The 285,096-nt window shown below is 35.5% G+C and overlaps 4 protein-coding genes across 8 annotated transcripts; 3 read left to right on the top strand and 1 right to left on the bottom strand.

Moving 5' to 3' along the window:
• Positions 1–20,102: 20,102 nt before the first annotated feature.
• LOC149800235 (acyltransferase PGAP2-like) lies at positions 20,103–54,421 on the top strand. 2 transcript variants are annotated; one of them, XM_089959808.1, is made up of 6 exons: positions 20,103–20,275; positions 32,203–32,461; positions 34,816–34,931; positions 38,412–38,520; positions 46,690–46,841; positions 51,755–51,892. In XM_089959808.1, the coding sequence occupies exons 1-5, from the start codon at positions 20,108–20,110 to the stop codon at positions 46,815–46,817; spliced, it is 780 nt and encodes a 259-aa protein (XP_089815934.1). In that variant the 5' UTR covers positions 20,103–20,107; the 3' UTR covers positions 46,818–46,841; positions 51,755–51,892. The 2 variants fall into 2 exon arrangements, with proteins under 2 accessions (XP_089815934.1, XP_089815933.1); XM_089959807.1 differs by lacking the exon at positions 46,690–46,841 and having other exon boundaries at positions 51,755–54,421.
• Positions 54,422–77,500: 23,079 nt separating this feature from the next.
• LOC149800234 (RWD domain-containing protein 2B-like) lies at positions 77,501–85,607 on the top strand. 3 transcript variants are annotated; one of them, XM_089959806.1, is made up of 3 exons: positions 77,501–77,624; positions 83,034–83,292; positions 84,754–85,607. In XM_089959806.1, the coding sequence occupies exons 2-3, from the start codon at positions 83,044–83,046 to the stop codon at positions 85,453–85,455; spliced, it is 951 nt and encodes a 316-aa protein (XP_089815932.1). In that variant the 5' UTR covers positions 77,501–77,624; positions 83,034–83,043; the 3' UTR covers positions 85,456–85,607. The 3 variants fall into 3 exon arrangements, with proteins under 3 accessions (XP_089815932.1, XP_089815931.1, XP_089815930.1); XM_089959805.1 differs by having other exon boundaries at positions 77,504–77,593; XM_089959804.1 differs by having other exon boundaries at positions 77,517–77,697.
• Positions 85,608–103,384: 17,777 nt separating this feature from the next.
• LOC149800233 (sodium channel and clathrin linker 1-like) lies at positions 103,385–210,408 on the bottom strand. Of its 2 annotated transcripts, XM_089959803.1 has the most exons (23): positions 210,213–210,408; positions 207,770–207,837; positions 187,101–187,150; positions 184,014–184,086; positions 178,383–178,438; positions 174,505–174,640; positions 170,704–170,775; positions 167,763–167,884; positions 162,859–162,949; positions 160,378–160,469; positions 157,697–157,783; positions 150,083–150,173; positions 149,445–149,543; positions 146,459–146,530; positions 139,841–139,915; positions 128,661–128,809; positions 125,738–125,930; positions 124,786–124,922; positions 121,091–121,229; positions 119,211–119,306; positions 117,570–117,673; positions 112,375–112,408; positions 107,451–107,545 (listed from the first exon to the last, which is right to left on the bottom strand). In XM_089959803.1, exons 1-23 carry the CDS (start codon positions 210,247–210,249, stop codon positions 107,540–107,542), a joined length of 2,079 nt encoding a protein of 692 aa, XP_089815929.1. In that variant the 5' UTR covers positions 210,250–210,408; the 3' UTR covers positions 107,451–107,539. The 2 variants fall into 2 exon arrangements, with proteins under 2 accessions (XP_089815928.1, XP_089815929.1); XM_089959802.1 differs by lacking the exon at positions 112,375–112,408 and having other exon boundaries at positions 103,385–107,545.
• A 3,884-nt stretch (positions 210,409–214,292) lies between these two features.
• On the top strand, positions 214,293–267,165 carry LOC149800232 (coiled-coil domain-containing protein 22 homolog). The gene is made up of 16 exons (XM_089959801.1): positions 214,293–214,377; positions 220,987–221,158; positions 224,664–224,796; positions 226,616–226,746; positions 231,464–231,548; positions 243,644–243,813; positions 246,231–246,437; positions 247,242–247,304; positions 250,040–250,279; positions 251,906–252,022; positions 253,439–253,540; positions 256,526–256,633; positions 260,186–260,281; positions 261,006–261,065; positions 264,849–264,923; positions 266,464–267,165. The coding sequence occupies exons 1-16, from the start codon at positions 214,328–214,330 to the stop codon at positions 266,578–266,580; spliced, it is 1,926 nt and encodes a 641-aa protein (XP_089815927.1). The 5' UTR covers positions 214,293–214,327; the 3' UTR covers positions 266,581–267,165.
• Positions 267,166–285,096: the final 17,931 nt, after the last annotated feature.

The raw sequence follows: 285,096 nt of genomic DNA, 5'->3' as shown, positions 1-285,096 counted from the left end.
AAGACCAATGCCCTTTCTTCTGACAGATATAGCAAGTATCTTGACTTTTATCTCGAAAGGAAGGAGAGTAGTCCGTAGGCTGGTCTGAAGAGAATCTTCTAATGACCCCTCGCAAAGCTCTGACGAAACGTTCCATCTGGTTAGTCTCTTCCATCGTTGTACTCGGTTTGAGAGTGAAATGAATAGTGAAAGGATAAGACACACACTCTTTTATATACGCTGGTCTGCTATGACTATAAAGTAGCTCATGGTGTTTGAACTTGAGTCATTTGACTTTTTGCTTTCAAGATGAAACGATCCCATTCATTCGAGAAGAAAGAAGAAGAAGAAGAAAGTAAGAGGCAGAAACGTGACCTATCGCCTCGAACCAGGGCTGAAATCTTGGCACAAATTCATACCAGTGATTTTGAAGAGGACATGAGTGAACCAGAATTTGAAACCTCTAAACCAAGTTCACCAACCTTAGTCAACCCTGAAAAATACTATTCCATTCGAGAGACGGAAAAGCGCTCCTCTAGAAAATTTAGAACCACGGCTTACAAATACACGGTGAAGTTTAAAGATTTCAAGTCCGAAGTACCGTTAGAGAAAGCAGAAGGGTTCATCACCGGAGTGTGGGATTCTCTGCTCACTGCACTCAAGCGACAATGTCAACCCAAAGAAGACGATCGCTTGAGACTTTCCATACAACACGACGGTTTGAAATCCCCTGTTTGGATCGAGTTTAGCACCCCTGCAGAATTGACCGCTTCCAAAGTCATGGACAAGATTCAACACGTGCAACAATCTAATGACCAGTTTGACATCACCGATGGAAAAGCCACATTGGACATGACCCACGTCTCTCCTCCTCAAGGGACCGGACGCAAAAAGATGTTATTGGTGAACGACCTTCGCAGCATTAAGCGTAGCCTTGTCCAAATTCACAATCCTCATGACCAGATGTGTTTAGCCCGTGCCATCGTGGTGGGACGAACTTATGCCAACAAGAACGACACGGTAGAATGGAAAAGAACCTGGAAAACTATTCAACGATCCGATCGAGCCAAACAACGAAATGAAGCAAAACTCCTGTTACAACAAGTCGGACTGTCCAAAGACACACCCTGCGGCATTCCTGAGATGCAAAAATTGCAAGATGCCCTAGCTCCACGATACACTTTGAAAGTGCACCCTCAAGAAGTGCGCGGGTCTCTGTTGTTTCGAGGGCAAGACTTTAAGGACGGAAAATACATTCATGTTTATCATCACGATGACCATTTCGATACGATTACCAGTATCACCGGATTCCTGGGATACGGTTATTACTGTGAGAAATGTGACCATGGTTATAACAATCGAGAGCAACACAAGCATTGTGGATCGAAATGCTCAGGATGTTTGGCCTCTTCACCCTGTCTGAGCGAAAAACCAGTGCCTTGTTCAACTTGTCTGCGCACGTTTGTCGGCCCTACCTGTTACCAACAACATCTGAAAACGCAAGGTTCACAGAAGAAATGTGCTTGTCAACTCCTGAGATTGTGCCCTACGTGTGAACAAGTCATATGTACCAATGCTGCCAAGGCACACGTATGTCGAGGAAAGAAAAAATGTCACATTTGTCACCACATCGTGGACTTGGAACACCAATGTTACGTGCAAAAATACCAACCCCCACCAGAGAAAGAGGACGGTCACAAGAAGAAAGGCAATTTCATCTTTTTCGATTTCGAATGCATGCAAGAGACCGGCATTCACATTCCTAATTTCTGCGTGGCTCATCGAGCGTGCGAGAAGTGCATTCAAGAACCTATCTTCAGTCATTGCCCTCACTGCAGCAAGATTCCTGGAGGGCGTGAAAAAATCTTTCGGGGACCGAACACGTTAGCCAATTTTGCCCAATGGGTCTTAGACCCCGTCGACAAGACGTGGAGCCAAGAGGACATCGAACGTTACGGAGATTGTCATCGTCATGCCACGGTGATGGCTCACAATTTCTCCGGATACGATGGACAGTTTCTTCTCAGATACTATACGGAACAAGGCACCGAACGTCCTAAAGTGACTTTGAACGGAGCCAAAATCATTTTCATGCAAGTGGGACAAGTACAGTTTAAAGATTCGATGAGCTATTTGGCCATGCCTTTGAGTCGAATGCCTAAAACGTTTGGAATGACAGAAATGGCTAAAGGGTACTTTCCACACTTTTTCAATACGGAAGCCAATCAACACGTCGTTCTACCCCATTTACCAGAGGCTCACTATTACGACCCCGACAACATGCGTACCGAACAACGAGAAGCTTTCTACGCTTGGTACCAGGCTCACGCCTCTGACCCCTTCGACTTTCAGGAAGAAATGTTAAAGTATTGTCGTTCCGACGTGGACATTTTACGACGTTGCTGTGGAAAATTTCGAGAACTGTTCATGGAACACGGAGGGGTCGATCCTTTGAAAGAAGCTTGCACCATTGCCAAAGCGTGTTCCTTAGTGTATCGACAACGATTCATGCCTGAAAACACCGTGGCTGTCATCAGTCCTCAAACGACCCACTTTGTCAAGCGTCAATACTCGGTCAAAGCCCTACGTTGGATACATTACTTGTGCGACAAGGAAGACAAGTGGATTCAGCATGCTCGCAACGGAGGGGGCGAAAAGACCATCGGAACGTATTCGGTCGATGGCTGGGACTTAGAAAACCCCAAGATCGTGTATGAGTTTAACGGTTGCTTATTTCACGGATGTCCCGTCTGTTACCCTGACCGTGGCACTAAAAATCAGTTTTTACAACGAACCATGGAAGACTTGTACCAGGACACTTGTCAGCGACGCCTAAAGTTAGAACAGCAAGGATACCAAGTGGTGGAAATGTGGGAACACGAGTACGATCACCGTTTGAAAACCGATCCCGAGTTTAAACGCCTCGTGGAAAGTTACCAGTTCATGGACCCGCTGAACCCGAGGGATAGTTTGTACGGAGGAAGGACCAATGCCACCTGTTTGCTGTACCAAGCCGACGAAGAGAAAGGAGAAGAAATCAAATACTTGGACGTGTGTTCGCTGTATCCCTACGTGTGCAAATATTGTCGCTTTCCTGTAGGGCACCCGCAATTGTTCACGGAACACATCGACCTGAAAAACATTCGACAATACGAAGGCTTGATCAAGTGCAAAGTTTTGCCTCCCACGAACCTATACCATCCCGTCTTACCTCACCATTGTCAAGGCAAATTGATGTTTCCCTTGTGCCGTACTTGTGCCGAAACGTGCAACCAAGATCAACCTTGTCAGCACAGCCAGGAAGAACGGGCCTTGACGGGAACCTGGGTCAGCGTAGAATTGTTCAAAGCTCTGGACATGGGATACCAACTGTTAGAAGTGTACGAAATTTGCCACTTTCCCAAGACACAACAGTACCGCAAGGGTGATCCCAGTCAGAAAGGCATTTTCGCAGACTACGTGGATGCCTTTTTGAAACTGAAGCAAGAAGCCAGCGGCTATCCTTCCTGGTGTCACACTCCCGAAGACCAAATAAAATTCAAAGAGAAATACTACGAACAAGAAGGCATCACTTTAGACCACATCGAGAAAAACGAAGGCAAGCGATCGTTTGCCAAAGTGATGTTAAATTGCTTGTGGGGTAAAATGGCACAACGACCGTGTTTACCCAAGACGGAATATTTGACAGAACCTTCCCGCTACTTCCAGATGATTCACGACAAAACCAAATACATGAAACACGTGGACGTCGTTCGAGAGAATTTAATCTTGGTCAATTACGAAGAAGATCTGGACTTTGTACAAGACGACCCTTTTGGAAATGTCATCATTGCGGCTTACGTGACAGCTCATGCTCGATTGAAATTGTACGAAGCTTTAGAACTGTTAGAAGAACGCGTCCTGTACTTTGACACGGACAGTTGCATTTACATCCATCACCCGATTCAACATCACCCTAACATCGAAGGAGACCGTTTAGGAGCCTGGACAGACGAGCATCCCGACGACAAGATTCTAAGTTTCGTCAGTGGCGGTCCCAAAAATTACGGTTACGAATACCGGGACAAACAAGGAGAAGTGCACACGACGTGCAAAGTGAAAGGACTGACTCTGAATTATCGTACCAGTCGAGTGGTCAACTTTGGGGTATTGAAAGAAGCCTTGCAATCGGGAGAGGATGGAAACTTTAAAGTGACCACCTACCAACCGAACAAAATTGTACGTTTACCCACTCACCACATCGTCAGTCAACCCTTGGAAAAAGTCTATCAAATCGTATACCAGAAGCGAGTTCGACTTCCCAATCATTTCACCTTACCGTATGGACATGTTGGTATAAAACATTGGTTGTAAGAGGATAGCCACCCACCAGAAAGATGACTTCGCCACAGCAAGAATCGAGTGAGAAACCCGATGAGAACTCCAAGTTCAAACCCTACCATTTTCCAGTCTTCTTACCTGACTATTGTGATTGTGCCCGTCGATTGAACACGTTTCAGAAATGGCCTACGGATAGGGAAGGATTACCTTCTTCGCATGTTTTAGCTAGAACAGGATTTGTCTACTTGGGACCTGAGTCAGGATTGGGATACGAGGTACAGTGTTTCGCTTGCGGACTGAAGTTACGAATGGATCTATGTATCTATAAAGATTCAGCTATTCTGGAACATACTCGATGGTCTCCGCACTGCCCTTACCTTTCTATGGCCTTTCCACCCATCACACTACGGTACAATGTTGACGGTACTTTAGAGACGGTACCTTCCGAAACAAGTCATAAAAAACGTAAAAAAGGAAAGATGTACAAGCTGGAGACTGCATTGCGACTAGTATAAAAAGGGGCTATGGTCAAGATCGATAGTTCATTGTGACTACCAAGACCGAGCGAACAAGATGAATGCTTTCAGAGAAACACAAAACAAGTTGTTTAGAAAGGCACAATTCAAGTGTGGGGCTTCGGAAGTGGAATGCGATTGTGAGCCTTGTGATGGATACGATGCTGTACGTTGTGACCTGAGCGATGGCGTAAAGCATCATGGGAACTTTAGTGTCCCTACCCCTGTCATGGAAAGTGATGCTGTCCGTGTCAAACCTGAGGGATGCGAAAGCGATGCCGCTCGTCCTCTTGGACATTTTACTGGGTTTCGTTTTAAAGGGGAATGTTCACCTTCACGTCTACCCCCCTACGGATGTCATCCAGCCCTGAGCAAACTCCTGCCCATTTCACTCAACCCTCATCGAAACGAACCTGTGAAAAACGAATATTCGTTTCCTGTGCGTTCGTCGGAATACTGCGACTTTGAAAATCGTCTTCAATCGTTCAAAGGAAAATGGCCAAAGTATCTGGGAGGACCGACCCCTGAAGAATTAGCCAGAGCCGGATTTTTCTACTTGGGCGAAGGAGATAAAGTCAAGTGCTTCAGTTGCAGTGTGTCACTTCACCACTGGGAACCGCAAGATTCGGCCTACGTAGAACATGCTCGATGGTCACCGAATTGTCATTACTTACCTTTAGTGGGACCGAGACATTGAAGTAACTTTTTACCATAATAATCTGTTCATGGATACTTTACAAGAGAACATTCGTGCTTTGCCTGTGGAGTTGAGAGAACACATTTATCGAGAGCTGGTCAAAATACAAGTGAAACGTAAAGAACAATTGCATCCGATACGTCACCGGTGTTTGAACCACTGGTACCTGAAGGCTATACAAGGATTGATTCAATTGAAAGTGTTCCATTGGACAGACATTGATCAACGATCCTCTAGTTTTAAAAAGGATTGGTTTGGTATGGACGATTGTAGTTACATCATTGTAAACGTACTGCATCGAATTCCAGAGGAAGAGTTAACGAATTACCAACATCTTGAACACAATGTCAACTTGGTGAAAGAGGAAACTTCTGAACGAATTGTAATGTGTAGATTAGTGACTCAACGATTTAAATTCGACACTGAAGTGAAACCATGTTTGTGCAAAGAGTACATTTCTTGTGTCAGACCAAAGAGGATTTAGTATGACCTATTCATGGATACTTTGCTAGAGAACATTCGTGCTTTGCCTGTGGAGTTGAGAGAACGCATTTACCGAGAACTGATCAAAATACAAGTGAAACGCAAACTCAAAGTGATTGATCCGTTTTTAAATTATGCTATGTTCCAAAGTACAAGAAGACTGATTATGAGTGGATATTACATTAGGCACAAAGTTAAACGAGGCTATTGGCTACCACCCAGCGATTCCAAAAACAGTGTATATACTTATGGATACTTTACAAGAGAACATTTTGGGCTTGCCTGAGGAGTTGAGAGAAAGGATTTATCGAGAGTTGGTGAAAATACAAGTGAAACGTAAAGAACAATTGCATCCGTTACGTCACCAGATCTTTAACCACTGGTACCTGAATGGTATAAGAGGACTGATTCGTCAGAAATTTTTTCACTGGTCAGACCTTGTTGAATACTTTCAGTATATGAATGATGATGGGTCAGACGTTCGTAATTTTGGTTACTTGGAGATTCACTTACTGCAACGTATTGAGGAAGACGAGTTAAAGGATTACCAACATTTGTTACATGGAATCTGCTTAGAAAAAGACGAAACATCTAGACAAACTCTGGCGTTTCAGTTACAGTATGAAACATTTAAATTCCCTACTGGAGAACGAACGTGTTTGGTTAGAAATTACCTTTATTGCTTCCGAAACAAAGACACTATAAAATCAAGTTGCCATGCCACGGATTATGTCACATATCATTCAACAGATTCCGTGGAAGGAACTCAATGACCATATTCAAACCGTGGATCATTACCATCAATTATTACAAGAACTGTATCCGTTCAATTTGGGACGACAAGTGGTGTGTGTCTTAGTGACTTGTTTTTTGGGATTTCGTTTACCAGCCGATTCTTTGTGGACTCTTTACGATCAGTACTTACCACCTCCATGGCCTTAAATGGTCACGAAAAACTCCTTTTGCTCAAAGCCTTGCGTTTTCATCTGGATACTTCTCGACCTCAACAGGAAAAAAAGATTCGTCAACTTTTAGCTACCCAAGACGTGTATGACGATGTGTGTGTAGCTTGTGACTTACATCCCCATTGCCTGGAAAGAATGGGATTTTGAGGCTTGGACCCAAGAAGTGGCCCAGTATGCACGAGAGTTGTTCAAGGAAAAAAGTTACTTTTCAACCCGTGTTAGTGACGGTGCCAGAAGAACCCGTCACCCAGGACAGGACTGTCCTGGACAGACCTGAAAGACCCTTTCGGGAGGACACTTGTGTGACCTTACCCCCTGTTGAACTGGTTAGAACATTACCCAAAACATGTGGTTGTTGTACAGACACTTGTGTTTATTCCACGTTCATCGTTATCATGTGCCTTTTATCCTTGTACTTAAGCCTTTGGCTTTTATGTATTTTTGTCTTTCGTATTCATGTTTGAAAAAAAACATTCAATAAACGTGTTCTGAAAAAGTATATAAACTCTTGTCTTGTTTGTTTTTCGTGTCACAAGTGACATTTCTCACACCATGGCTACCTCTACTGTCTCTGCTCCCTCTTCCTCTACTGTCAAAGTCATCGACGAACACTTAGATCGTGCCAGTTGGGAGGCTTTGTATCTTCGTCATCCCTTTAACATGCTCATTGCTGGACCTAGCGGTTCAGGCAAAACCGAATTCGTCAAACGTTTGATCGAACATAAACATCATTTGATCGATCGGCCCCCTCAACGGATCGTGTGGTGTTACAAAGAGTGGCAATCGGCGTACAGCCTCTTGCGAGAAAGTCAAGGCGATTGCATCGTGTTTGTGGAAGGCATTCCTAAAGAAGACGACGGCATCGTCTCTGACTCCCGTCAAACCAATTTGGTCATTTTCGACGACATGTTAGGAGAAGACGAAGAAGAAATTAAACTGTGGTTCACGCGCAAAGGGCATCACCGTAATGCCAGTGTCGTTTACATCACCCAAAATTTGTTTCAACAAAGTAAAGCCCATCGCACCATCAGTCTCAATGCGCATTACGTGGTCTTGTTTAAAAGCCCTCGAGATAAATCGCAAGTGCAAGTCTTAGCCAAACAGTTAGGAACGCCTTGGCTGACTCAGGCGTACGACGATGCCACTCAAACGCCACACGCCTATTTACTCGTCGATTTGAAACCTACGACTCCCGAGGATTTGCGATTTCGTACCCACTTGTTTCACCACTGGTGCCAAGACGGAGGGCCTGTCCTGTACACGTCTCCGTCCTCGACTTCATTTCACTCCCCATGAAAAAATCTATAAAAACCTCAGACCCTTTTTCGTCTGTCTCACACAGTGTGAACATGACGTCCCTTCAGTCGCATCTTCCCGTCAAATTGATTCGTGCCTTGTATGGCATCAGTCGAGAAAAAGATCCACAAACACGAGCCCGTGTCTTAGAAGCTAGTCTCAAAGAAGTCTTACGATGGTTCACGGTGACGGCACGTCAATTACTCCAAGGAATCATTCAGATTCCTCATCAAACCCAACGCTTTTTCGATCGAAACAAAGTCGCTTTGGTCCAACTGGCCGATCCCCGCATCGACACTCAAACCAAAAAACAAATCATTTTGAAACCTGGAGGGAGCGGTACTCTAGGAGGGGTCATCATTCGCTCACTCTTAAGATGGGATCCTAATGCCCCCAAAGTTATCCCCAAGACAAAAGTTCAACGAAGCCCCAAGAAGAAAAAGAAAAAGACCAGGTCCCCAAGAAGAATAACTTCTCCAGTGGCGGGACCCTCCTCTTACCAGACACCACCCCGGAAAAAGAAAAGAAGCCCCAAGAAAAAGAAACAGAGAAAAAGTCCCCAGAAAAAGAAAAGTCCACAGAAGAAGAAAACTAGTCGCAAGAGAGGCACTTCGGCCAGGACGCAACCTTACACTCGCAAGCCACGACCTGCCACAGCGTCTCCGGCAGCCTCACGTTTGTCCACTTCTCCGTTGATGTCACCAGGAACTGAAGAGTACTTGGAGACGTTGATCACACCAAGAACTTCTCCGTTGATGACCCCCAAAAGAACTTCCCCAGTGGCAGGACCTTCCAATTTAGCGGCAGTGGCTGCTGCTCACAAAGTACCTTCTCCCAAATCAAAGTCCATGAAAGATCGGGCATGTTACAAAGTTTACTGGATTTGTCCAAGCAAGAACTGGCTCGATTTAGTCCGTTGCGTACCCCTGCACGACGTGTCATGCCTGTCATGAAGTTGATACGACGTAAAGACAATCAGTGGCGACGCGTTCCAGTATAAAAAAGACCTGTGACCAAGTAGGGTATCAGTGTTTTTTCGGTGCTCCTGAAGACTCAAAGATGTCACCCTCCAGAAAACCCCAAGGAAAGAAAAGGAAAGGACTGCCACCACGTTTAGCCAAACATGGGGACATGTTATCTGTCCTGTCCAAAGCTTCTCCACCCCTACGAAAAAAACTCATTCAAACAGCCTCCAAAGAGGTCATCGATACCGTGTGCGAATGTTGTTTGAACGTTTTGAAAGGCACGATCCCTTTGTCCAAACACCAGAAACAATGCTTAAGCAAACATCGTCACGTTCTTCGCCAAATGGTTCGAAAGAAAATTCCCATTCGTCAAAAAAAGAAGATGTTAGTGCAACGTGGAGGCATTTTGCCCCTCTTGTTAGGTCCCATACTGAAAGTAGTCTTGGGAACCATGTTGGGAGGACTGATGGGAGCAAGATAAAAAGGCCCTCGGAAGTCCCAAAATCTCAGAATCGACCCCTGACAACCCCATGGAAGGACGAAAACTAGCTTTAGTGCCTTACAAACGATGGATGGAATACCATCGTTGTCAAGAACAATGCACCCCGCATTTACCTCCCAATCCCAATTTGAGCGAGATGTCCCAGTTACAACACGAATTGCAATCCTTGATGGATCGTCAAGATTTGTCCGAAACAGAAAAATCGCAAAAGTACGGTCAACTCTTGCAACGAATACAACTCTTTCACCAGAAAGCTTTAGACGAAACAGCTCTACCCACTTTGAAAGATTTTAAGACCTTGATGAAAAGTCCAGCACCATCACCAGTACCAGTACCGGTACCAGTGGTCAAGACAGAAAAAGGAAAAGAAGAAGAAGAAGAAGGGTTTCAAACTCCACCAGAAAAAGTACGCAAGTTAACAACACCACCTACCTCCAGAATTGGATGGATTAAAAAGATGATGGCCACCCCTTCTTCATCACAAGAGAAAAAGAAAGTGAAGACAGAAGTGAAACAAGAACCGATATCCCCTGCTCAGACATCCTCCTCTTCGACACCTATTGCCGGTCGCACACGCAAAGCCTTGCAATCCAAGAAAATTCCCCAAGAGAAAAAGAGTAGCCTCTTCCAAGAGTGGGTGCCTTATTAAGACACCAATCAACACAAAAAAATGGAAAAAGTCTTAGCCAGCATTTACTACGATCCCTCGCATCCTGCAGGTTACGCAGGAGTTCAAAAATTGTATCGTGCTGCCAAAACGCGACTGAAAAGTCTCCGTTTACCTCAAGTGCAACGATGGTTACAAGAACAAGCTACCTACACTTTACACAAACCCATTCGACGCAAGTTTGCCAGAAGTCGCACCCGAGTGGAAGGCATCGATCATCAATGGCAAGCCGATTTAGCCGATGTCTCTCATTTGGCCAGCTACAATCGTGGTTACAAATATTTGTTTTGTGTCATCGACGTCTTTTCCAAATTTGCCTGGGTCGTGCCCTTGACTTCCAAATCGAGCAGCGAGTTAGTGCGAGCCCTGCAACGGGTGTTGAAACAAAGCGGTCGTCGCCCTCTTCGATGGCAAACGGACAAAGGCACCGAATTTCTGAACCAAGCTTTTCAAAAAGAATTAAAGAAACGTGACATTCATTTTTTTACCACCGAGAATCCCGAAACCAAAGCCAGCATCGTGGAACGTTTTCAACGCACTTTGAAAGAACGCATGTGGAAATATTTTACGCATCACCACACTCTGAAGTACATCGACATCTTACCGCACCTGGTGCAAGCGTACAACCAATCTTACCATCGAAGCATCGGACGTGCCCCGCAAGACGTGACTCCCGACAACGAAGTGCTGGTGTTTGAGCGTCTGTTCGGTACGTCCCCGACGAGGGCTGTCCCCAAGAAAAGTGGAGAGTTGACCGTAGGAGATTGGGTGCGCATTGGCAAAACCAAACGCACTTTCGACAAAGGTTACTTACCTAACTGGACGACCGAATTGTTTCGCGTCACTGGACGAGTGCATGGCCGTCATCCTGCCGTCTATAAATTGGAAGACATGAACGGAGAAGTACTCAAAGGAACGTTTTATTTGCCCGAGTTACAACGTGTCACCAAAAAAGAAGACGACGTGTACGACATCGAAAGCATTCTCGAACGCAGAACCCGTAAAGTGGGCAAACGACGTGTCAAAGAAGTCAAAGTACGTTGGAAAGGATATCCACCCAGTTTCGATTCTTGGATCGACGCTTCGCAAGTCATCGACTATAAAAAGAAGAAGTGACCATCATGCCCTTTCACACAGCAGACGCAGCTACGTCGACCAGTCCTTCTTCCCCTAGTTCTTCTGTGCAAGATTTACAAAAACAACCCTTGTGGGTGTGGTGTGGAGAACGTGTGCCTAAAACGCAAATCGTCTTTTTCTGCCAAATCTTCGTGGTGTATTGTGTCATCGGGGCAGCCATCGCCAATTTGAGTTTGCAACAAGGAGACAAAAAATTGTGGACCATTTTATTGAGCAGTTGCATCGGTTACCTGCTTCCCAATCCCTCCCTGAAATTCTCCTCGAACGGGAACGTTGTGTCCAGTGCCAGTCACCACTCCAACAACAACCACAATCAGAACCCCATTTTGGGCGGAGACACGCCTCTGACATCCAGTAATATCCCCTCGGACAGCCACAGAACTCTGGAATTATGAGTCACCAAAACCAATTTTACTTAACCTTACCCAGTGACAGTTCCATGGAGGTGTTTCCCCACAACACGTTGTGCTGTTACACGGCCAAATTACCTCAAGCCATCCCCTTAGATCACGAAGCCCATTGGGAAGTGGCTTTAGTGGAAATGATTCACCCAACCCAAGTCCACAATGTCATTGCCCAGCAAAATACTTTTGAGGTGGAAGTTCATGACGAGCCATTGCAAGAGTACTTGGATAAGAATGTCAAATATGACAATAAAACCTATGATGAGAAAACTAAAACGTGGACCTACCACTTGTTCATTTCCCCAGGCTATTATTTCAGTGGTCATCATTTGGTCAGCGCCATAGCCTCCAGGTTTAATGGCGTGTTTGGGAAAGCTTTTGAGATTGTCAAGAACAAAAGTGTCACCATGGAGTACCACAAAGTAGCTCATCGCTTCTTGATGAAATTTGAGCGAAGTAAAATCGTGTCCATTAAATTTTGTCCTGAATTGTTTGACATGTTGGGCGGTAACATGGAGCTGAGGAAGAGCTTAGAACAAAAACAAAAACCCGAATTACCAATCATTTACGACAACGTGACTTTTGGCCAGTATTTTAATAGCCCGGTAGAACTGGACCAAGGACTGAATTTGATCTTTGTGTACTCCGATGTGGTGGAATACAACGTGGTGGGACACACCTCCGTACCGTTACTGCGTGTCAGTCCTTTCAAAGTGGATTCTGCCACAATCGCTGACGAGGAAGGTGGAAACACTTACCACGTCCACCGCGAATTTGTCCATCCTCACTATTTGCCGGTCAGTAAGTCGTATTTGGACACTGTCAACATTACTATAAAAGGAGATTTGGGACAAAATATTCCATTCACCAAAGGAAAAGTCACGGTGAAACTCCATTTTCGAAAACGGTTCTCTCACGACTCGTAAGTCATGTATCCAGTGTACCGAGGGGTGGCTCGACAGCGAGGACACGGTTTAGGAGACATGTTAAAATCGGCCTTTCGTTCGGTGGCCCCGGTGTTGAAACCGATGGTGACACGCGGATTGCACGCCTTGAAAGATGCGGCACTGACGCAAGGCAAAGAATTTCTCCAAAATGTCGTCATCGACAAACAAAACCCTAAAGAAGCCTTCACGAGGGCTGGCAAAAATGTCTTGCTGCAAACGGGCAAAGACATTTTAGGCCGACGAGACACACCTATAAATGCCCTGCACGCTACCGAGTCAAGCATTCAGCAAGGACAAGGCAGAAAGAGACGACGAAGAAGAAAACACCCTTTCACCAGACTTCAAGCGAGAAAGGCCAAGAAAAGAAGAACCGTTCGAGACTTAGACGTTTTCGATTATTGAAACACAAAACAAAATGATGCACCGAGAGTCTTGCGCCTGTTCCAAGACGGAACTGGATCTGTTTGCCATGCCCCCCACGATGATGACCATGCAAGAATCCCAATGGGTGGAATTTCATCCCGTCTCCTCACTGACCGATTCCGCTCCCATCGAGTTTGAAATCAAAGGACAGCCCGAAGATTACATCGATCTGAATAGCAGTTACTTGTACTTGAAAGTCCAAGTTTCAAAAAAGGATGATAAAGGAGTAGAAGACGATGATAATATAGCTCCCGTCAACAATTTCATGCATTCCTTGTTCAGCTCAGTGGATTTGTACTTGAATAACAAACTGGTCAGCAGCAGCATGGATACATACCCTTACCGTGCCTACCTGGAAAATCTCTTGACGTACGGAACAGATGCCAAGTCAAGTCATCTCAATGCCTGTGTGCTGTGGGTAGATGACACAGCGGACAAGTTCGACGCAATAGATCCAAGCAATTCCGGCTTTGAGGCAAGAGAAGAAAAAATCTTAAACAAGAAGAGTTTAGAACTGATGGATCGTTTGCATTTGGACATGTGGTTGCATGAGAAATATTTGCTGAACGGAGTCAATGTCCACTTGAGACTGAATCGCAGCAGTACCACTTTCCATTTGCAGGCTGCTGATCTTACTAAGGCTCCTAAAAGCACAATTTTAGAGGCCAAACTCTACGTACGACGCGTAGAAGTGTTACCCAAAGTGGGTAACGACATCAGTCAAACGTTGAGCAGAACGACCGCCAAGTATCCCATAAGACGTGTGGAAGTGAAAACGTTCACCATTTCTGCTGGACTGCAATCCATAACCGAAGATCATCTGTTCCAAGGACAGTTACCCAAACGTTTGATCCTTGGTATGGTCGAGAATTCAGCCTTCAACGGAGCCATCGCTAAAAATCCTTTTAACTTTCAACACTTCAACGTGAAGAAAATCGAAGTCAGTCGCGATGGCAAGACCTTGTGTACCCGACCTTTCGAACCTGACTTTACCAACAAAAATTACTTGAGATCGTACTTGTCCCTGTACGAAGCCACCGGCCAGTTAGGAACCAACACCAGTCACGGCATTGATTACGACGAATATGACGGAGGCTATACTTTGTGGGCTTTCGATTTCACTCCAGACCAAGGCAGCGACGAGGGACATTTCCACCCTATAAAATCTGGCCAGATTCGTGTGGAACTTCAGTTTGCAGCAGAACTGAAACAGACAGTGAACGTCATCCTGTATGCAGAATTCGATAATACCATAGAAATCAACAGTTTGAGAGAAGTCATTCTAGACTATTAGAAAGCCATGGAAGACTGTTATCCCTCTTTACCTAGTGGAGAAACTTTGGACATGAAATGTGAGGAGACTGTGGAAGAAGAAGTGATCACGATGAAATCGAGATGGCCAGAACAAGAAGCCCATTTAGTCTCCTGTTTTGCCAAACACTTGGTCGATAAAATGACGGAATTGATCAAGAAAAATTGCTATGGATGTCAAAACGATCATCCCAGTCAAATTCAACACGATAAATGCCTGATGTTGAGTCAAGAAGAAAAATTGGACGAGTATCTGGACGAAGCTTGGAGTCTCATCTCGAACAAAGACGTGTTGCACCAGTGGTATAAAGACTTGCGTGAACATTCTTGTCCAGCATTAACCACTCAAGAGATCCATCGTATCGAAGCTCTCCTGAATCAGAGTGAGGAAACAGAACGAATAACCGTTTATTCGTCAGACATTTTCAAGCAAAAAGTCAGGATCGAATTGACGACTTATTATTACCTGTGAAGAAGAAAACAAACACAAAACAATGGATACCTGGGAACTTTATTACCTTTTGAACCACAGTTCGTATACGTCTTCTTGGAATCCCGTCGTCTGTGCTAAAGATGAACTCCCTCATCGCAAACCTAAAGACCATCAAGCTTACGTGATCAACACGGACGACAGTCATCTCCCAGGAACCCACTGGGTAGCCGTCTACTTTCCTCAAGAAGGATGTGTGGAATATTTCGATTCGTACGGATTGCCCCCTTTGGAAGACGATATCATCGACTTTATGAGAAGAAATGCTCAGACTACCCGATTCAATAACGTGAAATTACAAGGCACAGATTCCTTGGTGTGTGGACAGTACTGTGTGTATTTTCTGCATCATCGCAGCCTGGGCTATTCCTTAGAACATTTAGTGACTCATTTCGATCCTCGTTCTTCTGCTAGAAATGATGTGAAAGTAGATCGATGGTTTTGTGACCATTATGCTTATCTTTTGTCTCAAGCTAGGAAACGTAGTGTCCATCAATGGCCTAATGATTTCCAAAAGTGGAAATCACAATTTCATTCACAACGTTGTCAGCCCTGTTTAAAGTAGATTGTAAATTGAGAAAAAATGTTTGTGATTGGAAAAAAATGTTTGATGTTATCATGTTGGATTATTGTTAAAAATGTTAGAGTTGTTGTTTAGTGTTAAGTGATTTTTGAATAAAAAATGTTGTGTTTTGAAAAAAATGCCTTTGTCTTTTGTTTAGCTATAAGAATGTTGGATTGATGCTCTTTCATTTCTTACTATCCCTCTCATGACACTCACTGAACGTTGCGACTCAAAAACCGTGTGGGGGATGTTTTCCTTCACGTCCGCGCTTTAACTTTAAGAACCGGGTTGTTCCCAGTCTAGCCATCCATTGTCGACTCATCCTCCTAAGAAGATGTGCTCCAAACTAGCTAAGCTCAACGAAGCCTACGTGAATCTGCATAGGGTCAGACACAGTCTGATACCGAAACCAGAAGAAATAGAGAATGTGAGAATGTTAAAAATCACTGAAGACCTGATAGAAGAGCTCTTCAGAGAAGAAATGAACAAGGAGAAAGAAGAATGGATAGAGAAGTACAGACTTCAGAGACAGCAGCAACAGCAGCAACAGCAGCAACAACAGCAACAACAGCAGCAGCAACCTGAAGCTGACAGAGGCTTTGTCGATTGCCGTATCGACACCAAAGAATTCTTCTTCTCTTTCCGAAGAAGCAGACCTATTGCCAGAAAGTCTATCCTCAGAGGACATCGCATTCTTAGAAACTAAAAAAGAATGCCATAGCAAACAAAAAAACAGCCCTTTTCAGGGCTACCCAATACTCTAGAAAAGAAATAACGATCAATTTGCCAATGTGTGTAGGTAGAGTAGTGTGAAAATAAACACTAACTCTTTATTAAGATATTGTGAGGGTATGTGTTTGTGTGTTTGTGTTTGTGTTTGTAAGTGATAAAGTAGGAATTCATGAATTAAAAAAAAAAAGAAAACGAAAAAAAAAAAAAAAAAAATACTCCTAACCGTCTCCTTGTCTCTTAAACAACATCTGGCTGAACTTTTAAATCAAGCTTCCACAGCTATTTCTACTAACATACTCAGCCAAATCCAGGCAATGTTGGCAGACGACACTGAAGAATTTGAAACTTCCACGCTGGCAGCGGCCCTGGAAGTATCATCATCCAGCGGCGATGAAGCTGATGAACCTGCACCACCTAAACAGAGTGGAAAAAAGGAAGGCTCTGTCTACCGGAATATCGGACTGGGAAAGGCAATTGATGATATCAAAAAAGCGGGCCACTTCGTCAATGCCACAAGACCGGGTGTCCTAATGTGACGTCATCGCTGCCGACCAATCGTGGCTGGAGTCACATACTGCTTGGTTTGACACCTGGGGCATTTCAATCCAACTAAGAAACACGAGTGTGTGGTGTGACTATTCCCACTCATGTCTATTAGCCTTTCAGTCAGGTTGTTAAGGACTAGTTAGTCCAACACCTGAGTGGCTAAATTAAAAAGTACTCTTTGAGTACATAAAAGCCTGGGGGATGAGGCTCCTTTTCCTTCCCCCAGGAGTAATTAAAAATCACGCAGTGCGTGAATAAAAAAGTGGTACATGTTCAAAAGAACGAAAACCACTATAATCCAACTAACTAACTAAGGTTGGTGTGGATAGTAGATTAAAATGATGTTTGTTTTTTTTTTTTTTTGGGCTGTTTGAGGTGTAAATTTGGGGTTAGATTGGATTGCTTTGCATATGTAAATAGTCTATTGAAGTGATTTATAAAAAATTTTAAAATAGTGATGGGTAGCATAAAAAAGTGAGTGAGTGTTTCTTTTAGGTCCGCGCGTTGTTGTTGTTTTTTTGGTCATGATCTAGGTAAGATGAATTTTATGTTTTTAGGGGGGATGTTTTCCTTCACGTCCGCGCTTTCAGTATAAATTGAAACTCGCTGGGCAGTCCAGCTACCTTTGTTGATTGATCAACACCAAAAAATGAACACGAGACTTGAGAAACTGTTGGAGCTTCATGTGCATCTGGAATATGCCAGGCGCATATTAAATGAACTGGCCGCGGAAGCCATTGTCGAGGAGGGAAGGATAAGAGAGGAGGAAAGAAGAAACAAAGAAGAGGAGGAGAGAAGATATAAAGAAGAAGAAGAAGAAAGAAGATATAAAGAGGGAAGAAGAAACAAAGATGAGGAGGAGGAAAAGGAGAGAAGAAATTTCAAAATCCCAGAGAGCGAAAATTGGGATTTTGAAGCAACATATCCTGCCTCTGCTCTCTCCCCCCAAAAGGTAAAAAGTAACTGGGGGATAAGATGTGTATGTGGCGCCAGGCCTGGAAGGTGCCACCATTAACCAGGTGTCCATGAAGTTCCAAACAAAACAGCCCTTTTCAGGGCTACCCAATACTCTAGAAAAGAAATAACCATCAATTTGCCAATGTGTGTAGGTAGAGTAGTGTGAATATAAACACTAACTCTTTATTAATAGTGGAAGTGTATGTGATTGTGTGTTTGTGTTTGTGTTTGTAAGTGATAAGGTAAGTTTGTGTGAATAGTAGATTATGGGTTTCTTTATTGTTTCTTAGCGTATGTGGAGAGTATAGTTTGGGTTTGATTATATGAAATGAGAAAGTAGGGGATGTTTTCCTTCACGTCCGCGCGATGTTGGGTCATGATCTAGGTAAGATCCATTTTATGTTTTAGGGGGATGTTTTCCTTCACGTCCGCGCTTTTCGTATAAGAACCCACAGTATTAGTTGTTCAAACCATTCTGCAAAGAATAAAAAGAAGATGGCGTCAAACCAAATGGACAAAATACAAACCTTGCAAGACGTTTTAGACAACTTAGGAATAATGGAACAGATGCTAATAAGACTGGTTGAAGACCATTATTCCTATAGTCCCCATCGTGTGAAGATGGAAATTAATAACTTAAGGAAAGCAAAGGACAAGATTAGTGGTGTCATGAAAGAGATCAAGGAGGAGAAGGAGGATGAAGAGGAAAGAATAAGAATACGCAATTGGAACGAAAAAATTGAAAAAGAAGAAGAAAATGAAAAGAGGAAGAAAGAAGAGGAGGAAGAGAAGAAGAAAGAAGAGGAGAAGAAAAAAAAGAAAGAGAAGAAGAGTGTTGGAGATAAAATAAGAAGTTGGTGGAGGAAAAGAAGAAATTAGAAGGAGAAGAAGAAGAAAACCCAAAGGCCCTTTTCAGGGCCAGCCATATTTCTCGAAAAGAGATAGTCTTTGAATTGCCTACCCCTTTTTTAAAAAAATTTTAAAAAAATCCCATGTTAAATTCCTTTGTCGCTATATGTTCCCACGATTTTTCTCCATGTTGAAATCCCCTTGTCGCTATATGTTCCCAAGATTTTTCTCCATGTTAATTTCCCTTGTCGCTATATGTTCCCACGATTTTTCTCCATGTTAAATTTCCATTGTCGCTATATGTTCCCAAGGGTCTTTTTAATGCTAATTCCCATTGTCGCTATACTATCCCTATTCACTACTCTTGAAGACGACCAACAATATCAACAGGATAATGTCTCAAAAGCTTTTTGAGCCGCATCAGTTGCTGTAACAATTTTCTTTGTTGGTTCGACAACTGGTTTAAATACCTGTTCTGTACCTTCTGCAAATTCCACCTAAGACTCCGGACGCGCTTGTATTTTTTTGTCCGATAGAATCACGGACTGGAATATATTTTTCAATTACCTCTAGTTGCTCTCGAGCTAGTCTAGATGTGCGCGATTCCATTATTGCTATAATAATGATTTAATTACACCACACTACAGCTGCAGGGAGGGTGACCACAAAATACTGGGTGTCCGGATAAGTAAACGAACACGCATAAAAATTTGAAAACACAAACGTCAAAAATAAAGTAACAAAATGAGCTAACCCAACTAGAGTAAATCTCGGTCGGTTAGAGGCTTCGGTTTGACGTTATTGATGTTTGTATTTTATTTTTTCGTAGGAAGCTTTATTTTCGCAAATGGACCTTTCTAAACCTTGTAGGGTTCACCCTCCCTGCAGCTCCAAAGACTTTAAAAAATGGTACCAACTGCTGCCTCGCGCGCAGAGGTTAGTGTTAGCACAGGAGTCTGACGTTTTATCAATATAGTACGGCGAAATCTCTGACAACATGAAATCACGTTATCGGTAATATAAGTGTTCATTTATATTACCGATAAGGTGCTTTCATGTTGTCGGAGATTTGGCCCTACTTTATTGACAAAACATCAGACTCCTGTGGTGTTAGGACTGGTCGGTCTGGTGTCCGGATAATGTGGCTGGGTGGGATAGGTAACATGTATGCGGAATTATGCCACTGGGCTAAATAAACATCACTGTAAACTGTTACACTGCAGATATCGTAGCGATATGACTGTAAAATTGTTAAAGCTACTTTAAGTATCCAAATCGCAACTCGCGCGCTCTTCTTGGTGAAGAATTAGTCTTGGCTTCTAGATGTTAAATTATCCAAAGTACTCCGAATGCATAAATGTTGACTAACGTTATGGCAAACCAACAAGGACAAAATATATTATTTCAGATTTCAGCGAGGAATCTTTCCTGCATTACAATGTCTTTACCAATATTTGCGACGTTCTTTTGCGTCATATACTCAGTATTATATGACTTTAAGGAATCAACAGCCACACATTGCAGGGTGTGTGTTTGTCGCTAAATTAAGTATAATGTGTTTTCGAGTGTACTGGCTTTAAACAGATCTGATGGCGCGAGCGTTCTGCACATATGTAAATATTTATGTAGTCAAAATATAGATTGGCTCAAAAGCACGGTGGTAATAACGGTATGTACGTTAACCCCGTACTGAACAGAAGTTGGAATTTGCACGGGTATAGTTTAGTTCTACATGTAAGACATCGCACATGTTGATTTTGTTTAGGTGCTATGTCCTACTATCCAAATAACGGCCTTGTATAGCGTGTTCCGATGTCGTTGACATCGGAACGAATAGTCAAAGTTTCAGGAATATCTCACATTTAGCAGCATATATCGGCACTCTTTCACTAATTTATGTGTAATTAATATACTTACTGTACTGTCTTTATCCTGGTGGAATGAAAATATGACTAGCAAATGGACGTATTTTCATGTTCTGTTGACATACATTTGAATTTGTTGCAATGTGACGGTAGTCGAGGTATGCCGAAGTATATGTAAATAGGTTCATGTGGAGGATATGTGAACGAAACAAAATGTTGCTTCACAGTTCTAATAGGCATAATATATGTTTATTTGTTTCGTTAAAGAATAATATTTCAACTTAACCCGATTTTGGCATTCCCGGCTTTCATCGCTTTCCAGTCAGCTGAAATGTAGGCCAGTGAAACTTGAAAACAGGTCCATTTCATTTGTGAGAATTTGAATTTATTAGAGAAAAGACATCAGAGTAAGTAAAGTCTGACTAAAACATTATTACTTTACTTTGTAGAAAACCCCGTTATTTTAGTTGCCAGTTGTGTGAGATATTTCTGAAATTTTTACTTTCGTTACAATGTTAGTCGACATCAAAACACACTACACAGCACTGTTAGTTAGGCAGTAAGACCCTTACGTCCGGAACATAAATATCAGCGTCAGGTCTTACATGTAGGACTAGGGTATAGTGTATACACTATCTAGAGCAATAAATATTTCTCTGCCTCAGTTTTATTTATCTCACACTATAGTACAAGTCACATGGGTCATGTAAACATTTTAAATTAAATATAAATTGTTCTTTTAAAATTGAACACTAATTTTCTTTAACCAAAGTCAATTAAATCCTGATTATTGATTGCTCTGCACCTTAACTGTCACCAAGAAATTTCTAGACCTTAAATTTTCTATCACTATGGACTTTTACAATGGTGGCCGTGTACTAAACTTGGTTCAAAATAAGAGAGCGTCGAGTGGAATCATCACAATCGAGGGTAGTACAAATTTGTTTATCATTATGTGTAGCTTTCATTGTGACATCACAGTGCGTGACATTGAGTCCGGATTGTACTGTATCACACCTTTAGGATGATTTCGTCCAAAAATGTCTACGTACTTTAACATTGATTTTGCCGTATGCGCCTCTGGGGGCGTCTAAATAATGATCTTATAAAGGAATATGGATGTTTATGAATCTAAATGAAGCGAATACTTGCCACTTAAAGGTTTGTAGAATTAAAAAAAATGACACCCATTACTGAAATAGTTGGTGTTGAATGCCTACATAACCTGTGTGATTTGTACTACAGTGGTGGAGAACAACCAGTTAAATACATAATCATGGGCAGCAGTAATTTTCATGCATAATCAAGAAAGGATTTTGAGCTTCATAGAAAATATAATCTTTAGGCCACTTGATACTAATGAATGCAATTATGTGTTTGTTTAATTTTCTTTGTTAGTTTTTTGTATTTATTTCATGTTATTTGTAATGTAAAATTGTATTTTGTAGCTGACATTGTCCAAAGTCAAGTTCTTTGTCCACCTGACTAGAATAAATGATTTTGTTTTATGTTCTGTAAAAAACTAGTATATTGCTAATATTTTCTCTATGAGTATGGGTTTAATATTAGAAGTAAACATATATATCTTGGTCTGAGTCAAGTGTTAACCATGTTCTTTATTCTAAATTTATTAATAGACCTTTTAATTATAATTAAGATTTAGATAGAAATTAACTTTTGGTTCTCATATGGGTTATTCTTTTGTGCCTCTGTTTTTTATATAATCTTGTTTACTGGAAAAATTATTTATTCCTGCAATAACATCTGGGCAAAAATCTTTTATATTTTTATTTTCAGATATTGCTTTGGGTGAAATTATTTATTATTCTCTGGTGCTCTATAATATTCTTGGAAAGAGACATTGACTAGGAATTGTATTACATAGTGAACTCAAAAAAGGGACCTTGTTTTATATTAATGTGATTCAACAAAAGGCTGTTGGCACATCATTGCAATTCAGGCCATTAAACCATTAAGTACATTAGAGACTACCAGCCACTACAGGCACATAAACAATGTTGGAAAATATTTAGAATACCACTAGATTATACAGAACTTTATTCAGTATTACTTGTGTTTGTAATTCTAGGATTATTTTGGTATTTAATTCGTCACAATATCATAATTTGTTTTTTTTACAATTTCAGTTTTATACTAGGGAAATAAATTATTTGTTGAATTTTGCAAACTTGCTGCTTGTCACTCTGTTCTGTTATTTATGTTTTTACCATAGAGTTGTAATAGAAATTGGTGGATTGTCCTTGGGACAGGAGTTTCTCTAAAATGTTTCAGAAAACTTTGTTTTTGAAATTTAAATTCACTTTGTTTCAGAATTTTGTAAGTCCCAATTATTTACTTTACATATTTGAGAAAACAGTAGTGAAACCAACAGACCTTCACAATGTCATCTAAAGTGGAAAACTTTATTTAAAATACTATACAGGAAAGGTTAGAGTCCTTGAAAAAGCAATATTTACACTAACTTGCCAGACATGATCTTTCTAAAATGAATGCTTCTTTAATGAAGCAAGAAATAAAATATATTTTGGTCCAATACTTAGTGCATGCAAATGTTTTGGATAAAAATGCTCTGGGTTTGGTTAGCATTCTCCATCTGGCTCTTACATGCAAGTTATGAAATTGAAATTGAAATACAAGACATGTTTGTTCATCAGCCTTTTGATGAGGTGCTTTTTCTCCTCTTATTGATCAGTCAATAGGTATTGTTCACAGTGATCCTCTTTTTACTACTCATTCTCTCCACAGAAGTACCAGTTTGTTATTTTGTTAAAAAATGGGGTCCTTATGAGAATATGGAGATTACTGTAGGTATAAACTGGTGATGAGTGGTCACCGAGAAAAAAATTGTTGTTCCTAAGTTGTATAGACAGGAAATTCTTAGTCCAGCTCATGAAACTCTTTTGGCTGGTCATTTAGGGTCAGTAAAGCTGGTCATTTAGGGTCAATAAAGCTCATCAAAAGATCTTGAATAATTTGTACTGGCCAAAAGTTGAAAGTGATGTTTGTAAATACTATAGATCTTGTGATACATGTCAAATGGTAGGAAAACCCAATCAGAAGATACTTAAGGCTCATCTGCAACCTATTCCTGCATTTGATGAGCCTTTCAGCAGAATAATGGTATATTGTGTCAGCCCCTTACCTAAGTCCAAGTTAGGAAACCAATATTGTTGACCATAATATGTTCATCCATAAAATTCCCAGAGGTAATTCCTTTGAGGAATTTTAAAACTAAAACCATTGAAAAAGTTTTGACAAAGTTTTTACACAATTTGGTTTTCCCAAATCTGTCTGGTTGCAACTTGGGTCAGATTTTATGTCTGGAATGTCGAAGCAAGTTATGCATGAATTTAGGCATCCAGCAGTTTAGGTCTTTTGCCTATCACCCTGAAAGCCATGGGACTTTAGAAAGCTTTCATCAAACGTTGAAAAATTTGATTCTGACATATTGTTTGGAATCCAGAAAAGATGGGGATGTAATTGTTCATTTACTGTTGTTGGCTGTTTGGGGATCAGTTTAAGAATATTTAGGATTTAGTTCCTTTGAACTAGGTTTTGGACATGCTGTGCTTGGAATTTTGAAGTTGTTAGAAGAGAAACTTCTTTCATATGAAGATACAGAAATTAACCTTCTTGACTATATTTCTAATTTTAAATACAAGCTGTCAAAGACTTGTGAAGTTTCAAGAAATAATTTGCATTCTACTCGATGAAAAATAAAATTAAGGTATGACAAAAATACAAAGGAAATGAGTTTTCAACCTGGTGATAGAGCTCTGGCTCTCTTGCATTTGAAGTCAATCCCCTTCAGGCTAAGTAATATGGTCCTTGCACAATTGAAAAGGGAGAGTGATTTAAATTATATCATTAATACCTTAAAACAAAACTTTTCCATGTAAATATGTTAAAGGAATATGTTGATAGAGATAGCCAGGTTAATCATGTAATCAGTTTAGTTGTACACAGGATTTAAGCACTGTAGTGACTTTGGTGTAACCTATCTTCAGAATTCAGAAATTATGAATAATCTGGACCAGAAGCTTTCACATCTGCAACAGCATGAAAAGAATGAACAAAAACAGTTGTTACTTGAACATGAGCACTTGTTTCCAGATATTTAAATAAGAACAAATAAAATCTACCATGACATTGAAATTGTAGATTCCACACCTGTGAAACAGCGTCTGTACAGGATGAACCATCTCAAACAGGAATGTTTGAAAAAAGTATTTGCTGGAGAATGATTTCACAGAACAGAGTAAAAGTAACTTGAGTTTACCATTTATTCTTGTACCAAAACCAGATAATCCTTTCTGCATGTGCACTGGCTATAGAAAAGTGAATAGTAAGATTTTTTTATATTTATTTCCATCACCAACAATCAATGAATGTATTGATAAAATACAAAATGCAAGATATGTCAACAGATTTTACCGTATGAAAGATTTTGGCAATTTCCACTGATGGAAAAGGCAAAGAAAATTTCAGCATTCATAACTCTAGATGTACTTTATCAATATAAACTAATGCCATTGGGGTTGAAAGGTTTGCCCTGTATTTTTCATTGTTTAATAAACATGATTACATCTTGTGTGACATTTCTAGGAACACAGACAAGTTTAACTTAACATATAGATGCTAAGGTCAAGGCTATCTTTGAATTCCTCGTGCCTGTCGATAAAAAACAATATTCATGGAAAGAGACAGTAACTGGGAATTATAGTGAATTCAAACATGGAAACCTTGGCTTATATTACTTTGAGTCAACAAAAGACTGTAGGGACATCAGTCCAGTTCAGGCCATTAGTGCATGAGTTCATTAGAGACTACCTGCTATTACAGGCACATCAACTGATCAGCATTGGAAATCATTTGGAATATCAATAAAGATTATTTAGAACCTTATTGAATAGGTCTTGTATTGGTAATTCTCGAATTATTTGGGATTTAATTTGATATACTGTCAATTTTTTCTTTTACATATTCGCTTTGTAATCAAAGAAAATAAATTATTTGCTGAATTGTACAAAGCTTGTTGCTTCTCACCCTTTTCTATTACTAATTTTAAGAGCATAAGAGTCATAAGAAACTGACCTTGACAGAATTTGATATTAAGAACATAGATATTAGTAATAATCCTATTAGAATTGAATAGATGTATATTCAGTGACATTTGACCACCAGTTCAAGCTGCTGCTGTATGCATGGAATGCAGCATAAGCCCAAGGTAATTGCAGTGCATCTTAGACGTCTAATGGAAATAGACTAAAGCATAAACAGCCACAATGTTGTGCCATCATAATGAGAGAGATAAAGAGAAGTAAGAAACTGAAATTGCATTAAGCTGTAAATGCTTTATAAAAGATAGTAATAATACAAACATTAAAATATTATTATTATTATTTTTATTTGCAATGGTAATTTGGAAATCAGAGATTAAGAACATATATATGTGCATGCAAGCATCCAACCATCCACACAAATATGATGCATATGATAGCTAGTAATGTACATTATGCCACAACTTGCAACGTTACCACCTCTTCCTTTTCTGCTGATTATGGTTTACTCCAGAGGGTGATATTTTAAAACACAAAATCATTCCTATCTAGTTTTGCAAGTGTTATAGCCATTTGCCCAACAGCTACATTTGCCACACATACTGCAACATCCCTGGTGCGTTGATTTCCATAGAAGATAGTTATCATGCAGATCTTGATAATCCCGTTAAGAAAAAGGAACTTTACAAAGCAGTCTAAACTTTAGTGATTGGTTACTGTAATATTTAATGCCACTGCACTTTACAAAATTTTGCAATGGTGGCAGAGAGGATATTTCAGTAATTGATGTGATATTTAACATCTAAATGATTTGGGTAGAGAGTTTTTCAATAATTATTAGTGGTATAATAACAACAATTGTTCACTGAAAATAAATAGAATATAAAAAGAACATAGTGCTGTAGAGATTTTTACTTTATACATTTGTATTCAGAAATATGCTTCAAAGAAAAGAGGGCATTGTTAATGTTTTTTTATAAATTTTTTAACTTTCTTTAGCATCTGGTTTCTCATGTATATTATGAAGGGTTTAATAAAGCTATGTTAAGTTTTTTAAAATAACTAAATCTGTGTACTTGAAATTAAAGTTACGTGAAGACAGGTAAAATAACTAAATCTTTCTAAATTAAAGTCATGTGAAAACACGAAATAGTTTGACATATTTTCACTTTCCCCCAGGTAACAGGTTGGGTTTCTCAACTTCCAGTTTGTCCAGCTTACCCACACTTTCTCACCCCATTGTTGTCAATCATAAAACATTTTTTAAAAACGTTTTATTTTTTACTCCTAGTAAAATGTGGACCCAACCAGGAAGATCAAAGTTTTATCTTAAAACTCAGCCAGGCTGGGTGTCTCTGGGTAGTACAAAACCTGGGTGGCTAGGCCAGGTACCCATCCATCCCTAGTTATGTCCAAGTTTTTGTCTTACATTTTGTTACCACCACTAATAATGTTAGATAAAAAATTCAGAGAACAAGATAAGATAAATGAAGCTTCTAAATAGTACATGAATAATTCATAATGCAACAGTTTTGTTCATGACAAAGTAAGAAATTTGTTTAATTTTTTTTCAACCTCGCTCCATTGATAACTGCTTTGATTTACTGTATACTGTTGTAAAATAGTATGCCATTTGATCTGTCTTGGACTATAGAATACAAGTTTTGTCTGGTCTTCCTTGTTTGTTAACAGACATGGGAACTAATTTCATGTGAAAAATAAAGTATTATAATAATATCTCATTTAAAGTTGTGTATTAGACAAGAAAATCAAGAGTTTAATGAGGCCTTATGCAGTGTCATGCCTGGTGCTTATTCAGAATACTTCTTTCACTCCATTGTCTCAATTAAGAATGTTGTTACAAATTTTTGTTCAAATATTATAGTTCTGTACATGTATTATACAATGCCTTGTTGAAATTGTATTGATGTACATTATTATACAATGTCTTGTTGAAAGATTGTATTGTTGTACATGTATTGTATAATGTCTTGCTGAAAGATTGTAGTGCTGCTGTACATGCATTATACGATGTCTTCTTCATTGATTATAGTGCTGTACATGCATTATACAATGTCTTGTTGAAATTGTATTGATGTGCATTATTATACAATGTCTTGTTGAAAGATTGTAGTGCTGTACATGTATTATACAATGTCTTGTTGAAAGATTATAGTGCTGTACATGCATTATACAATGTCTTGTTGAAAGATTGTAGTGCTGTACATGTATTGTACGATGTCTTCTTCATTGATTATAGTGCTGTACATGCATTATACAATGTCTTGTTGAAAGATTGTAGTGCTGTACATGCATTATACAATGTCTTGTTGAAATTGTATTGATCTACATGTATTATACAATGTCTTGTTGAAAGATTATAGTGCTGTACATGTATTATACAATGTCTTGTTGAAAGATTATAGTGTTGTACATGCATTATACAATGTCTTGTTGAAATTGTATTGATCTACATGTATTATACAATGTCTTGTTGAAAGATTGTAGTGCTGTACATGTATTATACAATGTCTTGTTGAAAGATTGTAGTGCTGTACATGCATTATACAATGTCTTGTTGAAAGATTGTAGTGCTGTACATGCATTATACAATGTCTTGTTGAAAGATTGTAGTGCTGTACATGCATTATACAATGTCTTGTTGAAAGATTGTAGTGCTGTACATGTATTATACAATGTCTTGTTGAAAGATTGTAGTGCTGTACATGCATTATACAATGTCTTGTTGAAAGATTGTAGTGCTGTACATGCATTATACAATGTCTTGTTGAAATTGTATTGATGTACATGTATTATACAATGTCTTGCTGAAAGATGGTAGTGCTGTACATGTATTATACAATGTCTTGTTGAAAGATTGTAGTGCTGTACATGCATTATACAATGTCTTGTTGAAAGATTATAGTGTTGTACATGCATTATACAATGTCTTGTTGAAAGATTATAGTGTTGTACATGCATTGTACAATGTCTTGTTGAAAGATTGTAGTGCTGTACATGCATTATACAATTTCTTGTTGAAAGATTGTAGTGCTGTACATGCATTATACAATGTCTTGTTGAAAGATTGTAGTGCTGTACATGCATTATACAATGTCTTGTTGAAAGATTATAGTGCTGTACATGCATTATACAAGGTCTTGTTGAAAGATTGTAGTGCTGTACATGCATTATACAATGTCTTGTTGAAAGATTGTAGTGCTGTACATGCATTATACAATGTCTTGTTGAAAGATTGTAGTGCTGTACATGCATTATACAATGTCTTGTTGAAAGATTGTAGTGCTGTACATGTATTATGCAATGTCTTGTTGAAAGATTATAGTGCTGTACATGTATTATAAAATGTCTTGTTGAAAGATGGTAGTGCTGTACATGCATTATACAATGTCTTGTTGAAAGATTGTAGTGCTGTACATGTATTATACAATGTCTTGTTGAAAGATTATAGTGCTGTACATGTATTATACAATGTCTTGTTGAAAGATTGTAGTGCTGTACATGTATTATGCAATGTCTTGTTGAAAGATTATAGTGCTGTACATGTATTGTACAATGTCTTGTTGAAAGATTGTAGTGCTGTACATGTATTATACAATGTCTTGTTGAAAGATTATAGTGCTGTACATGTATTGTACAATCTCTTGTTGAAAGATTATAGTGCTGTACATGTATTATACAATGTCTTGTTGAAAGATTATAGTGCTGTACATGCATTACACAATGTTTTGTTGAAAGATTATAGTGCTGTACATGTATTGTACAATGTCTTGTTGAAAGATTGTAGTGCTGTACATGTATTATACAATGTCTTGTTGAAAGATTATAGTGCTGTACATGTATTGTACAATGTCTTGTTGAAAGATTATAGTGCTGTACATGCATTACACAATGTTTTGTTGAAAGATTATAGTGCTGTACATGCATTATACAATGTCTTGTTGAAAGATTGTAGTGCTGTACGTGTATTGTACAATGCCTTGTTGAAAGATTATAGTGCTGTACATGTATTATACAATGTCTTGTTGAAAGATTATAGTGTTGTACATGTATTATGCAATGTCTTGTTGAAATTGTATTGATGTACATTATTATACAATGTCTTGTTGAAAGATTGAAAGACTGTAGTGCTGTACATGTATTATGCAATGTCTTGTTGAAAGATCATAGTGCTGTACATGTATTATACAATGTCTTGTTGAAATTGTATTGATGTACATTATTATACAATGTCTTGTTGAAAGATTATAGTGCTGTACATGTATTATACAATGTCTTGTTGAAATTGTATTGATGTACATTATTATACAATGTCTTGTTGAAAGAGTATAGTGCTGTACATGTATTATACAATGTCTTGTTGAAAGATTGTAGTGCTGTACATGCATTATACAATGTCTTGTTGAAAGATTATAGTGCTGTACATGCATTATACAATGTCTTGTTGAAATTGTATTGATGTGCATTATTATACAATGTCTTGTTGAAAGATTGTAGTGCTGTACATGCATTATACAATGTCTTGTTGAAATTGTATTGATGTACATTATTATACAATGTCTTGTTGAAAGATTGTAGTGCTGTACATGCATTATACAATGTCTTGTTGAAATTGTATTGATGTACATTATTATACAATGTCTTGTTGAAAGATTGTAGTGCTGTACATGTATTATACAATGTCTTGTTGAAAGATTGTAGTGCTGTACGTGTATTGTACAGTCTTGTTGAAAGATTGTAGTGCTGTACATGTATTATACAATGTCTTGTTGAAAGATTATAGTGCTGTACATGTATTGTACAATGTCTTGTTGAAAGATTATAGTGCTGTACATGCATTACACAATGTTTTGTTGAAAGATTATAGTGCTGTACATGCATTATACAATGTCTTGTTGAAAGATTGTAGTGCTGTACGTGTATTGTACAATGTCTTGTTGAAAGATTGTAGTGCTGTACATGTATTATAAAATGTCTTGTTGAAAGATTGTAGTGCTGTACATTCTGATTACAACACAGACTTTCTCATTCACAATCTTTACCTCAAACAATAAATATCAGAAACACCAACATTAAATTCACACAATCAGTACGAAACCTAGGTGTTACTCTGGATAGTACTCTCACATTGCACCAACATGTCATGAACATATGCAAGGCTGCATATCTTGAGCTGAGATGCATCAGCTCCATTTGCAAATATCTTTCAGTTGATGCCACTAAAACACTTGTGTGCTCATTAGTGCTTTCAAGACTGGACTATTGTAATTCAATTCTGTCTGGTTCATCTCAATATCTACTCCAGAAACTTCGAAAAGTTCAAAACACAGCTGCTCAGGTCATCCTTCGAGTACCACGATCAGAGCACACCTCCCGGCTGCTCTGTACCTTACACTGGCTATCCATTCAATACAGAATTGAAAACAAAATTTGTTCTCTGTGCTACGTTTCACTGATGGACTCCAGTCCAACATATCTATCTGGCCTGACCCATGTGTACACACCAGCAAGATACTTATGCTCCTCTTCTGACATTCACATACCCATTATTCCCACTATGAAAACAAAGTCATATTAACATTGTTCTTTTGCATACCAGGACTCAAACTTAGACACAAAGACACAGTGATATCATTCAAGTCTTAGTGCTCCTAAAACTAACCTATTTCGACTGCAAGAACAAACTTAAAGACCTAATAATGTTTCCTACCTTAAATATTTTCAGCATGTATTTTTATGTTTTCATATTTGATGGTGTTTTTTGTTGTTGTAATCATATCATTTTTTATATATAATTATCTTATAGGTGTTGTTTAATGTTGTAAAGTGCTTAGAGCTTCTAAAGATTAGGTGCTATACAAAGTCCTCATTATTATTATTATTATTATACAATGTCTTGTTGAAAGATTTTAGTGCTGTACATGTATTATTCAATGTCGTCTTCAAAGAAGGTTGTGATGTACATGTATTATACAATGTCTTGTTCAAAGTTTATAGTGCTGTACATATATTGTATAACGTGTCTAACAGATTTGCAGTATTTCTTACTTGTTTGAATGGGGTACAAAAAGTGAAAGAATTAATTATATGATGAGAATAATAGTAGTTTATAAATAAGATTGCCCAATGTATATATTTTCTACCACAGTCAAATCTAAGTCAAATCAAACTGCAAATGCCCTGATATATCTGGATCTATGCAGTTTGTTAGGACTCCTCAGTAGAACATATAACATACACCCTGATATGCTATCACATTGTGCTGTACATAACAAGGTCTATATTGTTTGTAGTTGGACCCAGCATATGTGCAAGTGGATAATAATTCACACTGCAAAAGTCTATATTTTCCAATTTCGTAAAATATAAACCACTATGATATTTATAATTTAAGTTTCTTCAATTAATACCCTCTTTTCACATCCATTCATCTTTGTTAAGATTAGTAAACTTTACCTCATCAGATTTTTCCCGTATTTTTTTAGGTGAAAAACTATCTGCCATCCATTAGTTCAGCCATCGGAGGGTTCACTCCACAAAGATATGTCTGGCGTATTTGCATAGCTTTACACAGTGCGCCAAGAATGTTGGTGGCCTCTAGTTACTACAGATTTCACTCCGATGTCCATGCTGGACCAAGGAACAATCTGTACCAGCTGCTAGTCAAGATTTGTATTGCACTTCATGTTATAGAGAATCTAGCCTTGGTACTTCTCACATTCATTTCTTCAACAGAAAATCATGGTACGTTTTATTTTTACTTAAGTTCAACATCTGTGATTTTGTTAATAAATTCATTTATTTTCCTTGATAATATAGAAAAGAAAAAAATAAGAGATATTGTTAAAAATATTAATTATCATATAGGCATATAGTTGGGATAGCAGTGAGAAATATATCAATATGATTCATTTTTCATTAGAACAATAGCTAGTACCCCTTCCCCCACCCCCAAATAAACTCCCCACAAAAAATCCCCATTGACAATATTTATAATGTATATGTATTTCATTGTTTTCTTCTGGCCGTTACCAAGATATACTGTATAGTCACATCTTCCCAAGACATTCTCAACATTACAATGCAGTGGTACTGTATATACTCATATAAATAGTTGGATCCAGCAGCCGACAGCATAGCTCCTGATTTGCCATCACATAATGCACTGGCAGATTTGGGTCAAGGCAGTTGGATTTGACCTACATGTGAATATATACAGTATACACTGTATTTGACACATCAATAAAAGTTAATTGTGAAAAAGAACTCAGGGGATCTGTAGTTGTTTTATAGGATGCATCATTGCTAGATTTCAGTTAATTTAACTAAAAATCTTTCATAATATTATTATACATTACTACTAAATTACTTGGTTAAATTCTCATTTTAGCAAATCTCCTTTTTGTCCAGCTAGAGCCAGTAATTTGGTTCAAGAATAAAATGTAACTACAACAATGACTGTAGTGATTTTGTTTTGTCAACAGCCTCATTTATTCCTTACAAAGCAGATGCAACCACTGCATGTACGTTTCAGCTGACCATCGCACCATTTGTAACTCTGCTGTATATCTGTTATCAAATGTCACTAAGTAGTTTATAATTGTATATTGTTATTAGTTGTATGATTTAGCACCAGTGGCCTAGTGGTTGGAGCATCTGCCTCAGATGCGGGATGTTGTTGGTTCGAACCCCAGCTGAGTCATACCAAAGACATAAAAATGGTACTAACATCTGCCTCGCTAGTTACTCAGTATTAAGAGGTTAGTGTTAGGACTGGTTGGTCTGGTGTCAGGATAATATGACAGAGTGGGACATGATGCTACATGTCTGCAGGATGATGCCCCAGTGCTAGACATCACTATAAGCTGGCACACTACAGACATCTTAGTGATATGACTGAATTTTTTTTAAAGCTACATTAAAAATCCAAATCACACTCACACACACACACACACACACACACACACACATACACACACACACATACACACGCTCATTATCTCTCTTAGCACCAATCTAAGACCCAAGAAATGTCTGTTAATATTTCTTTCTATTAATCACAGAATTCAGATCTTGACTAACTAATCTTGTTTTCAATGTTTGTCATTATAAAGTCCATCATGAATAGTTTGTCATTGTAAAGTCCATCATAAATAGTTTGTCATTGTAAGGTCCATCATAAATAGTTTGTCATTGTAAAGTCCATCATAAATAGTTTGTCATTGTAAGGTCCATCATGAATAGTTTGTCATTGTAAAGTCCATCATAAATAGTTTGTCATTGTAAAGTCCGTCACAAATAGTTTGTCATTGTAAGGTCCATCATAAATAGTTTGTCATTGTAAAGTCCATCATGAATAGTTTGTCATTGTAAAGTCCATCATGAATAGTTTGTCATTGTAAAGTCCATCATGAATAGTTTGTCATTGTAAAGTCCATCATAAATAGTTTGTCATTGTAAAGTCCATCATAAATATTTTGCCATTGTAAAGTCCATCATGAATAGTTTGTCATTGTAAAGTCCATCATGAATAGTTTGTCATTGTAAAGTCCATCATAAATAGTTTGCCTTTGTAAAGTCCATCATGAATAGTTTGTCATTGTAAAGTCCATCATGAATAGTTTGTCATTGTAAAGTCTATCATAAATAGTTTGTCATTGTAAGTCCATCATGAATAGTTTGTCATTGTAAAGTCCATCATAAATAGTTTGTCATTGTAAAGTCCATCATGAATAGTTTGTCATTGTAAAGTCCATCATGAATAGTTTGTCATTGTAAAGTCCATCATAAATATTTTGCCATTGTAAAGTCCATCATGAATAGTTTGTCATTGTAAAGTCCATCATAAATAGTTTGCCATTGTAAAGTCCATCATGAATAGTTTGTCATTGTAAAGTCCATCATAAATAGTTTGTCATTGTAAGGTCCATCATGAATAGTTTGTCATTGTAAAGTCCATCATAAATAGTTTTTCATTGTAAAGTCCATCATAAATAGTTTGTCATTGTAAAGTCCATCATAAATAGTTTGACTCTTAAGAAAATTGACTTCCTTTTCAGAATTATTTTCATCTCATTTCATATCATTTGCTTTTACAGCTGTACATGAGAATTCCTTCATTGTATTCATGGTTTGTTCCCAAGTGTACATGCTTTTGACCTGTTTTCTGGTGAAATGGGGAAGAACACAGGGGGGAAGAAAATTTACTGAACAGGTATTTAAAAAGCCCTAAAATGAAATGCAATTATATTCTAATGCATACAGTTTAATACTAATTACTTTTCTACCGTAGATACCAAATGTTTGGTTGATGGTTATTATTTGTGCCTTTTTCTGTATCTGCTGATGATGAAAGAATTTGTGCATGGATTTATTCATCTTTGCTAGTTATCAATTGTTGATCCACTACATAGGTGTGGAATGATGTAGATCGATGACCCTTGATGAGCATATTTGAGACTCATTCTATGTACAGATGTATATTTTCAAAATCAGAACGGTCTTTTTTATAATCTGTAATATTAAGTGATTTATTTGCATTCAGCGTGTTAACATTGAATGCTAACAAGTCATTTTTAATATTTATGACTGCATTTGTATGGGAAAATATGAACAAGTTTTTTCGGATATACAGCACGACCTTCGGAGTGCATTATATCAATCCGACAAAACGAGTTCATATTTTCCCATACAAATGCAGTAACCTTTTTATTATATGCTTATTTTCTTATTCTACCATAGGCTTAAGTATATAAACACAAATACACTACAAGAAACAAAGTAACTGAATTTATGCTTTATTCCAAAAAATACACAAGCACAGCAGGGATGGTCCTGGCTTTTAAAAAGCTGTCGCCAAAAAAATCGCCAACCTCAATATTTTGTCGCCAATTTTCAAAAAGTGTCGCCAGAACAAGTAGTGTACATTTTTCCAAGTGCTAATTTAGTCTATTAATGTAACAGGCAATGAAAATTACAAAAGATGGGTTACTTAATTCTTTAATTACAACAAGCATTAACAAAATGTTACAAAGTGTTACATGAAGATCCGTCGAAATTTTAGGGCTGCCCGCTTGTTGAATGCAGTTTCAAAGTCTAATTTTTCACATCTGTACGTGCTGATTCTCATGAAATTCTCGAGAGACGAGATGCAGAGTTTATTTCTGATGTCAGTTTTTATGAGGTTCATCTTACTGAATCCACGTTCACAGTCCACAGCACTGACAGGTGACACCAGTAGTCTATCAGCAGCCCCCCCCCCATGGCTAGCTTCACAAAGCTTGTAGTGAATTGCTTCCTAAATCCCAAGAATGATCACTGAATGCTGTATAAATTTTCTCGACAAACAAAATATGATCTCCATTCCCACGAATGAAACTTACACGAGCAACACCTGGCAATATTGGACCGTATATATAAGCATAAATTCACACCCAATTTAGAGATTCTTTCACTCTTGTATTTTGAGAAATAAATAATTATTATTAATTATGCAAAACTGGTTGGGTTTTTTTGTGCTATTTCTTGTTTCAGAGTTTAAGTCTCAGCAGCCGTAACACGGATTGATGGCAAAAGGAAAAGATCAATGAGTAAAATGCTGCACTGGCGACAGACATAATTGTGATTGAGATTTTTCCATTTGCTTTGTATTTATACACAGTAGTCGGTACTTCAAAGGTTATCGGTTTTCTATGAAGGTTCAGCAAAACTTTTGTACTGGTATATGTAAAAAAGAAAAAACCAACAGAAGATTTAGCCATTCAATTAATTGTATCTGTTCTATTCACGTCTTCAGAAGTCGGTCAGTTGTAGGTATAGTGCGGTAGCATGATTGACTGTATCGCAGCATACAGTACTCAGCCCAGATGTCAGCATAAGCAGATTATGATGTAACAATGCACTGTAAAGATGGGGTTGTCAATACGAACAAAGGATTGTTTGTGTAACAGATTGTGTAACAGATTGATTCCAAAGCATTGCTTAGTCAAGTTTGTGGCTTCCTTTCGTTCTCCCTTTTAATTTATCCAGTCCAAATCTATGATTGTATGTACAAATTAAATAACCAAAAAGTCTGTCGCCAAAAAATCGCCAGATGGGATATTTTTGTCGCAAATAAGGAAAAAAAATCGCAATTTGCGACATTGGCGAAGCCCAGGACGATCACTGCACAGATTCATTAGTAAACAACAACAATATTAATGCGCATATAACTCCACCCAGCTAAATTTTAACTTAGTGGTGTAATCAACATCACCTTCGAAAGAAATAGTTTGGTCTAAAATTGAAATTTAGAGTCATATTTTGCATGAATGTGCATTGCAACAACTTTCCCATTTGGTCTGGAATGAATAGATTTTTTTATTATTTTTGTCGATTCTTCTAAATTTTGTGATAATGATTGGATTTATCTGTGTTAGTTCTGCATTAAATACATCTGATTTCAACAGCAAGGGAGCAGCATGTTGATATCTGCAAGTGTGTTTCTGTTCATTCATTGAATGTTTGGAATCATAGTGTAGGAAAAATATGAACTTTTTCAATTGTAATTATCAAAAAGACCCTATGGAATATAATGTTCATTTCATTTTAAGTGCAGTAAGGAGGATATTATTGCACTTGGAATGTAGACAAAATTACAGTACAATTTTGAAACGTGTAATCAAGCTTTAGAACCCATGACATAGCTGATGTAATTCGGATTTGCAGAACTAAGAAAGTACATTTTGAGGAAATTCATGATGTAAAACTCTAAGTGTATTTTTTGGCATTCTTATTACCAGCTAAAGAAGACATGTTTATGTCATGTCACTTGCATATTTGTAGGGACCCCAGCAATTTTATGACCTGTCTGACGTGTATCACTAGCCTAAATCCGAAACATTGTATCAAAAAAGTTAATACGGAATTTTGCAAAGCAGCTGGTAAGTGGCAGTCCATGAAACAACTGCGTTGGTTCAGTCAGAAACAAATTTCAAAATGTAAAGTGTCTACTACATGAGTGTACATGATTTGTGTACAAAGTAGTTCCTAATACACTATACTACTATCGGGCACGTGTCGGGCACATGCATGCAATATGAAGCAGTTTAATATGGTAAAATGTTATGCAATTCTGACAATATAAAGTTAATGGAGATGAAAATGAGAATATAATAATACAGATTATGATAAAGAAAATTCTGATTTTGTCCCATACATGATAATGCTCATTTTACCAGTGACATGTTTGTATGCATGTAGGTTGGTATGTAGGTGTGTAGGTAGGCATGTATGTACGTACGTACATACGTATGTGTGTGTGTGTGTGTATGTATAGGTTTAACATCAATATAATACATCTAACTCCTGACTTATGTGATAGTTGTGTTCCCGAGAGTAGCGTGTAACTTAAATTTGCATAACTTGAAATTTTGGTTTCACTGCCTTTGATTTTCATTTAAAAATTACGTAATTAAATTACCTTTAATACCATTCATATTAGTCATATATGAACCCTAAGTTTTTGCTTGAGAGAAATACTTTAATCATCTTTTTGGTCTCCACTAAAGTAAATTCAATTAAGAAACTTTGTACCAAATCGTGTTAACATGAAATTCATATAAATTGAAATCACATAAGTCAATGGATAACCATATACAAAATCTGGAGGTCTCACATTCTTCAACTAATGTTATGGCTTCTTTTTTTCTTTTAGGAAAGACGATCCTTTAAATATAAAGTAGCTCTGTTTATCTTCAATGTGAGTGCATTTTTGACAGCAGTGTATCTTTTCTTCCGACACAACTGGTACTGTGAACCAGGAGGTGGGTACACGTGCATGAATTCAGTTACTTACTCAACAGAGGGATAAAAGATGGGCAAATAAAGTTTTGCATTGCCCTGTCAGGGTTTGCAGCTTACACCACCCCAGTATCCCATAGCTGCTAAAAATGTTGGCTAGCTGTTGGAATTCTTTCTTATCTAGTCAGAGGTGTCAATAGGATAAAAGAGAGGTGATTTTTATCATTAGGGAAGATGGTTGAAGCAATTTGGTGGCTGGATGGTAGGAAACATAGTAGTGTTGTTGTAGCAGAAATGGGAGTCATCTTTGTGTCAGCATGATAGGCATATTTTGATATCTTCAGCTTTTTAATATGCCGGTCAGTTAAAGCTACAATGAAATAAGTTGTGTGTCAAGGCTGGCCAAGTTTTGGTTTTGGTATTTTTACTGACAATAGTCACATGAAGTGGTTTTGTTTTTCATGCCCTATTCATCAGATGTCTCTCACATACTAAGTTTTGAACTTTGGATAAGCAGTCAGGTTATCCAGATCATCTTTGAAGCATGAATAACTGTTTCTAAGTCAGATTATACAAGTTGGCTGAATGGAGTAGTTCTCTGTTCCACAGTCATATGTAAGATGTCAGTTAATACTGAAATCAGTTGTAACAAGATAACCGGGTTGGGGTCAAATTAAAACAGAACACTTTTGATGGTGACAAAAATACAGTGTTTATTTATGAATGATTCAATGAAAGACTATTTAATTCGTGCACCAACAAAATCCAAATATTATATATTAAACATTATATGCACGAACCTGACGTATTGCAATTTAAATGAAATGTGAACTGATATGCAAGAAAAAATCTTAAATAGTAAAAAGATACAACGATTAATGATTCAGAGTGATTCCACATAAACAATGGAAAAAATTAATACATAAACATTGACAATTTCCAATGAAAATGATAGAGTTGACGCAGATAATGAAATGTGACACATTTTCACTCAAATAGTGAAATATGATTAGTTTTCACTCAGTGAAATATGATTGATGAGTTTTCACTCAAATAGTGAAATATGATATGAAACATTGGGACATAATATCTTGCAGAGTTAAACACAAATCCAAAAGGTCTTCTCAGCCCCAATGCTTTATCGAATGGTTGAGGAGCCACCACAAATGGTCTGCCCCTCCTGGTCTGCCTAAAGATCCGTAAAGTCTCTTGTTCTCTGCAGACCCATTGGTCCAGAAGCCTTGGAGATACAGCATAACTATCACTCCATCCCTCCTTCACTTCTTCAGTACTACACTCAGCATTCACCAGTCACCATTCAATCAATCACCAATTAGTCAGCTGAAAATATAATATCTGAATCCTTGTACTACAAATGACATGGTCATGTATAACAGGACATAATGACATCATGTACTGTAAACTTGAGTTGATTATTTTATACAAATTATATTATCGGGAATACTGTGTAAGGTGATAATCAGATTCAGATGTGAACCTGTGTCTGACAAGAATCTTATAATTCTGAATGTAACACCTTCTCTTTCTTAATAAATACAACATTATTGCGAATATAATTGTTCTGTTAAGTTACATACAGGTAAACTAGAAAACAGACTATAGCATTGCATCATATAACACAAGTCGGAATTACCTAAAATACAAGATAATGTAAAAGTAAAACAATTATATTCTGTAATACAAATAGGAAAATAATATTAACTCACATACCTCTACAGCTGGAGATCACACATCATAAAGTGGACTGCTCACTGATAAGACTTTTTCTACGATGAGGTAATTTATGCACAGGCCATGTAGCCATACACTGCCTGTGCGCTCAAGGTATATTGTTTTTCCATCGTAAGCACTTTTGTTCGTGCAGCATGGGATGAACCAAACTCACCATTTTGAAATAATATACAGTGGAACCCCGCTATAACGCGCCCCGCCATAACGTGAATTCGGATATAACGCGGTCGTAGCATGGCTCCCGAAATTTTGTATATTCATTCACACATGGAGAAAAAAAATTTGGAGAAAAGTAAAAAAAAACAAAACAAGAAATTAACTTCATTTTGGGCATGAGATTAGTTGTGACTTTTAAAATAATATGATCGTGGCATGGTTCCTGAAATCTGAAATTCATTTACGTGTATTTTTATCGGACCGTGAAAATATTTGTTTAACGTACGAGAAATAGTGTGTAAAACGTTTATTATAATTTGGTGGAAGAATTCGCGTATGACTTTTAATAATAAACATTCGGAACTTAACAATTTATCCAGGTTCTTTAAGTGATTTTGGAGAAGTGATCGTGTATGAATTCTAAAATAATACGATATATATAACGTACGAGAAATAGTGTGTACAGCGCTTGGCTTCTGAAATTTATCAATTAGAACAGGTTGTGGTGAAGCTCCGTATTCTACTCTAGAAGAGAAAACTGGTTTCATTAGGTTTTTGAATTGTTAAGCCGAAGTAAACATTATCGGAAGTGTTACGTATTACGGATCCATGAGTAAAGCCAGTAAATCATCTTTGTGATTGTCTTCCATGAATTATGTATACAGTCGTTGCTCAAACAATAGCCGACATGGGCTTCTTATTTAACTGCAATCACAACCAAGCAGCAGACAAAGCTGTGGTTGATACAAGAGTCGCACAATTTAATAAACATCAAAGGACGAAAGCCGCCAACATGTATGCTGTGCTTGGCGGTGTGATCAAACAACAAACAGTTGAAAGTAAATAATATCCACTTTATTATCTGTAAATTAAAAGGGTATGAAATTGTACATCTGTTCAGCTTAATTTTGTTTTATATAAAAAGTGATTCGTAACCATTGCAGGCCTTCATTACTTAGTTATCGAGCTTTATCTGTGTACGTTGTTTGCTTATATAAAAAAATATTTTACTGTTATGGAAAAGCAAGTTCAAAAACGCAAGTCGTTTTCTGCTAAAGAGAAACTGTATGCCCTAGATCAACTAAAGAAGGGCAAACAACAAACTCAGCTTGCCAGAGATCTAGGAATCAGCGAGTCCACTTTGCGAGGGTGGAAAACAGATGAAGGAAAGCTCCGTAGTCTACCCAACATTCTTGAAGAGGAAACTGGTTTACAGCGTAAAAGGGTTAAGTTAGCTAATGACAATGTCCTAGATTCATCTTTGTACCAATGGTTTGTACAAGCTCGCTCAGAAGGTGTTCCAATTTCTGGCCCAATTCTGAAAGCCCAAGCAGAGAAATTTGATCGCCGTATCAATGGAGATGATTCCAAATTTAAGGCGAGTAATGGCTGGCTAGACAGATTCAAGAAAAGGCACGCTATCAGCCAAGTTCTTGTGTCTGGGGAAATCCGCTCCGCTGACAAAGAGGCTGCCAATTCCTACCCGATTGGGCTTAAAAAGTTGCTGGAGGACGGTTGCTACACAGCCGACCAAGTTTACAACTGCGATGAGACTGGTTTATGTTATAAAATGTTACCCGATCGCACCCTTGCAACCAAGACTGACAGTCACAAATGAGAAGGTTTCAAGAAGAGGAAGGACAGAGTGACTCTCTTATTTTGTGTTAACAAGTCTGGCAGCCACAAAGTCAGACCTCTGATGATTGGAAAATCAAAAGCTCCCAGATGTTTTCATCATGTAAATATGAAGGCACTTCCATTTCAGTACACTAACAGCAAGAATGCTTGGATGAATAGCTCCATATTTGACGACTGGTTTCACAAAACATTCGTTCCAGATGTTCGGGCTCATTTACGAAAACTCAAGCTGGAGGAAAAAGCTCTCCTCCTGCTGGATAATTGCCCTGCCCACCCCCCAGCGGAAAATCTTGTCAGCAGTGATGGCAAGATCAAAGTTTCGTACCTCCCGAAAAACACTACGTCAGAAATCCAGCCACTTGACCAAGGCATAATTTCCGTATTTAAACAAAATTATCGCCGTGAAATGATAAAGGGAATGGTAGCAGATAATAACGCATCCGTCGACACATCATTGGCATTACTCAACTTAAAAGAAGTATGTCACCTTGGAGGTAAAGCCTGGGATGCTATCACTGCACGCTGCATTGAACGATGCTGGATAAAGGGTCTTGGGCCAGCTTTTACGCCCTCGACACAAAATGATAGTGACGATGAGCTTGAATTTACAGGATTCACTGAAGACGACGTACGTTTAGCAGAAGAAGCACTCAAAAAATACGAGCACAGTCATCATGATATCCTTAACTGGTATTCAGTAGATGACATCTGCCCTATATACGAACACATATCAGATGACGAAATTGTTACAAATGTCAGCAGGAAGAATGAAGCTGCACAATCAGAACCTGAAACCAGTGACGATAATGATAACGATGACGATGGCACCCCAACTCCCCCACCAAAAGTGTCTGAAGCAGTAGTACATTTAGAAGCAAGTTTAAGGTGGCTGGAAACACAAGATGTTGACAGCGTCAAAGTCCTTCAATTAAGAAACATTCTTGACTTTGCTAGAACCCAACAGTTTGCGGCAAAGAAGCAAACGTCACTGGATATATTTTTCAAGAAATGATGAAATTTAAATTTGGAACCACACTGACTTTGCACTTTGCGCAACGATTAATTTAGCAGTTTTCACATGTTTCTTTTGATGTTCACAAAATCTGAAATAAAAGTTATTTGCACGCTGAAATCATGCGTTGATTGTTAATTATTCTTGCAGTTGTCGCATATGATAAAATTTTAGCGGTATGAAATTTGTACAGACACCGTATGTAGACCCGGGAATAGCTGCATGCAATGACCGTACGATATCAGACGGCAAGTAAATGGTTTCAATATTTTGTTCATCCTATATTTTACACGAGGAATTCAGACTATTACAAAATTATTGAATATTTTAAATCTGTACGATTTTCAATGAAATTACATCCATTATGGATGAACTGCATGCCACGACGGCACGGTAGCATACGGTGTTGATACACTTTTCATGATATAGCGATAGTCTGGTATTATCGGTCAATCTGTATTATCGTTCAAACAAATAAAAATTAGTAAATGTTTTTAATGCACAGTAATAACCTATAAATATATTAGCCATCGATTATTTTGAATATATCTTAATTAATGCATTCCAGTTAATATTCATCTGATGATAAGCCGACTTTTGATCATTGTACATGTATACAAGTATATGTTCTCGGAAAAAAAGTTAAATATTGTAAAACCCCGCATTAACGCGACCCCGCTTTTAACGCGATCCGATTTTATGGACCCCGATCATCGCGTTATAGCGGGGTTCCACTGTACGATATTCATAAACCACCCTCAGATAATGCTGTACACTAAAATGAAACCCATGTACATGTATCAAATCCAAATAAAAAATAAAAAATAAATTTATACAATTCCGTGACATCGGTGTTTTGTCATAATCCAGAAAACAAACTTTTTTTACAAGTCGAAGATAAGTTAGTTTTAGGAATCCATCATGTATCTTAATCTCTGATGTGAGTATCATAAGTAATTCAGTGTGGAACATTTATTTTATGATGCTGTTGAATAGTGTACTTAACTAACTCTGTCGATATCATAATAATAAAAATAATAATAGAGGTCATCTTTGTACAAGGGCCAGTTTGATCTTTTCCCACAAGAGGTTTGACTACTAAATGAGTTGAACACATAGTGACCAAATTAATTACTGTCATTAAACCATTCACTTTTCCTTTTTTATCAAAATTTGTTATATTTTTCAGTTGTATGTAAAATACCTGGACATCAGGTGCATTTGTACAAGCCAAGAAAAAAAAGTTATATCGGAATGTGAATTAAGGAAAACGTGATTGAATAGATAACCATCATACTGAAATTGCTTTGGTTACCTTATATAGTACAAGGATTAATAGAAAGTTTTGTCACTGGACAGTAGCAAAAAGGACTGCACAACTCATGGTCATGAATTTCCCTAAAGAAGCAGTTGTCATTTGAATTTCATGATTTCTTGTGATTTCCATTTTATTCCGTGACAGATTTTATCTTGATAACTTCATTTTGTGTGTCCTTCCAGTCTTTTGGACCATTACAGGCACTAAAAATAACTATTTGATGATACAATTCCTGAATCAGTTCAAACAATTGAGAACATTTGCATATTTACATGTATATGAATCCTTGCCATGTGTGGAATTGTAGTGTTCAGATCATTTCAGGCCTTGTTTGAAGAAAAATAGGGTTTGTCTTTCACATTTTCAGACAATCTTTCCATTACGAAACAAATATGCATCAGTCAACAATTGCTTACATTATCTGAATTGACATCATGGTTAACACATAAGGAGCTTGAATTGATTTTTTAAAAATACTTTATGTCCATTCTAACATACAAAGCAACATAATATCTGCCACCGTTCATGAATTGGCACAGAGATAACAGAAATAGACCCCTTTTCACATTTTAACCTCCAACTTTCACTGCTCTCCACTTCTCATGAGATAATGAATTAAATGAATAAATGCCAAAATAACCAATTTTATCCTTCGTTGATTATTTCTCTTCATGTCTGTTTTATTAAATGGGTGTCACCCTTTACTATGTCAAGGTTATTTTCTTTTCCTATGTTAACACTGGATATATTTCATCATGTGGTACCAAAAACATGATGTTTTAAGGAATGGTGAAGCCATGAGTTAAAATACATTCTTTTTGGAAACATAAGATGAAATACATCCAGCGTTAACATAAGAAAAGAAAATTTTCTTTTTATTATATACCAAACTTGCACTAGTCTTACAATGTAAGATGAATCACAAGCAGATGGATGTGTTTTCATGTCTCTTGACCTACATTTAAGTTGGTTGGAATGCAATGGAAGCGGGGAATGCTGAAATTGACTAATCTTTAACGAAATGAAACTATCGAAACACTTTCTTCAAAATTAGAATATTTTTAATAATTTTGTTAAAGAAACTTTCTTCAACCGAATTAGATTTCTGCATTCCTGGCTTCCACCACATTCCAACCAGCTGAATGGAACATGAAAATGCATTCCTGGCTTCCACCACATTCCAACCAGCTGAATGGAACATGAAAATGCATTCATTTGCTACTGTTGGATTTTGCTTCCATCAGGATAAAGACAGCAAAATAAGTATAATCAATTAGATTTAAATTTGTGGAAGAGTGTTGATATGGACTGCAAAGTGTGTGAGATATTCCTGAAATGTTACCTCTCATTCTCCTGTCAGTCTACTTGGAAGCACAAAGCCATTATTAAGGCAGTTGATGCAGCACCAGAACAAAAATATAATGTGTTATGTCTTATGTTGCAAGTCTAAACTTGCCCCAGATGATTAAACTCACTCTTTGACACAACATGCTCACCCCATCCTCTTTTTGTAAATTCACCTCACTTTCATAGGCTGATCATATTTAAATATATGTGACTTAGGATTTGGCTGACCTAATCTGTTGCAGTAAATGAAATTTTTGACATTTTGTAAACTATTTGACCCTATCCGAAAACAAAGCAAGTTGAATTTAGCAATGCATCACAGTGGGTTTTTCATTACTGTTAAGGAAGTAAGGGGAAATAATTTCAGAGAGTTGTGAACAGCATCTAGTCAGATTTCTTTATCAAAGATTAATTTCCATGTCTGAAAGGTAAGGCAGTTTCTATTTGTTTTGTTCAAGTTCACAAAGTACCAGTACTTGTTTTTGTTGCTGGAGGTACAACTTTTGTTGGCTCACACAATCAAGCATTGCATGGCATGATGGGAAATCTTATATTTTCACATGTGAAAATATAAGAATATATTTTTCACCTGTGAAAATTTAGGAATGAAAATAAAACATGAATTGTTTTCGTCAATAAGTCTCTATTTCACACTTATGTCTATAATGAATCACCCTTGTTCTTTAAAACCAATTTCCAACAGAAATTAAAATACATCAGTTCATGAAATTAGCTTTTTATTTATACGTGTAGATTTGATACAAGTTTCTGCATAAGCTACCACTTTAAGTCGCATCAAAACGTATATTTGGAGGAAAGAAAATTAAATTGTACCAAATTATATTATCATTATAGTCTATATTCACCATATATGGAGCTAAAATCTTAATGTACATTTACATAGTAAAACATTTACATTTGAAAACTTAGCTTGGTTTGGTATCTACCAGGTGTTTTGTTTCATTTCAGTGTATTCTCTCTTTGCTCTGTTTGAGTACTTGACAGTATTTTCTAACATAGCCTTTCATGGAACTGCAATCCAGGACTTCACTGGCTATTCACTGATTATGGTTCCACCAGACACCAAGTCAGCTTAAGACTGAATATTAAGGCAATAATTTGTAAGTACAGATCTTCTTTTAAGACCAAGAACTCTTCCTAAAAATTTACAGTTGAAAGAGTCCAAAGATGTGGTAACAATTAGCTTAATTAATTACATCTATTTGTACTTTCTTCTCATGGCAATTTTTATTTTTGGGAAACACAGTAACAAAATGCCAATAAAGTTTGTTGAGATCAACCAAGTTGTACCAGGCTTACTTATTAGAAGAGCCAATCTGTTCAATTATCCTCTTTTATGTTGAAGTATGTTCTTGGTAATAGTTACATGTCATTCATCATGGAATGAAGAGGCATATTACTGGTATGAACCAAAACACCAGTTTCACTTATTATCGACTGTAGTGTTTGTACTGTTGGATAACGTGGGCAAGACAAATGTACAGCATATTGAGCTGTAGGCCCCATGTACTTTGGACAAATGTACAGCATATTGAGCTGTAGGCCCCATGTACTTTGGACAAATGTAAAGCATATTGAGCTGTAGGCCCCATGTACTTTGGACAAATGTACAGCATATTGAGCTGTAGGCCCCATGAGATGTAGGCCCATGTATTTTGAACAAATGTACAGCATACTGAACTGTAGGCCCCATGTACTTTGGACAAATGTACAACATATTGAGCTGTAGGCCCCATGTACTTTGGACAAATGTACAGCATATTGAGCTGTAGGCCCCACGAGCTGTAGGCCCCATGTATTTTGAACAAATGTACAGCATACTGAACTGTAGGCCCCATGTACTTTCAACAAATGTACAGCATATTGAGCTGTAGGCCTCATGTACTTTGAACAAAGGTACAGCATATTGAGCTGTAGGCCCCATGTACTTTAAACAAATGTACAGCATATTGAGCTGTAGGCCCCATGTACTTTGAAAAATGCACAGTATATTGAGCTGTAGGCCCCATGTACTTTGAACAATTGCACAGCATATTGAGCTGTAGGCCCCATGTACTTTGAAAAAATGCACAGCATATTGAACTGTAGGCCCCATGTACTTTGGACAAATGTACAGCATATTGAGCTGTAGGCCCCATGTACTTTGGACAAATGTACAGCATATTGAGCTGTAGGCCCCACGAGCTGTAGGCCCCATGTATTTTGAACAAATGTACAGCATACTGAACTGTAGGCCCCATGTACTTTCAACAAATGTACAGCATATTGAGCTGTAGACCTCATGTACTTTGAACAAAGGTACAGCATATTGAGCTGTAGGCCCCATGTACTTTGAAAAATGCACAGTATATTGAGCTGTAGGCCCCATGTACTTTGAAAAAATGCACAGCATATTGAGCTGTAGGCCCCATGTACTTTGAACTGTCCAACAGTTTAAACATGGACGTTTATTTATTACATGTCCCTATTAATAAAATGATAAGTTATACTTAAATTGTTGTTCCCATAATTTAAAAAAATACACATAGTATTGAAAATATATTTTGCTTTTATATTTTTAATGAATGAATGAAATAAAATAATGTTATGATGTGATTTGAAATACTGGTACATTGCATTAGACCAGCAGTGACATGGTATGATGTAACATGATTTTACGTATTGTTGCATCACAATAGACCAGATGTGACATCATGGTATGATGTGACATGATTTTACATACTGTTATATACATAGCAGTAGACCAGATGTGACATCATGGTATAATATAACATGATTTTACATAACATACTGTTTCATCACAATAGACCAGCTTCACAACACCTAGCTTGATAATGCCATAAGGTGAGAATTTATTGCAGCAGAACTTTGATTATCCGCCAGAGTGCAGGACCAAGACCATGACTGATACGAGAATAGAAAGATAATAGAATATGTACATTAAAAATATTATACTGGGTCATTAAAAAATCATAATATTTACATGTACTTGTTTTTAATATTTTGATGTACAATGCCCTGATCGTTAACAGAGACAGACAGTTAATCGGGTGACAGATAATTGAAGTTCTGCTGTATAATAATTCTGTTATTTTAGTCTGAAATTATTTTAAATTGAACCAGAATGATGAAAATGGTAGTAGTCATTTTACTAGAAAATCTGGATCATAAGCACACAGATAAAAATGTATGGAAAAAAGTGGACATGGATCTTATGGGATGGCCTTTCGTTAGTGATCCACCATCAGACATCTCTCTGTCCATTAGCAGAAGTTGTGTTATCGCTACTCCTAAACTATGCAGGATTACCATGAAACTTTGCACTTATTGATCCCATGGTCTGTTTGCTCCTAAAATGAAAATGGTGCTGCTCAGACATTCAATATAGCCACTACACAGCAGCCATGTTGAAAATTTTATCTCTACTACTCCTGGTCATATCAAGGTAGGGTTTTCACTGAAAGACATCTTATCGTGTCTAGTTGGTACTAAACGAAAAATTGCCAATCTGACTGCATTCGCAGCTATCTTGAAAATCTTGTTATTTGCCTTTCCTTCTTAAATCATACCTACATGGTATTTTCACCAGGAGACTTATGATGTCAAGTTTGTCCTTCATGAAATGGTTCTGCTCAGACATTCAATATGGCCATCACAGTGACCATCTTGAAAATGTTATTGTTTCTGTTCATAATTGGGTTTTTCACTGAAAGACTTAATAGGTTGTCATTTGGTCATAAATGAAAATGTTGCCAATCTGACCTTCAGTATGGCCACCACAGCAGACATCTTGAAAATCTTGTTATTGCTACTCCTCCAGAATGGAAAGTCATATCAGCATATAGTTTTACCTGGAAGACTTCATATGATGTTCTGGTTGGTTTAAATAACGGTTGTGCACATCTGAGATCCAATATGCATGGGTGAAAGTTCTACATCGTATGATGGAAATCCCATCTTCAGAATGTCCCCACAGGTCAATCTTTCCAAAAAACATTGGAAAGAATTAGTATGAAAAAAATCGATGCTTAGGGATACTAAATTTTATACTTATGATTTACTGTTGAGCAAGCAAATGGAAGTTTTCATGCGGTATTCAATCTATTCGAGGCTCCACTGATGTGTTCAGCTGAATCATGAAGTTCATATTTCACTCCATAATTCATTGCCCTCTATGGAAACCCAAATACCGTGATTCAGTCATTATATTCCACTACTCTTTGATTCCTATATTTGATTTGTCTCATGGGAATAATAGCAGATAGAGGGTGCTTAATTACTTGAGTGAGACACCTCGGTCAATTATGTAGTATGGTTCCCTAGCTACTGTACACTCCTTTTCTTTTCAGTGTGTTGTTGTTGTGGGGTTTAATGCCATTTTTCAGCACGCGATGGGCTATACATGGTGGCCAGTATCAATGGTGGAGGAAGAACCAGGGGAAAACCCCAGAAAGAACCACTGACCCACGAGAAGTTGCTGGCAAGCTTTCTCACATACCCACATTGGCTGAATCCGAGACTCAAACCGGCACAGACAGAGGTGAGATGGCAGTGATCTGTAACAGAGAGCACTTTAGACCACTCAGCCACTCGGGGTCCCTTTTCAGTGAGTAATGGAGTGGTTAGTGGTATGGGAACCAGATTAGCGATTCCATGCACCCATCTCTATCATTCTACCATTGTTTTCTTTATTCCCCCCTCCTTTGCTTCATGGAAAGATTTTTTTTTTAAAAAACAATTTGTTGCATAGTCTTGGCTTGGTAGTCATCAGCCAGGGTGATTGGAATTTAGCCCATGCTAAATTAACAGACAATAACTGCAATTATTTCTTTCAGTTACATATGTATGAATGGCTAAAAGAACAGTACACTCCTTTTTCCTGATTTGACACTTTAAAGCATAATGGTCCAGTTCTCCTCACTGCTTGTTCTGTATGTCATCAGCTTTACACAATGTATATATGCTGACTGACTTTATACAATGTATGTATGCTGACTGACTTTCATGGTGATAACAGAAGAATGACTTTGAAACATAAAGGCAGTCAGCATACAAAAGCATTGCATGCTAACGGATTTAAGACTGAGCAAATACTATCAAAATTGCTCCATTTTTAGCTTTGGTTTGGGGTGGGGGCTTTGCCCACCTCGACTGCCAACCAGGACTTTGCTTAGGTGGCCCCTTACATTTTAGTATTATGGTTTCTCCCAACTTTCATGAATATGTCCTCCACAGTGGTCATCATTTAGATGTTATCACTTCACCATCTATGTGGAAGGTTACATCAACATTAGATTTTCACCAGACAACTTATTATTATGTCTAGTTAGTATTCATTGAGATTGATCTAACTTAAATTATGGCCGCCACAATAAATTATATTGAACATTGGGGAACAAATTCTCTTGAATGGATGGATGGTCATATCAGCATGGTATTTTAATCAAGTCCTCTAATGGTGTCTGGTTTGTCCTAAATGAAAATGATGACATATTTTACATACTTATGTCTGTGATATCCTCATCAAGCGAATTGTTAGTTTAGTCATTTTTTTAAAAACTATAATATGGGAAATCTTCATTGTCTAAATTAAAAAATTCCTCTTTATTCTCTGTAAAATTAATTTAGCCCATTTGAAATGAAATAACCTTTTTTTTTCACTCAGTATTATATTTTTCACTCAGTTTTATATTTTTATGTTTTTGCTAATGCCTTAACAAGTTTTATAATATGCTGTACATTTGTAAAGGCTCCATCAATACCAGTTACCTGTCATCGTTTTTAAAGCACTCATTACTAATTTGGAATGAGAGATAAATAATCTGTCATATGAGTTGGTGTGGGATAGGGAAATGGCATCCTCAGGATCAGAATTTGTTTGCTGGAACTTCGCAAAGAGCACCATTCCTGCAGCCTAAAAATTTTGACACACAGATGGCATTTTCAATTAGCACACCAATGGTATATTCTATGAATCTACATATTAATTAATACATGCTCATTTCTTTTTCAGTGTACAGTAGATTTGCATTGTGTGAGTATCTGGTTGTGATTAGCAATATTGGTTTCCATTCCACCTTCATGCTGGACCTTCCACATGCTCAGTTTGTTTTGCACAGAATTCCACAGAAAGAGTTCTTCTCAATCCCTGTATGACAGAAATTGATGTATTTTTATTATATACACAAATTTATATCTGATGCATAGAAATGCATTTTTCAAGAACTATATTATTTATTAGATATGCTATTTGTTTTGAAAGACAATTTCAGACCTGCTGCATAGTTTGTCTATTCATTTGGAGACATTTAGACCAGACAATAATTTGGTTGTCAGTCCCTCCTTGCAGTGTAGTATCCATTGTATTTTGCCAAATATAGACTCTACTTCTAATAACAGTATGGTCCAGCATAAACTAGTAACAAAGTATGGAACAGCATAAACTAGTAACAAAGTATGGAACAGCATAAACTAGTAACAAAGTATGGAACAGCATAAACTAGTAACAAAGTATGGAACAGCATAAACTAGTAACAAAGTATGGAACAGCATAAACTAGTAACAAAGTATGGAACAGCATAAACTAGTAACAAAGTATGGAACAGTTGGCTTTTAGGTCGATTATAATATGGCAACTCAGACTGATGTACATGATTAGACCTTATATTACTTATTTCTCTTAGATATTATCTCACTGATTATAAATATAGTAGAAATGCTTTCAATAGAAAATCACATTTATATAACAAAAATGTTTCAGATGTTAAAATAAATTCTATAGCGACATAAAGAAAAGAAAATTTAGAATAATTTTATAATGATTATTTAGAGAAGTCTGTCTTCAATTGTAAGAAGGGCCAGGAGTAGCGAAATCCCTTCCATCTGATTTCACATAAATTAGTATCTTGTCAATCCTACAAGACATCAGTAGTTTCAGTACTTTGATTCTTCACTGTTATGGCAAATTTATGTTGATGGAATAGTACATCTCATTTTTGCATGAATAGATAAAAACTGTGCTTAACAATAAAAGGTACTTATTTTAAGAGTGATTTAAACCCTGTCATGATTTTGAATTCTGTTTTGCTTAATAAAAACAAGGTGAGACAGAAATTTCAATATCTTATGTTGAATGTTGATAGATCCTACCATCAGAATAGCTTGGACCAGCTATCACTGTGTCTCCTTAGGTAAGGCACTATATTCCGATTGCCTTGACATTAAATAACCTACTTGAGGTGCTATGCCATAAAGCACTAAACCAAACCAAAACACGTTTGGTAATTACTTTTTATCCTGGCCATACTGGTAATCAGACTTTACTTTACACCTAGATTTAAAAGAGAACTTTAAGGATTCCTTGGAATGAATACATAAAAATGTCAAAAACTTGAACTTGTATTTAAGAATTTTTAGAAAATTGCTTATGATCCATGCATGAAAAGGTTCAAGACTTTCCAGCTGGGTTTATTAGGGAATTTTGAGGATTGCTTATGATCCATGCATGAAATGGTACAAGACTTAACACCTGGGTTTATTAGGGAATTTTGAGGATTGCTTATGATCCATGCATGAAATGGTACAAGACTTAACACCTGGGCTTATTTGGAAATTTTGAGGATTGCTTATGATCCATGCCTAATAAGACATAAGACTTCACACCTGGGTTTATCTGGAAATTTAGAGGATTGCTTGTGATCCATGCATGAAATGGTACAAGACTTAACACCTGGGTTTATTAGGGAATTTTGAGGATTGCTTATGATCCATGCATGAAATGGTACAAGACTTAACACCTGGGCTTATTTGGAAATTTTGAGGATTGCTTATGATCCATGCCTAATAAGACATAAGACTTCACACCTGGGTTTATCTGGAAATTTAGAGGATTGCTTGTGATCCATGCATGAAATGGTACAAGACTTTACACCTGGATTTAAGACTTCATGTGTGGGTTTAATAAGGAACTTTCAGGATCATTTGTGATCCATTGATCGAAAGGTCCAAAAATTTACACTTATGTTGAATAGGGAATTTTGAGGATCCCTTATGATTCATGCATCAAAAGGTCATGGACACACGTATTTCTGATCAAACAGTTTAATTTGCATTTTTGTTTTTCACTCTGTGTGTGTGTGTGTGTGTGTGTGTGTGTGTGTGTGTATATACACAGTAAAACCTTGCAAATATTACACCACCAGTGGTTTTAATTGGTAGGTGGTCTCATTTCAGAGGATAAATTTAATCTTAACTGGTTGGTGGTCTCATTTCAGAGGTCAAGTTTGTTTGCTCATTTGCATAGTAAATGGGACTTTTGCAACATACTTGCTATTTGAGGTGGTCTTTATTTGGGAGTAATTGTATAAAAAGTTTATTGTCTATTGTTTTGATATGACTGAAATGTTTTTAAAGCTGTGTTAAAAATCTAAATCATGCACACACAGTCACTATTATATTTAATTTGAAAAGAGAATTGTCCAAGGCTTCTGTGTATGTAATTTATACCCATGAAAGTATTTTTTCATGTTGGTGGCAAAAGAGCCTTAAATATGTAAGTGGCTTTGTTACACATGGTTGATTCATTATTTAATTCATTTATAATAATGTGACTCTTAAATGTCAGAATATATCTCTTGCTTTTTTAGATGTTTATTTTTCTAATAAAGTGATGTGAAAATCATTGGGCTTTTTACTTCATATCCCAAAACTGGCATTATCTTGCAAATGATAGTAACTTTTCTTGACGATTTTGATTCTTTTGGCAGTGACTTCTCTTGACTTTTAACATCGCTTGAATTCCCAGTGGCATGTTCGGGGGGTGGGGCTCATTTTTAAGAGGGACTGTTTTTTATTTACGAACAGTTTCGATGATAGACCTCGTATAACATGTTTCAAGAAACATGTGATTAATAACTTTTAACGAAAAGATAAAACTGACATTTGTTGATCTTAATTTGTTAGCACCACAGTATTGATCATGAGTAGTTAAGGGGGCCACCACAGGGACAATGTAAATTTAATATGGGAAAAATTGCTGGGCCACTATAGGGACAATGGAATTTAACATGGGAATAGATTTTGGGCTTGTTTAGGGACAAGGGGAATTTAACATGGGAGAAAAAAAACTACTTTAGGGACAAGGGGAATTTAACATGGGATTTTTAAAAAAAAAATTTTTAAAAAGGGTAGGCAATTGAAAGTCAATCTCTTTTCGAGACCTATGAGTGGCCCTGAAAAGGGCCTTTGAGTTCGTCTTCTTCTTTTAATTTCTTCTATTTCTCCACCAGCTTCTTATTTTCTGTTCTACACTCTTTCTCTTCTTTTCTTTCTTTTCTTCCTTCTTTTTCTCTTCTTTCTGCTTCTCCTCCTCTTCTTTCTTCCTCTTCTCATTTTCTTCTTCCTTTTCAATTTTCTCATTCCATACTCTCATCCTTATCCTTTCCTCTTCATCCTCCTTCTCCTCCTTTATTTCTTTCATCAGAGCACTGATCATTTCCTTTACTTTTCTCAAATTGTTTATCTCCATCTTCACACGATGGGGACTATAAGAATAGTGATCCTCGTTTATGTTAACCAACATTTGCTCCATCATACCCAAATTGTCCAGGACGTCTTGCAATGTTTTCATTTTATCAAGTTGGTTTGAAGCCATCTTCTTTTTATTCTTTGTAGAATGGTTTGAACGACGAATACTGTGGGTTCTTATAGTGAAAGCGCGGACGTGATGGAAAACATCCCCCAAAACAAAATTGATCTTACCTAGATCATAACCAAACAACGCGTGGACGTGAAGGAAAACATCCCTACTTTTTTCTCATTTCATATGATCTACTATCCACATACGTGAACCAGCAATAAACAAACCCCAAATCTACTATTTACACACGCAAATCATTAAAACTAAATTCATAATCAACTATCCACACAAACGTACGTGAGCGCTTACAAAACCCCATAATCTACCATTCACACAAACCTACTTGTTCACTTACAAACACTAATACATACACTCGCAATTAGAAAAAAGAGTCAGTGTTTATATTCACACTACTCTACATACACACATTGGCAAATAGATTACTATATCTTTTCTAGAGATTGGGGTAGCCCTGAAAAGGGCTGTTTGTTTTTTGAACTCTATGACACCTGGTTAATGATGGCACCTTCCAGGCCTGGCACCACACACATCTCTTCTTCCCCAGTCTCTTTTCACTCTTTTTGGGGGAAGAGCAGAGGCGGGATAAGTGGCTTCAGAACCCCAATCTTCTGTCTCTGGGATTCTGAAATTTCCTCTCTCCTTTTCCTCCTCTTCTTTGTTTCTTCTCTCCTCCTCTTCTTTGTTTCTTCTCTCCTCCTCTTTGTTTCTTCTCTCCTCCTCTTTCATCCTTCCCTCTTCTACGATGGCCTCTGCAGCCAGCTCATTCACTATACGCCTGGCATATTCCAGGTGTACATAAAGTTTTTTCCCATGTTAAATTTACATAGTCCCTATAGTGGCCCAGGGGGTGTTTTTAATGGTAAGTCCCATTGTCCCTATGGTGGCCCCCTTAACTACTATCATGGGTTATAACTATGGTGATATGATACATGCATGTAACAGCAGAGACAGCTTGACAGCCATTGAACAACCTTGTCAAATGCTGGTAAATTACTGTTAATCCATGTGATTATTGTAACAAAAGATTCAAGACCTTACACCTGGGTTTAAAATGGAACTTGGAGGATCCCTTGTGATCCATGCATCACAAGGTCAGAAGCTTTACAAGTATGTTAAATAGGGAACTTTGAGTATTTCCTGTGATCCATACATCAAATGCTTTACACCTGGGTTTATAAGGGAGTTTTGAGGATCATTTGTGATCCATGCATCAAAAGGTCTTAAGACTTTATGCCTGAGTTTAAAAGGGAATTTAGAGGATCGCTTGTGATCCACTCATCAAATGGTCTAAAACTTTATGCCTGGGTTTAATTTTGAGAAAAGTTTTTGTGCCATGCATCCAAAATTCTAAGACTTTATGCCTGGGTTTAGTTTTGAGGATTGTTTATGATCTATGAATCAAAAAGTCGAAGAGCCAGCTCTACTATTAATGGTGCCATAAAGTGTCACTTTTGTGCTTTCTGCTTTACGTTTCTTTTGGTGCAAGCGGGAATAGAAGAAAGGTCTTTATCTTTCCATGTTTAACTTAGTATTATTTTAAGTTTATTTTGCAAATTTTGTGAAAAATGTATTGCAACCAGTTATTTACCAGCATCTCACACATACCTGTCAAATTCTATCATAATATAACATATTTGCAGACAATATTTCTATATTTACAAAAACAATTTCTAGCTTTATTTACGACTATTGCAGTGTTGAAATGTTAATGTTTACAGTCGGGACACAAGCACAGATGGATAGAAAACCATGTGAATGTTCAGTTTTGCTCACTAATGCCATTGAAAAGCAATGGATGAATGCATGAACAATGGTAGTTAATAGCATTAATACGTTTAATTTGGCAAAACTTGGAGTACTTTCATTTTTATAAAGTTATTTACTGAGTATAATTACATTAAGATTGATATAAATATTATACACTATTGAAAGTTGTATGTTAATATAAAGATATCCGTTAACACGTAATGTACTTTTGCTATAGTCATTAAAATATTAAATATGCAAAATCAGTCATACGTACCTCTATTTATAAATTATCAATGCAAGAGAATGTGCAAAGATTCAGGATTGAAGTTTTTTGCCTTGTAATGACATGTACATATATATAATATACTCTGAATCTGGTCTGTCCATATTGGCAAATTAGATGGTTGCCAAGGGTCCTGAGTTAAATGGGATGCAGAATTTGAGGAGGAGGGTGACACTTGCATGGTTCATGTAGGGCATCAGTTGCATGCAGTTCTTATGATTCTTGTGAGAAAATTTGTCTTTGTCCATTTCCTGTTTAAATATTTGTTGTCCAGTTTTGTTGATGTCATTTTCGTCATTTAAGACATACAAACAGGGTTAGGTGTACTTGTTACATACCAATTATCTATGTTTTGGAAGGCATGTACACCATGGAACATTTTTCTTTTTCCCCTGTTGGGAGAAATTATATTGTATATATGTATGTTTGTCTGTATGAGTGTGTTGACGCTCTGAGGCTAACTTAATGATTTAAAAATTAAACATAAATTATGTAAAACAACTTTGTTCATTCAAAGTATCAAGATAATTCACAGCCATAAAATATAATAAACATACTGACATCTAATGTGTGTGCTTGGGTATGTGTGTAGACTCCATGAGACAAGCTTGATTTCAAAATAATACAACTTAGATCATGTAAGGCGATTCTGTTTTTTTTTTTCGCTGAATGAAGAATATATATATATATATATATATATATATATATATATATATATATATATATATATATATATATGTAAAGGGATTATGTCTATGTGCTGCTTCATGTTTTAAGATAATTTTGTAAATTCACAGATTATCAGTTATGTTGAGCATTTATTCCTTCATCGTTGATGCTCCTCAGGCAGATACTTTACCCATTGTATTGATAAATAAATGTGTGTGTCTGAGGCTAACTGCATGATTTACTAATAAAACAGAATATTTAATGTGATTTTGTTTATTCACTAAATCAAGATGATTCACAAGCATAAAATATAAAAAATTCATTGACACTGAATCACACACATACACATTCTCTCTCATTTAAGATAAACAGATGAAATCATTATCATTGTTCAGTGGCAGGGCCTTTGCTGGCCAAAACAATGTAAGAGTTTTGGACATCATTCACATTATTGTTTATACTTTTGCTAGAACAGAAAAAATGAATTTGCATGTACAGTATGTACAATAATTGTTAGAAAATTTTGATATTCGGCTAATGCCATCTGAAGCTTTTCTTGAATACAAGTTGGGGTTCAGAATTCTATCTCACAACTTCAGTCTTTTTTTTCCTCATGGGCCTGATAATTATTTCTTTATTTGCATCAATTCAAGTTGTATTTTCCGCAGCTGAGTTTGTTCGGCAGTACATTTTGTTCCATTTTATGCAATCTTCGACAATTTAAAAAACTTTAATTCATCCTAATTATTGCATGTTAAATTTTAATGTTGGCCATTTCTAATACATAAAATAAACTCGTTTACTTGATTGATCAAGGGTGGAATTATCAAATCTTTCTGCTATTCAAATCGTCGTGTGAAGTCATTATCTGATAATTGACATTCATGAACTGAATTAATGACATCATCCTTGGTTCTTTCAAGTTCTCTGTTGTAACAGATAAGCAATTGTATTGAGAAAGGCACAATACTGCGCCTTTTTAGTTAGGACCTTTTGGCACTGTAAAGGTGATTACATTCATATACAAGTGTAAATGTAAAGTCAAATTAGAATAAAAATAAGGTAATGTTTTATCTTTTATTAAAGTGGCGAAATACATTAAAATAGCAACTGTTTCCCAAATACAGATGTATCTGTCATACAACTAGCAATAAAAGCAGTTACAACCTTATATTATTTATTTCACAATTAATTAATTACGTACATGTACATGTTACAAAATGTTTAAGAACTATCAGTGCTTTATACCTGTTGTCCGTTCAGCTCTTGGTCTTTTCCATTGGCCAGGTTTTCATCCGGCAGTTTATTTTGATCGCTTGCACTTGTATGTTCCATCTGGTGAATTGACATAGCTGGACTCAGCTAATGTGGCGATCGGAGCAGCAAGAAATTTATCAATTTTTTCCGTCTCCGTTACATGCTTTGAGTGCCAGGTTTGTTTGTCCAAAAGAAATGAAAGAGACTGACCAAAAAGCCTGTAGTTGCCAGCACCATACAAAGCTTGATGTAGGTCTGTGATCTGTGTTTTTGTAACGGAAGACATTCTGTCTACAAGTTCTGGGAGCTTTAGCTGTTTCCACTCAGTTGCTTGTTTTAAGCAATTGTTCAGGGACTCCGCATTGTTATTGGTCCACAACTTGGAAATCATATTTGCTTTTAATGTTTGGTAAACATGTTTTAACATTTTACCTTTGAAATGTGTTTCATTTTACATTTTAAATCTAGGATATTTATCGAAATATACAGAAAGGTTGTCTTCTCGCTTTGAAAATTTGAGGTTGTCTTTACTCACCCGTCATTGTCTTCACTGAATATTATATTTATAATCTTCTCCCTCTCTTTATCATCAGAACCAAGTTTTTTGAAGAAAATACCTAATGTTATCTTTCAGATGTTTTGAACAAAGCAGATAATTTGTTTGGTGAAATTGTTTGTTAAAGAATTTCTTATTGCTTTCTCATCATCGGTTCCAAAAGTCAAGTTTTATGAGTCTAGTTTTTCTCTAGCATGTTAAAAGAAATGGTAATAAGTATGCTGCTCACCATCGCAGTGAAGACAAAGAGGTCCTAGAAAAATTGGATTCTGGTTAGATTTTCTACTAACCATACTTCTGTTCTAATAACACATTGTTGTTACAAACACTTTACCCAAATCAAACATTCTGTCATTGTTGTTACAAACACTTTACCCAAATCAAACATTCTGTCAATGCCGAGCACACTGTCTTCTTCCCCTAATCAGTTTTTCTTCAAGTCTAATATTTGATCTTCAGTGTACAAAATTATATTTGGTTGTTTTCCTTTTGTCGTAACTCTGGACGAAAGGGTTGTTATGTAGCTCTCCGATTATTGTCAATACCTCGTCAGTAATATTGTTTCCATGCACCCTATGAGGTATTTTCTTTTTGTTTCCTTTTTGTATCCTGGAGTTGGCGACCTGATTTAAGAGCCATAAAACTATCATCATCCATTTTGCTGACCACTTCCGTTGCCTTCTTTCTCCCCACCTTTTCGTATACCATTTGTAGGATACGTGGATCCGTTCTTGTGATTGATTCACAGCTTTTTGAGTTTCTGTGCAGATAATTTGAATTTGAAGTTTTTACACCTAAATACTCAATCACTGTGAGGGGTTTTAAATGGCTAAGCCATTCAGGTGCCTCAGTTACAATAGTAACTCTCTTCCTGTAGCTCTCATCGTCTTATAGCTTAGTGTAGTAGTGATGACCTAGTTCCTGACCTTGATTCAGAATCAGTAACAGGTGAAGTAAACAACTTTTAAAATTTTTTTTAAACAAATTCTTTCTTAATGTAAGATTCATAAAGTGAAATAGAGGCCATACTGGGAGTACGTGATGTTAGGCATGTAAAAAGCTATTTTATTCTATAAACATGATCATGTGACCCTCTTACGGGAATCTATTTTGCGTCTTAAATTAGTATATAACTTTTCCTTATTCTATAGAGAATTTGAGCAGTTGGGCTTAAACCATTGACACTTAAAAGGTGTTTTGTTGTGACCAGTTTGAGTTGAAATTTTTAAACATTTTCTTCAAATTATTTGGATTCCAAGAGATTATTTTTCCCTGGAAATATTTTTGCTCTAAATTAATTCTTGAACACATACAGCTATAGAAATTTATACAGACTTCAAACACTGGAATATTATTTTCTGTGATTCAACAAAGAACTGTTGACACCAATAATACGCTGGCCACATCATACGTCATCGCCTTCCATTTTGGATTTCACCGGGATTTGAACTCAGTTTCATTAGGACATTTTATTACTAGGACTTCTATTTTTTAATTCTTGGATTATTTTTGGATTTGATTCATAAAACAGTAAGTTCTTTTTCTCATTTTTACCTTGTTTTTTCTAGGGAAATAAATTATTTGTTAAATTTTGCAAAGCTTGTTTTCTTCACTTTTTCTTGTTGCGTTTTGTAAGAGCCGAAACGTAACAATTTAAACATCTTTAGAAAGTTCCCTGTGAGTATATATTTTATATGTGCTTATGGTAAGTACTAGAAAAACTAAATGCGCAAAGGCGGTGCAGAATTGTTATATACTTACAATACTGGAAATATTTACAGTTGATAAAAAATTTAGACTTAGAAATGTTTGATTTGTCTATACGTTTACTGTTATAGTTCAATGAATAGGGCACACAAAGATATCGAATTTATATCAATAAAAATTGTTTACGTTGATACAACATTTAACTCATTAACCCCTGACGCCGCATTTACGTGGCAGGAGGTAGTAGCCTACTGCTGAGTTCTGTAGCATCAAGGTCGTGTATGATACACTAAAGTGGGTGGTATTATACTAAGGTAGACAGATGTAGCTCTACAATGATACCAAATATTCTGGAAGTTCTAGTTGCAATACAAAATACACAAGGAAAATCCTAATTTTTTTTCACCCGAAATTCGCCCTTGGTCGGAATCCGATTTAGTGTCCGGATTTAAGATTATTTTGTCTCGGATCTAAGGCAGACCGATCTGAACTGCAAACAGACAGATGAACCTTTGCAAAAAGTAGGATAAGATGGGCATTTGGAATAAAGAGTGGTCTCAATACAAAAATGATGGGTCCGTTAAGCAAATATATAAAAAATAAAAACAAAAATCCTCTTTTACCCTTCCGCTCATGCGCGAGCGAAATAATGAAAACCAATGTTTCAATCAACTAGGTATTAGGTTAATGGAAAATAATGATGGGTCCGTTAAGCAAAAATATAAAAAATAAAAACAAAAATCCTCCAACTTTTACCCTTCCGCTCATGCGCGAGCGATACAATGAAAACCGATGTTTCAATCAACTAGGCATTAGGTTAATGGAAAATCACTTGGAAGTCTATGTATTAGAATGCATTCAGAAATAGCCCCCAAAATGTGGATCAAATGACAACACAACACAATGTGATGAAAGCTGGAAGTTTTACTATATGAATTGATAAAAACATAAACACTACAAATACAGTGATTCTTTCATGCTCTAAACATGCGTCTCATTCAATTACTTTATCCAATCATTCACAAATAGGAAAACAATGATTCAAATATTGAAATGTATGACATTAAGATTCGTATAATCTCATGTAATGGAAGTGAGATTCACATAATCTCATGTAATGAAAGTGAGATTCAAATAATCTCATGGAATGTCATGTAATGAAAGGGAGATTCAAATAATCTCATGGAATGTAACTAAGATTTTCAAATATCCTCATGGATTGAAAATAAGGTTCAAATAATCTCATGTAATCAAAATGACCCATTTGTACTCAACTGAAACAACAACCAACTGAAACAAACATATGACTCAGTTATTTGTATAGCCATATGATTCATAAATATTTGTAAAAACTTGCAAATGTTTCCACTGACAAACCATAGTTCTCCCGAATTATTGGGTTGGCCCACGCTTGTATCAGCTGCACACACCCTTCATTGATCCACCATGCCCACAAGTTTAGTCTTTATATGACCTTGATGGTTACATCATCTTCCATATCCATATAGACACAGATGGCCAGAAAGATAGCCTAAAATACCCGCACACACATACGTACAGACAGCACACATTTCTCCTGAATTGGGTTGGCCCACTTGTATTGACCACACCCACCTTTCATGGATACACCATGCACACAGACATACATATAGACATACGTACAGACAGTCCTATGACTGGAGAACGTTCACTCCTGGACAAGATCCAAGAACCAGTGTGTCAGTTAGAAAACAAACTTGCCTTAAATCTACAGGAGAGTAAGCAGTGGTACGGGTAAAATACGCGTGCATGCCGTGCTTTTAGTGTATCTCACCGCAAGCGATCTACGACGAGATACATGTTCAGTTGCTTACCTATAAAAACAATTATCCACCCTAGGTAACGTTGTACGCATATACGACGAAACCAAGTTATTTCTTGCCTTATTCTGTGACATACTTACACATCTTAAATTGTGACTTCATGTATTAATAGCGAAGTAATATGCATGGGGAAATCAAAAGTACTTTCATGCATGTAAAACCGATAGGTATTAAATTAAAAACTGTGGGACTTGAAAAGCAGGGTGCACGTACGTAGTCCCGCCCGGGTAGACAAATGTGTAGCAAATTCTTAACAAGCTATACTACAGAAAATAATCCAGTACAATACTATCCAATAACCTATTTTAATTTTCCTTGGGTGTCTTTGCATGTGTTTACTTTTATGATCGATATTGCTCTAATTGATCATATCTTTCTTTCAGATTTAGAATAAATGCTTTGCATTATTTTTAAATTAGATAAAATATGTAACAAATAACGATAAGCAGATTCCAAATTTTCTTGACAAAAGACACTTTTTAAATATTAACGCTAATTTAATACAACGGTGAGTGGAAATAGACATTGAAAATAATTGGCAATATAACATTATGGTAATACAATAATTTTAAAACAGTATTCTCACAGAAAGTGCTATACAATATACACATGGGAATGAAATGTATGCCCTATCTGATGTGAAGACTGTAAATTACATGTTATAAACTTCGCATAGTGCGACTCGTTTGCAATGTCGTGTGATCAGGTTGTATCATAATTATAGCATACATTTATGTTGTTTTAGAGAAATCTAAATATTAAACAAATTAAATTATTTCAATGCGTGCATAGGCTACATTTTTTTCGTACATAAAATGGTCCTTGAATCGGTTGAAAATCTATGATACTGCACGATAATTACACACATAATAAGATGTATATAACAAAAATGCTTTGAGAAAAGAAAGCAGTCTTTGCGTGTGCTAATTTAATTTAATTGTTACAACTTTTAAAGTAATTGCTGATACTTACATTCTGCAGACGATGCATGGCCATCATGTAATCAAACTCATTACCATCCAATGCACGACACGAAACGCACATATATTCCAGATCAACGTTTCCACACATTTTCAATTCATCGTCCGAGATTTCTTGGCATTTGTTATGATACCAGTACTTATACAATGAACATTTAACACACTCATTTGAACAGTTTGATTTGCATCCACCACATGGAAACCTGGCTCCGCGTTCTTTACTGAAATTATTCATGATTCACATAAAAATCACCAATACAGAATAAAGAAAACAAGAAAATTTGCAGTATTTAAGCTTTGCTTCAAAATGAGAGACGAGGTGATGAAACTTTAAGATTATATACCTTGCATTTGATTGCTTGTTAACGGTAATGTTTTGTTCAGACCGTCTAGCTGTTTATTAATAATAAAAAATACAAAACCTGAAAATCGTCCTATTTCCAAAGAAAACATGCTGGCAATTGTCAGTACTCAATATGCAGTCAAAAACAATTCTAGGCTGATTTTGGCAGGTTGCTGGTGAACAAATATTAATTGAGTAAATCAGAGCTTTCCGCTTGATCACCTTTTACGGCATTTTCATTCTTTGGTTACTTTTTTGTAATCGTCGACAAGAAGCAGGTGCATTTGCTGATTCTTTTCGTCAATTCCTTTCATTTCAGTTTATGCGATTGCCGACAAATTACCTGTTATTGATCACATTTTCTAATATTTATAATGAATTCCTGGCCTCGACTGCCCAAGGGCCGAGTTATCTTTCTGTTATTCAACTCGTACCAAGAGGTCATAATTCAATAATTGCAGGTAAAAGAAAACATTAAGAATGTTCTCATGTGTTTTAATTTGCACCTATGTAATGGTGCAGTTTTCTATTTTTTTCATTTTGTTCATTAGATCACATAATTGTTTTATTCGTTTTTATTATCAGTAAACAGTCGGAACTGATCCTCATCATGTGAAATTTATTTTGGCTGAATAGAAATTTAGTTGAACATGTGGCTCTTATCTGGTATATAAATATAAAAGGAAAAAGAGACAGAAATAAGAGTCAGTTGGAAAAGATCAAACACCAAGTTATAAATAGAATCGTCAGCTATATCAACATTTGTGCTAAATTGGATTTTTCCTTAGCGTTCTTCTATATACATATGCATGCATCGTAGTTGTTGTTGTTGAGTTTAATTATAGTGGCGTGCGCACAATTGTGCATGTGCCACTTTTTCTGACTGCACCGCAGTCTGCTAGTTGTTCCTGGGGAAGGGATGGTGCCACCTCCCCCAGGCTTTTATGGATTCAAGGAACCCTGATAGTTTGGCCTCAGTCTGTCCCTACAGTTGAATGGTTGGCTGTCATTAATGGGAAGGAGAGCTCGGGAACGGTCCTGCTTGCTTTACATCGCTAGTTTCTTGTTGCATTTACCTGGTGTTTCTTGCGATTTTTTAAAAAAAAAAATTTTCTTCTTCAAAATGTTCTAAAAGGAGGGGGGATGTTCTATGCTGTTTTTAGAGGTTTTTAGTAGAAATCATGTATGAAGAGAGATTTTTTCAAGGTTATTATGGTATTACTAGTCGAGGTGTTTAGGGTGTGCTTCCTACGTTATGTTATTTATAAGTTTTTAGATATTACCTCTTTAAGTTATTTATTAATTAATGTTTTTAGAGATTGAATGTTATTTATACTTTATTTAGCAAGAGACCGGAGTCCTAGCCGATTACTCGGTTCGTTAAGGACATCTAGGACATCCGATTTTGCGGTTTCCTTAGTTTTTTTATAGGTGCTTCGTAAGTGAATTATTTATTAATACTTTTATAAAATTGAATGATATGTTATGGGTTTTTATGTGGTGGCTTCTAAATTTATTTAGCTAGTTACTGGGTCTTTTGGTTTTGTGGGGATAGTAATTATATTTTGTTCCTAAGTCCTGCTGAGTCTATGAATTGATTTATATTTTTATATGCTGATTGTTTATTTTTATTAAAGTCCATAAGTAACTCTGGGTATGTGTGTGGTGATCCAATCTCATCTAAGGATTAAATTCAGAGGCATATGTATCATACATTACGTATTGGGTTCCAAGGGTCGTCATCGCCGGAGGAGGATGTGGGAGATAAGCACCCAGTTCCCTTGGAAATCCCCCAGTGGCTTGCGTCTGATAGAGCCTCTGGCAACCAAATCCAGTTCCAGGCCTTCACGAGTGGCTGAACCTGTTTAAATTGACTTGAGAAGGGATGACAGGCGAGTTTCTGGCGCCTCAAAACCAGATATTTCGGGCAGATGGGGCTCGTTAACCTTGGTTGGTCGCCCATCTAGGAGAAGGTAAACAGCGATTTCAAACCTTCGCTGCCTTGCGACTATACCCTCTCATGGGAAAGGCTAAGGGAGTAAACCCCAACAGAAAATCCGGAGATGGAGTCCCTAAGGTGACTTGGCATTGCTTTCAGTGTCATTTCGGCAACTCCTGCGACGCAGCTGGTGCCATGACGTATAGGCTTGTACCTTCCCTTGGATCCATCAGCTGCGTGGAGAGGAGGGATCAGTTGCATGGGCAACATTTGATTCTCCATCTAACCCTGCCCAGGCTTGCGCCCTGGAGAGGACACTCCAGCTTCTCTCCACAGCGTCGACACAACACGGGAATCAGCAGTTTACCGGTTATAAGTCATCGCTCGATTGGCGTAAAGCCAGACGCCAGGGATTGCTTCTGACGGTGGGAGAGACCAACAGGTTTCACTGGACAGCTACCGCCCGACTCAAACTGGGCAGCCCCCAGCCAATAAGGTGCCGTCCCGCCACAGTTCGCCTGCCTTGCTGGGTGTGTAAGGCTTAAGGTACGTGAGTACCTGACAAGCGGACTGCAACAACTGCACCAAGAAATAACAAAAGAAAACCAATATGGAAACCTCCAATCCTCAAGCTAGGTACCTGGAATGTCCGGACCATGCTGACTGGGCTTTCAGATGATCTCCAGACAATCAGTGATGTTCGTAAGACCTCAGTTATCAACGACGAACTTGTAAGGCTCCAGGTCGACATCGCCTCGCTACAGGAAACAAGACTACCAGATTCTGGGTCCCTCAGAGAAAAGGACTACACATTCTTCTGGCAAGGAAAGAGCGCCGACGAAACCAAAGAGTTTGGTGTTGGATTCGCTGTCAGGAACACTCTGCTGGGGATTATAGAACCCTGCCAACAAGGAAATGGAAGACTTCTATCCCTCCGCCTCCACACCACAACCGGGCCTGTCAACCTGATCAGCGTTTACGCTCCCACACTAAGCGCCTCCACAGATACCAAGGATGAGTTCTACGATGAGTTAAACTCGCTCATCGACAAAATTCCCAAGGAAGAGAACTTGATTTTGCTGGGTGACTTCAATGCTAGGGTGGGTGCCGACTATGACTCTTGGCCTTCCTGTCTTGGCAAGTTTGGTGTTGGGAAGATGAATGAAAATGGGCAGCACCTTCTAGAGATGTGCTCGTACCACGACCTCATCATCACCAATTCATTCTTTTAGACAAAGCCACAGCATACAGTGTCCTGGAGGCATCCCCGGTCTAAACACTGGCACCAGCTGGACTTGATCATTACAAGACGGTCAGCCATGATGTGCTGCAAAATGAAGCTTCAGCCGAAGAAGATCCACCGCTCTTTGCAAGAGGGTAAACCACGCATTGATGTGAGCAAAACGTCATATCCAAACAAGGCTGAGGAATTCACTATGCTCTTTCCAAGACGTTTGATTCAGAACCTCCCAACGGCAGTGACAGAAAGAAAGATGGGATCACATCAGAGAGACTGTGTACGGCACAGCCACACGGATCTTTGTTAAGAAGCAATTAAAGAACAATGACTGGTTTGAGGCTAACTCCGCCACACTCATGCCAGCCATAGAAGAGCTTCGCAGTGCTCACCTGCAATACAAGCGACCCCCCTGCCAGAAGACACAACATGCATACAGGTCTACCAGAAGCAAAGTTCAGATATTAGCACGTCGGTGTGCCAATGAATACTGGCTTTAGCCTTGTCAGAGCATCCAGTCAGCAGCAGATAGCGGAAACATCAGAGGCATGTACGATGGCATTAAGAAAGCAATGGGTCCCACGAAGAAAGTGACAACACCACTGAAGTCTGCCACAGGCGATACCATCCACAACAAGGGCAAACAGATGGAGCGGTGGGTGGAATACTACTCTGAATTGTACTCCAGAGAGAACCACGTGACCAATGATGCCCTCAACGCCATTGAAAACCTCCCTCTCACGGCCGAAATGGACGAGAAACCTACTGTAGCAGAACTAAAGAAGGCCTTAGAGAAACTGTCCTGAGGTAAAGCCCCAGGGAAGGATGGCATTTCAGTAGAAGTCAAATGCGGCTGTAGCGTGCTGCTCACACACCTGCACGACCTCCTTTGTTAGTGCTGGGATGAGTGTGTAGTGCCTCAGGACATGAGAGACGCCAACATCGTAACCCTGTACAAGAACAAGGGCGACAGAAGCGACTGCAACAACTAAAGGGGCATATCCCTTTTCAGCACCGTGGGTGACAGAGTGTATCCCGAGTCGTAGTGCGGGTTCGGCTCAGACAGGTCCACAATCGACATGATCTTCTCCGTCAGGCAACTGCAGGAGAAATGCAGAGAACAACACAGACCCCTCTTCCTGGCCTTTATAGACCTCACCAAGGCGTTCGGTCTGGTTAGCAGAGACAGACTCTTCACGATCCTGGCGAAAATTGGATGCCCTCCAAAGCTGCTAAGCATGATCCAGTCCTCCTACGATGACATGAAGGGCACAGTGCAGTACGATGGCTCAACATCCGACCCCTTACATCCGTAGTGGAGTGAAACAGGGCTGCGTCCTTGCCATCTAAGCTCTTCCGCATCTTCTTCGCAGTCCTGCTCAAGCACGCCTTTGGGACGTTGACAGAAGGGATCTACCTGCTCACGCGATCAGACGGAAGACTGTTCAACCTGGCACGACTGAAGGTAAAGAGCAAAGTGAGTGAAGTAGCCATCAGGGACATGCTCTATGCAGACGATGCTGATCTAGCCACCCACACAGAATCTGAGCTACAGCGCCTGATGGACCGCTTTGCTAAAGCATGCGATGAGTTTGGATTGACCATCAGCCTAAAGAAAACAAACGTGATGGTTCAGGGCGCGGAGCCCCCCAAGCATCATCATCAACAACTACGAATGTGAAGTGGTCAGTCTCGGCTTTACCAACACCAACAACCTCTCGCTCGATGCTGAGCTCAACAAGTGGATTTGAAAGGCATCAACAACTCTCTCCAGGTTGTCGCAAAGAGTGTAGAACAACAGCATGCTGACCCTGAACACTAAGATCTCCGTGTACCGTGCCTGCGTGCTAAGCACTCTCCCGTACGCCAGTGAAATCTGGACTCTGTACGCCTCACAAGAGAAAAGACTGAGCGCCTTTCACATGCGATGCTTCCGACGCATACTCGGGATCACCTGGAGAGATCGAGTAACAAACAACGAGGTGCTTGAACGTGCCAAGATTCTAGCACGGTCACACTCCTCCGCCAACGTCGCATCAGATGGCTGGGCCATGTACGTCAAATGGATGACGGACGGATCCCCAAAGACATTCTTTATTCCAAACTCTCCTCTGGCAAAAGGTCGATCGGACGGCCACATCTCCGCTTCAAGGATGCCTGCAAGCGCGACATGAAAGCCCTTGACATCGATGTCAACACCTGGGAAGAGCTCGCTCTAGACAGGTCAAGCTGGCGGCATACTCTGATCACTGGTCTGAAAGTCGTCGAGGACAAGGTACGCATGCTCGCTGATGAAAAAACGATCGCAAAGGAAGAAGAAGCCGCTTCAACCAACACCAGACGCAACCTTCAAGTGCAGCAAGGACTGCCACTCTCGTGCTGGATTACACAGCCACAGCAGACGCTGCACAACCACCAACCGGGACATCTCTCATGGGCGCACTTCCATCGTCTCTCGAGACTAACGGATGCCAACCATATATATATATATATATATATATATATATATATATATATATATATATATATATATATATATATATATATATATATATATATATATATATATATATATATATATATATATATATATATATTCTGATGAAGCAATAAAGCGAAACCGGTCACACATTCTACGTGTTGGTGTTTTTTTTAAATTTATTATCATTTAGCATTATATATCCAATGCTGTCACTCATTTCTGTGCACTCAAGGTTTCCGTCACTAATAATGAAGAAAATGCATACTGAATTCGACCGATTGACGAAAATAAAATACTGCAATGCTTATCATTTGAAAAGAGGCAGTTGTCACCAAAATATTCTGTTCAAAATAATATTAATTTTGGACACACTGGATAACATCCTTGTGTTTTCATGAATCGCGATATGTCGGCCTATTCTGTGCATATATCGATAAAAGATGTAATATTTATCCAGCCGACTATGAAAATTAAATTACTTTGGACTATTTCTGTCAGCATTTCAGTCGAATAATTAGGTCAGTGTTATAGCTGATTCTACAAACTTCAACGTAACATTGCCAATAAATGTCAAGAGATATTAAGCAAACTTAACAGATCTTGTAAAAAATTTGTATGTAAAGTTCGACATTTTATAAAAGAAATACGCTATTATGTTGAAGAGAAACAACAATGAATAGGATGTAATAAGTTTACAACGTCTCTTTTATAGGGAAAAAATAACAAAGAATTTAGAAACAGACTGCATGCCGGGCAATTTATTGAGAATCCTGATCTAGCGGCAAGTTGACATTTTAGATAGCAGACGATTTTGCATGTGTGGGACAACTATCTACATATTCTCAACATATTTATTCTGAGAACAACGAACAGAACATTTCGGTATCGCAGCAGGGTGGAGAAAACCATTTTCAAGATGTACCGAGCACGTCTCAGCGATGTGTTTGTTGGTGTCACGTGACTACCACATTGACACGTGCTCTTTTTGTAGTGAATCTGGTTTTCTTCAAATTACTGCAACATTTACAGATTTTCGGTCGTTGTTTTCAGAATGAATATTTTGAGAAGTTTATTGGGTTTTCCCCCATTTTTCGAAAAAATAAATTACGTGACTTTCATGTATATGTTCGATTTATTTTTCTACAGCATCACTAGAAATGGTTGTATTGTTGATATCACGTAACTGTATAACCTCTGATGTCATTGACATGTAGGTTGCGAGAGTTGTGTAGTCATGTGACTAGGAATGCAAATGGCTAGATCCGGGTCAAATTTCAGCAACGATGTACTTTCGTCTTGTCTGTCAGCTGATTAAAGACATAACGAATGCTATGATCGCAATTTCTGAGAAACAAAATTATAATTCTATCGATTTCATGCATGTATATTTTGATGAAAGGTCGTTCAAGTCTGCTGGGCCGGCTGGTAAGCGGCTACCACATGCCGACACCAAATGGTTTTCGATAGGGAATTGACTCTGACCCTACACCTCAACATAAATGTCCAAATATCAAAAATGGATGACAAGGGTCATATGAAACTCGAGGCCGATAGCTAATTATATATAAATGCCGAAGGTGTGCCCACAAATATAGAATATAGATATCTGCAATTAAGTATGTAAATTAGGGACATATATGTCAGTCCGGATAATTTCCAAGCAAATGGTAATTGGAGATGTTCCTTACGTTTCGTACAAAGAATTTCTAATTGCTTTAGTAATTTAACGTATTTCATTTTGACCCAGAACTTAAGTTTGCAATGAATTTAAAAATGTATTAGTAGTAAATTGATCACGTGCTTGTTTCTCGAGAGTATTTTGGTATATTTGGGTAAATCGTACCACCCGGTATTTTAAATTAACATGATTTGTATTGATTGTCACACATTGGAAAGTTCAGTACTGATGTTGTTGTTTTTTGAATTATAGAGGTGTGCGTTCATATTGAACATGTACCTCTGTTTAATGCACATAATATGCTTTTTAATTACTCCTGAGGGAAGGAATGGTGCCGCTTCCCCCAGGCTTTAATGTGTTCACAGAACACTTATAATTTTGGCCCTCAGATCGAGGTACTATTTAGTTCCTAGCGATCTGAGTGTAGGGCCTAAATGAGTGGGACTGGACCCAACACACACTCAATTTTCAGTTGCTATGATTGCGACTAGTGGGATTGGACCCAACCTAAGTCACATTTGCTGCTTTAAGGCGTGCATTGCACGTATGTTATTGATGTCTGTCCGTGGAAGTGGAGGTAGGGTTAAGGTCCGGGAGGCGGTCTCTGACACAGGTTGATACTGCTTGACCCCAGGGTATCGAGGTCTAAATTGTCGCCATTAATTTTTGATTTTTGATTTGAACTCTGTGCTGTTATTAGAGAGTATGTTAGATTTATAGTTGGAACCTAGGTTGACAGCATTGGTTGTTGATATGGGTTTTGCCACCTTGTGTGGCGGGCCCTATTGGTCTTGGGCTTTTTGAGACCGCTTTGGCTATTATACGTTTTGGGGTCACAACTAATCTGTTCTAGGTTGTGTTTTGTTTTTGCAGCCTTGTGCTGCTGGTCATGATGGTCTTTGGGATTAGACCATCTTATTGTCTTATTTGGGGTCTTAGTTCTTTTATCCAGTTTTTGCTTGCAGCCTTGTGCTGCCGGGCCTGATGGTCTTTGGGCTTTTAGACCACCTTATATGTTCTATTTGGGGTCCTATTGAGGGCGGCCCTGATGGTCTGGGTTCGAGACCACCTTATATGTTCTAATTGGGGGTGTTGTGATTGACCTATGATTTCTGTTTGGCTGTCACCTAGGTAGTGGTGTTATTGTTTTAGTACAGTGATAGCATGGGATGAAGTTATAGAGTGATATGATAGGTAGGAATGTCAGACATAGAAGGTTATAGAAAAGAAAAAGTGTATATTTTTTTTTTAATTTTATTTTTTTTTTAAATTAATTTTAATAAGTATATTTTAATTACAGTTTAGAGTTTGAGTTATTGCTATTAATGTTTTCCAGGCCATGTATTTTATCCCAAGTGGTTCCCCTGTCAATTTGATTGAACCGGAAGGGCATCAGGGTTACCACTCTGGGCGATCCCTAATATGATTGGCCTGGTTTCCTATTTGTTTTTTCGGAATGTAAGGGGCGTATGTGTTAATTTTATTGTTGACTCTATGACTTAGGTTTCTAAATAGCAAGGAAAAATAGGGGAAAATAAGTTTTTATGTGGCCCTGTTTTTTTATAGTATAAGTATATTTGATTTTGAGTTATTGCTTTTATGTTTTCCAGGCCATGTATTTTTTTCCCAAGTGGTTCCCCTGTCAGTTTAATTGAACCGGGAGGGCATCAGGGTTACCACTCTGGGCGGTCCCTAATATGATTGGCCTGGTTTCCTATTTGATATTTCAGAATTGTAAGGGGGGATGTTAGTTTTATTGTTGACTATATAACATAGGTTTCTAAAGGTTTCTATATAGTTTTTATTGGAGTGTTTTTTTTTTTATTTTAAATTTTGTTATTTAGCCCTGTTTTTTGTAAATATTTTATTATATTTTTGTGGGTTTTGTTTAGATTAGGGTTAGTATTGTTTATGATTTCTGGGTATGTAACTGGGGATCCGATTTTATTTTGTTCTTCCTGGAACATTTCCCTTTTCTTTTTATATCTGTGGCATACATTGAATATGTGAGTTAGGTATTCAGGTACCCGGAGGTAGTAGCAATTAGGATTGTGAGGTTTTGGTCCTATGAATTTCCCAAAACTGCTAGCCAGTTTGGTTTGTCCTGTGTAAATTCTATTGATTATTTTTTGGTCTTTGCCTGGGATTGCTGGTGGTTTCCTATTCCTGCTTACTTCTTATATTATGGTGTAAAGTGTCCTGCCTTTGTTTATGTCATTCCAGTTGTCCTGCCATTTTTTATTAATTAATACTGTTGTTAAACTGTACAGTTCGCTGACGCTGTATTCTAGTGCTACATGATTTGCTTCGCTTAGTTTTTTCTTGGCTTTTGCATCCGCTAAATCGTTTCCTGTTATGTTTATGTGAGATGGGATCCACAGGAATTCTATTTGTTGGTTGTTGTTGTTTATAGTTTTTAGCAGTAAGTTTGTTTGATAGAACAGGTTCTCTCTATATTTGGTGCTGTTAGTGAGTATTGAGGAAATGACGCTGAGCGAGTCGGTTGTTATTACTGACTTTGGGGGTTTATTTTCCTCAATCCATTTGAGTGCTTCTTTAATAGCCCAGAATTCTGCCGTATAGATTGAGCAGTGGTCTGGTAATCTGTGTCCTACTTGGATGTTTAATTCTGGAATGACGAATGCAGCTGCTGTTTTGGGTGGCTCTATTATTTTTGACCTATCAGTGTATATTTTAAGATAGTTGGGATATTTCGTGTGTATTTCTTTGTGACGGTTGCACGCACTGGGGTGGGGTTCTTCCAATATATATTAATTAAATTATGATGAAAGTTCCACCCGGGCTGGTGGGGTTAGAAAATTAAATTAGTGACGAGGTAGATTTACAGCTCTGAGCCCCCAGTCAGCAATGCCGACGGTTAAATTATAGAGAACACGAAGATGAAGTTCAATTAATAACAATTTAATAAATTCGCTAATTTAAAACGATAAACTCTCAATCACCCGTCTTTCCCTCGACCAAGTGACAGCCTAATTCATCCCGTGATTTACAGTGTGAGTTCGATTTTCCCCCGTCCTTGCGTCTACTCATCTCTTTCTTTCCCGTTAATTCCTTCCTTCCTTCCGTTCCTTCAACACCTCCTTCGACTCTGTTTCCCTCTCGACTATCTCCTCATCCAATTTCGCTCCCAAGCTCCTCTTCCTCCCTTCTCTCCCCTTTTCCTCCTAGACTTCAACTTCTCCTGACTTTTCTCCTTTCTTCTCCTTTCCTCCGTCTCTCCATCTGAGACTACGGGACCAAACTGTAACTGGTCTGTCCTTCAAAGCTTCCTTATTTGAAGCTGTCTGTACTTAGAATTTCCTGTTCTAAGATATTCCCGCCAATGCGAATGGCTGTTCGGAGTTACTCTATCCTCCTCTGGGCAATCTCTCTAGCGAACTAATTCTTGCCGGAAGACGCGGAGGTATCATTCTAGCCAAATCAGGGTCTCTCCCCTATTTTGATTCTGATTGGGTGGCGCTGTGACCATGTCCAATCGTCTTAGCGGCCAGTTCAACCTGGCTGTCTGTCTGCAGGGAAAAGAAGTTAAGACATTCCCACTTCTTCGGGCAACTTCTTTTGATCTGGACAAACGTTCCCACATCTAGGTGATAATTGACTATCTGGCGGCCTCGCAGCTCCTAGGTCTGGCTCTTCACTTCTAGCCACGGCAATCTTACGTAAGGGTTAGTGCTAGCCTGCGGCAATGTTTAACATCAAACAATGGCTTGTCAGAATTACCTTGATTATACATGTTTGAAACTGGGGCTACTCTGGGTCGGGGTAAACGTCACATTCTTCCATTGCTAGGGTGTGTAGTCTATTTTCCTGTTCTTTCTTGTTTCCATATTGTGTGAGTGAGATATTAATTTTTGGCTCTTCTTTGTTCCAAGGTTCTATGAGGTTCCTATCTGATTTCCTTTTGGAATTAAATGCCAATTTGATCGCTGTTTCGAGTCGTACTAGTTGATTCGTAGTGATCTTTTGTTTCTGAATCCGCATTGGTTTTCGGATATTAGATTGTTTTGTTCGAGATGTTTTTTTTTAATCGATTGGTGATAATAGTTTCCATGATTTTACATATATTGTTTGTGAAATTGGTCTATGAGTTGACATTATTGGGGTCTTTCTTTGGTTTTAATATAGGGATTACCAATGCATTTTTCCATTTATTGGGTAGTTTACCTGTTTGCCATATTTGATTTATTAACTTAAATTGCAGTTTGTTTGATATTAATCGGTAAGTTTTTGTACATTATGTAACCTATCTGATCTTCCACAGGGGATGTTTCCTTTTTGGATCTTACTTCTTGGTCCCATTCAAATGTTGTTATATCTTTATTTAGGTTTTATTCTTTGGGTCCTAGGTCGCTAAATAGTGTTTTTTTTGTGAGTTTATTCTACTTTGGATCTGTGCTGTTGAAATGATGTAGTGTGGTTACGGTCCCCACTCATTTCTGAGAAATGGTTTGCCAATTGATTAGGCTTTTCCTTATTTGTGAAGGCTTCTGTGATTTTAGGGGTACAATTAGTTGGTTTTCCCCTAATTTTTTTGATTTTGTCCCATACTTCCTTGGTGTTAGTTTTGAGATTAATGTTAGGACAGTACTCTTGCCAACTGTTTTCGTTTGTTTGTTTGATAATGTTTTTAAGTTCCTTTTCTTTATTTTTGTAGTTAATAAAGTCTAAGGAGTTACCTGTGTGTCTAAATTTATTGAGAGCTTTTGTCTTTTCTTTATGCGCTAGTTTGCATGTTCACTCCACCATTGGACGGGTTGTTTATTCGGTTTTCCATTAGTTCTTGGAAAACTTATGGTTGCTGCCTGATTGAGTTAATTAGGTTGTCATAACAGATATTAACGTCTACGTTTTCAATTTCCCTGGGGTTGATTTTAACTAGTTCTTTAAATAGTTCCCAGTCAGCTTTTTTATAATTCCATCTAGGTTGAGTTTAAAGTTTGTTTAACTGGACTGTCATCTGCAGGGTGGTTATCAATGGAAAGTGGTCGCTTCCGATTGAGTCGGTTTGATCCACTCTCCATTCAGCCACCTGTGCTATTGTGGGGGAGCATATGGTAAGGTCGAGTGCTGTTAGAGTGCCATCATTAGGGTTAAGACGTGTTCTGGCGCCATTGTTAAGGATAGTCAGGTTTGATTCAGCTGCCCATGCTTCAACCAACCTGCCTCGTTTGTCAGTTCCATCACTTCCCCATAGCTCGTTATGTGCGTTCAGTACTGAGAAACAAATGTAGAATATATAGTAAAATTAATTGTATTCATGGTCCATATGATCTTTCATACCAATTAGAAGCTTAAAATACTATCCAATGAGCAGAAAGTTTACATAATATTTTTGGTACGTCTTGGATTGAGATGCCCGGATGAAAGTCTCAACGTAGCAATATAGTCTGTGTCCATGCAGCTCCTTCTGCAAGATCATTATCGTCTAGTGGTAATGTGAAGAACATGATCTTAACTTAAAGGTTTAATCTCGAAATGTTACTTCTCACGTTTCGCCGTAAATTCACTTCGCATGGCTAGTCACCGATTATTTCAGTAAGGGCTGTCATTTGATTACAGATGTGGTAGCTTCCTACGATATCGTGGGTTCAGCAAAGGTGTTCGACGCGAGCTTGATGTTGAGAAAAAAACACACAATAATCTAAAGGAAAAAAATCATACAGAGTGACAAAAATAGCTCAGATTACCCCCATGACCCGTTCTGACATAGGACCCGCTCTATCGTACTATATAAGAGAGAGAGAGAGCATATCATATATAGTATGATAGAGAGGGTCCTTTGTCAGAACGAGTCATGGGGGTAATCAGAGGTATTTGTGTCACTCTATGATTATTTTACCTTCAGATTATTGTTGCTTTTTTTTCTCTCTCAACATCAAGCACGCGTCGAGCACCTATGTGAATGACCGTATTTTGAATTGCTGATGCATGCATGGAAAGCAGCATCACCCCATGCCAAAAACAACCACTTGAAACCTAGCGAGGAGTATATCACACAGAACTGACTAATGCTTTGGATGGAACTGAGGTTAGGTCTGGCCATCACGGCAGAATTTTGATAGATGAATTTTCAGATGATTGTCAATTACAAAATTCGTTGAATAAATTACAAACATATTTCCAAAATAGAAATTATCCTACACATAATTGATTCTGTGCTGAACAAAGCCTGTAATCTTACTCAACATGAGGCTTTAAACACAGTAAAATGTAAAATAGAGAAAAATATAAATCCTTTCACAATACAGTATTATCCTTCATTACTTAATATAGGCCTTATAATTGATAAATATGGGAGTCTCCTAAATTTATATATATAAAAAAACCAGCATAAAATCACTTTACAAAAATAAACCAAGTCTTGCTTATAAAAGACCCAAGAATTTGCAAGATTTTCTAATTAGAACCAAACAGACAGAAAATAAAAAAGGACATTTTTTTCCATCGATATGTAACTAGACACTGATGCTCTCAATGTGCAAACATAAGAGAAAGTACTTTTTTCAGTAGTGCTAATATAAAAGAGGTATTTTCTCTATGTGATAACACTTAACTGCATATCAACTGATGTGATTTATTTAATAACCTGTACAAAATGTAGGATGCAGTATGTTGGACAAACACTTCAACAAGTTTCTTAGAGAATGAATAATCATTGCTTTCATATAAAAAATTATAGAGATCCTCAGTATTCCTCTAATATTTCAACACACTTTAACACCAGTAATCAGTCTCTACTCGATTTTTCTTTCATGCCAATAGATTTTGTGCATGGTGACATGAATAGGCTCATGAAAGAAACTTACTGGATTCATAAGTTAGAAACTTTGTATCCTAATTGCCTTAATGCCAATGCACTATATAAAATTGTATAATTTTGTATTACAAAAATTGATAAATTGTATATCCTTTATAACAATATAATTATATATATATATGTATGACTGTCTCTATTTTATTTTATTACTTTACTGATTCCAGCTTCATTAGAGTCTCGTGTATTTTTTAGATCCTCTCAATATATAAAAACTTGTTATGACGGTATATATCATTTATGATGTTACATAATGACAATTGTTATTTTAAAATAAAAAGACATTATCTGTTTCTTTCAAAACAATTTGTGCCTGAAGAAGCATACATTAAATGCAAAACTAGTTGCACAGAACTTTTGGCATTTCTGTTGTCTTTTATCCCAAAAGAGAGAGACAGAGACAGACGTGTCGAAAATTGGAGATTGAGAAAATGATAAATAATTTAAAAAATAAATAAAAACTGTAAAGATATGCTAAATAATAATAATACATACATACATACATACTATTTGTTATTATTATTGTTATTAATAGCAGTATTTTTAGCAATGTTTAATAATATTTACAGTAATATTTAATAACAAGCATATACACATACATTATTTATCATTTTCTCAATCTCGAATTTCCAACACTTCTCTCTCTCTTTCTCTCAAAATTTTGCCTTGATGGCCTGACCTAACTGCAGTTTTGTCCCAAGCATTAGTTGGTTCCATGTGATATACTCCTCGCTAGAAGGTTTAAAGTGGTTGTTCCTGCCTTGGGGTGATGCTGCTTTCCACGCATCCATCATCAATTTAAAAATACGTTATGATATAGTACATATATGACAGTACATGTATGACAGGTCAGTTATAAGCAACGATACGACCCCATGTGCTACTGCCCAACAACGTTGGTCTCCACTGTCAGAAAATATATTAAAAAATGTGGAGACCTACTTGTTGGTCTAATTGACCAAAGTTACTGGTCCTGCATCACCAGTTGGAAAATTGTCGGGATAGCTGAAGAGTTCACTATTTAAAGGAAGTGTCTATTTGCATGTCCATTTTGTACCACCTCATGGAAAGACTATTTGCATGGCCACTGTGTGATCCACACTGCAACCGGTCATTGCATTAGGGCCGAGTAAGAAAATATTGTATATGTATGATGTAAACTCAGCTCAACATAACACATCTATCAATCATATTATCGACCTACAAACATCATAAAAATGGAAATTGTTCCAATGTACCACCATGTCGGCCAATTCTGTGTGTTGGGTAATTCTGTGCAATGATATGACATTCCTGTAAACATTGGATCACATGTTGGTTCTGGTCAAAAATCCAATTTGTATAAAGAAAGAATGGTCGTCCTTTAATTAAGGAAAGTGTTTTTCTTAAAGTGTTAAAAAATATCCCACATTTCAGTAGTCATTGTGAACTTAATAGCCAGGTCAAAGGTCAGCTCTGCTTCTTCTGATCTTAACCTGCATGCTAATCCATCCTGTGCTTCAGGCAAAAAGTACCAAATTCTCAAACCCCATCCTGTGCTTCAGGCAAAAAGTACCAAATTCTCAAACCCCATCCTGTGCTTCAGGCAAAAAGTACCAAATTCTCAAACCCCATCCTGTGCTTCAGGCAAAAAGTACCAAATTCTCAAACCCCATCCTATGCTTCAGGCAAAAAGTACCGAATTCTCAAACCCCATCCTGTGCTTCAGGCAAAAAGTACCGAATTCTCAAACCCCATCCTGTGCTTCAGGCAAAAAGTACCAAATTCTCAAACCCCATCCTGTGCTTCAGGCAAAAAGTACCAAATTCTCAAAATATTATGTAAGCTTCCTTAACTGTTCAAGATAGTTGGAAATTGATTCCCCCTCTCTCTTGCCATTTATTAAATTTAAATCTATCTAATATGATCAAGGGTTTTGCATGTGATTTTGTGTGATTTGGATTTTTTAACATAGTTTTAACAAGTTTTCAGTCATATCGCTACGATGTCTGCATTGTGTCAGTTGATAGTGATGCCATGCTCTGGGGCATCATGTCGCAGACATGTAGCATGATGTTCCACCCTGTCCCATTATCCTGACACCAGGCCAACCAGTCCTAACACTAACCTCTTAATGCTGAGCACCAAGCGAGGCAGCTGTTAGTACCATTTTTGTAAGTCTTTGGTATGACTTGGCCTATGGATCAAACCCACGACCTCCCACATCTGAGAAGGATGCTCTAACCACTAGGCCCCCGGAGTGGTCTACAAGGGTAATGCATTGCAGTGATTCTTTTGGATGGCCATTAACTTGTCAATTATTTTTGTTCTTGGGTGGAGAATAACACAAGCTGATGGACCCACAAAAAAGGACCGCTTCTCGTCTTTCATTTTTTTGGATATCATTTGTAGTGAAAAACAGCTCTAGCCTTTCAGTATAGTTTCAGAAGTTTCTTTTCATCTGATGCATTCCCTAATTTTTTACATCTGTGCCATTTCCTATTGCAATTAAATGTCCTATTCACTGTTTTCTTGTAAATCTGCTTTATTCTCATGTTCTAAGCACCAGAATGACTTAAAGATTGAAAGAAATTTCTAATGAAAGCATCCTGCTGATCCAGATTTCTTGGCCAATAGTATTTGCATTTGACTCTTTTTGATTTAAGGTTCAGCATGTTTCCTATGACAGTGACTGATCTACTAGCTTAAGTGTTACCTTGTTTTTCATTCAGTACCTTTGGCAAATTCCTTTGAAATTAGGGTTGAAGTGAGAGAAACCTTTCAGCAAGTTTCCTGTTTATTTCAACTTGCATTGGCAGTAGCATTACCCAAGTAGTAAGTGGAGGTAACCTACAGGAGTCTGGCACTATTTATTCAAAATCATATAATGACCAGATGTCTTATAATATGCTGGCATATACATTATACTGATCTGGGAATACACTCATGGAAGTGTGTGTGTGTGTGTGTGTGTGTGTGTGTGTGTGTGCATTCTATAAATCAAATTTGGTAATTTCTATTCCAAGACCTGTAAGAAATATATTTAAATGCCATGTAAATTAGTTTGAAAATACCTTGTGTGTGTATATAAATAGGTTTTGGTGTGGGTTTGTGGGGTTTAATGCCACTTTTCAGCATTTGGTCTTCTGTACATGGTGGCCAGTATATATGGTGATGGAAGACCCTAGAGTAAACCCCTGATGAATATGAAGCTGCTAACAAGCTTTCTCACATACCACATTGGTCGAGCTGAGACTTGAACTAATGGGTACAGGGGTGAGATGTGCGAGTGATATGTGAAGGTGAGCACCTTAGACTAATCCGCCAATTGGGGACACTCCCCTGCCAACAGTATTGACCCTGATGATGAAGATGCCATTACAGGGGACACCCCACCTGCCAACAGTATTGACCCCGATGATGATCTGCCATTACAGGGGACACCCCCCTGCCAACAGTATTGACCCCGATGATGAAGATGCCATTACAGGGGACACCCCACCTGCCAACAGTATTGACCCCGATGATGATCTGCCATTACAGGGGACACCCCCCTGCCAACAGTATTGACCCCGATGATGATCTGCCATTACAGGGGACACCCCCCTGCCAACAGTATTGACCCTGATGATGATCTGCCATTACAGGGGACACCCTCCCTGCCAACAGTATTGACCCCGATGATGATCTGCCATTACAGGGGACACCCCCCCCTGCCAACAGTATTGACCCTGATGATGATCTGCCATTACAGGGGACACCCCCCTGCCAACAGTATTGACCCTAATGATGATTTGCCATTACAGGGGACACCCCCCCTGCCAACAGTATTGACCCTGATGATGATTTGCCATTACAGGGGACACCCCCCTGGCAACAGTATTGACCCTGATGATGATCTGCCATTACATTATGCGATGGCAGATCTGGGTCTGCATTGTTTTGTTCTACTGTTAAATCCTAATGGACTGCATTGACCCAATTTAGCTAGGGCATTTTACGCATTAGTAGATCTAGGTTGAATCTGACTTGTAAGCAAGTATATACTGTAAATATCTATGCCTTGCATATTTTGCAGAAAACAAAAAATGAATGATGATACCACAGAGGTTGAAGAGGTCAAGGAAGTGGACATAAAGCAGATGCTAGAACTTCAGGTGTCAGAAGTTGAGATGCTAGCAAGTATGTTTCCAAATCCTGGAGAGCTCACCATGGATGAACAGACTGCAGTAACCAACATCCGCAACTTCCTTGCTGGCAAGATCAAGTACGAGTACCTCCACTCTCGAGTTGGCTTCATTGTCAAGATTGCCTCGGAGGATTCAAAATTAGGAAGAGTAAGTTTGATTTATCCAGTTTGCATTTATTATTTACTAACCTTCACTGAGTGTCTACGGCATCGTTCAGCAGATTTATTTCACTTGCACTCTGTTATAATGTTTTTATGTGCTTTCCTCATATTTTATGAATGAATAGACAGCTACCAAGGTAGAGGTCTGTACTGCTTGTCACATGGAACCAGATTATGGCATAATTTTTGCCAAACTTTTTATTTTTTACAGCATTTTTGTTAAGTCTTTGTTTAATAGCGGAATATGGGACATAGCAGCCTCTTTTCCAATGGCCACGGCATTGTCAATAGTTTGCTAAGAACTTGGTTACAGTTTTTCATTTGTATATATTTCCTAAAGCCCTTTTTAGCTTCTCAACTAACTTTTTTGTGCGGATTGCAGTTTATTGTTTATGACCCCAGGGTCATAGTCTATGTGGTGTTAGTGGTTGGTGTGGGGAAGGTTGATGTAAAAGTAGAGGATCTAAAATTAATACTGTTTCAATATGTAAAACCATAGGGATTCTTGATGGTGAGCCACTGAAGTTCACTATAAAGTTTCTATAACTTTTGTGACAGGTTTTAATAATATGATTCACATGTGGTATCAAATTTAAATCTGCTGTATTTATTGCAGAGATTTTTTAGGGTTTTTAGTTTCTTGCCAATTTCAAGTAGTTTTATAATAGGCAAAGTAGCTCTTTCTTATCTGGTGGACAAGTGACTTTGAAATGTGGTTTTCCGTTGCATGTGCATTAAAAATTGTTTGTGTAAAGTGATTGTTTGAAAACAAAAACAATATTACAAATGGTTTGGGATTGTGTCCAATGCTGTTCAACGCCAGTTAACCATGGATCAAAATTTATGCAAAAATTTACTTTTTAAGATAAAAACGCTGTGCAGATAGGTAAATGTGGGTTAATAATCAGAGAACAGCAGATGTAAAGTCGCTTTGGTATTCTTATAATTTAAAAAAATCACAAAGCCTCTGGACATTTATGAGAAGAAATATGATAGATTTTTGTTCCTGTCAAGTGTGTCAATCAAAATAAGCTTACACTAACTGGTCTTAAAGGCTTCCATGAATTATAGTAATTATTGAAGGCTTCCTTGAATTATAGTAATTATTGAAGGCTTCCATGAATTATAGTAATTATTGAAGGCTTCCATGAATTATAGTAATTATTGAAGGCTTCCATGAATTATAGTAATTATTGAAGGCTTCCATGAATTATAGTAATTATGGAAGGCTTCCATGAATTATAGTAATTATTGAAGGCTTCCATGAATTATAGTAATTATTGAAGGCTTCTATGAATTATAGTAATTATTGAAGGCTTCCATGAATTATAGTAATTATTGAAGGCTTCCATGAATTATAGTAATTATTGAAGGCTTCCATGAATTATAGTAATTATTGAAGAGATTAATATAAAGATGGTGTACATCTATTACCTTTCTTTTTCAGACTGTTGTTGAGCTTGTGTGTAACCTTCCCCATGATTATCCTGCAGTTGCTCCAGTTGTGTTCACAAGATCATCAAATATGAACCGAGAAAACCACAGGAGATTGAATGAAGACTTGCACAGCTTTATACTAGGTCTGAATAGGGGAGAAATCTGTATGTTCCTGGTGGTGGAATGGATACAGGAAAATATCAAGAACTATCTCACCAAAGATGTTTCTGCGGAATATAATACAGCTAATAAAGACAAGAGGGAGGACACTGTATTTACGAGAGTATGGATTTATAGCCACCACATATTTAGCAAGTTTAAAAGAAGGGACATTATTGAGTGGGCCCATGAATTGAAATTGACTGGTTTTAGCCTTCCTGGGAAACCGGGGATAATTTGTGTAGAAGGATACAGTTGTGATACAGAAGAATACTGGCAAAGGCTGCGGAATCTAAACTGGAAGCGAATAACAGTTAAAGAAAAAGAGGAGTGTGATATTGGTAGCGATGATATAACAATTTATAGAAAGTTTAGCAATTTTGAGGAAAAGACTTTTGAGGCACGAGGAGGAAAGGGTCGTGAATATCATATGGACCTTGGAAAGTTGTACGAGTTTCTTGAAAAACATGGTTGTGGACAAGTATTTTCTGTATATTTTGGAGTAGAGGGCAAAGTAGCTGATGGACAAGTGGCTGACTTGGGTTCTGCATAGCAAAATCAACAGGGACCTTAAGTAATCATGGTCATGTGGTCAGTCCATGTGCCTGTACATCAGTCGACAGTTTGGTTTCTGCACTATTACTATACTGAGAATTATTGTATTTCATCAAATTGAAAGCAATTATATACTGATTGAGATATTGATTTTTTTTAACCTTCTCTGTCATCATTGACATGAGTTACATCCCCTGATTGCCTATTCTCACCATAACCAGACCTTCATTTCTGTACATAACTTTCCCCAGGATCATTAAACTTCCCCTGCAGCTTTATACTGATGTAACCGCTGAATGAGCTAGATTTCCTGCATTCTACATCTTTGTAGTAAATTCTGGATACTGCAGAATACAATTTTTGGTGTAGGCAAATGGACTTCATTAAAAGTTCTTTCCATCAAGTATGTAACATATCAAGTGATCTTTAATTTCATAATGGAAGGGTGAAAATACAAATATTTAAGAAAGTTTCCATAATAACCTTAAAATGTACCATATGTGTTCAAGTGTAAGTCGAGTCAGACTGGAGACAACATAAACCCTGATATGCCATTGCATAATGTGCCAGCAGATCAGGGTTTGTGTTTGTTTGCTCTGCCGATTACTCCTTACAGGTTACATAGGCCAGATCTGCCAGTACATTATGCCTCTAGTAGCAGATCTGGATCTGTGCAGCTTGTATATATGGTACTCATTTGTTACATTTTAAATGAAAGGTTTTATCTTACTTCGATTCACTAGAGCTCATGCTATTTTATAGGTGGGTGTCTTGATCTCCTTCTTGCTCACTCTGCAATAACACTCCACACCAAAATGACAGCTGTTTGTTTTTTAAAGAAAAAAAGATACAGAAAGCACTGAATTTACACTGAAATGCTAACTACGTGTTTCGTCCTTAAGCAGTAATAGCACAGTCATCAGGCTGAATAGGCCAGTTCTAACTGCAACTGTACGGAATTTATAGGGCTTCCGATAATGCACAAATGTGCATCCCTAATGAAATAAAATTAAAACATTACGCATTTAAACCCCATCCTATGAGTCCCGCTGGACGCAATAAAAATTGCTGACCAAGTCGATATCCAGATTACAGAAAAGATAGACGTTTCTCAAAACATAGGTCTCCAGGATTTTCTGTGACGCCTGTTAAGGTCATGCTCATCAGGGCTGAGCAAAAAAAATTTTTAACCACTAGTCCAGGACAAGTGGTTTCAGAAAATTCACTAGTCATACCTTTCTCTTCACTAGTCCCACCTTACTCTTCACTAGTCCCACCTTACTTTTCACTAGTCCCAAAATGGTAATCACTTTACGAGATTTGATGAGACGTTTGTACTTAATCCATAGAAAAAAACACGAAATAATATACAAAAAAATTATTTCTTAAAAGAATTTAATTTTTCAAAAACATTGGTTGTTGTACATTTGGCTTCTTCAGGTTCATGTATATATGTTTTAGCTGATGGGTTTGAAAATATGTCCATGTATATGTCTGCTATCTGTACCAGCACTAAGCCAGCAGTTGATAGCTGTGTCTGGGTTAAAGTCCTCAAGCTCTGGTCCATTTGCAGAAATGTTCATTAACATTTGTAAACTCTTTTGGTTTAATGACTTCCTTAAAGAAGTCTTGATTAAGTTCATTGAACTAAATCCTCTTTCACACTCAGCAGTGGATGGGCTTATTACAAACATGATTTCTAATAGTTTGCATAATTGACTGAGGCTTGGTGGAGTATTTACTAAGGGAGTTCCAAGAATTTCAGCAGGTGGGTCCGGTGACTGCTTGTATGCCCTCATCTTTGCTTTGAATTCCAGATACTGCTCATGAATGGCATGATGGTCTTCCTGTTTGAAAATCACTTCTAGATGATTAAGAAGAACGTGCAAGTCTTCCCTCCCATATTTCATCAGAGCTGCCCTCTCATGAGGAAAGTGCCTGTAGTCAAATACTCTAAAGCATCTCAAAGGCTCTTCATTGAAGTTTCCAAAACTGAAGAAAGAAAAAGAACATGAAATAAAAGAAAATTCCATTAAAGCAGTAACTCATGTTTAATTACTAGGAATAAAGTTCAGGAACGATCAATATATTTGCCTTTTTTAAAGAAAATTTTGATTCTTTTCTTATACTCACTGCTTGTCAATGTAGCTTATCATGTCATCAGTGATGTCAGTCACACATGCTGGATTGGGCATTTCCCCTTTCAAATCCATGGTCTTGTATGTCTTACTGGTGGATTCAAAACTTGAGATGAATTCCTACAGAATGATAGAACTTAATATAATGTTACTATATGTTACAGAAAATAAAACATAAAAAGCATTCAAAATATTTGAAAACTGTCAGTGAATAAGTTTTAATTGGTTCAGTAAACTAAACTTCTTATGAAGACAATGGAAAATACAAGTACAGGTAACATATTCAATACCTTCATCATTGTCCATGTTCATGCTTTAGAGCTTCCAGTCTAAGAATGTGAGTCTCTACTTCATAGTAGACCTCTGTCACCAGCAGGTTGTCCTTCTGAAACACCCTGGACAAGGATGATGTAATCTCTAAGATGTCACACATAGCATGCAGCATCAACACAAACTTCACCAAAGAAATCTCCCAGATGTAGCTCTTTGCTCTGGCAGATTCGTCAGAGGACCCTTTTGAAGCAACATGTTCCAGATGACTTCGAATGACAGTCAGGCTGGTCTTAAGGGAATTTAATTCTCTTGTCTTGCTCGCTAACCATCTCACCTATGATATGAAAGCAAAGAAAGATCTAATAAAAACAACAAAACAGAAAAATAATTGCAATGTTATTTTTGTCCTTTGTCAATTAACCCATCATTAATCTTTTATTTCTCCTCCTCCTCCTCATAAGCATCCATTTTCTAAGATTGTAATAAAGTACAAGTTATTCCACATCAAATATTTAATTTTCAAGAATTATTAGATCACAGATAAATCTATAAGAATAAAATAATACTCGCATTAAATTTCAAGCTCGTTCAAGACAAAGTATGTCATATAATAACACAAATTAATCCATAATTTTCAAAAAAAATGTCAAATTTAATTGTATATACAATATGTGGATAAAAGTACAAACCTGTTTTATACCACTCAAGTGAGCCAAGGGCATGTCAAGTATATCTGAAATTGCCTTCACTTCTCATCGTCTCTTGGGGCTGTAGTGATAAAACAGAAAAATCCCCTTTACAGTCTCCATAACTTTTTCGGATATGAACTAGCTTTGACAGCATCCAGAGCTGCAAGTTCTAACTTGTGAGCAACACAATGCATAGGAAATATCCATGGAGCACAGTCTAATAAATATTTCATAGTTCCACTTTTTAATCCCTGCATCACATTGGCACCATCAAAATTGGCACATACAATGGTTGGTTTCCTGCTAGTAACATCACTAAGATCGGCCAAGGTAAGACCCACTTTCTCCAAACCCATTTCAATGCCTTCCTTTACTCCCAAGGCTTCAGCTGATTTCAACTCCTCAATGCTGACAAATGAGGTTTTCAGTTTTCCATTGTCCAGGTATCTTACATGCACAATTTCTAGCATCAATACTTCCATCAGCAAGAATGGAAAGGAATTTGCTGGAATTCAGTCTTTCCCTAACTTCTTCTCTCAAGACTTGACTGATTGATAAAACAAAGTCTCTTGCCCTGAATCTGTTCTTATAATTCACGCCAAGTTCAACACCATTCTTCTCCTGGAGTGCATACATGATTTCCATATCAGAAAATGGTTTTCCATAACGGGCTAGGGTGTAGGCTGTGTTAAAGAGAGCTCATTTTGTTTCCATTTCAGTCTCATTTAGTTCTGAAAGGGCCTTTCCTAGTGGAGTGTTGGCAACTCTGACTTCACTGATTTTCTGCACATGCTGGCTAGTGTCATGCATATATTGTGCTACACAGGCCTTTTGGGGTCCAGACATGTCATGAGACTTGATTGGTTCAATCCAGAAATTGTCACTTCCACTGACAAATACACTGGGTGAATTTCCTATCTGTGCCAGTTTTGGATATTGTTTGCAGTAACTGCAAAACATCTTTCCTTCCGAGTCAGTATATTCAAGCCAGGGATAACGATCAACCCAATGCGGCTGAAAATTTCTTTGTCTCTTAGTAGTGTCATATTTGACATTTTTTGCCATCACGGATTGTTGCTTATGTCTCTTTGGAGAAATAGCTACCACACACTCAGTATCCGTCTTACGTTTTATCCCTCCATTTTCAAACAAATTTACCTTCTCTGAATCACCAGTATTACCTTCCTTGCGAAAATAATTTAGCAAACTCATTTTATCCACAGAGTAACTATCAGCTTGCTTGACAACTACTTCTAAAGTGATCATAACATCAATTTTCTCTTTTAAATACGAACTGAAACAGCTCATTAATTAGCGTAATTGTTTTGCTTGAAACACAATATCACATGTGGAAGTTAATCATCTGTATAATCAATTATAAATTAAAGAATCATTACTGTCATTTAATCAGTTCATAAAGGAAACCAACACTGATGTCGGTAAAGTACCTTTCATTAATTTAATTACACTGACTCGCTGGATTAAAATCATAGTGAGCCGCTCATTATGATATAGATTGAGTAAAGTCGTTGCAACAAAACCGCTTACACACTGCTAATTGATTATACTGGCTTTCTTTTGTTTGACGTGTTTTGATTTGCCGATAATTTGGTCGCTTAGACCAATATGCAGTCAAGCGGTAACAGGATGTAAATGTATACACGAAGAGGGGTAGAATCAAGTATTCAGTATGCCCGGAGGGCATGATTGGCCAAATAAAGGTAGGTATAGTGATTAAAGCATGAAAATAAGGACTAGCCCGACTTTTTTTAAAAGCTCTTGTCCCAGACTAGCACCTTAGAAAATTTTACTTGCCCGACTTAAGAAATTACTAGTCCGGGACGTCGGGCTCTGGGATTTGCTCAGCCCTGCTCATTAATTATGCATTGTGTTTATTTCTGAATGTAGCCAAATAAGTATAGTGTATGTGCATCTTGAAAGGATGACGTGCTAAGGATTCAACTTAAATTAGATGGAGTGTGCAACATGTAATCTTTTAGCTGTGGGCTAATCTTTGGGGTTTGTAATACCCAGTGTGTTTTTGGGACTGTAAAGATATTTTGTACATCTGTCTGTCTGTTTTCATCATTTTCACTATTTGAGTGAATACATTTTTACTATAGAAGTAATGTTACATATATTTGATTTAATTTATATTTGATTTAAGTTGTGTTTGATTTGATTGTTTGTGGGTTTTGGAGTCTTTTTATTTTCTTTACATGTCAGGTAATCTAATTTTGTTTACTAGGAATTTGATATTTTCCAGAAAATTCAGTTTGACCTGATGTTTTCCTTAGATACGTAATAACAGAAACACTTGTTTCTGTTTTTGACTTAGTTCCTGGCCTTGATTGAGGGTCAAGTAAACAACTTTTTTCTAGGAGTAAAATGATTAGTTCTTATCAAGGACATACAGGAGCTATGTGACTTTTACATCTAAACATGATCACGTCATCTTCTGTTTCACAATTAGGCATTTCCAAAATTGCAAAATACTTAGTATTAATAGTGATGTTTAGAGAGAGAGATCTGGGAGTCCGGGCTTTTAAAGACTTGATGTCAAGTTGTTTTCTTCTGTTGTGACCAGTAATGAAGTATTGAAGATTTTGAGTATTTGAGTTATATGTTAATTTTTCTTCAGATTATTTGGACTCGAAAAGATTAATTCATTTCTCTGGAAATATTATTATATTCATGCAGATTTCTTGAACAAGGACTTTTCTTGAAAATTTTGTTTGGGATTTTTTTTAAACGGAGAATTAATTATTATGTTTCTACAAAGAACTGTAGACGTCACCACAGTACAGGCTACAGCATAAGTCATCGCCTTTCATCTTGGATTCTTCATCGGGACTCAAACTTGGAATCATTAGAACATTTCAATATTAGGACTTCAACAAATTTTAGTTGTGGATTATCTTGTATTATTTTTGGATTTGATTCTGGAAATGTTAAGTTCTCATATTTTTTCATTTTTACAGTATTTATGCAGGGAAATAAATTATTTATTATATTTTTAAAAGCTTGTTGTTTTTACTCTTTCTTGTGTTACTGTTTTTTCGAGCCTAAACACGTAACATAAGAGTAAAATGCCACAGTTTTACTATTTGAGTAAAACAACATTCTTTCATTATGAAATCACTGTGAATTATTCACCCCTTGTCCTTGTACTGTGTAAGGTCGTTTATTTGTATTTTCATTATTAAGTTTGTGCAGATTATGTTAATTGATCCAATATTTGGATATTATATATGCATGCATTGATCACAATTATTTTCTCATTCAAGTCATTTATCATTAAACATTGTATTTTTATCACCATCAAAAGCATTCTGTTGTAAATCCAAAATCCCACCCGGCTATCTTGTTACATCTGCTTTGAAAACATCACTGCTTTGACCACTCCACTGGCCTAGTGGTAGAGCATCCGCCTCAGATGCTGGAGCTCGTGGGTTCGAACCCTGGCTGGTCATACCAAAGACTTTTAAAAATGGTACTAACAGCTGCCTTACTTGACGCTCAGCATTAAGAAGTTAGTGTTAGGACAGGTTGGCCTGGTTTCAGGATAATGTGACTGGGTGGGACATGATGCTACATGTCTGGGGCATGATACCCTAGTGCTGGACATCACAATAAACTGCCACACTGCAGACATCATAGCAATATGACTAAATTGTTAAAGCTATATTAAAAATCCAAATCAAACACACACTTCTGTCAGTTACTTAGTTTAAGACCTTAGAGTCGTAACACAATGGTAGTTTGATAATTGTCTGTTATTAATTTGAACTGAACTTAATCTTGAAATGAATAATAATGTGGAAAATTGTCAAATGTCAGATGACCGCTTTGGTGGCCAAAGTGGTTAGAATGTCCGCCTTGGATGTTGGAGGTTGCAGATTCAAACCCTTGTCGAGTCATACCAAAAACTTACAAAAATGGTACTGGCATCTGCCTCACCTGGTGCTCAGCATTAAGAGGTGAGTGTTAGGACTGGTCAACATGGTTTCAGGATAATGTGACTCGGTGGGACATGATGCTACATGTCTGGGGCATGATACCCCAGTGCTGGACATCACTATAAACTGCCTCACTGCAGACATCATAGCAATATGGCTAAATTGTTAAAGCTATGTTAAAATTCAAAACACCCACACCCACTGAAATCTCAGATTTTCCAAGATTTTAATTTCCAACAAATTTAGGGTCTTCTGCATGGATGTATTTTCTTCAATGTATCCAGTTATTTTCTCATTTTGAAGGAGAAAATATAAATAGTAATTTTGTTATCATAGACAAATGGGTAAATTGTAAGAAAATAATAGACCAGTAACCTAATTGTAATACATCTATTTCTCATAATTATTTTGACATAGATAATAAAGTATGCAGTTCCTGTTTGTGACTGTTGAAGCATTTGGTTGCTGAGACAAACATTTTTAAACCGATTTTTTTGAATAGCTTATGGCATGTTTCTTTTCATGGCCTCATTGCTATACTAATTTCTATGGCATGTTTCTATACATGGCCTAATTTCTATTACATGTTTTGTACATGGCCTTATTGCTATACTAATTTATATGGCATGTTTCTATACATGGCCTTATTGCTATAGTAATTTCTATGTCATTGTTCTTACATGGCCTTATTGCTATACTAATTTCTATGGCATCTTTCTATACATGTCCTTATTATACTAATTTCTGTGGCATGTTTCTATACATGTCCTTATTATACTAATTTCTATGGCATGTTTCTATACATGGCCTTATTGCTAATTTCTATAGCATGTTTCTATACATGGCCTTATTGCTAATTTCTATGGCATGTTTCTATACATGGCCTAATTTCTATGATGTTTCTATACATGGCCTTATTGCTATACTAATTTATATGGCATGTTTCTATACATGGCCTTATTGCTATAGTAATTTCTATGTCATGTTTCTATGCATGTCCTTATTATACTAATTTCTATGGCATGTTTCTATACATGGCCTTAATATACTAATTTCTATGGCATGTTTCTATACATGGCCTTATTGCTAATTTTCTATAGCATGTTTCTATACATGGCCTTATGGCATGTTTCTATACCTGGCCTTATTGCTAATTTCTGTGGCATGTTTCTATACATGGCCTTATTGCTTTACAACTATAGTTACTGCAGCTGAAATGAGTGTCTTTGAAACACATCAAGCATACATATTTGACTATGGAGCATGAGGTCGTAAGTTTGGACCCACTGGTGAGAAAATATATTTCTTTTCTTTCCTCCTTGACACGATAATGTTTAGTAGGTATTACTTACCACTTACAAACTTTTCCAGATTTCAGTTGTGTACGCGTAGATCTTTAATTGGTAATTTTTTCAGTAATTCTTAAGTGTGTCTAAAAATGTTGACAAGTCAAGCATTGAAAAAATAAAATTTTGGCTAATGCTGATAAACATTTTGGTGTTTTTTTTAAAACTCACATTGCTGAGAAACTGAAAACACATTAAATCTCAAGAAATTTCATTGTAGGAACACCTTTCTGAATTGGTGTGAACAATGAGATTGCTTGTTTAAGAAAGCAAGACAATCCCAAACCCTCCATCCCCAACATTTTTGACCTTTTCTAACACAACACTCTCCGTTCTGTTAAGGACTGATGGGGTTCTTACAAAGTCAAAATATTGTCTACTCTGGTAATATCCTAATTGACGCTAAGTTCTATACCACAAATTTCTTTTGTATTCTGTGTCAATTTTCCTGTTTATGCAACCTTCAAAGTGATTTTTCTTGCAGCATATTGCCTCCAGTTTTCTATAAATGGCACTTTGAATACTGATTTCTGGTTTCTTGCTCAGCATCAGCAGTGGTGATGTTTTGATGCTATATATTGACTTCGGAGTGGAAAATCTCGTGGAGAATGTGAGACAGGAAAAATTCTATCACATTATCCTAACTTCTAATGGTGGTATTATCCATAGTCTCTTCATCCGATGCCTTAATTTCCAGCTGTACACTTTCCTGTGTCCTTTCTTGGGACATCATTTTGGTTTGATCAGTGGTCTCCTATTCGGAGGAATTTTTTGAGAAACTTTTTCAAAGGAAGCTTGGTTGGTTTGAACCGTGTTCTGAGGATGCTGGTATCACATCAAGTGAGACAGAAGATTGAATTTTTCTGTTTATATACAATATTTTTAAAAAATGCCTTCGCCTATAATTCATAACAATGAAATTTTTTGGTATTCATTACAAAGTTTAAGTTTATTAAAATCTTTATCACAAAGGCATTCTGACAGTCATTATTTACCTTCTGTATAAAGTAGATCAAACCCGAATATATATATAAGATTAATTCAAGTATATGTAAGTATTGCAGAGATTGTATAATGGAGAAAAGATAGATAAGTATAGTTGTGAGATGTGTATTAATTTGTAAAACTTTTTAATGATTCAAGGAATGGAAAACAATATGCAGATAAAAGCAAAAATATTTACTAGCTGTATTGATTAGTTCAGATTTTTCTTTCTATCACTGATTTTTCTTTTATCAAACAAAGGAATAGCCTGTAGTTATACAGTATGATTCAACAAAATGCTCATTCAAAATAAACACTCTTCACTTATCTGTGGTACATTGTTTGATATCAGTATAACTGAGAAAAAAAAGGATTCTGCAGAAGAGCTGCTGCTGTTGTTTTAGGTTGTAAGTTCGGACATGAAATTAACATGCCAATGGCAAAGAAAACAAACCATGTTGGTAGCTTTTTTGTGTGTTAGAGAACTGGTTTGCACAGAAGTCTTCAAATTAGTACAATTTAAATTAAAGATACAAAATTTTAAGAATGCTTTCTATCTCTGACACATACATCTGAAACTAACATGTTTGTAGTGCCCCTGCCCATGCACACAGATGTTACAACACAGAGAAATTCATTATGAGAATAAATTTAACTTTGCTATTGTCTTTTTGTAAAGAACTGTTCATGGTTAGTTACTGTCTAGTAGTATTTGTTTTGTACATGCAGCAATTGCTATAATCATGTTTTCTAAAGTCTTAATTACCCCTCTCTAATCCTGTTATTGGATGTCAGAAGAAATTGTACATTATGTTCGTGAGAACTTATGCATGGGGTAACTATTGGAACTTCTCTTTAGTTGGGTATGAATGCAGTTTTCTTATCTTTCAGTGTTTATTCTTTTCACTGCAGGGAATACAATATCACTAACTTTCATATGGTCATTTACAAAAGTATATCTCATTAACTGGAACAGAAATAAGGACATGAAGGCATCTGTTGATTCCAATAACACTGAACTGAGAACAAACTAGATTTTTTATGCAAAATGTAGGTGACCACTATATGCAGGTTCACCTTTTGGACTTGAGGTTTTGAACAAATACCATTATCCAGATGCCTTTTTTTTTAATGTGAATATTTATTATTATTATTATTATTATTAGAAGATCAACAGATTTAGTTTAGTGTACTGTTCAACAAAATCATAAATACATCTGCTTGGTATATGCCGACTCGAGAGAAAAAAATCCCTTTTCTTAGTTTTGATCGTGCACCATGACAGAATGCTAATTTCATTATTAATTGCCTGCTGACATATGATTATTAAACAGAGGACTGACACTCAGACAATTATGATTAGGGATAGGAACAGCTGTTTGCATTCCAAACAATATCTGGATTAACATTTATGATTAGGGATAGGAACAGCTATTTGCATATCAACAATATCTGGATTAACATTTATGATTAGGGATAGGAACAGCTGTTTGCATATCAAACAATACCTGGATTAACTGCTGAGCTCACCAGGATCAAAAGACAGTTGGTTTATGTAAGAGGCCTGTGATGAAAAGTAATCGGTCAGAAGTTTAATCCTGCTTTTGTTGCTTACACATAAACCAAAACTTCACCTGCCTGTACAGAAAGGTTTTGTAAGTACAGAAAGGTTTTGTAAGTACAGTACAGAAAGGTTTTGTAAGTACAGAAAGGTTTTGTAAGTACAGAAAGGTTTTGTAAGTAAAGAAAGGTTTTGTAAGTACAGAAAGGTTTTACAGAAAGGTACAGAAAGGTTTTGTAAGTACAGAAAGGTTTCGTAAGTACAGAAAGGTTTCGTAAGTACAGAAAGGTTTCATAAGTAAAGAAAGGTTTTGTAAGTACAGAAAGGTTTTGTAAGTAAAGAAAGGTTTTGTAAGTACAGATAGGTTTTGTAAGTACAGAAAGGTTTCGTAAGTAAAGAAAGGTTTTGTAAGTACAGAAAGGTTTTGTAAGTACAGAATGACCCTGATCCTAATGAAATGAGATAGATTTATATCTCTCTTAATAGGTCAGTGCTCAAAAATATTTTTATAGACACAAGCGCAGGGCTGGTGACTTTAAAAAAATCACAAGCCCTGATTGAAATTCCACAAGCCTGTACTACAATTTCCATATGCTCAAAATCTCCCCTTTTTTAAATATTTGTCACACAATGTTGACATTGCTACATTTCAAATATCAATTCAGTAGGGTTCATTTTGGGGGGCTTGGGGTTTAAAGGTATTGCAAGCGTACTGCAATGTTCACCACTATACTCACTAGAGACTGGATGATCAAGGTGTTCAAACTTCTCTTTTGGATTCTTTGAGCAAATCTTGGTCAGAATCAAGTTGAAGTATGTCAGTAGGTTTGCAGCATGTGTAAATAATTAATACCCCCCTTCTTTTTTATTGTTTATTTTTTTAAAATTTTTTTTGCTGACATGCTTCGCAGAGTAAAAGTGTAAACCAGGAGTTCTGAACTTTCCTTTGGGCTTTACTCATAGCTAATTGCTTCCTAAATTGGCTTCAAATATGAATCACACTTGAACACTATTCTGACAGTTTAAATGATTATTCTCTGTGTTTTATATATGCAGTAAAATGTGACATCAAAGAAATGTTGCCACTGTCCACAAACCTGTCAAAAAAACATATGGCTTAAACAGTCTTATTCATAGCAATGATATGTAATAACTTTCTAACTCCTACACGTATCTAGAGGGGCCCCGAGTGGACTAAAGTGCTCTCCATTATGGATCACTGCCATCTTATCTCTGTCTGCACCGGTTCGAGTCTCGGATTCAGCCAATGTGGGTATGCGAGAAAGCTTGCTAGTAGCTTCTTGTGGGTTGGTGGTTCTTTCCAGGGTTTTCCCGGGTTCTTCCTCCAACATTAATACTGGCCGCCATATATAGCCTATCGAGTGCTGAAAAATGGTGTTAAACCCCACAACAACAACAACAACAACACGTATCTAGCAGCTCTTCGGTTTACTATTTTGGGTTGTTCCACATCCTGATCATATTTATGCAAATTAGCATAATGGACTCACCCACTAGTCTTCAAATGCATTTCACTAGTTATTGTCAGCCAATTAGATAATATAGAAAATGGTAGTTTATACCTGACCTCTTTGCCTTTTAACTGCCGTTAATAAGACTGTCAAAAAGGTTAGTTTTACATAGCTCCATATCATAGGTGCTTTTTGTTTATACTTGCTACATATTACAGGCATATACTGCTTTTTTTGTCCTGTTTTCTAAAGATTCTTGAAAATTGTGTTTTCTTGAATCAAGACCATATCAGGGAGTTTGGGAATGCAAAATCAAATGAAAATGATAGAACACTAGCTATCAAATTTGACATTTACCCCTTTGAGTTACACTAACAGTATGACAAGTTCAGTGAGCACAGGTGAGATAAATATTTATAAATTTGTTGATATGCTATTCCTTTAGCAGAGCAGTCTCATATATTTAAAATCAGCATGCATGTAAATGGCATCTTAAGGATGTATTTGCCAGCCATTACTTTAACCTGGATATTGTTCCACTGCATGTATATTCTAGTACTATAAATTGATTTCTCTGCATTGACTTTTTAAATAGAAATTATAATTATAAATTGGGGGATGGGGAGTATCTAGTCCAGCCATTACTCATTTGTATTTTAACACTGCATGTTATTGTGATCTGATTGTAGAGAGTAGAATCTATTTATAAAAAATTATTTTCCAGCATTACTTTTTAAAATGTAAATTATAATGGGGGAGGGGTATGCAGTTTTAGCATGGAAATATAATTTATAGCAAAAATGTATATATGATTGTATGTATGTCTGACTGTCGAGGTAAATTGTTACATTATTGCTTACAGTCAGTAAAATAGCTCCATGGTTTCTTTTTATGTAATGCAGTTCTGAGTCTAAATAAAATTTGTCTATATGTTTTTATTTATGCATATAGTGGTCATTCTCAGTACACTCCAGTGACAACTTAAACAGAGAAATCATTATTTGGTTAGGAAACACCTGGGTGCTGACCAGACAAAGCAGGTGTTGTATATATGGCTTTTATATATGAAATTAGGAGGGTGGTTGATTATAATGGATGTTGTGACCAGGTGAGCACTGTATAAAGGTGACAATTAAGACAGGTTTGACTACTGTAGGTATACGTATCTATATTTCTATTACCTATCTTATCACTGCCAATAATCATGATAGGCTATATTTTCAATGTTTAACTTTTGACCACTAAATTCATTACATGTGTGCATGCATTGTGAAGTAAGCACAAGTTATTCACCAAAATCAAGTAGTTTGAAGAATACTGCTGAAAAGTTGTGACTGACTGCAATATTAATGTATCATGCATTAATATGTTTAAGTACTTAAAGATTCCTGTCACAACCTTCTTACTACTTGCTCAAAATAGCTTGAGAATTGTGCCTAGACTATATTTTTAGTACCTTGGTGTCTATAACATCAACAATGCTTCTGGATAGTATCTACATAATATACGTTATGCATACAAATTTGACATTTCAACCTACTTTTACTAGCTATACAAAGAACAAAACAATTATATTTTTCTTGTTAGGGCACTGTGTAACCATATTAGGAAAAAAAGTTGACGGCATGTGAGAACCTACTCACTTAAAACTAGTTTGAACATAAGAGTTTAAAAGTTTATGAAACAGATTTTACCATTAATAATTGCAAATCTATCAAATACTACATCATTATAATCAAAATAATGAATTATTGAAAAGCAAAGTAAATATATTGATCAAATTTACAAATATTTAATGCACATTAGTTTGTCCTTTGCAGTGCTAATTGAGTTTGCACAATAATTTGTCCTTTGCAGTGCAAATTGAGTTTGCACAATAATTTGGCCTTTGCAGTGCTAATTGAGTTTGCACAATAATTTGGCCTTTGCAGTGCTAATTGAGTTTGCACAATAATTTGGCCTTTGCAGAGCTAATTGAGTTTGCACAATAATTTGGCATTTGCAGTGCTAATTGAGTTTGCACAATAAATTTGGCCTTTGCAGTGCTAATTGAGTGGCACAATAATTTGGCCTTTGCAGTGCTAATTGAGTTTGCACAATAATTTGGCATTTGCAGTGCTAATTGAGTTTGCACAATAATTTGGCCTTTGTTGTGCTAATCCAATTTTTACAATTATTTGGCCTTTGCAATGGTAATTGAGTTTGCACAATAATTTGGCCTTTGTTGTGCTAATCCAATTTTTACAATTATTTGGTCTTTGCAATGGTAATTGAGTTTGCACAATAGTTTGGCCTTTGTTGTGCTAATCCAATTTTTACAATTATTTGGTCTTTGCAATGGTAATTGAGTTTGCACAATAGTTTGGCCTTTGTTGTGCTAATCCAATTTTTACAATTATTTGGTCTTTGCAATGGTAATTGAGTTTGCACAATAGTTTGGCCTTTGTTGTGCTAATCCAATTTTTACAATTATTTGGTCTTTGCAATGGTAATTGAGTTTGCACAATAGTTTGGCCTTTGTTGTGCTAATCCAATTTTTACAATTATTTGGCCTTTGCTGTGGTAATTGAGTTTGCACAATAGTTTGGCCTTTGTTGTGCTAATCCAATTTTTACAATTATTTGGCCTTTGCTGTGGTAATTGAGTTTGCACAATAGTTTGGCCTTTGTTGTGCTAATCCAATTTTTACAATTATTTGGTCTTTGCAATGGTAATTGAGTTTGCACAATAGTTTGGCCTTTGTTGTGCTAATCCAATTTTTACAATTATTTGGTCTTTGCAATGGTAATTGAGTTTGCACAATAGTTTGGCCTTTGTTGTGCTAATCCAATTTTTACAATTATTTGGTCTTTGCAATGGTAATTGAGTTTGCACAATAGTTTGGCCTTTGTTGTGCTAATCCAATTTTTACAATTATTTGGTCTTTGCAATGGTAATTGAGTTTGCACAATAGTTTGGCCTTTGTTGTGCTAATCCAATTTTTACAATTATTTGGCTTTGCTGTGGTAATTGAGTTTACACAATAGTTTGGCCTTTGTTGTGCTAATCCAATTTTTACAATTATTTGGCCTTTGCTGTGGTAATTGAGTTTGCACAATAGTTTGGCCTTTGTTGTGCTAATCCAATTTTTACAATTATTTGGCCTTTGCTGTGGTAATTGAGTTTACACAATAATTTGGCCTTTGTTGTGGTAATTGAGTTTACACAATAATTTGGCCTTTGCTGTGCTAATTGAGTTTACACAATAATTTGGCCTTTGCTGTGCTAATTGAGTTTACACAATAATTTGGCCTTTGCAATGCTAATTGAGTTTACACAATAATTTGGCCTTTGCAGTGCTAATTGAGTTTACACAATAATTTGGCCTTTGCAGTGCTAATTGAGTTTACACAATAATTTGGCCTTTGCTGTGCTAATTGAGTTTACACAATAGTTTGGCCTTTGCTGTGCTAATTGAGTTTACACAATAATTTGGCCTTTGCAGTGCTAATTGAGTTTACACAATAGTTTGGCCTTTGCTGTGCTAATCCAATTTTTACAATAATTTGGCCTTTGCTGTGCTAATTGAGTTTACACAATAGTTTGGCCTTTGCTGTGCTAATCCAATTTTTACAATAATTTGGCCTTTGCTGTGCTAATTGAGTTTACACAATAGTTTGGCCTTTGCTGTGCTAATCCAATTTTTACAATAATTTGGCCTTTGCTGTGCTAATTGAGTTTACACAATAATTTGGCCTTTGCTGTGGTAATTGAGTTTACACAATAATTTGGCCTTTGCTGTGCTAATTGAGTTTACACAATAGTTTGGCCTTTGCTGTGCTAATCCAATTTTTACAATAATTTGGCCTTTGCTGTGGTAATTGAGTTTACACAATAATTTGGCCTTTGCTGTGGTAATTGAGTTTACACAATAATTTGGCCTTTGCTGTGCTAATTGAGTTTACACAATAATTTGGCCTTTGCTGTGCTAATTGAGTTTACACAATAATTTGGCCTTTGCAATGCTAATTGAGTTTACACAATAATTTGGCCTTTGCAGTGCTAATTGAGTTTACACAATAATTTGGCCTTTGCTGTGCTAATTGAGTTTACACAATAGTTTGGCCTTTGCTGTGCTAATTGAGTTTACACAATAATTTGGCCTTTGCAGTGCTAATTGAGTTTACACAATAGTTTGGCCTTTGCTGTGCTAATCCAATTTTTACAATAATTTGGCCTTTGCTGTGCTAATTGAGTTTACACAATAATTTGGCCTTTGCAGTGCTAATTGAGTTTACACAATAATTTGGCCTTTGCTGTGGTAATTGAGTTTACACAATAGTTTGGCCTTTGCTGTGCTAATTGAGTTTACACAATTATTTGGCCTTTGCTGTGCTAATTGAGTTTACACAATTATTTGGCCTTTGCTGTGCTAATTGAGTTTACACAATAGTTTGGCCTTTGCTGTGCTAATTGAGTTTACACAATTATTTGGCCTTTGCTGTGCTAATTGAGTTTACACAATTATTTGGCCTTTGCTGTGGTAATTGAGTTTGCACAATAATTTGGCCTTTGCTGTGGTAATTGAGTTTACACTTGTAAGTGTGAGTACCAGCAATGTCAGGTCTACAGATTATCTCAAACAGTTGTAACTTATCACATGACGCTCACCTTTGTTACTATCATGTCACATCATACAAGCCATTAGCCACACTGCAATATTAAGAATAAAGCAAATTTCTTAATATTGCTGAATATTGCATCCATGACTTCTGTTAACGTATCCATATTGTAACTTTTTGGAATGTAAGAAGCATAATAACACTGTGATGTAACAATATGATGCCATGCAAAGGCCAAATGACCAAGGCAATCAAATGTTTTCACATCTCATTTCATGACACTATTCTGACATTTTATCAAATCATTACTCTTTGTCTGATCATGTGATAAATGGAATCATATTTCTACTCATTTCAGATAAAAATTGATATTATTAAACTCACTGAATAATTTCTATCTTCTGTATGCCAATGCTGGCAGAAGAGAAGAAATAACAAAGTAATAGAAATTCATACTGAAGGTATGGAGGGCCCAAGGGTCAGCCCTGGTGCAATAACATAATCAATGGATAACTGTTTATTTTTTTTCCCCTCAGGTCCTCAGATTTCTTTTTACGTCAACTGACAGATTTGTATCAATATTTAATGAAAATGTGTACAAGTTGTCTCGAACTACAAACATAGACCCTGATCTGCCTGCACATTATGCAGTGGAAGTTCAGGGTCTATGTTGTTTATTCTATGATTAGTCTTAACTGCATAGACCAAGATGTGTTGGCACATTATACAATGTCAGATCTGGGTCTATGTTGTTGTTCTACTGATTAGTCCTAACAAACTGCATACACCACGATCTGTTGGTACATTATGCAATGTCAGATCTGGGTCTGTGCAGTTGGAGCCAGCTGACTGATAAGTAAATGTAAATGGTACTTGAACTTGGAAAAGAAACAATAAACTAAAATCATCTACATATTGTTTTAATTATTTGTAGAAATAATATCACAGGACAAAAACCCACAAATTTATCACAATATATTTTCTTCATGTAACGGATGTATGAAACGATTTCAGACTTCCACATAGATACAACCATGCAAGGCGTAAATTTAAATGGTGCATTCTACTACAAACATCACATATGAAGTTCTTACATCTGACACAGATATATTGAATTGTAGATACAAAAATGAGTCTTTATCAGAAACTCACACCTATTAATGAATTTAAAAAAATCTGAAGACAATTATCTTGGCCTTTTCCATCACAAATTATCTGAAGTGAAATTAGTTAACAAATTCAGTCAGTTTGAGAAAATTGTGACTGGACTGTTGAAAAAAACGTAAACTCTTCTGTTTAGCTCATTTTTTTCTTTTTGGTCAAGTACAAAATTTTAATGTTGAGGGTGGACAGACTCACCCAGTTGTTGAACTATCAACATGGCAAGCTCAACACAAATTTGAAATTGATGGCAATTACTGGATGAAAATCCTGGAGATGAGGTAGGACAGTTGATGATAAAAGATTTATAGTTATTATGGGTCACTGTTATTATTTAGTAACAGTATATTATTATTATTATTATTATTATTATTATTTTTATTAGCAACAGTAGTAAACAATTGCTATTAAGTATTATTAGAGTTAGGATTAGTAGTAAAAGTAAAGATATGATAAATAAATTTTAAAAAAATATTATTATTATTATAAAACAGTTATTTTTATAAACCATAATGGTATGGCAAACAATTGTCTTTAGAAGAAGTAACAGGTGTAGGTTTTATTGTATATTAAACAAATTACAGGAAACTTAACATACAGCAAAAGCTGGTATAGCAAGAAACTGCAAATAATGAACCATGTCTTTATTCAGTTGAAAAATTGAAACTTGGTCTGTCATATAATTCCATATACAGAATACAGTAAAACCTAACTAAGGGAATAACTCCACATAAGGGACAATAGTTATAACTACCTTTTCATTATTTTATAACTTATAAATAAAGGACACATGCCCATTAAGGACATTTTGTGTTTCTTGAGTGTTCTTTATTTCATTGTAAATCATGTAGAATATGATATATACTTGTTTATATGTCATATATTTGTTTATGTGTCAGATCCAGCTGAAACTGTATAGACCAAGATTTACCATTGCATACTTTGCCAACATGGTGACTTGGAGTAAGCAGTAAAAGAAACAACACTGTTCTGCCATAGCATCATGCGCTGGAAGATCAGGCTCTATGTTGCTTGCAGTTTTATCTGACTTATATGTGAGTATATATAGTAATGTCCCTTTTGAAATATTCATGTGGTAAACTGGGCTCAAGGTGGCCGAAGTTGCTTGCCTGTACAGATCATTGATATTTCACCTCTATCCATGTTGGTTGGAGGCTTGGGCTCAGCCAACACGGGTATGCGAGAAAGCTTGCCAGTTGTTGTTCTTGTTGTGGGGCTTAACGCCATTTTTCAGCACACAACAGGCTATACATGGCAGCCAGTATTATTGGTGGAGAAGAACTCCAGAAAGAACCACCGACCCTTGAGAAGCTACTGGTAAGCTTTCTCACATACCCTCATTGGCCAAATCGGAGACTCGAACCCACTCAGACAGAAGTGAGATGGCAGTGATCCATAACGGAGAACGCTTTAGACCACTCGGCCACTCGGGGCCCGGAAAGCTTATCAGTAGCTTCCCATAAGTTGGTGGTTCTTCCTACGGTTTTCCCCAGTTCTTCCTCCACCATATATAATGGCTGCATTTAATGGCCTATCATATACTGAACAAATAGTGTTAAACCCACAACAACAACATCATGTGTTACACCCACAACAACAACATCATGTGGTAAGCCCACAACAACAACATCATGTGGTAAACCCACAACAACATCATGTGGTAAACCCACAACAACAAAATCATGTGTTAAACCCACAACAACAACATCATGTGGTAAGCCCACAACAACATCATGTGGTAAACCCACAACAACAACATCATGTGGTAAACCAACAGGAAATGTAATGTGTAATATGTGTTGGATATTATGCAGATATAATTATTATATACTAGAATTTAATATTTAACTTGACACATACATATTTTAATACAAAAGAATTTTGATTTTTTAAATAATATACAATATCCAGCGGAATATACTACCAATATTTAATAAAATGGCAAGACTATGAAAATGGTACAGAAATAGTTCTCAATTGGTTTATAACTAAAATTTAACAGTAAAGGGTCTGCTCAAGTTTCCACAGTGAATAAGTTTACACAGGATTGTTAAATGTTCTTTTTTTTAGAGTGATTTCTTATGTTGCAGAAAAAATTTACATAAGTGTTAATGTTTTCCTCTATTAGGTCAGAAACACATAAAGTCAATAACGAATTACATTTCTACAGGAAAGGTTTCATACAATGTAACTCGTTTTGGACATTTCTTCATTTTGATTTTAACAAACAGTTTTCTTTAATTTAATATCATCACTTCTTTCTCAAAATATGAAGTACACAATTCTTTCTTGATAATTAAATTTTATTTTGCCTGCATTAGCAGACAACAAGAAAGGGATTACGCATTTGGCACTGCTGATACACTAGGTGGAGTCAACAGTACCCACAAATCCGCATAGTTAGCACATGTATGAAAATAAGAATGGAAAATAAATATCATTGGTCTGCCAGTATTTTTGTAGCAAAAAAGAGGCAGATATCTGTGTGAAAAAGAAAAAGTCAGAGACACAAGTTCTGATCGTTGGTCAATCCTAATAATTCATGATAGTACCTAGTTAGTGCCAAATTTTTCTATGTCCTTCTTTCTTAATCAGCCATTTTTATGTCATGTAAATTTATATGACCCTTACTATTTTAAAACAGTCCCTCAATGGGACTGATGCTTTACTGTTCAAAATCAAAGTCCTGGAATTCAAGACAAGACCATTTCTTCTCTTTAACTGCTGTAGCAGCAATACTGCATGTAAAATTGGCACCATTTAGGACAAAATAGACATCAAGACTAAAAGGAAATCCCATGTTAATATGATCATCCTTTCAGGATAATTACTGACATAAATTTTCAATAAGCTCATTGTGGCAGCCATACTTGATTTCTCTGGAGAACCATTATCATTAACAACCAACTAGATATCATAAGAAGTCTTTTGGTGTCAATATGATCATCAGTATTGATAAGATTTTCAAGATGGCCACTATGGTGGCTATACTGGATTTTAGATTGTCATCATTTTCATTCAGGACCAACTAGATACCATAAGAAGTTTACCAGTGGAAACCCCATGTTGGTGTGACTTTCCATTTAGGATTAATATCAAAATATTACAAACCATGTGATGTATTTTTCAGTACCTAGAAACTTTTTCGATACAGTTTCTGAATACATAGGGACTATATTTATTTTAAGAGAACAGAAGTATGAAGTATAGGATGTAGTGACCTACTTATGTGATACGTGTATAGTAATTATTACAGGATGCATCCCCTCACCAAGTTTATTATTTCAGGTATAACATTTTGCACAGAAAGTGCAAAAAATAAACCTGAGGTAAATGCCAACAATGTACAACAAACATACATGTAAGAAGTTAACTCTCCAGTGGGAAGATGGTGTTGCCAAGAATCTAGGAAGAAAGAATGCTTGCCATGCATCTTCTTTTACACATTTACCAATGCCATGGATTGCAGAACAGATCTCCGCTAGTGGGTTAAAAGTGCACCTCAAGTATATTTATATTGCCACATAGTAATGCTGCATAATCACAAGAGCTTGTTTTTCTCTAATGTTAAACAAGCTTTATGGCATAAATTGCATACTGATTTTTTTAAACAATTCTCATTTTTCTAATCAACATGTCAAGTTGCAGAGAGTAAAAACTTGAATTTTTCACTAGTTTGATGAACATGTCAGGTTGTTGAGGGTTTAAGACTTGAATTTTTCACCAGTCTGCTGAACATATCCGGTTGCTAGAGTAAAGACATGAACTGTGTCACCGGTCTGACATAGCATCATCAATATCTGCAGATTTCCTGAGGGAGCCATTTAATGCTGGTTTTAGACTAGAGGCAAGATTGACTGTCTTGAGTTCATCCGGATCATGTCTGAAATGAAAAGGAAAGACAAATGTAGTTCCACTAGTCAAATGCAAGACAAATGCCAACATGAGTACCTTGAAGAGATCGATTCTCACTGGCAAAAAGAAATTGTAGAATTTGTGACTAGCCCATTTCTTCCCTTCTTTTATCTTTTTTACTTGCTGAGTAACGAAATCATGATGGATATTACTGAGAAACTCCAAGATACTCAGTTTGATAACAAAAATATCGTCTGACATGGCCCTGTTAAAATGTTCACGAGATTTAAGGGCATTAAAGATTACTTTGTTGTGTCCTTTAATCTTGAACCAGGTATCACTGAACACAGTCAAACACTATCCACATAAGTTAAATCTGGCTATATATGTGAAACTGAAAAGTAATGAAGTGCAAAGACATTAGAGCTTTCAAAAATGCCTTGAACATTATGCTTTAGTGTGACTTCATCAGATGTTGTTACATAATGCAAACAAAAATATGGGTAAGCAAGCATATTGCAAAAATTAACTGCCTCAGCTTCAAACTGATTGATCCCAAGTATGAACTAAAATACAAGTATATGGAAAAACTAACCAAAATTTAACACATTCATTCTATGAATGTGACCATGACCCTATGACCAATGAAGCAAGCTAGAATAAAACAGAATAAAATGTCTTAGTTTCATAATGATTCTTACACATTACGAACAAGATCCAAACAAAATCCTTAACAAACTGTTGACTCCTCTGCTAATTATTTTGCTTCCTACTAACGACAAAAATCACATGTACTTCAAAATATGATGGAAATATAATAGTATTATGAAGAAAAGTTAGAGCAAATTATTTTTCATCAGAGACCAATTTTTTGTGGATTTAATGGTTGGTACAAATCATGCAATTCAAGACAAGACAAACTATGACCATTCTGCAGAAACAACTGAACAAATACCAATGAAATGATCAGTTTCCGATGCCTTGAAATTTGATACCTACAGAAAAAAATTAACTCAAAGTACTGTGAAGTAGAGATCTTCAGTTTACAACAAAATATTGGGCCCCAAGTGGCTGAGTGGTCTAAAGTGCTCTCCGTTATGGATCAATGCCATCTCACCTCTGTCTGCGTGGGTTCGAGTCTCGGATTCAGCCCATGTGAGTATGTGAGAAAGTTTGCCAGTAGCTTCTCATGGGTCAGTGGTTCTTTCCGGGTTCTTCCCCCACCATTAATACTGGCCGCCAATGTATAGCCTATTGTGTGCTGAAAAATGGCGTTAAACCCCACAACAATAACAACAACAACAACAAAATATGCTACCTCAGTTTCTAATTCACATTCAAACAAATAAACAAGAGGTGAGATATTGTGGGTGGCAGAGAACAGTTTCACCAGTATTAAGGTGTCTACTGTATGCAAGAATTGGATCAAGAAATTAACTTGTAGAATTTTTTCATCCTAGATACCTTATAATACCAACATGATACATTATTATGTGGATAAAAAGATTTTTTGAACACAAGCTTTGCATAAAAATATGTATACACATTAAAATGTAAAACTGGAACGAGTCCTTCAGGTGGATGTGGTCATGTAAAATGATGCAGAAAAAAATTACTTTCAATTTTTACTTGTCTTGGTAGATAAAAGAAGAAATACATAAAGGATCTTACATTAATGCTGACTTCTTAATGAAATCAATTTTTTGGAATAAATTATTTCTAATTTTTGTTACCATTTGTAAAATGTCAAATTATTCAAAGTCTCATAACTTTCATTTGAAACACTGAATAAATGATTTCTTTTAAAAGAACAGCAAATCATTGTATTAAACAACTTTAAATGTTTCAGTCTTTATGCCTTTACATTTTTAGGAGTCATGACATCATTTCTGAATCATTATTTTGGTATATGCGCTTGTGAACATATTAGTTAGAACTTTTACAGAAAATCCATATATCAAGTTTGCCAGAATTTTTTCCAGAAAAAAAACCCACAACAGAAATCTAATCAATTTTGACCAACTTGGCTGTCTCTATGATTGGACTGACTGTAAGGCTGACCAAAGCTATGAATGAAAAAAAAGTTTGTTTGTTTTGCAACTTTTCGGTCAATCCTTGTTTCATAAATATTCAAAATGGTCCAAATGGCAACTGTCAGCATACACTCAAGGCATGATCAATAGGACTGACCTTTAAGCTGCAAATGTTGAACATGTGAAAGGTCTGGAATGGGTCAAAGCAACATCATATCAGTAACATTGTGTGATAAACAACAGATGTTATATCACTTGCACACTTGTTACACTTAGCTGATGGAAGATAGAGAGGGTAGCAGATAAACAAAAGAAAGAACAATAGTACTGGTTTAATAATAGTACTGGTTTAACAACAGTACTGGTTTAACAATAGTACTGGTTTAACAATAGTACTGGTTTAATAATAGTACTGGTTTAACAACAGAACTGGTTTAATAATAGTACTGGTTTAACAATAGTACTGGTTTAACAATAGTACTGGTTTAACAACAGTACTGGTTTAATAATAGTATTGGTTTAACAACAGTACTGGTTTAATAATAGTACTGGTTTAACAACAGTACTGGTTTAATAATAGTACTGGTTTAACAATAGTACTGGTTTAACAATAGTACTGGTTTAAAAGACTTATGGGTGATAACCAAGATTTGCAAAAATCAAAACAGCAAGAAATCAAGGAACTTTGTGTTTGGAAAATAGCAAGGTTATAGTCCTGAAAAGAGAAGAGCAACAGTGAAGATGATATTGAGCAGAATTTTTTTGGGGAAGAAACATTAGTTACATCTGGACACATTTAGGATTTGTGGTTATTAAATGGCATTAAACATTCATGCTGAGACCTGAAATTCTAATGGCTCCTGCCAGACATTCTTTCCCCAAATACTAATTTGTGAAATATAAAAACTGCAATATATTTGTGAAGTATAAAAACATTCAAATGCAATATAACAAGTTTTGACAAAAAAGAAAACTTTGATATACCAAATTATTTAATGTACTGGAAAAATGTGTCATTTTTGTTTCTGAAATTTGTATTAGTGTTATTCTTACATGATTAACTGGTTTCCTTTCAAAAACTGATAACTGTATTTATAAAATATAATTTTCTTTTTCAGGAAAAAAGACACCCAGCAACTGTATTTTATTCCATTCACCTGTTTTAAAAATTAATTATTGATTAACAAGCTGACATAATATCTATAAAAAAAAATGCAAGATCTACCATATAAACTCATTTATATATCTAGTCAAACTGCAAACAACTAAGATCCTCATCAGCCAAAGCATAATGTGCCTGCAGACCAGGCATATGTTTTTTATTCCACTGATTACTTCCAACAAACTGCACAGACCCAGATCGGCTAGTTCATTATGCAATGGCTGATCTGGGTCTGTGCTATTTGCAGTTTCACTTGTCTTATAAGTCAGTATATATGGTAATAAATGGTCATTTCCGGTAAAGTCTGATGGTGAAGTTTTATTTAGTTAGGTCCCCAAATAAGATCTGGAGGATGAAAATAAAAGTTGTTGTAGCTAGTATCTTTTCTTTTTAAAATTTGGGCCTAGGCTTGACGTATTTTGTTCTAAGGTTATCATGTGCTGACACAATATGACACAAACCATATGTTGTGAAGGAGCCATGTAATGTGTGTAGCACAGACCCCGGAGCAATTGCTCAATTATATGGCTAATGATAAGTCCAGAATGTAAGTCTTCCACCTCTTTTGTCTTGTGTTTTGTGCTACACAGTGTTTGTACAAATGGGAAACATGACCAAATACGCTTATCTGGTGACATGTCTACTGACTGCTTGAAAAAGAAACAATTTAGTCACCTTTGAATTAATCTTTATAGTTGGCAACATCTATAATGATTGTTTGACAAAGAAGCAATCTGTAAATGGGACCTACTGACCTCTGAATTTTACTTCAAAGTACGTGCCAGTCAAAACATTTGACCTACTCAACATGTCTGGCAAATACATGTATTTAAGGACCTCTGCAATAAGTATATTATTAACATCATTGGCATAAAGTTTTGTTGTTGTTGTTGTTGTAGGGTTTAATGCCATTTTTCAGCACAAGATAGGCTATACATGGCCGCCAGTATAAATAGTGGAGGAAGAACCCAGGAAAACACCAGAAAGAACCATCGACCCACGAGAAGCTACTGGCAAGCTTTTCCACATACTCACATTGCCCAAACCTGAGACTTGAACCCATGCAGACAGAGGTGAGATGGCAGTGATCTGTAACGGTGAGAGCTTTAGACCACTCGGCCACTTGGGGCCCCTTAAAGGTTTTTGCTTCTTATCTTCATTTTCAGTACAACTGACAAACTTGCAATAAATTGTTGTTGTTGCTGTTGTTGTTGTTGTAGGGTTTAACACCATTTTTCAGCACAAGATAGGCAATGCATGGTGGCCAGTATAAATGGTGGAGGAAGAACCCAGAAAATCCCTGGAAAGAACCACTGGCCCATGAGAATCACAACGAATTAATATTAGATAATGAAAACTTAAATTAAAATTTTAGATAATAACAATTTTGCTATATATTAATTTCACACCTTCAAAATGTTCAAATCTCCCATGAAAAATAATGGATTATACAGATTACAGATAAATGACCAATATTATATAACCTGCACATTGGTTAAGCTTTGGATGATGGTAGATAGATAGGGTGGCAGATAAACAAAAGAAACAAAGAACAGAATTGCTGGGACAAACGACTTCATGGGTGATTAGTGAACACTTAAGAGCATCAACTCAGGACAATTAAGAGAAAAGTAATAAGTAAAAGGTAGCACAAAAAATAACCTGTTGTTTTTCCAGAAGGTCATCTATATTTTGTCTGAAAATGAAGACAATGGATTTAAAATATCATGAAAAGATCAATAAATTAGGCACATGAACTCATTATAAAGGATTCATCTTGTGCCGACATGTATACATATAATTTGTGTGGTTTTTCCCTCTTGTCAACTACACCTAAGCTGTTTGAGCATTTAGTATTTACAGGTTACTGCATCTGTATGCAAAAATATGAACTAGTTTTTCGAGTAATATTGCTCGACCTTCGGAGTGCAGTATTAGTCCAACAAAATAAGTTCATATTTTCCCATATGATTGCAGTAATCTTTTTTTCATATATTTTTTTCTACTGATGGCTTAATTATTAAAAATTATTCTACAAAAAAAAAAGTAATTTATGCAGTATTCCAAAATAAATACACAGCTATAGATTCATCAGTACACAATAACAATATTAATGCACACATAGCAGTGCCCAGCAACCTATGAACTTCAATCCATGCTCGATATTAGTTTAAAAAAGAACTGTCATTTTGGTCTAACTAAAATTAAAATTTAGAGTCATTTTGTGATGAATGTGCATTACAACAACTTTTCCAGTGGATGGTTCTGGTTCACATTTTACTGTTTCCATTTACAATAATCAATGTAGTAGAAATAGTGGAAAAGCTGACTTATGGTTCTAGGTCACGTTCTACTGACACATAATTTCTAGTGTATGGTCTTCATCGAATGATATGCCCTTGTAGGTGGGTGGGAGGGTGTAGAAATTAATACAAGCGGTAAGCATAATACTTATTTCTTTTGTTACTGTAGTAAAGCTGAGTATCCACGCATCCTGGGATAAAAGATTGTGAAGATAAATAACAATAATAATAATAATAATAATAATAATAATAATATAAAGATCCAGTAGACTTTCCACTGATCTGGATGAAAAAATATTAGGGATACCTGACAATTTACTTTGAATAGAATTGTAACATGGTTCCTGAAATGAAATTAAACAGGAAAAACAATCTTAGGTGTAAGATATATGTCTGAAATTATTACCTGCCCAATCATAATACAAATTAAGCTTGTTTTAGCAAAAAAATTGCAAAAAGGTCACCTGCTTTCTGAAAACTCAGGCATGAGTGGTCTCCCCCTCAATAGAGGAACTGGTCCAAAAATTCAATCAATCATCAGTTACTTCCAAGTTAATGTGGATACTCTTCCATGTATGTAACTGTCAGAAGGGTGTGCCTATATTATGATGAAGTAATTATTGTTGTGAAACATTTTTAACTCCCAAAATTGTGTTTTCTACAAATGTATTACTAAATCATAATACATCAAGACAATAAGTAAGAGGTGGAGGGTGTTACATCCCCTTGCCTTGACTCTGGTTTCCTAACGTAGCAGCTTCAAGTCTCATGTGAGTTGCTGATTAGAATTAGCATAAGTCAATGAACGAAAGTGGTCTTGAAAAATGTTCTCTCCATGAATTCAGCATAAGTATAGCTGCTGTGTGACCTTTGACCTGGAAGGCAATCTGTTGTATTACACATATAGACAAGTAGAGCTACTGAGTGACCTTGGAAGACAGTCTGTTGTATTACACATATAAACAAGCAGAGCTACTGAGTGACCTTGGAAGACAGTCTGTTTTGTTACAGATACAGATCCTGCCAAGTTGAAATGAATGTGAGGTCTCAAAGGTAAAAAGCTGGAGAATGTCATCTCAATTCTCCATCCCCTGGGCTGAATGATGTTAGTCAGGGAACCCTGTGAACTGATATGCATACAAAAGTCAACTGGCATTGAGTTCATGCCTTGTAAACTAAAGGATAACACAACAGATCCAAGACAAATGAGCCTGAGTGGAAATATTATTCCTTTCCTTCCTTTCAACAGAAAGAACAAGAACATGTGAGATTTTTCTCTTTTGATCAGCTCAGTACACTTTAAATACCACTTCAATGCCATATAATAGTCCTGAAGAAGCATCAACATGATGACTGTAAAACAGTCCTGAAGGTGCATCAACATGACTGTAAAATAGTCCTGAAGGTGCATCAACATGATGACTGTAAAAGTCCTGAAGGTGTCAACATGATGACTGTAAAATAGTCCTGAAGGTGCGTCAACATGATGATTGTAAAATAGTCCTGAAGGTACGTCAACATGATGACTGTAAAAGTCCTGAAGGTGTGTCAACATGATGACTGTAAAATAGTCCTGAAGGTGTGTCAACATGACTGTAAAACAGTCCTGAAGGTACATCGACATGATGACTGTAAAACAGTCCTAAAGGAGTGTCAACATGGTGACTGTAAAACAGTCCTGAAGGTGTGTGAACATGATGACTGTAAAATAGTCCTGAAGGTGCGCCAACATGATGACTGTATAAGTATTATGTTTCAAACTGACATATTTTATTCCAAGAAATGGTTTCTTCTCCCAATAAATTACCTAATAATTATACATTAGGAAAATAGGTAAGAAGTGGAGAGTGAAGTTACATAGTTGACTCTGGTTTCCTAATGAATGTGATGCAGCTTCAAGTTTTGTTTCAGATATGGGCTGGGTAATATTTTCAGTGAATGCACATGGTTAGAGAAAACAAGGTTTGCTCCTGCACATTCAGTATAGCAGAGTAACCTGCAAGAAGCTGCAGAGCGACATGGGAAGGAAGCCTGTTATACTGCTGGTATAGGTTCCATCAGTCAAATCAAGCCTTTTGGGATAAAATGTATATGAGATACAAGCTGGAGAATGTTGTCTTTGCCTTCAGTAACGTCAGTTGTGACAACTGCCTGAGCCTCATTAGATGACATACCTTTAAAATTCATCTGATCCTGGGTTAGATTCTTGATGGCTGAGTAAATAACATGATGGATCCAGGATGACAGAACCTGTCCCTTCTTTCTTTGAGTGGTAATAACAAGCAAGAACTCCATTTTCTGATTGGCTCAGTAAACCTCACATAAAGATTCAATGACAAAGCAAGAGCCTGCAGTGCCCTTATTAAGAATGGCCCAAAGAAGAAAGAAGTTTCAAGACATGAATGTGAGTCTCTTCTTGGCAAAGAATGTTGGAGCCATCATGACAGAAGCTGAACCACAGTGATGGAACTGCAGATAGTTTAGGTCAACCAACTGGCCTTTTATCTCATGGATTCTGTCTTCTGAAGTTAAAGTCACATGGAAGCATGTCTTGTACAAAAGGCAACTACAAAAGGCTTTATATACTGGTTTGAAGGGTACCTTGTTCAACCATGTGAGAACCCACAGTTGAATTATTTTGGGCAAAGGGTGAATGCCTTCAGTCAAGACAAGCCAAAATTTGTGAAAGGTTGGAGAGGTCTTTGTTCTACCCGATGTCCTGTAATGATGGTAAAACATGTCTGAGATCATGGAATGGTAGCACCTGATGGTAATTGTAACTTCTCCTGAAAAGCCAAAAGGAAATTAGATATCTGTAGTTCTGAGGCACTTAAGGCAGAGTTATGTATCTGCTGACACCAAATTCAAGTGATACATTGTGATGTTTGGTATCAAATGTGTTGGTTGATAAAGCTCCAATTTATGACCTGACTTTGCCATTAGCCTCAGACAGAGAAAACTCCCAGTGTTATGAACAAACTTAAGCAACCTACATATCAATGGGGCAGACTCTCTCCTCATTCGTCATAAAGTATTGAAGTTTTCCTCCAAATGGGATGACAGAAAAATCATTAGACATCATTTTCTTTAGGAAGGTTGTTGGAGAGAGAAGCTAGGTTGAAAACTATTACTTGCCTCCCTATGTCCTGTCATTGATATCTATCAGAAACTGGGCTTGGAGGGAGAAGGTAGTTTGGTTGGTCTCCCCATTTTGCATGCTTTAGCTAGGTCCCTCCTACTTTTCTGGTATCTCTCAAGAAACAAATGCTGTGCCCTGGAATGCTGGACCATCATGAGTTTGCCTCTTTGTCGACCTGTTTCCTCATTTCTATATGGCTGTGGAATATGAGGTTGGGCAATGGTGGATGTGATCTTAGAATGGCCTTGTAGCAGTCTTTTGGTAGCAAGGACATGGATAGCAATGCATCCCTTTTCACAAGCTAAAGACTGATGGATGTAGTTATGGCACTGGAGAGCGAGTCCTGTTGAGTACATGAGCCATATGATCTGTCTTGTTGAGTACATGAGCCATATGATCTATCTTGTTGAGTACATGAGCCATATGATCTATCCTGTTGAGTACATGAGCCGTATGATCTGTCCTGTTGAATACATGAGCCATATGATCTGTCTTGTTGAGTACATGAGCCATATGATCTGTCTTGTTGAGTCCATGAGCCATATGATCTGTCTTGTTGAGTACATGAGCCATATGATCTGTATTGTTGAATACATGAGCCATATGATGTCTTGTTGAGTAGATGAGCCATATGATCTATCCTGTTGAGTACATGAGCCATATGATCTGTCCTGTTGAGTACATGAGCCATATGATCTGTCCTGTTGAGTACATGAGCCATATGATCTGTCCTGTTGAGTACATGAGCCATATGATCTGTCCTGCTGAGTACATGAACCATATGCAAGACCGACTTCCAGGCATGTTTGTCAGTGTAAGGGTCTGGGAAATGCTCAGATTGGTGAAATACTGCAAGACTGTCAATATGTGTGTATGTGTGTGTGTGTAATGTCTGTCTGTCTGTCTGTATGTATGTATGTATGTATGCATGTATGTATGTATGTATGTGTGTGTGTATGTATGTATGTATGTGTGTTTGTATGTATGTATGTCTGCCTTTCTCTGTGTATGTGTACATAAAAATTCTGTAATGTCATAAACCTTGGCATTATTGTAAAGCATCCACAAGAAAAAAGGTTGATATTTTGTTCAAAGGCATCCTCAGTTAGTTAAAGTGTCATCTCAAAACAACCTTCAATGTGCCATATTTGCTATTGGTTGATGGTGTACCCAAATGCAAAGAGAGCTCACCCAAAATTATCTTCACATGATATGCAGCAACAAATCAAGGTCTAATATGTTTATTCTATGATTTAGAGTAAACAGCATAGTCATTAATCAACTGTACCTAAGTGTTAATTGTTTGTCACACACTCTGTACAGGTAACTATGGTAGGTATAACAGAAATATAAATAACTAGATCATGTTGTTTGTTGAAGAAATAGTCTTTTGGGAATTTATATATAGTAACTACCTAAATGAATTATTTGATGAATCCATTACACTTCTTTGCAATTCTTGTCGTAGACTACGTTTTTCATTCTCAATCTGTCGCTCTCTCATCATCTGTCGTGATATCTGTAAATAAAAGATATGCAACTTGATTAGAAGTTAACAAAAAAAATAACTGAATGCTGTAAATTATACAATTTTCAAAAATGTAACATTTTAATAAAAGAGAGAATACTTCATTTGTAACATTTCATTCCTGTTGAGTGCAACAGCCATGCAGTATGAAGTTACCAAAGATCATATTGTGAAAATATGATAAATTTACCAAAACTGAAAAGAGTATTCTTGAATCTAATGTATTATGATCTACAATCTGTACCAATATTTTAATTCCATAACAACTGAATCTATGGTAAGAATAGGGTGGTAAAAGAATACAACAAACTGTCAACTTCTACTTACTTGCTGATCTATAATTGAAATTGTTGAAAAATGTCCATAATAATGAACCAAAGCCACAGGAACACATATTATCATTTGCAAGCACCTTTATACACATAATATTTAACTACCTGAAGATCTAATGATACAAAATTTTAGGCAAGTAACCTTTTACTTACAATGATCTCAGAAACCTTAAGCTCTAATAGCATAAATAACACAATGAATTTTTTCAGGAAGCTGTCCACTTTACCTATGGCTTCATGACCAACAAAAAGCCAGTAAGGCAAAATACCTTACATCAGGCTGTGCCCAATCAAACCAGGTACTGATTGTATGTTGAGAAATACATACAACAATAACCTAAAGTTATATAAAGTTCTAGCCAAGTGATTTTGCTAATTACAATGAAATTCTCAGAAACCATAGGATCTAACTGTATAAAGTTTTAGCCAAGTAACATGTATCTCATCACATGATATGTATCCCAATACATAAAGTAAAATGTATCCTGATAAATGATGTCATGTGCATCCTGATATGGATACATGTGATATGTATCCTGATACATGTGATATGTATCCTGATACATGTGATATGTATCCTGATACATGTTGTGATGTACATCTCAATACATAATGTGATATGTATCCCACTACATGATGTAATATGTATCCTCATACACGTGACATGCATCTTGATACACAATGTGATATGTATCCTTATATATGTGATATGTATCCTGATACATGTGATACGATCTTGATACATTACTGTGATATGTATTCCAATATATATATATTGTAAAATGTATCCTAATACATGTCATATGTACCCTGATACATGATTCATATGTATCAGGATACATGATGTGATATGAATCCTAATACATGATGTGATATGAATCCTGATACATGATGTCATATGAATCCTGATACATGATGTCATATGTATCCTAACACATGATGTCACATGGATCCTGATAGATGTCAACAGCTGCAAACCAGATACAATATGGTTCAGCAAATCAGAAAGCTTTTTACATTACAGGTGTGTTAGAATGAGGTACCACTTTTCTGGTCATGGTGGTGGCTACAGAGTCAGTCTCATCAGCATTGTTAAGAGTTTCCTAATGTCATATAAAACATACAAAAACTCAGTTTGCAAGATAGGAAAAATCCCCATGGAACCCTTGTTTCATTCAACTGAGTTTCTGGCAGACCTTTTTCGAGAGTTCAGCTGCCCTGTTCTCTGAATCCCTCATCCTCTCTTCTATTCTTCTGATGGCACGAGAGTAGTCAGCTATCATCTTTTCTGCCTAAAATTAGGAGTGTCAAATTAGATAGGCCCCAGATGGCAATATTAATATTCTAACACACATGTAAGAACTGTTGTTCCATTTAAACATACATGTCACCCCAGGAAGGCATTAAAAAAAATATATGCCAGGTTACTCTGATTATTCACAGACATCACATTAAATGATACAAACTCTAAATTGCATCACTGACAAGTACTCCATATTAAAGGTGCCTTCCCTGGGTCTCAGGCATATTTTACTAGAGCAGCCTTAATACAGTTTCTGCTTGGCTGAATGTCAAAATGTGCATCAGTAACAATGCTTGAAGATTTTTTTTCAGACACATGTCCAAGATAAGTAGCTTTAAAAAAATCACCCTGACTTGCCTGACAGTCCAATTACCTGATAAGGACATATTTTGCTATTCTGACACACTCATCCACTCCAGAAAAATTAAACAATCTGTTCCTTATACTAATAATATTGTTCATGACACTTAACCCTCATTCACATTCTGCTCAAGAGCAGCTCACAGTTAAAGAGATTTTCAACAATTTACAATTTCTGTATGCTCATTAGTGGAATTCTGAATAACTGTTGCATACAACTCTACTCTTGTGATCTCTAACTATACACCTTCAGTCTTGTCTTTAGGTTGATGCATGTAGGAATGTTTATTCAGGGGGCTTGGTGTAGTTTCATTTTATAAATGCTGAAAAATATCCATATTTATCTATCAAAGTTTAAAACAGACAATAAGTCAAGGAAGCGTGGTTCTTTTTATATCAATCTGTGAAAACAGTAGCTTCAAGTTTTGCAATTAGTTTGTGTGATAGTAATGTGGATGTGTCACAATTACAGAAAATACTCACTCTGTTTATCAACTGAATCAGCAACTACCAATTCTGTGAACTAAATGGATTAAAATATAATGCCATGATCTCAGTTCCTTTAGGATGAAAAACATTGTACTGGTGGGCATTTATAAGTTGCTAATACCCTAGCTAATCTTAATGGTCAACAATCCCAAAGGTACTGCTCAATATATTTAACCAGCAATTCATTACCGATTCAGTGTGAGCAAGGGACAGCTCATTAGTATTCATTCTGTACTGGTAAAGTGCTAATTATAGGCAACCAATAAAAAATATGGGGAACAGAAATAGTACTGTTATAGCTTTTGATACAACTAAGCAGAAGTTTTTCAAAATGTGGATGGATCCATAAATAGGGTCCAGAATTTTTGAAGGATCTATAAATGGGGTCCAGGTTGTGGAGGGATTTGTAAATAGGGTCCAGGTTGTGGAGGGATTTATAAATAGGGTCCAGCAGGGACCGCTATATCAATAACTTACCAATGTCTTTTAAGAACTTGAAAATGAAAATGTCACATTTCATAGGTGGGCTCACGGTTTCTTTCAGGCAAATTAGATAACATTTTACTGACTCCAGTGATACGCTGCCAGTAAAACTCAATTTGCGACTTTATTAATATCCTCTCAACCTCAGTTACAAGGTTATCATCCTCCAATCTATTTTCTCTATTAAAATTTCAGATTTTTACAAATGTATAATTTTTCCAAGTAAAATAAAATCTTATTCTTCTTATAATCTCCATATTTTCCTTGTTGCAGAATAGTTTCATTAAATTATTTTGTTTTAATACAAAATATTTAAACTTAAAGCATACATAGATTATATCTTTTCAGTGTTTTCTGTATCTATACATTAATTATATTTAAGGATCACTGTACAGACAACCATGCAAGTCATGAGCATCTTGCAAAAACAGTTCAATTCACCTCAAGTGTTTTTTCTTGACTCTCTTTTAGTAAAGATGTGAGTTCTTGATTCCTTTTCTTCAACTGGTTTACTTCTCCCCTGAGGTCAGTAATCTTCACTTCATATTTCTGTGCCACTGTTGTGCATTCTTCTTTCCATCTACATTTGCAAACAATTATAATTAACTTTAGATAAATGGTCTAATTACCTATAATTATCTTGCTTGTATATTATTTACTTTCAATACCTTATAAAAGGAAGGTAACTAATGAATCTTTTCTTTCAAAGAAAGTTAAATTTCTGCATCAGTTCAAGCAACAAAATTCATACTTTCTTCCAAGGGCAGAGCAAGAAAAGGAAATATTTGCAGAGAATATGGGAATAATGAGTTCACAATGACAGAAAAATCTTAAGTTTTGTACAAATAACAACAACACAAAAAGTAAAAATAAATCTGGTCCACTAGAGTACTCACTGTTGTAGTTCATTCAACTAAATCACTACTGAATTGTTTAGTCTGAAAGCAGGAAAAATGGTTCCATAAATACTGTACACAACAAAAATTATTCCAGTTTGTATTTGCACAGCAAATATTTAACTCATTATCACCTTGGCTAAGAAAGTAGGTGGTCCCCTACAACATACAGGTAGAGGGATCACCCAATGCAGTGTGAGCCTTATCAACTAGGTAATCCCCTACCCAAAGCAGTGTGAGCCTTATCAACGAGGTAATCCCCCACCCAAGGCAGTGTGAGCCTTATCAACTAGGTAATCCCTTACCCAAGGCAGTGTGAGCTTTATCAACTAGGTAATCCCCAACCCAAAGTAGTGTGAGTCTTATCAACTAGGTAATCCCTTACCCAAAGCAGTGTGAGCTTTATCAACTAGGTAATCCCCAACCCAAAGCAGTGTGAGTCTTATCAACAAGGTAATCCCCTACCCAAAGCAGTGTGAGCCTTATCATCTAGGTAATCCCTTACCCAAGGCAGTGTGAGCTTTATCAACTAGGTAATCCCCAACCCAAGGCAGTGTGAGCTTTATCAACTAGGTAATCCCCTACCCAAAGCAGTGTGAGCCTTATCAACTAGGTAATCCCCTACCCAAGGCAGTGTGAGCCTTATCAACTAGGTAATCCCCAACCCAAGGCAGTGTGAGCCTTATTAACTAGGTAATCCCTTACCTAAGGCAGTGTGAGCTTTATCAACTAGGTAATCCCCTACCCAAAGCAGTGTGATCCTTATCAACTAGGTAATCCCCTACCCAAGGCAGCGTGATCCTTATCAACTAGGTAATCCCCTACGCAAGGCAGTGTGAGCTTTATCAACTAGGTAATCCCCAACCCAAGGCAGTGTGAGCCTTATCAACTAGGCAATCCCCTACCCAAAGCAGTGTGAGCCTTATCAATGAGGTAATCCCCTACCCAAGGCAGTGTGATCTTTATCAAATAGGTAATCTCCTACCCAAGGCAGTGTGAGCCTTATCAACTAGGTAATCCCCTACCCAAAGCAGTGTGAGCCTTATCAACCAGGTAATCCCCTACCCAAGGCAGTGTGAGCTTTATCAACTAGGTAATCTCCTACCCAAGGCAGTGTGAGCCTTATCAACTAGGTAATCCCCTACTCAAGGCTGTGTGAGCCTTATCAACTAGGTAATCTCCTACCCAAGGCAGTGTGAGCCTTATCAACTAGGTAATCTCCTACCCAAGGCAGTGTGAGCCTTATCAACTAGGTAATCCCCTACCCAAGGCAGTGTGAGCCTTATCAACTAGGTAATCCCCTACCCAAGGCAGTGTGTGCCTTATTAACTAGGTAATCCCTTACCCAAGGCAGTGTGAGCTTTATCAACTAGGTAATCCCCAACCCAAGGCAGTTTGAGCTTTATCAACTAGGTAATCCCCAACCCAAGGCAGTGTGAGCCTTATCAACTTGGTAATTCCCTACAACATACAGGTAGAGGGATCACCTAAGGCAGTGTGAGCCTTATCAACTTGGTAATCCCCTACCCAAGGCAGTGTGAGCCTTATTAACTAGGTAATCCCCTACCCAAGGCAGTGTGAGCCTTATCAACTTGGTAATCCCCTACCCAAGGCAGTGTGAGCCTTATTAACTAGGTAATCCCTTACCCAAGGCAGTGTGAGCCTTATCAACTAGGTAATCCCCTACCCAAGGCAGTGTGAGCCTTATCAACTAGGTAATCCTCTACCCAAGGCAGTGTGAACCTTACCAACGAGGTAATTCCCTACAGCACACAGGCAGAGAGATCATCTAAGACAGTGTGAGCATTACCAGAGCCTGTATACCTGAGACTCACTGACAATATTTCACTGATTTTTTAAAGGGGTTACTTGAAATAATTTGGTTGTTTTTTATTTGTACTGCTTCAATTAAACTGAAATTTGGCAAATTTTTTTTAATACAAATGTCCACATAATGGTATAAATTTCATGCATAAACATAAATAATAAGCTCATGCAGAAAGCTACAAAGATGATCATCTTTTAGTTTAGAATTTTAATCCTCCTGTCATAATTAATTAAATAATTTATATATAATACCAACAAAGTCATTAAAAATTCCCATATAATAAAGTACAACCTTCAACACAAGTGATCAAAACTGCAATGAAAAATATCAAATTTATTTGCAACTGAGTCTAAATTCACATCTGTATCTGGTGATAGTCTTGATGAATAACCTCTTGTAGACCTGAATAATGTCATTAATGGCCTGAATAATGTCATTAATGACCGTAATAATGTTATTAATGATCTGAATAATGTCATTAATGACCTGAATAATGTCATTAATGGCCTGAATAATGTCATTAATGGCCTGAATAATGTCATTAATGATCTGAATAATGTCATTAATGGCCTGAATAATGTCATTAATGGCCTGAATAATGTCATTAATGATCTGAATAATGTCATTAATGGCCTGAATAATGTCATTAATGACCTGAATAATGTCATTAATGGCCTGAATAATGTCATTAATGGCCTGAATAATGTCATTAATGGCCTGAATAATGTCATTAATGACCTGAATAATGTCATTAATGATCTGAATAATGTCATTAATGGCCTGAATAATGTCATTAATGGCCTGAATAATGTCATTAATGACCTGAATAATGTCATTAATGACCTGAATAATGTCATCAATAATGATCTGAATAATGTCATTAATGATCTGAATAATGTCATTAATGATCTGAATAATGTCATTAATGATCTGAATAATGTCATTAATGACCTGAATAATGTCATTAATGATCCTCTCTTACTTTGGTCTTTTATTTCATCATCTTCTACTTCAATCTCATTCCCATCCCTCCTGGTTTCTTTTTCAATAGGTATGATATATCAATGCCATTGTCAGTATTAGCTGATGAAAATTCTGTGGCTACTCTCATTTTCCATTAATTTTTTCACTCATGACTTCTGCATTTTTGACATTATTAAAATAAAAGTTTTCTTTTCTTTTTTGTCCAGTATTTCCTCTCTTGATGTAAGCTGAACATTGATTGTTTGAATTGCATGCATAAATAGTATAAGGTGGAAAATAAACCACTGGTGTGGTAACTCGTTGCACAGGGTCTAGACTAATAAAACTGCTCAGTCACAGTACCCACTTAAATGCACCACTTAAGGGGATAATGAGTTAATGCAATGAAGTAAAAACCTAAGAGTGTGACCCAAGTGTCAGTGTATTACCTGGCTGTCATTCTCTGTTGAGCAGTAAGAAGCTTCCTAATTTCCACCATAGTACTTCTATTTGTGTCTTCAACTGTCTGCAGTTTGACTTCGTAGTCCCTTATCTTCATGTTCTGCTCCTGTTCTGATATTGTCAGCTGAAATCAATCAAGGAAATTACGGTACTACATGAATGATAAAGCTATATGCATCCATGTAGAAAACTATAAAGCAGTAAGTATCCATATAGTAAACAATTAACATTGGTAGCATTGTGAGTCTTTGAAACTATGGTGAAACAATGTCTTCTGGTACCATTTGGTAAAATTCAAGAGATGGAAATGTTTGATTATTAAAACCTAATCTTCTTCAACATTTAAATGAAGAATATTTTTTGCTGTGTGTAATTCTACATAAGGATTAACAGACTCAGGAATAAATATGTGTATGTATATATATGAACCTGAATCTGTCAAAAGTTAGAGAGTTCAGGGGTTTGGAGTATTTGAAAGTTTCAAGGTGTTTGACAGTAACATATTTAATAAATCAGTTAGCAGTTTAATCAGTTGGTTACTTATTTCAACCATATTAAAGAAAGGAAGAAATATTAGAAACTGATCCCAAAGTCATTAGCAACAAAAACTTGACTGACTTTACACTACATTTTGTAGATATTAAATGCATTACTTCTGAAATCTATCAGCATGACAGTCTCAAAGTAATCTCACAACATAAATGCTAATAAAATTAACCTTAGCAAATCATAAGCCCCCAGAAATGAAAAATTTCAAATATAACATCTGATGAAAGTCACTTTAAACCTCTGAGTACATTTGAGGCAAATGCTCTGCAGAAATCCCTTTGTCATCACATACAGAATTTTATGTAAAATGATAAATAGAAAACTCCAACGAAATCTGTTCTAAATTCTGCTATTACAGAGAACAAAGCAAAGTATGACAATTGTAGAGACCTCCTTTTCACACTTCCTCTGTGCTGCCTCCTTCTCCTGTTGAGCAGCCTGCAACCGCTTCTTCATGTTATCCAGTTCATCAATCAACCGAACACGGTCCTCATTCAGGTGCTCAAATTCCTGCTCTAACTGTGAAATTCGTATCTTCGTCTGTGTCAGCTGGTTTTCCAGCTGTTCTTGAAGCTGAACAGAACTACAGATAATGAGACATAGAAACCATTTTAATTTCATACATCATTTAATGAGAAATTATCACAAAATTTTAAAACATGTAACCTACTCAAGTGAAAATATGGAATTAAGCCAACAATGTATTTATTCCTAACTATATGCATTCATAATATGTTACAAGATTGGAGTTTTTGCATGCATGCCAGTGTGCTCTCATTCTAAGTGGCAATCTAATAATAATAATAAAACTGATTTTCATCAGCAATTAATTTTTAAACAAGAATCTCTATTTTTTTTGTCCAGTACACCTTTTACTAAGCTAGAAAATAAAAACCTTTCAATCTGCACTTAAAACTAAAAAGTAACTATAACTTTGCCCTTATTCTAGGATATGGACAGATGTATTGATGTAGAGAAATATACATGAATGCCAATGTTGTTTCTTATTAGAGCTTTAAAAGGCTGGCTTTCTCTTACAATATGACAGGTTTTGCATTACACTAAGGCAGACTTGTCTTACACTAAGGAAGATTTTTTTCTTACACTTAGGCAGGATTGTCTTACACTAAGGAAGATTTTTTTCTTACACTTAGGCAGGATTGTCTTACACTAAGGAAGATTTTTTTCTTACACTTAGGCAGGATTGTCTTACATTAAGGAAGATTTTTTTCTTACACTTAGGCAGGCTTGTCTTACACTAAGGAAGATTTTTTTCTTACACTTAGGCAGGCTTGTCTTACACTAAGGAAGATTTTTTTCTTACACTTAGGCAGGATTGTCTTATATTAAGGAAGATTTTTTTCTTACACTTAGGCAGGCTTGTCTTACACTAAGGAAGATTTTTTTCTTACACTTAGGCAGGCTTGTCTTACACTAAGGAAGATTTTTTTCTTACACTTAGGCAGGATTGTCTTATGCTAAGGCTGACTTGTCCTACACAAAGGCAGACTTTGTCTTACACTAAGAAAGGCTCTGTCTTTGCAGGCTTTTTCTTACATGAAGGCAGACTTGTCTTACATAAAGGCAGGCTTTGTCTGGCACTCAGACAGGCTTTGTCTTACACTAAAGTTTTGTCTTACACTAAAACAAGCTTTGTCTTCCTCTGAGGCAGGGTATGTCTTACACTAAGATATGCTCTGTCTTATGCTAAGGCAGGCTTTGTTTAACATAAGGCAGACTTTGTCTTACACTAAGGCTTTGTCTTATGCTTATACAGGCTTTGTCTTCCTCTAAGGCAGGCTTATCTTACACTAAGGCTTTGTCTTACACTAAGGCAGGCTTTGTCTTACAATAAGGCAGGCTTGTCTTACACTAAGGCTTTGTCTTACACTAAGGCAGGCTTTGTCTTACAATAAGGCAGGCTTGTCTTACACTAAGGCTTTGTCTTACAATAAGGCAGGCTTGTCTTACACTAAGGCTTTGTCTTACACTAAGGCAGGCTTTGTCTTACAATAAGGCAGGCTTGTCTTACACTAAGGCTTTGTCTTACACTAAGGCAGGCTTTGTCTTACACTAAGGCAGGCTTTGTCTTACACTAAGAAAGGCTGTATTGGTCTAAGGGTCTGCCTTACACTAAGGCAGGCTTTGTCTTACAATAAGGCAGGCTTGTCTTACACTAAGGCTTTGTCTTACACTAAGTCAGGCTTTGTCTTACAATAAGGCAGGCTTGTCTTACACTAAGGCTTTGTCTTACAATAAGGCAGGCTTGTCTTACACTAAGGCTTTGTCTTACACTAAGGCAGGCTTTGTCTTACAATAAGGCAGGCTTGTCTTACACTAAGGCTTTGTCTTACACTAAGGCAGGCTTTGTCTTACAATAAGACAGGCTTGTCTTACACTAAGGCTTTGTCTTACAATAAGGCAGGCTTGTCTTACACTAAGGCTTTGTCTTACACTAAGGCAGGCTTTGTCTTACACTAAGGCTTTGTCTTACACTAAGGCAGGCTTTGTCTTACACTAAGGCAGGCTTTGTCTTACAATAAGGCAGGCTTGTCTTACACTAAGGCTTTGTCTTACAATAAGAAAGGCTGTATTGGTCTAAATGTCTGCCTTACACTAAGGCAGGCTTTGTCTTACACTAAGGCAGGCTCATCAATTATAATAAATGTTACATGATTTGCATATAAAAGAAATTACATAAAAAAGAAATTACATATAACAAAATTACAGTTCTGAATCTAGAACAACCTTTGAGATCTCCTGCATCTTTTGTATCATTGCATATTTAAGCCAAAATGTAATCTTTCTGCATGCAAAACAGATTATCATGAATCATGTCATTTCCATCCCTAATTCTGGGGTAAAATACTGCATTCATTTCCAATCCAACACGGATCTGTATTTTCCTGATTCTAACTTTTATTTAGTCCAAAATTACATGCAGTTTTCTTGATTCATTGGGCCCTAGGACCTAAGGCCTATCAGAAGAATATGGAAATCCATGTGAAATGAAGGTAAGATTCAGTTTATGTCAATCATCTAGGTTATTTAAAAAAGCAATGGATTTTGTAAAATTAGTCACTCGAATGATGCTGATGAACTAACTGAAGTCAGCAAAGTATTGATTGGCTGGATGAGACTTTATCCACATGACAGGTGATATAAAGGGCGATTAAAAGGTTTAAGAGATACTGAATTGTAAATGTGAGGACTATGACACATCTACAGACGTTTGAATGACTAATCCGTCACTATGCATGAAAATAGTAATGAATATACAGGAGAAAGTGAGAATAAATAAAGAATCTTTTACTTCATCTGTTCTCTCTTGAGCTGGTTCTCCAAGTGTTCCACCTTCATTAGTGCATCATCTCGTGTTCTCTCCGCAGTGATGGCTCTTTGGTTTACTAACTCATAGGTATCCTTGTCCTTCTTAGTCTGGGTTGAACCCTCCTTGACAACCTACAAGAAAGACAGCCATGTTACCATTCCATACAAGGTTAAACCCTCTTTGACAACCTACAAGAAAGACAGCCATGTTACCATTCCATACAAGGGTTAAACCCTCTTTGACAACCTACAAGAAAGGCATCCATGTTACCATTCCATACAAGGGTTAAACCCTCTTTGACAACCTACAAGAAAGACATCCATGTTACCATTCCATACAAGGGTTGAACCCTCTTTGACAACCTACAAGAAAGACATCCATGTTACCGTTCCATACAAGAGCTGAACCCTCCCTGACAACCTACAAGAAAGACAGCCATGTTACCATTCCATACAAGGTCAAACCCTCTTTGACAACCTACAAGAAAGACAGCCATGTTACCATTCCATACAATGTTAAACCCTCTTTGACAACCTACAAGAAAGACAGCCATGTTACCATTCCATACAAGGGTTAAACCCTCTTTGACAACCTACAAGAAAGGCATCCATATTACCATTCCATACAAGAGTTAAACCCTCTTTGACAACCTACAAGAAAGACATCCATGTTACCATTCCATACAAGGGTTAAACCCTCTTTGACAACCTACAAGAAAGACATCCATGTTACCATTCCATACATGGGTTAAACCCTCTTTGACAACCTACAAGAAAGGCATCCATGTTACCATTCCATACAAGGGTTAAACCCTCTTTGACAACCTACAAGAATGGCATCCATGTTACCATTCCATACAAGGGTTAAACCCTCTTTGACAACCTACAAGAAAGGCATCCATGTTACCATTCCATACAAGGGTTAAACCCTCTTTGACAACCTACAAGAAAGGCATCCATGTTACCATTCCATACAAGGGTTAAACCCTCTCTGACAACCTACAAGAAAGGCATCCATGTTACCATTCCATACAAGGGTTAAACCCTCTTTGACAACCTACAAGAAAGACAGCCATGTTACCATTCCATACAAGGTCAAACCCTCCTTGACAATCTACAAGAAAGACATCCATGTTACCATTCCATACAAGGTTAAACCCTCCTTGACAACCTACAAGAAAGACATCCATGTTACCATTCCATACAAGGTTAAACCCTCCTTGACAACCTACAAGAAAGACATCCATGTTACCATTCCATACAAAGTTAAACTCTATTTGACAACCTACAAGAAAACATCCATGTTACCATTCCATACAAGGTTAAACCCTCCTTGACAACCTACAAGAAAGACATTGATGTTACCATTCCATACAAGGGTTAAACCCTCCTTGACAACCTACAAGAAAGACATACATGTTACCATTCCATACAAGGATTAAACCCTCTTTGACAACCTACAAGAAAGACATACATGTTACCATTCCATACAAGGTTAACAACCTACAAGAAAGACATCGATATTACCATTCCATACAAGGGTTAAACCCTCTTTGACAACCTACAAGAAAGACATCCATGTTACCATTCCATACAAGGATTAAACCCTCTTTGACAACCTACAAGAAAACATCCATGTTACCATTCCATACAAGGTTAAACCCTCTCTGACAACCTACAAGAAAGACATCCATGTTACCATTCCATACAAGGATAAACCCTCTTTGACAACCTACAAGAAAGACAGCCATGTTACCATTCCATACAAGGTTAAACTCTATTTGACAACCTACAAGAAAACATCCATGTTACCATTCCATACAAGGTTAAACCCTCTTTGACAACCTACAAGACAGACATACATGTTGCCATTCCATACAAAGTCAAACACTCCTTGACAACCTACAAGAAAGACATCCATGTTACCATTCCATACAATATTAAACCCTATTTGACAACCTACAAGAAAGACATACATGTTACCATTCCATACAAGGTTAAACCCTCTTTGACAACCTACAAGAAAGACATACATGTTACCATTCCATACAAGGTTAACAACCTACAAGAAAGATAGCCATGTTACCATTCCATACAAGGGTTAAACCCTCTTTGACAACCTACACAAAAGACATCCATGTTACCATTCCATAGAAGGTTAACAACCTACAAGAAAGACATCCATGTTACCATTCCATACAAGGTTAAACCCTCTTTGACAACCTACAAGAAAAACATCCATTTCAAAATTCCATACAAGGATTAAACCCTCTTTGGCAACCTACAAGAAAACATCCATGTTACCATTCCATACAAGGTTAAACCCTCTTTGAGAACCTACAAGAAAGACATCCATGTTACCATTCCATACAAGGTTAACAATCTACAAGAAAGACATCCATGTTACCATTCCATACAAGGTTAAACCCTCTTTGACAACCTACAAGAAAAACATCCATTTCAAAATTCCATACAAGGATTAAACCCTCTTTGGCAACCTACAAGAAAACATCCATGTTACCATTCCATACAAGGTTAAACCCTCTTTGACAACCTACATGAAAGACATCCATGTTACCATTCCATACAAGGTTAACAACCTACAAGAAAGACATCCATGTTACCATTCCATACAAGGTTAAACCCTCTTTGACAACCTACAAGAAAAACATCCATTTCAAAATTCCATACAAGGATTAAACCCTCTTTGGCAACCTACAAGAAAACATCCATGTTACCATTCCATACAAGGTTAAACCCTCTTTGACAACCTACAAGAAAGACATCCATGTTACCATTCCATACAAGGGTTAAACCCTCCTTGACAACCTACAAGAAAGACAGCCATGTTACCATTCCATACAAGGTTAAACCCTCCTTGACAACCTACAAGAAAGACATCCATGTTACCATTCCATACAAGGGTCAAACCCTCCTTGATAACCTACAAGAAAGACATCCATGTTACCATTCCATACAAGGGTTAAACCCTCTTTGACAACCTACAAGAAAGACATACATGTTACCATTCCATACAAGGTCAAACCCTCTTTGACAACCTACAAGAAAGGCATCCATGTTACCATTCCATACAAGGGTTAAACCCTCTTTGACAACCTACAAGAAAGACATACATGTTACCATTCCATACAAGGTTAAACCCTCTTTGACAACCTACAAGAAAGACATCCATGTTACCATTCCATACAAGTATTAAACCCTCCTTGACAACCTACAAGAAAGACATACATGTTACCATTCCATACAAGGGTAAAACCCTCCTTGACAACCTACAAAAAAGACATCCATGTTACCATTCCATACAAAGTCAAACCCTCCTTGACAACCTACAAGAAAGACATCCATGTTACCATTCCATACCATGTTAAACCCTATTTGACAACCTACAAGAAAGACATACATGTTACCATTCCATACAAGGTTAAACCCTCTTTGACAACCTACAAGAAAGACATACATGTTACCATTCCATACAAGGTTAACAACCTACAAGAAAGACAGCCATGTTACCATTCCATACAAGGGTTAAACCCTCTTTGACAACATACAAGAAAGACATCCATGTTACCATTCCATACAAGGTTAACAACCTACAAGAAAGACATATATGTTACCATTCCATACAAGGGTTAAACCCTCTTTGACAACCTACAAGAAAGACATCCATGTTACCATTCCATACAAGGGTTAAACCCTCTTTGACAACCTACAAGAAAGACATCCATGTTACCATTCCATACAAGGTTAAACCCTCTTTGACAGCCTACAAAAAAGACAGCCATGTTACCATTCCATACAAGGGTTAAACCCTCTTTGACAACGTACAAGAAAGGCATCCATGTTACCATTCCATACAAGGGTTAAACCCTCTCTGACAACCTACAAGAAAGACATACATTTTACCATTCCATACAAGGTCAAACCCTCTTTGACAACCTACAAGAAAGGCATCCATGTTACCATTCCATACAAGGGTTAAACCCTCTTTGACAACCTACAAGAAAGACATACATGTTACCATTCCATACAAGAGTTAAACCCTCTTTGACAACCTACAAAAAAGACATCTATGTTACCATTCCATACAAGGTTAAACTCTATTTGACAACCTACAAGAAAACATCCATGTTACCATTCCATACAAGGTTAAACCCTCTTTGACAACCTACAAGAAAGACATACATGTTACCATTCCATACAAAGTCAAACCCTCTTTGACAACCTACAAGAAAGGCATCCATGTTACCATTCCATACAATGTTAAACCCTATTTGACAACCTACAAGAAAGACATACATGTTACCATTCCATACAATGTTAAACCCTCTTTGACAACCTACAAGAAAGACATCCATGTTACCATTCCATACAAGGTCAAACCCTCTTTGACAACCTACAAGAAAGGCATCCATGTTACCATTCCATACAAGGGTTAAACCCTCTTTGACAACCTACAAGAAAGACATACATGTTACCATTCCATAAAAGAGTTAAACCCTCTTTGACAACCTACAAAAATGACATCTATGTTACCATTCCATACAAGGTTAAACTCTATTTGACAACCTACAAGAAAACATCCATGTTACCATTCCATACAAAGTTAAACTCTATTTGACAACCTACAAGAAAACATCCATGTTACCATTCCATACAAGGTTAAACCCTCTTTGACAACCTACAAGAAAGACATACATGTTACCATTCCATACAAAGTCAAACCCTCCTTGACAACCTACAAGAAAGACATCCATGTTACCATTCCATACAGTGTTAAACCCTATTTGACAACCTGCAAGAAAGACATACATGTTACCATTCCATACAAGGTTAAACCCTCTTTGACAACCTACAAGAAAGACATACATGTTACCATTCCATACAAGGTTAACAACCTACAAGAAAGACAGCCATGTTACCATTCCATACAAGGATTAAACCCTCTTTGACAACATACAAGAAAGAACTCCATGTTACCATTCCATACAAGGTTAACAACCTACAAGAAAGACATACATGTTACCATTCCATACAAGGGTTAAACCCTCTTTGACAACCTACAAGAAAGACATCCATGTTACCATTCCATACAAGGTTAACAACCTACAATAAAGACATCCATGTTACCATTCCATACAAGGTTAAACCCTCTTTGCAACCTACAAGAAAAACATCCATTTCAAAATTCCATACAAGGATTAAACCCTCTTTGGCAACCTACAAGAAAAAATCGATGTTACCATTCCATACAAGGTTAAACCCTCTTTGATAACCTACAAGAAAGCCATCCATTTTAAAATTCCATACAAAAATCTTCTTAAACACATTGCTTAAGTGGCTATTTGATAGAAATATTGCAGGAGGAAGTCAAAGTATTGTAATAGGCGGGCAGTCTAGCCATGAAAAGTTTTAGTAAATGAGCTGATAGTGTTAAAGGGGGGCAAGTGTTTTCAACATGTACAATTCCCTACTATTGTTTTCTTTCATGCCTAATGGTATCCAGTGCCAAATGATGTTTAATATGGTTCCTATCTATATTTTATGTCTGTATATACACTGATCATAAATAATCCTTTGGACTGTTTCAATACAATAATATATTTAACAAATCAATGATGTATCTTCAATAGAGATCATTTGGTGGGCTCTCATGCACAAGATATCCAAGACTATAAAATCACACCTGAGAACACCCATAATGCAAAGAAAGTTCCTGGCAGAGATTCATATCTGAGTAGTAGATGAAAGACACTACTAAGATAATTTTTAAGGCATGTCCGTAAAGGAGACAAATTCTGTTCAAGAAGTTTTAAACTTGATGTCCGTATGAACTAACAGCTTGGATGGAATGATCTCAGTTCTCTTTTTATGACAAGGAATTCAAAGAAAAGCAAGAGTAAATCAAGGGATTTCATGTCTTAGTAAAATAACTGCTTTTCTGATCCTTTTGTAGGACATCAGGTAGTTCAATATCATGGACATGGAGTACATTCTGAAGAATGACATGACACTGTCAGTGAATCACCTGATGTCCCAGAGACTGTGATTCAGACCAAAAGGGAGCTAACCCTGAGCTGGTGGATCTGTACGTAAATCTCAAAACTTTCCTGGAAAGACCAGTAAATTGGAATATGAAGGTATGCATCTTGGAGGTCTAAAATGATTGAGAAATCTCCATCCTAAATGCCATTAGGAACTGTTCCCAGCTTCTCCCTTCTGAACTTGGGTGCTTGATGTGTTGGTTGAAAGGGCTCAGATCTATGCCCATTCAGATTTTGCCAATGATTTTGGAACTAAGAATAGCCTCTAGCAAAATCCCAGATAATGTGTCATGAATAATGTCTACCACCATTTCATAAAAAGAGTCTTTATTTTCTGCTGCAGAAAGTCAGCTTTTAAAACTCTTAGGGGATATCTGCTGTGTAGGGTAGCTAAATGTGATTTGGGAACCCTTGCCAATGAAGTGAAATACCCATGGGTCATCCAAACAGAGTCCCTCTCATTCTGTGGTAAAATGCCAAAGTTTTTTTCCCTCCAGGATGTTAGAAAAGGGTGATATGAATCTTGTTTTCTGCTGGAAAAGAAGATAGAAAAATTTAACAGATGCACAGAAGACTGAGTTTCCCATGCTTGCTGTAAGATCAAGGAATGAAGATCGTATCTATTATCGTGTGTTTTCAAACTTATAAGGCTGAAGTGACAAAGAAGCATCCTGTGAAGGTAGCAATGATTAAGCTGGGATAGAAGGTGGATGGAGATTATTGATGAAGTTGGGAGACTGTCCATGGGACATAGTGATCTCCAGGCATTAACACAGTGTTGGGCAATTTTCAGATACTCGCATAGTGATGTAAAAGGTACAAGTCAGGTATCAGGTGTCCAAGAAAAGGAAATCACCATAGTCCATACTGGGTTATGACTGAAGTAGAATTTGTTGTGGACCTGTCCAGTGCTAGTCTGTGATACTTTACTGATCCAGTATTTGATACAGCTGGTTAGACCAGGTATCCATGTCAGAACCAGACATTGAGTTGGCACGACTGGATGCCAGGTGATGTCTGTATGTTGGATCTCAGTACTGATATATTGATATACTAGAAAATTATGTTACTGTGCCCCATCCTGATGATTTTGGGCAAAGGTTGAAAATGTGGCAGAGTTGGAATGGCTGTGGTCCTTGCTTTGCTGACATCTGGTGCTAGGCTATCAAGGAACTAATCACCAGAGATAATACTAGGGTCTGTAAGTTGTGATGCACTATCCAGGACTGGTCCAAGTGTGCCACCAAACCATGTCAGTACTGACCCAGTAATCTGTTCAGTATCCTCTGGTTATGACAGTGTAGGTGGCAGCCAAGTTATAATTGTGTGGGAAACATAAATAGTAAAGATCGCTATATATTTTTCATGATTTGTGTTCTTTGCTAATCATGTTAATATATGCAGTTATGAGAAAGCTGCAACTAAGGCCACATCAACAGTAATGCTGATTGCTGTCACATCCTTGTGTGAGCATTTCTTGGTCTCTCAATAGCCAAGGTCTCAATAGCCTGGGTCTCAATAGCCAGGGTCTCAATAGCCTGGGTCTCAATAGCCAGGGTCAAGTGCTTGGCATGATGCTGACCCATCTCTCTTGAGAATGGTAAGAGAAAACAATGCAAGTATGGTACAAATGACATCCCATGGTTTGGTCTAAAAATATTGTAAAAATGTTGCTGTTGGACCTTTGACTCCCTTCCTGATACCCAAGGAAAACAGCATAAAAATCTTTAACATCTTGCATATGGTCATCATATGGGAAACCTACATTTTCTGTATTCCTTCCACTGGTTTAGCAGGAGTTGTGGTTACAAAAACACTGAGGTTACCACAAAATATCCATTTCTTAAAGTATAAGGATAATAAATTCATCCATATTTCAACTTATAAAAGTATAAATAGACGATCTGTATATCAGACAAGTTATAAAAGCATAAATAGACAATCTGTATATCAGACAAGTTATGAAAGTATAAATAGACGATCTTTATATCAGACATGTTATAAAGGTATAAACAGAAAAATCTGTATATCAGACAAGTTATAAAAATATAAATAGACGATCTGTATATCAGACAAGTTATGAAAGTATAAATAGACAATCTGTATATCAGACAAGTTATGAAAGTATAAATAGACAATATGTATATCAGACATGTTATAAAAGTTTAAACAGACGATCTGTATATCAGATAAGTTATGAAAGTATAAATAGACAATCTGTATATCATACATGTTATAAAAGTTTAAATAGATGATCTATATACCAGACAAGTTATAAAAGTATAAATAGACAATCTGTATATCAGACAAGCTATGAAGTATAAATAGACAATCTGTATATCACACAAGTTATGAAAGTATAAATAGATGATCTGTATAACAGACATGTTATAAAAGTTTAAATAGACGATCTGTATATCAGACATGTTATAAAAGTATAAATAGACAATCTGTATATCAGACATGTCATAAAAGTTTAAACAGACAATCTGTATATCAGACATGTTATAAAAGTTTAAACAGACAATCTGTATATCAGACAAGTTATGAAAGTATAAATAGACAATCTGAATATCGGACAAGTTATGAAAGTATAAATAGATAATCTGTATATCAGACAAGCTATGAAAGTATAAATAGATAATCCGTATATCAGACAAGCTATTAAGTATAAATAGACAATCTGTATATCAGACAAGTTATGAAATTATAAATAGATAATCTGCATATCAGACAAGTTATGAAAATATAAATAGACAATCTGTATATCAGACATGTTATAAAAGTTTAAACAGACGATCTGTATATCAGACAAGCTATGAAGTATAAATAGACAATCTGAATATCAGACAAGTTATGAAAGTATAAATAGATAATCTGTATATCAGACATGTTATAAAAGTTTAAATAGACAATCTGTATATCAGACAAGTTATGAAAGTATAAATAGACAATCTGTATATCAGACAAGTTATGAAAGTATAAATAGATGATCTGTATATCAGACAAGTTATGAAAGTATAAATAGACGATCTGTATATCAGACATGTTATAAAGGTATAAATAGAAAAATCTGTATATCAGAGAAGTTATAAAAGTATAAACAGACGATCTGTCTATCAGACAAGTTATAAAAGTACCAATAGACAATCTGTCTATCAGACATGTTATAAAGGTATAAATAGAAAAATCTGTATATCAGAGAAGTTATAAAAGAACAAACAGATGATCTATCAGACAAGTTAGAAAAGTATAAATAGACAATCTGTATATCAGAGAAGTTAAAAAGTATAAACAGACGATCTGTATATCAGACAAGTTTGATATTATTAGCAGGACAGTTTTTATTCTATGCTGTACATGAAATTAATGTAGCAGCTGTTCAGATTCAAAATAAGTAAATTTTACTATCTTAACCAACCAATAATTCTTAAAGTCTTTTGAAAAACTAGAAGCATATTTTTCCAAAAGCAAAATCACGTTCCTCATTCCCTCTCCACCATGACAATTAATCTCATTCTGTAATACTGGTAAATGACAGAAAGAAAGGGAAAAAAATATAGCAAATGAAGTAAAGAAACATTTTTAACAGTGTGAAAAAGAAAAATGTCCCTGATTTTTAAAATCTAGATTTTGGGCTCCCTACCATTTTTTTAAAACATTTTGGCAAAATTTAAGTAGGATAAGTTCAATGCTTGTCCAAAAGTTAAATGCAGTGTGCAAAAAATCAATTTGCTGAACAAGGCACAAATTAGCATGAAATTCACAATCGTTTTAATATCTCCAGGCAGTTCTTGCAATCTTTAAATCAGTAAATGGCATAATAAATATCTTTTTGTAAAGTAAAACACCTTACCTACTTAAATTGTATTAGTCATAGTTATCATTAAAAATCTAGTCAAGTAACTAGTAACTACATTTGCCATATTTAAGACACGCTGCCTGCATTCTTACAGTGAAGCAATATCAACAATGTATGCAAAGGAAATCCAACTGACCCAACAAAGCGTATGGAAAATAACTTTTAATATCCTTAATTAAAAAATACTTTTAAAAGTTTATAGTAACTGTCAGTTAATTTACATCTGTAAATTAAATATGGGAACGGAAAAATTACAATAGGTCCTCGGATAATGCCTTTCTTTCATTCTTTCTTTTATTGCTTTAATTGTGTTTATAATAATAAAATTATGATGATAAAGTAATGGATCTGTACCTTTGATCTTAAACTATGTCCCCAAAACATTTTGTACATAGTTTTTTGCAATACATTTTTAAATTTATCTGATTTTTCATAAGAACTTCTTTTTAATTATAATCTGAAATTTGTAATATGATTCAAAAGTGTCAGTAGTAAAATAGTCAGTTCAGGACAACTCATAAACATCCCATCTTAACATAACCTAAAGTTACATTGCTGATCAGATAAAACATCTGACACACACACACAGTGTAAGCATTGCTATACAAAGAAATACTGTTTGTGCTTTATAAAATTTCTCCAAAGATCTCTACTCCTCTAACAGGGCCCCACTTGTTAAAAATTATCAGTGAATATAAAACAGCATGTAAATCCCACTGATGCCCTTACAATAATCCAAATAAGCATATCAAATTTCATCTGTCTACCTGAAGTTACTTTACGTTAATCACGCTTACAAAACTTCTGTCTAAGGAAGTCTGCATCCAAAAATTAAAAGATCTGTAGAAACTAGGTAAACTGACCATAAAAACCAGGCCACATACATAAATAAGATAAACCAAATTACATTTGTCAATCTCAAGTGATTTTTTTCTTAATTCTATAAGGTTTCATAAAAAATAAATCTGTAAACAACTGATATATTTGTATGATGATCTGACAATCTAATCCAGTCAGCTACATGTTAAGGTCTGTATACAAACTAATATTTTTCTTTGTTCACCTCAAGTAATTTGTGCATAATCATGCTGTAATTCCACTTGAAGGTCCAAAATTCCATCACTCTGCAAAACCTTACATCTGATGCAAAATTCTGACATTTTAATTTCATTATTAGTTATTAATTAATCCTAATCCAATCCTTAATTTTCCTAACCTACATAAATAGTTAATCATTACCTTCTCAAACTCTGCTTCCACTGCCCTCTTCTCTCGCATGGCTCTCTCCAACTGGTCTTCCTTATCTGCATTGTCCTTGTAAAGGAAAATAAGTTTACATTGAAATTTAGTCAAAAAGGAATAACCATTCAAGTTTTCGGAAGATCTCAAAACTGTTGATTATCAAAAGAGCCAATACCTACCCTCTGCTAGCACTGTAAGCTGTCCTCCTTGGATGACCCTTATCCTGCTTGGTCAAAGACCAAAAATGTTTTGTTGATCAGTAATATTGTGAGTTCGTCTTCACAAAATGACCTTTTATCCAGGTTTCTGTGGTCTTTTCAGTAGCCAGTTCAACAATTGGTAAAACTTTCATTTTTTTTTTTGTTTACCAGAAATTCCTATATCACACTCAGTCTGGTTTTCAAAAAGAATTATGCTAATGTTAATTGAAAATTGAATTCTTGATCAGAAAACTGAAGTCAGTAGCTGCAACCTTGCAGAATATGTATCTGTAGATCAACAAAAATTAGACAGAATTCATAAAAACTTTAAAACTTAGCTCCACATCCATATAGCTCATGTGGCCTAAGTGGTTAGAGTATCTGCCTCAGATGTGGGAGATCGTGGTGTTATATATGGTTAATCTGTATTGTTTGTTATTTTAGTAACATTGTATGTTGGACTTGACCTTGTCCAAAATTAAATTAATTTCTGCTTGACCTGAATTTTAAAAAAAATTATTCTGTAAAGAACTAATACATAGTTAAAATATTTTCTATGTGTTTGGGCTTAATATCAGGATCATTATTAATAAAAGTAAATATCTTTATTTGGGTCTAGGTCAAGATTATTGGAATTAACCTGATCTACCTGACATAATCCTGATTCTATTTTGTTAATTTTAGTAATAGGTTTCTAGTAATAACTAATATACCTTTTGCAAACATCAGGATCATTCTAGAAGGTTATTTTACATTAGGTAATATTTTTTAAAAAATATGCTAATTGTGACCTCAGGTCAAGTAGAAGACTATTTAAACTTGTCACTGAAGAGAAATTCATTGGTACTTTAAGATCTAGCACAATCAAGTTGTATTATTTGCTGTGTCCAGTATTTCATTTCGGGTTGGAATCTGTTTCTTCAAATTATTAAATTCAAGTGATTATTTTCTCTGGAAATACAAAAGTGCTCTGATACATTTTTGGACAGAGACATTCACTAGTGTTGGAAATATATTACTGTGATTCAACGAAATACTGCTGACACATCAACACTAAACAGTTACAACAGACACATCAACATCTTCAGCTTTGGAGTTAATTTGAATTTATACTAAACTTTATTAAGGACTTTAAATTATTAGGACTTGTGTTTGTAATTCTAGGATTATTTTGTGATTTAATTCACAATACTCTAAGTTCTTTTCTCTCATTTGCACTCTGTAATCTAGGGAAATAAATTACCCAGTATTTGTTGAATTTTACAAAGCTTGTTGTTTTTCTATTACTTATTTTAAGAGCATAGACTTGTAACAGCTGATTCGAACCCGAGCAAATTCATACCAAAGACTCTTATAAATATGCCAGCAGATTTCTCACTTTGTGCTCAGTGTTAAGAGGTTAGTGTTAGGACTGGTTGGCCTGGTGTCAGGATAATATAACTGTGTGAGATATGATGCCACATGTTTGTGGCATGATGCAGCAGTCCTAGACATCACTATAAACTGCCATACTGCGGACAGTCTAGCAATATGACTCAAACTGTCAAAGCTACTATAAAAATCCAAATCACACACACAGAGTTCCACATCTTAGGGCTGTTCCAATATAACATATTTGGGACCCTGCAAAGTCACTTTCAATTTGGAATAGTAACTTGTCAAAGCAAAGTTTGAATTTTGTATCATTATCATATGATTGTTGTTGTTGTTGTAATGTTTAACACCATATTTCAGCACACAATAGGCTATGCATGGCGGCCAGTATTAATGGTGGAGAATCTCAGAAAGAACCCGGCAAAACCCCAGGAAGAACCACTGACCCACGAGAAGCCACTGGCAAGCTTTCTCACATACCCACGTTAGCCGAATCCTAGACTCAAACCCACGCAGACAGAGGTGAGATGGTAGTGATCCGTAACGGAGAGCGCTTTAGACCACTCGGCCACTCGGGGCCCACTCATTATCATATGAATTGTTTGCATATGTTTTTAAAAATTACCTTCTGTGAGTACCATGAATGTTTAAATGGAATAGCCCTTATCCTGCAGAGCAAAGAAAGGACGTTTAATGTGGGAATGTTTCTTCCACAATATAATGGTCTATCATTTATGAAAACTAAAGAATAGCTTGAACCTGATGCTGCCATATGTAATCTCAATTCAGTAAGATGCAGTGGATGGTTTCAATGAAGATATAATCACTGCAAATATCCAGTTTTGTACAGTCCCCATGAATGCATAGCAAATAATTGTTTTTTAGAAACAGCTGTTAACCTCAGTCCCCGGAGTCAATTGCTTAAAGGTAAAAGAGTACAAATAAACTGTGAGATTATGTCATCAGAGTGTTAACTTCTAACTAATTCCACCAATGTCACTTGAGATGATGTTTATTTTACTGTCCTGTATGACTTTCTACTTACAGCCTGCCAGGGGCAGACAATCAATTTGCTTATTTATTATTAAGATGGTATACATGTGAATTTTACAGAAAGGCCTTCTTTCAACTGAACAAAAATGTATTCATGTAGGAATCTGTCATGCAATAAGAATCATTTTATTTTTCTCATGACTGGTAATAGGAATCTTGATTCTTTTTCACAATGATTCTTTTTTCAGGGGTGTTCCATTTAAACAAACATGACATCCAAGAAGCTATTGGTAAACTTTCTTACATACACTGCCGTCGGGCATTCTGCACACCTAAGGTTTTCGTTTCCAATACTGAAGCAAAACGCATACCGAATTCGAGCGATTGACAAAAATAAAATACAGCAATGCTTACCATTTTAAAAGATGTAATTGTCACCAGAATATTCTGTTCAAAATAATATTAATTTTGGACACAGGGGATACCACCCCCGTTTTTCCTGACTTGCGATATGTCGGCCTATTCTGCGCATAGCTTTGAAAAGAGGTAATGTTTATCCATCTTGCTAGAGAAATGAAATATATTACTTCGGACTATTTCTGTCAGCAGTTCAGTCGAGTAATTAGGTCAGGTTTATAGCTAGTTTTACAAAATTCAACGTAAAAATGCCAATAAATGGCAAGAGATATTAAGCAAACTAAACTGATCTTGTAAAAATGTTAGTAAAGTTCAACATTTTATGAAAAATAAGCTATTACATGGAAGAGAAATAACAATGAATAGGATGTAATGTTTTTACAACGTCATGTTGATGGGGAAAAATTACTACAGAATTTAGAAACAGACTATACGCCGGGTAATTTGTTGAGAATTTATGTTGTAACGGCAAGTAGACACGCTGGGTAGCAGACGATTTTTTTACGTGTGGGACAACTTCTTGCAAAATTGGAAACTTGGGTTAAAATAGCTTTGTTTTAAGGTACACATTTCCATCTTTTATACAAGGTATTTATTTTTATGATTCTAAAAGATGCATAGTAAATCAAATTTTCTGGATTACCGGTTCAAGAAGGTCATGGAGTGGGTCTTCAAGTTGCCATTTAGAAATCACATTTTTATGTGCATTTGGAGTTTAAATTTGGGATATTTTTGTACACTTTATGAATATCACTTTTCTTAATTAATGTATGATTCTTCTTCTGGATACAAAATGGATTTTTGACCCAAAATAGCACGTAATCAAATGTTTACAGAAATGATGTATCATTGCGCAGAATTACACGATGCGCATTATAGGCTGACATGGCAGTACTCATACTGGCAGAGCCCAAGACTTGAACCCATGTGACATATGAAAATGACACCCAATTCTAAATGGAAACTATGGGTGACTACTCCATAATAAATGTACCTTCCCTGGGTCCAATGTATGTTTTAAAGGAACAGCCCTCATATGCATATGCAAAACTGCATCAATCAATCTAAGAAACATACATAGATTTGCACATTTTTTTTACTCTAGTGTCAGTTTCCAATTTTTGATTAATTATTATCCACTCAACATAACTTACTGTCTGGTATCTTTCTGACAGTTTCAAAATTCTTACAATGTCAGCTTAGGATTTTGCATAGGGATGTCAAAATAGTCATTAACAACAAGGAACAATTAGCAATCACTTTATTCAAATGAAGTTTTTGCATCGTTTTGTAAATAGATCATTTGTCACCTGTACCATAATTTCTAGTTTCTAAGCTTTCATTTTAATCTTAAAATATCAGAAATTACAAGCCAGATGTTAACTTTTACACATACACTTAAAATTCTTATTCCATGCAACATGAGCCTTCTAGAAACCATTCACATACTTCTAATAAAACCTTACAAAAAACACCTCCGATTTTGTTTGAAATTTACAAGTTTTTGGATATTTCCAAGCCAAAGTATATATGTCGTTTCTACTGACTTGGAAATCAAGCATAATTTCAGTTTCTGTTCAAGATTTTGATCATTGAAGCACATTCTTTCCAGTAATTTTCAATTGTCTGATGATAAAATAATCATCAAAAAATGAATGGTCTAAAACAAAGATTCCAGTTCGTCTCATACCAGACTCATGTCTCATCCAAGCCTATCAAACTATGATTTCAACAGTCAAGACCAACAAATTCTTCTCAGCATTTTGTTTATTGGATTCAGTTAACGAACTGACACCAATTACCTATGCTAAGTTTCAAGCCACATTAAAGTTACCAATTCCAAAAACTGACCATATTACACACTTTTTCTAATCATATCATTTCTGGAGGGAGGGAGTCGGGAATGCTCCTGGGCAGTCCCCAAGTCCCTTCACACCTTATTCAGCTGCATGGATAAAAGAACTGAGGCAAATTATTTTAACCTTTGACTCCAATGAGAAACCTTAGTTTCACACAGAATGAGAACAGGAGTTCTTAACATGTATTATTACTTGTACTGAGTCCAAATCATTTCAGTGGCAATAATTTCTGACTCGCTTGCAAAAAATGTTTCTAAAATAAATTACAGAACTATACAAACTTTTCCTGGTGTTACAATATCTAAGTTCAAGAATTTAATTCAGTCCCAAAGGGTACATACCAGTTTTAAAGAGATCCTTTTTTGAATGTTGAAACAATTAACATCAATTTCCCAGTTAGTACAAAGAAATTACCAGTGGTTATAATCATTGTCACCTTGATGAAACATTCTTCTGTCCTCTATATTACATGGCTGTTGCTGGTATGAAGTCAAATTTATAAAATAAAAACCTAGTCTTAAGTTGTACAGACAGGAAAGTGAAGCTTTTTACAAACATTCAGAAATTTTCTAGAAAACAATAAACCAGGATGTAAATTGTTCACAAAACTTAAAAACCTAGAACTTGGAAGGAACATGGGTTTTGCATCAATTCTTCATGAATACAGTAGCTCATTTTAAGAAGCTTGTTCACATTATAATTTTCCTACATAAATACAATTAGTATGAATTAACCAAATTTTCTACAATCTGATTGGATAATAATAACCAAGTGATACTGATCAAGAATTTTTTATACATCAGTAAATTTGGCAAACTACTTTTATCTATACCAATGCTTTACATGATATAATAAAAATAAAAACCTTCACCCACCCACTTCCAACCAAAATTTGCAACCCCTGATTAAAATCGCCAATTAGAAGTTAAAACAATGTAACTGTGCAGTCATTCCTGCACTCCAACATTCACCCATTTTGCCAAAGAAAGCATATGGCAGGCTTTACAAACAAATCTTCAGAAATTATTGCATTTTGCTGTGACAATATGTTCCACCAGCTGATATTAAAGGTCAGGACCATATTACAAGCAAGGGATCTCACTAAAAATGGTCACAATTTTGCTCTGAAAGACTGAAATGTGTCCAAAGCAAGAACAACGAATGCTGTAACGTATTGCAAGTGTAATGTTAACAAACGGAGTAGGCTGGTTTGAAAAGAATTAACTAATCTTTTTATTATTAAAAACAAACTCCTAAGATCACTTATCGATGTGTAAATTGTTACCTATTCACTCACAAACTTAACATAAAGTCCTTAAGAGTGAGTGGTGAGGTAATATTTACACATCAATAAATACCCAACCATGATAATTGAATCCTATAATATTACAAAGTTTATACAACACAGAGATAAACCAAATACCAAAGTCAAGGTTGCATATCACACAAAATTCCATATGTTTTGCCCTGACCAGTTCATTGCTGCTGTTTAAGTCTGAAAAACATATACAGATTAAAATAATCTAACACTGATGACACAGCTTATTATGTCAAACATGATACTCTCTATTAGTACTCTGTATAGTAGTAAATTCAAAACAGATTTACACTGGTATGGATAACGCACATTTATTCTGCCAATATCAGTGTGTCACCAAACCCAGCAACAATACATCACAATAGTGTTATAGATTATAACGTGTTCGCCATGATGATCAAACACTGCAATGGTGTAAAACTGAGCTGTAAAGAGAGATAAGATGACAACTAACCATCTCTAATGCTCGCACTTCTTCTGTGAGCTTTGTTATTTTTTCATTGCACTGAACTCTCACATTGTCGACCTGTGAAAGAAAGAATAATAGTTTTGAGACATGATGAATCTATAGAAATGTTTTTAAAATTGTATATCTATAGTGTTAACCTGTGGATAACATGTACCAAACTGCAAATAAGCACAGATTCCAGATAAGCTTGGTCATCATGCAGTAGCAGATCAGGGTCTTTACAGCCTGTTTCAAATCAGAGTGAACACTCTACACTATAATCTGCCAGCACATCACGTACCAACAGTGCAGGGTCTTTACAGCCTGTTTAAAATAAGAGCGCACAATGTGGACCATGATCAGCTAGCACATCATGTAACAGCAGATCAAGGTGTATGATGTTTGCAACTGGAAGACTTTGGTGTATGCATGATATAATATGGCATTTAAATACAGTTCTATTCAAAACATAACAAGACCAAAAATGTTTTGTTTAATTCAAATGTATGAAACATTCAAACTACAACAATAACAAGTGTGAAGCAACATCCAGGGAAAGACATTTCCTGAACGATATCAGAGTTTTTCTGATCCAGTCCAAATGCATAACATGTAACAAAATCTGCTTGGGACTACCAAAGTTTTACATATACATATTAGAGATGCACAGCATGACCAGCATATCAGTTTACTGTTGTATTTTTTCCAGTGGTGCCTACCACTGCACTTTTCCACTCAGTATGGAATGTATGGAAATTCCCAAGTAATCTGGTTATGAATTAAGTGATATTAACAGCATGTCTTCATTTTTCAAGACAAAAGAATCCCCAAAACTTTTGTTATTGTTTTTGCAAAACATTTTATTTGTCACAAATTAATTTTGAATATTACAATTATATTTGGGTTCTTTTAGACAAATATCTGACACATATCATATATGGCAATGTGATAGCCAAATAGCATGTTGTGAAAGATGTTTAAGGCAAATCAAATTTTTGGAAGAACGTTTGAAAATCATTTTTTTAATAAACATATCTTACTGTGTTAATTACAAGAACATGTGTAAGACTGTGAATCATCCTATGCTTTTTGGGACATCAGTTGTTTCCTGTTTGAATTTGACATTTCTAAATTCCACTAAATATTTTCTCTTTGGTTGAATAAGTGTTTTATGTTTATTGGCCTTCTCTGAATACATATCTTAGTTTGGTGTTGGCATCTCACTCATATTTTCCCTGCCTACACATCAATAGTGTAACTAGTAAATTGTTGGCTACAGTGTCAACACTCTATCTGTATCAACAAACACTCCAATGTCAAAACAATTTCTTTCACAGGGTGTCAGCTATAGTGTAAGCTTAATCATCCAACTTTAGTTAGTGTTTAGATTACAAATTATACAGCAATTAACATTAGAACAGCAAATATATCTACCATAAGACAATGACCATATCACTGTTGTGGAGTTGGGCTGCAATTTTCTTTTCAGGTGAGATATATGTTTTTCTTTTCATCTCAAGGTAATTATGTTTCATTCTTCAAAAAATACAGTGGATATAACATCACATTAATTTGTTACAAATAAAAGCAAGATAATTTTTCCAGCTAATGACAGATGGAATTTTAAACAAAAAGGTATTAGGCCCCTGCCTCACAACATTATAATTGTTGGTCCTAATATAATTGCGGTATACCATGGCGCATATCAAGGTATGCTTAGAAATACTGTTATACATGGTATACTATGTATCCAGCTCTAATACATGGTATGCTTAGGAATACTGTGTTATATCATGGTATAATATGTATCCAGCTCTAATACAAGGTATGCTTAGAAATACTGTTTTATACCATGGTATACAATGTATCCAGCTCTAATACATGGCATGCTTAGAAATACTGTGTTATACCATGGTATACAATGCATCCAGCTCTAATACATGGTATGCTTAGAAATACTGTGTTATACCACAGTATACAATGTATCTAGCTCTAATACATGGTATGCTTAGAAATACTGTGTTATACCATGGCATAAAATGTATCCAGCTCTAATACATGGTATGCTTAGAAATACTGTGTTATACCATGGTATAAAATGTATCCAGCTCTAATACATGGTATGCTTAGGAATACTGTGTTATATCATGGCAAAAAAGGTATCTAGCTCTAATACATGGTATGCTTAGAAATACTGTTATACCATGGCATAAAATGTATCCAGCTCTAATACATGGTATGCTTAGAAATACTGTGTTATACCATGGCATAAAAGGTATCCAGCTCTAATACGTGGCATGCTTAGAAATACTGTGTTATACCATGGTATAAAATGTATCCAGCTCTAATATATGGTATGCTTAGAAATACTGTGTTATACCATGGTATAAAATGTATCCAGCTCTAATACATGGTATGCTTAGAAATACTGTGCTATAACATGGCATAAAATGTATCCAGCTCTAATACATGGTATGCTTAAAAATACTGTGTTATACCATGGTATAAGATGTATCCAACTCTAATACACAGCATTTAGACTCTTTATTCTAAATTCCCAAGGAAAAAGCTTCAACATGTCCAAGAAAAATGCAATTTTTCGATGATGAAAAAATCAAAAGAATCATTGTCCAAATATAATTTAATGCAGAACATAATCTTTTAAGATGGTGTTTGATGTACCGAGTTCACATTTCAACAGGATCTGTTAATATATCTTGAATAAATATCCACACCAGGCTAATCTTTACCTACAAACTAGCACAATGCATCTTTCTGACTTTGAAATGCTTTTGGCCATGTTAGGACCTGGCAGCCTCAATGTATTCTATGTTATATCAAACATGTTCTGTCTCTCAACTCAAAACAAAGCTCTTTTTTTGTATGTACGTATCCCTATCTGCTACTGCAGATTTGATAAAAACTTATGATTCTCTGCCATATAAACTGGTTGTGATTTCAATCAAGCCTTGATGTTAAGTCAATACGTTACCTCTTGTCTGGTTCGAGCACCTGCCTCGTTGATAAGTTTGTTGATAACTTCCTTAAACTGCTCAATTTCTTCTTCTCTCTGCTGGACTAGTGCCTCAGCCTGAATAAAAAGTATCTTAAGTCTATACTGAACAAGAAATATCTTACTTGAAGTCTATATTGTCTAAACTAGTATTAACTTCTAACGAAGTTCAAAATAGGATTGCACCAATTGGCAGAAATATCATTTTTGATAAAAACAGAACTACTGTTTGTGAGAAATTCAAAATGTCTACACCATCAAATGAAATAGGCATTGACTAGTTTGAAAATGATACATTTTTAAGTTAACAATTATAATCACAAACCTTTTAATTATTGTTTATGCCGTAAATCACATTCCATACAATTTTATGTATGAATATAAATGAGATTAAATATTATGGCTTCAAAAGGCCAATAATGATGCTTAATCAAAATATGGGTAGTTAATTGTGTTTAAAATTTCACATATTAATCATCCAACAGCTGCCGTTAAAAAAGTCCTGTTTTCAGCTAAGAATAAACATTAAAGTATTGATGGATTTGCATAACAAGTAACAGTTTTCCATAGAAATGAAACCAATGGAATAGTCACTTGCATATAAAAAAAAACTTTACCTGTTCCTTTTCCAGCATAGCATTTTCTACCATTTGAACAGCTTCTCTCATCTGACTAACTGAATCTAGTTCCCTTTTCTCCACTTCAGAGCTGTAAAAATGACCAATAAATCTTTTTACTTTCCCCCATCCACTGCAAGTTTTTTTTTTACTACTAACCTATGACCAAACCCAAGGAAACACATTCTTATCACACCAAATCAATATTTTCCAATTAAAACCCATAATTAAAAAAACCATAATTCAAAGTGAATCTTTTTCAAGAAATCAGTAAGGTAACATATTGATATGTACAGTAGATGTGAAGCCATTCTGTTTTCATAGATCAAAAAATCAGTAAGGTAACATATTGATATGTACAGTAGATGTGAAGCTATTGCAAAGGAGCCATTCTGTTTTCATAGATCAAGAAATCAGTAAGGTAACATATTGATATGTACAGTAGATGTGAAGCTATTGCAAAGAAGCCATTCTGTTTTCATAGATCAAGAAATCAGAAAGGTAACATATTGATATGTACAGTAGATGTGAAGTTACTGCAAAGAAGCCATTCTGTTTTCATAGATAAGATGACAAAGACCATTGACTGCCAGATTGATGGGTTTCTTTGTATTTGAAATCCCTGTAAAGCTTAGTAAAGGTATCTTAATGCAAAACTCATGCTATCAAATAGAAACCAAATTGCAAATGAAAAACAAAAAAAGACGAGAGATGGAGGGACACATCTACAACAAATACACTGTCAGGATGGCAGGCAAATAAAAATCTAAACAGCAAGTTTCAAACAAGAATAGATCATTTAATGAAAGCTTTAAGTTAATGGGGATACTTAAAACAACTGAATCTTTTAAGTAAAATATAAATCTTTCTATTTTTTAATTTTACACTTTGTATCAAACTTGTATTAATGCAAAGATATAAGAAACCAATTTTTGGAGTCAATTACATTGTTTTGATAATACTTACCAAATGATTAGAAGTATGACCACCATCTCACAAATCCAGCCAACCTAAGCTGATTTGTTTGCAACAAAAGTGCTAAAATTTGTCAGCCAACCTAGGTGGGAGTCAGACAAGAGTGATTTCCCCTTAGACTGGTGTTATATTCTATAAATACTTTTTGTATTTAGCAAAACAGATATGCACACTCTGTCAGTATTTAAGAGGTAGCTACCATGAAGTTGGGAGGGCCTATATTATATTATATAAGTATTATCAAAAGCAACTATTATTACTCCCTAAATTGGTTTCTTGTCAAATACATTACCCAATCATAATACATTAGGAGAATAAGTAATGAGGGAGGGAGTTATATTGCTCTTACCCTGAAGAAGGCACAGTCTCTGGCCACCTAATAAATGAAACAGTTTCAAATCTCATGAGAGGATATTGGCAACAGTAGTGTAAGACATCCCTGGATGTGACCAGTAGGGAAAAATCTCACCCACCCACCCATACACCCACACACAAGCCTGCAGAAGCTGACAAGTTATATCATCATGTAGCTGCTGAACAATCATGTAAGGTAACCTGTTGTGTAAGGTAACCTGTTGTGTAATGTTGTGTAAGGTAACCTGTTGTGTAAGGTAACCTGTTGTGCTGCAGCTTCAGATCAAATTGATTCCTTTGGTACGTCTCAGAGGTAAGAGCTAGTTTTAATAACACACCATAACAGGTTATTTAAGGCAATTGTCCTGCCCACAGACACAGCTAGTTTTAGTGACACACCATAACAGGTTATTTAAGGCCATCGTCCTGCCCACAGACACAGCTAGTTTTAATGACACACCATAACAGGTTATTTAAGGCCATTGTCCTGTCCACAGATACAGCTAGTTTTAATGACAAACCATAACAGGTTATTTAAGGCCATTGTCCTGCCCACAGACACAGCTAGTTTTAATGACACACCATAACAGGTTATTTAAGGCCATTGTCCTGTCCACAGACACACCACAGTAGATGACCAAGGTTAGTGTGATGGCAGGATCTCAAACATGCACCCTTTCAGTTGGCATGGTAACCAGTGAAACACTGGTTCCCAAACAGCCAACTTTGGCCTTCATATAATGTCAATTTGGGAATAGTTACGTCGAAATGCAATGCTGGTGGTGACTACCTAAAGTTCATGAGTCAATCTGGATAAGATACTCATTGGGTCTTGAGTTAACTGTTATATGCAAATAAGCCATCATATCCAGGATGATAGAGCCTAAGCTAACACACTCTACTTTCCTTCCTTTTCAGTCTGAAATAACTGAGTTCACCCTCTTCACAATAAATCAGTTCACTTTTGGTGCCATTTCAATACCCAACTGGGCCATGTTTACATCATGAGGTAAAGGGTTCAACAAAGAAAATGGTTTCCAAACAAAGGACTTATTTGCCATGAGTGAAAGCATGTTCTTAGCAATGACAGCATGTGCCATCAAATCAAACCATAATGACAAAACTGTAGATAGTGCACACAATATGTATACCCGTTGCACATGCCCTTTTGGGCACATGCGACGTAAATCCAAGTAATCAATTAACAATATGTATCTCATTTATTCTCCCTGCTGTAGCTAGAATGATTAGAAAGCTGATCTTACATGTGAGGTGAGTCAATGAGGCTCTAGACATAGGTTTCAAATCTGCTTTTTTCAGGCATGTCAGAACCTGTGGCAATTCCAATTTTGAAATGTGGCCAAAAACCTCTTTGTTCTATCCTACATTCTCCATTCCATGAAGATGAATTGTGTCAGAAATTGTGGAAAAGTAGACTTTTATTATGACGGATGTTAAATGTGTTCTCTTCAAAGAGCCAAAGGAGAAAGTTAGCTGTCTGTGGCATCAAGGCTTTTAACACATTAACGTGTTTTCACCTGCATCACTGAGAGAACATGTTCCACTTTCCTTTGTGTGCTTTCAAGGTAGTGAGCCTTTTTGCCCAAACAATTGCATCAACCACCTGTTTTGAGTATTGTTTTTCCTTGAGAGCTTGTTTAATATCAGTCAGTCAAGCAGGTTCAGCAATTCTGGATTCAGATGAAACACCAACAATCACAGTTGCCTTGGCGGTGAGGTAAGAACAGAATTGTTTCCTGGGAACTTCTGCTGCCAATGGACCACCTTAAGCAGCATGATTCTCTTACTGCAAGACCTTTTGAATAGTCATGGGGAAAGCATGAACATCCAATCCATTCCAATCCATGGAAAGAGTATCAACAGCACAGGCCAGTGGTCTTGGACTGAAGAGATGATTGTGGGCAGCATTCCATCTCACTGCATATAGATCAACAAGTGGTCAACACCAAGGAGTGCAGATTTACCTGAGTACTGTGGTGTGCATTGATTCATTTTGAGAAGATGGTCTTGCCATGACAATGAGTCTACTAATATAGTGAGTCTGCCTGGAATGTGCCAGGTTTGAATTTAGATTTTATTATCACACCACCTCTGAAATCCCAAAGCGAAAAGGCAGAGGTTTAGGAATCTGGTCTCTCCTTGCTTTCGGACATAATTTACAACAGTGGAGTTGTCAGACAGAAAGAGAGCATCATTTCCAGACAGCATGTTCTGCCACAATTGAAAAGTATTTACTATGGCCTTCAGCTCCTGGAGACACAGTTCAAATTGGGCAACATGCCAATAAACTTTATGAAAGAAGTTCAGAAGGTGGGTAATGCAACTCAATGAACTGCCATCCATGCAGGTTCTCCCTCTTGCTCAGATGAGACTTCATGTATCCTGAAGCTGGATTTGGCAGATCCACTGGGCAAAGCATCAAACACCACTGGGGCAGAGAATCATGTTTGTAATGGTCTCAGAAACATCTGGCCCAGGATGGTGAGACACTCTGCTGCATTGTGGAGATCCAAGAGGCAAAGTAATCCCCATGCTGCAATTCTGTGAGAATACATGACACCATCCGTCCAAATTTGCAAGCACATTCCTGAGGGTGACAGACCCTATTCACATGTTTTTAACTCCATACCTAAGTGGGTAAAATGTTACAATGACATTAAATCAGAATTTTCCTTCATGACAAGGAGTCCAGGATGGAGAATAAGTGAAACAAGGGATTTTTTCTTGTTAAAGTGTAACTCACCTGCTGTGTTTGTGGGATGTCAACCAAGTAGTTGGAAATGTGGAGACAGTTCTTAAGCTTACACAATTCAGTCCGTAATTCTGTGAAGGTCCAGGGACTAATGTTCAGACTGAAACAAGGACTGTGAATAAGTTATTCCAGTATTTAAGATATAATGTCTGAATAAAATTTTGTGAGAGCTCAGATCTATGATGGGCTGATAGGTGCCATGGGCTTTTGGCACCAAGAAGAATCTTTGAGTACAATTCATGTGAATTTATGTCTTGCCCTTTTTGAGAGCAGGTAGTCCCTCTCTTGCAGAAGTTGGATAGAATCAGGAAGTGGTGCTGAAGGCCCTCTGAGATGAATTATTTGGGCAAACTCCTCTGTAGTGAAGTGTTTTAGTTGTACCACTAACGGGATGAGTGAAAAGCACAAGCTAGGAGTCATTTTCTGTAAGATGGCAGCTTTTACAGCATGATCATTGCTGTGAGTTGTGTGGCTGCTTCCCCATTTGGCATGTTTCTCCAGCCCATGCTATGAAATAGCCTGTACAATATCTGTCTCTTTGGTGGCCTGTTTACAAAATCTTGGACCTGATTCTGGAAGAGCTGATTAGATAAGTGCGGCCTTATGGTGACCCATCAAGAAAGCAAATGTGGAAAAAAGGCATCTCTCTCTGCCCATTATAAATTTACTGCCACTGTTATGGAATTAGCCAGCATGTCTTGGGTTGCTCCATTAAGAACACACTCAATCCATAAGGCAGATTTTCAAGCATGAGCAGCTGGGTTATCAATAGGTGAGGCTCAATTGTGTTCAGATTGCATATATATAGCACTGCATACTAAATCATGAATTGGCAATATTGCTACAACATTTTGGACCAGCTATAGTGTCTTAACAAATAACTTCTGGTCCATATGATTCAATGAGGGTTTTGACATTCCCAAGCATGCCACATCCCTATTCATGGATGGGATCTCTGTTTGTAAAGCAAGCACCTGTTAAAGTTAGACAAGAGTTTTTATTGTGAGAAGAAAAGCTTGCTGACACCTGGGTCTTCAAGCTGCCTCTCTAAATTGCAATAAATAGTGACTCGATCAAATTATGAATACTGTTTGAACACTGTCTGGTCTTTCTTGGCCAACACACTAACGAATGAGGAAGCTTTGTACATTCCAATAACAACAAAGATGGTGTTTGTGAGTGTAAGTCCTCAAACACAGAAGACAAGGGTTAAATGGACATCTCTTGTGATGCCTGTGAAAAAGTTGACCCAGGTCGGCAATGGATAAAAATAAGGATGAAGCCAGACTAGGACACTGTAATCACCTGCTATTCAATGGTCCATGAATGGTACCAGAAATCCTGGACTGTATTCACACTGTAGTTGGTGCCAAGATGGGATGAACCTGCAGCTAATATTGTAGTCATCCAGTATTAGTTGTATAATCAATGGTTTCGGAATCGTGCTAGGTATCTGGGACAGTGTCAGGTATGAGCTGAGGTCACATCAGGTACTGACCACAGCTGATCCACCTCTGATGGCAAAGTCTAATAATAATGGGTAAAGGCTATTCACTTTTCCATGCCACTTTCCATGAGACTGGGCTAAGAAAGGATATTGATCACAGTACCTGGTCCCTTCAGGCTGTTCACTTTTCCATGCCACTGCCACTTTCCATGAGACTGGGCTAAGAAAGGATATTGATCACAGTTCCTGGTCTCTTCAGGCTGTTCACTTTTCCATGCTACAGCCACTTTCCATGAGACTGGGCTAAGAAAGGATATTGATCACAGTTCCTGGTCTCTTCAGGCTGTTCACTTTTCTATGCCACTTCCACTTTCCATGAGACTGGGCTAAGACAGGATATTGATCACAGTACCTGGTCTCTTCAGGCTGTTCACTTTTCCATGCCACTGTCAGTTTCCATGATGACAGGGTCTAGGGTAAGACAGCAGGCCTTTCATGTTTCATGGCACTGTCAGTTTCCATGACATCAGGACTGGGGTAAAACAGGATATTGATTAGTGTAACTGGTCCCTTCCGGTATCTGTTGTAGCTATGCTAGAGCCAGTATTGACTATGACAGATAAACCTCTGATCACTGGTCCACATGGGCTACTGTAGAAAGCTTTAACAAGTTGGGGGATGGTGTAGTATGTGACCCACTCAAGCTTTTTCTGGACTGGTGAACATTCTGCCTTCAAAGATTCTGTCAGTAGAAAGTAGATGTTCACTGATGGCAGCAAAAGCAAACTCATGGCTTCGACATCAGTGATCATGATGTTTTTCTCACATTTTCATTTGCTTGGGGACTCTGTTTGATTAAGATGGTCACCCATACATTTTCCATTCAACACATAGAAATGCTGCATGTCTGGTCCAAATTGCCCTCCATAGAAGTCATACAGACAGTATTGCTATCTTCCACGTACTTAAAATGTTTGTACATCATGCACTTGGTACTGCACATCATTTCAACTCCAATAATTATACAGAACAAAAATCCTGTATACACAGGTAAGGTCAGTGAAGCATTATATTAGCTTACCAGGTGAGGGCAGGCCTATCTAATAAAGTTACCTTCTGACAAATAATACTAGACAATTAATGAATACATTCATATACTAGGTCAAAATTGAATTAATGTACTTTAGACTTTGGGGCAGGTTATACAATGGTGCTGACATGTATATTGGAAGATGAAGTTTGAACACTGTGAATTCTTTACGTCGGACAGAAAAGAGAGCAAAACAGAAACTAATATAGCAGAAGTATACTTTCCTGCATGTGAGAAAACTCCAAAGAATTGTTCCAAACAATGAAAATGCACCAGTGGAAAATAGTCTTATGAGGTTTTCAAAACCATCTACCTAAGGGTAGACCACTCAAGTGTGACTTTTACATAGGCAAGCAATCTGAGCTTTATTTCCATGGAAATGGTCATACTCCAAATGTTTTATGATCTGTTAATGTATATTAAAGAAGAAATAACAATAATTACACAGAATACTATGCCTTGCTGATTCAGAAAATGTACAATGTCACTGGAACAAGTAGGTTACCATCAACTTAACAGAAGGTCAATGAGGTGATTAATTTCACAAATATAAAGACACCCATCAACGTTTTACGACCTTATACACAACAGTGCTTAAGGAACATAGATGTAACCTCAAAAAATTTTCTCTACTTTTTTTTGCCCATGGTGAGCAGCACAATTTAAGCTGAATCTACACATGAAGTTTGATGACTGTACATACAATAATGTCAGAGAAACAATCAAAGGGCTGTTCCAGTAAAACATACCTGGGACCTAGGGAAGGCACTTTTGATATGGGGGTACTCACCTATAGATGCAATTTAGTTTTTTTCTTATCATTTTAATAAAAACTCAAATAAATCAAAGCACCCTAGCATATATTTTTTTAAACCACCTTCCCTGGGTACCATGTATGTTTAAATGGAACAGCAAATGGATGCAAAATGACGAAAATTTTAACAAAATCAAGACAATTTGTATTTGACTCCATACCTTCTCTTTCTCATTTCTGCAACTTGAACTTCCAGTGATCCTTTGTCCCTCTTTAATACCTCAATTTCTGTTTCTCTGCTTGAAGCCCTGCAGCAGAACTTTAGAATCTAAATATCTTTGTAGAGAATGGTTTCTGATGTTAGTCTTGATTAAGTATTAGGAATTTTGATGTATTTAAAACTTTTGAAAGTACCATGGGCAAGTTTATTTCTAGGATTGTAAAATACTAGAACTACATCTGGCTTTACGATGATAATTCTGGGTAGTACAGTCCAGACAGTGGTTGGTTTTTAATGGCACTTTCAACACATTATAGGCCATAGCATGCCATGGAAATGAAAGCTAAGTACCTTCTCAAGGACACACATTGTCAGCTGACCCAGGATGGCCTCGTTGGATAACAAGCCTGTGATCCTTGTATTATTATTAGTCCAACCCTCAAAAAACTCAACTAGCACAGCCCTCCAGTGCTGATAGACACAGCTACACAGGCACACTGCAGTATGTAATGACAGTCACAGCCACACAGGCACATTGCAGTATGTAATGACAGACACAGCCACACAGGCACATTGCAGTATGTAATGATAGACACAACTACACAGGCAAATTGCAGTATGTAATCACACACACAGAGGCACATTGCAGTATGTAATGACAGACACAGCCACACAGGCACATTGCAGTATGTAATGATAGACACAACTACACAGGCAAATTGCAGTATGTAATGACACACACACAGGCACATTGCAGTATGCAATGACACACAGGCACATTACAGTATGTAATGACACAGACACACAGATACATTGCAGTATGTAATGACACACATACACACAGGCATGTTGCAGTATGTAATGACAGCCACAGCCACACAGGCACACTGCAGTATGTAATGACAGCCACAGCCAGACAGGCACACTGCAGTATGTGATTACAGACACACAGGCATGTTGCAGTAGGTAATGACAGACACACAGACACACTGCAGTATGTATTGACACACAGGCATATTGCAGCACATAATGACACACAGACACATAGACACATTGCAGTATGTGATGACAGACAGACACACAGACATGTTGCTCTATGTAATGACACACAGACACACAGGCATGTTGCAGTATGTAATGACACACAGATACACAGGCTTGTTGCAGTTATGTAATGACACAAAGACACACTGCAGTTTGTGATGGCAAACACAACCACACAGGCAAACTGCAGTATGTAATGACACACAGACACACAGGCATGTTGCAGTATATATTGACACACAGGCATGTTGCAGTTATGAGATGATACACAGACACATGGGCACATTGCAGTAGGTAATGACAGACAGACAAACAGGCATGTTGCATTATGTAATGACAGACACAGACATACTGCAGTATGTAATGACACACAGACACTCAGGCACACTGCAGTATGTGATGACAAACACAACCACACAGGCATGTTGCAGTATGTAATGACACACAGATACACAGGCATGATGCAGTATGTAATGACACACAGACACATGCATTTTGCAGTATGTAATGACAGATACAGACACACAGGTACATTGCAGTATGTAATGACACACAGACACACAGGCATATTGCAGTTATGAGATGATACACAGACACACAGGTACACTGCAGTATGTAATGACACGCAGACATACAGGCATGTTGCAGTATGTAATGACACAAAGGCACACTGCAGTATGTAATGACACACAGACACACAGGTAGACTGCAGAATATAATGATAGACACAAAGTGGCACATTTCAGTATGTCATGACAGACACAACCACAAATCCCAGGATTAACAAATTTTCTAAAAGTCAGCTTGTCCCAGGCAAGATGAACTTGCTTTTCATAAAACTGAACTTGCCCCAAAAATGGACATGTAGAAAATGCTTTTGAAATAGCTAGATTTGCACAGGATTGCAGACTACAATCAATCCTATCATAAATTCCATTTGCATCCCCTGCAGAAAGTTCTACACTGTTCATGAGCTGTGTTTTGATCTGTCCAGCACACAAAATTTTTAGTGTAAACTATCAACTGTTCATTAATTGTTGAATCTGTACTCCCATCAATTAATTTTATTCCAAATACTGTGAGTATATTTATTTTTGTGGGTAAGAATTTTCATAATTCTGCAAGAAATCACAGTTTCACTGGTACCATATATATCACAAATACTTGCTTATAAGTGGAGTCCAATTGAAACTGCACAAACCCAGGTCTGCCATTGCACAACATTCCAGCAGATCTCGGTCTATGTAGTTTATTAGGAATAATCAGTATAGCAAAACAAGGACCTTGATCTGCCAGCAGTTTTGCAATGACAGATCATGGTTTATGTTACTTACCATTGGACTTGACATAAAAGCAAGTATCTACACTAGTTAATTTAATGGATTGGCGAATAGCCTTATTGTTACATTGGGTCCTTAAATGTATAGCAACCACAAAATCCAGCAGTTCATTTACAGTATTCTGTATATACACCACAAAATCCCTGCAACCTGGTACACATTAATAATAGTTAACTTACAGTATTCTGTAGGTACCACAAAATCCATGCAACTTGGTACCCAACTAACAATAATTAATATACTGTATTCAATTTTCAAGCAGGGTTCTAGCTGACTTAACCTACAAAATATTACTTACTTCTTCCGTAGATCCTCTATGATAAGTTTTAATTCTGTCAATTTTGTATCTGCTATTCCTTCATTAAATATCACCTCAGATATTTCATGGTCCTGAAAAACAAATCTATGTAAGTCAAAGATATGTGACTAATGTAAAACTTCTGCATGTATAGGTAATATTTGGGTTGGTTTTCCTTTCACTGCATGAAGTGAATATTGTGCAGTATAATACAAGTACACCACTCCCTCGATAACTCGCGCCCTGACAACTTGCAAACCTGCTTATACCGCAGAGTCAGGCCTGGATCCCTTCTTTGTTTAAACTAGAAAATACCCCAAAAATTGATCACTATTTCTTGAACTTGAAGAAAATCACGATCAAAATTAGTAACTGAAACAGTGATATATCGCTCGTTTTATGGTCGAAAACGGTAGATTGGACCTGGACATTTTAATCAACATTTTTAAATTATCAACTTTTAATAAGAAGTCATACAACTGGTTACTTTTTCTTTCCAAACAACATTCTTAGTAAACTGTAATTAAAGATATTCAAGTAAATTTCAATCAATGAAAATGTCACTTATGCCAAGTGTAGACAGTACATTAATATTTAAATGCTAATTAATTTTTATTAAGTGAAATGTGTGTTTTAGTTCTATCTTTTAGTTCCTCTTTAGTGTAATCATCATAAATGCAATGTGTATTTAAACATAAAATGTGTCAATCTACAGAAACAGCTTTGTCCACGAGCATTTCTCTGAGAACCTACTTAAGTGCTCACCATGTTTTGATATCAGACTAGCAGAAGTATTTTTTGTATTGTTGCACTGAATTAAAAGCAGGCATCCTTTGTATTATCACATTAATTATGTCTTTTGAATCAAATTAAAAAGGTGGAATATAAAAAAAGATCGAATACTGTTATAAATGTTGTTGTGTATGTAACATAAACTACCTTAAATTAAATGACTCATTCATAACTGTGATCAAAGGTAACAAGGCAACCAAATGAAATGAATACTTTGTTAATTAAAGAGCTTTGATTCACAGATACAGACCATTGTGGACATTTGAGTTTCAGAGAATTCCTGAACTGGTACTTAGAGATATCCTCAAGAATGATAAGAAGTTTCATTACTACTTCCAATAAAATCACAACATCAAGATTGTACTAACTGAACTATACAAAAATTGAGTTTTGATATAGACAATTGTCTCATGAAATAAATGTCAGTAGTTTTTTAAACAAAAAGAGAAGGAATCTTGTTTGGTGGTGTATCAACAATTAGTCTAGTTCCCTGCTACTTTGACTTCCAACTTGGCAGTATACTATTAAATACCACTCTGGGAACCAGACTAATCAACAAAACGAAAAGCAATGACATAATACACAGATGTTTTCACGTACACGTGATGGTTGTTGAAACCAGCTGGAGCGATCTTTCACATGTTGGACAGTTTGAAAATAAATGTTATTTATACAGAATAATAAACAACTTCATTAGAAAAAGCAAGTTATTAACAATTACTATCGATGTGATTGTAAAACAATGATTCAGCCATTAAACAGCCCAATTCCCTACCCCTCCATGGTTTTCTCGATGTAGACTCTAAGTGGATTTTTTTAATTTTTGGAGGTCCCTTGGTAACTCGTGCCCTCACTTATAGTGCGGTAAATGTTTGTGGACACCACTGTGCACGAGTTATTGAGGGAGAAATGTACCCATATTTTTCCTGTTCTTAGAAAGTGGTAAAGATGCAAAGACGTACAAAATAACTAAAATAGTAGCATAACAATAACTGGAATTTCAGAAAAACTTTGGCTTAATTTGTAAACAAAATAAATAAAAAAGAAAAATAGCCTTCCTGAAGAATAAAATGTAAAAGTATTGTAATGAACCATAATTTGGATGCTGCAGTTCATTTTAACATTTCTTCCTTCAAAGCTACCTTAGTCAGATAATAGCAGTTCTCAAAAACTAATAAATCTTGTTGTCAATTTCATAATGACTATCACATCTTGAAAATTCTTTTTAATAGTTTAACAATTTATATGACAGAAAACTATTTGTAAGAAAGCACTGTTTACAGCAAATTTTTCTTGATTCTGTTTATCATCTTGTGATCTTGTACAAAATGTATTAAATCAGCCTGAATGTCTCTATTTTTGTTATGTATCAATCTTTTTAATATCACAATACAGTATGCAGACAAAATTTACTATAACAAATTTAATCTTTATTGGAGATCTCTCCTGAACAGAAGGTTTATAAAAATGATTACATATTTTCACAGACAAATCAAAAACAAGTTTTCTGTGACAAAAAAAGAGTTTTTATCAAGTAGCTGATGCTAAAAAATTGTATGAAACCTAACACATGCAAGACAAAACAATTGTCTGTAAATCATCCTCAATGACTGACAGTGTAAATGCCACCATATCACTTAAAATACTTCCAACAAACTCCTATTGTTAGCCAAGTAAATGCTATGTTACCTTCCACCCAAGTTGAGTTTCCATCTCTTTGTTAGTTATTTTGAGTTCCTTATTCTGGATAGTGGCAGTTTCAAGTTCTTGCCTTAGGTTTCTGAAAGGAAGGGAAGCAATAAACATGAACCTTTGACAAAATATTTTAAAAATGGGGAAATGCCAAGGAACATTTTGACATGAAAAAACAAAATAAAAGAGCATCAAATTAAATGATATATTTTACCCCCACCCACCCAAACCTTGTTTAATATGGGCTCTAGCAGGGCATTTTTGGTCAGGGTAGGGCAGTCTTCGATTTAACAATATTTTACAGAAACAATATTTTATTATTTTCTTATTAGATTTACAAGCACTAAATTTGAAAGGTTTCTTTATTACCCTAAGTGCATGATATCCACAAAATTATGACTCATATGGATCAAAAGTTATTATGCAAACCCATTTTTTAAAATTCACATAAGCCTTAAACACTGACCTTTTGACCAAAATAAACAGACCTCTTCTTTGAACATGGGTTAGTGGCAATCTCGACTGCTTAAGTGGCATGGGGGTTACTATGATTTTTCTGGGCATGTCTGTCACTAAATCAAGTGGATCATTGATCCAGGGTGTTTCGTCTTAGTGGAGCAATTTAGAGCTATTGCAGTCTGTGACCCTCAGTTCTAAATTATTTTTATAATCAAAACTGATGAAGGTGTATGCCCACAATACCTCCCAGCTCCCACATTACCCCCCCCCCCAGCTGATTAAATGAGCCCATACTTCTGAGGTCGAGGAAAAATGAAAAGGAAATGTCAAACATTAGATGGTCCTAAAAGGCACAGACAAACTGGAAGGTTTCTGGAGTGCAAACTATGTATGAAGCAGTTGTCTTCCCTCCAGGACAATAAGCTGGACAGGAATATATCAGATATGAATATTACCTGACAATGGGAGTACTCATGAAGGTATTCCCATAATGTGAGGCTAAGATCTGGTGATTTTCCCCACCCAACTTGTCACCACAAGCATACTGTCCAACATTATCAGGACTGTTTTTCCATGGATATGTTAAACATACATGTGGAAGGCACTGAGAATGTCTGTCATTTCCAAGGTGCTCATATGAAAGGCCTTCAAGAATCCTCATGCCAATGACCAACACAGATCCTCATGCCAGTGACCAACACAGATCCTCATGCCAATGACCAACACAGATCCTCATGCCATTGACCAACACAGATCCTCATGCCAAGACCAACACAGATCCTCATGCAAATGACCAACATGGATCCTCATGCCAATGACCAACACGGATCCTCATGCCAATGACCAATACAGATCCTCATGCCAAGATCAACACAGATCCTCATGCCACTGACCAACACAGATCCTCATGCCAATGACCAACACAGTTCCTCATGCCAATGATCAACCCAGATCCTCATGCCAATGACCAACACAGATCCTCATGCCAAGACCAACACAGATCCTCATGCCAATGACCAACACAGATCCAGTAAGACATTGACATGGTCCACCCAGTGGGCCAAGAAGCTGTAAGAAACTTCCTTGCCTAAATAGTGTATTGTTTGATGATTTTTCCAACACACAACTTATACCTTTGATGTGTTTCAGAGAAAAATGCCAAGTTAATATGTGTTAAGAGTTCCAATGTCTAGAAGGATAACATCTGAGTAAAGTTACTCATGTTGTGCACTGAAACCATACATATCACATAGTTCTGATGTATGTCACCCAAGAATGCTGTCTTCTGAATGGAGGATGTCCTGAAATGACTTGGTCTAATGTTTTGAAAGTACAAACTTCAACATCTTGGTTGATACCTTCTCTGATGCCTGAATTGTCAAATACTGATGCATTTTCGAGCAAGATGCTAAGTCAATATGTGTTAAAGGTTCAATACGTAGATGTACCAAACAGTTAACAAGTGACAAGGTTCCATTTCTCTACACTTATTAACCACCACACAATGAGAGAAAAAAGGTTGTTCATGTTGTGTACCAAAAACCAAATGAACTCAGCATGTTGGACGTGTCTTGTAGGAACAATGCAGTGTCTGCTGTGAATGTTTAAAACCCTTAGTGAAGGACCAAGAGCTTAGATTGGGGTCATATGAATCAGTAGAAGGAAGTAACACCTTGGACACTGATGACTGATCATGTACTTGTCACATCTCTATCACAGGTCTCAACTACTGTTGAACTATGTGACCAGAAATGTTCCGGAGTAGAAGCCCTGTTTGTGCAGTTTTCTTACTATCGATAATGCCCTTTACATGCAGAAAAACTAGAACTAGATTTTCTTCATGGGATTGCTTGGGAATTCCCTAATGAAGTTTGAACAATGAGTTTTGGATAACATAATCTGGAGCGCCACTTACAAGGATTGGATCACCCATCTTTTTACGAGAACAGCTGGATAAAATCTGAAGAAAAAGGGAGTAATCTGACACCTCAGGTGGGTTGCCAGAGGGCATGGGTGATAATATATCACTAATGAATGATGGAAAGCCTGGGGAAGTAGAAAATGTGTTCTTCTCTCTCCTGTCTTTCTCTTAGGGCATGGGTGATAATGTATCACTAATGATTTATGGAAGGCCTGGGGATGGAAAAACTGTGTTCTTCTCTCTCCCTCCCTTCCTGCCTGTGAAAATAATGACATATATAATTCACTTAACCAGGATTAAAAAGAAAAACCAGCCATTGTTGAGAAACACCACTGCAAATTCTTTAGTAACAATCATGCCTTCTCTTGTCATGTTCCCTAACAGGGTTGTGTATATTGGATGCTCTAACAGAATTGGAGAACTGAAAAGGAGGAAGTGTATAGAAAAACAGCAATGATCGTTAGTGGCTTTTTTGGCTATATGAAAAATTGTCCGATGTATGAAGTCAAGTAGGGAGGAGGTCAACACAACATTCCTAACTTTCATGTGGCATTGAAGGCTTCTCTGTGCATCAACATCTAGACAAGGTACAAATGGAGAAAATATCGCTGAATATGACCTTTTACCAGTGGAGTGAGAAAGCTGCATGTAACTAACTCACCATAAAGAAGCTCTTTCATTACCACAATTGAGAATCCTCTAAGAAATGCACAGTAATTTTTGCAATCTTTAACTATTTTCACAATGACAAACTGTTGTCTACCGAGGCATTGACAAAGAACTGACTGAAGGTGGAGGCTGGCATTCTGATGGAAACAAAATCCTTTAGATTTCTTCTATTGCTGCCATGAACTAAAGTCTGTCCATTCCAATGCCAGATTGACATGTTCTAGTCTTTTTGTTTCAAAGGAAATGATGAAGCATCATCAGTGTGCATCGTTGTTTTGCCCATTAGTTATGCCATAAGTTGTGATTGCAATATGGAATGCAAGTCCATCAGGGTCTGTTTGAGGTGGTTTCAGGAGTATTGCCAGTTTGCTATGAATTTGATAGGAATGGTGTGTCCAGCTGATTAGTCAGTTACCATACCGTAGAGGGTGTATGCCTTTAACCCCAGCCAGCTGGTGCAGTATTGTGCCAAGAATGATCCTAAATTTACCACTAGATACACATTCGAAAATTAAATTCTCAGAATTTAAAGGGCTGAATTTTTAATACAGATTAGCCTACCACAAGTCATTATTTAAATTCAAAGGAATGAACATGGCCATCAATACTTTGCATGGTATATTTCAGTTCAAGTCAGAAGAACAACACAGACCAAATATGAGATCAATTACAAGTGATTAGCAGAATACCATTTCCGAAAACAATACTTTTAATATTTATTTTATAGAATAAACTCCTTAAATTACATAACCATTATCAGATTATGTTAAAGGGTGATAGTCATTTTAAATACTGAATTACATGCTATCCAGTTTGCTCTCTTAATGCATATTACATGTACACTATGCTATTATACTCAGTGTCTTAAGAGGCTTCAGGGGAGAGTAGTATATTATACTCAGTGTATAAGGAGGCTTCAGGGGAAAGTAGTATAATATACTCAGTGTATGAAGAGGCTTCAGGGGAGAGTAGATTAATATAATCAGTGTATGAAGAGGGCTTCTGGGGAGAGTAGTATAATATACTCAGTGTATGAAGAGGGCTTATGGGGAGAGTGGTATAATATATTCAGTGTATGAAGAGGGCTTAAGGGAAGAGTAGTATATTATACTCAGTTTATGAAGAGGCTTCAGGGTAGAAGAGTATATTATAATAAGACACCCTCACAAAATAAAGTCATTATTATTATTATTCAATCTGTCCAAATATTCTGTGATAAATTTGATTGTTTTGCAACACTGACCATTTCTACCATGTTTTGCAACACTGACCATTTCTACCATCTTTTATATGACTTAAGAAGTTCCAGGCTGGATAGAGGGATGGCATAATGACTGCCTTATGTGGTTTTTGAAAATTTTATAGCAAGTGAAACAGTTACTAAGGTTAAATGTAACTAGCAGCTGAGATAATAAGTCAACTAGGTTACATGTAACTAGCAAGTTAGACTGTAAGTCAGCTAGGTTACATGTGACTACATAAATGTAACCATGTACATTCCAGAATAAACAAAAGTGAGTCATTAATACTTAATGTTTGTATGTATTTCTTTGTATTAAAAAATAGCAGTACATTATTGGGACATCAACCGAAACGCTCCTACCTGTTATCATTTTGTAGTTCTTCTATTTCTTTGTATTAAAAAATAGCAGTACATTATTGGGACATCAACTGAAATGCTCCTACCTGTTATCATTTTGTAGTTCTTCTATTTCGTTGTATTAAAAAATAGCAGTACATTATTGGGACATCAACTGAAACGCTCCTACCTGTTATCATTTTGTAGTTCTTCTATTTCTTTGTATTAAAAAATAGCAGTACATTATTGGGACATCAAATGAAATGCTCCTACCTGTTATCATTTTGTAGTTCTTCTATTTCTTTGTTAAGCTGTGTGACAGTTTCAAAATATTCTGAGTGCATCTGCTGAGCTTGCCGTTCAATCACATTCCACTGATGACTACCCTTCTCTGCCTGATAAAACATATACAAACACTAAATCATGGGATAAAACAAAATTTTAGGTAAATCCCATAATCTTTTGTTAAAATAGTTTTATGATCACAGATTAGTAAACACCAGGATGAATAGTCAAGTTGTATGATAAATATTACTGGCATCTGTAAGACAGGTAAATTTAAACTTTTGTTTTACCATAATAATAATAATAATAATGATAAAACATTAACTGTTTATATTTCAATAAAATACTAATTTTCAGGCTCCAACTATATAACTGTAAAGATACTAATACTATTGTAAATGACTGGATTTCACAAGAAAAACATTTTTCAACTCCTAGCTCCATTTCATCAGTTGTATATGAGGGAAAGATTAAATAAATTATCTAAATATAAATCAATGGTATGCTCCCATGGAAACCATCAGCTAATGCAGAGTTTACTTTTTAAAACTGATACAATTTTGGCAGTTGCAAATTAGTTATTCATTTTTAAGGTTTAGAAGATCAATTCTAAATGTTTGAATACTGTACCAACATCAAACCAATAGCTACAAAATATATTATAGGTTTGGCATGATTAAGCTTGAATTTTCATAAATATCACCTAATCTATTGTTTCTTTTATGAATTATTCTGTAAAACATTAAGACAATAAACAATTTCTTTCAGAAGGAACAAAAATCTAAATATGTTTAAAACAGCATATACATGACTATAGCTGAAACAGTAAATTTCTTACCCACAGGACATTAACTGAACCATAATTGGTTAGTTGCAGTCAAAACTGTCCTTGTACAGAGCAGACTGGCAAGAAATAAGCATAATCAAAGTTACCAGTTTCTAAACTCTAGTGAAACTTAAATATTACACTTACGGACACAAAAACATTTCCTGCTTGCTTCTGCATGATTTCTAAGTATATACGACAACTTTAATTATTTTATCATATTCTCTGCCATTTCATGCAGTAATCAGCACCAATCAGAAAAATGACAGAATTAATCAAATGCAAAGTGTAAAACTGGTGCATTGCCAGCACTAAATTAACTAAGATGCAAAAAGAAAAATAAGATGCCTGAACTGTCAAAAGAAGAAAACAGGCCATATGTGTTCATGTGTGTGTGTGTGCATCTTTCCATAAAATATGAGTTAAGATTATAATATTATTCTGTATATCTCAGAATAACAAATCACAGAACATGTATAGCATTTGGCTGCATCCATGGCAGACCTATTACAATGTTTCAACTCAAGTTTAAAGCTTGGTTTTAAAGAAAATACTGAAAAAAAATAAATTGTATTCAGATTTTTAATTGGCACCTAAATTTATTCAGTTTACTAAATAATGAGCCAAAGGGGGAGGACAGTAGAGCAGCATTTTGTAACTGGTAATGGCAAATACCTGAACTGACTGTCAATGGTTATCCAGATAATCATTACAGCCCTTTACAATACCCAGTAAAGTCCCCATGAAATAGTGCACACAATCAGTAAAGTAATTTCTTATATAAATGGTGAGTAAACATGAGAAATAATTCATTAACCAGCAAAATACAACAAAAATAAAATATTTCTCAATTTACTGAAAACACTACTTTGAACAAATATTACCTTTCACATGAGTTGAGAATATATTGATGTTTTTCAAATATTTTTGGAAAATCAAAATTTCAGTTTGAAAGCAAATTGTACAAAACCTTAAATTTGAGCATATTTGTTCAAAATAATGACCACTCTAAAAGAGATCAGGTCCATAATTAAAATAAGTCAATATATTGAGTGATTATGATGTACAAAGATTATCCATAATTAAAATAAGTCAATATATTGAGTGATTATGATGTACAAAGATTGTCCATAATTAGAATAAGTCAATATATTGAGTGATTATGATGTACAAAGATTGTCCATAATTAAAATAAGTCAATATATTGAGTGATTATGATGTACAAAGATTGTCCATAATTAGAATAAGTCAATATATTGAGTGATTATGATGTACAAAGATTGTCCATAATTAGAATAAGTCAATATATTGAGTGATTATGATGTACAAAGATTGTCCATAATTAAAATAAGTCAGTATATTGAGTGATTATGATGTACAAAGATTGTCCATAATTAAAATAAGTCAATATATTGAGTGATTATGATGTACAAAGATTGTCCATAATTAGAATAAGTCAATATATTGAGCGATTATGATGAACAAAGATTGTCCATAATTAAAATAACTCAATATATTGAGTGATTATGATGTACAAAGATTGTCCATGGATTCCAGCACACAAATGCCAACCGGCTAAAAAAAAAATTCCAATTAGAGATGTTGTCCCAGTGGGTGGTGAGACACAGAACATGTAATAGTGCATTACAGTGCAACCAGCACACATGTGCAGTCCAGCATTGATGCACTCCATCATAACTCTTCTTCTTGTACACCATAAGGAACAGTGCATAGTCCTACCGAGCCTAGCTGTTCATAGTTATTAATTTAGAAATAAACTGTATAGTTTTTCAGATATGTTGTGTTTATTTCTAAAAATGTAGTGCATATACATAATTATGGTGAAAAAACACCAGTATTAGATTACCTACTACTGACTATAGTCAAGTTAGCCCCTTTGTAACCTGACTTCTGCAGGTTGGGTGCATGTTTTGGTTCCATAAAGGCCATTCTGATATTAAAAATCTCTTGATACTGGCCCCCTCAATAAAATCGCTAGCATGTTAAGTGTCTGGTTAAAAAAAAACTCCATTGTACAATATATTTTGTTGAACAATAAGTTAAAATAGAGTATAATGTAACTTAAAAAATAACTAGGCCTACCAGCAAATGTTGCCTCAGTCTGTCAATTTCCTGCTCTGCCTCATGCCATCTCTGCACAGCCACCTCCTTCTCCTGCATCAATGCAAATACAAGCAAAGAATGTCCTGCTGTTTTTATTGTTGTTATTTTTTTACTAGCATTTAAAGCAGGGTCTATTCCAAGATGCATTATTTCAGGAATCATGCCACTTATTAATTTCTCAAAAATTGCACCAGATATATCAAGTGCAAAACTTCTTATTGTATTTGCATGCCCCTACTGTGTTTCTTCAATAAAGCACTGATTTATTTTAAACAATCTCACCCCCACCCCCATTTCAAATTGAAAGGGAATTTCACCCTTAAATATTCATTTTTATAAAAGACCCTGCAAAAGTGCACACTCACTGAACTTGCACACCAAATTTACTATTTGGTTTGAAATATATATAATCAAAGTAGGTCAACGTACTATTCAACAATCAAAGTAGATAAAAATTACTAATCTATAATCAATGTGGGTCAAAATTACTAATCTATAATCAAAGTAGGTAAAAAATTACTAATCTGTAATCAAAGTGGGTCAAAATTACTAATCTATAATCAAAGTGGGTCAAAATTACTAATCTGTAATCAAAGTGGGTCAAAAGTACTAATCTATAATCAAAGTGGGTCAAAATTACTAATCTATAATCAAAGTGGGTCAAAATTACTTCATTTATCTACCTCAGTCAGGATATAAATGTATGAGTACAAACTTCATTTATCTACCTCAGTCAGGATATAAATGTATGAGTACAAACTTCATTTATCTACCTCAGTCAGGATATAAATGTATGAGTACAAACTTCATTTATCTACCTCAGTCAGGATATAAATGTATGAGTATAAACTTCATTTATCTACCTCAGTCAGGATATAAATGTATGAGCATAAACTTCATTTATCTACCTCAGTCAGGATATAAATGTATGAGTACAAACTTCATTTATCTACCTCAATCAGGATATAAATGTATGAGTACAAACTTCATTTATCTACCTCAGTCAGGATATAAGTGTATGAGTACAAACTTCATTTATCTACCTCAGTCAGGAGATAAATGTATGAGCATAAACTTCATTTATCTACCTCAGCCAGGATATAAATGTATGAGCATAAACTTCATTTATCTACCTCAGTCAGGATATAAATGTATGAGTATAAACTTCATTTATCTACCTCAGTCAGGATATAAGTGTATGAGTATAAACTTCATTTATCTACCTCAATCAGGATATAAATGTATGAGTATAAACTTCATTTACTGACCTCAAGTGTTTTTGATTCACTGTATTTCAGGAGGTTCTTGTCAAAAAAGTCCAAGAATGTAAAAACAAAACTGAAAAATTGCTGTAATTACCTTAAAATTGAATTAGCCAATCTAACTATAAATACAAATGTACCTACCAATGAAAGTAAAATTTCTTTACCTCAAAATGATGTTTTTGTTTGAGAGTGCTAACAAGGCTATGTCAATATGTAAAAACATGAACAATTTCTATAATGGCATGAAAATCTAAAAATCTAATCATGTCATCTAAATATTACTAATACAATAAACATATATAAAAAATTCATCCTGAAGTAATTTTGGTTTAAACATGCTCAAAAGTTTTGTTTCTTTTAAAATTGAAACAAGAGTACCTCAAAGGAACTGACACTCTAAATAGAAACTTTCCAAGAGCTGCTGAGGGCCGAAACCATCTCTGATATTTCTGAGCAATAATAGTACTTTCAAAGTAGCCACAATGAAAGCTATATTGGATGAAAGATCATACCATTTTCATTTTAGCACAAACTAGGCCTCAATAGACATTTTTTTTGGTGAAAACCTGATGTATATAGGACCATCCATTCAAGAGTAGTAGCGATAACAAGATTTTCAAGATGGCTGCAGTGGTGGCCATACTGGAGGTCAGATCAGCATCATTTTCATTCAAAACAAAGTAAAGATGATAAGAGTTTTGTTGAAAACCCAATGTCAATATCACCATTCATCCAGGAGGAGCAGCAATAACCTGATTTTAAAAATGGTCAACATGATGGCCATACTGGAGGTCAGATCAGAACCATTTTAATTTAGAAACAACTAGATATAATAAGAAATCTTTAGGTGAAAACCCCATATCAATATGACTTTCTGTCGAGGAGGAACAGCAATAACAAGATTTTCAAGACAGGTGCTAGAGTGGCCATATTGGGTGTCAGATCTGCATCATTTCAATGAGGGCTTCAAAATAGATCAGTTCAGCTAACTGTATTACGTTCTTTAAATAAAGTCACTATTCTTCTTCCTCTTCTCATTATTATTATTATTATTATTATTTCCATTTAAGATCCAGGTAGATATCTCAAGAAGTCATTTGGGGTAAAATCCCACATCAATATAACCATCCATCAAGGCAATTTAACAAGATTTTCAAGTTGGCACTATCGTGGCCATATTGGATGTCATCAATTTCATTCGAGTTCATCTAGACATCATATCAGATCTTCCAGTGAAAACCTTATATTGATATGACTTTCTGTAAGAGGTCTGCTGTGGTGGCCAAACTGGAAATATGATTTTTGGTTCAGAAGAAAGTAGTGGCAACAAAATTTTCATGATGAATGCCAGATTAGAACCATGTTTTTCTTAGGACCAACCAGACATTGGAAAAAGTATTTCAGTGAAAACCTCAAGTTGATAAGAGTATCCATTCAGAAGGAGTAGTGATAAAACAAGGTTTTTAAGATGGCCACTTTGGTAGCCATATATGACATCTGAGTAGCACCATTTACAACCAATGAAGCTTGGGAGGAATGTGTGTTTAATATTTATGGCAATCTACTCATCCATGTAGTTTAGTAAGAGTAGCAATAACAAATTTGTGCTAATGGACAGACAGACATTGCATGACATATAAGACAACAGGCCATCCGATAAGCTCTTCTGGTCTATGACCAGTAGAGCAACAAAATCTATAAAAACTTAAAAATATGGCCAGAGTTGCCTGAACCTAATATGGTATTGGGACCTACCTAAGGAAAACACTTATTGAGCTATCTTGCTTGGAAGAAAGTGTGATTGTTTTACAGACGAAGGACAGCACAGTATGTTTTCCTTGCTGGGTGGGGGACATAATTTGAGGTTGACAGTCATACATTTGAAAATGTGAAGATGTTGATGCAAATATAACTGTTGCAAACTGAGTATTATTAGAAATGCATCAACAGACTGCTAAATTCATAATAAAACTTATAAGTCAAGTCTAACTGCAATGTGTACTGACCCAGATTTGCCACTTCATAATGCATCAGCAGATTTGAGTCTATGCATTTTTCTTGGAGTAATCAGAAAAATAAAAAGCACAGACCCTGATCTGCCAGTGAATTAGGTAATGGCAGATCAGAGTCTATGTTGTGGCAGTTGTACTCAACTTATGAGTATATTTAGTATTTCAGACAAAGTTTCGTTACCATCCTCACATCTATTATTCTGTTTCCAAAACATTTTTGAAAATGCTGTCAAAAATTGCCAGACATATAATTCTCCAAGCCACCAAGTAAAAGCAAGAGTTGTCATGTTACAAATGTGTCAAAGTTTCTGCAAATGTGTTAGAAGGTTTAATATGCTATGCATTGTGTTTAATGTCTGACCAATCAGATAATGTTTTACATCTGTCTGACCAATCAGATAGTTCTTTACATCTGTCTGACCAATCAGAAATGTGAATTACATTTGCTGATGTGTTAGATGATTTAATATACTGAGTACTTGCATGATTGAGTAAATACTTACATCTAGAGCAATTTCAACCTGCCTTTGAAAATTCTGTATGGCCTGTGACTCATTTTGGACTGGCTCTGCATCTCCATCTCCATTCTCCACTGACTCCATCTGTCCTGCTACAGACTGTTTCAACTCTGCTGTCAGTCTGCAGGGAAAGCATGGTAGTCTCATTTAATCAGACCTCTCAAGTGACAGTGTGAACTTTGCCAAACGATGGTCTATTAAAAATGCCAATTTTTCAGTGAAGCCTGAACAAGGCATTCCCAAAATTTTGGAAAACTATTTGATTGGTTGATGAGATGAGGTGACTTAACATGCATCTGTGATGCTGAGATAACATCATGCTTCATATATACATGGACAGAATCACTGCTTCACTGAAATAATAATGTTTAATTACATCCATCTGTGCTACTGAGGGACTCCAGTCTAACATACCTATCCGACCTCACCCATGTGTACACACCAGCAAGATACTTACTCTCCTCTTCTGACAATCATATACTCATTATTCCCACTATGAAAACAAAGTCATATGGACAGCGTTCTTTTGCATACCAGGGCCCAGCAACATGGAATGAATTACCCACTGAACTTAGACACAAAGACACAGTGATCACATTCAAGAGTACTTTCAAAACTCACTTATTTTGACTGCAAGAACAAACTTAAAGACCTAATAATGTTTCCTACCTTAAATATTTTCAGCATGTTTTTTATGTTTTCTAATTTTATTGTGTTTGTTTTTGTAATCATATCATTACATATGTTTTTTATGTTATAGGTGTTGTCTAATGTTGTAAAGCGCTTAGAGCTTCTAAAGATTAGGCGCTATACAAAGTCCTCATCATTATTATTATTATTATTTAAGCTTAAAAAAGATTTTGGCTGAAACATAACAGCAACTATGTCTAAACAAAAATTCTGAGATAGCAAGAAATCTCTCTGTATTGTGCATGTATAAATTTGTACTATGGCACTTATGGACCACAACTACCATGATAAATTTGTACTATGGCACTTATGGACCACAACTACCATGATAAATTTGTACTATGGCACTTATGAACCACAACTACCATGTATAAATTTGTACTATAGCACTTATGGACAACTACCATGATAAATTTGTACTATGGCACTTATGAACCACAAATACCATGTATAAATTTGTACTATGGCACTTATGGACCACAACTACCATGATAAAGCAAGAGAGAGCTGTACCACAAATTCCCTTGCAAAATATACAGGATGTCAGATAGCTTGAAGGAATAACAACACTCTCCAATTTTCAGCATCATCTTTTAAAACATGAGGTTGCTTTTAAGACCTCTGCCTTGTGCTCTTTCCAAATACTTTGGTGTTTATATTTGCCTTTCAAGATCTGTTCTGCCACTACATGCAGTCTTATTGTCTACATCACAAACACTACATCTGGCATCATATTCATCAAGCTTTGACTTTACAACTGAGCTCCAAGTTTTAGTGTATTCTGTCATAGAATTTCTGCATCTCATTTGGTCTTCTTGAAGGACGCAAAGCCATAATGAATCAAAATATATAAATACAATATTTACTGTCTTATATTGATGACCAAAATCAGGATTTACAACAAAGCCACAAAACAGCGATCACATGAGATTCATACAATGCAGATTGTAAAAGATCTGAAAATTAGAATTTTCTGATTTAAAAAATTTAAATATGACACCAAATAACTCAGGATGAGTGGCAGCCCTGCTTATATCTTCTTGCATTACTTTTTCAATGTTAGACACCTCCTCTTGCAAACTCTCACCATGAGTGACACAACTTTTGCAATACTTTTTTCAATGTTAGTCACCTTCTCAAGCAAACTCTCACCATGAGTGACACAACTTTTGCAATACTTTTTTCAATGTTAGACACCTCCTCAAGCAAACTCTCACCATGAGTGACACAACTTTTGCAATACTTTTTTAAATGTTAGACACCTCCTCAAGCAAACTCCCACCATGAGTGACACAACTTTTGCAATACTTTTTTCAATGTTTGACACCTCCTCAAGCAAACTCTCACCATGAGTGACACAACTTTTGCAATAGTTTTTCCAATGTTAGACATCTCCTCAAGCAAACTCTCACCATGAGTGACACAACTTTTGCAACAGTTTTTTCAATGTTAGACATCTCCTCAAGCAAACTCTCACCATGAGTGACACAACTTTTGCAATACTTTTTTTAATGTTAGACAGCTATTACTGCAAACTCCCACCATGAGTGACACAACTTTTGCAATACTTTTTTCAATGTTAGACACCTCCTCAAGCAAACTCCCACCATGAGTGACACAACTTTTGCAATACTTTTTTCAATGTTTGACACCTCCTCAAGCAAACTCTCACCATGAGTGACACAACTTTTGCAATAGTTTTTCCAATGTTAGACATCTCCTCAAGCAAACTCTCACCATGAGTGACACAACTTTTGCAACAGTTTTTTCAATGTTAGACATCTCCTCAAGCAAACTCTCACCATGAGTGACACAACTTTTGCAATACTTTTTTTAATGTTAGACAGCTATTACTGCAAACTCCCACCATGAGTGACACAACTTTTGCAATACTTTTTTCAATGTTAGACACCTCCTCAAGCAAACTCCCACCATGAGTGACACAACTTTTGCAATACTTTTTTCAATGTTTGACACCTCCTCAAGCAAACTCTCACCATGAGTGACACAACTTTTGCAATAGTTTTTCCAATGTTAGACATCTCCTCAAGCAAACTCTCACCATGAGTGACACAACTTTTGCAACAGTTTTTTCAATGTTAGACATCTCCTCAAGCAAACTCTCACCATGAGTGACACAACTTTTGCAATACTTTTTTTCAATGTTAGACAGCTATTACTGCAAACTCCCACCATGAGTGACACAACTTTTTCAATAGTTTTTTCAATGTTAGACAGCTATTTGTGCAAACTTCCACCATGACTGACACAACTTTTGCAATACTTTTTTCAATGTTAGACACCTCCTCAAGCAAACTCCCACCATGAGTGACACAACTTTTGCAATACTTTTTTCAATGTTAGACACCTCCTCAAGTAAACTCTCACCATGAGTGACACAACTTTTGCAATACTTTTTTTCAATGTTAGACAGCTATTACTGCAAACTCCCACCATGAGTGACACAACTTTTGTAATACTTTTTTCAATGTTAGACACCTCCTCAAGCAAACTCCCACCATGAGTGACACAATCTTTGCAATACTTTTTTCAATGTTAGACACCTCCTCAAGCAAACTCTCACCATGATTGACACAACTTTTGCAATACTTTTTTCAGTGTTAGACAGATATTCTTGCAAACTCGCATCATGAGTGACATAACTTTTGCAATACTTTTTTCAATGTTAGACACCTCCTCAGCAAATTCTAACCATGAGTGACACAACTTTTGCAATACTTTTTTCAGTGTTAGACACCCCTTAAATCATTAGCTTCCTTTACAGTCAAGATAAACAAACAACCCAACTCAAAGAGCTAAGAAAAAGTGTTCCGAAATTTGCTAATTTAAATGCAGCACTTGAGAGGACCAAATGCTATCATTACCCTCAAATTTGATCCCATTTCCCCAAAAGTGTTCCTGTAAGTGGTTCCTGTACTATATATGTCATCCAGCTCCAATTTCACCAAATGGGTATTAAGGTGAGTTTAGATTAACACATCTGATTGGTAAATTTTAAGTCAGACTTTAAATTTCAGCCAATCAGGTTCCTGGATTCTGTTTAAGTCAGGAATTACGTTCTGTTGGTGAAATCAAGGCCAGACGTGAGATAGATAATAGAACACTCCTTTTGAAAACAAAATATATGCTGATGGTAATGAATATTTTCTCACCTTTCATTTTCTGCAACAAGTTTACTAATCTGTACCTTGAAGCCTGACAGTTCATCCTAAAAAAAGCAAGAATAGAAGATTTGAAAACCACTTGAACAAGAGGCTAGCGATGCTCCAAATAAAAGGACATTGATGTTGAAGTTGGAAAACTTGCAGCTAACCTATATCCCATGGAAGTCACAGAGTTTTAAAATTTATCATGAACAGTAGCAAACGCTTGTGTTACGAGAATTGCAAAAGCCTTCAACTTCATAAACATGACCACATTTAATTTAGTTTAATGACATCCTATGTTTAACCTACCAACCTCTACCCTAGGGTAAGAGAATTAATATCAATTTCCTTGCTAAGTACCCTTAAAGACCATTGATTTGACACCCAATATTATGTGTCTGAGGGTTATTCCATTTAAACATGCATGCTACCCAAGGAAGGCAGTTTTTACAAAATATATGACAGGGTGCTTTAATTTCATACAGTTCATATCAAAATGATAAGAAAATTCTAAATTGCATCTATGGGTGAATACTCCAGATCAAAAGTTCCTTCCCTGGGCCCCAGGTATATTTTAATGGAACAGCCCTTAGTAAGATTCTATTACCCAACAGACACCATGACAAAGTGGCCAATCATAAATAGCATGTTATATGTATCATACATTTCTTTTTAATTTAAAACTATACCAAAATGAAAATGCAAAGCATAATCAACAGATAAAAAAGGATATTCTTTGTACCATTTTGTTTACCTCTAACCCATCCCTAGGTTCCTGGAGCTGATAAAAAATTTGGAAACCTGATACTTCATATGTAAATTACATGTCAAGTTTGACTGCTATGTCATGAACCCTAAAAGACTTTTGTGTTTACAATGATGGACATGCAAAAGTACACACATACATATGTATGCAAGCATACATTTTCCAACAGAGGGTTAATAAATAACAAAAGCCACCTGAAATCAGTCAAAGGTAAATAAAGCTTGAACTATCAGTCAAAGTGACTGAGTCACAAAATTCTGATACACGCAGTGCATTTATCATCAGGACTACATTATTGCAAAACATTTCATGACTATAACAATATAGTGACACATGCAATGCAGTCATCATCAGGACTATATTAATGTAAAACATTTCATGACTATAACAATATAGTGACACATGCAATGCAGTCATCATCAGGACTACATTAATGTAAAACATTTCATGACTATAACAATATAGTGACACATGCAATGCAGTCATCATCAGGACTACATTAATGTAAAACATTTCATGACTATAACAATATAGTGACACATGCAATGCAGTCATCATCAGGACTACATTAATGTAAAACATTTCATGACTATAACAATATAGTGACACATGCAATGCAGTCATCATCAGGACTACATTAATGTAAAACATTTCATGACTATAACATTATAGTGACACATGCAATGCAGTCATCATCAGGACTACATTAATGTAAAACATTTCATGACTATAACAATATAGTGACACATGCAGTGCATTTATCATCAGGACTACGTTAATGTAAAACATTTCATGACTATAACAATATAGTGACACATGCAATGCAGTCATCATCAGGACTACATTAATGTAAAACATTTCATGACTATAACAGTATAGTGACACATGCAATGCAGTCATCATCAGGACTACATTAATGTAAAACATTTCATGACTATAACAGTATAGTGACACATGCAATGCAGTCATCATCAGGACTACATTAATGTAAAACATTTCATGACTATAACAATATAGTGACACATGCAATGCAGTCATCATCAGGACTACATTAATGTAAAACGTTTCATGACTATAACAATATAGTGACACATGCAATGCAGTCATCATCAGGACTACATTAATGTAAAACGTTTCATGACTATAACAATATAGTGACACATGCAATGCAGTCATCATCAGGACTACATTAATGTAAAACGTTTCATGACTATAACAATATAGTGACACATGCAATGCAGTCATCATCAGGACTACATTAATGTAAAACATTTCATGACTATAACAATATAGTGACACATGCAATGCAGTCATCATCAGGACTATATTAATGTAAAACATTTCATGACTATAACAATATAGTGACACATGCAATGCAGTCATCATCAGGACTACATTAATGTAAAACATTTCATGACTATAACAATATAGTGACACATGCAATGCAGTCATCATCAGGACTACATTAATGTAAAACATTTCATGACTATAACAATATAGTGACACATGCAATGCAGTCATCATCAGGACTACATTAATGTAAAACATTTTATGACTATAACAATATAGTGACACAAGCAATGCAGTCATCATCAGGACTACATTAATGTAAAACATTTCATGACTATAACAATATAGTGACACATGCAATGCAGTCATCATCAGGACTACATTAATGTAAAACATTTTATGACTATAACAGTATAGTGACACATGCAATGCAGTCATCATCAGGACTACATTAATGTAAAACATTTTATGACTATAACAGTATAGTGACACATGCAATGCAGTCATCATCAGGACTACATTAATGTAAAACATTTCATGACTATAACAATATAGTGACACATGCAATGCAGTCATCATCAGGACTACATTAATGTAAAACATTTCATGACTATAACAATATAGTGGCACATGCAATGCAGTCATCATGAGGACTACATTAATGTAAAACATTTCATGACTATAACTTTGTGGCATGAGAGAAAGGGATCTGTGGACTAAATTTGGAAGCAAAAGCTTGGAAGTGTGAAGTGTAGCTCAAAACAACTTAATTTTGATGATGTAGATGAAGTGCATATTACAATGTTAGCATATATCATATGTCATGATTGATCTTGCTTGGTTTAGATTGACCATTATTCCACTTAAAAAGAGTATACCAAGCAAAAATAAGCAACTATGACTGAAATAAATACATATCCCAATCCGTTCATGGTTAGACATTATATAATCTGACACGAACCATGAGTACATATCCCAATTGGTTCATGGTTAGACATTATATAATCTGACACGAACCATGAGTACATATCCCAATTGGTTCATCCTTTGACATTACATAATCTGACATGAACCATGAGTACATATCCCAATTGGTTCATGTTTTGACATTACATAATCTGACACGAAAAATGAGTACATATCCCAATTGGTTCATGGTTAGACATTATATAATCTGACACGAACCATAAGTACATATCCCAATTGGTTCATGCTTTGACATTACATAATCTGACACAAACCATGAGTACATATCCCAACTGGTTCATGGTTAGACATATAATCTGACACGAACCATGAGTACATATCCCAATTGGTTCATGGTTAGACATTATATAATCTGACATGAACCATGAGTACATATCCCAACTGGTTCATGCTATGAAATTACATAATCTGACACAAACCATGAGTACATATCCCAATTGGTTCATGCTTTGACATTACATAATCTGACACGAACCATGAGTACATATCCCAATTGGTTCATGGTTAGACATTACATAATCTGACACGAACCATGAGTACATATCCCAATTGATTCATGCTTTGACATTACATAATCTGACACGAACCATGAGTACGTATCCCAATTGGTTCATGCTATGACATTACATAATCTGACACGAACCATGAGTACATATCCCAATTGGTTCATGGTTAGACATGATATAATCTGACATGAATCATGAGTACATATCCCAATTGGTTCATGCTTTGACATTACATAATCTGACACGAACCATGAGTACATATCCCAATTGGTTCATGGTTAGACATTATATAATCTGACACGAACCATGAGTACATATCCCAATTGGTTCATGCTTTGACATTACATAATCTGACATGAACCATGAGTACATATCCCAATTGGTTCATGGTTAGACATTATATAATCTGACATGAACCATGAGTACATATCCCAATTGGTTCATGGTTAGACATTATAAAATCTGACATGAACCATGAGTACATATCCCAATTGGTTCATGGTTAGACATTATATAATCTGATATGAACCATGAGTACATATCCCAATTGGTTCATGGTTAGACATTACATAATCTGACATGAACCATGAGTACATATCCCAATTGGTTCATGGTTAGACATTACATAATCTGACACGAACCATGAGTACATATCCCAATTGGTTCATGGTTAGACATTACATAATCTGACACGAACCATGAGTACATATCCCAATTGGTTCATGGTTAGACATTACATAATCTGACACGAACCATGAGTACATATCCCAATTGGTTCATGCTTTGACATTACATAATCTGACACGAACCATGAGTACATATCCCAATTGGTTCATGCTTTGACATTACATAATCTGACACGAACCATGAGTACATATCCCAATTGGTTCATGCTTTGACATTACATAATCTGACACGAACCATGAGTACATATCACAATTGGTTCATGGTTAGACATTACATAATCTGACACAAACCATGAGTACATATCCCAATTGGTTCATGGTTAGACATTACATAATTTGACATGAACCATGAGTACATATCCCAATTGGTTCATGCTTTGACATTACATAATTTGACACGAACCATGAGTACATATCCCAATTGGTTCATGCTATGACATTACATAATTTGACACGAACCATGAGTACATATCCCAATTGGTTCATGCTTTGACATTACATAATCTGACATGAACCATGAGTACATATCCCAATTGGTTCATGTTTTGACATTACATAATTTGACACGAACCATGAGTACATATCCCAATTGGTTCATGCTTTGACATTACATAATCTGACATGAACCATGAGTACATATCCCAATTGGTTCATGGTTAGACATTATATAATCTGACACAAACCATGAGTACATATCCCAATTGGTTCATGCTTTGACATTACATAATCTGACATGAACCATGAGTACATATCCCAATTGGTTCATGGTTAGACATTATATAATCTGACACGAACCATTAGTACATATCCCAATTGGTTCATGCTTTGACATTACATAATCTGCCATGAACCATGAGTACATATCCCAATTGGTTCATGGTTAGACATTATATAATCTGACACGAACCATGAGTACATATCCCAATTGGTTCATGCTTTGACATTACATAATCTGCCACGAACCATGAGTACATATCCCAATTGGTTCATGGTTAGACATTATATAATCTGACACGAACCATGAGTACATATCCCAATTGGTTCATGGTTAAACATAACATAATCTGACATGAACCATGAGTACATATCCCAATCGGTTCATGCTTTGACATTACATAATCTGACATGAACCATGAGTACATTTTAAGTCTGAGCATGAGGAATGTTTGCAATGTTTGGACAATGTCAAGGCAAGAACCAGGTAAGAATTGATAGAACCTGTACAAATGAGAAACTTGAACAAACCAAGCTTAATTGCACAGAAATTTCACAACCTGTACAAATGATATATACATGCAACCAAGCTTGATTTCACATCAATTTCACAATCTGTATAAATGAGACACATGTACAACCAAGTACGTTACTTTCAAGCCAATTTCACAAAGGCTCCATGACTAACCTTTTCCTCAGCCAACCGTTGTTGCAGTTCCTGAATCTGCTGGTCATACTCAGCCAACAGTGGAGACAGCAAACTACAAAAACAGGACAAATGTACATAACTCAACTAGATGGCATATTTATTTCAACCACAACATAAGCATATAAACAAACTAATGGGAATGATAGTTTGTTTTTGTTGGTTTTAAATGCACTTTTAATACATTATTGGCTATATCATGCCAAGGAAATGGGAGCTAAAAGACTCTCCAAAAGACACACCAAGGCAGCCAACTAAGATTGGCTTGGGATGGTACTGAAACCAATATCCTTGGATTATAGATCCAATGCCCTACCACAACTCCTGAGGACCGAGAGACAACCAAACTAATAGACAGAAATATTAAAATTGGTAAATAGCTCAACAGGATAAAAAGAAAAGGTAGACTGATGGACATCAAGCTGGAAGGATAGATAAAATGGCTGGACAAATATATGTATGCAGAGAGTGACAGAAAGAGACACAGACAGGTAGACATTGCAGTGAAACCTAACAGTGGAACCATTTTTATCTAAATCTCATCTATGTCACCCAAACCTATTGTTGTCATTTTTTTTTTAAATTCAGAAATTTCACTGAACTCCTATTACTTTTTCTTTCAAATCAACACACTGCCTAGGTATTTTAAAATTAGAAATAAGCATTTTATGTTTTAAGTATCAGCTTGGAAAGAATTTATTCTCAGCATTACATATTTCAGGAATTAATATCATGCTTGATAAAGATTTGCAATTTCTTGCAAAATGTTAATATCCCAATACTAAATAACTGATGAAATAAATAAATAAACTTGCAAAAAGCTTTATCATATTATTTCACAAGATTAGTTTAAAAATAAGCTTACCCTGTATTTTTTCATTTTTTTGCATACACAAGTCAAGATCAAGCTCAAATCCTCAAAATTATATATATATATATATATATATATATATATATATATATATATATATATATATATATATATATATATACACACACACACACACACACACACAAAACGATACTTTTTGACCAGAAAATCTAAGCTTCGTTTTATACTCTGAATTGACTTATATATGGATTTTGTCATCCAAATCGCTTTATCGTATGTCACATAATTTTCTGTATAGAAAATATTCTCCAAAAGTACCAAAAATATGTGTAAAAACATTTCATTTTTGGCTAAGAGATCATGTATGAAAATATTTAGGACTCCACAATGAGGATTTAAAACAATTACATGATCGTTGGTATTAAAATTAACTTAGATGGAATTGTGCTAATGCAGCATGCATTTGTAATATATGTTGTTTGTAATATACATTGTTTAAATTTGCTACGGGTGCATTAGAAATAAAAAGTTATAAGATGAATAGACCTGACAGAGACAGATATTGCATCACAATTTTCTTACTGCACCTCATGATGAAATAAAAAGTATGCCCCATTATATGAAAGAGAGAGAGAGAGAGAGAGAGAGAGAGAGAGAGAGAAAGAGAGATGTATTTACAATTGTATGGTAATCTTTTATTGTTCACTTACTTGATGACTGTGATCATACTCATGTACAAAAGTGCAGTACCATACACCATTATCAGTTAATACCAATAGGTAAGCAATTTGTTTTAGTGATCACTTCCATTGTTCATGAATCATGTGGCTCTGTAGTGGTATGTACATGTTAATTAAATATGCTACAGCTGTAGTCAGGTTTTCCAAAGTTAACACCTGTTTGAGGTCAAGATTTGGCTAACCAGATCAGATTAGTGAGGCCACCAATAGGGAAATGAGGCTAACCATGGGTATTATAAAATTGGTACCACATAATGAAAGGAAATGCCAGGTGTTACTCGTGTAAATTTCTCAACCAATGACATCTTTTGAATTTCCCAATAGGAATGACAGCAATTTAAAGTAACATATATCATGAGCAAAGATCAAAAACTATTGCCGCTTAAGTATAGGAAGAGTACATGCACTTGAAAAAAATAATCTTATTTGTTTGGAATGGAGAAGTTGTTATACTTGCAAAGAAACTTAGACATCATGCGAAATGGTCATTCTTGGGATATAACCTAGTAAATGGAGTCTGTATGGATATAACTATTATGAATATTCAAAGCCTGAAGGAGTATGGTATGTATTTTCATAGTTTACATTTATTATTTAATTTTAATAATTTTTTCTCTCTTTGACAAAAGCTTTACCTAAGCAGGGGTGATAAGGTGAAGAAAAAAACCCACAAAGACCTGGAATATCTCTCTTTCTTGCTTTTATATATATATATATATATATATATATATATATATATATATATATATATATCAGGCCATATTTTATTTTGATCACTAGGGCATGAAGAAAACTGCAAGGGAATAAATATGCATCTCTCTCTGTACCTCTCTTCCCCCCCAACAAAAAATGTGGAAAAAGCATTTTAGCATCAGTGATGCAATTTCCCTATTACTGGTAATCTGAAGTAACATACATTGATACTTTTAATATTAATGACACTGGAAGTTATCATAGTTTAATTCCACAGAGCATCGCAAATTTTATGCTAACTGTAACTCAAAAAATTTTCAGTTCAGCATCATCAAATGTAACTAAAAGGACATAATACATTTAAAATACTTTATGTGAAACAAATTAGGTACTTTTAGTTACATTTATTGATCCAGACTGGAAAGGTTACTGAGTTACAGATAGGATAAAATTCATGATGCTGTGCTAAGAACAAAGTAAAAAAGATGAAGCCAAGGTATTGATCTGACCTTGTCTTATACTCAGCATTGACTTATAGATGGATGATGGATGGAAAATTTGCCAAATTTCCTCATTTGACTTATACTCCACATCAACTTATAGGACCGGCAAATACGGTATATGTAATTCAAAGAACATTAATGTTGCTGAAATTGAGCACGCCGGTTGAGAAACCAATGTAAAGAAATAAAAAGGACCCTAAAGTGTTCTATTTCTAACTAATTACTGACTCAAGGTCAAATCTGAGGTACAATTTGAGTTTGTGGCCAAAATATTTTTAAAAATATTGGACATGTTCATTACCTCTTGTCTGTAAGCCATGGCGCAGGTGGTGCATCCTCTGGCAGAGGGCCCTGGAAGAAGATATCAATAAAACTGCTTCTTGTTACAGTTGACTCTTATTACAAGGCCATTCATCACAACAGAATATTTGGATACATACAAAACTGATAGGAACAACATGTACAGGGTTAATGAGATCATTTCAATTGAATATTTAGCATAGAAATACAACATTGAATATTTAGCTTAGAAATACAACAGCAATTTGCAGGAAATAAAACTTTTAAATGCATGTCTTGTTCATTTTTCTCATTTTATAAACGATTGCTTGACAAGGTGACTGTAATGTAATTCTTCTCATTTTATAAAATACTGCTTGAAGTGGTGACTGTAATGTAATTTTTCTCATTTTAAAAACACTTGCTTGACAAGGTGACTGTAATGTATTTTTCTCATTTTATAAACACTTGCATGACAAGGTGACTGTAATTTAATTTTCTCATTTTATAAACAATTGCTTGACAAGGTGACTGTAATGTAATTTTTCTCATTTTATAAAATACTGCCTGACACAGTGACTGTAATGTCATTTTTCTCATTTTATAAACACTTGCTTGACAACGTGACTGTAATGTATTTTTCTCATTTTATAAACAACTGCTTGGCATGGTGATTGTAATTTAATTTTCTCATTTTATAAACAATTGCTTGACAAGGTGACTGTAATGTAATTTTTCTCATTTTATAAACAATTGCTTGACAAGGTGACTGTAATGTAATTTTTCTCATTTTATAAACAATTGCTTGACAAGGTGACTGTAATGTAATTTTTCTCATTTTATAAACAATTGCTTGACAAGGTGACTGTAATGTAATTTTTCTTATTTTATAAACAATTGCTTGACAAGGTGACTGTAACATAATTTTTCTCATTTTATAAACAATTGCTTGACAAGGTGACTGTAACATAATTTTTCTCATTTTATAAATGATTGCTTGACAAGGTGACTGTAATGTAATTTTTCTCATTTTATACACGATTGCTTGACAAGGTGACTGTAATGTATTTTTCTCATTTTATAAACAATTACTTGACAAAGTGACTGTAATGTAATTTTTCTTATTTTATAAACGATTGCTTGACAAGGTGACTGTAATGTATTTTTCTTATTTTATAAACAATTGCTTGACAAGGTGACTGTAACATAATTTTTCTCATTTTATAAATGATTGCTTGACAAGGTGACCGTAATGTAATTTTTCTCATTTTATAAAATACTGCTTGACACGGTGACTGTAATGTAATTTTTCTCATTTTATAAACAATTCCTTGACAAGGTGACTGTAATGTAATTTTTCTCATTTTATAAAATACTGCTTGACACGGTGACTGTAATGTAATTTTTCTCATTTTATAAACGATTGCTTGACAAGGTGACTGTAATGTATTTTTCTCATTTTATAAACAACTGCTTGGCATGGTGACTGTAATTTAATTTTCTCATTTTATAAACAATTGCTTGACAAGGTGACTGTAATGTAATTTTTCTCATTTTATAAAATACTGCTTGACACAGTGACTGTAATGTCATTTTTCTCATTTTATAAACACTTGCTTGACACGGTGACTGTAATGTATTTTTCTCATTTTATAAACAACTGCTTGGCATGGTGACTGTAATTTAATTTTCTCATTTTATAAACAATTGCTTGACAAGGTGACTGTAATGTAATTTTTCTCATTTTATAAAATACTGCTTGACACGGTGACTGTAATGTCATTTTCCTCATTTTATAAACAATTGCTTGGCATGGTGACTGTAATGTAATTTTTCTCATTTTATAAACAATTGCTTGACAAGGTGACTGTAATGTAATTTTTCTCATTTTATAAACACTTGCTTGACAAGGTGACTGTAATGTAATTTTTCTCATTTTATAAACGATTGCTTGACAAGGTGACTGTAATGTAATTTTTCTCATTTTATAAAATACTGCTTGACACAATGACTGTAATTTCATTTTTCTCATTTTATAAACAATTGCTTGACACAGTGACTGTAATGTCATTTTTCTCATTTTATAAACAATTCCTTGGCATGGTGACTGTAATGTAATTTTTCTCATTTTATAAACAATTACTTGACAAGGTGACTGTAATGTAATTTTTCTCATTTTATAAACAATTGCTTGACAAGGTGACTGTAATGTAATTTTTCTCATTTTATAAACAATTACTTGACAAGGTGACTGTAATGTAATTTTTCTTATTTTATAAACGATTACTTGACAAGGTGACTGTAATGTAATTTTTCTTATTTTATAAACAATTGCTTGGCATGGTGACTGTAATGTAATTTTTCTTATTTTATAAACAATTACTTGACAAAGTGACTGTCATGTAATTTTTCTTATTTTATAAACAATTACTTGACAAGGTGACTGTAATGTAATTTTTCTTATTTTATAAACGATTACTTGACAAGGTGACTGTAATGTAATTTTTCTCATTTTATAAACAATTGCTTGACAAGGTGACTGTAATGTAATTTTTCTCATTTTATAAATGATTGCTTGAAAAGGTGACTGTAATGTAATTTTTCTTATTTTATAAACGATTACTTGACAAGGTGACTGTAATGTAATTTTTCTTATTTTATAAACAATTGCTTGGCATGGTGACTGTAATGTAATTTTTCTTATTTTATAAACAATTACTTGACAAGGTGACTGTAATGTAATTTTTTTTATTTTATAAACAATTGCTTGGCATGGTGACTGTAATGTAATTTTTCTTATTTTATAAACAATTGCTTGACAAGGTGACTGTAATGTAATTTTTCTTATTTTATAAACAATTACATGACAAGGTGACTGTAATGTAATTTTTCTTATTTTATAAACAATTACTTGACAAAGTGACTGTAATGTAATTTTTCTTATTTTATAAACAATTGCTTGACAAGGTGACTGTAATGTAATTTTTCTCATTTTATAAACAATTGCTTGACAAAGTGACTGTAATGTATTTTTCTCATTTTATAAATGATTGTTTGACAAGGTGACTGTAATGTAATTTTTCTTATTTTATAAACAATTACTTGACAAAGTGACTGTAATGTATTTTTCTCATTTTATAAATGATTGTTTGACAAGGTGACTGTAATGTAATTTTTCTTATTTTATAAACAATTACTTGACAAAGTGACTGTAATGTATTTTTCTCATTTTATAAATGATTGCTTGACAAGGTGACTGTAATGTAATTTTTCTTATTTTATAAACAATTGCTTGACAAAGTGACTGTAATGTAATTTTTCTTATTTTATAAACGATTGCTTGACAAGGTGACTGTAATGTAATTTTTCTCATTTTATAAACAACTGCTTGACAAAGTGACTGTAATGTAATTTTTCTCATTTTATAAACAACTGCTTGACAAAGTGACTGTAATGTAATTTTTCTTATTTTATAAATGATTCCTTGACAAGGTGACTGTAATGTAATTTTTCTTATTTTATAAACAATTACTTGACAAAGTGACTGTAATGTAATTTTTCTTATTTTATAAACGATTCCTTGACAAGGTGACTGTAATGTAATTTTTCTCATTTTATAAACGATTCCTTGACAAGGTGACTGTAATGTAATTTTTCTCATTTTATAAACAACTGCTTGACAAGGTGACTGTAATGTAATTTTTCTCATTTTATAAACGATTCCTTGACAAGGTGACTGTAATGTAATTTTTCTCATTTTATAAACAACTGCTTGACAAGGTGACTGTAATGTAATTTTTCTCATTTTATAAACAATTGCTTGACAAGGTGACTGTAATGTAATTTTTCTCATTTTATAAACAACTGCTTGACAAGGTGACTGTAATGTAATTTTTCTCATTTTATAAACAATTGCTTGACAAGGTGACTGTAATGTAATTTTTCTCATTTTATAAACAATTGCTTGACAAGGTGACTGTAATGTAATTTTTCTCATTTTATAAACAACTGCTTGACAAAGTGATTGTAATGTAATTTTTCTTATTTTATAAACGATTCCTTGACAAGGTGACTGTAATGTAATTTTTCTTATTTTATAAACAACTGCTTGACAAGGTGACTGTAATGTAATTTTTCTTATTTTATAAACGATTACTTGACAAGGTGACTGTAATGTAGTTTTTCTTATTTTATAAACAACTGCTTGACAAGGTGACTGTAATGTAATTTTTCTTATTTTATAAACGATTCCTTGACAAGGTGACTGTAATGTAATTTTTCTCATTTTATAAACGATTCCTTGACAAGGTGACTGTAATGTAATTTTTCTCATTTTATAAACAACTGCTTGACAAGGTGACTGTAATGTAATTTTTCTCATTTTATAAACGATTCCTTGACAAGGTGACTGTAATGTAATTTTTCTTATTTTATAAACGACTGCTTGACAAAGTGACTGTAATGTAATTTTTCTTATTTTATAAACGATTGCTTGACAAGGTGACTGTAATGTAATTTTTCTTATTTTATAAACGATTACTTGACAAAGTGACTGTAATGTAATTTTTCTCATTTTATAAACAATTGCTTGACAAGGTGACTGTAATGTAATTTTTCTTATTTTATAAACGATTGCTTGACAAAGTGACTGTAATGTAATTTTTCTCATTTTATAAACGATTACTTGACAAAGTGACTGTAATGTAATTTTTCTCATTTTATAAACAATTGCTTGACAAGGTGACTGTAATGTAATTTTTCTCATTTTATAAACAACTGCTTGACAAAGTGACTGTAATGTAATTTTTCTTATTTTATAAACGATTACTTGACAAAGTGACTGTAATGTAATTTTTCTTATTTTATAAACAACTGCTTGACAAAGTGACTGTAATGTAATTTTTCTTATTTTATAAACGATTGCTTGACAAGGTGACTGTAATGTAATTTTTCTTATTTTATAAACGATTACTTGACAAAGTGACTGTAATGTAATTTTTCTCATTTTATAAAAAATTGCTTGACAAGGTGACTGTAATGTAATTTTTCTTATTTTATAAACGATTACTTGACAAGGTGACTGTAATGTAATTTTTCTTATTTTATAAACGATTGCTTGACAAAGTGACTGTAATGTAATTTTTCTTATTTTATAAACGATTGCTTGACAAGGTGACTGTAATGTAATTTTTCTCATTTTATAAACAATTGCTTGACAAGGTGACTGTAATGTAATTTTTCTTATTTTATACACGATTCCTTAACAAGGTGACTATAATGTAATTTTTCTCATTTTATAAATGATTGCTTGACAAGGTGACTGTAATGTAATTTTTCTTATTTTATAAACACTTGCTTGACACGGTGACTGTAATGTAATTTTTCTCATTTTATAAACAATTACTTGAGAAGGTGACTGTAATGTAATTTTTCTCATTTTATAAACGATTGCTTGACAAGGTGACTGTAATGTAATTTTTCTTATTTTATAAACGATTGCTTGATAAGGTGACTGTAATGTAATTTTTCTTATTTTATAAACAATTGCTTGACAAGGTGACTGTAATGTAATTTTTCTCATTTTATAAACGATTGCTTGACAAGGTGACTGTAATGTAATTTTTCTCATTTTATAAACAATTGCTTGACAAGGTGACTGTAATGTAATTTTTCTCATTTTATAAACAATTGCTTGACAAGGTGACTGTAATGTAATTTTTCTCATTTTATAAACGATTGCTTGACAAGGTGACTGTAATGTAATTTTTCTCATTTTATAAACAATTACTTGACAAGGTGACTGTAATGTAATTTTTCTCATTTTATAAACAATTACTTGACAAGGTGACTGTAATGTAATTTTTCTCATTTTATAAACAATTACTTGACAAGGTGACTGTAATGTAATTTTTCTCATTTTATAAACAATTGCTTGACAAAGTGACTGTAATGTATTTTTCTCATTTTATAAATGATTGCTTGACAAGGTGACTGTAATGTAATTTTTCTGATTTTATAAACAATTGCTTGACAAAGTGACTGTAATGTAATTTTTCTTATTTTATAAACAATTACTTGACAAAGTGACTGTAATGTATTTTTCTCATTTTATAAATGATTGCTTGACAAGGTGACTGTAATGTAATTTTTCTTATTTTATAAACAATTGCTTGACAAAGTGACTGTAATGTAATTTTTCTTATTTTATAAACGATTGCTTGACAAGGTGACTGTAATGTAATTTTTCTCATTTTATAAACAACTGCTTGACAAAGTGACTGTAATATAATTTTTCTCATTTTATAAACAACTGCTTGACAAAGTGACTGTAATGTAATTTTTCTTATTTTATAAACGATTCCTTGACAAGGTGACTGTAATGTAATTTTTCTTATTTTATAAACAATTACTTGACAAAGTGACTGTAATGTAATTTTTCTTATTTTATAAACGATTCCTTGACAAGGTGACTGTAATGTAATTTTTCTCATTTTATAAACGATTCCTTGACAAGGTGACTGTAATGTAATTTTTCTCATTTTATAAACAACTGCTTGACAAGGTGACTGTAATGTAATTTTTCTCATTTTATAAACGATTCCTTGACAAGGTGACTCTAATGTAATTTTTCTCATTTTATAAACAACTGCTTGACAAGGTGACTCTAATGTAATTTTTCTCATTTTATAAACAATTGCTTGACAAGGTGACTGTAATGTAATTTTTCTCATTTTATAAACAACTGCTTGACAAGGTGACTGTAATGTAATTTTTCTCATTTTATAAACAATTGCTTGACAAGGTGACTGTAATGTAATTTTTCTCATTTTATAAACAATTGCTTGACAAGGTGACTGTAATGTAATTTTTCTCATTTTATAAACAACTCCTTGACAAAGTGACTGTAATGTAATTTTTCTTATTTTATAAACGATTCCTTGACAAGGTGACTGTAATGTAATTTTTCTTATTTTATAAACAATTGCTTGACAAGGTGACTGTAATGTAATTTTTCTTATTTTATAAACGATTACTTGACAAGGTGACTGTAATGTAATTTTTCTTATTTTATAAACAACTGCTTGACAAGGTGACTGTAATGTAATTTTTCTTATTTTATAAACGATTCCTTGACAAGGTGACTGTAATGTAATTTTTCTCATTTTATAAGCGATTCCTTGACAAGGTGACTGTAATGTAATTTTTCTCATTTTATAAACAACTGCTTGACAAGGTGACTGTAATGTAATTTTTCTCATTTTATAAACGATTCCTTGACAAGGTGACTGTAATGTAATTTTTCTCATTTTATAAACAACTGCTTGACAAGGTGACTGTAATGTAATTTTTCTCATTTTATAAACAACTGCTTGACAAGGTGACTGTAATGTAATTTTTCTCATTTTATAAACAACTGCTTGACAAAGTGACTGTAATGTAATTTTTCTTATTTTATAAACGACTGCTTGACAAAGTGACTGTAATGTAATTTTTCTTATTTTATAAACGATTGCTTGACAAGGTGACTGTAATGTAATTTTTCTTATTTTATAAACGATTACTTGACAAAGTGACTGTAATGTAATTTTTCTCATTTTATAAACAATTGCTTGACAAGGTGACTGTAATGTAATTTTTCTTATTTTATAAACGATTGCTTGACAAGGTGACTGTAATGTAATTTTTCTCATTTTATAAACGATTACTTGACAAAGTGACTGTAATGTAATTTTTCTCATTTTATAAACAATTGCTTGACAAGGTGACTGTAATGTAATTTTTCTCATTTTATAAACAACTGCTTGACAAAGTGACTGTAATGTAATTTTTCTTATTTTATAAACGATTACTTGACAAACTGACTGTAATGTAATTTTTTTTATTTTATAAACAACTGCTTGACAAAGTGACTGTAATGTAATTTTTCTTATTTTATAAACGATTGCTTGACAAGGTGACTGTAATGTAATTTTTCTTATTTTATAAACGATTACTTAACAAAGTGACTGTAATGTAATTTTTCTCATTTTATAAACAATTGCTTGACAAGGTGACTGTAATGTAATTTTTCTTATTTTATAAACGATTACTTGACAAGGTGACTGTAATGTAATTTTTCTTATTTTATAAACGATTGCTTGACAAAGTGACTGTAATGTAATTTTTCTTATTTTATAAACGATTGCTTGACAAGGTGACTGTAATGTAATTTTTGTCATTTTATAAACAATTGCTTGACAAGGTGACTGTAATGTAATTTTTCTTATTTTATAAATGATTCCTTGACAAGGTGACTATAATGTAATTTTTCTCATTTTATAAATGATTGCTTGACAAGGTGACTGTAATGTAATTTTTCTTATTTTATAAACACTTGCTTGACACGGTGACTGTAATGTAATTTTTCTCATTTTATAAACAATTACTTGACAAGGTGACTGTAATGTGATTTTTCTCATTTTATAAACAACTGCTTGACAAGGTGACTGTAATGTATTTTTTCTCATTTTATAAACCATTGCTTGACAAGGTGACTGTAATGTAATTTTTCTGATTTTATAAACGATTCCTTGACAAGGTGACTGTAATGTAATTTTTCTCATTTTATAAACAATTGCTTGACAAGGTGACTGTAATGTAATTTTTCTGATTTTATAAACGATTCTTTGACAAGGTGACTGTAATGTAATTTTTCTCATTTTATAAACAATTGCTTGGCATGGTGACTGTAATGTAATTTTTCTCATTTTATAAACAATTGCTTGACAAGGTGACTGTAATGTAATTTTTCTCATTTTATAAACAATTGCTTGACAAGGTGACTGTAATGTAATTTTTCTCATTTTATAAACAATTGCTTGACAAGGTGACTGTAATGTAATTTTTCTTATTTTATAAACGATTCCTTGACAAGGTGACTGTAATGTAATTTTTCTTATTTTATAAACGATTGCTTGACAAGGTGACTGTAATGTATTTTTCTCATTTTATAAACAACTGCTTGACAAGGTGACTGTAATGTAATTTTTCTTGTAATTTTTCTCATTTTATAAACAATTGCTTGACAAGGTGACTGTAATGTAATTTTTCTCATTTTATAAACGATTGCTTGACAAGGTGACTGTAATGTAATTTTTCTCATTTTATAAACGATTGCTTGACAAGGTGACTGTAATGTAATTTTTCTCATTTTATAAACGATTGCTTGACAAGGTGACTGTAATGTAATTTTTCTCATTTTATAAACGATTGCTTGACAAGGTGACTGTAATGTAATTTTTCTCATTTTATAAACAATTGCTTGACAAGGTACTGTAATGTAATTTTTCTCATTTTATAAACAATTGCTTGACAAGGTGACTGTAATGTAATTTTTCTCATTTTATAAACGATTGCTTGACAAGGTGACTGTAATGTAATTTTTCTCATTTTATAAACGATTGCTTGACAAGGTGACTGTAATGTAATTTTTCTCATTTTATAAACGATTGCTTGACAAGGTGACTGTAATGTAATTTTTCTCATTTTATAAACGATTGCTTGACAAGGTGACTGTAATGTAATTTTTCTCATTTTATAAACAACTGCTTGACAAAGTGAATGTAATGTAATTTTTCTTATTTTATAAACGATTCCTTGACAAGGTGACTGTAATGTAATTTTTCTTATTTTATAAACAACTGCTTGACAAGGTGACTGTAATGTAATTTTTCTTATTTTATAAACGATTACTTGACAAGGTGACTGTAATGTAATTTTTCTTATTTTATAAACAACTGCTTGACAAGGTGACTGTAATGTAATTTTTCTTATTTTATAAACGATTCCTTGACAAGGTGACTGTAATGTAATTTTTCTCATTTTATAAACGATTCCTTGACAAGGTGACTGTAATGTAATTTTTCTCATTTTATAAACAACTGCTTGACAAGGTGACTGTAATGTAATTTTTCTCATTTTATAAATGATTCCTTGACAAGGTGACTGTAATGTAATTTTTCTCATTTTATAAACAACTGCTTGACAAGGTGACTGTAATGTAATTTTTCTCATTTTATAAACAACTGCTTGACAAAGTGACTGTAATGTAATTTTTCTTATTTTATAAACGACTGCTTGACAAAGTGACTGTAATGTAATTTTTCTTATTTTATAAACGATTGCTTGACAAGGTGACTGTAATGTAATTTTTCTTATTTTATAAACGATTACTTGACAAAGTGACTGTAATGTAATTTTTCTCATTTTATAAACAATTGCTTGACAAGGTGACTGTAATGTAATTTTTCTTATTTTATAAACGATTGCTTGACAAGGTGACTGTAATGTAATTTTTCTCATTTTATAAACGATTACTTGACAAAGTGACTGTAATGTAATTTTTCTCATTTTATAAACAATTGCTTGACAAGGTGACTGTAATGTAATTTTTCTCATTTTATAAACAACTGCTTGACAAAGTGACTGTAATGTAATTTTTCTTATTTTATAAACGATTACTTGACAAACTGACTGTAATGTAATTTTTTTTATTTTATAAACAACTGCTTGACAAAGTGACTGTAATGTAATTTTTCTTATTTTATAAACGATTGCTTGACAAGGTGACTGTAATGTAATTTTTCTTATTTTATAAACGATTACTTAACAAAGTGACTGTAATGTAATTTTTCTCATTTTATAAACAATTGCTTGACAAGGTGACTGTAATGTAATTTTTCTTATTTTATAAACGATTACTTGACAAGGTGACTGTAATGTAATTTTTCTTATTTTATAAACGATTGCTTGACAAAGTGACTGTAATGTAATTTTTCTTATTTTATAAACGATTGCTTGACAAGGTGACTGTAATGTAATTTTTGTCATTTTATAAACAATTGCTTGACAAGGTGACTGTAATGTAATTTTTCTTATTTTATAAATGATTCCTTGACAAGGTGACTATAATGTAATTTTTCTCATTTTATAAATGATTGCTTGACAAGGTGACTGTAATGTAATTTTTCTTATTTTATAAACACTTGCTTGACACGGTGACTGTAATGTAATTTTTCTCATTTTATAAACAATTACTTGACAAGGTGACTGTAATGTGATTTTTCTCATTTTATAAACAACTGCTTGACAAGGTGACTGTAATGTATTTTTTCTCATTTTATAAACCATTGCTTGACAAGGTGACTGTAATGTAATTTTTCTGATTTTATAAACGATTCCTTGACAAGGTGACTGTAATGTAATTTTTCTCATTTTATAAACAATTGCTTGACAAGGTGACTGTAATGTAATTTTTCTGATTTTATAAACGATTCCTTGACAAGGTGACTGTAATGTAATTTTTCTCATTTTATAAACAATTGCTTGGCATGGTGACTGTAATGTAATTTTTCTCATTTTATAAACAATTGCTTGACAAGGTGACTGTAATGTAATTTTTCTCATTTTATAAACAATTGCTTGACAAGGTGACTGTAATGTAATTTTTCTCATTTTATAAACAATTGCTTGACAAGGTGACTGTAATGTAATTTTTCTTATTTTATAAACGATTCCTTGACAAGGTGACTGTAATGTAATTTTTCTTATTTTATAAACGATTGCTTGACAAGGTGACTGTAATGTATTTTTCTCATTTTATAAACAACTGCTTGACAAGGTGACTGTAATGTAATTTTTCTTGTAATTTTTCTCATTTTATAAACAATTGCTTGACAAGGTGACTGTAATGTAATTTTTCTCATTTTATAAACGATTGCTTGACAAGGTGACTGTAATGTAATTTTTCTCATTTTATAAACGATTGCTTGACAAGGTGACTGTAATGTAATTTTTCTCATTTTATAAACGATTGCTTGACAAGGTGACTGTAATGTAATTTTTCTCATTTTATAAACGATTGCTTGACAAGGTGACTGTAATGTAATTTTTCTCATTTTATAAACAATTGCTTGACAAGGTACTGTAATGTAATTTTTCTCATTTTATAAACAATTGCTTGACAAGGTGACTGTAATGTAATTTTTCTCATTTTATAAACGATTGCTTGACAAGGTGACTGTAATGTAATTTTTCTCATTTTATAAACGATTGCTTGACAAGGTGACTGTAATGTAATTTTTCTCATTTTATAAACGATTGCTTGACAAGGTGACTGTAATGTAATTTTTCTCATTTTATAAACGATTGCTTGACAAGGTGACTGTAATGTAATTTTTCTCATTTTATAAACAACTGCTTGACAAAGTGAATGTAATGTAATTTTTCTTATTTTATAAACGATTCCTTGACAAGGTGACTGTAATGTAATTTTTCTTATTTTATAAACAACTGCTTGACAAGGTGACTGTAATGTAATTTTTCTTATTTTATAAACGATTACTTGACAAGGTGACTGTAATGTAATTTTTCTTATTTTATAAACAACTGCTTGACAAGGTGACTGTAATGTAATTTTTCTTATTTTATAAACGATTCCTTGACAAGGTGACTGTAATGTAATTTTTCTCATTTTATAAACGATTCCTTGACAAGGTGACTGTAATGTAATTTTTCTCATTTTATAAACAACTGCTTGACAAGGTGACTGTAATGTAATTTTTCTCATTTTATAAATGATTCCTTGACAAGGTGACTGTAATGTAATTTTTCTCATTTTATAAACAACTGCTTGACAAGGTGACTGTAATGTAATTTTTCTCATTTTATAAACAACTGCTTGACAAAGTGACTGTAATGTAATTTTTCTTATTTTATAAACGATTGCTTGACAAGGTGACTGTAATGTAATTTTTCTTATTTTATAAACGATTACTTGACAAAGTGACTGTAATGTAATTTTTCTCATTTTATAAACAATTGCTTGACAAGGTGACTGTAATGTAATTTTTCTTATTTTATAAACGATTGCTTGACAAAGTGACTGTAATGTAATTTTTCTCATTTTATAAACAATTACTTGACAAGGTGACTGTAATGTAATTTTTCTCATTTTATAAACAATTACTTGACAAGGTGACTGTAATGTAATTTTTCTCATTTTATAAACAATTACTTGACAAGGTGACTGTAATGTAATTTTTCTCATTTTATAAACAATTGCTTGACAAAGTGACTGTAATGTATTTTTCTCATTTTATAAATGATTGCTTGACAAGGTGACTGTAATGTAATTTTTCTTATTTTATAAACAATTGCTTGACAAAGTGACTGTAATGTAATTTTTCTTATTTTATAAACAACTGCTTGACAAGGTGACTGTAATGTAATTTTTCTTATTTTATAAACGATTCCTTGACAAGGTGACTGTAATGTAATTTTTCTCATTTTATAAACGATTCCTTGACAAGGTGACTGTAATGTAATTTTTCTCATTTTATAAACAACTGCTTGACAAGGTGACTGTAATGTAATTTTTCTCATTTTATAAACGATTCCTTGACAAGGTGACTGTAATGTAATTTTTCTCATTTTATAAACAACTGCTTGACAAGGTGACTGTAATGTAATTTTTCTCATTTTATAAACAACTGCTTGACAAGGTGACTGTAATGTAATTTTTCTCATTTTATAAACAACTGCTTGACAAAGTGACTGTAATGTAATTTTTCTTATTTTATAAACGACTGCTTGACAAAGTGACTGTAATGTAATTTTTCTTATTTTATAAACGATTGCTTGACAAGGTGACTGTAATGTAATTTTTCTCATTTTATAAACGATTACTTGACAAAGTGACTGTAATGTAATTTTTCTCATTTTATAAACAATTGCTTGACAAGGTGACTGTAATGTAATTTTTCTCATTTTATAAACGATTACTTGACAAAGTGACTGTAATGTAATTTTTCTCATTTTATAAACAATTGCTTGACAAGGTGACTGTAATGTAATTTTTCTCATTTTATAAACAACTGCTTGACAAAGTGACTGTAATGTAATTTTTCTTATTTTATAAACGATTACTTGACAAAGTGACTGTAATGTAATTTTTTTTATTTTATAAACAACTGCTTGACAAAGTGACTGTAATGTAATTTTTCTTATTTTATAAACGATTACTTAACAAAGTGACTGTAATGTAATTTTTCTTATTTTATAAACAATTGCTTGACAAGGTGACTGTAATGTAATTTTTCTTATTTTATAAACGATTACTTGACAAGGTGACTGTAATGTAATTTTTCTTATTTGATAAACGATTGCTTGACAAGGTGACTGTAATGTAATTTTTCTCATTTTATAAACAATTGCTTGACAAGGTGACTGTAATGTAATTTTTCTTATTTTATAAATGATTCCTTGACAAGGTGACTATAATGTAATTTTTCTCATTTTATAAATGATTGCTTGACAAGGTGACTGTAATGTAATTTTTCTTATTTTATAAACACTTGCTTGACACAGTGACTGTAATGTAATTTTTCTCATTTTATAAACAATGACTTGACAAGGTGACTGTAATGTAATTTTTCTCATTTTATAAACAATTACTTGACAAGGTGACTGTAATGTAATTTTTCTCATTTTATAAACGATTGCTTGACAAGGTGACTGTAATGTAATTTTTCTCATTTTATAAACGATTGCTTGACAAGGTGACTGTAATGTAATTTTTCTCATTTTATAAACAATTACTTGACAAGGTGACTGTAATGTAATTTTTCTCATTTTATAAACGATTGCTTGACAAGGTGACTGTAATGTAATTTTTCTCATTTTATAAACGATTGCTTGACAAGGTGACTGTAATGTAATTTTTCTCATTTTATAAACGATTGCTTGACAAGGTGACTGTAATGTAATTTTTCTCATTTTATAAACGATTACTTGACAAGGTGACTGTAATGTAATTTTTCTCATTTTATAAACGATTGCTTGACAAGGTGACTGTAATGTAATTTTTCTCATTTTATAAACAATTGCTTGACAAGGTGACTGTAATGTAATTTTTCTCATTTTATAAACAATTGCTTGACAAGGTGACTGTAATGTCATTTTTCTCATTTTATAAACAATTGCTTGACAAGGTGACTGTAATGTCATTTTTCTCATTTTATAAACAATTGCTTGACAAGGTGACTGTAATGTGATTTTTCTCATTTTATAAACAACTGCTTGACAAGGTGACTGTAATGTATTTTTTCTCATTTTATAAACCATTGCTTGACAAGGTGACTGTAATGTAATTTTTCTTATTTTATAAACGATTCCTTGACAAGGTGACTGTAATGTAATTTTTCTCATTTTATAAACAATTGCTTGACAAGGTGACTGTAATGTAATTTTTCTTATTTTATAAACGATTCCTTGACAAGGTGACTGTAATGTAATTTTTCTCATTTTATAAACAATTGCTTGGCATGGTGACTGTAATGTAATTTTTCTCATTTTATAAACAATTGCTTGACAAGGTGACTGTAATGTAATTTTTCTCATTTTATAAACAATTGCTTGACAAGGTGACTGTAATGTAATTTTTCTTATTTTATAAACGATTCCTTGACAAGGTGACTGTAATGTAATTTTTCTTATTTTATAAACGATTCCTTGACAAGGTGACTGTAATGTATTTTTCTCATTTTATAAACAACTGCTTGACAAGGTGACTGTAATGTAATTTTTCTCGTAATTTTTCTCATTTTATAAACAATTGCTTGACAAGGTGACTGTAATGTAATTTTTCTCATTTTATAAACGATTGCTTGACAAGGTGACTGTAATGTAATTTTTCTCATTTTATAAACGATTGCTTGACAAGGTGACTGTAATGTAATTTTTCTCATTTTATAAACGATTGCTTGACAAGGTGACTGTAATGTAATTTTTCTCATTTTATAAACGATTGCTTGACAAGGTGACTGTAATGTAATTTTTCTCATTTTATAAACAATTGCTTGACAAGGTACTGTAATGTAATTTTTCTCATTTTATAAACAATTGCTTGACAAGGTGACTGTAATGTAATTTTTCTCATTTTATAAACAATTGCTTGACAAGGTGACTGTAATGTAATTTTTCTCATTTTATAAACGATTGCTTGACAAGGTGACTGTAATGTAATTTTTCTCATTTTATAAACAACTGCTTGACAAAGTGACTGTAATGTAATTTTTCTTATTTTATAAACGATTCCTTGACAAGGTGACTGTAATGTAATTTTTCTTATTTTATAAACAACTGCTTGACAAGGTGACTGTAATGTAATTTTTCTTATTTTATAAACGATTACTTGACAAGGTGACTGTAATGTAATTTTTCTTATTTTATAAACAACTGCTTGACAAGGTGACTGTAATGTAATTTTTCTTATTTTATAAACGATTCCTTGACAAGGTGACTGTAGTGTAATTTTTCTCATTTTATAAACGATTCCTTGACAAGGTGACTGTAATGTAATTTTTCTCATTTTATAAACAACTGCTTGACAAGGTGACTGTAATGTAATTTTTCTCATTTTATAAACGATTCCTTGACAAGGTGACTGTAATGTAATTTTTCTCATTTTATAAACAACTGCTTGACAAGGTGACTGTAATGTAATTTTTCTCATTTTATAAACAACTGCTTGACAAGGTGACTGTAATGTAATTTTTCTCATTTTATAAACAACTGCTTGACAAAGTGACTGTAATGTAATTTTTCTTATTTTATAAACGACTGCTTGACAAAGTGACTGTAATGTAATTTTTCTTATTTTATAAACGATTGCTTGACAAGGTGACTGTAATGTAATTTTTCTTATTTTATAAACGATTACTTGACAAAGTGACTGTAATGTAATTTTTCTCATTTTATAAACAATTGCTTGACAAGGTGACTGTAATGTAATTTTTCTTATTTTATAAACGATTGCTTGACAAAGTGACTGTAATGTAATTTTTCTCATTTTATAAACAACTGCTTGACAAGGTGACTGTAATGTAATTTTTTTCATTTTATAAACAACTGCTTGACAAGGTGACTGTAATGTAATTTTTCTCATTTTATAAATGATTGCTTTACAAGGTGACTGTAATGTAATTTTTCTCATTTTATAAACATTTGCTTGACAAGGTGACTGTAATGTATTTTTCTTATTTTATAAATGATTGCTTGACAAGGTGACTGTAATGTAATTTTTCTCATTTTATAAACGATTGCTTGACAAGGTGACTGTAATGTAATTTTTCTCATTTTATAAACGATTGCTTGACAAGGTGACTGTAATGTAATTTTTCTCAATTTATAAACAATTGCTTGACAAGGTGACTGTAATGTAATTTTTCTCATTTTATAAACAATTGCTTGACAAGGTGACTGTAATGTAATTTTTCTCATTTTATAAACAATTGCTTGACAAGGTGACTGTAATGTAATTTTTCTCATTTTATAAACAACTGCTTGACAAGGTGACTGTAATGTATTTTTTCTCATTTTATAAACCATTGCTTGACAAGGTGACTGTAATGTAATTTTTCTTATTTTATAAACGATTCCTTGACAAGGTGACTGTAATGTAATTTTTCTCATTTTATAAACAATTGCTTGACAAGGTGACTGTAATGTAATTTTTCTTATTTTATAAACGATTCCTTGACAAGGTGACTGTAATGTAATTTTTCTCATTTTATAAACAATTGCTTGGCATGGTGACTGTAATGTAATTTTTCTCATTTTATAAACAATTGCTTGACAAGGTGACTGTAATGTAATTTTTCTCATTTTATAAACAATTGCTTGACAAGGTGACTGTAATGTAATTTTTCTCATTTTATAAACAATTGCTTGACAAGGTGACTGTAATGTAATTTTTCTCATTTTATAAACAATTGCTTGACAAGGTGACTGTAATGTAATTTTTCTTATTTTATAAACGATTCCTTGACAAGGTGACTGTAATGTAATTTTTCTTATTTTATAAACGATTGCTTGACAAGGTGACTGTAATGTATTTTTCTCATTTTATAAACAACTGCTTGACAAGGTGACTGTAATGTAATTTTTCTCGTAATTTTTCTCATTTTATAAACAATTGCTTGACAAGGTGACTGTAATGTAATTTTTCTCATTTTATAAACAACTGCTTGACAAGGTGAATGTAATGTAATTTTTCTCATTTTATAAACGATTGCTTGACAAGGTGACTGTAATGTAATTTTTCTCATTTTATAAACAATTGCTTGACAAGGTGACTGTAATGTAATTTTTCTCATTTTATAAACGATTGCTTGACAAGGTGACTGTAATGTGATTTTTCTCATTTTATAAACAATGGCTTGACAAGGTGACTGTAATGTAATTTTTCTCATTTTATAAACAATTGCTTGACAAGGTGACTGTAATGTAATTTTTCTCATTTTATAAACAATTGCTTGGCATGGTGACTGTAATGTAATTTTTCTCATTTTATAAACAATTGCTTGACAAGGTGACTGTAATGTAATTTTTCTCATTTTATAAACGATTGCTTGACAAGGTGACTGTAATATAATTTTTCTCATTTTATAAATGATTGCTTGATAAGGTGATGACACTTCTGTAATAACTCTGATTAGCTGTTACAAATGGGGCCTCTCATGAAATGCGTACAGTCCACTCACGTAATTATTCACATTGGCAATACAAAAATTAACCTGCCAAGTGTAACAATCACAATAATATACAACGTACAGTCATTAATATAAAAAAACATACCACTGAATAAATATATTCATATTTTCAACTGCACCTGTCGCTGCAATAAAGGGCCTTTTTAATAGCATAGGACATATTTATCATGGAAAAATCTATGTGGTCAAGAGCTAAATACAAATACTTAACTTAACCTATGTTAGTAAAGCATTATATGTAGGTCACAGTGACCTTTCACTGAAAGGGTGTAGTACAAATTGCAATGTATCCAATTCTCATGTTTCATGGTTCAAATGTAAACAATGACAAAAAATGACTAACACATGAAAAACAGGTCACTAAGACCTCTTATTACAATGCAAGCATAGCACTTATCAGCTCCATAGGAAGTTGCAAGGTGGTAGTATGCAAATAGCATGCCAAAACTTTTGTCATCATGAACTGAAACACAAAATTTACACATAGTCAGTAAAGCATGAAATATGGGTCACACTGACTTTAGTTGTAGGGATGTAGTAATTGTCACCAAATTTCATGTTTCCAGGTATAACAGTATGTATACAGGGTGCAAGAAAAACCTGAACTAAACATAAAAACTTTACCAAAAATGTACATGCAATTTGAAAGTAACCCCTCTTTATATGCCAATACCTGGGGAAGAACAACTATTCTCTCTTTCACAGAGGTCAGCTAAAAAAAAAAAAACAGACAATAATGTCTCCAAAGGCATGATCTTTAAAACAACAGACTCATTACTACAATAAAATGTCTGGAAATCAAACAGGTTGCAGTACAGAAAGTTAAATTTATTGTGATCATTATCAATAACATAAAAAACAAAAAACAATTTGTAGAAGGAGGTTGCAGTATGTTGAGTGTTCAATCCCAATCGCCTATTAGTAAAGCTCAATTATTCCATTTACAGTGCATTGGAACCAACACCTATGCTCACCCCCGGCAAGGAAAACCTAATGCATGTCTCCCACCCCCAAATTTCAAATGCAGTTAAACATGAAATACTAAAATACTCAGCACTGGCTAAAAGACTTGCTTGGTTTTGGTATGAAACCCTCTGTGACCAACTTTAAATTTGGTTAGAGGGGTGTATGGTTTAATGAAGTTCTTTATTTGCATAACAAATAATATTTAATTAGTTATGTTAAAAAGTATATGCAAATGGTTCTTGACGAGTGCTTTCATATTTGTTCTATGCTTATGTTTCCATAGAAAGTTTTAGTGTAGGTGAACTTAAATTAGTTTCCTTTCAATAAATATACATGTACTTTGGACAAGACACAACAAGTGTCTTTCATTATTATTAATATTTCAAGTATTAAATCTTTGCCTTGAGCTGCATCCATACCACTGGTAACATGGTCTGAGTAAATTTTGGTTACAAGTGGTTCATTTTTGGAACAAAATTTAAATCTGGGACCAACATTTTCTTCCTATTTTTGGAATGAACAGGTTTTGGTTTGCAAAGTAAATTTATAATTAAAGAAGGAAACATTTGGGACACGTGAAAATATTTTATTTTGAAGGTGAGTTTAGTGAAGTTTCAATCTCCAGAGGTTTCATTGAAACAAAATGAAATTTACAAATAACCATTTCATCAATATATGTTGACAGTTCAAAATAATATGAAAATACCAAAATTACAAATAGCAAGTCAGTAGATAATGTATGCAAGGCCTGTTTTAAATCAAGGTAGGAGGAGAGACATGAAAGTATTTAAATTTTTTACAAGAGTTTTTATCATATACCATAAAAATGAGAGAATGCAAGAAAAGAGAAAAAACTAATATGGGAGTGGGGATTACAGAGTATCGGCTATATCAAGGAGATGGGAGCAAAGTGCCACTCCCATGGACACCAAGTCAGCCAACCCAGGCTGACATGGGGTGGGTACTGAACTCACAGTCCTCTGAGTACAAGTCTGACACTCTACAAACTAAATTACCATGGCTGCGTTTTTGGAGATGTGATAAAAGAAAACAGATGATATCACAAAACAGTATCTCTGATACCAGAAAGGCAAATCAAAATTTAAAAATTAATCAAAATATTGATTAGTTTTACCTCTTTATCGCCTCTCAACTCCCCTATTTGTTCTCTGTATTTGGATAATTCAGCATTAAGCCTCTGAACTGGAAAGTAGGAAATGAGATCTTATGAATTACAAATGAGATCTTATTATAAAGTCTTCATCAAAATATAAGATTCCTATTACATGGCTAATCATGATCGCCATCCACTGACTTGCCATCAATGACAGCATCAGAACCAGCCTTTAACGGTAATGCTGTACTATCAGAAAATACAGCTGCCCATGAAATTAGGTTGGTTGAAAGATGACTTTAAGCAATATATTATTCTGGGTTGTTAGTTTTATCGTTCCTTTTGAAGAACTGTTTTCCCTTGGCTGCTTTGATTTTGATTTTTTAGCCTCTGATGGCTTGGAGGCTTCCAAATACCTCTACATGTTGAAACCGGGAATCAGAAGTAGCATGTGCTATGAGACATCACATAGATCCAGAAGAAATTTTAACTGGAGTTGCAAATGTCAACTGGACACAGACCTTATGGTAGTTATTTCCAATCCAAGCTCACACAGCATATTGGATTGCTATGTTCAAGATTCACAGATCATCAGAAACAATTCACCATCATTTATTTCTTGCATGGCTTTCATTATTTATCTTAATATCATAAAATATATTATTGCTATATTAAATTAACTCGATATACCAAAATATGAAACCGGCCAGATGATCTACTACTCATAATTTTGGCCAGTCTACAGGAAATTTAGCTGCTACAGTACCAATGGGTTGGTATCAATTTCACATGCTGACTGTGATGCTCCAATCTGTGGAATAGCTAACAGCTTGAATAAGGTAAAAAGGCATGAAGCCAGTATGACTAATTATGGGCCAGCCATTTAGTACATATGCAAAAATCTGGCAAAGCTGGACCCTCTCCAGACACCCACCCACCCCCATACACATGCATACATTTTTACACACACCCCACCTGTGTACGTACACTTGGCACACACCCACCCCTGAATTGTGTAGAATGGCCTATATTTAATCCATGTAGAAAGAGGATTAATAATATTAACGTGTTTAATAAAACAGATAGGCCACCGATGTTGAATGTCTGGCTGCATCAAAGAAATATGTTGCATAACATTAAACAGTTTGTCTAGTGTCTGCTAAAATTCAAACCTCGACTGAACCCAGTCGAACAGGTTATGTATTAGACAAATTATTATCGAGGTTTCACCCCAAACCATTTCCTATGCATACATGCATTATCAGTAGACCCCCCATATGCAAGCATATATATTTGGGTTACCCCACTATATGCATATGTGCTAAATGGATGGCCCCTTAACAGCTAATCTTTATATCAATATCAATGAAACCAATATTCTGCTGAATGTATATGTAAGCACCAGAAATTGTTTGGAAAACAAACCCAAGTTATTTTAATGGTGTCTAAACTGGTGATGACAATCATGACACATATATAAATCATGACATATATAAATCATAAAAATATCAAAAGCTTTCTCAGAATTTGAACTGTCCAATCATTAATAATGAAAAGGATACTAATGCTAATGAAATGCAAACAAATTGACCAGTGACAACACAAGTGAAGACAACAGAACTGACTCAAACTTGGAATGTATAGTTTGAAAGACACTGATAAAATACTGCAAAACATGTGAGATCTTAGAGAACAGAGTGGGAGAAGCAGTTCTCATAGTTTAAAATGCAGAATCAGATGGTAATGGAAATCAAAATGCTTTAAATGTTTGCATAATATTTGTGAATGTTCTAATTAATATGATTATAATGTTCACTATAATTTTAATCCTCTGATAGATGAGATGAAACTATAGTGTTGATGAAATTTCACCTGGTACTCATAATCTGCATTCCTAGGCACATCACTAACCAAATGTGACAACCTATATGCCCATTAAATCAGAGATGGAATAGTCATGTGATATCATTAATAAATCTCTTTTCAATGTTGCTGTAGAAAATTTTAAATAAAGTAAATGAAAATCACATAATATTTCAAGCAAAACGAAAGGTCAGATAATCCTCAAAATATTTATTTTGAAAACAATGACCAGAAACCTGTCTCAGTAACCTGGAGAAAGCCAGATTCATCAAGCTGAGAGCACGTTAATGATTGTCCTCATATCCCAACATAAATGGCAAAATATCTTAAATGGAGTGGGAAGGGTAAGAGAAAATGGACTACACTGAATGCAGCACGCGAACTTCGTCCATGCAAATTGACCCAATATAGATTGTTGTTCAAAAGTAAGAACAAGTCAGCGTGATGCATTGCACAATAAAGCATTACATATGTAGAATCAACGAAACGGAAACAAACCAAAAGAAGACATTTACTTAAAATCGGTTCGTTACAAAGCAAACTTAATTGTCAAAATCTGTCTCAACATGTATAATACGACCCGCCATCCACACTTACAAACCTTGATTCTTCAAAAAGTTTATTTCTTCTGACGCCATCCTATTCTCAGAAACCGAAAACTTTCTAAATATAAGCCTTCTTAATAATTATACGACAAGCAAAACCATTGTATCAGTTGCAATTTGCGATCAAATTTCAAATTATCCTAATTTCTGCTCTAACGTCCACCATGTTTGTTTACTATATTAGGAACGCAGTGAAGATTACTTTAAACTTTATTAAACTCTCCAATATTTCACAACTGTAAAATTTAGGTATGGATTACATACAGAGTTGAAATGTATGCACTCAGTATCAAATTTTTATTTTTTTTAAAATAGTAAACGCTGATTGGGAAACGCACTGATGCCTAAAATCGGTCACAAATTATACCGAGACTATTTTTGTTCAGCACTGGTAACTATTATTCAAAACACGGACCAACGTGAATTATTCCTTTAACCAATAAAAAATGCCATCTTAACATTTTCGTATAGCAACAACAATGTCGACGATTACGAAAAAGAAATAATTTCAAATTGCTGAGTTTAAGTTACTTTTGTTTATTTGTCAACAAAATATATAGTATTTGCTGATATTGGTATAGAAATCGTGCTATTTATTTTGTTTTTAATCGGTTGACCAACATAGGCCCATGTAGGCCAAGCCGGCGTTTATCAACTATAGTCAATGTATACAAATATTTTTACAATGGTGCGTAGATGTATTATTATAGCTAACTCCGATGAAAAGTTATTTACACAAGGCAATAGTAAAACACCTCCACTTAAACGACTATTAAATATTTAACAACGTGTTGGTGGAAAGATATGGGTCTGGATAGTGACGTCGCCACAGCATGTTCTGTAATGTTGAAAGCTCGAAGAAAAATAGAAACACATACACATAAAATGTACTAAATATAGATTGAAATACCATAGACTTGTGAATTATTACCAACACAAAGAATGAGTATAATGGGGTGGGGGTTTACATGCATTTTTGACAGCTTTACACTTCAGTTTAGATTGATTTCCAGATATTTAAACACAACTAAAATTCATTTGTTTTATTGTCAGTACTTATTATGCCCTTAATCAAAGCATTGCTCATATCAGGCATCTGTTGAGAGTATATACCTACTCCTCCTATGAACTCTCGAATAGCGTACGCCTATGTCGACTTGATAATTTTTATTTAAAATGAACTCCTACTTAAATCGTAATACTGTGTTTCCGTGCAATGAATATTATATATTTGTACTTTCTGTTCATCCAACACACAGTTAAAATAGTAAATATATATTAACATTTTGCTAGTTAAGTAAATCAGCTAGGAAGACTAATACTTCATACGGTACATCTAATCTCAAAACTAAATGTACTGATCAGCACATAAATCTACTGACCAATACCCACATATATTCACCATCACCATTCTCTTGATATTGATAGCATGTATCAGTACTGTTGTCTTGGGTCATGCTTTCTCCTCTCTGTAGTCCTGACAGAAATAACACTTTCGAATCTTGATAGGAATAGTCCTTAAGTCTTGCTAGAGGTGTACTTTTGAATTAGTCAGTAAATCTCTGATTAGAAGTGTGATCTTTCGTGGTTAATGGACAATTATCCAACACAATTCATCTCCTCCTCTCCAAGACTGAGAGAGTCCAGAAAATCTAGGACCACAACTTACAGTTACAAGGTCAAATTGAAAGAGTTCAATTAACAAGCCCCTGCAAAGAAAGTAGATGCGTTTTTGTTTTTACTGGAGTCTATGTTAGGGGTGTTCCAACGACAGTGTCAAGCAGAAGATCGAGATTGAATGGTAAGTTTCGATCGCTCTCGGCAGCCTGAAATCTCCCGTTTGAAATGATTTTTTTAGCACCCGCATAATTATTCTCTTCCAGAATCTTGGGCAAAAGTCAACAGATCCAAAAAATCACATGATTAGCTTATCATGACCGATGGAAAGACTATCTTTCATCTGACTCACCTCCTTCAGGCAGGGGACTACGCAATATCTTATGTTTGTGGATCAGATGAGATGCATTTAGCCCGCGAAATCGCAGTAACTACAGTTTATGGAGAAAAACCGATAAACCAGAATGGAAGCAGTTATAGAAATGGATTAGGCAATCAAACGGAGCCAAGTAAAAAATGAAAAAGAAATTCCTTTGAAACAAACAGGAATTTCGAAAGAGACCGTGTGTGGAGTTCATGAAAACATAAAATTTAAGATATGTTAGCCCCTCGTTACATGTTGAAAGTTTACCCTCAAGTCGTTTATGGGGATCTCGTGTTTCGAGGGCCCCATTTTCTAGATGCAAAATACATTCAGTATGTCATGACCAATATAATTTAGATGCCATTCAAGCATATCACGGCATTTCTAGGTTACAGTTTCTCTTCCTACAAAAATGCGACCAATGATTTGGCAGTTTGTTTGGAGCACATATTTACTGTCGGTAGAGATGTGGTTGTTTAACGTCGAGATAATGTTTTTTTGAACGACCACCCCACTCCCAATGATTAAATGTTCAGTCAGTAGACCACCATTTGTGAGTCAAGCGTGATCAGAGCGACCTCGCATGACACAATTGCAGCAACAGAAAATGCTTGTGAATTATTGAATGTGTGTCCAGTCTGTGGAATGTGTGTCCAAAGATTCGCACGTTTGTCCTTAAAAGAGTCGAGTTGGATTGTCAGTGTTTCATTCATGGATATGAAAACAAACTCGATGAATGAAAGGATGACCAGAACAAGAAAAGAAAACCGGACCATCTTGTCGATTGTATCTTTTTCTTGTGTACGTTCAATGACCTCAAGAGACAGAGATTTATATTTGTAACTTTTGTGTGGCTCATTGTACTTACTTATATTCGGGAACTGGAACTCCATCCCTGTCGAAATTGTATTGTGATTCCAGATGGACGTGAACTGATATTTCGTGGTACACAAACGGCTCATTTGGTTTTAGACCCCACGGATTAGACCTGGGTAAAAGAGGAACTATATCGTTACGACAAATGCCATAAAATACGCTAGTGTACGTTGGTTGTTCACCTCTAACCAAATATAAAAGGAAATATTTTTACTGTAAAAGAGCTTCAAACTTTTAGCCGTAACAAACTGCATATAATTCTGACATTTTAATTTTAAAGAGATTTTGTTGTGAATTATCTACACGTGTGCTCAGCAAAAGGTGATGTGACACAGTTAAACCCATAAATATTATTTAATGTTCCAGGTGTAGTATTAGACCAAATGCATAAAAAAAACTCCACAATTTCTTTAAGGTCAGTTAGCTCACTAAGAATGACATCTCCTGATTCATAATCTGATTTATTATCATATGGATTTAGAGAAGTATGTACAATACGAACGAACATCATGGCATGAGTTTCGCTTTTTAATGAATTAATTCTTTTTTTATCGAGTTCTTTTTGTTTAAATTCATCATTCTTTTTTTCTGGCAGTTTGACAATGTGTTAGTGTTGCTGTGTTCTTCTTGTTAAGGCCATTAATTTGCGTGGCAAAATCAGTATGTGTATTCTCTTAACAATTTTGTTCGATAATGCCATTCAGATTATTCTTACCTGCTTCCAATTGTTTTGTTTTTTTATATATAGAAAAAACGTTTATATGAACATTATTGTAGAAGACCTATTATAAAATCATTTACGAATGAAAATAAACTTCAAAAACGATTTTCTTTAGTCGAAAATTGAACTCGGTAGACACGGACATGTTTGATATTTAATATTTTATATTTTAAAACGAAACTTGACACAAAATTGCAGGAGTGAAATGAACATTCAGTAGGTTATTATTATTATTATTATTATTAAATATTAAGAATTATGTCATTAAACGTTTATTTATGAAAGCAATTTGGATACAATATTGTTAGATTTAAAATGCCTTGTACAGCATAAAAAATACTTACAGAAAAATCATTGAGCTATCAGCATTACGAATACGATTTTTTTAAAAATAAAAATGTTTTGCTATTTAATTTAAAAATAAATGTCCTGAACCTACGTTTACCAATCAATAAATCCGGAACGAATGTGTACTTCGAGGGAATCATTTGCGGTCTTCACGCAGGAACACTTAAGTCACATGATATATCAAGATGGAGGAGGTGGACAAAATTATCATCCACTCCCTCCGGTCAATTGGATGGTTGGTATATTTACAAACCTTTTTAAGCTTTCTTTTATCAGAAACTATTTAATTGATTTAATCAAACTGTAGAGTTAATTCAGATGAGACCTCCTAGTGTTGCCGTCAATACAAACTGAATTTAAGCAAAGTTTATTCCAGACTGGCATTGCACTGTTAAATTAATTTGTGTGGTCAAAGTTTCATTTTAGATTTCGCCATTAAGAATATTATCAAGAATCTTAATGCTGTTTATATAGCAGTTTTTAATAGTGAGAAATGCAAAGTAAATTCATGCATCTCGGAGAGTCTGGGACTGAATGGGGTCAAATAGAAACAGTATGTGATGAACTATTTCATGAAAGTCATTCATTGATTAGGAGCGATAAAAGTGATAATTCACAATGCCTTTCCAGGCATTTATGTATTTTTTAGTTTGCAGGTCATTATTGTGGTTGTTTTTTAAGCTCATGAGTAACATATTTTAATAGGTAAGGGAATGAGCACAGCTGACTGAATTCTTGTGATATCATTTGCATCTGTTTTAATCGACACACTAAAAAAGTTTTCTTTTAGCACATTTAAATGTGAAAAGCCATCATACGAGTATGAGTTAAATAGCCCAAGGAATAATGGCTAATCAGGTTTCCGTAATCACCAACCAGTCAGCTTGTGAAAGATTAGTGAAGACCTTGCAGGACTAGTAATTTGTTGTAAATCTGATAGTCTTTCTGGCTACAAAGAATTTTTAAAAAATTCTAGGCCTTTAAGACTTATTAAAGATGACACAAAAATAGCTTGTGCTTCATGCCTCATCAAACCTTGATTTTTTTAATGTAAGCCTTGCGGCATGTTTCTCATTAATCAGAACTACATCATGCTTGAACAGCACTCTCATCATTCTAACTTTAAGGAATTGTTTAAAAAAATTATGACTTTCTCACTTTTAATACTTACATCATTAGAAATGATAATGACTGATGGTTCAATGAAAAACCCAAGTACTATCTATTTAAAGGTCATAGAAAATAATTTAATTCAAAATGATGATAACAGTCGGGAAAAAAAGTTTAGGTGATTAAGCATTGAGAATATTCCTTTATTTACATCCACTTTTTGCAAACAATCATGATTAATGGTTGAGGAAAATTTTATATGCAGTAAAGAGTAAAAATAAAAATTGCATATCATGAAACCTCTCAGTAAAACATATTTCTCTTTGCAAACATTAAAAACTGCAAGTACTGCCTTCTTTTACAATACATTTAATTAAATATGTGTGACACAAAATATTGAACAGTGGACAAACTTAAGGAAATCAACAAATAAAACCTCTTTTCCATGAGAATTTTTTTATTGATAATATTGTCAGTTGTGACAAAAAATTTAAATAAAAGAGGGGCTCTTCCTTTTTGTGTAAACTTTTTTGTTCAGTGTACATGCTTAGCATTTTTTGGTTGCATATTAGTGTGTGTGGGATGGGTGGGTGAGGACTGTCTATACTAGATCAAATTTGATTGTATGGTTTATCCTACTCTTAAGTTTTTATGGGAAAACTTAACCTACATTTGCCTTCTGTTACAGTGCTTTGTATTTTAATAAATTGATCTATTCTTAGCAAATAACAAGGGTCTGAATAATCCTTCATATAAAGTGGGGCCCAGGTGACTGAGTGGTCTATGGCACTTGCCTTTACAGATCATTGACATCTAACTTCTGTCCAGATCAGTTCTGGTTTTGGATCAGTCATTGTGGGTGCATGAGAAAGTTTGCCACCAGCTTCCCATGGGTAATGGTGGTTCCTCCCAGATTTTCCCAGGTTCATCATCTACCAAACATACTGGTTGTCATGCATAGCCTATCGTGTGCTGAAAATTGCATTAAACCCTCATAATCAAACCAAGCTGTAGCTTCACATATAGCTGGGATAATCCATTGCTTGAATTATGAGAAATTAGGAAAGTGAGAACATTGAAATGAGCAGTAAGCTGTTGAAACAAAATGCACTGTTACAGTAAATCATTACTCTGCTACTTGGAACAATTCATAGATTATGTTGGGAATTATTTATTGTTCATTTATAAGATGAGTTACAGGACTTGGGAATAATGAAAATTCTTCTTTCCAATCTATATTATATATAGACAAAGGCAATAGCTCAAGCCCATTACCTCCCCTTGGCACCTACAGGTGGTGTTAGTTTTAAGCTTTGGCTTATGAACTGACATCATTCACTTCACTTCCCAAAATCCATTGGAAATGTGTGTCACTTTCCATCCCATCCAGTGAGGATTTTATTTCGGGTATTTTAAGGATTATTATACAGGTGGCATTCATCATGTTTTTAATTTTGACCATAATTATGTGAATTTTGTTCAACTATGTGGACTTTTTTTGGGGGATTCTCAGACTGCATTAGAATGTTTTGAAGTTTGTGTTTGCACAAACTGTTTATTTATGCATTTCTTTTTCTTTCTTTCATGCTTTGTTGTTTTAGAATCAAATATGACAACTAATTATGCAAATGCAAGAATACAAATCCAGGGAGAAATCTCATGCCCCATGTCTGGCATATACAATGAATACATAGTCTGTTACACCAGTGCCTCATTGCTTTATGTGATGGGGAAATCAGCCTTTCTTCCATCTTCCCCTGCAGATGGAAAAAATTAAGGAAATTGCAGAGGGTCTATCTGCCAAGATCAGTGACCAAGGTAATTCCAAAACCTTTGTTTTTTGTGAGAGTCAGCTTCCAGCATTCTTTGCAATCTTGCTGGTATAAGATCCATTCTGATGCCTTCTCCACATATCTTGAGGCATTAGACAAGAACTACACTGCAGTTCATCTGACTTTGCCTGCTCTTATACAGTGGATGAAGACATTCTACACACCACTTCAAAGGTCATTTGCAATATAGTGGTAAAATCTTTGTTGTTGGAATAGGTATCTGTGGCAATTTTTACAAGTTTGCCAACAAGTCCAGCAATGCACATCCTGCCCTGACTCTGTGAATCTCTCTTTTAATCACCTCTTCTGTTCAGTGGCAAGATAGAGAAATTGAGGAGGCAGGTGTCCCAAGAACTGCCCCTTCATCTCTCTCTGCAGCAATCATTACCTTGTACATCATCTCCTATTCACCCTTTATGGCATGTTGACCCAGTACAAAGAGATTTTGGATTGTTCGCTGCACAACCCAAAAGCTAGCAATGATCCCAAGCTTATACATGAAGACAATCTGTAATCAGTTTCAGAGGCAGTTGTATCAAATAGGTCTGAAAGAAAGTTTCTCTATCCCTATGCCTCTGCTTTCTTGCTGTTGACTCATGTCCCCAACTGCCTGCAGACAGTTATCCAGTAGTGTCTGTCTCTTGAATTTTTCAAACAGCGCTTGGTCAGTCTCTATATGCCAAGTGAGTGGATGATCAAAATTGCCTAAGAGGTGCTTCAATTCTCATTTTGCCCCATCCCCCTTCTTCCTCTCCATTCCTGATGGAAGTACCATTAGACTTTTGTAGCTGGAGATCTGGATGCTCATCAGGAAGTGGGTGGTTTAGATTTTTCAGAATCCACAATTTCTGGATTTTTCCTCCAATCCATTTATGGTTAGGGTGACCAATGGCAGTCAAGATAGGAATGACAAGATCAGTCCACTTTCCCATCCATCTGAATGAATTTGCCTTCTGTCTTCATCTGACAGATTCATATTTTCATGTTCCGATCCATTCTTTGTTATGGAAATTCCTGCAGTTTACATGACGAGGAAACTGTTATCAGTTTTACACTCTCTCCTGGCTTGATCATACATCGATGGGCATTTATGAAAATTCTCCACTCTATTGTATTCATCTCCCATTTGACTGCATCTATTTCCATGACAATGTAATTAGACATTCAACAGAAACATATGATCAGTTCCATCCTAGTGAAAGAAAATACATAATATAGGTTCTATGATCAGTTGGTAAGTCCCCAATCCAGCCCATTCAAAGAAGAAAAGTTGTCATTTTCTGTCTATAATATATAGACCAAGGGCAATAACTCTTTCTTCCAATCTTTGTCCATCTCAGTAGTTCATCCATCTGGCTATGGATTTTCTTGTCCACCTCAACCTGGTACATCTTCCCCACCATTGGCTGGTCAGAATCATGGTCTTCACCACCTTTGGTTGGTTGGAATAGTCAAACTCAAAGAATCCTCAACCTGGTATGTCTTCCCCACCATTAGCTGGTTGGAATAGTCAAACTCACAGAATCCTCAACCTGGTACGTCTTCACCACCTTTGGTTGGTTGGAATAGTCAAACTCACAGAATCCTCAACCTGGTACGTCTTCACCACCTTTGGTTGGTTGGAATAGTCAAATTTACAGAATCTAACACAAAATGGATCTCAATTAGGGTGTTTCTGCAACTTTGTGAATTGTTGTATGCCACAGTGGATCTTATCCTGCTGGAATGCTTCTACAGGCACCCTTTACAGATGACCTTCGTATCCTGCTGGGATGCTTCTACAGGCACCCTTTACAGATGACCTTCGTATCCTGCTGGGATGCTTCTACAGGCACCCTTTACAGATGACATTCGTATCCTGCTGGGATGCTTCTACAGGCACCCTTTACAGATGACCTGCTGGGATGCTTCTACAGATGACCTTCATATCAGAAGGGTGTAACTCTTTCATGCAGCTCAATTACAAGATAGTATTATTGTTGGCTCACAACAGGAGTACCTGTCAAACACCTGATGTTACTGTGTTTACAAATGCTAAGACATCTGGTTAAGGAACCCATCTGTTAGTGTTCATATATACTGTCAATGACCATTTGGACCCGGAGGACACAGGTTTTAACATCAATTTGTTGGAGTTAAAATCTATCATTAAAGCCTTTCTTTTTTGGTGTGGCCGTCTTCAAAATAAGATAGTGTTCATCATGTCAGCCAACTTGGCAAGGGTGACATACCTCCTCAAACAGGGCACTACCGTGGCAATGGTGACATACCTCCTCAAACAGGGCACTACCAAATCACCCCAACTGTACAGCATGTTTGGGTATTCCACTGTTGGTGTGCACAGTGCAAGACAAACATCCAGATAAGATATATTCCCATTAGACTCAATGCTCAATGTCTTGGCTGATTCTCTGTCAAGGAGGGAACAGATTCTCCTTCCTGAATGGTCCTTCTACGTGTTGTTCTTTTATCAGATTTGCCAGCTTTGGGGGCATCTGGTGATTCATTTTTTTTACAACCAGGTGGAATCACACACTGTCCACCTTCGTCTCCCTAGTACAGGATCCCAAGGTTTGGTCAGTCAATTGTTTTCCTCTCACTTGAGAGGGCCATGTCCCATTGCATACACCCCCATGATCTTAGTTCCTAAGATTCTACAGAATCAGAGGGGCCAGAAGTGCAAAATGATCTTGATTGTCACTTTCCACTGGGACAAATCCTGGATTAATGATCTTCTCAATCTGACAAGATATCTAACTGCAAGATCCTGGCCAGGCCAAATCTTCTCAAACAGTCTCGGATCCACATGTTCCATAATTGTCCGGACTGTCTTCTTCCTCATGCTTAGCTCTTGTCTGGAGAACTTCACAGCAAAAACAATTCAACCCTTCAATCATGGAAAGATCCTCCATTTTAAAGGCTTAAAAACATTGTCCCTTTGAGCACTTCTGTCCAACAAGTGGCTGACTTTTTTTCTTTGCCTGCTCGAACAAAATAAGTTGGCTCCAATTACTATTAAGGGTATGTCCCATGATCATGGCAGGGGGATCTTGGTTATAACAATGACCTTTCTTACTTGTTTTCCAACTTTGACTTTATAGGACTAAATCACTCAACATTGTTTTCCTAAGTGCGATTTTTGTTCTGGACTGTGTCTTGGGGCTGAATTTCAACAGATTTGAGCTTTTAGTCAGGATCTCCATGAAGCTTCTTTCCTACAAAACCTGTTTCCTGATAGCATTTGCTTTATTATACATAGTCAGTGAATTACGTGCCCTCTCTGTTGACCAAACCTACCTTTAGTTTTGACCAGTTGGAGCAGTCCTTAAGATGCATCTTGGTTTTATTGCCAGGACTTGATTAGTTGCCATTAGTGGGCATTTGAATAGTCATCTGTATTTATTTTTCTTAAGCTTTTATTGTTTTCAATAGAGATAGTTGTATCTTAGAGATCCAGTTTTATGTAATTTTTGGCATCTTAATGTCATTTATCCCATATATATATGTGTGTGTGTGTGTGTGTGTGTGTGCTTTTTTCATGACAGTTATGCATTTAAGGCTGTAAAAAGAATGTATCAAAATAAATTAAGCTATGCCATCATCTTTTTTATGTCATGTTGTTTTACTCATAGGAACCGAGTATATTTAATGACATAAACAATAATTCTTAATTCAGATCTAGGTCAGTGCAGTTTGCAGTTAGACTTGTGTTGTCGCAAGTAAAAATAGTAATTTTGAAATCTGTAAATCTGAATCTTTTCTGTATCTAAACAACAATTTCCAAAGGAGATTTCCAGCTGTATTCTTTGAGTATTTTGTTATTTCTGATTAAGGGTAAGAAAAAAATTCTTGCAAAAATGTGGTTTACTTCATGTACTTACTGATGCACTTGTTTATTACAGTGACCTTGATGAAAATGTAGAAAGTTTGAAGCAGTTTACCACTGAACTGATTGTTTCGTCCATTGTGCGCTGTCTTAAAACAATCAACAATGAAATTGACTTACCCAACACACTACCAGCGGCAATGTCAGCCAAGTTCAGAATGGGAACTGACCTGGCCAAGTATATCCAGGTTTGTGTGTTAAATAGGACGTAGTCTTTCAGATCATATTTTTCTCCAGAATGCAGTCTGTAAAACTCTAAATGTACTCAACTTTGAATAAATTATGTTCCAAGAGAAAAGCAAATCCTTTTAGGCATAACCTTCACAAGATGTTTTAGTGACAGATTTTGTATTCTCTTGCTTGAACAGTTATATATATATATATATATATATATATATATATATATATATATATATATATATATATATATATATATATATAGGTGGTAATTAGTAACACTGAAGGTGAATTTACTAATTGTTTCCTTGTATGATATTACATAGCCTTTATATACTTTTTAACATATTTTTACATTTTGTATCTATTATATTATTTCTTGTTGTATTTTGATATTTACATTTATTTGGATGGGTTTTTCTTTATTGGATTTTTGTGTATTTCTTCATTTTTTACATTTTTCTAAATTTACTTTTAGTTCACACTGTATAGTCACTACTTTGCTGAGGTGCCATTTAATAGTGCTTGATACATATTTAGTAGTATGGTTACAGTTGTGGTTTGGTTTTTAATGATATCAGTCCTGAAGAGCTTGATCTGTTGACTGGTTCACTGACTTCAGTTTTGAAGTATGCAACATTGAATTAGTTTACTTGAGAATAACATTAAACCTGGTAAACCACAGGGTCATATAACCGGTCATAAATCTGTTCCGCAGAGCTGTTTAATTGGGATTGGAGTGTTTTAGATTAAATATTCCTCTAGTTCAATCTATTTTGGATTGTTAAAATTAAGATATAATTGAAGCATCAATTGTGTGAATGAATGGTTTTAGTCCTTGGTATGATGATTGTATTACAATGAAACTCAATCTGTGAGATTTTCATTCTGAACAAAAACTCATGACATAGAAGAGGATTTTTTTTGGGATAGTCACTGCATTTAACAGATCAAGTAAATGAGAGTTACTGTAATTGTTTTACATATAATCAGTATTCAGCTCAAAATGTTTTTGATCTTACTGAATTTGAAGATAGATGAAAATAACATCTACATTCCTTTGATTATTAATATGATTTAATTATATGAATGAGTTCACATCATTTTCATGGCAGCTGGATGTGTATGTGTGGGTGTAAATAAATACCAAAATAAACAAATAGTAAATAAGAAAGTAAAAATGTAGATACCCTTTTTAACAATGATAAATATTCAGATTGTATCCAGATACATTCCACAAATATTCACATAGAGAAATTTGGTATTTGTTTGTTTTAGTACTGAGTTATATGATATTACATTAGAAACTTTGCAGTAGCTTCTTTACATTGTGTCTGGTAGTCATGATGGTACCATGTGTCTACTGTACATTGTGTCAGGCAGTCATGATGGTACTGTGTGTCTACTGTACATTGTGTCTGGCAGTCATGATGGTACTGCGTGTCTACTGTACATGTGTCTGGCAGTCATAATGGTACTGTGTGTCTACTGTACCTTGTGTCTGGCAGTCATGATGGTACTGTGTGTCTACTGTACCTTGTGTCTGGCAGTCATGATGGTACAGTGTGTCTACTGTACCTTGTGTCTGGCAGTCGTGATGGTACTGTGTGTCTACTGTACCTTGTGTCTGGCAGTCATGATGGTACCGTGTGTCTACTGTACCTTGTGTCTGGCAGTCATGATGGTACCATGTGTCTACTGTACCTTGTGTCTGGCAGTCATGATGGTACCGTGTGTCTACTGTACATGTGTCTGGCAGTCATGATGGTACCATGTGTCTATTTACATGTGTCTGGCAGTCATGATGGCACCCTGTGTCTACAGTACATTGTGTCTGACAGTCATGATGGTACCATTTGTCTACTGTACATTGTGTCTGGCAGTTATGATGGTACCATGTGTCTACTGTACATCTGTCTTGCAGTCATGATGGTACCATGTGTCTATTTACATGTGTCTGGCAGTCATGATGGTACCCTGTGTCTACAGTACATTGTGTCTGGCAGTCATGATGGTACCATTTGTCTACTGTACATTGTGTCTGACAGTTATGATGGTACCATGTGTCTACTGTACATGTGTCTGGCAGTCATGATGGTACAGTGTGTCTACTGTACCTTGTGTCTGGCAGTCATGATGGTACCATGTGTCTACTGTACCTTGTGTCTTGCAGTCATGATGGTACCATGTGCCTACTGTACCTTGTGTCTTGCAGTCATGATGGTACCATGTGTCTACTGTACATGTGTCTGGCAGTCATGATGGTACCATGTGTCTACTTTACATGTGTCTGGCGGTCATGATGATACCCTGTGTCTACAGTACATTGTGTCTGGCAGTTATGATGGTACCATGTGTCTACTGTACATGTGTCTGGCAGTCATGATGGCACCATTTGTCTACTGTACATTGTGTCTGGCAGTCATGATGGCACCATTTGTCTACTGTACACTGTCTGGCAGTAATGATGGCACCATTTGTCTACTGTACACTGTCTGGCAGTCATGATGGCACCATTTGTCTAATGTACATTGTGTCTGGCAGTCTAGATGTTGCCATTTGTCTTCTGTACATTGTATCTGGCAGTCATGATAAAGCCTTTTGTCTACTGTACATTGTATCTGGCAGTCATGATGATGTCATTTGTATACTGTACAGTGTGTCTGGCAGTCATGATGGTGCTATTTGCCTACTGTACATTGTGTCTGACAGTCATGATGGTGTCATTTGTGTACTGTACAGTGTGTCTGGCAGTCATGATGTCATCATTTGTCTAATGTAGGTTGTGTCTGGCAGTCATGATGGTGCTATTTGTATTGTGTACATTGTGTCTGGCAGTCATGATGGTGCCATTTGTCTACTGCTTACTAGAAAAATTAGATTTTTTTATCTATGGTTTGTGATTTAATAGTCTGTAATTCTTAGAATTACAAAACTACTTTATCAAATTATGACTTAGCATTTCATAATTTCTTGCCATTCATTAAGTTCTTAATTTGAAAGTATAACTGATATATCACTTGACCATGTTTGCAAATCTCATAATTAATATTATGCTAAACTCAAAACTTATCCATACAACCCAAAAATCACGGAAAAATTTGGATAATTTAGGATAATATTATTGGAACTAAAGTTGGTTGAGAATTCTGTGATTTTAATATCACCATCTTAATTTTTGTCTCAAAAGATTTTTTTTCTTCTATATTTGATTATTCATCAGACTCCAAATTTACAATAACATTAAATTTATTTCTAAATTTCAGATTTCAAACTTGAGTATTTAAAGAATTCAGCCTCCTCTTTCCTTTAATAATTTTGAACTTTATGGTCTGTGACAATAAAATGGTCTTAGAACAAGCGGATTTGTATAACACATAATGCTTTAATAAATTGGTACTTTGCTTGTATAGGCCTTTCGCATAAAAGCATGCAAATATATGTATTAATGATAAGCACCGGTCTAATCTTCAGACTCCATTATATACAAATTTTGAATGATTTTGTTTTACACAGGAGCTTGGTTACCGAAATGAGCTTGGCTACCAGACATTTCTCTACTCTAATGATGCAGATATTAGGAAAGTGTTTATGTTTATTGTGGACAAATTGCCCAAAGAAACAGTTGAAGCCCAAGAGGAAACCCTAGGTTTGCTAATTAAAAGATTTTAAGTCAAGATCTTGCGTTTGTTGAATTATAATAGTGACTAAATGTTCAAAATTAAATATTTTTCAGATTAAATTATTTATATTGTTGATTTGTGATAGTTTGACTGATTTTATTCGTAACATAATTCATAGTGTTTTAGTGGTTATTATACATTATTATTGAATATAGTGGAAAATCTGGGTAAGATGCTTAATTTGGGTTTGATGGATTTCAGTCACTCCTTGCTTAAGGCATAGTATCCAGTCTCTTTTACCAAATATAGCTTGTATTACTAATAATAGTAACAAACTTTTTGACCACTCCAGTGGCTTATGGTTAGAGCATCAGCTTCGGATGAAGAAGGTCGTGGGTTCGATCCTTGGCTGAGTCATACCAAAGACTTACAAAAATGGTACTAACAGCTGCCTTGCTTGGCGCTCAGCATTAAGAGGTTAGTGTTAGGACTGGTCGGCCTGGTGTCAGGATAATGTGACTGGGTGGGACATCCTACATGTCTGCGGCATGATGCCCCATTGCTAGACATCACTATAAACTGTCACACTGCAGACATTGTAGTAATATGACTTTAAAATTGTTAAAGCTACATTAAAAATCCAAATCACACACACACACAAACTTTTTGTTCTTGCTAAAATTAATAACAAATTATAGATCCACTGGCCTTTCAGGTCAATTTTATGTCAAATTTAGGTCAATGGTTGGACCTGATAGTGTTCATATCTCATGGATATTGTTCGACTGATTGTAATGCTTGAGACAATAGTGGAAATGCATTGAAACAGAATTGACGATAATTCCTTCAGTAATGTTTGAAATGTTGATATAGATTTTCTTGTGCAAGACACATAAAGAAAAGATAATTTAGAAAAGTATTAAAAAGATTATTTAGTGTACGATGATGTTTATTGTCATAGAATAACTATATCTCTAGGATTATGTTCTTCCATTAGATATGACTGAGTGGTCTAAAGAACTTAGCGTTACAGATCACTGCCATCTCACCTCTGTCTGCGTGGGTTTGAGTCTTGGGCTCGGCCAATGCGAGAAAACTTGCCGGTAGTTTCTCGTGGGTCAGTGGTACTTTCAGGGGTATTAACGGGTTCATCCTCTACCATTAAACTGGCCACTAAGTATAGCCTATTGTGTGCTGAAAAATGAGCCCTACAACAACAACAACAACTTAATCTGGAACAGAAGTCATAAAAAAGAGCAAATTGTGAATCTTGATTGTTGTTGATTTGAAGTGGGAGGGGCACATAAAAACAAATACATGACGGCCCATGTGTGTTATTTACCATATACCATATATAATCACATATAAGTATAGTCCAGCTGCAAAACAACATAGACCTTAGCATTAAGTGACAGCTTGGTGCATTTTACAGTTAACTAGACTTATAAGTGAGTATATTTGGTACACTTGTGTATTATCCAGATTTTCCAATGATTTATTTTCCAGATGGAATCTAAAAATTTTCCAGCTTATACAACAACATATGAACAGATTAAATTTCATTTGATACTCATGTGGGGAAATTTCAATCATTATTTACACACATATCCATTTTGTCAAATTTAAATGTAGTGTAATTTAACTTTATGTCATTTCAGTATCAGTAGAATGGGTCTTTCCATAAACATTGTCATTGTCAGCAGGGTCTTCATTGTAGTGTGGGCTCAGCATGAAAACCCTACCATTCTTGTTAATTGGTAATTAATGAAAAAGCAAATGGCAACCATTAAATACTTTTTTGATGATTTCATTGAAATTAATGGTCATATTTCATTTTACCCACAGGAGCCTCAGTATTATTGCAAAAAGCAATTTCATCCACACTGGCACGGCAGCTGTCTTCCCCTTGGGCACCTTCCTACCTAAAAGAAAATGGAATCACCTGGAGAGGAATCCCACCCTGCTGGCAGAGAGAGGTCTCGTTTCATTGTTGATTGATACATTTTGTCAAAATTCATTTTCTTTTGGAAAAGACATCTGTTCTTTGTTTAATCCGAGTGAATAATACTTTTGTATTTGTGGATTTTATGATTTTTTATATGGTTTTACTTTGGCCTATTGACTTTTCCACAGAGTAGAGCTGGTATGACTGATATTTGTGATGGTAAAACTGCTATAATCATTCCCGAGTTCAAGACTGCTATTCTAATTTTAAGACATTTCTTACTTCACTTATTAAGAAAAACTGGGAAAAGTTCAGTTTTCTACATTGACAAAATGTGACCAAAATTATGTTTAAATTAGAACTTTGCCCTTGCGTATGGAACAAAGTTTCTTTCAATTTTACCCAGTTTATGAGGACATCTGTGCGATATGGAGTTATTTTTGGTGTAAAACATTTTTATCAACAAATTGTTGAAATCTAAGTTTTGTCAGTTTCGTTTATACAAAGCATAATTAAGAACCTATAGCATTATTGTATTCAGTCACAGATTTTACCATAGTGGAAGATTTCATCACTAAATTTCAAATTGTTTTGAACCTAGCAACATGTAGTTCTAAGCAGTAATACAGAGTAGCCTGTTTACCACATTAAGCCTGTTTACCACAATTAGCCTGTTTACCACAGTTAGCTGAATCCTTAGCATTAGTACATTTCAATAAGGTTATATGATACTTCTGAAATAAATAATCACCTCTGAAATGAATAGCAGCAATATTCCCATTTTCTGTGGGAATACTCCTATTTCTGCTCAATATACTCACTTTGAAATCAAGTAAACTTTGTTTATAGGTATTCTTACATTGGCAAGCATGTCAAAACTAAATCAGACCATAACTTATACTGTGTTTTGTTGTTCAAATAAGAGCCTTGAACAGGCAAGATTTAGTTTCTTGGCTTTAATTTTTCAGTTGTAAGTATTGTTGTGAAGGGTCAAGTAGTTTCTCCATAGTAATCATTCCAGTGACAAGTAGCTTTAAAAAAAATAGCATGTATGTCCTGTCACAGCCTGTCAAATATAAATATGGTTTTGAACTTTCAAAGCCTTGACAGTTTATAATAGCTGATGGAAAAGATAACATATTTTCTTTAAAATAAATGCATAGTAACATATTCAACAAAAAACAGAACATTAAAGAAGTGAAAAAAACAATATATATTTTGGTGTGTTTTGTCAGTTGTGTTGTCAGAAAGACCAGTGATTTAAAATATACATGTAAATCTGAGCCTTGAAGGTTCATGAAAACACCAAACGACCTGTCTTTGTTTTATCCCATTTTACGTTTCCTTGGCACTCACATAGGCTGACAAAAATTTTCTCATTATCCCTATTGTAGTAATCATTTTAGCATAGTTTCCTTGGCAAACACATAGGCTGATAAAAATGTTCTCATTGTCCCAGGAGGTTAGTGAACTTACAATAAAACTATATTTTAGTAAACATTTTAACATTCAGTTTCTGAAAATTGTGTTTGTAAAATCTGTCAACTGGTGCCAATTAGTGATATTATTGTATATCACCATCATGTTGTATAATTTAGCATGATAACAACATCGGTAGAAGATGCAGATCAGCGATATTTTATACATTTGAGATACCAGCCCCCACCCTTCACATCTTCATGGCTGATGTAAGTCCATTTTCAACCACTGCATTACTGAGCACTGCATTACTGAGTACTGTATTACTGAGTACTGTATTACTGAGCACTGCAAAAAAGTAGCATGTTTGCCATAATCTAAGGTCTTACCAGCATTAGCTCATTTTAATAAATGCATGCAGTGATCAAAGAAAGTTTTTGGATACAGGCCCAGGGCTGGTGACTTTTAGAAAAATCACAAGATCTGGCTCTGCTTTCTGCTAGTCTTGAATCCAATTATATGTACCTAAATGGGTCCTATTTTTATAAACCAAGTCACATGTTTGGTTTAGCCGGTTTTTTAATCAATGACTCCATCGCTGTCATAGACCACTTTTGATTACAAAAACATCTCCAGATCACAGTAGTAAGGTAATCAATTAACATCTTGTTGTGTGCCTTAATCTGATTATATTCACATATCATGGCACTGGTCACAATGACTGCTGAAACAGCCACAGTCCCTAGTATTTTGGTTTTGGCTGGTTTCTGTTATGTGTGCTTTTTTATTATCTTCAACTCCATTAATTTTAAGATGTAGATTTCAACTATTAAGTGCTCTATGCTGTAGATGGCCATGAAAATGTCATTTTCATCCTACTGTTGGTAGAATCACATGTATCTTACTACCAAGTGAGCAGTAAATATAGGGAACGCAAACAATCAGTTGCCCATTCATAGGTCACATGTTTTTCTTTATTTGCAAAGTTTGCAGAATAATGGTAAGTATAAGGGGCCTACATGAGACTAAGACTAAGGGCCTACATGAAGCTATGACTAAGGGGCCTTCATGAAGCTATGACTAAGGGCCTACATGAAGCTATGACTAAGGGCTACATGAGACTAAGAGTAAGGGGCCTACATGAATCTATGACTAAGGGGCCTTCATGAAGCTATGACTAAGGGCCTACATGAATCTAAGACTAAGGGGCCTACATGAATCTGTGACTAAGGGGCCTTCATGAAGCTATGACTAAGGGCCTACATGAATCTATGACTAAGGGGCCTACATGAGACTAAGACTAAGGGGCCTACATGAAGCTATAACTAAGGGGCCTTCATGAAGCTATGACTAAGGGCCCACATGAATCTATGACTAAGGGGTCTACATGAGACTAAGGCTAAGGTCTTACATGAGAATGAGACTAAGGGGCTTACACGAAGCTATGACTAAGGGGCCTACGTGAAGCTATGACTAAGGGGCCTACATGAGACTAAGACTAAGGGTCCTACATGAGACTAAGACTAAGGGGCCTTCATGAATCTATGAATAAGGGGCCTTCATGAAGCTATGACTAAGGGGCCTTCATGAAACTATGACCAAGGGCCTACATGAAGCTATGACTTAGGGCTACATGAGACTAAGAGTAAGGGGCCTACATAAATCTATGACTAAGGGGCCTTCATGAAGCTATGACTAAGGGCCTACATGAAACTAAGACTAAGGGGTCTACATGAAGCTATGACTAAGGGCCTACATGAGACTAAGACTAAGGGGCCTTCATGAATCTATGAATAAGGGGCCTTCATGAAGCTATGACTAAGGGGCCTTCATGAAACTATGACTAAGGGCCTACATGAAGCTATGACTTAGGGCTACATGAGACTAAGAGTAAGGGGCCTACATGAATCTATGACTAAGGGCCTACATGAGACTAAGACTAAGGGGCCTACATGAAGCTATGACTAAGGGGCTTTCATGAAGGTATGACTAAGGGCCCACATGAATCTATGACTAAGGGGTCTATATGAGACTAAGACTAAGGTCTTACATGAGAATGAGACTAAGGGGCCTACACGAAGCTATGACTAAGGGGCCTACATGAAGCTATGACTAAGGGGCCTACATGAGACTAAGACTAAGGGTCCTAGATGAGACTAAGACTAAGGGGCCTTCATGAATCTATGAATAAGGGGCCTTCATGAAGCTATGACTAAGGGCCTACTTGAATCTATGACTAAGGGGCCTACATGAAGCTATGACTAAGGGGTCTACATGACATGAAGCTATGACTAAGGGCCTACATAAAGCTATGACTAAGGGCCTACATGAAGCTATGACTAAGGGCCTACATGAAGCTGTGGCTAAGGGCCTACATAAAGCTATGACTAAGGGCCTACATGAGACTAAGACTAAGGGGCCTACATGAAGCTATGACTAAGGGCCTACATGAGACTAAGACTAAGGGGCCTACATGAAGCTATGACTAAGGGCCTACATGAAGCTGTGACTAAGGGCCTACATGAAGCTATGACTAAGGGCCTACATAAAGCTATGACTAAGGGGCCTACATGAAGTTATGACTAAGGGCCTGCATGAAGCTATGACTAAGGGCCTACATAAAGCTATGACTAAGGGTCTGCATGAAGCTGTGACTAAGGGCCTACATAAAGCTATGACTAAGGGCCTACATGAAGCTGTGACTAAGGGGTCTAATGAAGCTATGACTAAGGGCGCCTATGTGAGAATAAAGATTAATATTTTTCTACTAGCATGTCAACAACTTTAAAATAAAATTATACATTTTATCAGCATCTTGAAGTTTTCTCATGCAATTTAGATATTTTTTTTCCACAAGCCTTAGGGCATTTCATTTAGAATACAGGAGGGGCAAGATCTGAAATTAGAGGGGCCGTGGGTGTTGGGCTATCAGATCTTTGTAGCGCTGTCATCCTTATCAGAAGTAAGTACAGTATAAACATTCTATAGACAGTGGTCATTGGAATTGACAATACAATTTCTCACAAGCTATAACTTTACCTTTGGGACATTGCCAGGCACTTGTCTTTGATAGATATTGATCTAGAATAGTACAAACAGGATGATATTACTGTGTCAATACCATAAAAGTGACAGTATTGTAATACAATGTTTGGCCTATGCTAACATCATTAGAGCTAATAGTTGTAATTAAAAGGACACTGTATCTTATATCTGTTAGTTCTTTTACTATTTAAATAGTAACATATAAAGTAATCTAGTTTCTTGTGCAATTTTGGCTTGCATTAGGAATTTTTCTGTTGATGTCATGAACATTTTGATATTTTCAGGGTGCCAGTTCTTTGTGTCATTTTCATTCCTGCCGCATAACAAAACCTCACAGGACAGGTGACATAACAAAAAAAATTCCCAGAGGTAATTATAGAATCCCTAATTAAGACAAAGATTGTCTATTACATTCTTGGATACAATGTTTTCTTTGTTAGAATGTTTGAGTTTAATTTCCCTGACCAAATTCCTAATTACTGTATTTGAAAGGCTTTATTATAATATTCCTTTGGGTATAGCATTTGATTTATGTTGTCCACCTGAGGAAATTAGTTTATTTATAAAAAAATTATTTTCTGACATGACAATGTATGTGTGTGATTTGGATTTTTAATGTAGCTTTAACAATTTTTCAGTCATAGCTCTATGATGTCTGCAGTGTGGCAGTTTATAGTGATGCCTAGTACTGGGGCATCATGTTGCAGACATGTAGCATGATATCCCACCCAGTCACATTATTCTGACACCAGGCTGACCAGTCCTAACACTAGCCTCTTAATGCTGAGCGCCAAGCAAGGCAGCTGTTGGTACCATTTTTGTAAGTCTTTTGTATGCCTCGGCCAGGGATTGAACTCACAACCTGCCGCATCTGAGACGGATGCTCTTACCACTAGGCCACTGGAGTGGTCCTGACATGACAAAGCTGATAATTAGTGGTTGTCATTTAAATAAGAAAAGAATGTTTAGACAACAAATGCATGATAATCACATTTCATTTGTAATCAGCACTTTTTTTTAGTCATGGTTTGCTGGCTGAATATAATTAAAAAATGAAAAGAAATGTTTTTTTTGCTTTGTACATTTTGCGGTAAATATTTTCAGAAATATTCTTCAGCTGTCATCTGGTACCTGGATGTTGACTAACATAGTACGGCTTGAAGTAAATCTTGTGTACATTTTGAATTCTGTGAAAATGGCTAAACTTTGGTGGTCAAATAAAAGAAAAAATATCTTTAGATAAAATGCTAGAAATAATACAGATAATTAATAGAAGCAGGGCATTAACAAAAATTGAGTGTGAAATGTCGACAGTCTGTGTAACTTATTATGCATAGATCAGTTTTGTCTACAGAGTGTGTTGAAGACTTTTGTTAAGTCAGGGTTTAGTTGGCAAACATATATCTTTACTGGTGATTGAGATGCTAATGATGATGTTCCCCATTCTGTGATACATGACACATTATACTGGTGATAGAGATGCTAATGATGACGTTCCCCATTCTGTGATACATGACACATTATACCGGTGATAGAGGTGCTAACGATGATGTTTCCCATGGATACATGACACATTATACTGGTGATAGAGATGCTAATGATGATGTTCCCCATTCTGTGATACATGACACATTATACCGGTGATAGAGGTGCTAACGATGATGTTCCCCATGGATACATGACACATTATACTGGTGATAGAGATGCTAATGATGATGTTCCCCATTCTGTGATACATGACACATTATACCGGTGATAGAGGTGCTAATGATGACGTTCCCCATGGATACATGACACATTATACTGGTGATAGAGATGCTAATGATGATGTTCCCCATTCTGTGATACATGACACATTATACCGGTGATAGAGGTGCTAACGATGATGTTCCCCATGGATACATGACACATTATACTGGTGATAGAGATGCTAATGATGATGTTCCCCATTCTGTGATACATGACACATTATACTGTTGATAGAGATGCTAATGATGATGTTCCCCATTCTGTGATACATGACACATTATACCGGTGAGAGAGGTGCTAATGATGATGTTCCCCATTCTGTGATACATGACACATTATACTGTTGATAGAGATGCTAATGATGATGTTCCCCATTCTGTGATACATGACACATTATACTGTTGATAGAGATGCTAATGATGATGTTCCCCATTCTGTGATACATGACACATTATACTGGTGATAGAGATGCTAATGATAATGTTCCCCATGCTGTGATACATGACACATTATACCGGTGATAGAGATGCTAATGATGATGTTCCCCATTCTGTGATACATGACACATTATACTGGTGATAGAGATGCTAATGATGATGTTCCCCATTCTGTGATACATGACACATTATACCGGTGAGAGAGGTGCTAATGATGATGTTCCCCATTCTGTGATACATGACACATTATACTGTTGATAGAGATGCTAATGATGATGTTCCCCATGCTGTGATACATAACACATTATACTGTTGATAGAGGTGCTAACAATGATGTTCCCCATGGATACATGACACATTATACTGGTGATAGAGATGCTAATGATGATGTTCCCCATTCTGTGATACATGACACATTATACCGGTGATAGAGGTGCTAACGATGATGTTCCCCATGGATACATGACACATTATACTGGTGATAGAGATGCTAATGATGACGTTCCCCATGCTGTGATACATGACACATTATACCGGTGATAGAGGTGCTAACGATGATGTTCCCCATGGATACATGACACATTATACTGGTGATAGAGATGCTAATGATGACGTTCCCCATGCTGTGATACATGACACATTATACCAGTGATAGAGGTGCTAACGATGATGTTCCCCATAGATACATGACACATTATACTGGTGATAGAGATGCTAATGATGATGTTCCCCATTCTGTGATACATGACACATTATACCGGTGATAGAGGTGCTAACGATGATGTTCCCCATGGATACATGACACATTATACTGGTGATAGAGATGCTAATGATGATGTTCCCCATTCTGTGATACATGACACATTATACTGTTGATAGAGATGCTAATGATGACGTTCCCCATGCTGTGATACATGACACATTATACCGGTGATAGAGGTGCTAATGATGATGTTCCCCATGGATACATGACACATTATACTGGTGATAGAGATGCTAATGATGATGTTCCCCATTCTGTGATACATGACACATTATACTGTTGATAGGGATGCTAATGATGATGTTCCCCATTCTGTGATACATGACACATTATACCGGTGAGAGAGGTGCTAATGATGATGTTCCCCATTCTGTGATACATGACACATTATACTGTTGATAGAGATGCTAATGATGATGTTCCCCATTCTGTGATACATGACACATTATACTGTTGATAGAGATGCTAATGATGATGTTCCCCATTCTGTGATACATGACACATTATACCTATGATAGAAATGCTAATGATGATGTTCCCCATGGATACATGACACATTATACTGGTGATAGAGATGCTAATGATGATGTTCCCCATGCTGTGATACATGACACATTATACCGGTGATAGAGATGCTAATGATGATGTTCCCCATGGATACATGACACATTATGCTGGTGATAGAGATGCTAATGATGATGTTCCCCATTCTGTGATACATGACACATTGTACCGGTGATAGAGGTGCTAACGATGATGTTCCCCATGGATACATGACACATTATACTGGTGATAGAGATGCTAATGATGACGTTCCCCATGCTGTGATACATGACACATTATACCGGTGAGAGAGGTGCTAATGATGATGGTCCCCATGGATACATGACACATTATACCGGTGAGAGAGGTGCTAATGATGATGTTCCCCATGCTGTGATACATGACACATTACACCAGTGATAGAGATGCTAATGATGATGTTCCCCATGCTGTGATACATGACACATTATACTGTTGATAGAGATGCTAATGATGATGGTCCCAATGATGTGATACATGACACACTATAACAGTGATAGAGGTGCTAACAATGATGTTCCCCATGCTGTGATACATGACACATTATACTGTTGATAGAGATGCTAATGATGATGTTCCCCATGCTGTGATACATGACACATTATACTGTTGATAGAGATGCTAATGATGATGGTCCTAATGATGTGATACATGACACACTATAACAGTGATAGAGGTGCTAACAATGATGTTCCCCATGCTGTGATACATAATACATTATATTGTTGATAGAGATGCTAATGATGATGTTCCCCATGCTGTGATACATGACACATTATACTGTTGATAGAGATGCTAATGATGATGGTCCCAATGATGTGATACATGACACATTATACCAGTGATAGAGGTGCTAACGATGATGTTCCCCATGCTGTGATACATGACACACTGTAACAGTGATAGAGGTGCTAACAATGATGTTCCCCATGCTGTGATACATGACACATTATACTGTTGATAGAGATGCTAATGATGATGGTCCCCATGCTGTGATACATGACACATTATACTGTTGATAGAGATGCTAATGATGATGGTCCCCATGCTGTGATACATGACACATTATACCGGTGATAGAGATGCTAATGATGATGTTCCCCATTCTGTGATACATGACACATTATACTGTTGATAGAGATGCTAATGATGATGGTCCCAATGCTGTGATACATGACACATTATACCGGTGATAGAGATGCTAACAATGATGTTCCCCATGCTGTGATACATGACACATTATACTGTTGATAGAGGTGCTAACAATGATGTTCCCCATGCTGTGATACATGACACATTATACTGTTGATAGAGATGCTAATGATGATGTTCCCCATGCTGTGATACATGACACATTATACTGTTGATAGAGATGCTAATGATGATGGTCCCAATGATGTGATACATGACACACTATAACAGTGATAGAGGTGCTAACAATGATGTTCCCCATGCTGTGATACATGACACATTATACTGTTGATAGAGATGCTAATGATGATGTTCCCCATGCTGTGATACATGACACATTATACTGTTGATAGAGATGCTAATGATGATGGTCCCAATGATGTGATACATGACACATTATACCAGTGATAGAGGTGCTAACGATGATGTTCCCCATGCTGTGATACATGACATACTATAACAGTGATAGAGGTGCTAACAATGATGTTCCCCATGCTGTGATACATGACACATTATACTGTTGATAGAGATGCTAATGATGATGGTCCCCATGCTGTGATACATGACACATTATACTGTTGATAGAGATGCTAATGATGATGGTCCCCATGCTGTGATACATGACACATTATACTGTTGATAGAGGTGCTAACAATGATGTTCCCCATGCTGTGATACATGACACATTATACTGTTGATAGAGATGCTAATGATGATGGTCCCCATGCTGTGATACATGACACATTATACTGTTGATAGAGATGCTAATGATGATGGTCCCCATGCTGTGATACATGACACATTATACTGTTGATAGAGGTGCTAACAATGATGTTCCCCATGCTGTGATACATGACACATTATACTGTTGATAGAGATGCTAATGATGATGTCCCCATGCTGTGATACATGACACATTATACCGGTGGTAGAAGTGCTAACGATGATGTTCCCCATTCTGTGATACATGACACATTATACTGTTGATAGAGATGCTAATGATGATGGTCCCAATGCTGTGATACATGACACATTATACCGGTGATAGAGATGCTAGCAATGATGTTCCCCATGCTGTGATACATGACACACTATAACAGTGATAGAGGTGCTAACAATGATGTTCCCCATGCTGTGATACATGACACATTTTACTGTTGATAGAGATGCTAATGATGATGGTCCCCATGCTGTGATACATGACACATTATACTGTTGATAGAGATGCTAATGATGATGGTCCCCATGCTGTGATACATGACACATTATACCGGTGATAGAGGTGCTGACAATGATGTTCCCCATGCTGTGATACATGACACATTATACTGTTGATAGAGATGCTAATGATGATGTTCCCCATTCTGTGATACATGACACATTATACCGGTGATAGAGGTGCTAACAATGATGTTCCCCATGCTGTGATACATGACACATTATACTGTTGATAGAGATGCTAATGATGATGTTCCCCATTCTGTGATACATGACACATTATACTGTTGATAGAGATGCTAATGATGATGTTCCCCATTCTGTGATACATGACACATTATACTGTTGATAGAGATGATAATGAAGATGTTCCCAATGCTGTGATACATGACACATTATACCGGTGATACTGATGCTAACAATGATGTTCCCCATGCTGTGATACATGACACATTATACTGTTGATAGAGGTGCTAACAATGACGTTCCCCATGCTGTGATACATGACACATTATACCGGTGATAGAGGTGCTAACGATGATGTTCCCCATGGATACATGACACATTATACTGGTGATAGAGATGCTAATGATGATGTTCCCCATGCTGTGATACATGACACATTATACTGTTGATAGAGATGATAATGATGATGTTCCCCATGCTGTGATACATGACACATTATACCGGTGATAGAAGTGCTAACGATGATGTTCCCCATGCTGTGATACATGACACATTATACTGTTGATAGAGATGATAATGATGATGTTCCCCATGGATACATGACACATTACACCTACTTGGGTCTTACAACAAAGATGATGATTTCTTGGATTATGTTAATTCAGATTGTGAAGATATTGCTTATGAAATTAGAGTTCACTGGGAAGCAGCCGATGTTTCTGCTACTGGGCATGACAACGATGACAATGATTCTGTACCAGGTGTTTTACCGGCAGTCAGCAAGTTTCTAGTTAATATAAATGTCATTAGTCTGTGACATGCCTGATATTCTTTTTGAGCATTTCCATGTCATTGAAAAACATAAACAGAAAATCTCAAAACAGATGACTTCTGACAATTTCTTTCCATATAAATAGTAAGGACAAATTTACTAGTTGTTGAGTATCTGCTGTCATCAGCCCTAGCATGGTGGGGAATGTCACATTGCCCACCCCACTCTAAACTTATGCAGATGACAGATGCATTGCCTGCAGGTGAAAACAAAAGTCACAGGCCTCAGCACAGTTTTTGTTCATACACCTGACACAAACCTCCAGTGATAATCTGAACTTTATGGGGGAATGTTTAGGCCATATCTTGGTGTCCCAATGGGTGCAAGTTCCCAGCAAGTCCTTCAGATGCATGCTGGGATGCATGGGGCATATTTCAGAAACTGATGATCCATTTCAACATTATTTCATGTCACATGCTGGTATGATGTCTACTGATCAGCCAGTCCAGTCAATCATACCTATCACCTACTGATGAGAGATCCATCATTTTGCTAAGCCATGTCACATACTAGTCAACAGTTCTGTTGTATTTGGAACCATATTGGGATCAGTTTGACCAATTTGTTGATTTTGCCACACATTCTGCATGGTGGTTCTAGAGATGCCAGTCCAGCCAACAGCCATACATAACATCCAGCCAGCAAATGAGCCAAACCATCTATTAAGTCATATAGTTCCAATCCCAGGCGATCTATGATGGCATGAATTGCTGTGCCACTTGCCTGGATGCTGATTCGACCAGCAGGTAATTTGTTAACAGCTCATCCATTGAAAAGATTCTATGAGACAGTTATAGATGATGACAGGTCCTTGTCCTTGCCTCCAGGGATTTTCTAGACAGACATGGACATAAGGCCTGATGAAGAGAACCCACACTATGAGTGTGGGGATAACTTCTGTGAGTGTGGGGATAACTTCTGTGAGTGTGGGGATAACTTCTGTGAGTGTGGGGATAACTTCTATGAGTGTGTGGATAACTTCTGTGATGTGGGGATAACTTCTATGAGTGTGGGGATAACTTCTATGATATGTGGGGATAACTTCTATGAGTGTGGATAACTTCTATGATGTGTGGGGATAACTTCTATGATGTGTGGGGATAACTTCTATGAGTGTGGGGATAACTTCTTTGATGTGGGGATAACTTCCATGATGTGTGGGGATAACTTCTATGAGTGTGGGGATAACTTCTATGATGTGTGGGGATAACTTCTATGAGTGTGGATAACTTCTGTGATGTGTGGGGATAACTTCTATGAGTGTGGATAACTTCTATGATGTGTGGGGATAACTTCTTTGATGTGTGGGGATAACTTCTATGAGTGTGGGGATAACTTCTATGATGTGGGGATAACTTCTATGATGTGTGGGGATAACTTCTATGACTTGGAATTCATAGATCACACAATGGAACAGAATGAGTTTAGTTTTAAAGTGTCTGTCAAGGAAATATATCATGTGTTGCCTACTTCTGAATGACTGCCACTGCCAACTGTACCATTTAGGCATCAGTTGACATAGCAGAAAAGTCGGAACATCCCTCCTTTTGTCTACTGCTGCAATCTGTGAAAGTAATGGAAATATCAGACTGTCTGTCAGATACGATAAGATCCATGATCCAGACAATTCTATGGCAGTTAAGGGAATGTTGTTTTTTCCTTGCAGCTACTGAACCCATTTGGATACTTGATATAAACATTATAGCAGTGAATATGACTACCTCCATAATTGACATGATGGACAAAGAAATATTGTGTACAATTGAGGCAACATCCTCAATGTTGTTGCAATTTGCATTGCTAGCTATCATATACACTAGCATATAATTCAAGTCAAACTGCAAACAACAGAGATCTGATCTGCTGGTGCATGATGTGCCACCAGGAGTGGGTCTGTGCAGTTTGCAGATGGACTTGTCTTATAAGCGAGTATACATTGTATTTTCTACTAGCTGAACAATCAGGCAGTGAGCATGCATGGGTCTATGGCCAGGATTGCTGTGCATGGGTCTATAGCCAGGATTGCTGTATATGAGTCTATGGCCAGGATTGCTATGCATAGGTCTATGGCCAAGATCACTGCATGGGTCTATGGCCAGGATCACTATGTATGGGTCTATAGTGAGGATTGCTATGCATGGGTCTATGGCTAAGATCACTGCATGGGTCTATGGCCAAGATCACTGCATGGGTCTATGGCCAAGATCACTGAATGGGTCTATGGCCAGGATCATTATGCATGGGTCTATGGATAGGATCACTTTGCATGGGTCTATGGATAGGATCACTAATCATGAGTCTATGGCCAGGATCACTAAGCATGGGTCAGTGGCCAGGATCGCTATGTATGGTTCTATGGCCAGGATCACAATGCATGGGTCTAAGGCCAGGATCATTATGTATGTGTCTGTGGCCAGGATCACTAAGCATGGGTCTATGACAAGGAATGTTATGCATATGTCTGTCGCCAGGATCACTATGCATGGGTCTATGGCCAGGATCACTAAGCATGGGTCTATGACCAGGAATGTTATGCATATGTCTTCCGCCAGGATCACTATGCATGGGTCTATTGCCAGGATCACTATGTATGGTTCTATGACCAGGATCACTATGCATGGGTCTATTGCCAGGATCACTATGTATGGTTCTATGGCCAGGATTGCTTTGCATGGGTCTATGACCAGGATCACTAAGGTTATTAATTGGGCACTGCACATTTCTGTGGCTAATGCATTAACAGATTCAGCTTAAATATTAGTAAGACGACACTTGTCTTCACTTGTCATCACTCAAACCACATCACTCCTTGGACCCTGGGTTCTGCCTTCAGGTCACTTTTTATATTGGGCAGTAGGATAGGGTAGATTCCAAGGAAGGCAGCACAGGAAATACCCCTCCAACTGGATTTGCCACCGTTAATGGCATTTAGGCTAAACAAGTCTTGTGAATAGATGATCGTCAGCAAAGAGATACAAGTCTAAATATAGCCCAACAACAAGAACAGTTTCAACAAAAATTATAGATGGCAACAGGCCCTTAGTTAAGGAGGCAGTTCATTAAAAGGGATAAGAAACAAGGTTTCTTTTTTCCCAAGCCTCCCAAGAACTGACATTGACCCACAGACAGCCTACCAGTTGGCACCAGACTCCTTCATTTTCACCAGCGTTGGATTAACCTATTTTCTAAAAATAGATATTAATAGTCTTTATACTGATCAAATCAGTTGGAAGGTAACATTTTTAATCTACTTAAAATTTGTGCTGAAAAAATATTCTTTTTTGATTGCCTGTTTGAATTTTATTACTCCATACAATGGTTAGTTTTTCTACAGCACATCAACACAAATAGGTTTATTAATGCCAAGGCAATTAAAGTGCCTTGCCCAGGGACACATCAAGGTAGCCTGACCCAGGCTGGTTGGATGGTAAGATTCTAACTCGTCCCCTTTTGGATGTGAGCCTGGCATGCTAACCACTGAATGGGATGCTGTTTACTCTCTCTTATGCAAATATTTATATAACTGAATGGGAGAAAGAAATATTTGCTTACACCAAAAACTACCTTGTTTCTGTATTATTTTTATTGATTCCGTTTTATTCCTTTGGACCCATTTGTAAGTACTAATAGAGTTTCGTAACTGGATGAATAAAAACCAGTCAAATAATATTAGAACTAAAATTAGAATAGAAAGTGTAAACATCATCGATATAAGAGTATACAAGGGAAATAGCTTTGCAGATGGAGATAATCTGTATATTTCATCAGTTGCTACAGAAAAATAGTTTTCACCCATGGCATATGTTTAAGAAAATTGTTAAGTCAGAAAATACAGAGTACTAGATTTGTAACTGATATTTGTTTAGGAAAGTTGAATATGAGTCAGTAAGAAGAATACATTTACAGCAAAATGCAAGAAATAATACCATTTACCATTTCAGTAAATGCTCAGTATCAGAATCAAAGTTTGTGGGAGAAGATTTTAGTTATTTGCAACAATAATTTCATGATACATTTAGAACATGTGCTTTTGTTACAGCTTACACGTAAGAGCATTAGAGACTTTTAGTGGGATCCAAATACTGACAACCTTTGTTGTTTTAAGTGTGAATTTAATGGGTGTAAGCTGTGTGATTTTATAATTAAGATATAGTACAAATCTTGAAAACAACTGATATTAAACATTTTGCATGTTATGCACAAAATATAATATATGTGGTATATTGTTTAAACTGTGAAAAAGCAGTATGTAACCTTTATTGTGGTCTTGTGAATGTGTTTCTTTTGTATCTTTTTTTCTTCAAACTTTATTTTTAAAGATATTTTTTCAATTGTTTTTACTAAACATTGTGAGGGATCATTGCAATATATATAGATTCAGTTGCATCTTTCTATCCCTCTTTCATAGTAATACTCAAAAATAATGCTCAAATACTCAACATATGTACAAGGTTCACAAATTCATGATGTTGCCATCATATTAATGCTTAACATTTCCCTCCAATTTATTGTATAAATATTGATTATCATTAAGACAAAAGACATGGGTGTATATGGTAGTTTTAGTTTAAAGGATATTAAGCGGTCAGATACAGTAATGTTAGAAACAAATTATACCTAGTTCACATCTGATACTGATAAAGATTCTGACCCATAGGAGTTGGAGTCTGTATTTGTCATCACTGTTGTTTTGATAAACTACTGCCCTGGTATAAAATTACCAATTTGTTCTTATAAAGGGCAGTCGTCTTGAGCCCTAGCTTGGGTGTACATTAAAAATTGGCTGGGAATGTACTTTGTGTTCGATGTTACTGTTTGCAACTTTTGTACACTGTAACACATGAATTTTAAGGATTGCCATGAAAACTTCTTGACTTTTAAAACATTGCTTTAAAAAAAAAGTCTTACTGAATTTTGCCAAAAGCTGTATGAATTTATCCAAGGGAATACATAGTATTAAAACTTAATGAAATAGACTACTTTTAAATTCAGATTTTTTTAATAGATAGATCTATTTTCCAAAATGAAATAAGATGGGATAAAATTGGAAGGAACAGATGACTCAGGACATCTGTAGTTACTAGATGGAGTAGCATCCCTTTGTTCTAATGCCATGCTTAACACATTTTTTAGTCTGAAAGAAAAATAAACTTAAAGAATATCCAAGTTAGGATTAGTTGTCTGCTTTTTCTATGCAATGATTAACAAAGTGGCTTATGGAAAAAATTTCATTTCTGTAAGAAAGGATACTTCTTGAAATCTTTTGGAACTCATTGATAGTTCTTTTAAAGTCCTTGGAAAAACCTCTTCAGGGCTGTACAAACCATAGTCAGTAAAAATGCATGTGTAAATGGAGAGAACTTAAAAGTGATGTTGGATTAGGCCTATCTTTAAAGTAATATTTGCTCATACTTTGACTCTCCTATTGTTTACAGTTAAAATTTTTGTGATTTTTTTGTGTGATATGCATTTGATAGACATATTAAAATGAAAATTCTTTTGACAGAACTGCGGTTTTACTATACCAAAATTCTCCCAGTTGTAACTAATCAGACACTACATCATGAAGATACAGCGCCCTCTTTGATAGAAGACAATGCCATAGAATATACACAGCAACAAGAGTGGGAATCTGAGTGGAACCAGTCTGGACTGGGATCCAGGCTGAGTGAGGAGGTAATTTAATAGTTTCACTACTTGGACTGCTTTTACTTTGTTCATTATATAGTGGAAATGTGAGCCTGTGAGAAAGTCTGCCAAAAGTGAGATATATCAAAGTCTTGGGATGCTACATGGAACTATTATCATTCATAAAGACATTGTAAGAGAGTTAATGAAGACATACCTCTTTGGTCAACAGAGACATACAGCTGTATTGTGAGAAAGAATGTTTGCATTTAATTTAATTTTCCTGTTGGTTTAGCATCAGTTTGGGATTCATACATTTTCTAAAGTCAGATATTTTATGATGCTATTATTTTCTTCAAGGAAGCCTGTCAACGTCATTTGCAGTAGGTACATGAGTGCAGTGTTTGCCAACTTCTTGACTGATATCTAGGTTTTCTCAATACAGTCTTGGCAGGCTTGTAATTAAACTATGAATCAGTCTTGATCACAGTAAACTTAACCTCCCTAACATTCTCATTTACATGTAAGAAAATAATTTCTGTCTTTCATGTGGCATTAAGTCATGTGTAAAGATGTTCGATTGGTCAGTTTTAAGCAGATGTTTGATTGGTCAGTTTAAAGCAAGACCTAAATTTCATTGGATAAATTCAATAGATTCAAGTCCAAAATTTTAATTGTTCTGGTATTATGTTGTCCATGGGTTTGTAAAAAAGACCTTCATGCATTTATAATGAAACTAGGACTTGCTATCATTCATAGCAGTCAGTTAATTAATGGTGATTGTTTGAATGGATGGAATGTTGTTATAAACATGGACTTACATGTAATTTTAAGACTTTCTTTGGAAAAAAACTTTCAGTGAAGTCACTTAATTTGTATAGCTTTGTTGAGGCTATTTTCTCATACAGATGCAGTTGGAAACAAATTTTGGCAAATGATCCAATATAAAATTGATTTATGCTGTCATTGCAATATAAAGAAGATTCAAAGCTTCCAACTGATTTCACTTAACGATTTTTGGAATTTGGTGTAAAAGTGGCATTCTCTGCAGAAAAGTACCAAACTGACAATCCATATTAATACAGAAGGTTCTATAACTGTTGTTTGCGTTTGATTGCTATTATGCATATTTTGTTTTAACTCATTAACCCCTGGAACCTTGTTTACACGTCAGGAGGTAGTAGCCTAATTTCGAGTTCTGTAGCATCAAAGTAATTTAAGATACACTAAGGTAGGTGGTATTATAGAAAGGTAGACAAATGTAGCTCTACAATGATACCAAATAATCTGGACTTTCTAGTTGCACTACAAAATACAGAGGGAAAAACCAAATTTTTTGGACCAAATTGTTTTCCACCAAAAATTTGCTCATGGTTGGAATCCGTTTGTGTGTCTGGATTTTAGACTTTTTGGCCTCAGATGTAACGCAGACCAGTCTGAACTGCACACAGACAGGAGAACCTTTGCAAAAAGTAGGATAAGATGGGCGTTTGGAATAATAAAAAAAATGGTCTGGATACAAAAATGTTGGGTCTGTTAAGCAAAAGAAAAAAAAAAGAACTTCAACTTTTACCCTTCTGCTCATGTGCAAGCGAAAAAGCCAATGAAAACGATGTTTCTAGCACAACTAGGCTTTAGGTTAGCCAGAAATCTCTTGGAAGTCAGTGTATTAGGATGTATTCAGAAATAGCCTCCAAAATGTGTTTCCTACTTGCATTTCAGATGAAAATGACAAAAATCTTCAAGGGTTAATGAGCAATAATATGTCATTGAATTAATGGGAGCTAATGCATTTCCAATTTACACACAAATACAGCTAATTCTGACTGACCAGGACTGGTATCAAACCTGCAGTCCTTGAATAATGAGTCTGAAATTCTACCAGCTGGCTCCCTCCTGAAAAAACAAACATGCATTTGATAAAAAAAATTGTGCAATTTGTTTTCTTATTTTTATATCATCATGTATGATTTTCTCAACAAAATGAACTGCTCTAATGGTGTAGTGGTTACTGCATCCACCTTGGATGCAGGATGTCGTAGGTTTGAACCCTGGCTGAGTTATACCAAAGACTTATAAAAAATGGCAGTAGCAGCTGCCTCACTTGTTGCTCAGCATTCAGGGGTTAGTATTAGGATTGGTCGGCCTGGTGTCAGGATAATGTGTCTGGGTGGGACATCATGCTTTGTGTCTGTGGCATGATGCCTCAGTTCTAGACATCACTATATTTAAAAAAATGTTGGGTACTATGAAAGAGCCTCCATGCATTATTAATTAATGGTAATGCATCATTCACACCATAGTTTAATGGGTACGATGCATCTTTTAACAATACCTAAGATATAAATAGCCAGTATAACCAATGAGGTTTAGATGGGAAATTGGTTTTTCATTACTAATTAAACCCTATACAAAGTACAAAACAGTAGAGTGGCATCTTAACGAGGCAATTTATGTTTATGCAGGAATACAGAGCTAGGAAGAAGGAGAGAATAAAGAAAAAGATAACAGACCAGTTACGTCAGGACCGACAGAGAGGTGGCACCACTGCTGGAAGTAGCCTGTCACAGGACTTACAGCAGATGATATCATCAATAAGTGGGCGGGCTTCCACTACTACCAAAACCAAAGGTTCCAGATTCACTCATACAGAAAAGTTATTATTTGCCAAGGTATAACAGTTAAATGTTACCAGGAACAAACAATTATTATGCAAAAAGTGCCAGACTGTATGTCTTTGCAACAAGCAAGTCCTCAAAAAATAAAATTAATGAATATACAATTTCTTTTGCTAATGTATACATTTTTGACTTATTAAATACATCTTGATTAACTATATAAATGTTTAACGTATTTGATACATATTGATTAACTGTATACATTTTGAACATATTTGATACATATTGATTAACTGTGTACATTTTGAACATATTTGATACATATTGATTAACTGTATACATTTTTGTCATATTAAATACATATTGATTAACTGTATACATTTAGAACATATTTGATACATATTGGTTAACAGTATACATTTTGAACATATTTGATACATATTGATTAACTGTATACATTTTGAACATATTTTATACATATTGGTTAACTGTATACATTTTTATCATATTAAATACATATTGATTAACTGTATACATTTTCAACATATTTGATACATATTGATTAACTGTGTACATTTTGAACATATTTGATACATATTGGTTAACTGTATACATTTTTGTCATATTAAATACATATTGATTAACTGTATACATTTTGAACATATTTGATACATATTGATTAACTGTATACATTTTTAACATATTTGATACATATTGATTAAACGTATACATTTTTAACATATCGATTGATTGTGCTTGTGGTTTCAGTTTTTGATTATGAGGGTACATTTTTGCACTTATAACATTTTTTAATTGTTACCATGGTTGCACTCTGATAGAATATAGTTTTCTTTATAGGATGAAGAAAAGGTCATATCTGAGGTTGGCACTGGCGAGGGGCCAAGGACAAAGACAGAAGAGGTTGGACATTGATCTTTATGCCACTTGTGTTTTGAAGGGACTAATCCTTTAATAGTGACAAGTTTAAATGAGAATAAGAAACATTTGTATAAAAGTTTTCATTCAGAGAATATACTGTTTGATATAAAATCAGGTGTTAACCTATTCAGCACCAAATATTACATTTGTAACACACCAAATATAAATAATCTCATGATTGTACATAATGGTTTTGTTTTTTTGAAGCTTAATGGTATGAAGATAAATTGGAAGGATATCTACAGGATTAGGATAAGCCTACTGGATTAGGTTAAGCCTAAATCATGTAACTACCCAACTGGTATTTGTCCACTAGTACTGTATACACTCACCTATAAGTTGAGTCCAACTGTAAACAACACAGACCTTGATCTGCTGTCACATAATACACTGGAAGATCATGGTCTGTGTTCTTCATTCTGCTTATTATTCCTACCAAACTACATAGGCCCAGATCTACCAGCATGTTATGCACAGAGATACATGAAGAGGAGTAAAATTAAACTTCATCCTTTTTTGTTGTTCGACATAAAATCTTTGTCACAATACGGATTGTTGTTTGATGAGTGATGTTTGCAAAACCAACTTGAAAATATTAACATTCTGATGTGACTGTCTTCCAGACTTAGCTGATCAATCGATATTTCATCAGAAGATGTTTTAGCGGTAATATTCTTCATTTGGTGTTGATGACAACACCCTCAGAGACAGATGTCATTGTTTTTTAAGTAAATGGATGAAAGATCTTGTTAAGTCTGTTTAAGATGTTTTTCAAATGTCAAAACTCCATAATATAAAGATTTTAGTACTATTATACTTGCTGCAAACAACATAGAACATGATCCACCAGGCAATAAGGGTCTTTGTTCTATCTTTTAATTTTTAATTCTAAGAAGCTGCATAAATCCAGATCTGTTGGCACATTATGCAGTGACAGATCTTTATGCAGTTTGCAGCTGGATCTAACTCGTGTATTAGTATAGTGTGTACAACATATGTTGTTTGTTCAACTGATTAATCTAACAAACTGCAAAAGCCCAGATCTGCCAGTACGTTGTGCAGTTGCAGATCTGGGCCTTTGCAATTTGTAATTGGACCCAAGTTATAAGTGAGTATAGGTATGCATTGGATTGGTGAAATGCACAAAAATACCAATAGTTTAGTACAAAGTATAATACAAAATGACACTTTTCTCACTAATATATACAGAATATGGATGTCCAAAGTAGGAATTGATCAGGGTGTCCTCAGTCAGAGACTAGTGCTTCTAAGCTAAGTGCACAGAGGGTAATAAATCAGTCTGATCAGAAGCGTGATAGTGAGGCTGATGTATCAGTCTGTTCAGGTGGGACCGATCATTAGTTACAGTAACTGTATATGCTTATAATATGATCCCAACTGCAAACTGTGCAGACTCAGACCTGCCATCATATTATGCACCAGTAGATCTGGATCTGTGCAGTTGTTAGGAGTAATCAGTAGAACAAACAACGTAGACCCTGATCTACATGTGCATTATGTTGTGGCAAATCAGGATCTTTGTTGTTTGCATTTTGACTCGACTTACAAGTGAATATTTACAAGCGAATATTTTTAGTAGGCACAGATGACTAAAATTTCTTTGACAGCCAGTCTAAAAGGGAGAGGTAAGTATTTTATGTTCACATCCGGAGTCCATGAGTGTTTTTCCTGTCAGTGGTGCATACCTGTTAAAGGGTGCTCACCAGTTATTATGTACTTTTGAGAGAGTGACGTATGTAAGGTGAAGTTGGTTGCATTGAAAACATGCACAGTGGAGAGAATGTTGGCATACCTCTATGTTACATTAATGTAATGTGGATGATATTTCTTTGGATATTGTACTTTTGGAAATTGTACAGGATCTAAGCACACTGCTAACTAAAATGACTGCTCCCTTGTGATAAAAAAATCAGCCTGAATTAGCCTAAAGTACACTATCCATAGCAGCTATTAAAATAGGGAAAGTGAATTTTGCCAGACTAGACAATACCAGCTATTGAAAGTGCAATAAATGAATTACCAACTACATAAAATGTAAAAAAGACGTTATCGGCTCTTTTTTATACAATTTACCTCTGAAGTTCAGGGTGTGAAAATGACCAAGTGGAGCTAGCACTTTTTTGAAAGGTGCACATCTGGAGTAAGGCCAAGCTGTATACTTTATAACCCATATTACACCCATCAATCATACACCAAAATAAAGGGAATTAAAGGTTCTTTGACTACCTAAGATATACAAGTTTTTTTTAAAAAATAACCTGTATAACCAGTGAGGAAAGCCTATGCAAAATACGAAACTGTAGAGCGCCACCTTGGGACATTGGGATAGACTATAGTCACATGATCAGTTCACACGTCATGTGACCACAAACATTTCATGAAAGTACAAGGATGAATACCCATTGCTTGCTGTAGCAAATAGAATCTGAGAAGGTATTGCACTAGCTTTAACAAAATGCTAATATTTTTCTGTTGTGATTTTAGTGTTAAAATGCAAGAAAATTATATATATATATATATATATATATATATATATATGTATGTATGTATGTATGTATGTATGTATGTATGTATATATATATATATATATATATATATATATATATATATATATATATATATAAACATTGTTCCCTAGGAGAGGCATATTGTTCCTGGTAACCCATCTTTTTAAAATAACATAATTTACTTTTTAGGAGCTGCAGAAAGAGCATGAGGTGGAAGTGGAGGACCTGCGGGAAGAGTTGAATAACCTTGTTTCACGGCTTGAGTCAGTTGACATGGACATGAGGAAGTTTACGGCAGGTATCCAGCAAATGGAGGAAGAGATAGGAAATCAAGGGCGGATCAACAAGGAGAAGGAGGAGGGTTTCATAGTCAAGAAAAGGACCCTCGATCTCCTACCGGATGCTGAGAATAATATAACAAAACTACAGGTATTGGACATGAAACATTTTCAGAATGATGAAGAGTAATGGATAGATGTATCCCAAACAACATGACGGTTGCTTAAACGTTTTTGATGCCATCAAGTATCTGGAAAACTTAAGTGTCATCTTTGCATACATTTATGTGACACATGACTGTTGAAGAAAATGTTCATGTAAAATTGATCCTTGTTTGAAGTACTTATACATTATTGGTATATATGGAGAAATCCAAAAGTTGCTGTATTAGCTGGCCATAATCATCAAGTGAACTCCAACTACCATTTGGGGCACTGAGTGGCCGAGTGGTCTAAAGTGCTCTCTGTTACGGATCACTGCCATCTCACCTCTGTCTGCATGGGTTCAAGTCTAGGATTCGGCTAATTTGGGTATGTGAGAAAGCTTGCCAGTAGCTTCTTGTGGGTCGGTGGTTCTTCCTGGGGTTTTCCCAGGTTCTTCCTCCACCATTAATACTGGCCGCCATGCATAGCCTATCGTGTGCTGAAAAATGGCGTTAAAACCCACAACAACAACAACAACAACAACCAACTACCATTTGCTAACTTGACAGGTTCGATATTGGACATAATTATTCCTTGCATTTGCTTGATCATTATGTTCTTCCAATTATTCAGACATATGGTATCCACAAAACATGTCAATACCTCACACCATCTGCGTTTTAAGTAGCTGGTATGGTGGTGTGTCAGCACTTATCAGACATTTAGAAGAAAATATGTGTAGCTACAGTCCTAATTTAAGAGAAGAGAGGTACTAGAAACAACATTTAGCTTTTATTATCATTCTCCAACACTTGTTTGAGTACCAGAGCAAATGAAACTTTAATGTAGGACTTTACCAAAAATGCTAATTAATTAAGTGTAAATATATTTGACGTAATATTAATTGTGCTTGTTATCAGTTAACAGTTATTTTCTAAATTAGCAGAGTGGGATAAAATGTTGTTCTTGGATAAAATTCAATGTCATATAGTCATTTTTATAAATAAATAGTTTGAGAGAAAACTGGTGAAGCATGGAAAGATAACACAAAAACTGAAGCAGCTGCAAGACTGGAATCAGATATTACAGTTTTTCATACATTTTATAAATAAGTAAATAAAAATGTATTTTGTTTGGTTACAACTTGGTATACCTTCTTTAAATTATTTTTGATATGAAATTTTTCTTCTGGCCATCACATTATATCTCAGGAAAAAATCTTTGGCAAAAACCATTAGAATTTTGGTATGTGTATATATTAAAGCCATTAGAATATTTGGACATTTATATTAAAGCCATTATAATTTTGGTATTTATATATTAAAGAATAGCAACTTCCGCAAGTATAACTACTAATGCTACTAGACCAAGAGTTCCTGTTGCTGCATTATTTTAACCACCGAAGTCTTGAGGTCAATAATTAATATTTATTTACATTACTACATTCACACTTGTACATATATGTTTATGTTATCTGCCTGTCCAATACATCATGACCACAAAGACTAATTATATCTCTGTTCTTGTTGGCCCTCTCATATAAATAAACAACTGCAAGCCTCATTAAAATGATTATTTAGTTTGATTGCTTGCAATAATCTAGCCTATAGCTTTTGAATGTTGTTTATTTCAGGCTGTGGTAGATAATAGTGGACAGAGATTGGTCAACCTGGCTAATCAATGGGAAAAACACCGTGCTCCTCTGATAGAGCAGTACAGAGATCTGAAGGAATTGACCTCAAAAAAGGAGGTAATTGTTTCCTTCTCTTTCCAGTCAAGCATATCTGACACACATGTGAAATTTTCCATTTAGGAATTCCTGGGGAGTTACCCATACATGGTCATGACTTCATGAAATTTGAAGGTGATTCTTGCTTGTGTACCTCAAGGGTTGTTTTCCATATTTGATGCAGCAAAGAGATAGAAATAACAATATTATTCTGAATACATTTTGATCCAGACATTTTGTTCACCAGCCAAAGTCAGAACTAGATTAGGAATGAACTTTGAGATATTGCAAAAATAATTTCCACTGTTTTCTTTCTTTTTCTAAGGATCATGATGAATCTGTGCAGCACCATCTTTGCTAGGCGAGACTGCCAATCCACTTTATTTACCAGTGACCCTTGACATGTGTAGCTAACCAAAACAGTATCTACTACTCATCTCAGATTGGATGTAGAAGAAATAAATTGATCCAATCAGATTGTTTCTTACATTGGTCTTTAAATAATCATTGTAGCCTCTTTAGATAACAGCATGTCATATGTCAGTTGCTGAAGCTTAAACAGTTCACATTTTTTCTTTGGAGTCAAGGCATGTGGACATGATGGAAGTTTCCATATTGAATGCCTAATGTGTATTGAGTTCTTTCATTGGGTGATTAATTTTGCTTGCTATGGGTAGTAACTCTTTTATTCACAAAAGGGCACATGTTCAAAATACTCTTTTCAGGATAAAAATACTGTTTCACAAGCTTCATATGCCATAGGTTGATGTGGCATGGAATGGATCAATAACTCTTGGTTAGCAGAGATGGCACAACATACACATTGTTGTCAGAAAGAGAATGGTACTAAGTTTTCCATACTTAATTATTTGACATGACTGAGACCAAAATTACCATGAAGTTAAAAACATACCTGTGTCTGTTATCCATGCTCTCCCTCTGATAGCAGTCAGTTGTATCCATTTTTTAATGTTGTAACAGAATTTGATACAAATACATGGTCAGCATTTATGGTCAGCATTTATGGACCCTAATTACCACATTTTAACAAAGGAGGGTTGCAGTGCTGGATATCACATTTATAACAAGGGAGGATTGCAGTGCTGGGTATCACATTATAACAAGGGAGGGTTGCAGTGCTGGGTACCATATTTTAACAAGGGAGGCTTGCAGTGCTGAGTCTCACATTATAACAAGGGAGGGTTGTAGTGCTGGGTCTCACATTATAACAGGGGAGGGTTGCAGTGCTGGGTATCACATTATAACAAAAGAGGGTTGTAATGCTGGGTCTCACATTATAACAAGGGAGGGTTGCACTGCTGGGTATCACATTATAACAAGGGAGGGTTGCACTGCTGGGTGTCCGTTATGTCTGTAAATTTACACAGGGATGAAGTATTCTCATGTTAAATTGTTTTAAAAACTCTTTTCATGCAGTCAGAAGCACAGAAGATGTTAGAAGAAATAAAAGAATTTAGGAAAAAGATGAAAGAAGTAGCAGATGAAGCCAGAAATAAAGAAGAATTGCAGAAACAGTTGGTGAGTAGTTGTGCATATTATTATAGAAAGAATTTGTTATTAATAAATAAAATCAGAGGTAGATATTTTTTTGTTGAGTTGAAATAAAGGTCTTGTGCCTTCATAAAGTCTGTCAATAGTTTTGAAAGTGTTCACATTATTTCCATTGAGGGCCATTAGATAACATGTTATATTTCATATTTAGACATTGTATGCTATCTTATGCTATATTTCATATTTTGACAGTTTACAGTATTTTATGTTACATTTTATATTTTGACAGTGTACAGTATTTTATGTTACATTTTATATTTTGACAGTGTACAGTATTTTATGTTATATTTCATATTTTTACTGTACAGTATTTTATGTTATATTTCACATTTTGACAGTGTACAGTATTTTATGTTATATTTCATATTTTGACTGTACAGTATTTTATGTTATATTTCATATTTTGACAGTGTACAGTATTTTATGTTATATTTCATATTTTGACAGTGTACAGTATTTTATGTTATATTTCATATTTTGACAGTGTACAGTATTTTATGTTATATTTCATATTTTGACTGTACAGTATTTTATATTTAATATTTTGACTACAGTATTTTATGTTATATTTCATATTTTGACAGTGTACGGTATTTTATGTTATATTTCATATTTTGACAGTGTACAGTATTTTATGTTATACTTCATATTTTGACAGTGTTCAGTATCTTATGCTATATTTCATCTTTGGTCTGCACAGTATCTTGTGTTACATTTCATATTTGGCCATTGCACAATATATTTTATTACATTTCATATTTGGTCAGTGCACAATATCTTGTTTTGTTACATACTCCTTTTTATTTTGTCAGTTAACTTTACATTGTCAGAATTTTGCAATACTTTACGATATTGAACAACTTGATATTGAATGCAAGTGCACGACATGTGTGCCTAAAGATAGTATAGTGTATTAGGAACCACTTTGTAAACAAACCATGTACATTCATAATGTAGACAGTTTAGGTTTTAGTTTATTAGATTTGAGGATGAACTAAAGCAGCTATTTTGTCTATTTGAAAGAGATGTTAAAATGAACAATGATGACGAGTTTACTGAGTCACAAATGAAACTTTCAAACAAGCAAATGAATGAATGTGATATTCGTAATGTCCACAACAAACGTGAGAGACGTAATATTGAAAATACCATTCTGATCATTTAAACAGTGATTTAGGAAAAATGTTTGTAACTTTTAGTTAATGGAATGGTTCAGACTATGACTAGTGCTCTCTGGGATATATAAAGATAGCACGAAAAGCATATCGAGGCCAAAGGGTGTTGCATATTTATCAAAAACATACCGTTTTATAAGTGAAAATACTAAATTTGTAGGGAAAAAATGCAACTGAAGGTTTTGGTGGAAAAGTAAGGGCCTCAAAGCCAATAAGCAAAGACATTGAAGAATTCTTGTTTCCACTGGTTGAATGGACTGTCATACACCAGCTGTTTTGCAATTTTCCGTGTTAACTTTGTTGATACATTGTTTCAGATTTAGGCTAGCGATAGACACCATACAGGTCATAACATTGCTGGGGTCACTACAAAGAGCATGCGAGTGACCAGGCATAAACATGTCTCCTTTAGCTGGTAATAAGAATGGCATAAAAATATATTTACATTTTTTTCAGCTTGAATATCCTCAGAATGTACTTTCTTAGTTCTACATATCCGAATTACATGAGCTATATAAAGGGTTGTAAAGCTTGATTACACATTTTGAAATTGTAATGTAATTTTGACTACATTGCAACTGCAATAACGTTATCCTTACTGCACTCAAAGGGGCCCCAAGTGGCTGAGTGGTCTAAAGCTCTCTCCATTATGGATCACTGCCATCTCACCTCTGACTGCGTGGGTTCGAGTCTTGGATTCAGCCAATGTGGGTATGTGAGAAAGCTTGTCAGTAGCTTCTTGTGGGTCAGTGGTTCTTTTCGGGGTTTTCCCAGGTTCTTCCTCCACCATTAATACTGGTTGCCATGTATAGCCTATTGTGTGCTAAAAAATGGCAATAAACCCTACAACAACAATAACAACAACAACTGCACTCAAAATGAAATGAATGTGATATTCCATAGTGCCCTTTTGATAATTACTATTGAATGAGTTTATATTTTTCCCACATTATGATTCCAAACATTCAGTGGCAGAACAGACACGCACATGCAGCTGAGTCAAGATGCATCCCTCCCTGTTCAAATCACAGACATATGTACTCTGTGTCGAATTGACACAGCTAATAAATCCAGTCCATAATCAGAGGAATTGAGTAGAATCAACAACAAAAAAACCAGAAATCCATTCATTCCAGACCAACTGGAAAAGCTGTTCCAATGCGCATTCATTCACAATATTATTCAAAATTTCAATTTTAAGTAGACCAAAATGACAAGTGGTGGTATATACACATTGATAATGATATTTTGTATTGATGAATCTACAGTTGTGTATTTATTTTGGAATACTGCATAAATTCATTTACTTTGTTTCTTGTTGTAAGTAGACAAATCAATGCAGTAGATATGTTGGGAGTAGACAAAAACAACACAGTAGATGTGTTGGGAGTAGACAAAAACAACACAGTAGATGTGTTGGGAGTAGACAAAATCAACACAATAGATGTGTCAGGAGTAGACAGAATCAACACAGTAGATGTTTTGGGAGTAGATAAATCAACACAATACATGTGTTGGCAGTAGACAAATCAACACAATAAATGCATTGAAGGGACAAATTAACACTGTAGACGAATTGAAACTGGATGAATTAGATGTTGACAATTAGCAAGTAGACAGTTTGGGAGTAGAACAGAATAGGACTGATCTACAGTTTGTTATTTCGGCCTTAGAAAATGATGCAGTACTTGTATGATTGTATTGTGCTATTTGTACAGCATAAACATTCCAGTATTCTAATATGAACTACAGATTCATCCATACAATGTTGTTTCAGGCGTCGGAATATGAGAGGATGACTAAGGACGTTAATAGGTTAGCTTACACCAAGAGGATTTCTGAAATTGTTGCAAATATCAAGAAACAGAAGAAAGAAATAGATAAGGTAAAATATACCTGTAATACCATGCTACAAAAGACATATGTAAGATCAGCTATGCACATAGAAAGTTAAATATTACTGTTTGTTTGGCTTAGTAATTTTTGTGGTGTATTTTAACATTTTACTGTTACGGTAAACATTTCCAGTGTTTTGCTTTGAAGAAGTGACTATTGCAGCATCTTTCCAAGATTTAAACAAAATAGTCCTTTACGTTGCTTAAAGTAATTTTTTTTAGAAATCACACTTATCAAAGTTGTGAAGATGTAAATATATTTACATTTAAAATACAGTTGACATATTCTTGCTAGATCTTCATATGACATACTGGTGCAGTTAGTTGCCCTGCACAAATATTTGTAAAGTAGTTACAAGCTTGCACATGGTGGAGCACATCTTTTAAGTTTAATTTTAGCTCTTCTGGTTACATGTTGACACATGGATTTAATTAAAATGCTTCTTATGATGTCTAGTTTGCCCGAAATGAAAATGGTGCTGATCTGAAATCTAATATGGCCACCACAGCAGCTATCTTGAAAATATATTATCACTACTTCAGAGATGATGTCAGGATGCACAAATGCAGGAAACTTGCAAAATTTGCGCAAATTCACTCACTTGGAGAGCAATGATGCATGAGAACTCCCACAAGCTAGTTTAAAGTCACACATATAAAAATGTATTATGCGTCAGTATAACATTTTTAAGCGTTAACTCATAAAGTCACGCCACCAGTAGAGGTATTGTATTGCCAGTTGAAATATCTGTCTTTTTTTTCCCAGATAACAACTGTAGACATATCTGGGTTCTTCGGCTTGGCATGAATTGTTGTTAACTAAATTTGGTTGGCATGTTGGGACCTAGAACAAGCATTCTGTCATAGTTTGAATCTTGCATCAAGAAAGTTTTAAAATGTGTATTTAAAATACAGGCTACCTAGAACACCAAAATGGCTGATTCCTAACATCGTTAATCTTAAGGTGACAGTTTTGCTTGACAAATAATGGCTGATCATGATGACAGATTTTCAGTTATGAACTGTATCAGATTATTAGAACTTGGAAAGTGTTAATTAAGATACCAGTGAACCCAAAAATGATGTTGACTGAGTCCAATGTACATGCTGGATTGACAGAAACAGACAGCATGCAGATCAACCCCTCTTTCAGTGGTATTTCAAAATTAAATTTAGAAAAGGCAGAATACCAAGTCTTATTAAGATACATTTTAAAAGTAAAGTGCAATTTTCATTTCTTTTATGAAATAAATGAGCCCTGTGGGATCTTATGCTACAAAACTATACAGCCTTGAGGGTTAAAGATAAAATTAATAAATAAGACTCTAAAGATTTTTTTAATCAAAATGTCTCAGTCTTAAAAAAGATGCCACAGCATTGATGGACTTAAGACCATAATATAGCATTATGGAGCACATAAGAAATCTGGCATTATTGTCAGCAAAGCGCTGATTAAAGAAAGTGAAACTTTGGCAGAGCTTATATTAGTGAAAAATCTTCTTTTGGAGCAGAAGTGTCTGAAAGATAATACTTGCGAGCTGTGGAAAATTTTACATAACAACCATAAAGAGCAGTTTCCCAACTTGTTCACGCCGGCTAAACTAGCTATATATATGCCCCATCAGAGAGTAGACTATTAAAGGGGGCTTTCAGCACAGAACAATGTTCATTCATAAATAAGGCACAGATTAAATGACTAGTGGCGACAGCTTTAAAATATTCATTTGAGCTCTAACAGAATAAAACAGGAAGAAAGTTAGTTATCATCTCCATTTTTTTTTTACTGCCCCTTATTTTTGTGACAGGGGAGCTCCCCCTTTTAGATAAAATTCTGGCATGATCTCTACTACTCCTCCTCAATGGAAAGTTGTATCAACATTGGGTCTCCAGCAAAAGATTTTGTATGGTGTCTGGTTGGTCTTTTGTATGGTGTCTGCTTGGTCTTTTGTATGGTGTCTGGTTGGTCCTTTGTATGGTGTCTGGTTGGTCTTTCATATGGTGTCTGGTTGGTCTTCCGTATGGTGTCTGGTTGGTCTTTTGTATGGTGTCTGCTTGGTCTTTTGTATGGTGTCTGGTTGGTCTTTTGTATGGTGTCTGGTTGGTCTTTTGTATGGTGTCTGGTTGGTCTTTTGTATGGTGTCTGGTTGGTCTTAAATGAAAGCTTGCACCCAAAAGCAAATTTTGTGGCTGGCTTGCACTTTGGATGACAAAGAAACTTATAAATTTTGGGGTTTGAAGGTCAGTGGTCACAGTCATAGCGAGTCTGATAAATAATGACATTTGCATATTATTTTTAGTTCAAGACCTTGACTAAAGGTCCAGCTTATTGAGGTCAGTAATCTCCAGAGGCAACCATACCCCATTACTGCCTTCACAGAGGACTGTTAAACATGGGGTGGGTGTATAATGTACATGGAGGACTATTAAACATGGGGTGGGTGTATAATGTACATGGAGGACTATTAAACATGGGGTGGGTGTATAATGTACACAGAGGACTATTAAACATAGGGTGGGTGTATGATGTATGATGTACATGGAGGACTGTTAAACATAGGGTGGGTGTATAATGTACACAGAGGACTTAAACATGGGGTGGGTGTATAATGTACATGGAGGACTATTAAACATGGGGTGGGTGTATAATGTACATGGAGGACTGTTAAACATGGGGTGGGTGTATAATGTACACAGAGGACTGTTAAACATGGGATGGGTGTATGATGTACACAGAGGACTGTTAAACAGGCTGGGTGTATAATGTGCATGGAGGACTATTAAACACAGGGTGGGTGTATAATGTACACAGAGGACTGTTAAACGTAGGGTGGGTGTATGATGTACATGGAGGACTATTAAACATGGAGTGTGTGTATAATGTACATGGAGGACTGTTAAACATAGGGTGGGTGTATAATGTACACAGAGGACTGTTAAAAATGGGGTGGGTGTATAAGGTACACAGAGGATTATTAAACATGGGGTGGGTTTATAATGTACCATTCACATCACACTTGTTTTAAATTTTGTAATGTTTTGGACTTAAACTTTTCATTATGTAGTACATGTTTTACAAGCACAGATCTAGTTTAGTATTCAGAGGGTGACAAAGCTGAAGCAGCTATACCATGGGCAGCTTGTATTTTCCTGAGGGTGACAAAGCTGAGACAGTTATACAATGGGCAACTTGTATTTTCCTGAGGGTGACAAATCTGAGGCAGTTATGCCATGGGCAACTTGTATTTTCCTGAGGGTGACAAAGCTGAGGCAGTTATACAATGCGAAACTTGTATTTTCCTGACGGTGACAAAGCTGAGGCAGTTATACAATGGGCAACTTATACTGTTCCCTAAAGTTACAAAACTGAGGGGGTTATGCCATGGGCAACTCCTATTGAAATGTATAAAAATTCCTTCTACTGTTGAGGTCATCATGTTATAATTTTCCACTTATGCTAAATAAAAGTATCACATAAATTGTTCAGGTCAAATATACTCCTTATAATGTATCTAAGCATTATGTTTTTACATTTCTTTCAACAGGTTCTAGTGGACACCAGAGCTGTTCAAAAGGAGATTAATCAACTATCAGGCAAACTTGATAGACAGTTCACTGTCACAGATGAACTTATTTTTAGGGTCAGTTTATTCTCCTATTTAAAATTGGATAGATTTTTAAAAAAATATATACCCCATAGTGGATTTGGTATGGGCATATATTGCTGCCCTTCTCAACGTCTGTCCACCTGTCTGGTTCATTATAGTGCTTTTAGGTCAGTTTTCAGGCATTGTGTTGGGCATTTTTATCCATGAAAATATGTCCAGTTCATTTCAGAAATTGCTTATTTCCTTCTATCCTTTAAATATGTTACATTATTAAATGTTTTTTAAATAAAAAAGACTTGAAAAAATTCCGTAAAAGAAACTCTTTTCTACTTATTTGTTGAAGTCTGAAGGAAGAATAGAGCTATACAAAAGTATTGCAAAGTTTTTTGTACCAGTATCAGAATAATGACATTTCAGAATGAGATAAATACCATTATAGAACACAATGTAAGATGCAATCTGTTTATATGACTTTATCTGAAAATATTAATATCATACAAGTATGACACTCCCTCGTGTAAATGCTGTTCATGGGTACCATGAAATATACTGCATTATAATGAAACTTCCTTGATCGGTAACCGTACTCACCTTATAAAAAGGAGTGTTATATGAATAACCTTATAGTGAGGGAATCATATTTGGTCATAAAAACCTACAATATATGTTTTTATTAAAACACCAAATTACTAGTTTAAAATGACTATGCCATTATTCAGTACCGTCGCTACATGTATAATGTGTCTTTGTATTTAAGGATGCCAAGAAAGATGAAGCAGTGAAGAAGGCCTATAGACATTTAGCGGCATTGCATGAGGTTGGTATGCAGGAGAGAGAGAGATGTATTATCAGCTATAGCTATTGAGGTTAGTATGCAGGAGAGAGAGAGACATGTATTATCAGCAATGTCTATTGAGGTTAGTATGCAGGAGAGAGACATGTATTATCAGCTATGGGTATTGAGGTTAGTATGCAGGAGATAGAGAGAGAGACATGTATTATCAGCTATTGGTATTGAGATTAGTATGCAGGAGAGAGAGAGAGACATGTATTATCAGCTATGGGTATTGAGGTTAGTATGCAGGAGAGAGAGAGAGACATGTATTATCAGCTATGGGTATTGAGATTAGTATGCAGGAGAGAGAGATGTATTATCAGCTATAGCTATTGAGGTTAGTATGCAGGAGAGAGAGAGAGACATGTATTATCAGCAATGTCTATTGAGGTTAGTATGCAGGAGAGAGACATGTATTATCAGCTATGGGTATTGAGGTTAGTATGCAGGAGATAGAGAGAGAGACATGTATTATCAGCTATTGGTATTGAGATTAGTATGCAGGAGAGAGAGAGAGACATGTATTATCAGCAATGTCTATTGAGGTTAGTATGCAGGAGAGAGAGAGACATGTATTATCAGCTATGGGTATTGAGGTTAGTATGCAGGAGAGAGAGAGAGACATGTATTATCAGCTATGGGTATTGAGATTAGTATGCAGGAGAGAGAGAGAGAGACATGTATTATCAGCTATGGGTATGGAGGTTAGTATGCAGGAGAGAGACATGTATTATCAGCTAAGTCTATTGAGGTTAGTATGCAGGAGAGAGAGAGACATATATTATCAGCTATGGGTATTGAGATTAGTATGCAGGAGAGAGAGAGAGAGAGAGAGAGAGAGACCTGTATTATCAGCTATGGCTATTGAGATTAGTATGCAGGAGAGAGAGATATGTATTATCAGCTGTGGCTATTGAGGTTAATATGCAGGAGAGAGGGAGACATGCATTATCAGCTGTGGGTATTGAGATTAGTATGCAGGAGAGAGAGAGACATGTATTATCAGCTATGGCTATTGAGGTTAGTGTGCAGGAGAGAGAGAGAGAGAGACATGTATTATCAGCTATGGCTATTGAGGTTAGTATGCAGGAGAGGGAGAGAGAGAGACATGTATTATCAGCTATGGCTATTGAGGTTAGTATGCAGGAGAGGGAGAGAGAGAGACATGTATTATCAGCTATGGGTATTCATGTACATGTAAGTTATGGAGGGCCAATGTGAAGATTTGTTCAAGAAGCTTATTGTGTCATGCATTATTATTAGTTGTAGTATTATTGCTTGATGGAACAATATCCTTTACTTTTTTGAAGATCTGAACAAAGTGATAATGCCTGATTAATATGCAGAATTTTTTTTTTTCATTCAAAGCTTACTGTTTGAATCATAATAATCATAATAATTTCTTTTGATCACTTAGCTCTTTTGGTGTAGTGCCACAGGGCTTAACAAATATTGATATTACTACTTGTTTTGCTGCAAGATCCCAAAAATAAGTTGATGCTGTTTATGTAGAAATAAATTGTTATGAAGAGGTGGATTTTGTTAGCACAGAATGTGCATTCTCAAATATTTTGCTTTTGGGAGACTTGTACATAGTGTCTGTGACAAATAAAAGGTCATCAGTTAGCTTGAAGTGTCACTTTAGTGGAGGGGCCTCGAGTGGCCAAGTGGTCTAAAGTGCTGTCCATTACGGATCACTGCCATCTCACCTCTGTCTGCGTGGGTTTGAGTCTAGGATTCAGCCAATGTGGGTATGTGAGAAAGCTTGCCAGTAGCTTCTCGTGGGTTGGTGGTTCTTCCCGGGGTTTTCCCTGGTTCTTCCTCCACCATTAATACTGGCCACCATGCATAGCCTATCATGAGCTGAAAAATGGCGTTAAACCCCACGACAACAACAACACTTCAGTGGAAGAGCAAATCAAGGGAAATAATCAGTGTAGTAATAGTGTTATAAAGAGTGATAATTTGAATACAGTCTATCCATGGTAGTCTGCTGAAAACTATTCCTATTTAAATCTTTGACCATCAGATAAAGAAATGAGATTTGGGTGATTTACAAATTGTTCCCATCATAGTCTTGTATTATGTATGATTGCAGGTGATATTGTAAAGTATTATTGCCAGTGATATGATTACCAGTGATATTGTCCGATATAATTGCCAGTCATATTTTAAAATATTGCCAGTGATATGGTTGCCAGTGATATTGTAAAGTATGATTGCCAGTGATATTGTAAAGTATGATTGCCAGCAATATGATTACCAGTGATATTCTCAAGTATGATTACCAGTGATATTGTAAAGTACGATTGCAAGTAATATGATTACCAGTGATATTGTCAGGTATGATTGCCAGTTATATGGTTGCCAGTGATATTGTGAAGTATGATTGCCAGTGATATGATTACCAGTGATATTGTAAAGTATGATTGCCAATGATATGATTACCAGTGATATTGTAAAGTATGATTGCCAATGATATTGTAAAGTATGATTGCCAGTGATATGATTACCAGTGATATTGTCAAGTATGATTGCCAGTGATATTGTAAAGTATGATTGCCAATGATATTGTAAATTACAACTGCCAGTGATATTGTAAAGTATGGTTGCCAGTGATATTGTAAAGTATGGTTGCGAGTGATATGATTGCTAGTGATATTATAAAGTATGGTTGTCAGTGATATGTTTGCCAGTGATGTTGTAAAGTAGGATTGCCAGTAATGTTACAAAGTAGTCAGCTTTTTGCATTAAAGTTAATTTTCCCCACTCTTTATAAAGGGTCAAGGATATTGTGACACCGTCCAGCAGTCCATCTGTCTATCCATTCAAAACACAGGAGGAAGATGCATTATTTATGTCATATATGTAGATAAATTTTGCAGTATGACCTAGGTGTCATACTGGGGGTGGAGTTGGGGGGATACAAGGGAGGGTGGATAGGTGGGTTGGAATAGGCTAGAATATGCACTAAAAAGCATTGGAGTTGTTTTAGTTCAATGATTTCATTAAGAATATTTTAAAATCCTTGAAATTTTCAGTGGTTGAAAATCATGTTCTGCTAACTTCATTGAAGAAAACAATTGTAGAGAACTATTCTGGTGACTGTAATGTGAAACAGAAAGCAAAGTGAAGCTGATTTATTGCAAGTTTTATGATAATTTCACCAGACTTTATATATTTTTTGTTCTCTTATTTGTTTTCTTATAAAGAAAATGTCTTTCCATAGTATGTTCTTATTTAGATCTTTTTCTATTTATTATTGAATTTCATGACAATGTTGATATTAGTTTTTGGAATGATGTACTTTGTCTCTCCAACTTCCTATAGTTCTGTGCTAGTAAGCTTTTATTATGGAATTTCAAGTCAATGTTGATATTAGTTTTTGGAATTATGTACTTTGTCTCTCCAACTTCCTATAGTTCTAAGTTTTTGTTAAATGACATCATGCAAATGACATGATAGATCAGGTCATGTTAAGTTGTGTGGCAAATGTCACCAGCAAACAGCCTTAAGTTGGCAAATGTCACCAGCAAACAGCCTTAAGTTGGCAAATGTCACCAGCAAACAGCCTTAAGTTGGCAAATGTCACCAGCAAACAGCCTTAATGACGTTGTGGGATAAAAAAGTGGGATTGATGGGACTAGATTTCACAAGGGAGATCACTCAGTAACTGAATTTTTCCAAACTTTTCATTTGGTATGTCATGTTTATTCCAAGAATCTTGAAAATAGCAGTTTTATTTTTTTTTTAATCTTGATATAGAACTGTGAACTGCTGATCAAGACAGTGGAGGAGACGGGCCTCATTATGAGGGAAATCAGGGAATTAGAAGACCAGGTGAGTGGGAGGCAGTGTTTGATTAAGGAATTTACCTCTCAGATGTAGGTAGCATCTCTCAATCAACTATCATCACACGGCAGATATTCTAAAGACCCTTTGACCGATCCAGTCACCCACTGACTTAAATCATTAGATAATCACAGTCTGACTGAATTGGTCACCTGGATCATTTTTCCCTATCAGGTCTGCCTTGTTGTAACCTGCTCCATTATAACATGATTCTGGATATAACACGGTACAACAATCGACCCATGACCAAAATCATAACAGTGTATGGGTTGAAATAAAATGTAAAGCGTGGTGTTACATCTTTATTTCCTTTTCTAAGCACTACTATTTAACAAATGTTGGTAATCCCCAATATGTTGCCATTTTGGTATATAGCACTGGTCTCAGTATATCCAGGTTCCATACATAACACTATTCTCGCTATAGCACAGTTCAATACATAACACTATTATCATTATAGCACAGTTGAGTACATAACACTATTCTCACTATAGCACAGATTGGTACATAACATGATCGGCAATTATAGACCCCACCTGCCATCAGAGAGAGCTGTATAACATATTCAGTTTTATAACTTTTAATTTCAATATTTTTCATAACATTTTCTTGAAAATGTCACTTTATACTTGTAAGTAAAACACATGTTGAAGAGAGCATTTATTAGCAAGCAGGGTATTGTTTAGATAATTGCTTCTTTTTAAAACAGTGTATAGTTACAGTGTTAACTGATGAATGAATACAATAGGGTAGGAAATATAAATCACCATCAGGGTCTATGTTAGAGCATGCATTTGTTGGATTCAGGATGTTTTTTTAAAGATGCATTGAAAAATCAACTGCATGTGCAAAAATTATGTTATATTTTTCAGACTCTTGCTTTATATCTTCATTAAATCTCTTCTCTATTAAAAGAATCCTTTTTTTTAAAATGGAGACTGAATAAATTTTCAGTTATAGCAAAAAACCTATACCATTTGGAACTCATTGGTGTCTATGTCTAATAGTTATGCTCCATAATAGCTTGATATCTAAAAATTCTAAGTTTATTTTGTAAAACTCATCATACTACTGTATATCACTTGTAGGTCAAGTCCTACAACAAACAGCATGGGTCCTGATCTACCATTACAAAATGCTCAGGCAAATTGGGCTGCATGTTGTTTTTTCTACTGATTACTTCTAACATGAAAGATAGACCCAGATCTGCTGGAACATTTTGCAATAGCATATCTGGGCCTGTGCAGTTTGCAGATGGACTGAACTTATAAGCAAGTACATGTGGTATATGTTTTTGGTATTTTGTCAGTAATTATGTAATACTTTACCATCATCATATTATGGCAGTAAATTTTTTCCATATAGTGTCCTTTAGACAAATTTATGACCAGTCCTCTATGCAATGTAAGTGTTACTATTTATTTATTGTATTGGTATTGATTACTCAAATTCAAGTATAACAAGCAAATCGGAAGATCTTTTTCATTCTTTTCTTCAGTAAAACTCTTTTATTTTTTGTCTTGGGCAGATTGAGTCCGAGAGTCACAAAAAAGTTTTGTCCAATCTGGAGAAAATCAGTGCTGACTATCAACAAATGAAGAAGGAAAATGCAGCCATGCTTGCCAAACTGAAAGGAAAATCCTGAGGAGTCATCTCTTTTTTGGGGGGCTGCTGCATTCTGGTAGAAAGTGCTGTGGTACTGTTATTTTAGAAGACTCATCCTGGCCTGGAGATCACAAAACTAAAGGCTTAAGATCAAGGCTGAATTTCCACCATCAGCCAATCAGAAACAAGCTTTCAAACATAGTCATTTGTGATTGGCTGGAACAGACTCTGACATTTTTCAATGTGTTATGATTTCTAGGCCTGGAATATGTAAATTAAGAAAAGATGTTTCTTTCAACAGAGATTTTTCTGTATATTTACATTACTGCCAATTACCCATAATTTTTATTATTATGACAACTGGAGTGTCCATGAAATACTTAATAATGAATCATGAAAATCATGTCAGTATGAAAGAATTACGGTGGATCAAACAGGAAGTGGATCAAAGTGGATCAAACAGGAAGTGGATCAAAGTGGATCAACAGAAAAGACTAAGGTGATTATCAGACTCCAAAGTCTTTAGAAGGAAAAGATATCCAACCCAAGAGAGAACTTGAGTGAGTTTGTTCCCACTGAAATTAATTTGTCAACTGTTTTTTTATTAAACATAGCTGATTCAGTGCTCAGTTTTTGATATGGTTTTTTCATGGAGACTATTGTTTATGTGGTTTTGTTACAATAATTACATTATGAAAGTGAAATGAAGAAAATCAGTGTGAGATGAAAATGCCAACAGACGGGTGATATATACATTATGCAGATATGTGCATTATTTAACTTTAATTTATACACCATGCATTTCCAGATATGTGCATTATTTAAATTTAATTCATACACCATGCATTTCCAGATATGTGCATTATTTAACTTTAATGTATACACCATGCATTTCCAGATATGTGCTTTATTTAACTTTAATTTATACACCATGCATTTCCAGAAAGATAAGAAGCACTTCCTGAAATTATTGTCCGATTGAAATTTGCAGGTGTATCAAGATATTAAGAGGGATTTTAAGTTGCATTCTATAACAGACTGTGTTACTGTATAAAAACAGTGCATTAATTACTGCATATTCAAGTTGCATTTTATAGCAGACTGGGTTACTGTATAAAAACAGTGCATTAATTACTGCATATTCAAGCTGCATTCTATAACAGACTGTGTTACTGTATAAAAACAGTGCATTAATTACTGCATATTCAAGTTTGATTCTATAACAGACTGGGTTACTGTATAAAACTGCATTAATTACTGCATATCCAAGTTGCATTTTATGGCAGACTGTGTTACTGTATAAAAACAGTGCATTAATTACTGCATATTCAAGTTTGATTCTATAACAGACTGGGTTACTGTATAAAACTGCATTAATTACTGCATATCCAAGTTGCATTTTATGGCAGACTGTGTTACGGTATAAAAACAGTGCACTAATTACTGCATATTCAAGTTTGATTCTATAACAGACTGGGTTACTGTATAAAACTGCATTAATTACTGCATATCCAAGTTGCATTTTATGGCAGACTGTGTTACTGTATAAAAACAGTGCATTAATTACTGCATGTTCAAGCTGCATTCTATAACAGACTGTGTTACTGTATAAAAACAGTGCATTAATTACTGCATATTCAAGTTGCATTCTATAACAGACTGGGTTACCGTATAAAAACAGTGCATTAATTACTGCATATTCAAGTTGCATTTTATGGCAGACTGTGTTACTGTATAAAAACAGTGCATTAATTACTGCATATTCAAGTTGCATTCTATAACAGACTGGGTTACCGTATAAAAACAGTGCATTAATTACTGCATATTCAAGTTGAATTCTATAGCAGACTGGGTTACCGTATAAAAACTGTGCATTAATTACTGCATATTCAAGTTGAATTCTATAGCAGACTGTTACTGTATAAAACTGCATTAATTACTGCATATCCAAGTTGCATTTTATGGCAGACTGTGTTACTGTATAAAAACAGTGCATTAATTACTGCATATTCAAGTTGCATTCTATAACAGACTGGGTTACCGTATAAAAACAGTGCATTAATTACTGCATATTCAAGTTGCATTCTATAACAGACTGGGTTACCGTATAAAAACAGTGCATTAATTACTGCATATTCAAGTTGAATTCTATAGCAGACTGGGTTACCGTATAAAAACTGTGCATTAATTACTGCATATTCAAGTTGAATTCTATAGCAGACTGTTACTGTATCAAAACAGTGCACTAATTACTGCATATTCAAGTTGCATTCTATAACAGACTGGGTTACTGTATAAAACTGCCTTAATTACTGCATATTCAAGTTGCATTTTATGGCAGACTGTGTTACTGTATAAAAACAGTGCATTAATTACTGCATATTCAAGCTGCATTCTATAACAGACTGTGTTACTGTATAAAAACTGTGCATTAATTACTGCATATTCAAGTTGCATTCTATAATAGACTGGGTTACTGTATAAAACTGCATTAATTACTGCATATTCAAGTTACATTCTATAATAGACTGGGTTACTGTATAAAACTGCATTAATTACTGCATATTCAAGTTGCATTTTATGGCAGACTGTGTTACTATATAAAAACAGTGCATTAATTACTGCATATTCAAGCTGCATTCTATAACAGACTGTGTTACTGTATAAAAACTGTGCATTAATTACTGCATATTCAAGTTGCATTCTATAACAGACTGGGTTACTGTATAAAACTGCCTTAATTACTGCATATTCAAGTTGCATTTTATGGCAGACTGTGTTACTGTATAAAAAGAGTGCATTAATTACTGCATATTCAAGCTGCATTCTATAACAGACTGGGTTACTGTATAAAAACTGTGCATTAATTACTGCATATTCAAGTTGCATTCTATAACAGACTGGGTTACTGTATAAAACTGCATTAATTACTGCATATTCAAGTTGCATTTTATGACAGACTGTGTTACTATATAAAAACAGTGCATTAATTACTGCATATTCAAGTTGCATTCTATAACAGACTGTGTTACTGTATAAAAACAGTGCATTAATTTGCATATTCAAGTTGCATTCTATAACAGACTAGGTTACTGTCTAAAAACTGCATTAATTACTGCATATTCAAGTTACATTCAATCTAATAGACTGGGTTGCTTTTGATAAACTGTGCATTAACTTTTGCATATTCAAGTTGCATTTTATAACAGACTGGGTTACTAACTAGAAACTGCATTAACTTCAGCATATTCAAGTTGCATTCTATAACAGATTAGGTTAGTGTTGAAAAACTTTGCATTAACTTCTGCATAGTCACAGAGAAAATTGTTTCAGTGCATGATATATTGTTTTACAATTCCTCTCTCATTTCATATTTGCCTTTGTGCCCAAGAATCATTCTCATATGAACGAAAGCAAAGCAATACATTGTTGGAACTGACATTAACTTGCAAGTGTGCTTGAAAATGTGTTTATTCCAGACTAATGTTTGGTATTTTTGTGTACCTCACCAATCCAGTGCATAGCTTATTCCAGACTAATGTTGGTATTTTTGTGTACCTCACTAATCCAGGGCATAGTTTATTCCAGACTAATGTTTGGTATTTTTGTGTACCTCACCAATCCAGTGTATAGTTTACTCCAGACTAATGTTTGGTATTTTTGTGTGCCTCACTAATCCAGGGCATAGTTTATTCCAGACTAATGTTTGGTATTTTTGTTTGCCTCACCAATCCAGTGCATACCTTTACTCACTTATAACTTGGATCCAATTGCAAATTGCAGAGCCTCAGATCTGCCATCCCATAATGATCTGGCAGATGTGAGTCTGTGCAGTTTGTTAGAGTAATCAGTTGAACTGACAACATATATTGTACATATTATATCAATATATAAGTTGGATCCAACTGCAAACTGCGTAGATAAAGATCTGCTATAATGTGCCAACAGATCTGGATCTATGCAACTTCTTAGAATTAAAAATTAAGACATAGTACAAAGACCCTTATCTGCTGCCGCATTATGTGATGGTGGATCATGTTCTGTGTTGTTTGCAGCAAGAAAATGGTAATAAATTCTTTATATTATAGAGGCTGCCATGATGAGTTTACATAGTTCCGGTACTTTTGAGATTTGACGTTTGAAAAACATGTTAAATGTCCTGAAAGTCATTTCATTAGTTTACTTAAGAAACAATGACATTCCACTCTGAGGTGGTCGTCGTCAACTCCAAAAAAAGAACATTGCCACTATAATATATCAATCGATGAATAATCGCTTGATCAGCTAAGTCTGGAAGACAGTCACATTAAAATGTTAATATTTTCAAGTTGTTAGTGCAAATGTCACTCATCAAACAACAATCCGTATTGTGACAAAGATTTTATGTTGAACAACAAAGGAGGATGAAGTTTAATTGTACTCCTCTTCATGTATCTCTGTGCATAACATGCTGGTAGATCTGGGCCTATGCAGTTTGTTAGGAATAATAAGCAGAATGAAGAACACAGACCATGATTTTCCAGTGTATTATGTGACAGCAGAGCAAGGTCTGTGTTGTTTACAGTTAGACTCAACTTATAGGTGAGTGTATACAGTACTAGTGAACAAATACCAGTTGGGTTGTTACATGGTTTAGACTTAACCTAATCCAGTATGCTTAACTTAATCCAGTAGGCTTAACTTAATCCAGTAGGCTTAACTTAATCCAGTAGATTTATCATCTTAGCATTTGGCTTCAAGGCAACAAAACCATTGTGAGATTATTTGGCGTGTTACAGTTGTATAGGTTAATGCCTGATTTTACACCAACCAGTATATTCATTGAGTGAAAACTTCTCAAATTCTCATTTAAACTTAAGTTTATGTCACTATTAAAGGATTAGTCCCTTTAAAACAAAACTAGCATAGAAATATACTTAATATACTTTAAACAAAAATGTTCAAGACAGTTTTACTGACTTTGACATAACAATTTCTGGCATACACTTATAAAGCTTTTCGGTATTGGGCAAAGGATGTTGATGTCTTATCAGATACAGATGAAGATACAAAAAAGGAGACAAACCATGAATCAATTGTTTTCACAACATTTGCTGTGTTCAGTGCTAGAATAAGTCTTCAGTGCTAGAATAAGTCTTCAGTGCTAAAATAAGTCTTCAGTGCTAGAATAAGTCTTCAATGCTAGAATAAGTCTTCAAATAAGTCTTCAGTGCTAGAATAAGTCTTCAAATAAGTCTTCAGTGCCACAATAAGTCTTCAGTGCTAGAATAAGTCTTCAGTGCTAGAAAAAGTCTTCAGTGCTAAAATAAGTCTTCAGTGCTAGAATAAGTTTTCAGTGTTAGAATAAGTCTTCAGTGCCACAATAAGTCTTCAGTGCTAGAATAAGTCTTCAGTGCTAGAATAAGTCTTCAGTGCGAGAATAATTTTCTGCAGATATTCTGGCACTCATTTCCTGTCCAGCTGCTCTTGCATTTTAGTATTTGTAGGATGTCAACCAGATGAGCAGTTTCAGGGCCACTTGGGCCTCATGTTGAATTATGCTACAGAGGAGCAGGTGAAACATGGCGTTCATTTGAATTCTTGTTCAGATATAAATCTTAAATACATTCCAAAATTGAATAAAATGTGTCTTTAGAAATGCCAAACAAGCCTCATTTTCAGATAGGTATGGCAAATGTCCTTGTGTTTTGACCTTTCTTTTGTCAGCTGTGGCATCACGTGATATTCCACTTTGACCATTTGTACACTGATTTGTTTTCTTCACTCTGTGTAAAAAAAATACAAAATAGCGATGTAAAACAGAATTCAAGATTGTTAATAAAACAGTTCCCTTATCTGTAAAAAGTATATGTTATATATATATATGTGTGTGTATATATATATATATATATATATATATATATATATATATATATATATATATATATATATAAATTTCTAGTTCATGAATTCAGAATTAATAATTTTATTCTCAATATGCCCATACCACAACAAGTGAGAAAAAATGAGAAATACCTTTATGCTCGAATGCTGTATTATCACGGGGTCTATATTATCGCGACAAACGGGATTTTTCTAATTAATTTTGGACACACTATATCTGGTGGCTTTTACAGCTGAAACTAGTAAGGAGGCAAATATCTTATAGCACAATTTACTCTAAAATGTCAAAGAAAATTATAAGTTAAAATTGAAAAAATTGAACAAAAATTTATATCACTTTTTTGTAAAGTGCATGCAATTCCTTTGATCATCATATACAAAACTCCAGTTGAAATTGCTATACAGGAACAACTGCTATGAGTGACCTATGCTTTGAGTGACCATCTGTCATTTCTGACCACAATTGTAATGCATGGATCGATTTTATTATATGAATGCTCTGTTATGAGTGACCACCTTCTGAACATGACCAGCTTCTGCCTTGGCAAAATATGCATTTCAACACTGCTATGAACGATGCATCGCAAAAACGAGTATAAACTCTAGTGACCTTTATTTAATCCCAGTGAAAACTACTGCTCATACCGTTCTAAATTTAATATAAAAAAAATAAAAATACACGGGTTATTGATGTATAATTTTTTTATTAGCTATGCCTATAATGTTTTATAGTTTTTGTTGTAAACCAGACTAAAGTATACGTAGATTATTACCTAGTCTGGTTTCCTGCTTCGTATGCTCCCTGTGTTATTATCTGCTATTCGTTTAGGGTTGAGCGACACAGAAACCAGACTTATTATTCCCGCGCTTAGCCTGCTTCCCAGCCTTATCATAGGACCCAGCATCCTATCAATGACTGTATCGCGAAAACAGACAGACATCACTGACCTATACGTAATCAGTTGTTACAACGACTGCTTGATTAGTAATGATTATTCCGATCAAAAACAAACATGAAAGGAATAATCACCAAAAAAAAGAATTATTGCTACCGGTGATAGATGCTACAGTCCGTAAATCAGGCTAATGTCCGTGTCACAAATTGCCATTGTAGGCCAAAGTTGTTGTTGTGGGTGCGTATATTGTTTGTCTTTAGAGTTAATCTATATTGCCAGGGGTGAATAGGTCATTGTCTATTAAACCAGCAAGAGAGAATCATTTGCAGGATTCGATTGATAGTGTTCAAGACTTGTGATGTTTGTTGTATCCCCGCCCCCGATGTTAAGTGATTACATTCCAATCACAAAGCTGTCGTCGATACAAGTTGCTGTGATCGGGTTACACACTTTACTTATAGAGTTAATCCCTGTATGTCATCTTTGAATGAAGCCACAGACTTTTGTCTCTGAGTAAATGGTTCTGTTTCTGGATGTTTCTTTTTATTTCATTAATTGTTAGATATGCAATGCACATGTATAGATTTTTCATATTTTCCCACAGCCCAGCCAAAACCATCTTTACATTTAATATTACAACTGAGAATTACTAATTTTAACACTTAGAACCTTAAAAACAATGGACAAACCTCCAGCTAAAACGAGACAAATTTTAAGGCTGGAGAAAATTATTGTAACTGAAAGAAGTGAAAAAGAGCAGACCACTCACTAAAAAGTGGTTTAAACATTGGTAAAACAAATTTAGGATTGTTATGAAGGAAAACGAGTAATTCAGAAACGATTTCATATGTTAAAATATGTGATCTTCAAATGTAAATGTGATTTCATGTATATTTTTATTACTGTATAATTTTGTTTTAGATGAATGCATACAATATTTTAGCAAGAACTATTAATAAAGAATAGAATATATGTACAGTGATAGTGGTTATTTTTCTTGAAATTGTTCTGAAACTGGACCTTGGAAGCTGGTCTTTTTGTACAAACCTGCTAGGAGAGACCACCTGTCTTGAGAGAACGCTTTTTGTGAGCAAAAGGGGCAGTCTCTCATAACAGGTTTTTAGTCTACCTGCATTGGCTTTGATTATGAAATAATTCAGTGTATCATCTGATGTTAGAAGGCTATAGGTCATATACTGATGGTGACATACATGTCCTTACAAGGTTAAGGTTGCAATTTCATTCCATGGTAGCCAATATGGACCAAAATTGACAAAATGTTGCTTATGATCATGTTTGTACGTATATAAGAATATAATAACAGTTAAACTTTCTTGAAAACAGTAATATTTAAATAATATTAATAATATTATAAATAATTAATATATATTTCTATTTCTTTGCCCACATTGCGTTTAAAATTCGTATAAAGTTCAATAATAATTTTTTAAAATTTGTAATGTTGTTATTCATGGATTTCCTCTTTAATTACATTTGTGTGTTCATTTTGATCATTGGATCCTTTTGTTTATTGTGAAAATATTCTGCCAGTAAGCGTGGACATTTCTTCTGATAGGTAAGTTGCAATTTATGTTTATTATTATTCATGTGTGCTACCACACTTACCTTAGGCAAATACCGTAATAATATAAAGTTGTTCCCTCATGGTACATAAATCTAGATTAGGCACAATATGCTGTTTTATTTACATTTATGTGCTTCAATTGACAAATATATTTTACAGGAATAGAAAGAAGGAAAGTCATTAAAATTTTACAAATTATAAGTAAGCAGCAATACCAAAACTGTTTTAATATATACTGATAAAAACATAAAGTACCGCGATAATACAGCATTCTGGGCTAATATGTTTTGAAACTAGAAAAGAATTTAAATGTCTGACAAAGCAAAATCTACATGGGAGAATTCATTTAACATAAATGTAAATGAGCATAGATTTTATGTTAACAATAATCTATTCAACAATTTTGTTTCTGTAAAAGTACAGCTCGACTTAAAAATAAACCTCTGAAATGACCCCACATAGGAAGTAGAGTAACCTGAGCATAGAAATTGTTTAAAGATAATATATCCTACCAATGTATTGAATAAAGGGGAAATAGAAAGTGTAACTCAATGTGTATTGGCCTGAGAGGATTGAGCAAATGCATAAGATGGATGTTAGAGAAGATTAAATAATTTATTTTGGTATAAAGTGAAGCTCATGCATAGATTTTCCAGAATGGTTAAAAACAAACCAAAGCTTATATTAATGTAAAAAAATACTCGTACATTTTTTTGTGTGCTCTGGACTTGACTTTTAAAATCACCAAGTAAATCTACATACACCGTCAACATGCAGTTTTCACAATAACAGCTATTTGTTTAAACCATGTCCAGTAAAAATAGAGGGAAAAAAACCTCTGAAAATGAATTTGATATATCTGTTAACGTTTGTCAACCATGTTTATTGAAATCGATTAGAATAAGTTGAGATGTTGTGAAGTGTATAAGCCAGGATATATAGTGCTTGAATAAATAAAGAGATATTTAAATGTAAATAAAACAGTAGTTATAGTGCTTGTAAAATTTGAAATCAATGGTATCAGTGTTAAATTTTTGGTTGTGTAAATTAGTCAAGTACATTATATCAGGATTAAACTTCAACTGTTTTGACAAGAGATACAAATCAATCGTTTACAGAGGTACACACTGCAAGCAAATATTTTATGATGTGCTTGATAAACCCATATATAGATAAACCCATATATAGAGAAGTATTACTGAAAAATGCAAAGCCTTCGGTTTTCACAAATGGAAATTAACAAGGTTTTAATTTAAGAAACATAAACTAAATCATTGAATGAAAAATAACTTTAATTAAAGGAAGAGACCATGCAAATGTAGCAGGAATGTACAGTACAGATGCTCTGCACATAATGAATTCAGTTCGAATTTTAAAATCTAATCACCATTATTACTGTTCATTAATAACTTGTTCTACTATGACAGCCATCTGTTCAATGATATATTTGCTAAATATGATCCAGATATAATGATACTGAGTAACGACAACAAATGTTTTAAAGATGTTAAGGACTTTTAAAAAAAGTTTATGTGGAAGAAATAAAAGAAATAGCAGGTAAAAGGATAATCAGACAATGGGATAATATAATATAAAACATGACGGAAACACTGAAACATTTTAGCGACTTCAAATGTATAAGTAATTAATGAAAGGCAATTAACCAATTAATTAATACATAGATAACTTTAAAATGTTTAACTAATAGCTATACCACTAGTGTAAATGTTTTACTCATCACTAAATGGTTTAAAATGTGTCAAATGAAGGAATATTTTAACCTTCAAGTCCTTGGAGATTTGTGAAACTTGTCACGTCCTAGAGACTTTGATGCTGCATTTATTTTAATAATTTATAAAAGTTTGTGTTAAAAATTGTAAAGTAGACCCGGCTTACTATTTTAGGTTAGCTGAGTTTTTTTACAAGTCGAAATATATTAAGTATAGAACATTACTTTTTGTGACATGTTTTTCATATGACATGTTTTTCATCTCAAATTGAATCAGAATTGCATGATATCTAATAGATACACTAAAGCAAGTCATGGACAAGTAGAGAAAAAGTCTGACGAGTACAAAAGGTCAAGGTCGATGTTATTTATTATGTACCTGTTACTAACAATCTCTATGCTTGGGCCATGAGCAAAGACATGTCCGTAAACCGTATATGTGTTTGGACCATGAGAGCTTCTCAAATTTGCCTAAATTCATAGAAAAACTTGGTTGTTGAGGGCATCCTAATCCTATCTAAGTGTGCACCAAGTTCACCAACGGAGTACATCCAGTAAATGGCTGAGTATATCAACTGAGTATGCTTTAGAACAAGTTTGCACCTGCATGTATTCAGAATTAGTTAACATCATCAATATGGCGGCAAGCAGCATAGTTGAAAGGAGTAAAATATGTCCAAGATATCGACCTAAATATGAAAAACGTATGGAAATGGTAATGGATGGAACAGGAAATTGACGGTAAATTACTATGACGGTTTATTCCAAAATAGCATACTGGTGGAGGATCAGCCGCGTGCCAATTGTTTACATCGATCATGGAAATGCTAATATCTAATGAACGCAAGCGAATAGTTGTGCGTTATTTATACCTTTTAAAGATGCTTTTAAATGTATGCATAGTAAGTAAAAGCCGTCATTCATTCGCATGATAATAGCACTAGTTCTTATCTCTTGCTGAAAGTGGAATTAAACCGTGTTCCCCACCCACTCTGGATCCAAACCTTCCCGTAGTATATTAACGAAAGGAGGCAGAGAGGGAACAATAGGCTCTACCCGTAGGGCACACTATATCCCATTTTGGGGAATGGTTGACTTGTTTAGCTCCTTTTATTCTCCCAAGTTCTCTTTGAAGTAAAAAAAAGGAAACGAATTAACTGTGGGTTACAAACAGTAATATTAAGAACAGTAGATAGCAAAGCAGTAGATAAGATTCATTGCCCCCTCGAACAACTGCTAGGGGAGGTCTTGCCAGATCCCACTTCCAGTTTTCAGTTTTTTCTTTTAAAGAATCCCTCCAGTCTCATGCCTGGTCAGTATCAACCTAAAACACAAATTAACAAAGCTGTTATATACATTGAAAAATAAAGGGAAATGTGAAATTCACAAAAGAAAGTTGTTGTTGTTGTGGGGTTTTACGCCATTTTTCAGCACACGATAGGCTATACATGGCAGCCAGTATTAATTGTGGAGGGAGAACCCGGGAAAACCCCGTAAAGAACCACCGACCCACGAGAACGTACTGACAAGCTTTCTCACTTACCCACATGGGCCGAATCCGAGACTCGAACCCATGCAGACAAAGGTGAGATGGCAGTGATCCGTAACGGAGAGCGCTATAGACCACTCGCCCCCCACCCCCACAAGAAAGTAAAAACCTGAGTAGCTATAGGGTTTAAAACTAAGAAAGATATACAGACCTATTATGTTCCCTCAACATCTCCTGCTAAAACCTTTTATTTTCAAATGACTACAAACTTGAGATAAATCGCAAAACATTGAACTAGATGTCTCTTTTTGCAAATTGATCAACAACTGTGTATTTGGTAAACATAAGGATAATCTTAGGAAAAGAAGAACAGTGAAAATATATACCGATTAAAATTTGTCAAATGATGAAAAATTTGTCTTTTGCCAGAAGAACAATTTATAATGATGGCTAATACAGTCGTAATTTTGAAGAAAAAAAAAGAAAATTAACTTCACCAATACTCACCTATACAGTTCACAGTGGATCACTTCAAGGTTTATTATCCTAATCAGTATCGTAAATATGAACTATTTGGTTTCCCACAAATGAACAAGGAAGTTTCTAGACATTGGGAGGATGAGTTGAGTTGTATTACAATTAGAGACACACGTGGGTCAATGCAAAACTGTTTTCTATTAATACGGAGAAAGATGAAAACAAAATTTGTAAACAGATTAATAAATAGTCATTTAAAAGAATTAAAATAACGATATGCCAGGAAAATGAAAAATAATGTGCTCGGATCATAGAGTCACCATTTTGATAACATCGCAGTGAACAAGTAACATTGTCTATGTGTGACGGCTAGCATTTTCTGGTCGAAATCTTAAATACGTAACCTAATGGACCCGTGAATATTTTATGATGAAAACAAAACAGTAAAAATAATTTAAAAGTGATTCTTTCTATTAGTATTCTTTAAATATCTCTATAATTTCCTCTTTATACGTTGCCGGTTGAGATTAATTTCAATGAAGATAATTTCTATTGCCATTTTATCTTTTGACTGGTGACCACTAAATTTCTAACAGTCTCAAGTAGGTCATTTATAACAGAATTGTAATTTTGTACAATTATCTAAAATGATATTTAAAAATGTTACTACTAAAAGCTTATTTTGCTACCAGGTTAGTATTTTCTTTGTAGTCATGGTTACCATCTTTTATAATTTCAAAGACGTTTCTGCGTGTTGTGTTTTATCTGAAATTGTCAGAAACTGACTTAAAATTATTCACTTCTTTGATTTATGCAGTAAATAAGTGTAGATCTTCAACATAATAAAGACCTGAAAAGATATTATCTGAAGTCGACTGTGGTGAAAACGCATTATCCGAAATTGACTGTAGAATGCAAACTCCTGTAAGCAATATGACCGTGATAGTGGCGTAACGGCGAGAAGCTCGTGAACTTCATGATACCTACAAAATAATCCGTATAAAGCGGCCATATGCAATATAAAACTTTGACAGTAGCTAAATCCTATATATATATAGGGGCCCCGAGTGGTCTAAAGCGCTCTCCGTTACGGATCACTGCCATCTCACCTCTGTCTGCGTGGGTTCGAGTCCAAGGCTCGGCTAACGTTGGTACGTGGGAAAGCCTGCCGGTAGCTTCTCGTGGGTCGGTGGTTCTTCCCTGGGTTTTCCAGGGTTCTTCCTCCACCAGTTGTACTGGCCGCCATGTATAGCCTATCTTGTGCTAAAAAATGGCGTTAAACCCTAGAACAACAACAACAACAACAAATATATATATCTTGAAGAGATATAGCAAATTGATACCAAGCCTCGGTTTCATGATAGTTAGGTGCAATGAGAACAAGCTGAGATATAAGAAACACGTTAACACGATAGCTTATTTGTTTGCACACCACACGTATTTGGACATTTGTTATAACAGCATTTGCATAACAGTAGATACGTAGTTTGAATATTTATGCTTTCTTAAAATCTTATTAAATAAATGCTTTCTTGGCGAATTGGCATCATATAATAAAGCCTTCCAATGCAGAGTGCATCATTGTATCCAGAGATAGTCTGTACATGATTTATGCTATTCATGTATACATGTCTTCTGTACATACTGAAATATGTATATCTCTGTAGGGTATATTGTTCGTATATTTTTGTTCATATATGTACTTGTTGACCACTATAGTTGCATAAATTAATCCATTTTAAATCTGCATGAGTGACAGCTTTTAACTTAGCCTGAGGACCCCTTGGCGGATTGGTGATTTAGGACAGCTTTTGACTTAGCCAGAGGACCCCGTGACGGATTGGTGATTTAGGACAGCTTTTGACTTATCCAGAGGACCCCGTGGCGGATTGGTGATTTAGGACAGCTTTTGACTTAGCCAGAGGACCCCGTGACGGATTGGTGATTTAGGACAGCTTTTGACTTAGCCAGAGGACCCCGTGGCGGATTGGTGATTTAGGACAGCTTTTGACTTAGCCAGAGGACCCCGTGACGGATTGGTGATTTAGGACAGCTTTTGACTTAGCCAGAGGACCCCGTGGCGGATTGGGGATTTAGGATAGCATTTGACTTAGCCAGAGGACCCCGTGACGGATTGGTGATTTAGGACAGCTTTTGACTTAGCCAGAGGACCCCGTGACGGATTGGTGATTTAGGACAGCTTTTGACTTAGCCAGAGGACCCCGTGGCGGATTGGGGATTTAGGATAGCATTTGACTTAGCCAGAGGACCCCGTGACGGATTGGTGATTTAGGACAGCTTTTGACTTAGCCAGAGGACCCCGTGACGGATTGGTGATTTAGGACAGCGTTTGACTTAGCCAGAGGACCCCGTGGCGGATTAGGGATTTAGGATAGCATTTGACTTAGCCAGAGGACCCCGTAGCGGATTGATGATTTAGGACCATAAGCGTCATCTTGGTTAAACAACGATTAATACTGATATTATTATTATTATTATTATTATTATGTTGCACATATGTGACCTGACATTTCTTTTATTGCACCTTTAACAGTCTCTCGGTAGTAAGAAATGAAATGCTAGCAATATCACTACTTTTAATTTTATGTAAAGAAATTTTTAAACCAGACAATTTCATGAGCAGTATGTAGTTGGTTTAGCATTATTGTTATTGGTAGGAAACTGCCAACCATTAGATAAGCTGAGAACCCATGATACGTTTTAAAACAATTTTATAAGATTACATGAAGTAATTTCTATATTTATTTGTTTTTTTTTAGAAACCTTTATTTTCTAAAACGTGTTTGAAACCCAACCATTTTAAGAAGGACTATGGTATTAAATTTACGAAAAATGTGCACCAATGTGTATTACTAAAAGATGCGATTGTCTGCTACAATTCACGCCAGTCCTTATGGAGATTCAACCAGCATAAAGATAGACTGACTATCACATTTAATGTTTGATCTGCGATTAATACCACTAAATATACATTTACACCTCTCTGTTAAAAGTTTGAATCTAGAAAACATACGAATGATCAACAATTCTGACGCCGTAAGTTTATGTTGTTGGTGTTCGTTCTTTTGTCTCGATGATTTCTCTGAAATGGCAAGCAATCTGCGCAAGCGAAATCTGGTGGATTTCATTTTGAACTAAAGAAAAAAGCAAATTCACTTACAATTAATCGCAGGACCAGATATATATATATATATATATATATATATATATATATATATATATATATATATATATATATATATACGTACTCACTTATTGCAGAAATTTGAAGGAGTTCTACAATCATATCTTACCTTTGTAAGACCTTATAGGACTGGCTTTGTCAATTGTTGTTGTTGTAGGGTTTAACGCCATTTTTCAGCACACGATAGGCTATACATGGCGGCCAGTATTAATGGTGGAGGAAGAACCCGGGAAAACCCCAGACCCTCGAAAAGCTACTGGCAAGCTTTATCACATACCCACATTGACTGAATCCGCGACTCGAACCCACGCTGACAAAGGTGAGATGGTAGTGATCCGCAACGGAGAGCGCTTTAGACCACTCGGCCACTCGGGGCTCCTGGCTTTGTTAAATTAATACATATTCAGCATGTCAGTGCCTTTTACCGTTTCTTGGATTCTTACTATTTGAGACAATAGTAAAATATAATAGATGTTAGTTTTGATAAATTATGAAATCGTTATAATGTCTCATTCTTTTCAGAGAGACAGGCCCCATCTTGTAAGTCTGCAATCATCGCACACATGTATATAATTATAAGGTCACATGCTTGCGATAGAGGTATATTTATGGTAATGCTGTACACTCTGATTTAAGTGCGTGGTAGTATGCAATCAGACACACGGTCCAGCGTAGAGCAAATAATTACGTTGCCATTCAATACCTGATGCCATGCGGTGGATGATTGATGTCGTACTCGGCTCAGCCCTGTTTATCGGTTACTGCTTAGCAGTCTCTCGCTGCAGTATAATGGAAGATACGTGTCATCGTAATTGTACACGTGACGGTAAGAAATTTTATTTTGTAAAACAGAGACACTCACAGACCAAAGAGATTTTAGGTGTATTTTTCTATGCAGTTCTTATATTAATTTTTCTCTCCAACAGCCTCGTTAGAATTAAACGATTGACGTAGATTTAACATAAAATAAATACTGGCCTGAGTTATTGTTTAATACGATTGCAGTATGAAAGGTTACAATCATAACAAAATATGCACGTGTTGCAACAACGCTATTGCAACCTAATTTCACTAATATTTGTAAATGAATGCAGCAAATTTAGTGAATGTGTATTCCACCCTCCTTTTTACCACAATGTGGCCAAAAATGTGACAGACATTTGTGACAGAACTGTCGAGTTACTAGGCAGATATGGGAAGCTGCCAGGTTTCGTGGCTCTGTTTCAAAAGTCATTAGAGAAAAAGTGCACAACTTGATGAGTGACCTTGACCTTAAAGTAAAGAAAATCTTGACGGATGTTTATCATGCCATCCAATTAAGAAGCATAAGTGTGCCATGGTACATCTCTTAACCTCAAACGGTTTTTATGATGTGTTGAATATCTTGAATTACAGACCTGTTACCTTGACCTTAAACATAGAAATTCAAATATGGTATACGACACGCCTTATTGTGATAATATATGTATGTCGAGTTTTATCCCTAGTCAAACGAATCTGAAGAGCGGAAGAACAGTGTGACGGAAAACATCCCATATTGAGGCGTTGTCATCGTTGGCGTTTTTGTGGGTTTGATGACTTTTTTACCACATGGTAGACTATACATGGCGGCCAGTTTATCTAGGAGGTAGATGCTGAGTAAATCCCATGAAGAAAGACAGCTCCACGGGAAACCATGGGAAGCATATTGACCCGTGACATTGACGTTTATGACTGATCTATATGCTGCATGCAACACTCAATGATATACTGATGTCCATGTCTATACTGTACGCAACACTCAATGATATAATGATGTCCATGTCTATATCCTGTATGCAACACACAATGATATAATGATATCCATGTCTATATGTTGTATGCAACACTCAATGATATAATGTTGTCCATCTCTATATGCTGTATGCAACACACAATGATATAATGAAATCCATGTCTATATGATGTATGCAACACTCAGTGACATAATGATGTCCATGTCTATATGTTGTATGCAACACTCAATGATATAATGATGTCATATCTTTTTGTTGTATGCAACACTCAATGACATAATGATGTCCATGTCTATATGTTGTATGCAACACTCAGTGATATAATGATGTCATATCTTTTTGTTGTATGCAACACTCAATGATATAATGATGTCCATGTCTATATGTTGTATGCAACACTCAATGATATAATGATGTCATATCTTTTTGTTGTATGCAACACTCAATGATATAATTATGTCCATGTTTACATGTTGTATGCAACACTCAATGATATAACGTTGTCCATGTCTATATCCTGTATGCAACACACAATGATATAATGATGTCCATGTCTATATGTTGTATGCAACACACAATGATATACTGATGTCCATGTCTGTATGCTGTATGCAACACACAATGATATAATGATGTCATATCTATATGGTGTATGCAACACTCAATGACATAATGATGTCCATGTCTATGTTGTATGCAACACTCAATGATATAATGATGTCCATGTCTATTTGTTGCATGCAACACTCAATGATATACTGATGTCCATGTCATATCTATTTGTTGTATGCAGCACACAATGATATAATGATGTCCATGTCTATGTGTTGTATGCAACACTCAATGATATAATGATGTCATATCTTTTTGTTGTATGCAACACTCAATGATATAATGATGTCCATGTCTATATGTTGTATGCAACACTCAATGATATAATGTTGTCCATGTCTATATCCTGTATGCAACACACAATGATATAATGATGTCCATGTCTATATGTTGTATGCAACACTCAATGATTTAATGATGTCCATGTCTATATGTTGTATGCAACACACAATGATATACTGATGTCCATGTCTATATGCTGTATGCAACACACAATGATATAATGATGTCCATGTCTATATGTTGTATGCAACACACAATGATATACTGATGTCCATGTCTATATGCTGTATGCAACACACAATGATATAATGATGTCCATGTCTATATGTTGTATGCAACACTCAATGATATAATGATGTCATATCTTTTTGTTGTATGCAACACTCAATGACATAATAATGTCCATGTCTATATGTTGTATGCAACACTCAGTGATATAATGATGTCATATCTTTTTGTTGTATGCAACACTCAATGATATAATTATGTCCATGTCTATATGTTGTATGCAACACTCAATGATATAATGATGTCATATCTTTTTGTTGTATGCAACACTCAATGATATAATGATGTCCATGTCTATATGTTGTATGCAACACTCAATGATATAATGATGTCCA

The sequence above is a fragment of the Sinohyriopsis cumingii genome, chromosome 5 (assembly GCF_028554795.1).
Source record: "Sinohyriopsis cumingii isolate HCF-2022 chromosome 5, ASM2855479v2, whole genome shotgun sequence".
NCBI lineage: Eukaryota > Metazoa > Mollusca > Bivalvia > Unionida > Unionidae > Sinohyriopsis > Sinohyriopsis cumingii.
Note: the sequence above shows the minus strand (reverse complement) of the source record. Positions and strands in the feature narration are given on the sequence as shown.

Coding starts and splice junctions, on each gene's coding strand:
- LOC149800235 (XM_089959807.1), top strand. CDS start 20,108: ATGTTGACTAACGTTATGGCAAACCAACAAGGACAAAATATATTATTT. Junction 34,932..38,411: donor GAAGAAAATTTACTGAACAG/GTATTTAAAAAG, acceptor TTTTTCTTTTAG/GAAAGACGATCCTTTAAATA. Junction 38,521..51,754: donor CTGGTACTGTGAACCAGGAG/GTGGGTACACGT, acceptor TTTCTTTTTCAG/TGTACAGTAGATTTGCATTG.
- LOC149800234 (XM_089959804.1), top strand. CDS start 77,675: ATGGCTAGTCACCGATTATTTCA. Junction 77,698..83,033: donor GCTAGTCACCGATTATTTCA/GTAAGGGCTGTC, acceptor CATATTTTGCAG/AAAACAAAAAATGAATGATG. Junction 83,293..84,753: donor AGGATTCAAAATTAGGAAGA/GTAAGTTTGATT, acceptor TTTCTTTTTCAG/ACTGTTGTTGAGCTTGTGTG.
- LOC149800233 (XM_089959802.1), bottom strand. CDS start 210,249: ATGGCGTCAGAAGAAATAAACTTTTTGAAGAATCAAG. Junction 207,838..210,212: donor AAACTTTTTGAAGAATCAAG/GTTTGTAAGTGT, acceptor CCTACTTTCCAG/TTCAGAGGCTTAATGCTGAA. Junction 174,641..178,382: donor CTTGTTGCAGAAAATGAAAG/GTGAGAAAATAT, acceptor CTTTCCCTGCAG/ACTGACAGCAGAGTTGAAAC.
- LOC149800232 (XM_089959801.1), top strand. CDS start 214,328: ATGGAGGAGGTGGACAAAATTATCATCCACTCCCTCCGGTCAATTGGA. Junction 243,814..246,230: donor GATCCAGGCTGAGTGAGGAG/GTAATTTAATAG, acceptor ATGTTTATGCAG/GAATACAGAGCTAGGAAGAA. Junction 246,438..247,241: donor AAAAGTTATTATTTGCCAAG/GTATAACAGTTA, acceptor TTTTCTTTATAG/GATGAAGAAAAGGTCATATC.